Source organism: Anomaloglossus baeobatrachus, chromosome 9 (assembly GCF_048569485.1).
Source record: "Anomaloglossus baeobatrachus isolate aAnoBae1 chromosome 9, aAnoBae1.hap1, whole genome shotgun sequence".
Lineage (NCBI taxonomy): Eukaryota > Metazoa > Chordata > Amphibia > Anura > Aromobatidae > Anomaloglossus > Anomaloglossus baeobatrachus.
This window is the reverse complement of record NC_134361.1, coordinates 112,953,724-113,234,627: the sequence shown is the minus strand read 5'-3', so window position 1 is coordinate 113,234,627 and position 280,904 is coordinate 112,953,724. Positions and strand designations below refer to the sequence as shown.

Below are 280,904 nucleotides of genomic sequence, written 5' to 3'. Positions count from 1 at the left end.
TGCAATGTCGTAGTGTGCAAAGCCCGCCTTAGTGTCCCTGAACCACTTTTGCATGAGACATTGACTTATACTCGTGATCGGTTCACATTGTGACTCGCCCACCCCAGGGCTATGGGACACCCGGTGCCGAGCCGGACTAGTCCAGGGGGTCGTCAGTGGTGACGGGGCCCGACTCCGTGGCCCTGGTGGGTGTGAGTTTTATATGTGGCTTGATTAATCAAGTTTGTGTTCGTGACGCCACCTGTGGTATGCGGCTATTAAGCCGCCGCTGCTGTGTAAGGCCTCCGGGGTGATGATATGGCAGCAATGGTGGTACTACTCCCCACAGGTGGAGCGGTGCCCCGGGGCACAGTTGGTGCTCATGAGAGTCTATGGTGCAGTGGAAGTCTAAGCAGACGGAATAACAGAGGCAATTCAGTATTCAGTACAAACAGGGAGTGGCCCCCTTCTCAGCGAGCTGGACATTTCATTCTGTGAATCCCCCTGACTGTGTGTGTCCTGTTGGGACCCGGTCGCTCTCAGCCCTTAGCCACATTGAGGCCTATTTTAGACCCATGGTAAGGTTTTAATATTAGAGAGTGTAGGTACTAACCCAACTGGGTACACCTTGGCGTTGGTGGGATAGCTTTATGCTTTTTTTGATCAAAAACAGTGTTTACTAAGTACCCTATGTTTATATGCACTATGCTTTTATTTAGTTACAGCGGGGTATTTTTTCACAATTTTTTCCTTGGTTTCTCTTTGTCTCATGGCCAGTATGAACATGGTCTCACAAGTACCATGTATACCATCTCATACTCCGGCTCACTTTTTTGTTTTTATGTAGTTTTTTTGTATTCAGTACAAACAGGGAGTGGCCCCCTTCTCAGCGAGCTGGACATTTCATTCTGTGAATCCCCCTGACTGTGTGTGTCCTGTTGGGACCCGGTCGCTCTCAGCCCTTAGCCACATTGAGGCCTATTTTAGACCCATGGTAAGGTTTTAATATTAGAGAGTGTAGGTCTATCCCAACTGGGTACACCTTGGCGTTGGTGGGGTAGCTTTATGCTTTTTTTGATCAAAAACAGTGTTTACTAAGTATTCTATGTTTATATGCACTATGCTTTTATTTAGTTACAGCGGGGTATTTTTTCACAATTTTTTCCTTGGTTTATCCTGGTATGAGCACACTGGTGCCCTCAGACGACTGGAACCCACTGTCAGGGACCTCCGCCGTTTCTGGATGATTCCTGGAGTGAAAACCGGTACCCTTCTTCTCTCTAAGGTGTCTCTGTCTTCAGCTGTCCTCCTAAGCCTAGCTCTTTTAGGATGAACCTGCTCGGCCTCCACTACAGCCTCCAGGCTGGGGGGTCACCTGTCGGTTGATTGTCCCCTTTCCAAAGGTTCTGTCGTGGGCTGTGGCCCGGGGAGTTTACAACTTTCCCTGGGCCTCGGTTTTTACTGTCTGGAGATAATTTTGCACTCCTCCGGTTTCTAGGGACCGTCCCCTGTTGCAGCTTGATCCCTCCACCGATGTTCCTGTGGAACAGGCCACCACAGCTCAACAGCTATCCGTGGCCCTGGGATCCCTTCTTCTCTCTGCTTGGTGTCACCTGGACCCTCTGAGTCCCAGGATCTTCACCAGGAAGCGTCTCATTCTTTCCTTAGCTCCTGTCTGACTAGAGCTTTTCTTCTTCTTCTCCTTCTTGTCTGCCTCCCGCAGACCTCCTCCTCCTTCCCCTCACTCTCTTCAACTAACTACACTTGACCTTCCTTTCAGTGTCTGCTCTCTGATGGCTCCTCCCACCTCCCCAGTTGCTAAGCTGTACCCTATAGGAGCAGGGATGGGTCTTATGGCCCCTCCCAGCATGCAGCATGGGAGGGTTGCTGCCACTCTCCCTGGTCCCAGTGTGTACCTAACAATGGGTGTAGTGTGGATTTACCAGGGGACCGGCGTTCACTCCTTTCCTCACCCAGAATGGGGCATCACACCGCTGGATGGGGTGCAATGTCCTGTGGCGACGGAAGCCTCAGGGGCGCCACACTCCCCCACAGCGAATCCCAGCACGTCCTCGGGCTGAAAAACAACAGAAAATGTGAAAAGAAACTGCAAAAACATTTTTGTTATGCATAACATAAAACAATATAACTTTTCTTCCCTTTATGGGAGGCACAGGTACTTAAACGTTGCAAACTTTCTTATAAAGAAACTCTACATGTGCACTTCCAGTCCATTGCACGGTTTGGGCACTTCCCCCATAATTCTGGTAGGGGGCACAACGGGTGCAACTAATTACATTTTGATCTTCTGACCACACATAGTCCAGTGGCCCAAAACGTCTTTTCAACATTAAGGTAGGGGAAAAGGCAATGAAAAGAAACCAGCCACTAAGTCAAGTGGCCTGGTTACACAGGACACATTTCATTCACATACACCGGGGACCACATTCCAGTTCCGTGGCCCGGTACATATAAACATGGGGGGTGACTTCTTCAAAAAGCACAAAAGGCAGTAAGGCAGGAAAGGGTGTCATCTTCAAAAAGCACATTAGGGCAAAACAAAAGGACGTCTTCACAAAGGGATGAGGGGCAGACAGGGGCTATATACAGTTCAGCTTCTTTTCTTCACTTTCACTTTACTCTTCAGTGCTGGGGTCCTGCTTTGGCAGGGCCCTAGGCAGCATGTAGGCCATGGAGATCCTGGTCTGCGTCTCCTGTGTGGCTGTAGCAGGCCTGCTGCAAAGTTCTGCGGCCTGAGCCTGCTGCGAGGTAGTGCTGCTGGCAGGAGCGGTACTGCACGCTGGCATAGTGCGGCGCCACTCCGGTTCTTCTGGGGCTGCTTCCTCCTGCAGGATGTGGACATTCAGGGCGTACCAGCCACGGCTCCCCATCAGCCTGGTGTACTCCACCATGTCGCCAGACTTAGCATCACGCCCTGGGTGACCTCTAGGCAGGTGCTCCTCTATATCACGGCGGGCAACAAACACATCCTTGCCCAGCCCAGGCTCTCTGATAAAGCCCCAGCCGTCTTTCTGCCTGAAGTCTATTACCTGGCCCCTTCTCACTGGGCCCTGAGATCCCTTGAGAGCCTTTCGGATCTGCTCTTTGGAGGCCAGGTTGGACGCCTCCTCGGCCCTCCGCTTCTCCTCCCGGGTCTCCCGCTCCCGCTGGTACTCCTCCACCATTTTCTGGCAGGCCAGTACATTAGCCATTGCAGTCTCCTTGGGGCGCAGCGGCTGCTGCAGTCTCCCGCCGCCAATGGGCGCTGCGTCCCAGTTCACTCCCGGTGATGTTGCTCCCAGGAGATTAACAGGGGGACTTGGGAGGGGGACCACTAACTGTTCGGGGTCCACCCCACCCCAGGCACCATCTTCGGGGGTCTCCGGCAGGCCTCCGGTGCCCCACAGGGCGTCAGCGGGGCTGGCGGGAGAAGCTAGCGGAACGGTGGAGGGACTGGGCGGTGGTGCTTGGTAGGGCCGTGGGTCCTGATGGGTCAGGGTTGTAAATAGCTCACCCGGGCGCTGCTCGGCGGCCTCCATCCTGCGGCCCACGTTCTCCGGCCCCATCGGGTTCCCTCTCCGCCGGTCCACCTCCATCTGCATGGTGCTCAGCCTCCGGGCCAGGATCTTCATCTCCTCCCGAAGCAGGTCCAGCTCTGGATCCATGTTCCCGGTCCCTGGTGTGCACTTCTGCAGCCTCTCTGCCATGCTGCCGACCTGGGAAACACTTGCTAGTATGCTGCTCGGGTGCTCGACCACGCCACTCGGCTGCACCCTTTCCCCTCTCGGAGGCGGGGCCGGAGGCTGCACCAGCTTCTGGCGCCAGACTGGCGCCCAGCCCATCACGGCCGGCACCGCTCCGCTTGCAATCAGGTACATTTTCTTTAGCTGCTGGTCTGGCATTTAGACTCGTTCTGCCAGCCAGCCTTTCTAGGCGCCATCTCTTCTTGCTCCGCTCTTCATAGCGGGCATTTCTTTGCGCTTCTCTGCTTAGACAAGGGGGCGGGGCTTCTTCTTCGTGCCCTTTCTGCAGGCACGCCCCCCTTCTTCCCGCGCTCAGTGGCTTCAATGGCGGCTGTTTTTCACTATAACACAGTCTTAGTCTGAACTGGGTGCAAAAAACCTAAAAAAACATCACTATGGGGAGATAAGGTATGCACACCAGTGACTATGTAAGGGGAATACATGGAATAGCAGAAACTGCTGTGTGAATACTGACTTGAAAAATCCAATAGCTATATGAAGAGTGAAAATGTGAAAAATGGAATCTGCATTACTGCCATGAATATATGAATCAAGAGAAATTTAGCTACTGAATTGATCAATGCAATAGAGCCCCAACACTACGCCAAAGTATTTCTCTACGTTGGGGTCCCTAGCTAGTGTGTGTCCTCTCATGCAGTTAAAAAACTTACCGTGTATGGGAAGCTGAGACCCAAGCTATTTATGCGTATTATATGGATTGGCAATAGGTGTGGTGGGGAGGGTTCACAAACGAAAAACTACTGACAATAACGAATAACGTTTGGAACTCCATTCTAAGTCTGAACTGGGTGCAAAAAACCTAAAAAAACATCACTATGGGGAGATAAGGTATGCACACCAGTGACTATGTAAGGGGAATACATGGAATAGCAGAAACTGCTGTGTGAATACTGACTTGAAAAATCCAATAGCTATATGAAGAGTGAAAATGTGAAAAATGGAATCTGCATTACTGCCATGAATATATGAATCAAGAGAAATTTAGCTACTGAATTGATCAATGCAATAGAGCCCCAACACTACGCCAAAGTATTTCTCTACGTTGGGGTCCCTAGCTAGTGTGTGTCCTCTTCGTTATTGTCAGTAGTTTTTCGTTTGTGAACCCTCCCCACCACACCTATTGCCAATCCATATAATACGCATAAATAGCTTGGGTCTCAGCTTCCCATACACGGTAAGTTTTTTAACTGCATGAGAGGACACACACTAGCTAGGGACCCCAACGTAGAGAAATACTTTGGCGTAGTGTTGGGGCTCTATTGCATTGATCAATTCAGTAGCTAAATTTCTCTTGATTCATATATTCATGGCAGTAATGCAGATTCCATTTTTCACATTTTCACTCTTCATATAGCTATTGGATTTTGCAAGTCAGTATTCACACAGCAGTTTCTGCTATTCCATGTATTCCCCTTACATAGTCACTGGTGTGCATACCTTATCTCCCCATATATAACACAGTCTTGTCACACAATTCTTCAGGCGCACAGTACCCGGTGGGACCGGGCACGGAATCCTGTTTGTGACGCCAAAGTTGACTCGCCCATCCCAGGGCTATGGGACACCCGGTGCCGGGCCGGACTAGTCCGGGGGGTCGTCAGTGGTGGCGGGGCCCGACTCCGTGGCCCTGGTGGGTGTCAGTTTTATATGTGGCTTGATTAATCAAGTTTGTGTTCGTGACGCCACCTGTGGTATGCGGCTATTAAGCCGCCGCTGCTGTTTAAGGCCTCCGGGGTGATGATATGGCAGCAATGGTGGTACTGCTCCCCACAGGTGGAGCGGTGCCCCGGGGCACAGTTGGTGCTCGTGAGAGTCTATGGTGCAGTGGAAGTCTAAGCAGACGGAATAACAGAGGCAACGCCAAGTGTGCAGTTTCTAATTGTTTACTCACACATCCTGGTATGCGCACACTGGTGCCCTCAGACGACTGGAACCCACTGTCAGGGACCTCCGCCGTTTCTGGATGATTCCTGGAGTGAAAACCGGTACCCTTCTCTCTAAGGTGTCTCTGTCTTCAGCTGTCCTCCTAAGCCTAGCTCTTTTAGGATGAACCTGCTCGGCCTCCACTACAGCCTCCAGGCTGGGGTATCACCTGTCGGTTGATTGTCCCCTTTCCAAAGGTGTTCTGTCGTGGGCTGTGGCCCGGGGAGTTTACAACTTTCCCTGGGCCTCGGTTTTTACTGTCTGGAGATAATTTTGCACTCCTCCAGTTTCTAGGGACCGTCCCCTGTTGCAGCTTGATCCCTCCACCGATGTTCCTGTGGAACAGGCCACCACAGCTCAACAGCTATCCGTGGCCCTGGGATCCCTTCTTCTCTCTGCTTGGTGTCACCTGGACCGTCTGAGTCCCAGGATCTTCACCAGGAAGCGTCTCTTTCTTTCCTTAGCTCCTGTCTGACTAGAGCTTTTCTTCTTCTTCTCCTTCTTGTCTGCCTCCCGCAGACCTCCTCCTCCTTCTCCTCACTCTCTTCAACTAACTACACTTGACCTTCCTTTCAGTGTCTGCACTCTGATGGCTCCTCCCCCCTCCCCAGTTGCTAAGCTGTACCCTATAGGAGCAGGGATGGGTCTTACGGCCCCTCCCAGCATGCAGCATGGGAGGGCTGCTGCCACTCTCCCTGGTCCCAGTGTGTACCTAACAATGGGTGTAGTGTGGATTTACCAGGGGACCGGCGTTCACTCCTTTCCTCACCCAGAATGGGGCATCACACCGCTGGATGGGGTGCAATGTCCTGTGGCGACGGAAGCCTCAGGGGCGCCACAATTGCAAAGCTGAGAAAGTCTCTGGCAAGTTACAGTGGACAGTTGCACCCTGTCTATCCGCTCTTGACCAACTGCGCTTATTTATTTTTTTTTAGGAACAGTTCCATGTGTGTCTGTCCATAACCATGTCTGGTGTTGCAGATCAGGTCCATGCACTTGAACGAGAATGAGCTACAATACCGGACACAAACCATAAATGGTACCATTGAAATTGTTTTTTTTTCCAATTTATGTAGCAATGGATAAAGCTGCAGACACATTAGTGTATGGCATCCGATGCAAGAGCAACAGATGCGATATGCTAATGACCCCCGACTCAGGCTCTGCTGTGAGCGTGAGGCGAGTGTCATGCAACTGTGACCGGATCTTGCAATCGGGTCACAGCTGTGAAGCTGAGGACAGGCGCTGCGGAGGAGAGGGAGAGGTTAATCCCCTCATCTCCTCCATTGTCAGACTGTGCGTATATCGCACTGCACTGGGATAACATCTGAGTGCAGTCGGATATTTCTCTCGCTCCCATTCACTTGAATGGGTGCGAGTGATACGGCTCTCGCAGAAAATCGCAGCATGTTGCGATTTTTTTCCTCAGTCCGTTTAGGACTGAGAAAAAAAATCGCTGATCTGAGCTGCAGCATTGTCTAATAGGGGGCTGAGTGCCATGCGAGATTTTCTCGCATGGCACTCGTCCGCTTTATACGCTCATATGAGCATACCACAGCTAACAAAAAAAATCACATCTACATACACAAGTTGCACAGATACATTATGCCTTTGCTATGGTAGGCCCATATAAATGGCTTGTGTATTAAACCAAGCTCATTTTATCCTACACTCTGCAATATTTGTATATTTATTTTCATATATACTGTATTACATACATATTATATATACAAATATTTAATCTTTATTATTTCTATAACAAAATCTGTAACATTTGCTCCTAACTAGGGATGAATGAACCCACAAAAGTTTGGGTTCTCCTGATTCAGCCGGACTTTACTTAAAAGTTCGGTTCAAGATCCGGACTTGACTCCTAACCTTCAACCCCATATTCATCAATGAGCAGCCGCACTTTGGTGGTGTAAAATTGTCATAGTAAGGGCTACAGGGCTTCAAAAGGAAACAAAATGGGGTACGATCAAGGCAATTACCCTGCAAAGAAATGTGGATAGGGAATAAATAAATAAAAATTACGTTGCCTCCCCCTATTTTTGATAATCAGCTCAGGTAAAGCAGACAACTTGGGGCTGCAGCCCTCTACTGTCTGTTTTACCTTGGCTGGTTATCATAAATAGGGGGTACCCCACACCATTTTTAAAAATACTTTATTGAAATAATTTACAAAACAGTGTGGGGGTCCCCCTAGTTTTGATAACCCGTGGCCCTGGGATCCCTTCTGTTCTCTGCTTGGTGTCACCTGGACCCTCTGAGTCCCAGGATCTTCACCAGGAAGCGTCTCTTTCTTCTTTTCAGCTCCTGACTGACTAGAGCTTCTCTTCAGCTTCTCCTCCTTGCCTGCCTCCTGCAGGCCTCCTCCTCCTTCCCCACTCTCTCTCTTACTGACCCAGACTAGACCTTCCTTTCTTTGTCTGCTCTCTGGTGGCTCCTCCCACCTCCCCAGTTGCTCTGTTCTACCCTATAGGATCAGGGATGGGTCTTATGGCCCCTCCCAGCATGCAGCATGGGAGGGTTACTGCCACTATCCCTGGTCCCAGTGTGTTCCTAACAATGGGTGTAGTGTGGATTTACCAGGGGACCGGTGTTCACTCCTTTCCTCACCCAGAATGGGGCATCACACCGCTGGATGGGGTGCAATGTCCTGTGGCGACGGAAGCCTCAGGGGCGCCACACTCCCCCACAGCGAATCCCAGCACGTCCTCGGGCTGAAAAACAACAGAAAATGTGGAGAAACTGCAAAAACATTTTTGTTATGCATAACATAAAACAATAAAACATTTCTTCCCTTTATGGGAGGCACATGTACTTAAACGTTGCAAACTTCTTATAAAGAAAATCTCTAAGTGTGCACTTCCAGTCCATTGCACGGTTTGGGCACTTTCCCCATAATTCTGGTAGGGGGCACAACGGGTGCAACTATTTACATTCTCGGCTACAACAAGTCCAGTAGCCTGGCAGTTCGTTTCTCTTCAATCAACAAAAGTGCAAAAAAACTAAACCAGCCACTAAGTCCACTGGCCTGGTTACACAGGACACTTTACACATCACATTCACCAGGGACCACATTCCAGTTCCGTGGCCCGGTACACATACACATGGGGGGGGTGACTTCTTCAAAAAGTACAAGGGACAATAAGGCAGGGTAGGGTGTCGTCTTCAAAAAGAACATGAGGGCAAAACAAAAGGGACGTCTTCACAAAGGATGAGGGGCAGACGGGGGCTATATACAGTTCAGCTTCTTCTTTTCTTCACATCTCTGTGCTAGAGTCCCGACTTGGCAGGGCCCTGGGCAGCATATAGTACATTGAAATCTGTATCTGCAACTCTTGGGTGCTTGTAGCAGGCCTGCTGCAAGGTGCTGCGTCCTTGTCTTGGCGGGCCGCGCCTGGCATGGCGGCGGCCTGGATTGGAGTCGCTGCTGTGACCGGTTCTTGACGGGCCGCACCTGGCGTGGCTGCGGCCTGGACTTGGCAGGCCGAGCCTGGCATGGCTGCGGCCTGGCTCAGGGTCACTCCTGCGGCGTGGATTAACGTCGCTGCTGCGGCGGGATCTTGCTTGGCCGAGCGGGGTATCGCTGCTGGGGCCTGAGCTGGACGGGCCGGGCTGAGCGTCGCTGCTGCGGTGTGGATGGGCGTCGCTCCGGCAGCGAAATCTTGGCGGGCCGCACCTGGCGTGGCTGCGGCCCGGATCGGCGTCGCCGTGCCGGGAATCTTTCCAGGGACAGCGGGCATGGCAGCGGGGGTTGGGGCACTCACACCGGCAGGGGCATTAAATGACTCACCCCTCAGTAGCATCTCCGGTGTTCTGGCGGTCGCTGCTCCGCGCGTCGCTTGTCGGATTTGCTGCATCACCTTCGCCTGCAGCCCTTCACACCACTGGTCCATCTCCCGTCTCCACCAGTCAGTGGAGTCTAGCTCTGGATCGCTGCGTGTGCACGCCATCCTCTCTGCGTCTCCTTCTGCACGATCTCCCAGCAGCAGACTCGTCGCTTCTTCTAGTAGCAGACGTTTGATGTTGCGCAGCAGCAGGCTGGTAACTTCCCGCTCCTTCATCCGGTCAGCCATCCTCCCGACCTCAGCCTTCAGCTCAGCGGCAGTCACAGGCCTGATCCAGGTGAGCTCCTCCTGGCCTCCGCTTGCAGGAGCCATCTTCTCTCTTCCTCTAGGCAACATTCTTAGCGCGCCATTTTGCCTCCTCCGCTCACCATAGCGGGCACCACTTTGCGCTCTTTTTTTGGACAAGGGGCGGGGCTTCTCTTCGTGCCCTTTCTGCTGGCACGCCCCCCTTCTTCCCACGCTCAGTGGCTTCAATGGCGGCCGTTTCTCACAGTAAAACACAGGCTATTTCACGATTCTTTAAGGCACACAGTACCCGGTGGGCGCCGGGCACGTTATCCTGTTCGTGATGACAAATTGACTCGCCCACCCCAGGGCTATGGGACACCCGGTGCCGGGCCGGACTAGTCCGGGGGTCGTCAGTGGTGGCGGGGCCCGACTCCGTGGCCCTGGTGGGTGTCAGTTATAAAATGGCTAGGTGAATAAAGTTTGTGTTCGTGACGCCACCTGTGGTTTGCGGCTATTAAGCTGCCGCTGCTGTGTGAGGCCTCCGGGGTGATGGTATGGCAGCAATGGTGGTACTGCTCCCCACAGGTGGAGCGGTGCCCCGGGGCACAGTTGGTGCTCGTGAGAGTCTATGGTGTGGTGTGGAATAACAGAGGCAACTCCAAGGGTGCAGTTCAAGTTGTTTACTCACAGTTCTTGTCAAGGCCTGCAAAAGCCTTTGGACTACTGGGACCACTGTCAGGGACCTCCGCCGTTTCTGGGTGATTCTTAGAGCAAAAACCGGTACCCTTCTCTCTAAGGTGTCTCTGTCTTCAGCCGTCTTCCTAAGCCTTGCTTTTTGTAGGATAAACCTGGCTCAGCCTCCACAACAGCCTCCAGGCTGGGGGGTCACCTGTCGGCTGATTATCCCTTTTCTAGAGGTTCTGCTGTGGGCTGTGGCCCGGGGAGTTTACAACTTTCCCTGGGCCTCGGTTTTTACTGTTTGGAGATGATTTTGCACTCCTCCAGTTTCTAGGGACCGTCCCCTGTTGCAGCTTGATCCCTCCACCGATGTTCCTGTGGAACAGGCCACCGCAGCTCTACAGCTACCCGTGGCCCTGGGATCCCTTCTGTTCTCTGCTTGGTGTCACCTGGACCCTCTGAGTCCCAGGATCTTCACCAGGAAGCGTCTCTTTCTTCTTTTCAGCTCCTGACTGACTAGAGCTTCTCTTCAGCTTCTCCTCCTTGCCTGCCTCCTGCAGGCCTCCTCCTCCTTCCCCACTCTCTCTCTTACTGACCCAGACTAGACCTTCCTTTCTTTGTCTGCTCTCTGGTGGCTCCTCCCACCTCCCCAGTTGCTCTGCTCTACCCTATAAGAGCAGGGATGGGTCTTATGGCCCCTCCCAGCATGCAGCATGGGAATGTTACTGCCACTATCCCTGGTCCCAGTGTGTTCCTAACAATGGGTGTAGTGTGGATTTACCAGGGGACCGGTGTTCACTCCTTTCCTCACCCAGAATGGGGCATCACACCGCTGGATGGGGTGCAATGTCCTGTGGCGACGGAAGCCTCAGGGGCGCCACACAGACATCAGTCACGAGACACCAGGAGTCGGACGTCAGGCATGGGTCCACAGGCATAGGTCATGGACATAGAGTCAGGCTCCAGACATCGGACAGAAGTCATCAAACACCGGACATCGGGTACAGCAAGAATGGGCCGCAACAGGGCAGTACAGGCACGGGCATGGACTACAGCAGAGTGATGTCAGCACAGCAGGTACATCCAGACTTCAGGTTATATAAAACACGACTTTATTCACAGGACACGGAAGCACTTCGGATACATCACACATGAGAGCTATCAGGGTACATTGCACGGCAGAATATCAGGGTAGATCACACGGCAGGATAACAGGTAACACAGCAGGGCTTTGGGTATGTGGCGCCCTGGACAAGCCAGGATGTCACAAGCACTACACCAACACACCCCACACTCCTGGTCAGGCACACCTAAGTCAGACAAAACCCTTATTGCCTCCCTCCAGGGGCTGATGTTCACACCAGGGGGTGGGCCAGGCGGTTGGTCCCGCCCACCGAGGAGTTCACAGTCCTGGAGGCGGGAAAAGCAGTCAGTTTGCAGATAGAGTTAGGGAAGTGAAGAGTGAAGTGGTAAAGGAGCAGACAGAAAGTGGTCCGGGTGTGTGGCCCGGACGGAACAGCAAGGTTGGCAGACGGTGGTGACCGTCTGCAGGAGAGGCCTATTGGAGCTAGCCGTAAGGACCGTGGACGGGCGGTGGCCCGGCGGTACCGGACCGGTACTCAAAGAGAAGCCAGCACCATCCGGCAGGGGCTTACGGACCCCGGCAAGGCTAGGAGTCGCCGTGAATTTGTCAAATCCGTTAGCGAAGGGAACCTCCTGGGTTTCCCAGCAGTCAAGTCCTGACAGAAGGCAACAGTCCAACCGTTAGAGGGAAACACAGTCACCGCCAAGGCTAAAGTTCCCAGGGCCAGAGCCTGCGGGCAAAAGGGGCTCCTTCAGCAACCTTCAAGCTGGGGAGCGGGTTACCGGTGGGAACCCATTGGAACCGTTTACACTACACAGGTGCAGGGAAAGGCAGTCACCATCAACCTGCCGGGAGGAGAGACACCGCAGCCGTCTGTGGGACCCGTCCATGCAGCCATTTGTTTTACCGGAGACTCTGTGTACATCATTGGCTGAGTGAGTACCACCGTGCCGTGCGGCACAGCGCTGCCCCCGCGACCCTGCACCTCACCAGGCCCCGTAACCAGCCTGCCACCCATCTCTACCCCATCACCGGGCCCCGGGACAACCAACCTCCTACCCATGGAGGGGAGAACTAACATCCAGGCTGCTCCCTGTCATCGCTCCCGGGATCCCCGTCCAGAGCAGCGGTGGTGTCACCAATCTCACCACAACCGTGGGTGGCGTCACGGACAATATCAAATCCCCACAATCAAAACCCCCTTTTCACTCACGGGCGAGGAACGCCGCTCGAGTCCCCGGGATCCGGCCCACCGCTCGAGCCACCACAGAGCAACCGCAGCAGCAGCCGGACCCGAGCAGTGGGAGAGCGCAGCGTCCCCTCCTCCGCCCGCGACAGGTACATTACACGACAGGATATCAGGGTACTTCACACGGGAGGATAACAGGTAACACAACAGGGCTTTGGGTACATTACACAGCAGGATATCAGGGTACATCACATGGCAGGAACACAAATACAGGACACAGGACTAGGCTGGAGTCCAGGGGGAATGCCAGTAACCAGATACGCCGGTACCTGAATATGCAGATACCTGAGCACAATGGGACAATGGTTAGCCAGACTGCAAACAGGATACCAGCTACAGACAGGTGACCGGACTCAGGGAGTTAACTGGACTCAGGAACAGAAGACCACAGCCCTTCAGGAATACAGGAAACAGGACCAGGCTGGAGTCCAGGGGGATTGCCAGCATACTGGACTCAGGAACCGAAGACACCAGCCATTCAGGAGGTACACATACAAAAACCCAAACAAAATGCTCTCCCCCTCCCTATCAGGGGGGAGGATGCTTAAATAGCTGGTGCCTCCCATCAATAGGCTGGGGACACCTTAGCAAGGTGCGCACATCTCCCTATAAAAGATGAGGAAGTGTGCGCGCACAGCCCCTAGGCTGGAGAGCAGGAAACCCCACACAACATGTGCAGAGTCTGAAGCCTAGGTGGGAGCAGAGCTGACCATAACGTCAACATCCACCGGCAAACACAGCCGGGGACTGCACTTATACGCAGTGACAGAGAAGAGGGAAGCAGGTACACTGCACAAGGTACAGAAGGACACCCGGTATCCCTAGTATGCCGGCATGACAGCTTCATTCTGAGTACGAGGCTCCAAAGGTTACTCCCAGTCATGCTTGTAAGAAATTCTGGGTCTGCCACTGACCGGGAGTGACCTATAGTGCCCTGTTCTCAGAATGTTCTCAAAATGAAGCTCCATAGGAATCAATGGGCATCATTGGACATTACACTATCGTGGCATCATGGACTCCTTGAAAATGTTGATATGTTTTATATTGCAGAGTTTTATATTGTATTACAAAAGTTTTTATCATGTTTAAAACGTTCCTTTAATTAACATTTAATTAATAAACTGGTAAATGAGGGAGTGTGGGGGAGTCTTTATTCAAATAAACTATTTTTTTTTCCTGTGTGTTTGTTTTAACGCTATACTTACCATGAAAGAAGGAGCTGTAATTAGAGATATCCAAAAATGTTATTTATTATTATTTTTTTAATTCAATTTGTGGTGAATCAAAAGTACTGCTCAGCCTTTAGCTACCTTGAAAGGATGCACCCCTGTCAAGCTTTGTAATATCAAAGTCACCTCAACATATATGGCTATATATAAGAGAAGGGTACCTTTTCTTCACTGCTGTGCTGCTATACACTATCTGTACAGTTTAATTCAGTGTTTTCTAGCTTTTTTCTCTATTTCTATGACGCTCTTGCACTATCCAGATTCACCATGAAAAGGCTGTTGCATTCGCTGTCTATGCTTTTATGCAGGGTATTGTAGTTGTATTGTAGTCCTTTGTAATTGGTTGTGCTTTACCATGTGATATGACGGTTGCAAGGCTTGGTGGGGAAGCTCATCTTGCTGTGCTCGAAGTCATGGGAGCCATCTCGGATGTGTAAATTGTTCCAATTCGCCAGGATTAGCAAATGCCTAAACAATTGATACAAATTTGATTTGCATCTGTGACGCCCCTGGACTATCAGGTAGTCACAGGGTTTTGAACAAACTGCCCTTCCGTGCAGTATTCCAAGTCCCTCATGGTTCTGGGTCCCTAACTGACAGTGTTGCCTCCAACAGCAAATCAAATCCTAGATACACCCTGCACCACACCCACCAGGCACACCAGTGGACGGTTTGAGTGGAATAGAGTCGCTCGCCCACCTGGGGGGCCGGGGAGGGGAGGTGAGGAGTGTAGTCAGTATAGAGTGAAGAGTAGTGAGAGTGAGTGGAGGTCGGGAGTTGTGGCTCCTAAGAAAGCTGTCTAGGTTGCAGACGGTGCTGTGGACCTAGAGGAGTTGGAACCCCAGTCGCAGGGGATTGTGACAAGGTGCCTGGACCTGTCGAGAAGGATAGCCGACAGCCTAGCACTGTCACCAGTCCGGGACCGAAGGCACGACGGGGTACACGGACAGTAGGTCGGGGAGTAGCTTCAGGCAACCTGACAATTCACCTGAGGAGAATGAAGCCTTTATGATCCGTTCCCACCCGCTCCAGAATCGGGGCATTAGCGCAACGAGGGGGATAGGACTTTCCAATCCAAAACGGTCCAGAAAATCCCAAGCGTGAGCCCTGAGAGCAAGCTCCCACACTTAGCCATAGTGGGGAGCGGATCCCGGCAAGTTCCATACTACTGGGCCACCACGTTGAAGTTAAACTTAGTGCCAGGAGGCAGGACAAGCTCCCCTCAGCGGCAGCGGCACCCAGAGAGTTGGTTTACCCGGTTGTCAGCGTCTGCTTATTGACTGAGTGAGTACGAGAGTGACCCCTGAATCCCACAGCACCCTACACCGAGTCCCGGGGCATCCCCCCTACCTGTGGAGGGCTACAACACCTTGCTTCCCCATCTCATCAGATCATCCTGGGTACTCCCAACGGCAGCGCCGGTACTCCCAAATTACCATTCACCACGGGTGGCATCACAAACTGTATCAATTACCCTGTAAATACCCCCCTTTCATTTGAGTTGCCGCACGACCCCGGGTCCGGAGACCCTCGAGCCACAGCGAACCCGGATCCGAGAAGCTCTGCTGCTTTCACGGGGGCGGCCCACATCCAATCGATTCTCTCATCTTTATTTAACTTGTACACTTCTGGAAGAACCAGGGAACATGCACAACATCTAGCTTCACATGTCAAGCGTTTTCAGTCTCTTTATAATAAATATCCAGCTTATTATGTGGCTTTTCACCTATTTTGGGCTGTCTCTTATTGTTTTTTAAATAGATCTAATAAATATTTCCACAATCCATCTGTATCACTAAAGCTGCCACAAGTACTGAATGGCCATACTGTGATGTGAGCTGTCATAATCAACCGGATATTTTTATATCCTCTTGTCAAAAGCTTCCTGTGAAGTTGTGAAGGTCAGCGGCGTGTTTTAATGACCTTGGCTGCCTTTTCTATGAAGGCACAGCTGAGTCACTCCTATTTAGAGAGTGCAGACCTGAGTGTCTTCAGCTCTGAGAGGCAACCCTGCTGTCATTCCCTGCTGGAGATTACAGTCTCAATCTTTTTGTTTCTCAACTTTTGTGAAAGTCTGACCTTTTTTTTTTAGATCCTATTATATGACCATGCACAATCCTTATAAACACCCGGAAAACTCTTAAATTTCACGTAAAGGGTTCAGTCAGTTTTTCTATTTTTTTGTTTATATAAATGTTATAGAATACTGTCAGGAGCTGAGAATAATATCCTTTTAGCCTTCTAATAGTGTAAGCTTGTAAAGGGGGCTTTACACGCTACGATATTGTTAATGTTTTATCGTCGGGGTCACGCCGTTAATGACGCACATCCGGCATCATTAACGATATCGCAGCGTGTGACACTTATATGCGACCTAAAACGATCGCTAAAGCGGCCAAAATCTTTTGCCACGGAGAGGTCGTTCTTAACAAAAAATTGTTTACCTCTCATTAGCGATGTTGTTCCTCGTTCCTGCGGCAGCACACATCGCTATGTGTGACACCGCAGGAGCGAGGAACATCACCTTACCTGTGTCCACCGGCAATGCGGAAGGAAGAAGGTGGGCGGCATGTTACGTCCCGCTCATCTCCGCCCCTCCACTTCTTTTGGACGCCTGCCGTGTGACGTCGCTGTGACGCCGAATGACCAGCTCCCTTAGAAAGGAGGCGGATCGCCGGCCAGAGCGACGTCGCAGGGCAGGTAAGTCGTGTGACGGGGGGAGCGCAATTTTGTGCGCGACGAGCAGCGATATGCCCGTGTTGCACAAACGATGGTGGCGGGTATGCACGCTAGTGATATCGGTACCGATATCGCTAGCGTGTAAAGCCCCCTTAACACTGGTTATATATGGCCACAAGCATGCCTAGACTTTTTCCAGAGACTGCTCTTAAAAAAAGGTATAACACAAGGTATACTTTTTCATACAGTTGTACTATAATACAAACAGGGCCTGCTCCAGGTTTTTGTGTGACCAGGGCAAAAGAGTCTCAGTGGGCTCCATGCACACGCAGACACGCACATACGCAGAAACATACACATACATGTATAAGTACATATACATATTTGAAGACAAATTAACAAAAATACATATAAACAGACAGATATATACACAGCCATATACACTGACACACATAGATACACATCATACGTACACACAGACACATTACAGGTATTAATATGGGGAAGTCGCCAGCAGCCTCACTCACCTACCCGCTTGTCTCCTGTACAGCTCCACCTACGCATCTAAATAAGAAAGCCGCGGAGACACCATCACGTGTTTCTCAACGCTGCCAGGAAACTGGCCAGGTCTTTCACCGGGAAGGAACAACCACGGGAAGGGCAGTCTCCAGTCAAGGAGACCACCTATACCAAACATGGTATCCATCCACAGACAGCCGTTTCGGGGTATTTGCCCCTCATCAGTGTGGAGTAGGAATCTGGCTAGTGGGGGCAATGCCTAGTAAAAGACTACTTAAGCAAGCATTGTTGACCTTAGGGAGATCAACATATCCACTGCGGAGACACCATCACGTGTTTCTCAACGCAGTGATTCTAGAGCAGGGGTGGGGAACCTCCGGCCCGCGGGCCGCATGCGGCCCGCCATGACCTTTTATGTGGCCCCCGGGCAGATTCCCGGGGGAGGCAGTGCTGGTGCTGTCACCGCGGTTTGCTGCCGCCGGCCCTTTAAATCCACACATTGCTCTTTGTGCTGCAATGTGTTCTCCCGTCGGCCAGTGCAAATTGTGGGCGGGTCCACAGCAGCCTCACAGTTTCTAGCCTTGTGTGTCCGCCCCCTGCCCTCCGGAGATCAGTGCCTGCCTTCTCCTTCAAGTTCTGATGCAGTGTGTCCGGCTCCTGCACTCCGGTGATGTGAGTGCAATGCTGCTGTGAGTCCAGCGCCGACCCTCTGCTGCTATGTGCCCTGCCCAATGCTTTGTGCCTCCCCACACCAGTTCTGTAAACCTTCTCCCCCAGAGTTGCATGAAACTCTCAGCGCAGTGTGGCCCCCAATGTCCTGTGTGCACCCCTCCCCCAGTCCTGTGTGCAGCCCTCCAATGTCCTGTGTGCAGCCCATCACCCAGTAGTCCTGTTTGCACCCCCCCCAATCCTGTGTGCACCCCTCCCCCAGTCCTGTGTGCACCCCCCAGTCCTGTGTGCACCCCCCAGTCCTGTGTGCACCCCCCCAGTCCTGTGTGCACCCCCCCAGTCCTGTGTGCACCCCTCCCCCAGTCCTGTGTGCACCCCTCCCCCAGTCCTGTGTGCACCCCTCCCCCAGTCCTGTGTGCACCCCTCCCCCAGTCCTGTGTGCACCCCCCAGTCCTGTGTGCACCCCCCAGTCCTGTGTGCACCCCCCCCAGTCCTGTGTGCACCCCCCCAGTCCTGTGTGCACCCCCCCAGTCCTATGTGCACCCCCCCAGTCCTGTGTGCACCCCCCCAGTTCTGTGTGCACCCCCCCAGTCCTGTGTGCACCCCCCCAGTCCTGTGTGCACCCCCCCAGTCCTGTGTGCACCCCCCCCAGTCCTGTGTGCACCCCCCCCAGTCGTGTGTGCAGCCCCCCCAGTCCTGTGTGCACCCCCCCCAGTCCTGTGTGCACCCCCCCCAGTCCTGTGTGCACCCCCCCAGTCCTGTGTGCACCCCCCCCAGTCCTGTGTGCACCCCCCCAGTCGTGTGTGCAGCCCCCCCAGTCGTGTGTGCAGCCCCCCCAGTCGTGTGTGCAGCCCCCCCGTGATGTCTGTGCAGCCCCCCCGTGATGTCTGTGCAGCCCCCCCCGTAATGTCTGTGCAGCCCCCCCGTGATGTCTGTGCAGCCCCCCCCGTGATGTCTGTGCAGCCCCCCCGTGATGTCTGTGCAGCCCCCCCGTGATGTCTGTGCAGCCCCCCCCGTGATGTCTGTGCAGCCCCCCCCGTGATGTCTGTGCAGCCCCCCCAGTGATGTCTGTGCAGCCCCCCCCAGTGATGTCTGTGCAGCCCCCCCAGTGATGTCTGTGCAGCCCCCCCAGTGATGTCTGTGCAGCCCCCCCCAGTGATGTCTGTGCAGCCCCCCTCAGTGATGTCTGTGCAGCCCCCCTCAGTGATGTCTGTGCAGCCCCCCTCAGTGATGTCTGTGCAGCCCCCCCCAGTGATGTCTGTGCAGCCCCCCCCAGTGATGTCTGTGCAGCCCCCCCAGTGATGTCTGTGCAGCCCCCCCCAGTGATGTCTGTGCAGCCCCCCCAGTGATGTCTGTGCAGCCCCCCCAGTGATGTCTGTGCAGCCCCCCACAGTGATGTCTGTGCAGCCCCCCACAGTGATGTCTGTGCAGCCCCCCCACAGTGATGTCTGTGCAGCCCCCCACAGTGATGTCTGTGCCTCCCCACAGTGATGTCTGTGCCTCCCCACAGTGATGTCTGTGCCTCCCCACAGTGGTGTCTGTGCCTCCCCACAGTGGTGTCTGTGCCTCCCCACAGTGGTGTCTGTGCCTCCCCACAGTGATGTCTGTGCCTCCCCACAGTGATGTCTGTGCCTCCCCACAGTGGTGTCTGTGCCTCCCCACAGTGGTGTCTGTGCCTCCCCACAGTGATGTCTGTGCCTCCCCACAGTGGTGTCTGTGCCTCCCCACAGTGGTGTCTGTGCCTCCCCACAGTGGTGTCTGTGCCTCCCCACAGTGGTGTCTGTGCCTCCCCACAGTGGTGTCTGTGCCCCCAGCCCCGCGTGTGGTGTCTGTGCCCCCAGCCCCACGTGTGGTGTCTGTGCCCCCAGCCCCGCGTGTGGTGTCTGTGCCCCCAGCCCCGCGTGTGGTGTCTGTGCCCCCAGCCCCGCGTGTGGTGTCTGTGCCCCCAGCCCCGCGTGTGGTGTCTGTGCCCCCAGCCCCATGCCCCCAGTTAATTAATTGCTTCACCCAATATAGCAGGGTCATTTAAACATTGATAATTTTGTGCGGCCCCCGAAGGTTGGTAGAAATTTCCAAATGGCCCCCGACAGAAAAAAGGTTCCCCACCCCTGTTCTAGAGCATTGCCCCCTGGGAAGTATGCATATAAGAAAGCCGCGGAGACACCATCACGTGTTTCTCAACGCTGGCAGGAAACTAGCCAGGTCTTTCACCGGGAAGGAACAACCACGGGAAGGGCAGTCTCCAGTCAAGGAGATCACCTATACCAAACATGGTATCCATCCACAGACAGCCGTTTCGGGGTATTTGCCCCTCATCAGTGTGGAGTAGGAATCTGGCTAGTGGGGGCAATGCCTAGTAAAAGACTACTTAAGCAAGCATTGTTGACCTTAGGGAGATCAACATATCCACTGCGGAGACACCATCACGTGTTTCTCAACGCAGTGATTCTAGAGCATTGCCCCCTGGGAAGTATGCAAATAAGAAAGCCGCTTAGACACCATCACGTGTTTCTCAACGCTGGCAGGAAACTAGCCAGGTCTTTCACCGGGAAGGAACAACCACGGGAAGGGCAGTCTCCAGTCAAGCCAGATTCCTACTCCACACTGATGAGAGGCAAATACCCCGAAACGGCTGTCTGTGGATGGATATCATGTTTGGTATAGGTGGTCTCCTTGACTGGAGACTGCCCTTCCCGTGGTTGTTCCTTCCCGGTGAAAGACCTGGCTAGTTTCCTGCCAGCGTTGAGAAACACGTGATGGTGTCTCCGCGGCTTTCTTATTTGCATACTTCCCAGGGGGCAATGCTCTAGAATCACTGCGTTGAGAAACACGTGATGGTGTCTCCGCAGTGGATATGTTGATCTCCCTAAGGTCAACAATGCTTGCTTAAGTAGTCTTTTACTAGGCATTGCCCCCACTAGCCAGATTCCTACTCCACACTGATGAGGGGCAAATACCCCGAAACGGCTGTCTGTGGATGGATACCATATTTGGTATAGGTGGTCTCCTTGACTGGAGACTGCCCTTCCCGTGGTTGTTCCTTCCCGGTGAAAGACCTGGCTAGTTTCCTGCCAGCGTTGAGAAACACGTGATGGTGTCTCCGCGGCTTTCTTATTTGCATACTTCCCAGGGGGCAATGCTCTAGAATCACTGCGTTGAGAAACACGTGATGGTGTCTCCGCAGTGGATATGTTGATCTCCCTAAGGTCAACAATGCTTGCTTAAGTAGTCTTTTACTAGGCATTGCCCCCACTAGCCAGATTCCTACTCCACACTGATGAGGGGCAAATACCCCGAAACGGCTGTCTGTGGATGGATACCATGTTTGGTATAGGTGGTCTCCTTGACTGGAGACTGCCCTTCCCGTGGTTGTTCCTTCCCGGTGAAAGACCTGGCTAGTTTCTGCCAGCGTTGAGAAACACGTGATGGTGTCTCCGCGGCTTTCTTATTTGCATACTTCCCAGGGGGCAATGCTCTAGAATCACTGCGTTGAGAAACACGTGATGGTGTCTCCGCAGTGGATATGTTGATCTCCCTAAGGGCAACAATGCCCACCTACGCATGTGGCCGTGCTGCGTGATGGCCGTCACTAACAGACATGGCCGTGTACAGTGCACACTGAGACTGCTGTATATACATCAGAGCAGACATGGGGGCTACAGTATATACATCACAGGAGAGGCTGGGGCAAATAAATCACTGGGTGTAAAGACATCACTGGGGAGACTGGGGGACATAGACATCAGTGGGGGCATAGACATTACTGAGGGGGCATACACATTACTAGGGTGCATATGTGGCGCCCTGGCCTAGCAAGGTCGTCACAGATAACATCTAAACACCCCCACCCCCATCATAGAGGGACATCAGCCAAACAAAAACCCTTGTTGCCTCCCTCCAGTGTCTGATGTCCACACCAGGTGGGGCGGAGCTAAGCGGCTGGCTCCACCCACCGAGGAGTTCACAGGCCTGGAGGCGGGAAAAGTTTAGTTTAGTCCAGGAGGTGGAAGTGAGAGGAGTAAACACTTGGGTGTCTGGGTTTGTGGCCCAGGCACTGACAGCAAGGTTGGCAGACGGTAGTGGCCGTCTGCAGGAGTGGTGGAGCAACGCGGAACCGTAGGACCAGGGACGGGCGACAGCCCGCCGGTACCGACCGGGGAGCGAAGTGAAGCCAGCACACACAGGCAGGGCCATCGGACCCTGACCAGGCTTGGAGCCGCCGACAATAGTCAGATCCGAATGTGACTGGAACCCCAGGGGTTTCACAACAGCAAAAGTCCCGATTGAAGGCAACAGCCCACACCGTGAGGGTATACAGCTACCGCCTAAGGCTAGAGACCCAAGGGCCAGCGTCTGCGGGCAAACGGGCTCCTCTGGTACCCATACACCGGGGAGCGGACCACCGTTGGGAATCCATAGTAGTCAGAAAGAGAACATCAAGGTGCAGGGAAAGACAGCCGCCATCACCTGTCGGGGGAGAAGCACTGCAGCCGGCTGCGGGACCCGTCTATCCGGCCGTTTGGTTTACCGAGGACTTTGTACCTTTCTTGCTGAGTGAGTACACCCGTGCCATCCGGCACCGCGCCGCGCTGTCCCTGCAACCCTCCACCTCACCAACCCTGCCTCCCCATCACAACAACATCACCGGGCTCCGGGACCACCGACCTCTACCCAGGGAGGGGGAAAACAACATCCCAGCTGCTCCCTAGCATCGCTCCTGGGATCCCCGTCATCAGCAGCGGTGGTGCCTATCTTCACCACGACCCGTGGGTGGCGTCACGGACTAAATCCCCCAAACCAACTACCCCTTTCACTCACGGGCGAGGAGCGCCGCTCGAGTCCCCGGATCTGGCCCACCGCTCGAGCCACCGAGCAGCCACAGCAGCGCCGGACCCGAGCGTTAGCGAGAGCGCAGCAGCGATGGCGTCCTCCCCGCCCGCGACACATACATGTTACTGGGGGGACCTACACATTACTAGAGGGCATACACATTACTGGAGGGCATAGACATTACTGGGGGGCATCTATGTTGCTGGGTGGCATACACATTACTGGGGTCATACACATCGCTGTGAGGGAGTACACATTGTTGGGGGGCATACATATTTCTGGGGTCATACACATTGTAGGCGACATACACATTTCTGGGGTGCATACACATTGCCGTGGGGGCATACAGCACTGGGGGATGCTGGGGCTGCCACTCCACTCTTCATCTGTGGGACAATAGCTGATTGCACACTAACTCCATCCACAGATGAACTTCACACTACAATGCATGTGCACGCAGTGTTCAGCAGTAAAAGCTTGCGCGCGTATTCGCAGTGCAAGTGCGAGTTTAAAGGGACGGCAGAAAGCACAATGTGGCCATACTTTGCTGGCTGCCGGCCTGAGCACTGCAGTCCCCGTGGCCTGACAATGGTGAGTGGTCCCCCCTGTTATAGGAACTTTGTGATATATGTTATCAGACAAATTTGCTTCTTTCTCTGCCAAAATAGATCAGTAATAGAAAAGATCCCCAGATTCCAAATGCATAAATCAATTTCTTTTATTCCAAAAATTAAAATCCAAAGTACAGGACTTGATATGCTCTGACTTGATGCAAAATATTAAGAGCAATTAGAAATGCAACGCGTTTCAGACAAGGTGTCCTTAGTCAGAGCAAATCAAGTCCTGTACTTTGGATTTTAATTTTTGGAATACAAGAAATTGATTGTATGCATTTGGAAGCTGGGGATCTTTTCTATTACAAGTCCCTGCATCAGCAATGCTGTTATCCTTGCTTCTAAAACAGCGAGGTGTTCCTATACAGGTGAGATGGTAAAAACCCTATCTTCAAAATTGATCAGTCATTATCAAAATTCTCAATTCTGAGGCAGAGGAAGAAGCTAGAAGCAAAGGGAGGCGCTAGAGGCAAAGGGAGGCGCTTGAGGCAAAGGGAGGCGCTTGAGGCAAAGGGAGGCGCTAGAGGCAAAGGTAGGCGCTAGAGGCAAAGGGAGGCGCTAGAGGCAAAGGGAGGTGCTAGAGGCGAAGGGAGGGCGCTAGAGGCAAAGGGAGGTGCTAGAGGCAAAGGGAGGCGCTAGAGGCAAAGGGAGGCGCTAGAGGCAAAGGGAGGCGCTAGAGGCAAAGGGAGGCGCTAGAGGCAGAGGGAGGAGCTGGAGGCAGGGGGAGGAGCTGGAGGCAGAGGGAGGAGCTGGAGGCAGGGGGAGGAGCTGTAGGCAGAGGGTGGAGCTGGAGGCAGAGGGTGGAGCTGGAGGCAGAGCTCCGCCTCCTCTTCTATTTACATAGAATCTCCTCAGTAGCAGCTCTCATATCCTATCTCAGTAATGGGAAAGTGGTCACTGAATACAGATTTTACCTCAGAATAGAGCATTTTGATAATGACTGATCAGTTCTGGCAGAGAAAGAAGCAGATTTCTCTGATAAGATATATTACAAAGTTGCTTATTATCCTGTGTACTATTGATTTCATAAATAACGTTTTAAATGCTTTAATTCTTCTATATTTTTTACATTATTAGAATTCATCATCATCTTTATTATTATTATTATTTTTGCACTACTAATTTATTAATTAATTTCCATTTACATCAGCCACTATTAAAAGGGTGGTTCACCCATATTTTTTATTTTCTAGATCAATATTATATTGAGAAACAAAGTTTCTCTCAAATAATTTATGCTGGCAATAGTGCCAGTTAGAGGCGCTATTACAGACCGCTGTTCCCCGCTTTGTGACCCCCCGGGTTCCATGACCTCGGGGATCCGGTGATGTCACATCAAGTTCTTGACATCACGGCCAGCCGCAGTGTCCGTGAGTGACTGGGTATTGCGCGGCGTTTCACCGCTTGTCACAGCCCATCAGTTCCCTCCTCCCTCACAGCACAGCGCTGCAAGCAGGAGACACTCTGGGCTGTGATGAGCAGTGAAACACCGCCCACAGGTCAGTGAGCCAGGAAGACTGGGGCCGGCCGCAATGATGAGACTGGATCACGAACTTGACGTGACTTAACCGGATCCCCCAAGTCACAGAGCGGGGAACAGCGGTCCGCAATAGCACCTTTCACAGGCACTATTGCCAACATAAGGTATTTGAGAGAAACATTGTTTCTCAATATAATATCGATCTAGAAAATAAAAAATATGGGTGAACCACCCCTTTAAGCTCGCCCTGCTGCACTGTCCATATGAACACTATAGGAAGGGTTTGTCTCTAATATGTCCGCTCCAAGAAAAATTTATAAAGTGAAATTGCAAGAAGATTTAAAAAAAAAAAAAAAAAAAAAGAACAAATGTAATATTCCTATTCTACAGAAATATATATAATTTTTATATCTAAATAAATACATGAAATATTCCCTTTAAGTCCTGTACCTCAGAACGGACTTGTCTAAGGGGAGACAATATTTTCTTTGGTTTCTTTTTAGGTCCTTGGCTTTTAATTTGACCTTATTTCATGCTTCTTCCTTCTGTCTATTTTAGTAAAGGAATAAACTGAAGGTCCCCAGAGTAAAACATGCTAGAGGGAATATATGATTGCATAAGGTCTAGTCACTTACAGTCTGCTCACCAGCCCCCCTCAGTCACATAATGAAGTGTTGTTCACATTTCACACTTGGTGCTAAATAGGAAATGTCTATGTACAGGCTGTGTAAATTGGGATGTAGGACCATGGACACTGCACACAGCTGAGACCTGTATGTTACTGCTCCCTGCTGGGCTGTGCCACAATTAATCAAGCTTTCTCGGTTTTTGTTAATTGTCAGCGCCAATAAATTGTTTTATTTTTTGGCTCTGCTCCAGGTCTGATAATTTCACAGTCTAGAGTTTGAAGTTCACACAGTACCAGACTGGAAAGAGACTGCAGAGGGGACACATAGACCCCTGTTCCTATGTCTCTTAATATCTGGAACCTTGACCTGATCCTGGTCTGCAACACTTTAATTTCAATTAACCCCCCCCCCCCCCTCAATAATTAAAACTAATTATGACATGTTTTTATCCTTCAGTTTCTATTTTTTCTTTCTGTGTAGATATACAATATTATAGATTATAATATTTAAATTATTTAAAGGGTATCTGTCAGCAGGATTTCATATCCCAAATTATTTAATATGTACATATATATCTTTCTAAAGACAAGTCCAGGAATACCTTTACATGGCCAGTCCTTTCCTCCATTACAGAGAAATCACTGTTTGAATTGATATGCCAATGGCTATAGTAGAGCTGAAACCTCTGTCATTCCAGGTCTATTTCCTGCCCTGCGTTGCCTCCTTCTGTTTGGCTAACGGCTCCTTTTCCTGAAGTCACACAGCATAGAGGCTTTCAGTTAAACAAGAGGCAGTGGCGCTGAGTGGGGAATAGAGCTGGAATGACAGAGGCTTCAGATCTACAACCACATTTCCATATCAATTTAAACTCTGATTTCTGGAGGCTGATTCTCAGGGAGATCTATGTCCGACCCATAGATCTGAAAAGCTAATTTTCATATTAAGAAATATGTGGATTAATTCTCACAAGGAGGTTTTTGCAAGCATCGCCGATTGTCATGGCGACTTTAGAATCTGAGGAAAGTCTAGATTCTTGCATTCTGCCTTCTAACTTCTTTGATGTCTGTGATCAGCGCAGGGACTTGTAGTTAATCTCTGTTGATCTGCTTGTTAATCTTCATTAGTCATATGATATGGGAGAGCCAGTCATATTCACTCTTGTGCTATATATGCTAGCTGGACACTTCCATTAGTGCCAGCTATAGCTTTGTCTATACTGATCTGTAGAGGTGGTTTGATATTAGGCTTACTGGTGGTTGTTGTGCATTACTGTTGTGAGCAGTTGTGTTGTTAATCCTTGTTGACCTTTTGTTGCTGCCTTACTTCTCTTGCTTTTCTCCTTATCTTACTAGTTGTTCTTGTGAGTTTGCAGTGTGTCTGAGTCTCTGTTTTTACCTTTCTGTCTAAATCTGTGTTTCCATTACACTCCTGCACATTCCTTCCTGGGGGGATGTTGGCAGATTAGCTTTGGTCAGGAGTAGCCAAGCACAAGACTCAGGCATCTCCACCATTGTCATGATTAAAAGCAAGTCTGTTTTTCTGCTAGAAACGCGTAGACAGATCCTTGGTCTTCATATTCTTTAATCCATTTATAATTCTGTTTTTAATGGACATTATTAAAGCTATGTTTTAATTCTAATACTTTATTTGCGGTTTGCTGGACTTTATCGTTTTTTGTAGCAAGAGTTAATCTCTGCTGGTCTGCTTGTTAATCTCTTTTAGTTATATGCTATGGGAGAGCCAGCCATATTTATGACTCACCCACCCCAGGGCTATGGGACACCCGGAGCCGGGCCGGACTAGTCCGGGGGTAGTCAGTGGTGGCGGGGCCCGACTCCGTGGCCCTGGTGGGTGTCAGTTAAATATGGCTGGTGACTTGGGGTTTGTGTTCATGACGCCACCTGTGGTATGCGGCTATTAAGCCGCCGCTGCTGGGTGAGGCCTCCGGGGTGATGATATGGCAGCAATGGTGGTACTGCTCCCCACAGGTGGAGCGGTGCCTCGGGGACACTGTTGGTGCTCGTGAGAGTCTATGGTGTTGTGTGGAAAACACGGTGCAGGGCCGACAGGCATGAAAGAAACAGGCACAAACAACAGTCTCTTTACCTTCTCCTCTTTTACTCCACAAACGGTTAGTCCTGGGAGACCGTTACAGGTGGTAGAGGGCTCCGGCCGGCCTGGAAGTAACTGAGCTGTCGTTTTGGCCAGATGAGTATGAGGCCTACTCCTGTTCTTTTCCCTTGCTGTGATAGAACCCTGCTCTCTGGATTTAGCAATGGCCCTCTTGCTGCTGTGACCGGTGGTACGTCCCTTTCCCTCTGTGGTAGGCTGCGCAGGCCCTCTCTGGTGCTTCTCTGCTGGAGTCCACACCAGGCCCTGATGATGCAGCTGTACCTTCGGGCTGTTTATGGGCCAGGTGCTTGCAGCTCTCCTGCCCTTCGGATTCGGCTACCAGGGAGTATTTTAGGCCCTGGTGGCCACAGACTCCGATGTCCGAGTCTCTTCTTTGCCTCTCCGCTCCTCCTGTCTCACTGGGCCAAGCTGCTCCAGCTCTAGGCCCCAGTTCCACAGGACAGCACTACTCTGCGTCTGCTTCCTATCACTTCTCTCTACAGACTGATCACTAACTCCTCCCTCAGGCCAGACTTAAGGATTGCTCCCTGGAACTCCAGGTTCAAAGCTCCCCCTGCTGGTCTGAGGGAGAACTGCGTTGGATGTTAAACTTACTGGCCAATAGACCTCCCAATTACCTCCAGGCTCAGCATCAACCCTTTGGAGGGGCAATGCTGTTGTGGCGACCAGGTCCTGGGGCGCCACATTTACTCAGCTCCTATATATGCTAGCTGGACACTTCCATTAGTGCCAGGTATAGCTTGTCTATACTGATTTGGAGAGGATGTTTGATCCAGACTTACTGGTGGTTGTTGTGCATTACTGTTGTGAGCAGTTGTGGGGTTAACCCTTGTTGTCATTTTGTTGCTGCCTTACTTCTCTTGCTTTTATGCTTAGTTTTTTTTACTATTTGTTCCTGTCAGTTTTCAGTGTGTCTGAGTCTCTGTTTTTACTCGTGCTGAGCGGACCCGGATCCGCAAAATCCGGATCCGCACGGTTTGAGAGCCCGATCCGAGTCCGACCACTACCCGGGATTCGGGGTGCACGATTCGGATCAGTTTTTTTTTTTTTCTCTCTCTCTCTCTGTCTCTCTCTCTGTGTCTCTCTCTGTGTCTGTCTCTCTGTGTCTCTCTGTCTCTCTGTCTCTCTATGTCTCTCTGTCTCTCTCTGTCTCTCTGTCTCTCTCTGCCTCTGTGTCTCTCTCTATGACTCTGTCTCTCTGTCTCTCTCTCTGTCTCTCTCTCTGTGTCTCTCTATCTGTGTCTCTCTCTCTGTCTCTGTCTCTCTGTCTCTGTCTCTCTGTGTCTCTCTCTCTGTGTGTCTCTCTCTGTGTCTCTGTCTCTCTCTCTGTCTCTCTCTCTCTGTCTCTCTCTCTGTCTCTCTCTCTGTCTCTCTCTCTCTGTCTCTCTCTCTGTCTCTCTCTCTCTCCTCAGGAGTATAGCCAGGCAGGAGACTCAGGCATCTCCACCATTAGGGGTAACCCTGAGGACTTGGATAGCCTAGGGTCCCCTACCATGAGAGACAGTATAGGAGCCATCTGTTCCTCGCTATCCTACAGTCACACTGTGACATTACTATTGTGAGGTAGCACGGTCGACTGCGCAGCAGAAGACACGGGATCCAGGCATTAAGGTTCACAGCACACGGTTTAATCCAAAACAAAAGTCCACAACAATATACATGTGCCTCTCCAGCAGAAAACTCAGGGAGTTCTGTTCACTCCCTCACACCCGGCACACCTGCTCTCGTTCCTGTTTCCATTTAACCCTTCCTTCAGCCTGTAGGGAAACAGCATTAACCCTGGAGTGGATTTACTTTCTATCATGGAGAGAGCACAGCCGGGGCGAGACATACCGGCCGTCATAGATAACCCCGGTCACAGTCTCACATACCCCCCCCCTCAGTTCAATCGTGCGGGGTTGAACTCTCGCCATCAAACACGGGCCGCGGGACAAGGCATCGGCGTTGCCCTGCAACCCACCGGCCCTATGTTCAACCGTAAACCGGAAGTTCTGCAGAGAAAGGAACCACCGGGTAACCCGGGCATTCCGTTCCTTGGCGGACCTCATCCAGACCAGTGGAGAGTGATCCGTCACCAAGCGAAACTGCCGTCCCAGCAGGTAATAGCGTAGGGACTCCAAGGCCCACTTGATCGCCAGGCACTCCTTCTCCACTACGCTATAATTCCGCTCGGGAGGGGTGAGCTTCCTACTTAAGAAGGTGACGGGGTGTTCCTCCCCCTGAACCACCTGAGACAGCACTGCCCCCAGGCCGACCTCTGAGGCGTCAGTCTGTACTACGAACTCCTTCCGGAAATCAGGGTGTACAAGAACGGGCTGTCCGCACAGGACCCCCTTCAGGGCCCGGAAGGAGTCCTCGGCCTGCGGAGTCCAGCGCACCATGACGGACTTCTTGCCTTTGAGAAGGTCCGTCAAGGGGGCTGATAGTCCCGCAAAATCCTTTACAAACCTCCTGTAGTACCCCACGATACCCAGGAAGGCCCTAACCTGCTTCGTGGTCAGGGGTCTAGGCCACTTCTGGATCGCCTCAACCTTGTTAATTTGGGGCTTAATCACTCCTTGGCCTATCACGTAGCCCAAGTAGCGGGCTTCCGTGAGTCCCAACGCACATTTCTTGGGATTGGCTGTCAATCCGGCTGTTCGAAGCGCGTCCACCACCGCTTGTACCTGTTCCAAGTGGGTCTGCCAATCGGAGCTGTAAATAATGATGTCATCAAGGTACGCTGATGCATACGCCTGGTGGGGTTCCAGCACTAAGTCCATCAACCTCTGGAACGTGGCCGGAGCGCCATGTAACCCAAAAGGCAAGACAACATAGTGGAAGAGACCCTCCGGCGTAACAAAAGCGGTTTTCTCCTTGGCGGACTCCGTCAGTGGCACCTGCCAGTACCCCTTGGTCAGGTCGAGCGTGGTAAAATATCGCGCCTGTCCCAACCTATCAATCAGCTCATCCACCCGGGGCATGGGGTAGAGATCGAACTTGGATATTTCGTTCAATCTCCTAAAGTCATTGCAGAACCTTAAGGAGCCATCGGGTTTTGGTATTAGGACAATCGGACTAGCCCATTCACTCCGGGATTTTTCGATGACCCCCAGGCGTAACATTGTCTTTACTTCCTCCGATATGGCTTGTCGTCGAGCCTCCGGTAAATGCTCCTTCACAATTGGCATGACCGCGCTTATGCGGTTCTGCATACCCAAAAATGTGTTCAATCACACTTTTATGGGGGGTGGGCTCTTGCTCCCATGTTTCCTTTGCCAGGTCCAACAATCCCCGGGGATGTCGCCCGTATAACAACTCAAAAGGCGAAAACCCCGTGGATGCCTGTGGCACCTCTCGGATGGCAAACATCAAATAGGGAAGCATCATATCCCAGTCTTTCCCGTCTTTGGAGATCACCCTTTTGAGCATGGTTTTCAGGGTTTTATTGAATCGCTCCACTAAACCGTCCGTTTGAGGATGATACACAGACGTACGCAACTGCTTGATCTGGAGTAGCCGGCATAGCTCTTTGGTCACTTTAGACATGAATGGGGTCCCCTGATCCGTAAGGATCTCCTTGGGCAACCCCACCCGGCAGAACACAGCAAACAACTCCCGAGCTATAAGCTTTGCTGCAGTATGTCTGAGAGGTATCGCCTCGGGGTACCGGGTGGCATAGTCAACGATCACTAGGATGTGTTGGTGCCCTTGAGCGGACTTTACGAGGAGCCCCACCAGATCCATCCCTATCCGTTCAAAAGGGACTTCTATAATGGGTAACGGTACCAACGGACTGCGAAAATGGGTCAGGGGTGCGGTAAGCTGACACTCCGGGCAGGTTTCGCAGAACCGTTTTACCTCCCCAAAGACCCCGGGCCAATAGAACCTTTGCAATATTCGCTCCTGCGTTTTCTTGACCCCTAGGTGGCCACTCATCAGGTGTTTATGAGCCAAGTCGAGGACCCGCCGGCGATGCGACTGGGGCACCACCAACTGCTCTACCCCCACGCCCCGTATTTCATCTACCCGGTAGAGTAAATCCTGCTTAAGAGCGAAATGGGGGTACCTTACCTGGGCACCGGGCAGCTGTGCCACCCCGTCAATTACTGTCACCCGACTCCGGGCATGTATTAATGTAGGGTCCTGGAGTTGGGCTGTCCCAAACGTATCCGGGGACGCCTCCAACTCCGGGATGGGTTCGACCGTCTCAGCCTCTCCTGCCAATACCTCTAGGGGCGACCTATCGGGTTCACATTCTGTCCCTATCATGGGGACCCCTACGGCAGGTGTCCCGGATTCAGGATTGTAGGGCTCAGGTCCCGGACTGACCAATATCTGAGGAGACTTAGGGGGTCCCTTCCACAAAGTCCAAAAATAGGGCAGATCCCTTCCTAGGATCACGTCATAGGGAAGAGTGTTAAGAAGTCCCACCTCATGTTGCACCTGACCGCAAGGTGCTGTGATGGTGACAATCCCCGTGGGATAGTCTCGGCGGTCCCCATGTATGCAAACCACCCCCACGGTACGTCCTGTGGCCTTTACTTTAGCCCTCAAGGTGGATCGCACCAGGGTCACTAAGCTTCCGGAATCCAACAATCCTGTAACCGGACATCCATTCACCTGTATTTGGCACAAGTGGGGCTCAGTCTCTGGGGAGACCAGGTCAGCGGTACACACCACCTGAGCATACATTGAACCCCGCCGGGTAACCCCACAATCCATGGGCTCCGTGGTGAGTGGACACTGGGCTTCCATATGTCCCACCCGCTGGCACCGCCAACATCTAATGGGGACGGAAACCCCCTTGACGGGTTGTCGTTTAGGGTACAGAACCTTCCGGACCTCAGGAATGGTGGGCGCGGCCTCAGATGGGACGGTAGGGGACTCCTGCACCGTTGTCAGCGGTGGGTCCTTGGCCCTAGGCTTGGAGGGGCCGGACCGACGAGCGGTACGCAAAGTCTCAGTGTCCCGTATCAAGTCCTGCGTCGCCACATGCCGCTCTACCAGGGACACTAATTGGTCCAGGGTACTCGGGTCACCCTGTCCTACCCACCGTTGAACGGTGACGGGTAAAGTGCGCACAAAATGATCCACTACTACCCTTTCCACCATTTGCGCCGGGCTCAGAGTGTCAGGCTGCAACCACTTTTTTACAAGATGCAACAAGTCATAGGCCTGGGAGCGTACGGGTTTGGCTTCCTCATAGAACCACTGATTTACCCGCTGAGCCCGTACATAAGTATTCACCCCCAACCGAGCCAGTATTTCGGCTTTCAGGGTCACATAGTCAATGGCGTCCTCGGTACAGAGGTCCAGGTACGCTTTTTGGGGTTCCCCCGTCAGATAGGGCGACAATACCTCAGCCCACTGGGGGGTCGGCAGCTTTTCCCGCTCGGCCACCAGCTCAAACACCGCCAGGAACGCTTCCACATCATCCCCCGGGGTCATCTTTTGCAACGCTTGTCTCACCGCTTTCCGGACGCTGCCGTCGTCACCCGGTCCCGGGGTTGTTGCTGCCGGTCCGGCACGGATCGACTTGGCCAGGAGAACCATCTGTTCTTGGTGCCTTTTTTCCTGTGCTTGTAAGGATTGCTGCTGACGTTCCAACGCCCGGAGCAGGTGTGCATTGGTCTGTTGCTGCTGTGCATTAGCCTCTTGCTGCTGTGCATTAGCCTCTTGTTGCCGTGCATTAGCCTCTTGCAGCTGTGCATTAGTCTGTTGCTGCTGCCTTAGTATGTCCTCCATGGCGTCGCCGGGTTTGGGCTGTAGTATAGCCGCTCGAATCCAGGACATGTGCTGCTGGGTCACCAAGGATGGATGCTACACCTCACCGGCTGTCATGCCCGCCGATTCTCCACCATATGTGAGGTAGCACGATCGGCTGCGCAGCAGAAGACACGGGATCCAGGCATTAAGGTTCACAGCACACGGTTTAATCCAAAACAAAAGTCCACAACAATATAAATGTGCCTCTCCAGCAGAAAACTCAGGGAGTTCTGTTCACTCCCTCACACCCGGCACACCTGCTCTCATTCCTGTTTCCATTTAACCCTTCCTTCAGCCTGTAGGGAAACAGCATTAACCCTGGAGTGGATTTACTTTCTATCATGGAGGGAGCACAGCCGGGGCGAGACATACCGGCCGTCATAGATAACCCCGGTCACAGTCTCACACTATGGAATACGACATTGGATTGTAGATATTAAGATATCATTTTATCTAACTTTCTATAACCTACATGTCCATATATTGACAGCTTAGAAGGCTGTTCCTTTTAACAGACTCCCTTAGATAATGATGCTTCAACTTTAGTCAGCTAACTTGGTTTTCTGTAGCTGAGTATTAGTTATCTAATCACCAAGCACACAAGCATACACAACTTTCTTTCTTCTATCAATTTTACTTCTAATTTCACTTTAATTTGGGAAAACCATTCTTGATCCCTACTCCACCTATTGGAAACTAAACATAAAATGACAAATCAAAAGTTTAAGTCCTTCAAACTGAATTATGTTATAAGGTTTTATAAAGAAATCATTAATATTAATGTCAATATATTTAGTATATAATCTAAATATACATTATATTAAATATTTTATTTTTCAGATTAAAATGTAATTAAATCGAAGTTGCCAATGCTATACACCACATTTAAAAGATGTATAGTAGTTACGGAAACTATGTAATGAATGACTCTGTTTTTTTTTTTACACTGGGGTAGATATAAAATCTAAATGGCCTAAATATCATTTCCCTCGTGCCCTCTTTTAAATATAAGTATAGAATGTATGTATTATTATATTTTATGGATTTTCCACCTATATAAGTGTAACATTCCTACCCCTGGAACATGGAATCCAGACGGTGGGTGACTGTCGCAATGACCACAGCTTTCATACCCAGCTTAGAAAAGGTTGTTAAAATATCTTCACGTATGACAGACATTAAGTCTCCCATGATGTGTCACTTGGCTAAAAGTTTCTACTTTATTGCATCTCGTCTATACCTTTTAAAGGGGCTCAGTTATCGAGAGTGGATGGTAATCTAAGATTCCTTTTTTTTATTACAAGAGCGGTGGAACAGAAATGATCACCTTTCAAAGGCTGTTCTCTGTAATCTCCCATCAAGGTTACTATGTTACCGTGCTCGAGTTTATGCCTTTCCTATTTTCTCCGGTTACTGATCCGCATATTGTTGACATGGGAAAATACAACAGCAAAATGACCCAAGAATTTCTAGGATACCAGTGGGATGTTTTTACCAGCGCAATGTTGATACCAGTATTCAATCCATCTAACTTATAGTTGGCTTAACCAGTAACCTCAAGTGCTTGACTACACAAGTATTTGTACACACAGTTCTCTATGTCACACGAGCAATTTAAAGTTATATAAAGCTACTGTATGTACGTGTCTAGGAGAAAATGTATGAGCTGAAACAGAACACCAGACCTTAAAACCATGCTTCACATACAGTAAAACCACTCAAAATTGATCCTCTCAAAGAAGATGACCATTATGTGTAATATATGGTGCAACCGAAAATCTGTCACAGGAATTTGATCTGGATAAAACTGTGGTCTTCTCAAGGAGCAAAGTGAAGAGTTTTTTAAATGGTTTCATTGTAGCTGCAATCTTTGCTTGCTGTGGCGCAACAAATGATATCCCTCATTACTAGTGATTATTGCAGTAAATCCCCTGCATCAGCAAGGAGATTAGAGAGGAGAGAGAGCATATTGAGAGGAGACAGAGCTTGTAAAGAGGACAGAGCATATCGAGAGAAAACCTATAGAGAGGAGAGAGAACATATAGAGAGGAGAAAGCATATAGCGAGTAGAGAGCATATAGAGAGAAGAAAGTGTATAGAGAGGAGAGAGTGCATAGAGAGGAGAGAGTGTAGAGAGGAGAAAGCATATAGAGAGAACGTGTATAGAGAGGAGAGAGTGCATAGAGAGAAGAGAGAACATATAGAGAGGAGAGAGCATATAGAGAGAAGAGCGTATAGAGAGGAGAGAGAGAGTATCATTAGCAGAGAGAGCACATATAGAGAGAGCCTATAGAGAGGAGAGAGAATGTATAGAGAGAAGAGAGAGCACATAGAGAGGAGAGAGCACACAGAGAGAAGAGTGTATAGAAAGGAGAGAGAGTGCATATAGAGGGGATAGCGTTGATTGAGAGGAGAGAGCATATAGAGATGAGAGCATATAGAGAGAAGAGCGCGCATATACGGAGGAGACAATATAGAGAAGAGACAGTATATAGAAAGAAGAGAGCCTATAGAGAGGATAGAAAGCGTATAGAGAGGAGAGAGTGTATAGAGATGAGATAGCGTATAGATAGGAGGCAGCGTATAGAAAGGAGAAAGCAAAGAAAGCTTATAGAGAGAAGAGTGAGCGTATAGAAAGCAGAGAACGTAAAGAGAGGAGAGAGACTATATCGAGAAGAAAGAGAGCCTATAGATAGGAGAGAGCTTATGTACTGCCCCGTGCTCGGCGGCAACCAAGCCGCTCGGATCCGGACTCACCGGGTGGTGGCTCGAGCGTCTCCGGACCCGGGGACCCTGTGGTCCACTTCGATCTGAAAGGGGGCTGGCGCTTTAGGGGGGACGTAGGTGTACGGCTGGAGCCGTGTTTGATTTGTGACGCCACCCACGGGTTGTGGTGAAGGTGGACACCACCGCTACGTTCACTGGGCACCCGGGCGAGATGTTGCGCAGCAAGATGTTAACCCCTACGTGGGCAGGGATGATGGCCCCGGGACCCGTTGGGTGTTGTGTGGTTGGGCGGTGCGGGGAGGTGCGTGGCCGGAGGGCACTGTTGTACTCACGATTAGTAACACACACAAGTCTCTGGTAAACCAAGTTGATGGTGGTCAGTGCCCGCAGCTGCGTCGGGTCCCCCACCCGGTTGGTGGTCTCTGCCTTTTTCCTGCACCGTGTTGTGTATCTGTAGACTGCCTGCGCTTCAGCGACGGGAGTCCGCTCCCCGGCTTTGTGAATGTCGGGAGAGCCCTTTTGCCCGCAGACGCTGGCCCGTGAGAGCTCTCTGCCTGTGTGGTGGCCTTCCATCCCCCACGCTGGGCTGCCATCCCCAGTCGGGATCCTGGGTGAGACCTATAGTCCAGACCGCAATCAGTGAACCAACTCGGTCCAGTGGCCTCTGGATCCCGTCTCAGGGTCCGAGAACCCCCTCTTGCGCTCCGGTTTCCAGTCGGCTCCCTGGCGGGTCGGTACCAGCGGGCCACTACCCTGTCCCGGTCCACCATGGTTCCACCGAGCTGTCTTCCCGGCTCCTGCAGGCTGAGGCCACCGTATGCCTCCTAGCCAAAGGTGCCTGGGCTCCAACCCTGGCACCTGTCAGATTTATGCAGACCTGGGCACAGGCCTGCTTCTACTCTCCTTCACCTCCACTAACTTCATCTGGCATTTTTCCCGCCTCAGGCGCTCTGAACTCCCCGGTGGGCGTAGCCAGCCGCCTGGCTCCACCCCCTGCTGTTAACATCAAGCCCTGAGAGGGGTGACTAGGGTGTTACTGGTTGGCTGGTGACACCTTATTAGGGGACAGGTGTTGTGCGGGGCGCTATCTCTGACTACCTGGCTAGTCCTGGGTGTCACACTTATAGAGAGAAGAGAGTGTTTAGAGAGGAGAGAGAGAGCATGTAGAGAGGAAAAAGAGCATATCGAGAAGGGAGAGCCTATAGAGAGGAGAGAACATATAAAGAGAAGAGAGAGTGTATAGAGAGGAGAGTGTATAGAGAGGAGAGAGCATATAGAGAGGAGCGAGCATATAGAGAAGAGGGAGCATATAGAGAAGAGGGGGAGCTTATAGAAAGGAGAGATTGTATAGAGAGGAGAGAAAGTGTATCGAGAGGAGAGAGCATATAGAGAAGAGAGAGCGTATAGAGAGGAGAGAGAGCATATAGACAGAAGAGAGCGTGTATAGAGAGGAGAGACCGTATAGAGAGGAGAGAGCATGTGGAGATTTGAGAGAGCTTATAGAAAGGAGAGAATGTATCGAGAGGAGAGACAGCGTATATAAAAGAGAGCATATAGAAAAGAGAGAGCGTATAGAGAGGTGAGAGTGTATAGAGAGGAGCGAGCGTATAGAAAGGAGAAAGACTATATATATATAGAGAGGAGAAAAGCAGATAGAAAGGAGAGATCGTATAGAGAGGAGAGCTCATACAGAGAGGAGAGTGTATCCAAAAGTATCTAAACACCCTTGAACAATGGACTGAGATGAACAAAATAGTGTTTAATAATGACAAATGTAAAGTCCTACTTCTGGGTAAAAGAAATCTTGAAAACAAATATAGTATACTAGAAGGTGGCCCGATTCTACGCATCGGGTATTCTAGAATTTACGTATTGTGTAGTTGATGTATGATTTTTGTTATATATATATATATATATATATATATATATATATATATATATATATATATATATACTAGAAGGTGGCCCGATTCTACGCATCGGGTATTCTAGAATTTACGTATTGTGTAGTTCATGTATGATTTTTGTTATATATATATATATATATATATACAGTTAGGTCCAGAAATATTTGGACAGTGACACAAGTTTTGTTATTTTAGCTGTTTACAAAAACATGTTCAGAAATACAATTATATATATAATATGGGCTGAAAGTGCACACTCCCAGCTGCAATATGAGAGTTTTCACATCCAAATCGGAGAAAGGGTTTAGGAATCATAGCTCTGTAATGCATAGTCTCCTCTTTTTCAAGGGACCAAAAGTAATTGGACAAGGGACTCTAAGGGCTGCAATTAACTCTCAAGGCGTCTCCCTCGTTAACCTGTAATCAATGAAGTAGTTAAAAGGTCTGGGGTTGATTACAGGTGTGTGGTTTTGCATTTGGAAGCTGTTGCTGTGACCAGACAACATGCGGTCTAAGGAACTCTCAATTGAGGTGAAGCAGAACATCCTGAGGCTGAAAAAAAAGAAAAAATCCATCAGAGAGATAGCAGACATGCTTGGAGTAGCAAAATCAACAGTCGGGTACATTCTGAGAAAAAAGGAATTGACTGGTGAGCTTGGGAACTCAAAAAGGCCTGGGCGTCCACGGATGACAACAGTGGTGGATGATCGCCGCATACTTTCTTTGGTGAAGAAGAACCCGTTCACAACATCAACTGAAGTCCAGAACACTCTCAGTGAAGTAGTGTATCTGTCTCTAAGTCAACAGTAAAGAGAAGACTCCATGAAAGTAAATACAAAGGGTTCACATCTAGATGCAAACCATTCATCAATTCCAAAAATAGACAGGCCAGAGTTAAATTTGCTGAAAAACACCTCATGAAGCCAGCTCAGTTCTGGAAAAGTATTCTATGGACAGATGAGACAAAGATCAACCTGTACCACAATGATGGGAAGAAAAAAGTTTGGAGAAGAAAGGGAACGGCACATGATCCAAGGCACACCACATCCTCTGTAAAACATGGTGGAGGCAACGTGATGGCATGAGCATGCATGGCTTTCAATGGCACTGGGTCACTTGTGTTTATTGATGACATAACAGCAGACAAGAGTAGCCGGATGAATTCTGAAGTGTACCGGGATATACTTTCAGCCCAGATTCAGCCAAATGCCGCAAAGTTGATCGGACGGCGCTTCATAGTACAGATGGACAATGACCCCAAGCATACAGCCAAAGCTACCCAGGAGTTCATGAGTGCAAAAAAGTGGAACATTCTGCAATGGCCAAGTCAATCACCAGATCTTAACCCAATTGAGCATGCATTTCACTTGCTCAAATCCAGACTTAAGACGGAAAGACCCACAAACAAGCAAGACCTGAAGGCTGCAGCTGTAAAGGCCTGGCAAAGCATTAAGAAGGAGGAAACCCAGCGTTTGGTGATGTCCATGGGTTCCAGACTTAAGGCAGTGATTGCCTCCAAAGGATTCGCAACAAAATATTGAAAATAAAAATATTTTGTTTGGGTTTGGTTTATTTGTCCAATTACTTTTGACCTCCTAAAATGTGGAGTGTTTGTAAAGAAATGTGTACAATTCCTACAATTTCTATCAGATATTTTTGTTCAAACCTTCAAATTAAACGTTACAATCTGCACTTGAATTCTGTTGTAGAGATTTCATTTCAAATCCAATGTGGTGGCATGCAGAGCCCAACTCGCGAAAATTGTGTCACTGTCCAAATATTTCTGGACCTAACTGTATATAGATGTTGTTGTGTGTAGTTACCAAGTGTTTGTGTAGGGCGCTGTACATGTTCTGGATGTTGTCTGGGTGTGATGGGGGGTGAGAGGGGTGTTGTTTGTGTGTTGCGTTGTTTGTGGAGCGCTGTGTGTCTGTAGCGTTGTATGTGTGTTGCGCGGTTTGTGTGTGTGTGGTGTGTTTTGGGGGGAGGTATGTTTTGTGCAATGTGTGTGTTGTGCGGTATGTGCGTATATTTGTGTGTGCAGCGTTGTCTGTGTGTGTGGGTGTCTGTGTAGGGCAGTTGTTTGTGGTTCCCAGTGTGTGTGTGTGGTGTGTTGTGCAGTGCGCGTGTGTGTGTGTGTGTTGGGGAGAGGTGTGCACTTCCCATCGTGCTCCATCTCCCATGCTGCGCACTCTCAAACGTGCTCCATCCGCCATGCTGCGCACTCCCAAACGTGCTCCATCCGCCATGCTGCGCACTCCCAAACGTGCTCCATCCGCCATGTTGCGCACTCCCAAACGTGCTCCATCCGCCATGCTGCGCACTCCCAAACGTGCTCCTTCCGCCATGCTGCGCACTCCCCATCGTGCTCCATCCCCCATGCTGCGCACTCCCAAACATGCTCCATCCGCCATGCTGCGCACTCCCCATCATGCTCCATCTCCCATGCTGCGCACTCCCAAACGTGCTCCATCCGCCATGCTGCGCACTCCCAAACGTGCTCCATCCGCCATGCTGCGCACTCCCAAACGTGCTCCATCCGCCATACTCCGCACTCCCCATCGTGCTCCATCCCCCATGCAGCGCACTCCCCATTGTGCTCCATCCCCTATGCTGCGCACCCCCCATCGTGCTCCATCCCCCATGCTGCGCACTCCCAAACATGCTCCATCCGCGATGCTGCGCACTCCCCATCATGCTCCATCTCCCATGCTGCGCACTCCCAAACGTGCTCCATCCGCCATGCTGCGCACTCCCAAACGTGGTCCATCCGCCATGCTGCGCACTCCCAAACGTGCTCCATCCGCCATACTCCGCACTCCCCATCGTGCTGCATCCCCCATGCTGCGCACTACCAAACGTGCTCCATCCGCCATGCTGCGCACTCCCAAACGTGCTCCATCCCCTATGCTGCGCACCCCCCATCGTGCTCCATCTCCCATCCTGCGCACTCCCAAACGTGCTCCATTCGCCATGCTGCGCACTCCCAAACGTGCTCCATTCGCCATGCTGCGCACTCCCAAACGTGCTCCATCCGCCATGCTGCGCACTCCCCATCGTGCTCCATCCCCCATGCTGCGCACTCCCAAACGTGCTCCATCCGCCATGCTGCGCACTCCCCATCGTGCTCCATCTCCCATGCTGCGCACTCCCAAACGTGCTCCATCCGCCATGCTGCGCACTCCCAAACGTGGTCCATCCGCCATGCTGCGCACTCCCAAACGTGCTCCATCCGCCATACTCCGCACTCCCCATCGTGCTGCATACCCCATGCTGCGCACTCCCAAACGTGCTCCATCCGCCATGCTGCGCACTCCCAAACGTGCTCCAGCCGCCATGCTGCGCACTCCCAAACGTGCTCCATCCGCCATGCTGCGCACTCCCAAACGTGCTCCATCCGCCATGCTGCGCACTCCCAAACGTGCTCCATCCGCCATGCTGCGCACTCCCAAACGTGCTCCATCCGCCATGCTGCGCACTCCTAAACGTGCTCCATCCGCCATGGTGCGCACTCCCAAACGTGCTCCATCCGCCATGCTGTGCACTCCCAAACGTGCTCCATCCGCCATGCTGCGGACTCCCAAATGTGCTCCATCCGCCATGCTGCGCCAGCATCAGCCTCTCTGTCCCCAGCATCAGCCTCTCTGTCCCCAGCATCAGCCTCTCTGTCCCCAGCATCAGCGTCTCTGTCCCCAGCATCAGCCTCTCTGTCTCCAGCATCAGCCTCTCTGTCCCCAGCATCAGCCTCTCTGTCCCCAGCATCAGCCTCTCTGTCTCCAGCATCAGCCTCTCTGTCCCCAGCATCAGCCTCTCTGTCCCCAGCATCAGCCTCTCTGTCTCCAGCATCAGCCTCTCTGTCTCCAGCATCAGCCTCTCTGTCTCCAGCATCAGCCTCTCTGTCCCCAGCATCAGCCTCTCTGTCTCCAGCATCAGCCTCTCTGTCCCCAGCATCAGCCTCTCTGTCCCCAGCATCAGCCTCTCTCATCCCAGCATCAGCCTCTCGGTCCCCAGCATCAGCCTCTCTGTCTCCAGCATCAGCCTCTCTGTCCCCAGCATCAGCCTCTCTGTCCCCAGCATCAGCTTCTCTGTCTCCAGCATCAGCCTCTCTGTCTCCAGCATCAGCCTCTCTGTCTCCAGCATCAGCCTCTCTGTCTCCAGCATCAGCCTCTCTGTCCCCAGCATCAGCCTCTCTCATCCCAGCATCAGCCTCTCTGTCTCCAGCATCAGCCTCTCTGTCTCCAGCATCAGCCTCTCTGTCCCCAGCATCAGCCTCTCTGTCTCCAGCATCAGCCTCCCCATCCCAGCCTTCCCCAGGATCAGCCTCTCTCCCCCCAGCCTCCTCCAGCACGCCGTGCTTCTCTGCCGACACTCACAGATCCGATCGCATACACCCACACCCACACACACACACACACCCACACCCACACACACACACACACACACACACGATCGCATACACTCACACACACCCGATCGCATACACTCACGCACACACACACTGACGATATTGCACATACGCGCTCATACTCCCAACATCCGGAGATACCACATGCTTCTGGCCATGTGATCCTCCGGCAGGCCCTGGAAGCTCACAGCACAGTATCGAGGCCGAGAAGCAAGCGATATCTCCGGATGCTGTGAGTATGTGGATGCGATGTGATGTATGTGTGATGTGAGTGTGAGCCGGTGTACACTGGTAACTATGATACACATCGGGTAACTAAGGGACCTTAGTTACCCGATGTGTATAATGGTTACCAGCGTTCACGGGCTCCGTCAAGATCCCAGCATCGCAAGGTTATGTCTGGCGCTGCTGGGATCCTGACGGAGGCGGTGTAGAAGCAAGCGATATCCCAGGATGTTGTGAGTGTATGGATGTGATGTGTGAGGTGTGTGTGAGAGTGAGTGTGATGTGTGTGTGTACTCACCTGGGAGTCGGAGCTACGTGTCAGTTGGGCCAGAGCGAGCGTGCATTGCGTGAGGGGGGCGGGGCCTGCAGAGAGCCGGGGCGAGAGGCCAATCCGTGTGGGGAGGTGGGGCCATGGCGAGCCCAGCGGCCAATCAGCTTTGTGTCACCGTAAGGATACAATGTCACCGGAAGGACACAATTTTGAAGCATGACAGACAGACAGACAGACAGACAGAATAAGGCAATTATATATATAGATGAGGAATAAATGATAGCTACGGGGAAAAGGACTTGGGCAAAATTCTGGGATGTATCAATACAAGCATTGAATCTAGATCAAGAGAGGTCATTATTCCCCTATACTCTGCCCTGGTCAGACCCACCTGGAATACTGTGTACAGTTCTGGGTGCCCCAATTCAAGAAAGACATTGATATATTGGAGCAGTCCAGAGAAGAGCAATCAAGATGGTAGAAGGTCTGCAAACCACGTCATATGAAGACCGAATAAAAGAACTAAAGAGAAGGCTGAGAGGAGACTTAATAGTGGTCTACAAATATCTGAAAGGTTGCCACAGGGCAGAAGGTACTGCCCTATTCTCATCAGTACAAGGAAGTACAAGAAGCAATGGGAGGAAACTTAAAGGAAGGAGATTCAGATTAGACATTAGGAAAAACTTTCTGACAGTGAGGGCAGTCAGGGAGTGGAACAGGCGACCACGGAAAGTAGTGAGTTCTCCATCAATGGAAATCTTTAAGAGAAAGTTGGATAAACATATAGGTGTGATTATTTGGGAAATATAAAGAGAAAATCCAGAAATCTCAGGAGTTAAAAAAATCTTTATTTTATTAAAAAAAATATTAAAAAATCATGGTGGCACACACAGGTGCAAGCAGATCAATATGAAAAACACATGGGAGCAGTAATGCGTTTCGAAGCTGTCCGGTTCTTAATCAATTGGTATGATTAAGAACCAGACTAGTTTGAAACGTGTAAAGCTTCGCAATTCTTTTTCCATTAGCATAGGTTGATATATATGTTCTGCCATTGCTCTTGATTTCCATCCTACTGATATGTTAGTTGGCTTCCTTGTAGGTATTCATTCGACAATTCTACTTATAGAACATAAATTCTAGGGGTCTATTTACATAATACGACTGCCAATCGGAAAACGTCTACCACTTGGCAGTTGGTTGAACAACTGTTACACAGGCATAACAAATAAACGGTGAGCGAGAAGCGATCATGATATCACAGGAAGAGCAAGATCTGTTATACTGCATAAATGATCATTCCTCCCATGAATGAGCAGTTTGACCATTTATCAGGTGATCGCCGACTGTTTACACAAGATAATCAGGAAAGAGCATTTTTAACAACAATCGTTCACGTTTATCTTGCCATGTAAATGCCCCTTAAGACCATAAACACTCAAAGCAAAAGTTGCCGTACGTTACAATAAACAACAATATTTTCAATACATTCAAAGCTTTTTATGTGTTTATTTTCTTATTAATATGTTTGATTTATTGCAGTCACCTGCTTGTATAGAAGAGGGTTTTCAGCATATTTTTGAGCTGTGCAGAGGTTAGTTTTCAAGAAAGGTGAGGAGATGAGCTGTTACTATCACCTATTGTGAATACTGAGTTATCTAACATAGGTACTATTTTTTATTGTAAGTAGAGATGAGCGAGTTTCGAAATATTCGTATTCGCAATACTCATAACGAGTACTGTGTAATACATTACGTATTCATTCCGTATAGTGAGTACAATGCAAGTCAATGGGAAATGCGAGTAATTTTCTGCTGATTGTGAAATGCAAGTAATTTTCTGCTGGAGTCCAGCAGAAAATTAGGGCTCATGCGCACGTAACTGCTGAATATTCTGCAGCGATTTGACAGGACATGTGGCTTCAAATCGCTGCAGAAACACTGCATAATGGATGCAGCTTTTCTGTATAAAAAAAAAGCCAATTTCATGCGCTCTGGCTGCTGCCCCCACCATAGACAGAGGGGAGCTGCATCCAGAACGCACAAATAATTGACATGCTGCTTTTATAAACGCATGGATTTGGGTCAAAATATTAGCACCCAAATCGCTGCCTTCATAAAAGCATCGTGCGCACATGTCATGCACAATCTTCATAGATTGTGCCAGGTACGTAGGACGCATGGATTCATGCTGCAGTGCAATACGCAGCGTAAATGCATACAATTACGCAACGTGCGCACGAGCCCTAAAGGGCGCTTTACACACAACGACATTGCTAATGAGATGTCATTGGGGTCATGGAATTCTTGACGCACATCCGGCCTCATTAGCGACGTCGTTGCGTGTGACACGTACGAGCGACCGCTAACGATTCAAAATATTCACCAAATCGTTGATTGTTGACTCGTCGTCCATTTCTCAAATATCGTTGCTGCTTTTGGACGCAGGTTGTTCGTCATTCCTGAGGCAGCACATATTGCTACGTGTGACACCCCAGGAACGACGAACAACAGCGTACCTGTGTCCTCCGGCAATGAGGTGAGCGTGACTTTCATGCGGCTGCTCTCCGCTCCTCCGCTTCTATTGGACGCCTGCCGTGTGACAATGCTGTGACGCCGCATGAACCGCCCCATTAAAGAGGCTGTTCGCCGGCCGCAGCGACGTCGCTAGGAAGGTAAGTAGTGTGACGGGTACTAGCACTATTGTGCGTCTTGGGCAGCGATTTTCCTGCAAAGCACAAACGACGGGGGCAGGTGCGAATGCTAATGACATCGCTAGCGATGTCACAGCGTGTAAAGCCCCCTTTACTCTCATTTCCCATTGACTTGCATTGTACTCACTAGTCGGAATTAATACGGGAGTATTACACAGTACTCATTATGAGTATAGTGAATACGAATATTTCGAAACTGGCTCATCTCTAATTGTAAGGCTTGCTTCGTTTTTGATGCAATTTTTGTGCAGTTTGTTGCCCAAATCTGAAGGTCTATCCATATCCCAGCAAAGTCAATGAGAATTCTGAAGTGCTGTGCGCACATTGCTTCTTTTTTCCTTCCAGTTTAGGTAGCAGAAAAAAAGAAGCAGCAAGTCAATTGTTGGTGCGTTTTTTTCCTGCAGTTTGTAGCCCTTCCAGCCAGTCACTAAAAAAGGTACAGTACAGACCAAACATTTGGACACACCTTCTCATTCAAAGAGTTTTCTTTATTTTCAGGACTCTGAAAATTGTAGATTCACATTGAAGAGATCAAAACTATGAATTAACACATGTGGAATGAAATACTTAACAAAAAAGTGTGAAACAACTGAAAATATGTCTTATATTCTAGGTTCTGCAAAGTAGACACCTTTTGCTTTGATTACTGCTTTGCACACTCTTGGCATTCTCTTGATGAACTTCAAGAGGTAGTCACCGGAAATGGTCTTCCAACAGTCTTGAAGGCGTTCCCAGAGATGCTTAGCACTTGTTGGCCCTTTTGCCTTCATTCTGGGGTCCAGTTCACCCCAAACCATCTCGATTGGGTTCAGGTCTGGTGACTGTGGAGGCCAGGTCATCTGGCATAGCATCCTATCACTCTCCTTCTTAGTCAAATAGCCTTTACACAGCCTGGAGGTGTGTTTGGTGTGTGTGTGTGTTTCATTGTCCTGTTGAAAAATAAATGATGGTCCAACTAAACGCCAACCGGATGGAATAGCACACCGCTGCAAGATGCTGTGGTAGCCATGCTGGTTCTGTATGCCTTCAATTTTGAATAAATCCCCAACAGTGTCACCAGCAATTTTATCTTCCAAGTGCTTTGGAGGTAGTCCCTAGGGCTGAAGTGCTCTGCAGTAATAGCTGTACAACCCCTCCGCTTTGGTCTTCTGTTGTGGCTGTTACTACCTTCTGTTTGGTTGCTATACTAAAAATCAGAGGGCAAAGGATGTACAGCCCTTAGGCTATGTGCGCACGTTGCTTCGTGTCCATGCTGAAATTTCTGCAGCGATTTGACACCACATGTGCGCTGCAAATCGCTCCAGAAACACTGCTTAATGGATGCAGTGTGTTTGCAGCATAGATGCCGATTTGATGCGCTCGGGATGCTGCCTCTCCCATAGACAGAGCAGGAGCTGCATCCAAAGTGCACGAAAGAATTGACATGCTGCATTTTTAAATGCACGGATTTTGTCAAATTTTTGACACTCAAATCGATGCGTTCAAAAAAGCATCGTGTGCACGGATTATGCACAATCTTCATAGATTGTGCTGGGGACGCAGGACGCATGCATTTACGCTGCAGTGCTAAACGCAGCATAAATGCATGAAATTACGCAATGTGCGCACATAGCCTTACTGCGGAGAGCGGAAAGCACTCCAGTACTGGGGAGCAACTTTGGAGCACATGCAACAACGGTTCATGCCAAATTAAAATTCTTTCACAGTAATGCTGATAATGAAACCATACACGAAGATATTTCTGCCTTCCAGGTGCCCTGCCTAGTAGTGTTAAGGCTACTTTACACACTGCGATATCGGTCCCGATATCGCTAGTGTGGGTATCCGCCCCCATCTGTTGCGCGACACGGGCATATCGCTGCCCGTGCCGCACAACATCGCCCAGAGCCGTCACACATACTTACCTGTTCGGCGACGTCGCTGTGACCGGCGAACCGCCTCCTTTCTAAGGGGGCGGTGTGTGCGGCGTCACAGCGACGTCACTGAAACGTCACTGAACCGCCGCCCAATCGCAGCGGAGGGGAGGAGATGAGCGGGACATAACATCCCGCCCACCTCCTTCCTTCCGCATAGCGGCCGGGAGGCAGGTAGGGAGAGCTTCCTCGCTCCTGCGGCGTCACACGCAGCGATGTGTGCTGCCGCAGGAACGACGAACAACCTCGTTACTGCTGAAGTAACGATAATTGGGAATGGACCCCCGTGTCGCCGATTAGCGATTTTGCACTGTTTTGCAACGATGCAAAATCGCTTATCGATGTCACACGCAATGGCATCGCTAATGCGGCCGGATGTGCGTCACAAAATCCGTGACCCCAACGACTCCGCATTAGCGATGTCGCAGCGTGTAAAGCCCGCTTTAGCAATGTTGTTGTTGCAGGATCCCTTTAAAAAATATGTGTATAGTTGAAGCATTTCTCATTTTAGCCTGACCTAAATTACTACAAGATTTTGGAAAAAAAATATATACTGGTATATTTTTTAGCTTTGAAAGGAGACACCTTATTCACTTTTGACCAGTCCTCTATCCATTTTTTTTAATAAAACTGCTGAAAATAATTGATGACAAAACTGATGTAAGCGTTCCATGTAAGGTGAGTTTTGCGTCTCGTGGCATTATCATCACTTGTCTCCATCAGCCAGAAAGAAATACATTGCAATAAGTGTTTTTCTCTCCAAATATAAACTCCGCACAAGCACACAAAGTGCCAATTTTTTCAATCAGTTCTCTCTGGCCATGTCAAAAGGGAACTAGACTGACACAACGGATATAGAGTGGATATAAAAAGTTTACATACCCCTGTTGAAATGACAGATTTTTGTCATGTAAAAAATTAATACCAAAAATAATCAATTCAGAACTTTTTCCATCTTATCTGTCATTCAGAATTTATACAATTCCATTAAAATATAAACTGAAATATTTTTGAGAGGAAAAGGAAAATAACTAAAATAATGTAGTTCTAAAAATATGCACACCCTTAAACTAATAATTGCTCCCTTTGAGTTTATGACGGATGTTCTTTTGGGTAGCAGTCTATCTGCATGACACATCTTGAATTGGCAATATCTGCCCATACTTCCTTGCAGTAATGTTCCAAATTTGTCAGTTTGTGAGGCCATCGCCTGCGTATAGCGCCCCCTTCAGGTAGATCAACAGATTTTCAATTAGATTTAAATCTGGGCTCTGGTTGGGCCATCAAAAACGTTTAATCTTTTTCTGACAAAGCCAATCTTTTGTTGCTTTGGATGTATGCTTTGGATCATTATTGTGCTGAAAGGTGAAATTCTTTATTTTCAGCTTTTTAGCAAAAGCCTTAAGGTTTTGATACAAAATGAACTTATAATTGGGTTGGTTCATAATTCTATCTACCTTGACTAAGGTCCCAGTTCCAGCTGCGAAAAAAAACCAGCCCAAAACCATACAGCCACCTTCACCATGCTTCACTTTGTGTATGGTATTCTTTTGGTGATGGGCACTGTTGGCATTGTGCCACACATACGATTTAGAATTATGACCAAAAAGTTCAGCCTTTGTCTCATCAGCCCATAGCACATTTTCCCACATGCTTTTGGCAGACCTCATGTAGTTTTTGGTAAAACATAGCCAAGTTTAGATGTTTTTCTTTGTAAGAAAAGGCTACTGTCTTGCCATCCACCTGCCAGGCAAGACATACAGTTTAGAGATTGTTATCACATGCAGTACACAACCAATACTTTCCAGAAGTTCCTTTAATATAGTACACCTCTTGGCTGCCTCCCAGACCAATTTTCTTTTGTCTTTTTTATAGTTTTTTGTGGGACCTCCAGTTCTAGGTAATGTTACTGTTGTGCCAAATTTAAGCTACTTCTTGATGACCATCTTCACAGTATTCCATGGTGTATCTAATGTGTTGGAAAAAAAAAATGTACCCTTCTCCTGACTGATAGCTTTCAACAATGAGATCCCTTTGCTGTTTTGTAAGCTGTTTAATAACCATGGCTTTGCTGTAAAATGCAACTAAGAAAATGGCAGGAAAATAAAAATAGACCAGCTACATTTTATATGGGGTTAATCAGAATAACTGTAAATGATGACATATGTGTACAGACTACTATTTACCATGAGATTAAATGTGATTGGCTAATTCTGAACTCAGCCACATCCACAATTATAAGAGGGTGTTCACACTTATGCAACAACATTATTTTGATTTATTTCATCCCTCAAAATGATTTCAGTTTGTTTCTCAATGGATTTGTATAGATTTTAGGCGACATGATTCTTGTGTTTGTTATGTAAACTTTACACAGCCACTGTATGTGATTTACCCTTAGATTATTTTAGTGTATGTTCATGTATCTGTAGCTAATAAAATTACATATCTTATCAACTATTTCTTTCAAAGACTCTAACTGTGGAATGATGTTTTCATTAATCTAAAAATGTTTTCCATATAGTAAGAGTTGTTTGGAGGTTGAATTCTAATCTAAAAGGTGATGAAGTTAATGTCAATGACATCATGTAAACAATTGGTAGACATTTAGTTCAGATGTAATGGTTTTGAGAGTTATAGACCCTAAAAATTAGGTCAGCTACATATTGAACTTGATCATGCAAATTCTAGAACTTCAACATAGCTATCAGTGGACAAAAATAATGGCAATGTGAATTGAAAGGGTCACAGTGTCTTTCTTGGTTTGCATTTCAATGCAATCTTATTTAAATAGCTGTTTCTTTTAAACGGAACCTGTTAGGCTATGTGCACACGTTGCGTACTGGCCCTGCAGAAATTTCTGTAGCGATTTGAACAGCACACGTGCGCTTCAAATCGCTGCAGAAACAAAAGCCAATTTCATGCGCTCTGCATGTAGCCCCTCCCAGCCCCTCCCATAGACAGAGCGGGGACTGCATGCAGAGCGCAGGAAAGAAGTGACATGTCACTTCTTAGAACGCGTGCTTCGAGCAGCAGCCGAATCGCTGCGCTCTAATACACCACGTGTGCACGTCTCCTGCATAATCTTCATAGATTGTGCTGGGGACACAGGACGCATGCAGTTACACTGCGGTGCAGATCGCAGCGTAACTGCATGCAATTACGCAACGTGCGCACATAGCCTTAAAACTTTATTTCAAGCATGTGATGCTCATTCAAACTCATCTGTGGCAAGTAACAGATGTGGGCAATATGAAAATCACACCTGAAACCAGATAAAAAGGGGAGACGTTGATTCAATCTTTGCATTGTCTGTCTGTGTGTGCCACACTAAGCATGGAAATCAGAAAGAGAAGAAGAGAAGTGTCTGAGAATCACAGAAAGAGAAGAAGAGAGGTGTCTGAGAACCAAAATTGTTGAGAAATAGCAACAATCTCACGCTTATAAGTCCATCTCCAGAGATCTTGATGGCCTTTTATCCATGGTGCAAAACATAATTAAGAAGTTTACAACCCATAGCACTTTAGTTAATCTCCCTGGACGTGGACAGCGGAGAAAAATTGATGAAAGGTTGCAACGCAGAATAGTCCAGATGGTGGCTAAACAGCCCCAATCAAGTTACAAATCACATCATTCTACTGCTTACTGGAATGAGGCCTACATAGAAAAGAACACAGTACCTATAGTTAAATATGGTGGAGGTTCAAAGATGTTTTAGGGTTGTTCTTCTGCCTCTGGCACTGGGTGCTTTGGCTGTGGGCAAGGCATCATAAAATCTGATGATTATGAATGGATTTTGGGTCGCAATGTAGTGCCCAGTGTCAGAAAGTTGGGTTGGTGTACTAGGTCATTGGTCTTCCAAAGGGACAATGACCCCAAACATACTTCAAGAAGCCCTAGAAATGGATGCAAGGTAAACTATGCAAGGTCATTAACACAGAGGAGGATAATTTAATATTGCAGAGGGATTTGTGTAGGCTGGAGGTTTGGACTGAGCAACTTGAAGTTTAATGTGGATGAAAGTCATTCACTTGGGCAGAGGAAATAAAATGTATAACTATGTACTCAATTATAAAACACTGGGTAAAACTGTCACTGAAATAGACTTGGACAAATGGGTGGGTATCAAACTCAACTGCACTGACTAGTGCCAGGCAAAGCTAATAAAATAATGGGATGCATTAAAAGAGGCATAAATGCTCATGAGAAGAACATAGTCTTACCCCTATACAAGTTATTAGTGCGACTACACTTAGAATACCGTGTACTATTTTAGTCTCCGATGAATAAGAAGGACAAATCTGAACTAGTGCGGGGGGCAGAAAAGAGCAACCAGGGTTATTAAAGGAATGAGTGGGCTGCAATACCAATATAGGTTATTAAGCTTGGGGTTATTCAGCTTGGAAAAACGAAGGTCTAAGGGTGATCTTATTACAATGTACAAATATATGAGGGGATAGTACAGAGCTTACGCTAATGATCTTTTTACCCCTACATCTGTAACAGGGCCAATGGGGCATCCATTATGGTTAGAAGGAGGTTTAATCATAATCATAATCACAGACACAGATTCTTTACTGTAACAGCAGTGAGATTATGGAACTCTCTGCCTCATAATGTTGTTAAGGTTGATTAACTACTAAAATTTAACAGAGGCCTGTAAAAATATATTATTGGTTATGTGCACTAGATTCTATGATGTGGCATGTCTAACTGCAGCCAATCAGAGGCGCTATGTCTGCATCCATATTGATGTAAAAATAAATGAAAAAAAAATTGGCATTAGGTCCTTCCCTATTATGGGATCAGGGTGTTTTGAGGGTTAATAAAGGAGTGAAAGAGGGTGGGTTTTTTTTTCGTGTTTTACTTCAAATTACAGATTTTTTCAGTGTTTGTGTTTATTTCTTTTCAATTACAGATTAGTAATGGGGGGTCTCATAGGGTCCCTAATCTAGTGCTTAGTGGCAGCTGTGAGCTGTTATTAACCCCTTATAACCCCAATAGCCACCCAACCAGGGCATTTGGGATGAGCTGGGTAGAGTTCCAGAATGGTTATATCTAATGGATGCAACAAGCCTGTGCGACTTGCAGGCTGCTATTTTTAGGCTGGGGGCCCAATAAGTATAGGCCTCCCTAGTCTTAGAATACCAGCTGTAGGCTTTATCATGGCTGGGTATCAAAATTGGGGGAAACCGCATGCCGTTTTAAAAAATTAGTTAAAAGAAAAAAAAAGCCGCATGCGGTTCTTCTTATTTTATTACACAGCCAAGATACGCGCACGGTTGGGGACTGCAGCCTGTAGCCATATACTCGGTAGGTATAATGGTCTTACTACAATCCCCCTATCCATTCTACAACCATTTTAAAGCACTGAATTCTGGTCCCCAAAGAGTAATATGGGAATTGGCATCTGACAAGATATACTGGATCAATTCTGGGCCCAAACCGGATGTTTTGTTTTGTTTTTTTCCTGGTTGGACCTGCCTATCCCAGGTATTTGCTAGTCCACCCATCGCTAAATGTGATATGTTTTCATGCAATAACCTTGAGAATTCAGCAACTTATTGGGTGCATTGCAAAGTGTGTGAGTGCAAGTGTGTGTGTGTGTGTGTGTGTCTGTGTGTGTATGTGCCTGTGTGTGTGTCTGTGTGTGTATGTGCCTGTGTGTGTATGTGTCTGTGTGTGTGTGTCTGTGTGTCTCTCTGTACATGTCTGTGTATGTGTGTCTCTCTGTACGTGTCTGTGTGTAGTTCTGTGTGTGTCTGAGTGTACGTGTGTGTGTCTGTGTCTCTCTGTGCGAGTGTCTGTCTATGTATATACCACGGGGGAACACTATTCTCCTTAAGGAGACTTTGCAAGCCAGTCTGGCTGCCAGGTAAGGGGACTTATAGCTGCAATGCCCCTCTGGGAAATATTCAAATTGTCTCTCCAGTAAAGGAGACAAACTCTAGCACAGCGCCACCTATTGGAAGTAGCGATCCTAAAAGTCACAAGTGGATTTTCAACAATCCATTGCAATATGACTCAGGATATATAAGCCAGATCAGAATCCCAATTTGCAGACACGGTGTTTCGGGGTGCTTATATATCCTGAGTCATATTGCAATGGATTGTTGAAAATCCACTTGTGACTTTTAGGATCGCTACTTCCAATAGGTGGCGCTGTGCTAGAGTTTGTCTCCTTTACTGGAGAGACAATTTTTATGTATATACCCACACATGTACACAGACAAGTAATTTCTATGTAGCCCAAAACAGTGCTAAAAAGAACACAATTTACACCCCCACTCCATCCATAAAACAGTGCCTCATGCAATGACATCAGTGAACAAAATTAGGTGCTGCAGAGGGGGGGAAAGGGAAATTAAATAAAAAATGGACAATCATTAAGGATCATTTAGGCCTGGTCACTGAAGGGTTAATGCATACAAAACTGTTGTGTTGCATCCCCAAAACAAACAAAAAAAACCCACACCAAAATATTTGTGTGATATTTTTGCCTCCCCATTTCCTCTGGATGGTTGGATATCTACACTTACATCAAGTAGCAGGTGTCCAGTAACTACAGAGAGAAAAAGTAAGAGAAAAACAGAGGTGGGGAAAGAGAAAGGAGGAGTAAGGGGAGGCAGGTACCCCTGCACTGGCAATCAATCAGCCAGATACAAGCTCTGCCCTCCTTCTCCACACTCTGCCTTCCCCAGGGAGAACCAAGGAGCTGAACACAGGACTGCAACAGGGACACTAAGAGGACACTGGATTATCTCTCACAAATCGTGCTAGGAAGGAACCTGCATACACTGACTTCAGAGGAAGGTGAGTGATCTGCCATGTCTGCTGCTGGGGACTGGACTCTGTATTAGTATCGATAATCATGTACAAGTTTTACAAGTAGTTCTGTAACTAAAAGTATAAAACAATAGCCATTAAATATGATGTAATAATCAATGTAAGAACCATTTATGTGATACTAAGTCTCACAGTTCATTCCAATAATCTTGCTGTGGAGACTGCATCCAGTTTGGAACACATGGTTATTATATGAAGCTAAAAGAATGCATTATTGTACTTTCCTGCAAAGACTTGGTGGAATACAGTGTATCAGATTCCCTCAAATAAAGTTTTAGATATTCCATCTGAAACATCCGAAGAAAATACTTCTTTATATTCGGAAATGTCTATTAATGATCCATTGAACTATTTTATACTATGTACTTTACAACAAGCTATGAGACTACACATGTGTATGTGTGTGCGTCTGTGTCTTTATGTGTGTGTATTTACAGTATATATATATATATAGACATACTGTATATAGACATATATATGTATATCTATATATCTATACCTATATATATCTATATCTATATATAGATAGACATATATATATATATATATATATATATATAAAATTTAAAAATACATCCACATACATTCTGCAGGGTCAGTATAACTGTGGAGAGTATTCTCAATTTTATCCTAAAATTCTATGAGTTAGTGATCCATATGGGGGGTTGTTTTTGGAGTCGTCAGGTCCTTGTTGCTGTTTTAACCATCTTTTTACAATGTAAAGGAGGCCGTCAATATAATTTAGAAGAGGCAATACAAATCACCAGTAATGAACTTCATCAGCCACACTTGTAGTGCAGCTTATATAGGGTTATATTTGGAATGTTTGTTTATAAACACTCATATTGTAGCATTTGCTTGATCACACCTACTTTATCTGTCTGATACACTGACACACAATGATTACCCCATGTTTAAGCTTTTGGCTAGAGGAGTGAAAAGGAAAATTGTGAGGGATAATTAGATTATATTTTGCAAATTATGCTTTATTTGGAATAGCAAATGTGCTTGTTGGGTGTGTGCTGCCTATAAATCTTGGCTCCTAAAAAGTGATTTAATGTTTTAATATAACCTGACAGTAAAAAATGTGTCAGTCAGTGTAAAACCTTTACAACAAAGCACTGTTATGCTACTTAGAATTTACTGACTTGATGTTATTATGGATTTGTTTGACACTTTGTTGCTTTACTCACATACTGTGCTGTAAGTTCTGTAAATGCTGTGCACAGCCAGGGCTGTGGAGTTACATGTAGCACAGTGTGTCCTGGGAAGTAACAACAAGTCTTCTTAACGTGAAATGGACATTGTAAATGACTGGAGGAAAGAATTGTATAGACCTACAGAAGCTCCATCTGAAGCCGGCATTACTAGCATTTTATTTTCAAGACCATTTTCTATGCAGGAGGTAGTGATCCCATAATCACATTGTAGGGAAATTTCAGGGTTAAAATTTGACCATTGAATAAAGTGGATATTGTATACAAATTCTCCCAACTTTTTAATATTGGTGACCTATACTTATAGGTGATCAGTATCAGGGAGTTTGACTCATTACACCACTATCAACTGACTGAATGAAGGGGAACAAGTTCACACATTGTTTAGTAGCTGTGAATGGTACTGCACGCTCTCACCCATTCACTTGTATGTATAGGTCATCAATATTAAAGTCCTGAAAAATGTCTTTTACAGGTGTCCTTCAAGAATTATTGGCCTGAAATGTTGCAGGGTTCTAACTAAACTATATTTATAGCAGAGATTTTAGGCAAAGTGGCTTGTTGTTATCCCCTAAGGCAAGCACACATATGTCTTATCGCTACACCCCTCAGACTGGTGAACAGGTGAATTCCCTGAGGAGTCTTGTGCAGTAATGGGGCCCCACTACCCTGTATGCACACAATGCAATATTTACTGACAAAGGCAGCGTCTCATTATTTAAAGGAGTTGTCAGGGACTTTGATATTGCTGAACTATCCTTTGGATTGGTCATCAATATGTGATTGGTGAGGGTGTGACACACAGCTCCACCAATCAGCTGTTGCTGGTGCTGGCGAGGGCCATATGTCCTGGGTGGGGATGTGACATGCAGAACCTTCTCCAATCAGCTATTCTCAGTGCTTGTGGGGCCATATGTGCTAGGTAGGTTTGTTGCATGCAGCACCTCCACCAGTCTGCTGTTGCCGGTGTTGGGTGGGGCCATATGTGCTAGGTAGGTTTGTTGCATGCAGCACCTCCACCAGTCTACTGTTGCCGGTGTTGGGTGGGGCCATATGTGCTAGGTAGGTTTGTTGCATGCAGCACCTCCACCAGTCTACTGTTGCCGGTGTTGGGTGGGGCCATATGTGCTAGGTAGGTTTGTTGCATGCAGCACCTCCACCAGTCTGCTGTTGCCAGTGCTGGCTGGGGCCATATGTGCTAGGTAGGTTTGTTGCATGCAGTACTTCCACCAATCAGTTGTTTTTGGTGCTGGCAGGGGTCATATGTGCTGGATGGATTTGTGACACAAAGTACATCTGCCAATCAGCTGTTGCTACTGTTGTTGGGTGCCATATGTGCGAGGTGGGGTTCTGACAAACAGCACCTCTGCCAATTAGCTGTAGTCAAATTTGTAAACAATGGTCAGGTAACATTTCATGTATTTCAGTAGGCCCCCAACATCATGTTTCTGCTGATCCCTTGGTAAAGCAATCCAACACTGCCACTGTAATAAGTGCACTCGAGAGACTAGGACTAATTAATGTGTCTTTTTTCCGTGTTTATAGCTAGAGATTTGGGCTAATCTGTGGCTTTTCATTGTTGCGACCCGTTCCTGTGCATTGTAGAAGGAATATTAGCAAATATATAATGATTCCAAATCCACTCTGAATGGGCCAAAAATTATACTTTAAACTTTTAAGATTGAATTTGCACTCAAATATTTTAATAACCTACTCACCGCACACGTATGTAACAGTCTTCTCCCTTTACTAAGAGTAATATCAGTCCAGACAATGAAAATAGATCTTATCAGCTACTTCAACCACATTCTACTGTCTGGGAATTTTACTTACAGATTAATTTCTATAATAGTAATGAGGATATCCAGGACTATTTATTTTTTACTATAGACCGAAGAACTAACAGATAGGTAGTTGCTAACTACCTGTTCTGCCCGGTGCTGGTTCATGATCACGGACGGTCCTGCTGTTGATTCTGCTGTTTCACGTTAAAAAGCAGCTCTTCCTCTTCTGCTCTGCTCTGTCCACAGGGCAAGAATGACGATGCCATGATTGATGGCTGGGTCCGTCAGTTAGGCAGAGGGGTACCAGCTGTCAATCTGCATTATAAACTCAGTAACGCCCCGTGAACAGAGCAGAACAGAAGAAAAGAAGCTGCTCTGTCAAGTTGACATCAGTGGAAACTGCAGAAGCTCTGATATGAGTGGTCTGAGAGCGATCTGAGACGGCAGAGATCAGTGACAGGCATCTGTTAGTTTTTGGGCTCATAATAAAACAAGTAAAATAGTAATGGATAACTATGATTGCTCAAAACTAGAGATAAGCAAGCACGACCATGCTTGGGTGCTCGGTACTCGTTACGCACAGTTGGATGCTCAGATAGGGGAAACTCAAGTATTCGAGTATAATGGAAGTGTCATGCGATGTTCAGCTGGCACTGTGGTGTCAGACTCTGTTCACACTACAGAGTGTGACAAACCACCTGAGACTTCTAGTTTGTTCAGCCAGAACTGGATGTTGGCTAGTTCTGGTTCACTGGTCTTCAGCTCTGCAGGTCTTATTTCCTGTAGACTGGTGAGCAGGACCTAAATGCTCTGGTTTCTGATTGCCAATTGCAGCTATTTCCTCCCTATTTAGTGCATGGCTTCCTTCCTGTTTGTGCCGATGATAGCTTCTGCGATCCCGGTCTTGGTGTTTCTCCTATTCATGGTGATCCGTCCTGCGCTTCTGAGTGGTGTGAGTGTTTCCCAGTTGTGTGTTTTTTCCTCCCTTTTTCCTTACTCCCTAGTATACATATTGTCTCTCCTATGTGTGTTGAGTGCTGTTTGTAAAAATTTTCCGTTTTCCTTGCCCGTGTTTTTTTGCGGGGTTTTGTGTTTTCTGGCCCGCCCAGAGGTTTTGGGGGAGGAGGAGTAAGATCAAGGCCCGGACAGGAGTCAGGGTCACACTTAGGGCTCGGACCTGGTTTCCATCAAGCCTACCTCCGAGATAAGGAACAGTGCAAGGTTGCAAGTCTGAGGGCCAGTTTAGGGGCTCCTGTCCTATCTCCATATAACCAATGAGATGAAGTCAATGGGCGACTAGAACATTTCTGATAAGATTTCCCATTATATTTGGGTCGTCTTATCCCACCCATCTGAGCTTCCAGCTTCTCTTAATGGGTATTGAGCACCCCAGTATAGTAACACTTGCTCATCACTACTCAAAGCCTAAGAATGCTACATGTGATGTTATATTATTATGAATGTTCTGCAGTTATTTACTTATTATTTACAAATATCGTACTGTAAAATCATTGAATCAATGTAACTTAGGCATTTCTTGTTGAGTAAAAAACTTTTTTCCTGAATCTTTAAAAAGATAGTTTTATTTTTTTAACAACATAAAATGAGTTTCATAGGCATATTACACAATTATCTACAATCTAATGCCAATTGTAAGAGTGAAAGTGATGTACGGCTAACCAGTCATGGTTCGGGAGACACCCTGCTAGGGGGCACTGTTGTATTAAAATAACCAAATACCTGCAGGCCAACGATCTGATATTAGAGAAGGGACTGTGATATGTATTGTGTGGTGTTGTAGTAATTCATAACTACACTTCAAATGATGAAATCAGTCAACACATAAGTAGAACATAATGCCGGCAATGCTTCGTCAGCCTCCTCTGGGTCATTATTTGTGCATGCAATCTCGGCATAGAAGGAATATGTGTCCCTCCTGTGTAACTGCACAAACTTGTCGGCCAATTCTACAGGGAAGTATTGATATTCTACCAGACATTATTATTATTAATTACTCGGGTGCTGCGAGTCAATTTATTTTACTACACTGAACATTTTATTAGATGAATTACCTGGATTCAGTGCTCGGTGGTTTGGCTCTAGTTAGTTGTAAGATTTAATACCAGAGTTTTGGCCGGGTGCCTTCCGTTTCTCAGAGTTGAGGATTGGCACTAAGCTTGTTATGACACATGTAGAGGTATGAGATGTGTTACTGCTGTAAGTGGAGCAATGTTTATGTCAGCAAAATATGTTGATGTGTGAATAGAAAAATAGTTAATCTCTTCTTTTCTATATACCAGGGATTTAACCCCTCCATAATTTCGGAATAGGATTAAATGTAAAGGAATTGACCATTCCCTTTTTATTTGTAAACCAGACCTAGCGCGGTCTAAAAATAAAAAATATCTATACTTACCTCCTCCATAGCTCTGCCCGGGACCTTAACCTTAACTGATTCTTTGTTTGGTAAAGACATCATGTAACTTCTCCAGCCAATCAATGGCTGAATTTTTAAATATATATATAATTGTCACACTATGTACAGGGAAGTACCAAGCGTCTGGCAAAAGGGAAGGGAAACCCTGTGTGTAGGTGACCCCTGACCATACCTACTGCTCATCCCTCACCACCCTAATTAGGTTCTTCAAAACAGAAGGAATGGCGGCAACTCACTGGTCGATATGAACTGGCAAATTTATTGCACAAACCGCAGCATAATTACAGCAAACACGGGGAGGGGGGGAGAGTGCAGGAGCGCCGGACGACGGCCGTTTCGCACCACACGGATGCTTCCACAGGTCCGAACTCAAGTCAACTCAACTAATACTCAACTAAAACTCAACTCAACTAATTAGGTTCTGCACTACGCGCTGAGCCAGATACCTGACCCTAGCTATCCCTAGTGCTGGACCCTAAATAGGGAAGAGGTGGGATGAGCTCTTCGTCAATCCCACAAAACACTATAGAAGACACAAGGAGGACACACAGGGGGGAAAAAGCATGAACAACTTATCTACAGATTAAATAGTGTACATCTGGAACTCCAATGGTGTGAACAAGGTGCAAAACTCAAAAACATATAACTATACAATAAGGTAAAGAGTGCACACTAGTCACAATGTATATGGGAATGATGAAAAGCAGAACTGCTATGGGAATACTACAATGAAAAATACAATGAACTATCTGAAAAAAATGGAAAATATGAAAATGGAATATGCATAACTGCTTTGAATAATAGGAATACAAGAGATGTTTAGCCATTATATTGATCAATGCAAAAGAGCCCCAAACCACGCCAAGGTAATCTCGATTTAGGGACCCCAAAATAGATTACCTTGGCATGGTTTTGGGCTCTTTTGCATTGATAGCTAAACATAGCAGTTATGCATATTCAATTTACATATGTTCCATTTTTTCAGATAGTTCATTGTATTTTTCATTCTAGTATTCCCATAGCAGTTTTGTTTTTCATTATTTCCCCATACATTGTGAATAGTGTGCAACTCTTTATCCTATTGTATACTTATCTACAGACTCAGGTAGAAGTTCAGCAAAGTTTTCAGCAACGATACTACAGATGAGTACAAGCCACCTGCTTGCAACCTAGGCTTGAAGGAACTGAAAATATCACCAGCACCAGTTACAGGAAGGAAGGGGTATATAAGCACCAAGGGAATACTGATGATCAGCAGCTGGGTGGAAGGCGAGCTCCTGCTGGGTGATAAAGGGGAGAGATGAACCCATCAGGAAAGCTATCTATACCAATGAATGCTGATAGCAGGAACAATGGAAAGTCAGGGAACATTGTGCACAGTCAGATGCTGTGACCTTCTATGGCCAAAAACCACATGACTGTCTGTCACACATGACACACCTGTGACCATAACAATTATAATTCATCCTATAGTTCTCCTGTGCATTGTGATGTCAAATGAGTATATTTTGTAACATATTAAATTACTATACAGTGAAGAAAAATACAAGTTTAAAAGGGAATCTATCAATAGGTTTTTGAATCCCCAACTGCGAACACCATGATTTAGGTGCAGAAACCCTGATTCCAGTAATGTGTCACTTACTGGGTTTCTTATTGCTGTTTTGATAACCTTTCTGTTTTTATATGTTGCAGCTATATCAGTTCTCTTAATGCTGAGCTCTGTATAACCCCGCCCACAACACTGATTGGCAGATTTCTATGTATACTGTGCATAGGCAGAAAGCATCCATTTAGAGGTGTTATAAACAAACAGTATAATACAATAAAAAGAATGGGTATAACCATTGGCATTGCTAGTGATTCTACAATTACTTATTATAGAGCAGTAAAACAAGATAATAGTGTTTGTTCATGGATACAAAGCTTGATACGTTACTGCTGGATGCAAAAAAGGGTTTTGCTAATTAACCAAATACTAGGATGATATAGAGGATGTTTGTCAATGTTTACCGCTAAACAAATGGATAGGGCTACAAACCAATGGGAAAGCACCAGACTGTAAAAAGGGTTTAACCTCTTAAAGGGAATCTGTCACCAGGTATTTGCTACCTCATCTGAGAGCAGCATAATGTAGGGGCAGAGATCCTGATTCCAGTGATGTGTCACTTACTGAGCTGTTTGCTGTCATTTTGATAAAATCAATGTTTTCTCTGCAGCAGACCTAGCAGTTATACAGGGCTCATGAATATGCTGGACTACCTGCAGCATGCTGCCAAGTAGTCCTGTAATGATAATCTATTGCTGATTAAACAGTGATTTTATCAAAACTACACTAAGCAACCCAGTAAGTGACACATCGCTGGAAACAGGGTCTATGTGTCTACATTATGCTGCCCTCAGATTAGGAGGCAAAAACCTGGTGACAGATTCTCTTTAAGGACTGTGTCACTTAGTGCGTTAATGACTGATTCTCATTTTTCAAATCTGACCAATGTAACGTTATAAAGGCCCCATCACACGCAACAACGTATTAACGATATATATCGCCGTGGTCACGAATTCTGTGACGCACATTCGGCATCGTTAGCAATGTCGTTGCGTGTGACATTAACGAGCGACCGTTAACGATGGTAAATACTCACCAAATCGTCCATCGTTGACACGTCGTTCATTTTCAAAAAATCGTTGATTGTTGAGGACGCAGGTTGTTCGTCGTTCCCGAGTCATCACAAGTCGCTATGTGTGACACCTCGGGAACGACGAACTACAGCTTACCTGCGGCCACCGGCAATGAGGAAGAAAGGAGGTGGGCGGGATGTTACGTCCCGCTCATCTCCGCCCCTCCGCTTCTATTGGGTGGCCGCTTAGTGATGCTGCTGTGACGCCGCACGAACCGTCCCCTTAGAAAGGAGGCGGTTCCCCGGCAACAGCGACGTTGCTAGGCAGATAAGTAGTGTGACGGCTCCTAACGATATTGTGCACCACAGGCAAGCGATTTGCCCGTGACACACAAACGACGGGGGCGGGTACGCTCGCTAGCGATATCGTTATCGATATTGCTGCGTGTGGCGGGGCCTTTAGTTAATAACTTTTGGACGCTTCAACATATCCCATTGATTCTGAGACTGTTTTTTCATGACATGTTATACTTCACGTTACTGGTACATTTTGGTGAACATTTTTTGTGTTTATTTATGAAAATATCTCAAATCAAAAAAATGTCACAATTTTAATTTTTTTAATTTTTATGCCATTGAACCAGATAGTTATGCTACACACAGTAGTTGATAAATAACATTTGCCTCATATCTACTTTACATCAGTACCATTTTTGACAAAAAGAATTGTTGGGAAGTTGAAAAGTTATCAGCAATTTGTCATTTTTCGAACAAAATCATTTTTTTTAGGGAATCCGTATGAGGTGACTTTGAGAGGTCTGTGTGACACATAGCACCCAAAAATAACACTATTTTAAAAACTGCACCCCTCAAAGTGCTCAAAACCGCATTTTAGAAGTTTATTAACCCTTTAGGTGTTTCAGAGGTATTAAAGCAGCTTGGAAGGAAACAATGATCAATTTACTTTTTCACACAAAAATGTTGCTTTATCCCCAAATTTTGCATTTGGACAAGGGTAACAGTAGAAAATGCACCAGTTAATTATTTGTGCAATTTCTCCTGAGTACGCTGATACCCGATATGTGGTAGAACGCTACTGTTTGGGTGCGCAGCAGAGCTTGGAAGGATAGGAGAACCATTTGACATTTGGAACACAAAATTGCGTATCTGATGCCATGTTGTCTTTACGGAGCCCCTGATGTGCCTTAAGTGGGGAAAACCCTTACAAAGTGACCCCATTTTGGAAACTAAACCTCTAAAGGCTACTTTACACGCTGCGATATCGGTACCGATATCGCTAGCGTGGGTACCCGCCCCCATCTGTTGTGCGACACGGGCAAATCGCTGCCCGTGCCGCACAACATCGCCCAGACATGTCACACATACTTACCTGCCCAGCGACTTCGCTGTGACCGGCGAACCGCCTCCTTTCTAAGGGGGCGGTTCATTTAGCGTCACAGCGACGTCACAGCTGCGTCACTGAACCGCCGCCCAATAGAATCGGAGGGGCGGAGATGAGCGGGACGTAACATCCCGCCCACAGGAAAGGTTCCTCGTTCCTGCGGTGTCACACGGAGCGATGTGTGCTGCCACAGGAACGAGGAACAACTTCGTTACTGCTGCAGTAACGATTTTTGAGAATGGACCCCCATGTCACCGATGAGCGATTTTGCACGTTTTTGCAACGATGCAAAATCACTCATAGGTGTCACACGCAACGGCATCGCTAATGCGGCCGGATGTGCGTCACCAATTCCGTGACCCCAACGAGTTCGCATTAGCGATGTCGTAGTGTGTAAAGCCCCCTTTACAGAAGTTATCTAGGTGTGTGGTGAGCAACTTGAACCTGCAAGTTCTTCACAGAACTTTATAACGTTGAGCCATGAAAATAAAACATCTAATTTTTCCCACAAAAACATTGCTTTAGCCCTAAATTTGGATCTGCAATAGATAGCAAACTCCATGTCACTTTTGTAGAACCCCTGATGTGCTTAAACATTGCACACTTCTCACAAGCATTTTAGAAACTACACAACTTAAGGAATTTATCTAGAGGTGTGGTGAGCATTTTGAACCCACAGGTGCTTCACAAAATTGTATAACGTTGAGCTGTGAAAATGGAGAATTACATTTTAATCACAATAATGTTACTTTAGCCCCAAATTTTGCATGTTCTCAAGGGTAACAAGAAAAAATGGACCATATAATTTGATGTGCAATTTCTCCTGAGGACATTGATACCCCATATGTGGTGGAAAACTACTGTTTGGGTGCACATCAGGGCTTGGAAGGTAGGAGCACCATTTCACTTTGGGAGTGTAAAATTAGCTGGAAAAGATCGCAGATGCTATGTCGCGTTTGGAGAGCTGCCGAGGTTCCAACGCTGCAGAAACTCCCTAGAGGAAAATGGAATAAACTCAAAAGATTTACGTAATACATGGAAACCCCCAAAATCACAAACAAACCACAGGGAAAAGCAAAAGAGTTTATTCAGCAAGGAAATCCTTAACTGAAGAGCTGGGATTCCAAACATCTACCCATCCACCAATATAGCCAGCAATAAAGGCATGTGCATGGTGAGTAGAAATAGCCCCTCATAAGGTGGTGTGATAGGGCAAACAAACTAAGAGAGTGAAAACACCTGAATGGAAGTTAAACATAAGAGTTAAGGTACCGTCACACTTAGCGACGCTCCAGCGATCCCTCCAGCGATCTGACTTGGCAGGGATCGCTGGAGCGTCGTTACATGGTCGCTGGTGAGCTATCAATCAGGCAGATCTCCACAGCGATCAGAGATCGGCCACCAGCGACCCATGTAACGACGCTGTGCTTGATAACCATAGTACACATCGGGTTACTAAGCAAAGCGCTTTGCTTATTGTTACCTGATGTGTACCTTGGCTACATGTGCAGGCAGCAGGGAGCCAGCTTCTAGAAGCTGCGGACGCTGGTAACCAAGGTAAATATCGGGTAACCAAGCAAAGCGCTTTGCTTGGTTATCCGATGTGTATCTTGCTTACTAGCGTCCGCAGAAGCCGGCTCCCTGCACATTCAGATCGTTGCTTTCTCGCTGTCAAACACAGCGATGTGTGCTTCACAGCGGGAGAGCAACGACCAAAAAATGGTCCAGGACATTCAGCAACAACCAGCGACCTCACAGCAGGGGCCAGGTCTTTGCTGGATGTCACACACAACGACATCGCTAGCAAGATCGCTGTTGCGTCACAAAAACCGTGACTCAGCAGTGATGTTGCTAGCGATGTCGCTTAGTGAGACGTGGCCTTAAGACACAGGAAAGAAAAGACAAAAGAACTATCAGTATTTGGCCAGAGACAAAACAGGCTGTGGTCACTGGATTGAGCCATGACAATTAATTTTTTTTCAACAAAAATGATGCTGAAGCCACAAATTTTTAATTTTCACAAGGTAACAGGGTAAAAAAGATCACATAATTTCTCTTGAGTGCGACAATATCCCATATGTGGTCAGAAATTACTTTTCAGGCACAATGCAAAGCTCAGAAAGGAAGGATCAAAGTGCAGAACTGGTTGGAATAGTTTGCGGGTGCCATGTCACATTGGCAAACCCTCTGAGATGTCAGAACAACAGAACCCCTTATAATTGACCCCATTTTGCAATCTACACATCTTAGTGAAATCATCTAGCGGTATAGTGAGCATGTTCACACCACATCCTTTAAAAAATGTTATACCATTGGGCGGTGAAGGAAAAATAATTAAATTTTACCACTAAAATGTTGTTTTATCCCCAGATTTTTCATTTTAACAAGGAGAAATAGGTAAAGATTACTGCATAATTGGTACACAGTTTCTCTTTAATGTCACAATACACATGTGACTGTACAGTACCCTTTGACCACACAGGGAGACTCGGGAGCAAAGGAGCGCTATTTGAATTTTGAAGCACAGAGTTTCATGGAATAGTTTGTGAACTCCATATGCAGTGCTCCTAATTGCAAGAAGAGCATAAATCTCCCTCAAGTGACCCCAATTTGGAAATTACACCCCTCTAGGAATTCATGGATTCAAGGATTTTGACTCCATAGGTATTTTCCAGAAACAATCAGCAATGACTGTTGCAGAGTAAAACTGGAAATCTTCCATTGTAGTGCCAAGTACATTGTTGTGCCCATACATTGTGCCCAGCTTAAGCTTCTGGATACCTTCACCCCATAAATTAGGCGGGCTCTCCTCGCTACAGAAATGTCAACTATTTGGAACTAACCACAGTTTAGGCACATTGTGGAACTCAAGAAGGGAAGGGGACATTTGGATTTGGGAGCACATATTTTCCTGGATTTCATTTGGGGGGAGCCTTAGCACTATTCCAGAAACTTTGTGCTATTAGTAATGTGGAAACCCCCTAAATTTCTGATAATGACACATGAACCTGACAAACCTGAGTTAGGCCTTATTTTTTTGTGGGTTGAGTAGAAGCTATTATTGGTGGCATTTTGGCTCATAAAATATTTTGGATTAGTTCACATTTATCCTGTACTCTACGCTAAGCACTTACAGCGCAGTTTACATCTAAATCTACAAAATACTTGATTCAGATAAAATAAGCAATGGAGCCATTCACTAATAAGGCAGAGATACTGTGGACTCTGTATGACTTCTGTTTTGGCGGTCTCTGGCTTTTACGATGTGCACAAAAAAGGTGGTCGACCACACTTTTATGCGCGCCTAAAACAGTCGGATCATAGGCAAATGAGATGCAAGAGTGTTTCCATCTGTCTCATTATAGGGAATCTGAATCACGAATTTCAGAAATTTACATGGAAACCCTGGTGTAAGCACTCAGCGTAGAGCACAGGATAAATGTGAGCCGAGCCTTACTGTGATCTTTGGGAGGCAGAAAAAAACAATAATTTTTTTACGCCATTCACCTTGCGATATAAGTGATTAGACGGCTTTATTCTTGGGTCATTGCGATAGATTTATAATTTATATAGTTTTTTTATGTTTGGCTACTCTCACATGCTAAAAACCTCTTTTTTTTCATCACCATATTTTGAAAACTATAATTTTCTATATTTCTGTCAACAGAGTAATATGAGGGCTTGTTTTTTGTTGGATGAGTTTACTTTTTTATTGGTACAATTTTCAGGCACATGTTTTTTAATCACTTTCCATTCCGATTTTTGAGATGGAGAATTCTTTTTGGTGGGGGTCAGGGGGTTTATGCTGTTCATTATGTGGTAAAAGTGTTAGGATAACTTTATTCTTTGGGTCAGTACGATTACAGCAAAGCCACATTTCTATTTTTTTATGTTTTGTAACATTTACACAATAAGAACAATTTTATAGAAAAGTATTGTTTTTACATCGTTGTATTCTGAGAGCGATAGTTTTTTTTATTTTTCAACCGATATTGTTGTATGGTTGCTTCTGTTTTGCAGAACAAGATGATATTTTCAGCTATTCCATTTTTATTTACTTTCATATTTTTTATCCCGTTTTATTCCATTTTTATTTTTTTATGTTTTATTTTTTACGGTATTCACTGGTAAATAGGATTTGGGGTTAAATAGTGTGACAGTTTAATAGAATGTGTTTTGGATGTAGCAATACCAAATATATATACTTGATTAGTTTACTTTTGATTTTACATATTTATTGGTGTAATTTTTTTAGTTTTTTTGTTTGTTTATTTAATTTCTCTGTGGGACTTTAACTTTTATTCTTCTGATCCCTGGTCTCATGCATTGCAGTAGACATGTATTGCAATACATGAGACCTGTCAGATTACACTGACAGAATGCCTATTAGATCCTGCCTATGACTGTGGCTGTGTCTAACAGGCCGTCATACCTGGCACACAAGGAGGTTATTATTTTTCATAATATTGACTGTTGTTTTCTAAACGTCTATATGAAAGAGAATCTAGTTTTCAAATGCCTTAACCCCTTCACGGCCGAAGATGTACTTCTACGACCTCAATCATGAGGTGGTAATCACCGCCAATTCAGGACCTGTCCTGCTGCCACCTTACACCCCTTAGAAGGGATCTTATTTTAATCTTATAAATGACTAATGGTATTTTAAGAAAATAATAAAAAATAGAGAAATGCAAATCTTTTGTAATTCGAATTCGCTGACAAAAAATTGATTTGCAAATTTCCATACTGTAATTGCCCTACTCGTGGGGGACAGGTGAGAGAGACTATAAAAGCTTACACATTACAGATGAGAGAGGCTTACCCAGGGACTCTGGAGATGGAAAACAGCACTGCAGTACAAACGTTGCTCTACTGGGAACCACTCATCTATGATGCCCCAGTGTAACATCTGTCTGAGGCCACAGGCTCAAAATGACTACCTTCTGCAGACTTGGTACAAGCCACTTTGCTAGAATCTAGCGAAACCCTGACCCCTTTAAACACTATACAGGGATTCTGGATTTACAGTGGGGTCCAGTGGATTGATACCTACAGATCGGCTGACATCTGGTGGTGTGAACCAGAGGCAGGAATCTAAGAAGAGAGGTCACATAAAGGACAAAATAAGGATCTGTAACAGTAGTCAGGGAGCTGGATAAAAACTGAGAGGGCATCAAGGTACAAAATCGTCAGGAAGGAGAAGATTCAAATAACAAGCCGAGGTCAAACAGGAAACACCCATACTAAGTAGAAGAACAAAACCAAGGAAGCACAAGATATATCTGGCAGCTTCCAGCAGTAAGCTGGAAGTTTTAATAGGGTGTGGTAAGCTGGAGGCTTTAATAGGGTGTGGTGCCTTCTAATAGGCTGAAGCCAGGGACTGATGACTTCAGCTGGACAACACACACCCATTCTGTCAGCCTGGAAAGTACTGCAGGTCCCAGTCACTCTAACCTTAGTGGATGGACAGCGCCTGCGCTGTCCAGAGCTTCTGGCTCTGACATCTCAATCAGCAGCACCACCCACAGATTGAATACGGCAACATCTGACAACAGAAGCAGATTCTTCAGTAACATGGGAAATGGTACCGGGCAAGTGTTTTGTTTGCGAACCATTAACCCCTTCACCCTGGGCGATTTTCCATTTTTTTTTTTCCTCTCTTCTGAGAGCCGTAACTTTTTTATTTTTCTGTCAGTCTTGCCATATAAGGCTTATTTTTTGCAAGATGAGTTGTACTTTTAAATAAAGCCATAATTTTTACCATATATTCTACTGAAAAATGGCAAAAAAATTCCAAGTGCAGAAAAATTGCACAAAAAGTGCGATTGCCTGATGGTTTTTTGGATATTTTATTCACCGTGTTCACTATATGGTAACACTGATGTATCGGTGTGATGCCTCAGGTTGGTATGAATTTGTAGACATTAAACATGTATAGGTTTACTTTCATCTAAGGGGTTAAAAAAGATTCAGAAGTTTGTCCAGAAAAAGTGATGCACTTTTTGCGCCATTTTCTAAAACCCATAGCGTTCTCATTTTTTGTGATATGGGGCTCAGCAATGGCTTATTTTTTGTGTCTCAGGCTGACGTTTTTAACGGTATGATTTTTGTGCAGATGCTACAATTTGATCGCCTGTTTTTGTATTTTGCATAAAATTTGCAGTGACCAAAAAACATAATGTTCGCGTTTGGAATTTTTTTCACCTCTACGTCTTTTACCAATCAGGTTAATTGATTTTATATTTTGATAGATCGGGAATTTCTGAACGTAGCGATACCAAATGTGTGGGTTTTTTTAATTTTTTTAACCCTTTAATTTTCAATGGGGCAAATGGGGGGGGGGGTTGAACTTTTAGGTTTTTTTATTTATTTTTTTTAATTTTTAAAACTTTTTTTCCCTTTCTTTAGTTTACTAGTCCCACTAGGGGGCTATAAGGTTCAGTAGTCTGATCACTTGTTCATTTCTCCTGATCATAGCTGCACCACTCAGACCAGGAGAAATGATACTCTTCTTTTACAGCCAGAGCTCTGCTGGCAGTAAGAGAAAGTGAGACATGTGAGCTACAGGAGTCATCACATGACCCAGTGCTACCATGGCAACCATCGGCTCCCCATGATCACATCACAGGGCCTCTGATGGCGATCAAACAAGTTAACAGGCGCAATTGGATTGTGGATCCACCCGCGCCTGATAGCCGTACATGTCTGCTTTTCAAATCAGCAGACATGTGCAGGACTCACCGTCGGCTTGCCGCAGCAGCTGGCGGGGTTTATACTGACATGAGGCAGGATGTACCCAGTACGTCCAATGTCAGTAAGATGTTAATCAAATCTCAAAAATTTTGAATTTACTTGTAACGGCAGATTTCAGGAAATTCGACTCAAACTCAATCCTCAATGAATTTATCCACTAATTTTTAGTTGTCCACCTTGTCTTCAACATTCAGTTGTGTTAAGAGGATTTTAATTTATAACTGTAATGCCTCCCTGGATCCACAAACTCAGATGGGCTGTAATGGACAGGCTAGAGGGAAGCCACTCACCAAGCAGGACCCCTAGAACTCTGAAACGCTTTAACCCCTATACAGAGATTTGGAATTACACAGGGCCCTGGAGATCACTACCTGTGGAAGGCTGCAGTCTAAGAGAGTAGTCGTCAGGCGGGGTCAAACCAGAAATTGCAGAACAGAGACAGAATCGGCAGGCAAGGACGTAAACAGAACACAAAGCAGAGGTCAAATCCGGATCGGGCAGCAAGATACAAAAACAGCAGGCAGGAGGGTAGTCAGAAAACATGCAGAAGTCAGCACTTAGGAATCACTAAACAGAACAGGGCGGAACAGGATCCAGGAAATCAGAACTATCTCTGGCAGTGGTCAGCAGACAGGAGGGGAACTAAGAAGGGTGTGATGTCTTCCCATTGGTTGTGGCTGAATGATGGTAACTTCAGCTGGAAGACACACGCCACCTATTGTCAGCCAGTGGTACTGCTGATCCCAAGGAAACCTATCCCAGTGGATGAGCGGAGCCTGCGCCCACCGGCGTCGCTGGCATTGCCTCCTCTCCCATCACCAGCACTTTCCACGGCAGGAACACGGCGTCACCTGGCGATCGGACGAGAAGTCGCTGGAGCGGACTCCGATGGTGACGTAACAATAACTTGGCGCTATAGTTATCATTTATCCGATTTATTCTAAGAGAAGAAGTCATCTGTGAACTACAGACTTTAGGAAGCCTTTAAACCAAAACATATGCAACTTTTCCCCCTATGTGATGACAATCAGTGGAGTCTCTATGGATCCAACAAGTATAAGGGAAGTTAATTTAATGGCAATCTGAAGCAATATATTATTTAGGGTAAATGCATTTTTTGGGATGGTGGTTGGAATGTTTTTAGGATTCTGTTACCAGCTAATAGACTGTAGTTAAAAAGTTGTTTGATCAGATACAATCCTCTTTTCAGAATATGACCTGAGAGATCAGCTGACTGCCCTTGGTCCTCCTCCGGACATCTCTGGCATAAAGCTGATTTTTCCAGGGGAAGCCATGGCTAGTCAGGTATCACCCTTGCAGGTGCTACAGAAGATATATACCATTCAGATGAATTGCCACTTATTTAAGGTCAGCTTGAGTCTACCAGAATGGGAGCTCACCTTACAGAGTGGCTTTTTTGTTTTGGCATATAGAGAAAATTAACAGCTAATTGTTAAAGATTGTACTTGTAATTTACATATCAATCAGATAATAATATATGGTTTATATTGAGGTTTCTAGTCTTCTGCAATTTAAACCATTTAAATTTCATCAAATTTCAGTTTAGATAACTGTAAGCAATTTATGTCTATGAAAAATGTTAGGGGTCAGAGGGAAAATATAAGTCCTTTGAAGTGTCTAATTCTGTTACTTAATCTGTAAAGATAAATGTATAATACATCATTTGGATCTGAATCATAGGATTTTGTTTCATGGAGAAAGATTTGATTATGTCCTATAAAATCCTTTAATAATTTTATCTTTAACTTAGCAGCTTGGCAGTCAAACTGGAAAAGATGTTAAGATATTAAATACCAAATATCAGCAACTATGTAGTATATACAGTATAGACCAAAAGTTTGGACACTCCTTGTCATTCAAAGAGTTTTCTTTATTTTCATGACTCTGAAGGCATCAAAACTGTGAATTGACACATGTGGAATGAATTACTTAACAAAAAAGTGTGAAACAACTGAAAATATGTCTTATGTTCTAGGTTCTTCAAAGTAGCCACCTTTTGCTTTGATTACTGCTTTGTACACTCTTGGCATTCTCTTGATGAGCTTCAAGAGGTAGTCACCGGAAATGATTTTCACTTCACAGGTGTGCCCTGTCAGGTTTAATAAGTGGGATTTCTTGCCTTATAAATGGGGTTGGGACCATCAGTTGTGTTGTGCAGAAGTCTGGTGGATACACAGCTCATAGTCCTACTGAATAGACTGTTAGAATTTGTATTATGGCAAGAAAAAAGCAACTAAGTAAAGAAAAAGGAGTGGCCATCATTATTTTAAGAAATAAAAGTAAGTCAGTCCAAAAAATGACGAAAACTTTGAAAGTGTCCCCAAGTGCAGTGTCAAAATTCATCAAACGCTACAAAGAAACTGGCTCACATGAGGACCGCCCCATGAAAGGAAGACCAAGAGTCACCTCTGCTGCGGAGGATAAGTTTATCCGAGTCACCAGCCTCAGAAATCGCAGGTTAACAGCAGCTCAGATTAGGGACCAGGTCAATGCCAGACAGAGTTCTAGTAGCAGACATCTCCAGAACTGTTAAGACTCTACATGCTGGGTTCCCACCGTGAAGCATGGAGGAGGAGGTGTGATGTTGTGGGGGTGCTTTGCTGTTGACACTGTTGGGGATTTATTCAATATTGAATCCATACTGAACCAGCATGGCTACCACAGCATCTTGCAGCGGTATGCTATTCCATCCGGTTTGTGTTTAGTTGGATCATCATTTATTTTTCAACAGGACAATGACCCCAAACATACCTCCAAGCTGTGTAAGGGCTATTTGACTAAGAAGGATAGTGATGGGGTGCTACGCCAGATGACCTGGTCTCCACAGTCACCAGACCTGAACCCAATCGAGATGGTTTGGGGTGATCTGGACCGCAGAGTGAAGGCAAACGGACCAACAAGTGCTAAGCATCTCTGGGAACTCCTTCAAGACTGTTGGAAAACCATTTCCGGTGACTACCTTTTGAAGCTCATCAAGAGAATGCCAAAAGTGTGCAAAGCAGTAACCAAAGCAAAAGGTGGCTATTTTGAAGAACCTAGAATATAAGACATATTTTCAGTTGTTTCACAGTATTTCATTCCATATGTGTTAAATCACAGTTTTGATGCCTTCAATGTGAATCTACAATTTTCAGAGTCATGAAAATAAAGAAAACTCTTTGAATGAGAAGGTGTGTCCAAACATTTGGTCTGTACTGTGCATGACTATGAAGGCACACAGAGTCCTGGAATGGTGTCTATGAGGGCACCTTTTTCCATACATACTGTCCTCTAACACACTTCTTGCTTATCTTGCTTATACTGTCCCCTCAGACCTTTCCCACCCCATAGAGTCTCTTCACAAGATTGCCCTGTTCCCCCAAATAAAACTCTTCCATTGGAGCACTTACGGTACCTTAGTGCTGACTTCCTCTGCTGGAGAGGAGTGAAGTCAGCAGAATGATTAGGTGATTGCTGATATTGCCTTGACCTTAACCCGGATGGCAGTAAGAGTTTCAATTGTACTTGTGCCTGAAAGATGTATGTACAATTGAACGCAGGAATCTGGATTCTGACATGTTCTCTGAGCTTGCTGTCAGTTTAACAACCGGCTCAGTGAACAGCTGAATTCTACTCCTGGCATACGGCAAAGTGATGCCTCCAGGGAGACATTTTGAACCACAGCATTATTCAGCTTGACGGCACCCTCTTCTGGTTGGGACTCCAGCAAATTAACGCCTGTCCCTTTCCCCCATTACTCCCTGCCACTGACTTTCTAATAGAGGAATAACCATCTGTTTAAGGCTGGTTTCACAACCCCCTCATAAACTGCAAGCCACAGGATCCACTAAATAACACTTGCGTTTGCATGCGTTCAAGTCAAATTCAGCAGGATCCGGTAACATGCGTTTTGCGTTTTTTTTGCCGACCGGCAGAAAAACACTGATGTGAAACCAGCCTAACTACATAGTTTAACCATTATATTGTTACTACTGACAGTGGCATTTAAAGGATTAAACTGTGTGCTCACATTCCCCATAGTTTTAGGCAGAAGCCTGGCTATGTATGACAACCATTTCTCCAATTTTGAGCTCTAGAACTCAGCATTGGAGAAGTGGTGGTGAAGGACCTGTGCTGATGTCATGATCATATGACTGTAATGGGCAGAGCTCAGCAGAAAATTGTTAGTGAAGGACAAGTGGTAATCAGCAGAAGTAGTGGTGCAGGACTTGGTCTGATGTCACAATCATGTGACCATTATGGGCTGAGCTCAGCAGAGAAGTGTTGTTGAATCAATTACAATGCAGGGGGTGTGACTAAGTTAAATAAGAATCCTCCCTGAACTTGAGTGACAGTGACTGATCCCAGGAAAAGCTCCGCCCCTACACTAAAGTTCAAAACTTTGAGGTCACCCAGACAATTGTCTGTCCCATGAAAAAGCATACTTTTATTTATCAATTGAGTTGCATAATGAATAGAGAATATAGTCCAGACATTGACGAGGTTAGAAATAATGAGTTTTTACTTTAAATAATAATTTTCTCCTTCACACTTTGCTTTCGTCAAAGAATGTTCCTTTGCAGCAATTCCAGCCTTGCAGACCTTTGGCATTCTAGCGGTTAATTTGCTGAGTAATCTGGAGATATTTCACCCCATGCTTCCCCCCCACAAGTTGGATTGGCTGGATGGGCACTTTTTGCGCACCATACGGTCAAGCTGCTCCCACAACAGCTCAATAGGGTTGAGATCTGGTGACTGGGCTGGCCACTCCATTACAGATAGAATACCAGCTGCCGGCTTCTTCCCTAAATAGTTCATGCATAATTTGGAGGTGTGCTTTGTGTCATTGTCCTGTTGTAGGATGAAATTGGCTTCAATCAAGTTCTGACCACAGTGCAGTCCCATGGCGTTGCAAAATGGAGTGATAACCTTCCTTATTCAAAATCCCTCTTACCTTGTACAAATTTCCCACTTTACCAGCACCAAAGTAACCCCAGACCATCACATTACCTCCACCATGCTTGACAGATGGTGTCAGACACTCTTCCAGCATCTTTTCAGTTGTTCTGCATCTCACAAATGTTCTTCTGTGTGATCCAAACACCTCAAACTTTGATTCATCTGTCTATAACACTTTTTTCCAATCTTCCTCTGTCCAATGTCTGTGTTCTTTTGCCCATATTAATCTTTTTCTTTTATAAGCTAGTCTCAGACATGGCTTTTTCTTTGCCAGCCTGCCCTGAAGGTCAGCATCCCGGAGTCGCCTCTTCACTGTAGACGTTGACACTGGTGTTTTGCGGGTACTATTTAATGAAGCTGCCAGTTGAGGACCTGTGAGGTGTCAATTTCTCAAACTAGAGACTCTAATGTACTTGTCTTGTTACTCAGTTGTGCAGCGCGGCCTCCCACTTCTCTTTCTACTCTGGTTAGAACCTGTTTGTGCTCTCCTCTGAAGGGAGTAGTACACACCGTTGTAGGAAATCTCCAGTTTCTTGGCAATTTCTTGCATGGAATATCCTTTATTTCTAAGAACAAGAATAGACTGTTGAGTTTCACATGAAAGTTCTCTTTTTCTGGACATTTTGAGAGTTTAATGGAACCAACAAATGTAATGCTCCAGATTCTCAACTAGCTCAAAGGAAGGTCAGTTTTATAGCTTCTCTAATCAGCAAAACTGTTTTCAGCTGTACTAACAGGGATTTCTAAACATCCATTAGCCTTCTAACACAGCAAACACAATGTTTCATTAGAACACTGGAGTGGTGGTTGTTGGAAATGGGCCTCTATACACCTATGTAGATATTGCATTAAAAACCAGATGTTTGCAGCTAGAATAGTCATTTACCCCACTAACAATATATAGGGTGTATTCCTGTTTAATTTAATGTTAGCTTCACTGAAAAAAAATGTTCTTTCCTTTCAAAAATAAGGAAATATCTAAGTGACCTTAACCTTTGAACTGTAGCGTATGTTTGAAACCTAAGATATTTACTGCATACACCTAAGGGGGCGAGGGTATTCACTTTATAGAAGGGGAATGTAGTGCAGATAGTGACCAGGGCACAAGTAATGAAATTGGGGGTGGTACAGGGGGAAGGGTTAGGACAGTTAATACAGTAAGCAGGAATACAGGTACAGAGTCATACGTAACGTGCATGTACACTAATGCCCGAAGCCTCACAAATAAGGTGGAGGAATTAGAATTAATATTGTTGGAAGAAAATTATGATATAGTGGGGATATCAGAGACATGGCTGGATGAGAGCTATGACTGGGCTGTTAATTTACAGGGTTATAGCCTATTCAGGAATGACCATACAAATAAGCGAGGGGGAGGTGTGTGTCTATATGTAAAATCATCCTTAAAACCCATCCTGCGTGACAACATATGTGAGGGTACTGAGAATGTAGAGTCCCTATGGGTGGAGATAAGGGGGGGGAGAATGAATAATAAAATACTGATAGGGGTGTGTTATAAGACGCCGAATATTATGGAAGAGGTAGAGAATCTCCTCATAAAGCAAATTGATAAAGCAGCGAGTCTCGGAGAGGTAATTATTATGGGGGACTTTAACTATCCTGATATATATTGGGGAACAGAAACTTGCAGTTCCAGCAAAGGAAATAGATTTTTGATAACAATGAAAGATAATTACCTTTCACAAATGGTACAGGACCCCACAAGAGGGGGAGCACTACTTGACCTTGTACTAACCAATAGGCCAGACCGCATATCAAATATACAAGTTGGGGGTTACTTGGGGAATAGTGATCACAAAATAATAAGTTTTCATGTATTCTTTAGTAAGATGTATAGTAGAGGGGCTACAAGGACACTAAACTTCAGGAAAGCAAATTTTAAACGGTTGAGAGATGATCTTAGTGCAATAAACTGGGATGATGTACTAAGTAATAAAAGTACACAAAGCAAATGGGAGACTTTTATGAGCATCCTGAATAGGACTTGTGCAGAAAATATACCCTATGGGAACAAACATGCTAGAAATAGGAGGAAACCCCTATGGCTAAATAGAGCTGTAAGGGAAGCAATAAAAGAAAAACAGAAAGCCTTAAAAGAATTAAAGAGGGTAGGTAGTGATGAGGCATTATATAATTATAGAAAATTAAATAAAATATGTAAAAAGCAAATTAAGTTAGCTAAGTTTGAGACAGAGAGACTCATTGCGAGAGAAAGTAAAAATAATCCTAAAATATTCTTTAACTACATAAACAGTAAAAAACTGAAAAGCGATAGTGTTGGCCCCCTTAAAAATAGTCTTGGTGAAATGGTGGAAGGGGATGAGGGTAAAGCCAACCTGCTGAATGAATTTTTTTCTACGGTTTTTATACAAGAAAATGCCATGGCAGATGACATGACCAGTGGTACCATAAATTCACCCTTGAATATTACCTGCTTAACCCAGCAGGAAGTACGCCGCTGCCTCGAAATCACTAAGGTTGACAAATCTCCGGGCCCGGATGGCATACACCCCAGAGTACTACAGGAATTGAGTTCTGTGATAGATAGACCATTATTTTTAATCTTCACAGATTCCTTAATAACAGGGTCAGTACCGCAGGACTGGCGCATAGAAAATGTGGTGCCAATATTCAAAAAGGGGACAAAAACTGAGCCGGGAAATTATAGGCCGGTAAGTTTAACCTCTACGGTTGGTAAAATCCTTGAGGGTTTCTTGAGAGATGCTATACTGGAGTATCTCAAGAAAAATAACCTTATGACAGAGTATCAACATGGGTTTATGAGGGATCGATCCTGTCAAACTAATTTGATCAGCTTCTATGAAGAGGTAAGTTCAAGCCTGGACCAGGGAAATGCAGTGGATGTTGTGTGTATTGGCTTTTCAAAAGCTTTTGATACGGTGCCACACAAAAGGTTGGTACATAAAATGAGAATAATGGGGATAGGGGAAAATATGTGTAACTGGGTTAAAAACTGGCTCAGTGATAGGAAACAAAGGGTGGTTATTAATGGTACGTACTCGGACTGGGTCTCAGCTCATAGTGGGGTACCACAGGGGTCAGTATTGGGCCCGCTTCTTTTCAACATATTTATAAATGACCTTGTTGGGGGCATGTGGAGTATAATTTCAATATTTGCAGATGATACTAAACTCTGCAGGGTAATCAATACAGAGGAGGATAATTTTATATTACAGGGAGATTTATGTAAATTGGAGGATTGGGCTGAGAAGTGGCAATTGAAGTTTAATGTAGATAAATGTAAGGTCATGCACTTGGGTAGAGGAAATAACATTTATGATTATGTACTTAATTGTAGAACACTGGGTAAAACAGGCACAGAAAAAGACTTGGGTGTATGGGTGGATGGTAAACTTCACTTTAGTGGACAGTGTCAGGCAGCTGCTGCCAGGGCTAATAAAATAATGGGATGTATTAAAAGAGGTATAAGTGTTCATGAAAAAAATATAGTTCTACCTCTGTACAAGTCACTAGTGCGACCGCACTTAGAATACTGTGTACAATTCTGGTCACCGATATATAAGAAGGACATAGCTGAACTGGAGAGGGTGCAGAGAAGAGCCACCAAGATTATTAGAGGAATGGGTGGGCTGCAATACCAAGACAGGTTATTAAACTGGGGGTTATTTAGTCTGGAAAAACGAAGGCTTAGGGGGGATCTAATCACAATGTATAAATATATGAGGGGACAGTACAGAGACCTTTCCAAAGATCTTTTTACACCTAGGCCTGCGACTGGAACACGGGGGCATCCGCTACGTCTTGAGGAAAGAAGGTTTAATCATAATCACAGACGAGGATTCTTTACTGTACGAGCAGTGAGACTATGGAACTCTCTGCCGCATGATGTTGTAATGAGTGATTCACTACTAACATTTAAGCAGAGCCTGGATGCCTTTCTTGAAAAATTTAATATTACCAGTTATGTATATTAGATTTTATGACAGGGTGTTGATCCAGGGAACTAGTCTGATTGCCGGATGTGGAGTCAGGAAGGAAATTTTTTCCCCATTGGAACTTGTTTGCCACATTGGGGTTTTTTTTGCCTTCCTCTGGATCAACATGTTAGGCTACGGGTTGAACTAGATGGACTTAGAGTCTCCCTTCAACCTTAAAAACTATGATACTATAATATAAAGTCTTTTTTTAAGATAAATGCATGGATTTTTTTTTTTTTTTTCAAAACAACATGTTAGTGATTCACATTGCATTATATACCGTATAACACATTGGAGTCGGTTTAATATTAAAAAATGACATGACAGGTTCCCTTTAATAAAATCATATATTAAAAAATATGTATCAATATTCTTATGGAGTCTTCAACTTTTGTCACCTAGATTTTTTTTTTAGTCACCTTGTAGGAGAGATATAATAATTTTGCATGACTTATTCGCAGCATAGTCATCAATCACTTTCCATATCTGTGATGCTACTAGTGATAGTCACTCCTCACACTTGTTGAAATATTTTATTGCAATTCTGGCAGTAGCAAGGTTTTTATCTGTCATCAGTGAGATGGTGTTTTATTCGCTTTATTCTTTCAATATGACATTATTGTGTTATTTACCTATTTACCTTACCCCCCTCCCTCCTCAAATGTCAATGTGGGCGACTCTTCAACAGCAATTATCACCAGTCCACAGGATATATGTTACACTGTACAAATTGCTGGTAAGACGTAGTATAGCGCATTCCCCACTAGGTGGCAGCAGAGTAGTGAAGGAGAGACAAAGTAACACTGTAACAGAAAAGCAGCTGAAGTACAGCAGAGTAACTTCAGCGGGCAGTTAACAGGCAAACCACCAGGGGGCAATAGAGTAGTAAAGCACTCAGGGTCTACCCAGAAAAGTCAAGTCATTGCAAAGGGAGGATCAAAATCAGGTAAGAAAACAGAACCGAGTCAGAAGCCGGGAGATCGGGTATGCAGAGGGAAACACAAACAACTGACAGGAGCGGGAAGTCAGGGACCAGGACAGGCAGATGAATGGGGGAGGGTACAAGTCAGGACACAGTAGCAGGGAGGCAGGACAGATTGGGAACATTCACCAGAGCCAGTATACATGTTGCAAGGCAGAAATATCACTGGCACTGAACCATAGGTTGAGAGGCAAGATATAGCATCCTTGGTTCCGGAACGAGGCAAGGGAAGTTAACCCCTGACATGACCAGGCCAGAGCTGGGTGTAATCACAGCAGGGAAAGGCGGCTTGGATCATGACAATATATCATAAATTTATGATCAGTGCAGGTCCAGACACTGGGATCCTAACTATTTGTGAGATCAATGTTCCTTGCTACCTACGTGAATGGAACTATAGCAGATGTACATGACCTCAGGTCCATGCGCTTTCTGTGGAGCAGTTTCACACCCATTTTCACAGCCTCTAAATAAGTGATAAATGCTGCTCCTGGAATCATGAGATAACTGTATTACCTAAATTTCTGTTTTATCCAAAACCATACTATAAATCTGCTCAATACACTAGACTGATCACTCATTATTTCCTATCTTGAAAAGTCTCCAAGCATGTGAGCCAGATATACTTAAGAAGTACTAACGCCAACTCTGAGGCCGAGTCTATTTATGGACATCTGTTTGTTCCCACTAGATTATGGTGAGAAGTAGAAATCGTATCAGTATTGCCGTCATGTCTTATTTTGTTATATTAAAATAAAAGGAGTTAACACCAAAACGGATTATTGTATTTGTACGTAGATTGCTTGATGATCAGACATGCAATCTGAACATGCATCTTGATTTTGTGGTTCAATCACAGCTTGACATACAATGATTTATGGCTGACCATGAGCACAGTCATTGTTCCCACATCTATGTGGAAACAATGACTGTGCTCATGGTCAGCCATAAATCATTGTATGTCAAGTTGTGATTGAACCACAAAATCAAGGTTGATTAAGCCTGCTTTACACATTACAATTTCGCAGACGATATCCGCCCCCATCGTATGTGCGGCACGTTCAATTTGTTGAATGTGCCGCACAAACGAGTAACCCCCCGTCACACGTACTTACCCTTCCATACGACCTCGATGTTTGCGGCGAACATCCACTTCCTGGAGAGGGAGGGACGTTCGGCGTCACATTGACGTCACGCGGCAGCCGGCCAATAGAAGCGGAGGGGCGGAGCTGAGCGGGACATAAACATCCCGCCCACCTCCTTCCTTCCGCATTGCCGGCCGGGAGCCGCAGGACGCAGGTAAGATCTGTTCATCGTTCCCGGGGTGTCACACACTGCGATATGTGCTACCCCGGGTACGATGAACAATCTGACGTTCAATTCATGAGAAATGAACAACATGCATGCGATGAACGTTTTACTGTTCAATCGCAATCGCACGTACCTGTCACACACTACAATGTACCTTATGATGCCAGATGTGCGTCACTTACGACGTGGCCCCGCCGACACATTGTAAGATATATTGTAGTGTGTAAAGTGGCCTTAAAGCTTGCTTTACACCTTACGATATCACATACGATATTGTATGCGATCGTACCCGCCCCCATCGTATGTGCGGCACGTTCAATTTGTTGACTGTGTCGCACAAACGATTATTTGCCGTCACACGTAAATAACCTTCCATACGACCTCGATGTGGGCGGTGAACATCCACTTCCTAGAGTGGGAGGGACGTTCGGCGTCACAGCGACGTCACGCGGCAGCCGGCCAATAGAAGCGGAGAGGCGGAGATGAGCGGGACGTAAACATTCCGCCCACCTCCTTCCTTCCACATTGCCAGCGGGAGCCGCTGGACGCAGGTAAGATCTGTTCATCATTCCCGGGGAGTCACACACTGCGATGTGTGGTACGTCGGGAACATTGAACAACCCGACATGCAATTTTAAGGAAATGAACGATGTGAATGCGATGAACGGTTTTACGTTCAATCGCAATTGCACGTAGCTGTCACACGCTACAACAACACTAACGATGCCGGATGTGCGTCACTTACGACATGACCCCGCCGACACATCGTTAGATTTGTTGTAGTGTGTAAAGCCCGCTTAAGAGACAATGATGTCATGAAACCCCAATTGGAGGTCTGGTTGCCATAACTATAAATTAGCCTATTGACACATTACAACACAGTTTCTAATGTCCCATACAATAATAGTTAATGATTCTAAAAAACAACTATACAAGTACAGATTGTCTTATGTTAATTAGCCAGGATAAGTCTAGCAGGGTGTCGCTCTGGTCCCCTTCTGGATGTCACAAGGAGGTTTTTGCAGGCATCACCGACTGTCATGGTGCCATCAGGATCTGTGGAAACTCTAAATTCTTGCACTCTGCCTTCTAACTTCCCTGGTGTCTGTGATTAACTCAGGGTGACTTGGGAGTTGACTCACAGATTTGTAGTTCATAGGCAGGCTAGCAAGAGTTAAGGCCGCTTTACACGCTGCGACATCGCTAGCAATCGCACTCGCTCCCATCTGCGTGCGTCACGGGCAAATGGCTGCCCGTGGCGAACAATATCGCTAGAACGAGTCACACACACATACCTTACTAACGACGTCGCTGTGGCCGGCGAACAAACTCTTTTTTAAGGTGGAGGTTCATGCGGCGTCACAATGACGTCACACAGCGGGCCACCAATAGAAGCGGAGAGGCGGAGAGCAGCCGCATTAATGTCACTCCCACCTCGTTGCCGGAGGACGCAAGAACGCTGTTGTTCGTCATTCCCGGGGTGTCACACGTAGCGATGTGTGCTGCCTCAGGAATGACTAACAACCTGCGTCCAAAAAGATTATCGATATTTGGGAAAGGAACATGTCAACAATCAACGATTTTTCACATTTTTCGGATCGTTAGCGGTCGCTCGTAGGTATCACACGGAAAAATGACGCTAACGATGCCGGATGTGCATCACGAATTCCGTGACCCCAGCGATATCTCGTTAGCGATGTTGTTGCGTGTAACGGGGCCTTTAGTCTTTACTGGGCTAATTGTTAATATCCTTGGTCACATGCTATGGGAGAGCCAGTCACATTCACGCTCCTCCTATATATGCTGGCTGTACGGTTCTTATAGTGCCAGCTAAAGCTTACCTATACCGGTCTGGAGAAGTGAATTTATCCAGGCTTACTGGTGGTTGTGATATTATTGTTGTGTGCAGTTGTGGTGTTAACCCTTGTTGTTCTTTTGTTTCTGCATTACTACTCTTGCTCTTCTCTTTAGCTTTGTAGTGTTTATTCCTGAGAGTGTGCAGTGTGATTGAGTTTATGTTATCCCTGTCTGTCTTATCTGTGTTTCCATCACACTCCTGCCCCTTCCTTCCTGATGGTAGGGGGTAACAGAACTTTTACTCAGGGGTGGGACTCTGGCATCTCCACCATCAGGGGTGATCTGGTGGATAGAGATAGTCTAGGGTCCCCTAGCATGAGGGACAGCATATGAGCTCCTTGTCCCTCAGTATCCCACAGTCACATCATGACAATGGGTCACGTGACTTCTATTCCAATTCACTGGTTTACTCTGGGAACAAGAGTTTGTTCAGCTCACCTGTTCAGGAGACACCAACCTTGGAACCATGCAGGGAAGAAAAAGTCGGCAAGACTAGATCAGAAGGTTCATAGAAAAATTATCCAGCAGCTTGATCCAAGAATTTTTCTTAAAATATTATTTTATTGAAGTAAAAAGAATACTTCAATAAATTAATATTTTAAGAAAATTTCTTGGATCAAGCTGCTGGATAATTTTTCTATGGTTTACACTGGGGTCTATCTATGTGTGAGTTTGGAGTTACTTTTACAAGGTAAATATATGGAGCGTCATTCCCATACTCCATAGGTTTACATCGTAAGGCCTCTTTCACATCTCCATGTTTCCAGTACATGTGGCATCCATTTTTTTTTCTTGGATATATGTACCTATAACCATTATAACCTATGATGATCTTCATATACTGTACCTGTGTATACAGAGTCATGCCTATTTTTTTTCTGGCAGCACAGATGGCAAGGGCCAATACAAGTCTATGGGTCTGTGAAAAACACGTACCTTACATCATAGTCCATAGTATCATAGTATAGCAAGCCGATGCTGCGATGTCGCACGCGATAGTCCATGCCCGCGTCGCAGGTACGATATCTTGTGATAGCTGGCGTAGCGAAAATTATCGCTATGCCAGCTTCACATGCACTCACCTGCCCTGCGACCGACACTCTGGCCGGCGACCCGCCTCCTTCCTAAGGGGGCGGGTCGTGCGGCGTCTTAGCGAAGTCACACGGCAGGAGGCCAATAGCGGCGGAGGGGCGGAGATGAGCAGGATGTAAACATCCCGCCCACCTCCTTCCTTCCGTAGAGCCGCCGGCGGCAGGTAAGGTGATGTTCCTCGCTCCTGCGACGTAACACACAGCGATGTATGCTGCCGCAGGAACGAGGAACAGCATCGTACCTGTCGTGGCAGCGTAATTATGGAAAAGTCGAAGCCTCCACCGATGATATGATAACGACGCTTTTGCGCTCGTTAATCGTATCATCTAGAATTTACACACAACGATGTCGAAAGTGACGCCGGATGTGCGTCACTTTCGATTTGAACCCACCGACATCGCACGTGCGATGTTGCAACGTGCAAAGCCGCCCTAAGTCCATCTAGTTCAACCCATAGCCTAACATGTTGATCCAGAGGAAGGCTAAAAATTAAAAAAAAAAAAAACAATGTGGCAAACAAGCTCCAATAGGGAAAAAAATCCTTCCTGACTCCACATACGGCAATCAGACTAGTTCCCTGGATCAACACCCTGTCATAAAATCCACGGATTTTACATGGATGGCTGTACGTGCTTAACATTTAAAGAATAGGAGATTAGTCATATCTTTATTTCTTTATCCATACTGTAAAAACATTGAGGGCATATGGAATACACATTAATGATACACTGATGGCATGTATGGAAAATACTGATCACACCTGTACTGGTTTTTGGCTGGAGCCATTATGTGGACATCTATACCAGGATGTGGACATATATACCAGGATGGATCATGATGGGGACATATGTACCAGGATAAAGCTATGATGGGGTCATACACCATTTTGTGGCCATGATGTGGACATATACCAGGTTGGGTCCATGATGGAGACATATATACCAGGATGGGGCAATGTTGGGGACATATATACCAGAATGGGGCAAAGATGAGGACATATATACCAGGATGGGGCCATATATACCAGGACATAGACATGATGAGGTCATACACCATTATGGGGGACATATTTACCAGGAAGTGGTCCAGGATGAAGAACATTAGTAAAAAATGGAGTCAGTACTACACAATTTAGGTGGAGGAGGGAGCTCGTATGTCTTTATAGGATTTAGAACACTACAACGCCCCATACATCTGACCAACATAGGGGGGGAGGCGCCCAGGCTCAAACTTTGCATCGGGGCCCATCGGTGTCCTGCCACTTTTGTTTGTGCCTATAGCAGGAATGTAGTATATATGGAACACTGCACTCTCATAGAATTGAAAAAAATATCAACAGATTCGTTTTTGTGCCAAAAATTTATTAATTAATATTTTTTCATATATTTAATTAATTAATAGACAGACTGAGTGAAAGGGGACGTTTCGGCCCAATTACAGGCCTTCTTCACGCCAATATACACTAGGGAGATGTAAAAACAAACAATAATCAATATTTACATTATAATACAATATCAACATAAATACACAATATACATATAGAATACGTATACAAACATATAGAGATTTTCATGTCAGTGTTGAATATATTCGAGGGACAGTAATATAAGATACATGCTAGCAGTTTGGCATGTAGAGATTTAGAAAAGGCAACATGATGGTATGTGTGAGAGATAGCATACCTCAGATGCTGAGAGATGGGTTATTCAGGTTCTGTACGTGCAGAAAAAGAGAGGGGTTTTTTGTTCTAGATGAACACCACTTAAATCATTAACTCTTTCATTAGGAGTCTTAATGAACAAGTCCTATGGAAAAGGAATATACATAAGGGGTCATATATATGTATATGTTTCTGGTGTAACACTGTGTAAGCATTTTTACCTTGTTGGTATTTGTGTGAGGTTTCACAAAATCAATAGTTCGAATCCTTATAACCCAGGCTATCACAAAATTATTATTCTTTTCTTGTGGTCCCTTAATAGAATTGAGAATTTCAAGATTAGAGGTAGAATTTCTTTTATCACTGAGTTTTCGCATGGATTGTATGTCATAGATACCTTGAATACTAGTATAATAAATATGGTAGTAGCTGGGGCAATATAGAAGTCCACGCAGGTTGAACCATCAAGAACAATCATAAAATATGTGTTCTACGAAAGAAGAGGGACAAGGATGACTCCGGATGCCTTATTTTTATATAATAAAATTCTGGGTGGCATATAATGTGAAGAATACCTTATTGGTGCTATCATGGAGGCCTATTCTGCCCTTGCTTATAAACACCTGGGATAGTTTTATGGCTTGCAAACCCTAAAGAATTGGGGGTAAATGATCAGGTGATCTGGGGATTACATTTAATTATATGACTACCCACTGTATTACTTTTTGTTATTACCTTGGAACTATGATGTACATCAGGAGTCATGTATTGTAAAGAATTATAGACATCACTGTGGAGCTTGTTATTAGCTGAAATGATGACAATCACAGTTACAACAGGTAAAATTCGTGTATAGTTGAAAGTAAGATCTCATGGAATACTACATATTACCTGGACATTCCCGGTTCAGTATTAGTACAATGTAGTGGGTAATGAGTTCCTCTAGAATAGAGAAGGATAGTGTCCAGTTACCATAGGTGTAGGCAGAGAGATGGTGTGCACGGAGAATCTGATAAGTAACATACCTCGTTGCCGTCTTCCCAGACTGTGGCCAGTTGCGCTGTGTCACCCGGTTTGCAGGCTATTTAGCACTGCAAACCGGAAGTAGCGTCGGACGCCAGCGCATGCGCAGTAGCGATCCGCGCTTCCATTAGGGTATGTATGGTATCGTGCAGTGTGTAATAGAGACGCCCGCACATGCGCAGTGGGTGTTTTTCCGGACTTAGACGAAAAACAGTACTGGGAAGACGTACGTTGTGATAGAAAGTAGTTGCCTGAACCGTTGTAATATGGTAAATAGCAGAATAGTTAGATAGAGTCCGGATGAGACTAGGGAGCGTAAAAAAGAAGGGGTTCTAGGAGATATATAGAATTTAGGCATGTTTTTGCAGGAGAACGTAGTAGTACTGAAACGCTTATACAGACATATATATAATTATACATGAGTGATAGAATCGGAGGGGGGAGGAAACGGTGGGAAAAGTATATACTAGGTTTTTAGGAAATCTATAAATTAAAAGACATTTCTAAGGAGAATGATACATAAACTTCAATCATAGGTGATAGAGCATATGTCCTCATGGTAAATATATAGCAACATATAGTCCATCTTATTCATAATATTCATAGAAAAAACCTGGAAAAAAATTTTTTTGGTTAAAGGCAACACAGTAAGGGTCCCAATATGTTAAATAGAAATAAGACTATAGTAATAAGACTATATAGGGTGTTGATTTATACGTTACCAACTACCAGTGGGTGCATGATGGAAGAGGAAAAGGTGATATTTCCTAGGTTTTCTGGAAAAAATATATCAAGACATAGTTAGTGTAGTCCTAAGAATAAAACCTATAGACTTGGTTCAAAATATATTTATGTTAATGGCCAGTCAATTTCCCTGTTTAGACCTTTCGGTGTTAGAGTTTGTAATTTGTGTATCCAAAAACTTTCCCGTTTCTTCAGGAGTTCTATATGGTTGCCTCCCCGTCTGGTTTAAACTGATATAGCAGGAATATCAATATAGCAGGAATGTGGCATGTTGCTAAGGTCATGAGTATTGAGAGGCCGAACTCCAGCTATTTCTGAGACTGAATGAGCTGCAGCTTTATTTGACATCATGTATCCTGCATTTCTTTACAGTATAACTGTTATTTTGCACCATTTTCACCTATGGTTGTGTTCACATGTATCTTATATGCTATTTTTTTTTCTGATTTTACATGTTCTTTTTGCAGGTGTCCACACCAAAATATACCATAACAATCTTCTTGAATTACTGCTTTTTTTTCCCTTTATTTGATGCATTTTCTGGGTAGATTTGAAGCAGCAATATTTTATGTTATTTTTCAGTACAGAAAAGCTTTGATTTCTCAACTGTGTTTTTTCAGGCTCTCCATATAAGCCTAAAGGGAAAAACGCATATAAACCGCACAGTTCAGCAGCATCTTTAAACACCTCTACTTTGCTTGGACATTTGAATGCTGAAGCAGATTTTCTGCACAAAAACACAACAGAAAAATGCAGCATTTATGCTTTGTGGGAACATGGCCTCAAATTACAACCTAGAGCTGCTTATATACATTACAGTGAAAATGATCATCATTATCTAGCCTCTAAAACACTATCAATATGACAAGTAAATGTATTGGGTTGACAAAATGAGTGGCAAAATGCAGATATTTTCTGAGATAAATCCAATTAAATTTTCTGGTTGATAAACTTGAATGCATAGACTCAACTGCCTCAATTAACCACCGAGTTTTATATTATCAGAGAATATAAAATTGTCCTTACCCATAAAGATACCTATCCTCTCTTTGCCCTCATTTTTATAAACCATTTATAGGCCAATGTTCTCTAAAGGTACCGTCACACTAAGCAACATCGCTAGCAACATCGCTGCTGAGGCACGACTTGCTAGTGATGTTGCTTAGCGTGATATCCAGCAACAACCTGGCCCCTGCTGTGAGGTCGTTGGTTGTTGCTGAATGTCCTGGACCATTTTTTAGTTGTTGCTCTCCCGCTGTGAAGCACAGATCGCTGTGTGTGACAGCGAGACAGCAACAACTGAATGTGCAGGCAGCAGGGAGCCGGCATCTGCGGACACTGGTAACCACAGTAAACAGCGGGTAACCAAGAAGCCCTTTCCTTGGTTACCCGATATTTACCTTCGTTACCAGCATCCACCGCTCTCAGCTGTCAGTGCCGGCTCCCTGCTGCCTGCACACGTAGAAAAAAAGGGAACCAGCACGATCTGAAATTGGCATGCATCATATAAAAAGTGAAAATTCACAAATTTATTCCAACTGTACTATAATAAAAAAATGAGATTTTTAGCAAATAATTGATCAATTTTTTGAGCCACCCCTGCCAACGTCACGGCAAATCTCAATAGGGGGGTCCTACTCTACATTCTGTATTTCATGTGCCATGCGGCCTCCTAGATAAAGTTAAAAGCAGAACCATAATGGAGCACACATACCTGCAACCTGTATATAGCCGCTTCCATGTTGCAAAAAAGGCACTTGTGGATAGAGACCAGCCCAGGTCCCAGCATGTGGAGCAAGCCCTACACATCCCAGGACTATATCAGAACTGATCCTCCCAGTGTCAAACAGCAACCATTGATAAAGGCGGACCAGATCCAAGAATGGTGCTTAATTAGCATTGCCTGTGGAAAGGGGTGAGGTAACTGAGTCTGAACAGCTACCAACAGGAGGAATATATTGCAAACCAAAATCAGGCGTGCATGGTATGGTGTTGGTCAGACACCAGATTTGTAGCATAACTACGGTCAAAACAGAGAAAAAAAGGGAACCAGCACGATCTGAAATTGGCATGCATCATATAAAAAGTGAAAATTCACAAATTTATTCCAACTGTACTATAATAAAAAAATGAGATTTTTAGCAAATAATTGATCAATTTTTTGAGCCACCCCTGCCAACGTCACGGCAAATCTCAATAGGGGGGTCCTACTCTACATTCTGTATTTCATGTGCCATGCGGCCTCCTAGATAAAGTTAAAAGCAGAACCATAATGGAGCACACATACCTTATAAAAAAAAAAAAAATAAAAAAAAAAATGATCAATTATTTGCTAAAAATCTCTTTTTTTTTTTTTTTTTTTTTATTGTAGTACAGTTGGAATAAATCTGTGAATTTTCACTTTTTATATGATGCATGCCAATTTCAGATCGTGCTGGCTCCCCTCTCTGCCTGCACACGTAGCAGAGTACACATCAGGTAATTAACCCGATATGTACTGTGGCTATGTGTGCAGGGAACAGGGAGCCGGCACTGGCAGTGTGAGAGCGGCGGACGCTGGTAACGAAGATAAATATCGGGTAACCAAGGTAAGGGCTTCTTGGTTACCCGATGTTTACCGTGGTTACCAGCGTCCGCAGAAGCCGGCTCCCTGCTGCCTGCAGACGTAGCAGAGTACACATCGGATAATTAACCCGATGTGTACTGTGGCTAGGTGTGCAGGGAGCCAGCGCTAAGCAGTGTGCACTGGTAGCCAAGGTATATATCGAGTTGGTTACCAGATATTTACCTTAGTTACCAAGCGCAGCATCGCTTCCACGTGTAGCGACACTCCAGCGATCCCTGCCAGGTCAGGTTGCTGGTGGGATCGCTGGAGCGTCGCTTAGTGTGCCATCTCACCAGCGACCTCCTAGCAACTTACCAGCGATCCCTATCAGGTTGTATCGTTGTTGGGATCGCTGGTAAGTTGTTTAGTGTGACTGGGCCTTAAATCTTTACTCTTTTGTGTTTAAATTTTATTTAATATTTTTTTTGTACATTGTTTTCAGCTTGGAGTGTTTAAACCCACAAAGATGGAGGAGAAATACAGTTTTTGTTGTCTTTTATTCCTGCTCATCATGGATGGCTGCAGATTAGAGCACGTTAAGAGTAAGTAACTCCATACTTGTCTTTATAGAATTTGCAGCATGTGGAAGATAATATCCAGAATTACCTATTGCCAAGAATTTTTTTTTCAAAGAGCTGATACAAAGTACATACATTTTAAGTAAAATCAAGTATACATGATGATGTGGAACACATCAGTTATCAGACAGGTTTCACAACCAAAAACATTTTATGCAACTTGTCTGTGACTTGCCTTTGTACAACAATTTTAGAGCTGTGATTTGGCTGTAAATAAAATTAGCACATGTGACTTACATTGAAGTCTATGGAGAGTGAGTTACATGCAAGTTACGACCAGCAACAGAAAATCCAACACAATTGAACTCTGTATTGCAGCTGCTATAGATCCCAACACAACCCCAAATCAAACTATTAGATGCAATGTCTCAATGCTAGAATGTGATTTCAATATTGTGTGACACATGTCGCCATGTAACCTTAGCCTAATTAGTAATCACTTATATCATAATTAAATTTACCAGTATTTTATAAGAATGGTAAACTCATTGGTTATTATCAAGTTGTCTTCTGATCAGCTCACAACTCTGCAGTCTCCTCACCTCCTGTTTTCTGGCAGGGCAGGCACTCAGGCTATGTTCACATGCTACATCTTTTACTGTGGTTTTTAGTGCATTTTTGATATCACAAAGATGCACCTAAATGCATGTGTTTCCTTCTCCCAGCAAAGTCTATGAGATTTCTATTTTGCTGTCTGCACAGTGCATCTTTTTTGGCTGCATCTTGGCTGCATTTTGAAGACTCAGCCAAGATGCAGCATGTCAATTCTTTTTGCGTCTTGTCCCTGCGTTTTGGAGGATTGGCAGATCAATCCCCTGCTGATTCTGAGTCCATTGGGGATTGATCCCTGGTGTCTGGCTAGATTGCGGTTCCCATAAAGTCAATGGCGACCAGAATCTAGCACAAAGGGATAGAAGCAAGCACTTCATACTTACCACATCACCAGCGCAGCTGTCCCACTGCTCCTGCGGCCCATCATTCACCTCCCGGGCCACTCATTACCTTCATTGAATATGCACTGCTTCCCACGCCCAACAGTGGCTGTGATTGGTTGCAGTTAGACGCACCACCATACTGAATGACAGCTGTCTGACTGCAACCAGTCACAGCCGACGGTGGGTAGGTCTATATCATACAGTACAATAAATAAATAATTAAAAAAAACAGCGTGCGGGCTGGTATTCTCAGGCTGGGGAAACCCACGTTATTGAGAGCCCCCCAGCCTAAAAATATCAGCCAGCAGCTGCCCGGAATTGCCGCATCCATTAGATGCCACAGTCCTGGGACTTTACCCAGCTCATCCCAATTGCCCTGATGAAGTGGCAATCGGGGTAATAAGGAGTTAATGGAGTTAATGGCAGCCACTAAGTCCTAGATTAGTAATGGCAGGCATCTACCCGAGACACCCTCCATCACTAATCTGTAAGTGAAATGAAATAAACACAAACACCGAAATAATATTTATTTGAAATAAAAGACAATAAAGCACCCTCTTTCACAACTTTATTAACCAAAACACAACCCTCCAGGTCCGACGTAATCCGCATGAGGTCCCACGACGCTTCTAGCACTGCTGCATATCTGAAGCTCACAGCGAGCACCATAGAACAAGATTGCCCGCTGTGAAGTTCAGGCTGCAACTGAAGTGAGCCACGCAATAAGCGGTGACAACACTCAGGTTAGCCGCGGCCACGGCATGGCCACAGCCTCCACATGTGATAGCAAATCACCTGAGTTACATAGTTACTTAGGTTGAAAAAAAACCTAGGTCCATCTAGTTCAACCTTCCTCCACCAGTTCTACATTTGGTCACTAAAGGCTACTTTACACGCTGCGATATCGGTCCCGATATCGCTAGCGTAGGTACCCGCCCCCATCTGTTGCGCGACACGGGCAAATCGCTGCCCGTGCCGCACAACATCGCCCAGACCCGTCACACACACTTACCTGCCCAGCGACGTCGCTGTGACCGGCGAACCGCCTCCTTTCTAAGGGGGCGGTCCGTACGGCGTCACAGCGACGTCACGGAGCGGCCGCCCAATAGCAGCGGAGGGGCGGAGATGAGCGGGACGTTACATCCCGCCCACCTCCTTCCTTCCGCATAGCCGGGAGGCAGGTAAGGAGAGCTTCCTCGTTCCTGCGGCGTCACACATAGCAATGTGTGCTGCCGCAGGAGCGACGAACTACATCATTACTGCTGCAGTAACGATAATCGAGAATGGACCCCCATGTCACCGATGAGCGATTTTGCACGTTTTTGCAACGATGCAAAATCGCTCATCGGTGTCACACGCAGCAACATCGCTAATGCGGCCGGTTGTGCGTCACAAATTCCGTGACCCCAACGACTCCGCATTAGCGATGTCGCAGCGTGTAAAGCCCCCTTTAGTCATTTATAACCAACAATGTTGTGTGTACTGAGGAAATCATTCAACCCTTTTTTAAAAGCTGTTATAGTATCTGCCATTACTACCTCTTGTGGTAGAGCATTCCACAGTCTGACTGCTCTAACTGTAAAGAACCCTTTCCTATTTAGCTGCCGGAATCGCTTTTCTTCCACTCGCAGTGAGTGCCCCCTGGTCCTTAGTATTGTCTTTGGAAGGAATAAGTCATGTGCCAGTCCTTTATATTGACCACACATGTATTTATACATATAAATGAGATCTCCTCTGAGACGTCTTTTTTCTAAGCTAAACATATCTAACTTTTACAACCTGTCATCATATGGGAGGTCTTCCATTCCTTGTAGTAGTCTAGTTGCCCGCCTTTGAACTGACTCTAACTTCTGAATGTCCTTTTTAAAATGTGGAGCCCAAAACTGGATCCCATATTCCAGATGTGGCCTTACAAGTGATTTATAGAGGGGTAACAATACGTTGGGATCACGGGATCTAATCTCTCTTTTTATACACCCTAAAATCTTGTTTGCTTTAGCAGCTGCTGCTTGACATTGAGTACTGTTGCTCAGCTTATTTGTAATGAGAATACCCAAGTCCTTCTCCTGTTCTGTAGTCCCGAGTTTACTTCCATTTAATGTATACGCAGCTATAGGATTACTCCGTCCTAGGTGCATTACTTTACATTTATCAAAATTAAATCTCATTTGCCAAGTATCTACCCATTCTGACATGTTATCCAGATCTTTTTGTAATATTGTACTATCAAGGTCAGTTTTTAATATCCTACATAGTTTGGTGTCATCAGCAAAGACTGACACTTTACTATCAATTCCATCCACAAGGTCATTAATAAAGAGATTAAAAAGAATCGGTCCTAGCACAGATCCCTGTGGCACCCCACTGCTGACTATAGCCCATTTAGAGAATGTACCATTTATGACTACTCTTTCTTTCCTATCTTTTAGCCAATTCCTTACCCAGTTGCATATAGTTTCCCCTAGTCCTTGCTTCTGGAGCTTTAGTATAAGGCTATTATGTGGTACAGTATCAATGTATGCCTTTGCAAAGTCCAAATAAATCACATCAGCTGCATTACCAATATCCAGATTTGCACTTCCCCCCTCATAGAACCCCAACAGGTTGGTTAGACACGACTTATCTTTCATGAATCCATGCTGTCTGTCAGTTATTATATTATTTTCTGCAACATATTTTTGCATGTCATCTATTAAAATGCCCTCAAAAACTTTGCATACTACTGATGTCAGGCTTACTGGATGGTAGTTTCCTGGATCTACCCTCTTACTTTTCTTAAATATCGGTAACACATAAGAAATCCTCCAATCCTGAGGCACCAACCTTGTTACAAGTGAGTCTAAAAAGATGAGATACAGCGGTCTGTCAATTACGGAACTCAATTCCCTCAATATTCGTGGATGAATGCCATCTGGCCCTGGGGATTTGTCAATGTTTAATTTACTCAGACGCAGGCATACTTCTTCTTGTGTTAAACTAATTATATCGGGTGGTGAACTTTGATTTTTCACTTGTTGAATGATCCCTGGTACAGTCAGTTCCTTGGTGAACACAGATGAGAAATGCCTATTTGATATCTCAGTCTTATGTTTGTCCTCTATAACTAACATGTTATTATATTTTAAGGGGCTGATACTATCCTTTGTTTTCCTTTTGGCATTAATGTATTTATAAAAGATTTTGGGATTTAGTTTAATGTCATTGGCGATTTTTGTTTCAGTAGCTAGTTTTGCTTGTTTGATTTCTTTTTTGCATTTCCTATTGATATCTTTATACTTCTGAAATGCTATTTCTGTATTCTCAGCCTTTAAGATTTTAACACCCTTTGTTTTATTATACTTTGTACAGTCATATTTATCCAACCAGTCATATTCCTGGACATTTTAGTACCAGAGGGTATACGTTTTTTACAGGACTCTAGCAATATATCCTTAAACTTTCCCCATTTATGTTCAGTATCCCCAGTTACCATGACTTTGTCCCAATCTACACATTTAAGCTCTTCCCTTAATTTGTTGAAATCAGCTTTCCTAAAATTCCAGGTTTTAGCATTTCCCCTTTGAAGTGTTCTATTCAATGTTACGTTGAAGCTTACAATATTATGATCGCTGGTGCCCAAGTGCTCCCGGACCTGTAGATCTGAAATTGTATCCGGTCTATTTGACAGGACCAGATCTAGCAAATTATCTCCCCTCGTCGGTTCATCTACCATCTGAGAGAGGAAATTGTCTTGAATGGTAGATAAGAATTTACAGCTTTTAGCACAACCAGAAGATTCTATGTCCCACTGTATGTCTGGATAGTTGAAATCCCCCATAATAAGAACCCGATTATTATTATTATCTGCCTTTTCAATTTGTTCCAGCATTTCACCCTCTATTTGTTCAGGTATGTTAGGAGGCTTATAGCAAACTCCAATTAGCATTTTTCCATTATTCCCCTCCTCGTGTACATTTACCCATACTGACTCTACATCGTTGCAGTTCCCCCTTCCCCCCATTGTGATCATTCAACACAGGTTTTAGGTTAGATTTGATAAATATACACAACCCACCACCTTTTTTGTCTTTCCTGTCCCTCCTAAATGTACTATAACCCGGTATGTTTGTCACACAGTCATGGCTTTCATCCAGCCAGGCTTCCGTAATTCCCACCAGATCATAATCCATGGTTGACATAAGAGTCTCCAATTCATTCATTTTGTTTGCAAGACTTCTTGCATTTGCCAGTAGACATTTAATACTATTAACACCTTTATTACTCCTAGCCTCCCTACGTTCCTTGCATGTACCATCCCCCCTAATCCTTCATTTACCCCTACCGTCTCACTGTCTGTATCTGCTCTATCTATCCCCTTTTTTGCTCCACTACCCTCCCTCCCCACAGATCCTAGTTTCAAAGCTCCTCCATCCGTCTGACCATTTTCTCCCCCAGCACAGGTGCACCTTCCCCATTGAGGTGCAGCCCGTCCCTACCGTAGAGCCTGTAGCTGACTGGGAAGTCGGCCCAGTTCTCCATGAACCCGAACCCTTCCTTCCTGCACCAATTTCTAAGCCACGTATTTATCTCCCTAAGCTCCCGCTCTCTTTCTAGTGACACTCGTGGCACCGGTAGTATTTCTGAAAACATCACCTTGGAGGTCCTGGACTTCAGCTTCTCTCCTAGTTCCCTGTAATCATTTTTAAGGACCTTCCACCTGCCTCTAACTTTGTCATTAGTGCCAATGTGCACCATGACCGCTGGGTTTTCCCCAGCCCCACCCAGCAATCTGTCTATCCGATCCACAATATGCCGAACCCGAGCACCCGGCAGACAACACACTGTTCGGCATTCACGGTCTCGGCGACAGATGACCCTGTCTGTCCGCCTAATTATAGAGTCCCCTACCACCAACATCTGTCTGGGCTTTGCTGCACTCCTATTTCCCTCCTTCCTACAGCAGTCATTTTCCTGGTTGCTAGGAGCAACGTCCTGCTGTAGTGACCCTAGTCCTGGCCCTTCATTCCTAATATCAGCCAAACAGGCATATTTACTAGGTTGTACCTGGTCAGGAGTAGGCTCCATGACACTTTTTTCCCCTACCACTTCTTCTAACTGTTACCCAGCTACCTACCTCTGGGTCCTGATATTAGCGGTGGGATCGAGATAATAGTGTGTGTGAGTGTGAGACCCATACTCCCAGACACTAAAGACTGCCTGCAGCAGCTGTGGCTGCTGGGGTCTTCAGACTAGCTCAACACTAGAGTGTCAGAGTGCAGATACTGTAAGGTGTGTGGAGGCATCAGGTGTCAGTTCTGTGTCAGTGACCAAAAGTCTGCAAGAATGGCTGATGGCACCAGGAGCAGAGCTATGCAACTGGCCAATGCTAAAGCAGGAGCCGAAGAGAGGGAGGACGGTGCTGTGGGCAGTAATGAGGAGGTTGCCCACGAGTCCTCCAGGAGCTCGACGCCAGAAAACAGCTCCGCAGAGGACATTGCACAACCGGGCACTGCTGGACAAGAGGAGGAGCAGCTCACCCAAGGGTCCTCAATGAGCCAGATGCCAGCCCTCCGCTCTGCAATGGACAGTGAATCACCAGGCTCCGCAGCGGGCCGCAGATCACCACGTGCCATTCCACCGAGCCTGGGAGGCTCGGATAGCCTTCTTCAAATGGCTATGGCCCTTCTCCAGGCTGGAGACCAGGAGGGCTACAAGGGACTCCTGGCAGAGCACAGGGCAGAGCGGCAGGCAGCGCGTGATGCTGAGGCTGCGGAGCGGCAAGCAGTGCGTGAGGCTGCGGAGCGGCAAGCAGCGCGTGAAGAGCGAGAGCGAGAGCGACAGGCAGAGCGTGACTACCAGCTGCAGCTAGCTCAGCTCCGGCCCTCATCAGCCACACGTGACCTTCAAGACACCAAACTTCCAAAGGTCCGTGTTGAGGACTTCCCAGTGCTGGAGAAGGATGGAGACTTGGACTCTTTCTTGACTGCTTTTGAACGGACTTGCTTGCAGCACCATCTGGACAAGGACCAGTGGGCCAAATACCTGACCCCCCGTTTAAGGGGTAAGGCCCTGGATGTCCTTGGGGACTTGCCTGCTGAGGCAGATCAGGGCTACGACACCATCAAGCGGGCCCTGATCCAACAGTACAACCTCACTCCAGAGTCCTACCGCAAGAAGTTCCGGAGCCTACAGAAGGGACCAAAGGACTCCTGGGCTGACCACCGGCGGGCACTTGCCCGAGCTGCCGACCACTGGACCCAAGGCCTGCAGCTTTCCACCGGACCGGAGATCCTAGACTTGGTCATCACAGAGCAACTCTTGTGGAACTGCCCTGAGGATCTCCGCCAGTTCATCCGAGACCAGAAGCCAAAGGGATCCACGGCTACAGCTGCCCTGGCAGATGACTACACCAACAATCGGGCTCCTGAGGCCAGGAGAGCAGCCACCAGCAGCACCTGGAGAGGGGGTAAGATGAACTCTGCGACTGCCCCACCTGCCCCTAGACTGCAGGGGGTGTCCCCCTCAACTCCCCTCTCCAGGCCCGTGGCGGAACCAAGACGGTGCCACCAGTGCAACCTACCTGGACACTTCAAGGCCATGTGCCCTCAGCGTCCCAAGGCCCCGGCTCCGTCCCCGTCCCAAGGGCCGCCCAAGGTGTATTGTGTGGGTGGGGGTGGTGGTAGGTCCCTGGACAGCTTCCAACCTGTCACCGTCGGCCAGTCTGTGACCATAGGACTGCGAGACAGCGCCTCGGAGGTGACTCTGGTGCGGCCTGAGATGGTGTCCCCCCAAGACTTGATCCCTGGAAAAACCCTCGCTGTCTCCGGGATTGGAGGCATTGACCCGGCGCTGCCTGTTGCTGACATTTATGTGGACTGGGGCGCAGGGCGAGGGGTGAGGGAGGTGGGGGTAACTGATCGGATCCCTGCAAACGTGCTACTTGGGACAGATTTGGGGCAAATAACCTCCCAGTTTGGCCCCGCCCCAAAGGCTGAACCTTCAGCCAGTGCTGACGTGCCTCCGGACAATGTTAATGTGTTATCTATGAATGATGTAAGGGAGGAGGGAGTGAACTCTGATATTTCTGCTTGCATAGACACCATAGACACACACTCAGCTGCAGCTGTGACAGGGGAGGGGGTCAGAGAAAGGTGTGACCATGCCTCTACAAGTAACCAGCCTGTGAGCTGGGATCTGTTGCCCTCTGCAGGGATAAGCAGAGAGCAGGGTGCTGCAGGGGGAGGACCAGTGTGTGGGGTGGGGGCTACCACAGCAAATGTGGGGTCCCCAGAGATTTCACAGCAGGGTTCTGTTGCTGCAGAGGGGGAACAGGCAGGTGAGATTGGGGCCGGTCCAGGAGCGGAAGTGCTCCCAGGTAAGATCTCGGTGCAGGGTTCCCCCACAACCGGGGTGTCAGGAAGCCAGGTAGGTCTGCCTGAACCGGCGACTTGGTCAGGAACGGAGGAGGAGCAGGTACGACCCACGGTCGCAGCGGCTGTGGCCGCTGTCACCCGCAGTGGGAGTGCTGGAAGCCAAGGGGCCTCCCGGAGGTCCGATAGCTCTTCCCCTTCTGACCAAGTGGCAGCCGAGTCAGGTGGAGGCCAGGACACAGGTCCCGGGGTACTGACCGAAGATGTGACAGTCTCGTCGATTCTGGCCACATCTGGTCAGGGGTTTCAGGCAGCGTTAGAAGCTGACGACAGCCTGAAAGCTCTAAAGGAGCAGGCGGCACAGCCTCCCTCGGACTCGGACCCGGAGCGAGTGGTCTGGGACCAAGGACGGCTGTACCGGGCCACGGTCCAGCAGGGTTCACCGGAGGCGTGGCCCAGGGACCGACAGTTGGTGGTACCCTATCCGTTCCGGACGGAGTTGTTGCGGATCGCACATGAGATTCCGATGGCCGGACACCTAGGGATCGCTAAGACCAAGGCCAGGTTAAACCAGCATTTCTACTGGCCAAAAATGGGGGCCGATGTGGCTGCCTACTGCCGTTCGTGTGAAACCTGTCAGAGAGTGGGGAAGGCGGGGCCACACCCCAAAGCCCCACTAGTATCTCTGCCAATCATCGATGAGCCTTTCAGGAGGGTGGCTGTGGATCTGGTCGGCCCGCTGGCCATCCCCAGCAGCTCCGGGAAACGCTTCATACTGACGGTAGTTGACTATGCCACCCGGTACCCAGAAGCAGTGGCCTTGTCGTCCATTCGGGCTGACAAGGTGGCCACCGCATTGCTGGAGATTTTCTCCCGAGTGGGTTTTCCCCAGGAAATGCTCACCGACCGGGGGACCCAATTCATGTCCCAGCTGATGGAGACCCTCTGTAAGCAAGTCCAGGTGCGACATCTGGTGGCCAGCCCGTACCATCCACAGACTAATGGCCTGTGCGAGCGGTTCAATGGCACCTTAAAGCAGATGCTTAAGATGTTGGTCGACTCCCATGGGCGTGACTGGGAGCGGTATCTCCCACACCTGTTATTTGCTTACCGGGAGGTTCCACAGGCCTCAACAGGATTCTCACCGTTTGAGCTCCTGTACGGGCGACGTGTGCGGGGCCCCCTGGCTCTGGTGAAAGAGGCTTGGGAAGGGGATTTGGCCACCCCTGGAGTGTCGGTCATCGAGTATGTCATGCGCTTCCGGGACAAAATGCAGGCCTTGACGCAACTGGTACACGACAATATGGCTCAAGCCCAGGCCGATCAGAAGCGTTGGTACGACCAGAACGCTTGTGAGAGGACCTACCAAGTGGGTCAAAAGGTGTGGGTACTGGTCCCCGTACCACAGGACAAGCTTCAGGCAGCCTGGGAAGGCCCATACCTCGTGTACCAGCAGCTCAACCCTGTAACGTACCTGGTCACCCTGGACCCCGCCCGTGGAAGGCGAAAGCCCTTCCATGTGAACATGATGAAGGCACATCATGAGCGGGAGGCATGTGCGCTCCCCGTGTGCAACCTGCCCGAGGAGGGAGAAGCGGAAACCCTCTTGGATATGCTAGCCCAGGTTAGGGCAGGCGGATCCATTGAGGATGTGGAGGTTGGCCACCAGCTCTTGGAAGACCAACGGTCCCAGCTGTGGGCCACCCTCCTCCCCTTCCGGGGGTTGTTTACCAACCAGCCCGGAAGGACTGACTTGGCTGTCCATCACGTGGACACTGGGGATCATCCCCCGATCCGGCGTTCAGCATATCGGGTCTCCCTGGAGGTGCAGCAACACATGCGCCAGGAGATTGACGAGATGCTGAAGCTGGGGGTGATCCAGGCATCCAACAGCGCTTGGGCCTCGCCTGTAGTCCTCGTCCCTAAGAAGGACCGAACCACTCGGTTCTGCGTGGACTACAGGGGGCTCAATGCGGTCACGGTCGCCGATGCGTACCCAATGCCACGCATCGATGACCTGCTCGATCAGTTGGCCGGGGCTCAGTACCTGACCATCATGGACCTGAGCCGGGGATATTGGCAGATCCCCCTGACTCGCAAGGCCAGGGAACGCTCTGCCTTTATTACCCCATTTGGACTGTACGAGTCCACGGTGATGCCATTCGGGATGAGGAATGCCCCTGCCACTTTCCAGCGGATGGTCAACACCCTGCTCAAGGGACTTGAAGGGTACGCGGCCGCGTACCTGGATGACATTGCCGTCTTCAGTCCCACCTGGGAGGACCACCTAGAGCATCTAGCACAGGTGCTCAGGCGGATCCACCGGGCAGGTTTGACCATCAAGCCGGGAAAGTGTCAGCTGGCCATGAGCGAGGTCCAGTACCTCGGTCACCGGGTAGGTGGGGGAACGCTGAAGCCCGAGCCTGAGAAAGTGGAGGCCATCGCATCCTGGCCCACCCCCAGGACCAAGAAGCAGGTGATGTCCTTCTTGGGGACCGCTGGGTACTATAGGAGGTTTGTTCCATGCTATAGTAGCCTGGCAAAGCCCTTGACGGACCTCACCAAGAAGAAGCTGCCCTCTGCAGTCGATTGGACAGTGGACTGCGAGACAGCCTTCCGGGCCCTAAAGGACGCCCTGTCCAGCCCGCCCGTGCTACAGGCAGCCGACTTCACGCGGCCGTTTGTAGTACAGACCGACGCCAGTGACTTCGGCCTCGGTGCGGTGCTCAGCCAGGTGGACTCTGCGAGCCAAGAGCACCCAGTCTTGTACCTGAGCAGGAAGCTGTTACCAAGGGAAGTGGCCTATTCTACAATGGAGAAGGAGTGCCTGGCCATAGTGTGGGCCCTGCAGCGTCTGCAACCCTATCTATACGGGCGCCACTTCATCGTGGAGACGGACCACAATTCCCTCAGCTGGTTGCACACCGTCTCTGGGACGAATGGGCGATTGTTGCGATGGAGCCTTGCGCTCCAGCAATACGACTTCACCATTCGCCACAAAAGGGGCCGTGACCACGGTAACGCAGACGGGCTGTCCCGACAAGGAGAGGTCGCGGACGGGCGCACGGGGGAACACCGGAGTGTGCTGCCCCCTAGCGCCCTCAAAAGGGGGGAGGTGTGAGGTAAATCCTGGGATATGAAGAGGAATTATGACTAGAAGTCATAATTGCTCTCATCACTCCCTGGCAGTGCCCCCCCTCCCTTCTTGTTCTCAAATGTCCAGCATCTGTGGAGGTGTCCCATCCCACTTACACCTCCAACAGCCATCTCCTCTGATATGGAGATGAGATGATGTGAGGACAATGGACACAGGATGACTCCCTGCCGTCACCCTGTAACAAGAGTTGTATCTCATTAGCAAGGCTTGGAAGTAGCCAGACAGAACGACTCCAGTAAAAAATGGTTCATATCTCGCAAGCCATATCTCCGATAAATATGGCAACCATAAAAATGGTGTTTGCGCAGGCGGACGATGCTGGCACACCTTTTTTATGGAAGGGGGAGCTTGGGAAATACCCCAGGCGTGATATCAGCCATATGGGAACTCGTAGACAGGTCATGAGTCCCCTCGTTCTGTAGCTAAATTCATAACTGTCACAATGAGAGCATTGGCGTCCGCCTACGACGCTCCCAGGCAAAGTTATGGCCAATATCCCCTTTGCTGGATAATTCTGATCCATGCAGGGGGAGTGGCAGTGCTTCCCTGTGAGGTCACTAAGGTAGGAGGGGACCTGGATCTGCCCAGGTTGATAACCCTACTTCGGCCATTTTCCAGTGTTCTTCTGCTCGGGGGCCTGGTTGGGAAAGACCTGTGAGGGAGTTCCTGGAAACCTGGTCTACAGCGCCCCCCTGTGGCCAGACGCAACAAGGTAACTGCTGGAACTGTGTATGCCTGTTTGTAACCCATGCTTTGATTGTAACTGTACTCTGACATATGTATATTCTGTAGATTCCCTATTGTATATATTGTAGTTCTAGTGTGCTTTAGGCTGATTAAATTATATAATTAATCTTGGGCTGTTCTGTTATCTCGATCTTGAATCCCACGTCTGTGTGTTCGGCTAATAGTTACCGTAAATCGGTTGGTGGCAGCGAATTGTGCCAAGGATTATTGTGGGGAGGCCAGTGAGATTCGGGGAGATTTTATATATTCCGCCCGCGGAGGTCGGGGGAATATATACCTTACTCTCACCGGGGACCCTTCAATAATCGGCATAAGTAGTATAGCGGCCTCCTTGCTTATGGTCGGGCAATTCCATAATTGGCCTGACTATAAGAGGGGCGCTAGAGAGCGCGTCACGTGCTCTGTCTGTCGGTCGGGAGGTATAAAGGAGGGGTGACCCCCACTTGTTACCCCCCGATTGTGACGTACTGGTAGCCAGCGCGGGGGATTTCTGAGTGACCCCCCCCCCGGTGGTTTGTGACACCCACCTCCACCCTCCTCCATATCACTGGCCCCAGCCAGAGAAAACTCAGTGAGCTCTAAACTCCTCTCCAGGTTTGCAATGCCCCTGAGTGTTGCAAGCTGCTTATTTAGATCAGTTACCTTGGCTTCCAAATACGCAACATGCTTGCATCGAGTGCAGACATATTCACCCTCGAACGGCTGCTCAAGGCATGCATACATCTGACAAGATACACACCTGGTAGCATTGTCCATGGAGCACCTATTAAATGGGGATAAACAGTAAAGTAGAAAAACAAAGAAAAAAAACCCATAAAAACAATGGGAAACGTATAAGGATAAATTCAAGCTATATTCTTGTGTCAAACTATGAAATTGTGTTTAAACTATGCCACACTTATCTGAAATCCCCGCACTTTGCTGTAGTTCCTCGCACGCTCAGGACTGAGTGACATCCCGCTGATCGCGCGGCTCACTTCAGTCACTTGGGTGAATTGCTGTCACAAGTGGAGGATTCCAGCTGTGGCTGCGGGTAACCTGAGTGACATCCCCGCTTATCGCGTGGCTCACTTCACTTGCTGCGTGGAGCTCACAGTGGGCAGTCTTGTTCTATGGCGGTGGGCAGTCTTGTTCTATTTTTTTTTTATAAAGCAAATAATTAAAAAAAAACACATTAACAAAAATGCAGCAAAATTGCGGCAAAACGTCATGCGTTTTTTGGGCCACAAGCTGCATTTTCTGAGACCACAGGAAAAAGATGCAGTCAAGATGCACTCAGAAAAAATATGCCATGTGTGAACATAGCTTTATGTTGATAACAGAGCCTAAGTATTAGTAGAACTATAAAGCTCAGTATAAGTTCTGCTGTCACATATTTTACTATCAATGTTTGATCTGAATTTATATATAGAGATAATAGGGCTTTTAAGCAAGCACACAGCTCAGGAAAGTGAGAGTAAACATTAGGGCAACTACAGTGGAAACTGTATAGAAAGCCATGGAACCCATAGGGTGTAGGGGCGACATGACAGCCCGGAGGGTAGGGAGTTGATGGGGTTAAACAGTGTTGGTTCGTTTAACAATGAGGAAAAGAAGGTGATTGGTTAGGGGGTGGAGTGTGATGGAGTGTGGTGGAAGGAAAGGAGGGAGCTTTATGGTGTATATAGGAGGTGGGAGTCCATTACCTCCTCTTGCATTTCCTGGATGACAGCTTGGACGGGCTGGGGAACCTCCATCATGACATCCAGCATGATGGATCCGGACATCGCAGATCTGCAGCTTGGACGGGCTGAGGAACCTCCATCATGATGTCCTGAGGAATCCTCAGATCTGGTCAGCATGGCGGTGCAGGGCGCCCAGGTAGTGCAGTCCTACACCCAGGCTGCCTGGGTGTCTCCTCGGCACCTTCCCCTCCCCCCCCCCCCTCTTTGCTGTAGTGCTGGCAGTTTCAGGACTCGCTGGGGTCTTTTGGGGAAGGTGGGGGTGAGGAGGACAACGTGAGAGCCCCCACTCCCGTGGGGACCCTCCGCAGCTGGGTGGGCAGCGGTAGCTTGCAGCGCCCGCTCTGGCTGTCAGGAGGAATCTCCTGCAGGGCCGCGACGGCCGAAAAGGGGGCGTGTCCAGCCCGGGGGCCTACTTCCGGTGTGAGGCCTCAGGCTGGATTTTTTGAGCGATGCGGCCGCTCCCGGCAAGGAGCGCGCCCAGCGGTGGTGGATGGACAACACCCCCCCCTCCCTCTGCGGGGGGGCGGAGGACGGCTGCCTACAGGGTCACCTCACCTGTGTGGCTTGGATTATTGGGACCGGAGGACTGGGCGCAGTAGGCGGCGGCGAGGAGGAGACAGGAGGCGCCTGCAGGGTCACCTCACCTGTGTGGCTGGATCATCGGGACCGGAGGACTGGGCGCAGCAGGTGGCGACGAGGAGGAGACAGGAGGCCTGCTGTCTATCCTGGAGTAGGCATTGGGACAAGGGTGCAGCTCTCATCAGTAGCGGCTTCCCCCAGGAGGGGAGCGCCCAGCATTGTGGAGGCGACAATCGGCCCAAACAGGGCATGTGGACACGGTGCTCCTGGCGTCAGGGGGCGAACCCGGCGGGCATTCGGTGCCTGCAGCTTGAGGGACTGTCCCGGGATCAGCGACGGACGACTGGCGAAAAGGACGGTGACGGCTGATCTGAGGGCTTCCTCTGGAGGCAGCCTGGCGCGGTAATCAATTTAAGTTTCAGCCTTTTTGTAGTGGTGGGGGGACAGTCGCTGTAGTGGAGTAGTGTCTGGAGATATGGGTAGCAGCTGGGGGGGTTTGGAGCATGTGGTTAGTTCATAGGTCGGTTGGTTGTTCTGGAGGCCAGGGGCAGAGTTACGGACGGGGTGGTCTCATGGCAGCGGGGCCGTGAGGGTGCAGGTGGCGTCAGGTCCGGTGGTTACAGTTGCAGGTTGGGGATGGCGAGGTTCGGCGTTTACCGCAGTTTAGGTCTTGTGAGACTTGGTTAAGGGGGCTGATGATTGCGGCACATGTGAGCGGGTGAGACGGCGCAGTTATTGAAGGTTTGCTGGGGTGTTTCATTATTAATCTTCTGATGCATGGTGGTTCTTATTGGATGAATTATGGTGGGTAAGGTAAAGGGGCGAGGGGTCCCGCGGTACGGTGTGTTCGAGGAGTTTTCAGGGGGTTTTTGTGAGTGATGTGTAGGTGCGGGGCCCCGGTATAGCGCGAGGGTTGCTGTGGATAAGTGAATAAAGGAGAGCGGAAATGTAGGAGAAGGTGAAGTGTTGGTTGCTGTAATGGGTTTGTAGGTTTGCAATCGCATCAATGGTAACATGGGGTTAATTTGTGGCTAGTCAGCATGTTATCCCATTGTGGAGGTTGGTGCTGGGAGGAATGTTGAGTCCAGTGTGACTGAATTGGTGTTAATGTAGGTGCTGGGCAGCTTTGGGCTGCTGTGGGTGAACTCGGTTAATCAGCAATGGTGGGCTGCGGACGGAATAATGGAGTTCTTCGGACAGCCGTGATTACAGGTGGGGACTATGCGAGTTATGGTTTGGACTAGAGGATTGGGTACTTGTGGTGCATAGAGTGTAAGTCGGATAGCTTAGGGCCATCTGGTATTATTGGGTGTTTTGCATGGGTGGACTCCTGGCATCTGTGGGGCTGGTGGAGTCTATTTAATATTCATATACAATTTAAAAAAAAAAAAAGGAATGCTTGGCCCGGTGGTAGGTATGGGCATCTGGGTAAGGGTTTGCTTAGGGAGTCGTGGTGCTCCGGTCTCACGGCACGAAGGTATTTGGTTTGAAGGTGTAGTTGTGCATTACGGGAAAATAGTGGTACGCCCCTCAGTAATCGGTTTTGAGCGGATACTATGGTGTGGCCAAGGTTTTAATTTATCTTGGGGTGTAATATGAGAGCTCAAAGGGGGTTGCGTGTCACAAGGTTTTCCTTGAGATCGAAAGGCCCGGACATGGTGTTTGGTAAAGTTGTGTCTCCTGATGCCCATAGTTGCATATGGAGTCAATCGGGCCAGTGGTGTGGCTGCAATTTTCCGGTGGGCATTGTAGTACAGGGAGCTTGTCGTGGTCCAGTTTGCAGAGGCAAGCGGACTATGCATTATGGTTGGAGGTGTTGTTGGGGACCTTGGGATCGAAGGTAATGCTTCAATATCTTCGCCTCAGTAAGGGGTACAGGGCGATGATTGCGGTTGTTTTGTTTTTTGAGGCCGTATTAATTTTGGGGTAGAGCATAGTTCCGTTAGGCCGTGTGGGCCTCGTTGAAATTAAGTGGGCCTGATTTCGGATGAAGAAGGTCCGTTAGTGTGGTAGTTGAGTATGTGGGAAGATTTTGGGATTTTCTGGGGAAGACAGCTCGAGCCTCTGTTGTTGTCAGAGGGTGTGATGGCGGAATAAATTGGTCAGGGGAGACCGATAGTGATATTTGGCTCTGGGGAAGCTGCAAAGTCAGCTGTAGGGGAAATTTCAAGACTATGGATTGCAGTCGTTTTACAGCGGGGTTTCACTTTAGCGGTTTCCTGGGAGAACTAGGTTTGGGGTGCGAAGTGACCCAGTAGCATAAGCAGTGTGAGTGTCATCCTGTTGTTGTATCTCAACCCCAGTGGTGGTTGAATTCAGCTGGAGACAGGAGGAGGACTGACTGTACAGGGTGACTGTACAGTGGTTCTTTGGTCGGTACTGGGGAGGACGATGGTACAGTCGGTACTGCATTTAATTGGTTATAATAAGGCCAGCGGGGCATGGTGTGGATTCCGGTATAGTTTTGGAGCTTGTGGCATGGTGGGCCTGAGTGGCCGTCAGAGGGACTCCTGCCACCAAGGATCAGGGGAGTGCGGTGCAGCAAGGTGGACTGGGTACGCTGGATGGTGCATATATGGGATGCTCAGAGTTTAAGTGATAGATGGAAAGGTTTTAATGGTTGGTTTGGCTTGCAAGTTGGCGGAGCAAGCGTTGGGTGTGTGGGGGTCCAGGCCACGCAAGGTGTCACGTGGCCTGTTCTGTGGCGGGGGTAGGTCTGGTCCAGAGGCGGTTTAACGGATAATGTTATTTGATTGGAGAGTCACTTGTAGGATATAGTGGCTCCGGTTACAAGGATCTTGCAGGCATGGGTCCTGCAAGGTGGGGGGTATTGATCCGTAGGTGATTCATACCTCATCTCCGGCCCGGTGTGTGTTGCGGCCAGGGATCATGTTTTGGTGGTGGAAGGTGGTTTCTGGACCGGGCCTACCCAGGGTTACGTATTGTATTACGTACTGTATTATTATTATTATGGTATTACCTATTGTTAAATGTTGGGGACGCCCGTTGGACGGCGCCCCCTTGTGTTAGTGTGTAAACAATAGGCAATAAAGGGCTGCTGTGGCCATTTTTTACCAAGTCGCAAGCAGTGTCCGTGTATTATTGATACTGGGTAAGGGTAATTGGGAATAATATAGGAATCAACGACCGGAAAATCCCTCCTGGAAATGTCAAGAAAGCCATGGAACCCATAGGGTGTAGGGGCGACATGACAGCCCGGAGGGTAGGGAGTTGATGGGGTTAAACAGTGTTGGTTCGTTTAACAATGAGGAAAAGAAGGTGATTGGTTAGGGGGTGGAGTGTGGTGGAAGGAAAGGAGGGAGCTTTATGGTGTATATAGGAGGTGGGAGTCCATTACCTCCTCTTGCATTTCCTGGATGACAGCTTCCCACCCACCCTCCCTTCTATTGTGTATTGTTATTGGTGTGTTTATATGCATGTATAGTTATTCAATTTTTAGAGCCATTACAACAAAAAAAAAAAAAAAAAAGAGAAAAGAAAGGATTGGAGGAAGTGTCGTGTATAAAATAATAATAAAAATAAAAAAAAAAAACGAAGCAAAAGAGATTTCTATGTGGATTGTGATGTATATTGTCATTTGGGATTCTTGTAAGTGGGTGAATAAGATGGGGGTAATGTGGGAATATATGTATATGTATATGATGTGTATGATGTATATGTGTATGGTCAGCATAAGTAATGGGGATTATGTCCTTTGTCACAGCAGCGGGGGTAGGTCTGGTCCAGAGGAGCTCTAATTGTTACTGGTGTTTGGATGGAGAGCCACTGGGGAAGGTACAGTGGCTCCGGTTACTGGTGACCTGCAGGTACAAGGTTGTCTGCAGGGAGGAGGTATTGCTCCGTTGGTGATCAATGCCTTATATATGGGTCAGGGTTGTTGCCAAGGATTATATATTAAGGAGTTGATGGTTGCCAGGGAGTCACAGGTGGCTATAGTGCCCCAGGTGATAGGTAATTGAAAGTACGGGTGTTTTTGGTTTGGGTAAGGGTATTACTCCTTTGGTGACTTTTACCTCATTTAAATATGAGACCATTGTTCTGGTCAGTGATCCATTTTGGTGAAATGGTAATCGCAGGAGGAGTCACTGGTTGGGGTCATGGTTCTGGATCCAAGTGCAGTGCAAGCACGTGGTTCTGCAAGGCATAGGGGTTTTGATCCGTAGGTGATTAATACCTCTTATCTCTGGGCTAGTTGCAGCCGGGGATGTTGTTGGATTAAAGTCGCTAACGGGCTTTAAGGTTTTTGAGGTCGCAGTTACTGTTATGCACATGGGGGATTGATCCGTAGGTGATTGATGCCTCATATCTCTGGGCTGGAGGTTGCAGCCGGGGATAATATTGAGTTGGAGGTAAAGAGGAATGTAAGGTTTTGAGACACGGTTGATACTTGATGCTACTTGGGGGGGTTTTAATCCGTAGGTGATTAATGCCCCCATCTCTGGGTCGGTGTGTTGCGGCCAGGGATCGTGTTTCTGACGGTTGTGTGATTTGAAGGGTCACTTGTAGGATATAGTGGCTTTGGTTACAGGGATCTTGCAGGCATGGGGTCCTGCAAGGTTGGGGTATTGATCCGTAGGTGATTAATGCCTCGTATCTCTGGGTCGGTGTGTTGCGGCCAGGGATTGTGTTCTGGTTGTGGAGTATGGCTTCTGGACCGGACTTATGGCGGGGGTAGGTCTGGTCCAGAGGCGGTTTAACGGATAATGTTATTTGATTGGAGAGTCACTTGTAGGATATAGTGGCTCCGGTTACAAGGATCTTGCAGGCATGGGTCCTGCAAGGTGGGGGGTATTGATCCGTAGGTGATTCATACCTCATCTCCGGCCTGGTGTGTGTTGCGGCCAGGGATCATGTTTTGGTGGTGGAAGGTGGTTTCTGGACCGGGCCTACCCAGGGTTACGTATTGTATTACGTACTGTATTATTATTATTATGGTATTACCTATTGTTAAATGTTGGGGACGCCCGTTGGACGGCGCCCCCTTGTGTTAGTGTGTAAACAATAGGAAATAAAGGGCTGCTGTGGCCATTTTTTACCAAGTCGCAAGCAGTGTCCGTGTATTATTGATACCGGGTAAGGGTAATTGGGAATAATATAGGAATCAACGACCGGAAAATCCCTCCTGGAAATGTCATGCAGATTTGTGATTCAACAGGACTGGTAAGAGCACCTGGGTCAGGAGGGGAAAGGAGGAGAGGAAGTAAGAAGCAAACTACTATATTGAAATAAGTGGGCTGGAAAAGTTGGTTGTATGTTGGTAATTCACTACCTTCTTGGTATGTAACAACTGTGCACTTGGCCATGGTTTGGGCAGGCACTGGTAGATACGTTCCATGGAAAATAGCTGTACACTATGTAAGAAGCTCTCATTGCAATCAACTTGTTTTTCTATGTGCTATCATTCTCCTGCAAACTTGCTTGTTTTGATGCTGTGTCTAACTAATTAAAGCAATTTAATAACATGTTCATGTATTGTGCATAAAGTATTTTATTTTTATTTTTTGTAGTCCAGTGTCGAAATCTGTCATACTACTTGTTCTAGTTGTTCTGCATCCTTTTCTTTACATTTTTTTATGGTGGTGTATTTTTTTAACAGAGCCAGAAGAAAGTAAAGTGCATGTTTCCAGAGTTTGTGATCTCTATCATAAAGCCTATTGGTTGGTAGCATTATGTAAAATCTGCTTGCTGCAAACGTTTGTGTATCCTTGCTCCTTTTTTAAAAACAAAAAAACAATTCTTAAAAGGGGTTCTCCACTATTGAATGACTCCCACATGAGGCATAAAATAAAAAATATATGTATTTAGCTCCTGGTTCCTCTGCTGCAAGTGCTGTGTTCCCTGCCAGTCTTGTAACACAAACAATATCACATGACTGCTGCAGCTGATCAGCAGCCACTGATTGGCTGCAGTGGTCACATGATAATGCTTATATTATGAGACTATTGAGGTAAACAGGGCTCAGAGCAAGAAATGACACTGTCAGGGAGCTAAGTATACATTTATTATTTTATACAGAAACTTGCCCCAATCATGTGGGTTTTCTTTCATATGCCATTTTTTTAAAAGAGCATCACATCACCTCTGACCTCAACCAGCTCCTAAGCTCTGCTTACCCAGAATTCCTATTCGTTTGCTCCCTGTGACTTTAATTAGTCATTCTGTTACTCATATTATCTAATTCTACTTAAAGGGTTATTCCCATCTCCAAGATCCTATCCCAATATGTAGTAGGTATAATAATAATAATATTAGCAAATATCTCCAATTAGAAATGTAGTATAGTTCTCCTGATAAGCTATTTGTCTATCTTATGTGCAGGGCATTGCAGCTTAGGTATTGTTTGTGAAGGCTTATTTTTTTTGTGTCTTGAGTTGGCGTTTTTAGGCCGCGCTTATATCAGCATTATTTTGCCGCAAAATCGGATCTGTCATAGATGCGTTTCAGTTCCATTCATTTACAATGGAATCGCGGCAAGATGCGGTGACATGCGGTTGTGTGCGGCATACACAACCGCATGTCATCGCATCTTGCCGCAATTTCATTGTAAATGAATGGAAAGGAAACGCATTTATGACGGATCCGGTTTTGCGGCAAAATACCGCTGATATGAGCGCGGCGGCCTTAATTATACAATTTTTGGATAGATGTGATGTTCTGATCGCCTGTTATTGTAAGACGCCCCTGACTCTATCAGGGTGTCACAGGGAACTGCACCCCTGTCTCTCATGGTGCAGAACCCACCCCCCATGGTTCTGGGTTCCTACACACTGGTATTACTTCCATCAGCACTCAAATCCTAACCACACCACACCCTGCCAGGCACACCAGTGGGTGGTCTAGCTGGAAAAGGGCCACCCACCTAGGGGTCAGGCAGACTGGTGGGAGGGATGAAGTCAGATCAGTAGTAGCCCTCAGAGAGTGAGGAGCTGGGGGAGTTGTAGCTCCCTGTGTGACCTTGGTTGGGTCACAGATGGTGGTCTGGGACCAGAGGAGTCGGAGACCCGGTCGCAGGGTATTAGAGGAGGTGTAGCAGACTTAGTTTTGGAGAACGGTCAGCACCGGAGGTCCAGTAACTGGGCCGGTACCGAGCACGACGGGGTACAGGACCCTAGATCAGGGAGTAGCTTCACGCCACCTGATAATTCACCTGTGGAGGATAGTTTCTTTATGAACTTTCCCCAAGAGCTCAGAGATCGAAGGCATCAACACAACGAGGGGGATAGGGCTTTCCAGCTTATGCAGCCCACTGAAATCCCAAGTGTCAGCCATCGAGAGCACAGCTCCACTATTTCAATATAGGGAGCGGGACCCCGACAGCTTCAGGCCGAAGGGTCACTCAGGAACATCTACACAATTGTGCATGGAGGCAGGCTCCGGACCACTAAGCAATACCAGTGGGAACGGATACCTGGACAAGCTCCCCAGAGTGGCCGTGACACCCAGAGACTTGGTTTACTTCTGTGTCAGAGTCGGCTTATTGGCCACACTAACAACTGCACCCGCCTGAGTGAGTACACTTGCCTCCCCGGGTCCTGACCTGCCCAAATCACCTCTACCATCCCATTCACCATCCCTACGGGGCCCCGGGGCCTTCCCTACCCGTGGAGGGACCACCATCTTGCTGCCCCGCTCCATCCACCCCAGGTACTCCCATCGTCAGCGGCGTACTCCCTTACCGCACACCGTGGCGTCACAAACTGTCCTCTTGTAAATATTTCCCCCTTTTATTAGCGTGTCCGCTGAGCCCCAGGTCCGGGGACCCTCGAGCCACAGCAAAACCCCCGGATCCGAGTAGTCCGACTGCTGCAGGGGCGGCACAATTGCATTTTAATGCAATGTTCCAGTGCCCAAAAAACTGTAATTCTGGCGTTTTGATTTTTTTTTCTCATTACAGATCAGATTAATTATTTTATATTTTGATAGATCGGGCATTTATGAACGCAGCGATACCAAATATGCCTATATATTGTGAGGCTGCGCTCACTCAGGCCTCTTTCACACGTCCGTGAAAATCACGCACGTTTTTTACGGACGTGTCAAAGGTGCGTATTGCCCTCCGTGAGCCGCCCTCCGTGAGCCGTGTTTATGGCACACGTGTGTTCTCCGTGTGTTATCCGTGAAAACACACGGAGAACGGGAACTTTCTGCTCACCTGTCCCTGGTGTTGCTGTCCGTGGTGCTGATCATCGGTCTCTGGTCCTGCCGACTCCCCGCTGCTGCTGCTTCCGGCCGCAGTGAAATGACTATGCAATGAGCATAATGAGCGGTGGTCGGAAGCAAGTGACAGCAGTGGCAGAGACAGGAGGGCTGGAGAAGGTGAATAAAGTTTTTTTATTTTTTTCTCAGACATGTGTGTTTTCTCCGGTGCGTGTCACACGGAACACATCCGTGCGGTCCGTTTGCATTCCGTGTTACACCCGTGATGCCGGAGAAGAACAGACATGTCTACGTGTGGAGCACACGGCACACGTATGCTCCACACGGACACACGGTCCATGGCAGAACACGCACGTGAGCGCAGACCCATTGATTTTAATGGGCCTACGTGTGCCCGTGTCTCCGGTATGTGAGATAATGGACCAAACACGTACCAGAGACACGGACATGTGAAAGAGGCCTCAAAGGGAGACACTTGCTTGGCTGCTAGATTGAGGCACACAGGAACAGTTTTCTATTTAAAAAGTCCAGGCACCTTATTAAGGCACACTTAGGCTGCTTTCACAGATCCGTTTTTTGCTGAGCGGCACAATACAGCGCTTTGCAGAAAAAACGCAACCGTTTTTTTTTTGCTGCCGGTTGCGTTTTTTCCGCATAGACTTGCATTAGCGCTGTATTGTACCGCATGGCCTTGTGTTGCGTCCGGTTTTTGCCGGATGCGGCATATTTAGCCCATGTGGCGGCCGGATGGAACGTTGCCTGGCACGTTTTTTTGAGCGGCGAAAAAACCGCCTTGCGCTGGATCCGGCACGATGCGGCGCGATATACAATGCAAACCTATGGACGCCGGATGCGGCGTCCTGCAGCAAAAACCGCATCCGGTTTTTTGCACTGCGCATGCTCAGTATCAAGCTGCAACCATCAACAAACGGACGGGCCGCATGGAAAAACGTATGCAACGGATCCGTTTTTTTTCGCCGCATCCATTGCATAGGTTTTTGAGCCGGATTGAGCCGCACTGCAAAAACCGGATGTGTGAAAGCAGCCTTAAACTGCCTTCCAGCAATGAAACATGACCCTTCCTTTGGCTATACAGAAACATATATGTTATACAGTCTGTTTCATTCGCAGGTGCGGCCACACGGCATTGGATACAATCCAGCATTGGTATTCAAGTAGAAGTATCGCACTGTGCACTCACTGACCTTAGTCAGTAGAGAACCCCCTTTTGTGAGGTTAATTTTTCTGGAGCCTGAGCAAGGTTCCACATACTGACACTTAGGAAGACTGCCTCACTGGGGTCACCAACCAGGAACTGTGACTCGCTCTAGACCAGATCCTCAGAAGGACTCCCGCTTCTTAAAGGGAACCTGTCACCAGAATTTTCGCTATTAAAAGAATCCCCTTCTGCAGCTCATGGGCTGCATTCTATAAAGGTTCATCTTGCTACTGGCCCCCCTTTCAGACATAAATAACAACTTTATAAAATATTACCTTTTGCTATGGTAATGAGGTTTGCTGGCCCGGTGGGCAGGCTGTATTTCATCCATTATCCCCCCTCCTGCCGCTGTTCGCCGTCCCCCAGTGCTCATTTACACAGATGAGGCCGCCGCCCTCATGTTACGCAGTGCTCAGGGAGTCTCGTGCATGCGCAGTGGCACTGAGCACTGTTTTCAAATTGTGAGCGCTGGTGATATTATTGCGCAGGCGCGAGATTATGGGCGGCTACTTGGATGACGCTGGTGATGGTGATGTTGTTTAGGTCTGAAAGGGGGCCAGTAGCAAGAGGAACCTTTATAGAATGCAGCCCAGGAGCTGCAGAAGGGGATTCTTTTAGTTTAATAGCGAAAATTCTGGTGATTCTGGTTAAGCACAGAGCCAGCACAGGCTCCATACACACCTGGCTTCCTAGCCAGTGTGTCTTCAGGGAAGTCTACAACTGGCTCTAAACACATATGGTCTCCTCGCAGGGTGCCTCCAGGAAGTAAATTGCTTCCAAGCACACATAGACCATGTGACTAAACAACCAGTCTCATATATCACACCAGACACACCCATGGGTGGAGGTATATGAATAGGCAGAGCCGCCCAGCAGTCTGACAATTCGTACATCTCGCCCTTAATATGGTAACAAGATATCTAATATATAAAGCTGAATGTGTGTGTGTGTGTGTGTGTGTGTGTGTGCGTATGTATGTCCGGGATTGGCATCTGCACCGTCGCAGCTACAGCCACAAACTTTTGCACACTCACACTTCTGGACCCCGAGAGCGTCATAGGCTATGTTTTGAGGGGAAATTTTAACCCTGCGCTTTACAGTTCACCATTTGTACATTCACCAAAAAATCTGCCTCCATTAACGCGAATGGAGCTGGGAGCCACAGTGCAGCCAGAACTTCAGAAGAATGCGCAGCCATGCCCTTAAATGGAATGTTGGCGTGTCACAATGCAGCCATGGAAAGAGACAGACACAGACAGGGAAAGAGGCAGACACAGACAGGGTAAGAAACAGACATAGACAGGGTAAGAGACAGACACAAAGAGACAGACACAGACAAAGCTACAGACTGACAGGGAAAGAGAGGGAAAGAGCGAGACAGGTTAAGAGACAGACACAGACAGGTAAAGAGACAGACACAGACAAAGAGACAGACACAGGGAAACAGACAGACAGGGAAAGAGACAGACAGGGTAAGAGACTGACAAAGACAGGTAAAGAGACAGACAAAGAGACAGACACAGGGAAAGAGACAGAGGGAAAAAGGGAAAGAGACAGACAGGGAAAGAGAGGGAAAGAGACAGACAGGGAAAGTGACATAAATAGACAGACAGGGAAAGAGATTGAGACAGACGGAGAAAGAGACAGAGACTGTCAGGGACAGACAGGGAAAGAGACAAACAGACAAAGAGATAGAGAGACAGAGAGATATATACAGAGGAGGAGACAGACAGAGAATGGGAGAAAAACAGAGAGACAGTTACTATCCCGGGCGTTAATACATTCTATTTATACATTCTATCCCGGGAATGTTAATACATTCTATTTTGTTAACAACAGTTATTAACCCGGGCGAAGCCGGGTAGTACAGCTAGTGTGTATATATATATATATATATATATATATATATATATATATATATATATATATAAAATTTCATTATTTTATTTCCAAAGGGGCAAAAGTTTTGTGTTTTTTGATTTTTTCATATTTTTAAAAATGTTTTTTTACACTTTTTTTTATTGCCTTTAGTAGCCCCTTTAGGGGACTTGAAGCTGATATAGTCTGATGGCTTCTGCTGTACAGAGCAGTACATCAGCATCGCGTTGAACAGCAGAAATGCTGTTCTCCTGTTAATGTCGGTGCTCAACCAGCCTTCACAGGAAGTGAGTCGTGACAGAGGTCATCAGCTGACCCCAGGCTGTCATGACAACCTATCGCCACCCTGTGATCACATCATGGTGCCACCGATGGAGGAAAAGAATGATGTGCTGTTCACCGATGCGTGTTAATTCCTCTGTCAAAGATTGATATCTGGATTTAACTGGTTAGCCGCACGTGTCGGCTGATCAGATCAGATAGAGGGACAGACAAAACCTTGGATGCACTGGTTTGTTCAAGGTCATGAAGAGGTTAATGGAGGGATTGTGCAGTAGAGATTTTGGACAATTCCTTTAAAGGGGTTGTCTGGGCTGATATTTTTTTTACAATGGGATTAAGAATTAACAGAGAGGTAGTTGATAACTATCTGCCGGTTCTACCCAGTGCCGGTCCTACTCTGTGCTGGCTCTGAGAGTCAGGTAGTCACACAATAGGCCCCCGCATAACACCTTCCCTCACCTAGGTCACATACAGCCGACCTGAAACCCTAGTCACCCCCCTCAGGGCAAGACAGGCACACCAGTGGATGGGACCAGGCGGTTAGGGAACGCCCACCTAGGGGTCTAGACAGCCCGGGACGGAAAAGCAAACAGATTACGTTGTAGTTCAAGTCGAGAGGAGTGAAGGCTGGAGCTAGGTGTAGCTCCAGCGGAGGAGGAGTTCAAGTTGAACGGTGCCAGGGTCGGAGTCCTGGTACCTTGGTTAGGTGGCAGACGGTGGTCTCCGTCAGCAGGAGATGGGAAGACGGCTTGGCAGATCCGAGGAGGACCGGCACAGGGTTGGAGCCCGCCGGTACCGACACCGGAGACCCGACCGGAAACCGTGCACAGAGGGGGTACTCGGACCCTGAAGCCAGGACCGGAACCAACGGCCTAGGTAATCAACCGATTGAAGGCAGGATTACAGGTCTTGTCCCAACCAAAGTCCCAAAAGCAGACAACCACCCACAGATAGGGATAGGGCGACCGCCAGGGCCCATAGATCCCACAGGTCAGTGTCAGCGGGCACGGCTCCTCAGGCACACAGAAAGCCGGGAGCGGACTCCCATGTTCCATACCGGGAAGTCCAAACACACAACCACAACCAGTGCAGAGGAAGAGACGGCGACCACCAGCCCGGGTGGGGGACCAGAGTACAACCGGCCACGGCGGCCGGCCACCAGCAGCTTGGTTTACCAAAAGACTCGTGTGATTCATTTACTTGTGAGTAACCAAACATCCCCTGGTACATCCGGGCACGCAGGCCCCTGCCATAGCCATACCCTGCACAGAGACACTGGGCCCCGGGGCAACCATTCCTACCCACGGAGGGGTTAACATCTGGCTGCCATTATATCTCCCCCGGGTATCCCACAACAGCAGCGGTGGTGTCCCACTTCACCACACACCGTGGGTGGCGTCACGAATCGGATACGGTCAAGGCCGTACAACTCTGTCCCCCCTTTTCATTTGACATGTCCGCGTGACCCCGGGTCCGGAGGATCCCTCGAGCCACACAGCGGGTCCGAATCCAAGCAGCAACGGCTGCTGGCACGGGGGCGGCACATATATATAAATATAAATAAATATATATATATATATATATATATATATATACACATAAAAATATTCCTAGACATCCCCCTTTATTTCAGTTATCATGATGCATCATCAGATAAATGAGCCTGCGGATCTTAAGGCCATTTTACACACAGCGACATCGCTAGCGATGTCGCTGCCGATCGCACCCGCCCCTGTCGTTTGTGCGTCACGGGCAAATCATTGCCCGTGGCGCACAATATCGCTAGTCCCCGTCACACGTACTTAGCTTCCCTGTGACGTCGCTGTAGCCGGCAAACAGCCTCTTTTCTAAGGGGGCGGTTCGTGCGGCGTCACAGCGACGTCACGCAGCAGGCGTCCAATAGAAGCGGAGAGCAGCCACATGAAAGACACGCCCACCTCTTTTCCGGGGACGCAGGTACGGTGCTGTTCGTTGTTCCTGGGGTGTCACACATAGCGATGTGTGCTGCTTCAGGAACGACGAACAATCTGCGTCCAAAAGCAGCAACAATATTTCGCGATTAGAACGACGTGTCAACGATCAACGATTAGGTGAGTATGTTTGATCGTTAGCGGTCGCACCTACTTGTCACACGCAACGACGTCGCTAACGAGGCCGGATGTGCGTCACGAATCTCATTAGCGATGTCGTTGAGTGTAAAGCGGCCTTTATATACTGTAATGGAAATAAATAGCATTGGGGTTTAATTGTAATTGTCAATAGCATTCACTTTTTAGATAGTAACAATAGCACACATCAGAAGTACATTAGTTCCCCAGTGTAGATTTAACCCCATCAAAGTTCTTGTTCTGTTTCGCATGAAAATACCGGTGAGTACATTGCTAATTTTAGGTACAGGAATATAAAGCCTATTTGGATTGTGCAAAGGGTAAAAGTGGCTCCTGAAGAGCCGGCCTAATTTATTGTAGGAAGAAGGTTTCATTTACAGCTCCAAGAACCAAAACATGGCACTTGTAAAGGTCAACATCATTAACAGTAGGATTACAAGGGGCTCTGGAAGGTTTATGCTTCCTGTTCATCCGAGGAAGGTTATCCATGAATCATCTCACATGTGATTTTCCTTGGTGAAGTATGAGCCAGTTTACACGTTGAGATATAGGGGTAACGAATGTATATATACTAATAATATACTCTGTGTATTTAGAATGTTGGTAAAACGCCACCATTTCAGAGGAATCTAAGAATAAAGATTTTTAAATTAAAAACAAAATATTTTATACTAATAATCATTTAGATTTGTCGTTTGTGCACCACTGAAGATTTTTTGGACAGACTGAACAGAAAGACATAACTCTGAAACCATCTGATTATATATAGTATATTTATATAACAATGCTAAACTGTGAAAAGAGTATAATGCCATTGAGTGCTCAATCTAGTCTGAGTTAAAGGGAACCTGTCACCACATTTTTGGCCTATAAGCTTCGGCCACCACCACCGGGCTCTTATATACAGCATTCTAACATGCTGTATATAAGAGCCCAGGCCGGGGGTATAACATAAAAAACACTTTATAATACTTACCTAACGGTCGCGCGGTGGGCCTTATGGGCGTCTCAGTTGTCTGGTGCTGGCGCCACCTCTTTTGGCCATCTTTGTTCTCTTTCTCTAGGCACGGTGCATGATGGGTCAGACGTCATACACACTCGCCGGCATTCAGGCCCTGAGCAGGCGCACTTTGATCTGCCCTGAGCAGGGCAGATCAAAGTATTGTAGTGCGCCTGTGTGCCGCCCCTGCAGCGGATTGAACCGCTAGGTAAGTATTATAAAGTGTTTTTTTATGTTATACCCCCGGCCTGGGCTCTTATATACAGCATGTTAGAATGCTGTATATAAGAGCCCAGTGGTGGTGGCCGCAGCTTATAGACCAAAAAAGTGATAGGTTCCCTTTAAGAATAGTGATGGGCAGTCAGGACAGCGAAAAGTTGAAATTGGAACACTGTCTTTAAAGGGAACCTGTCACCAGATTTGTCCCGTATGAGCTGCGGCCACCACCAGTAATACCTCATATATAGTGTAACGCCCCTGCAACCGGGTTGTTACAGTGTATTAAGGGTGCGACCGCACTTTGCTTTTTACCTGCTTTTTTGCTGCTTTTTCAACTGCAGCGTTTATTGCCAAAATGGTTGTGTTCTGCTTTTCAAGCAAAGTCTATGGGAATTTGGTTTTCTAGACCGCACTATGCAGTTCAAAATGCTGCCTTTTTGTTGCAGAACTTTGGTCAAAAACTCAGCTTTGCAGTGCAAAACCCAAATGGCAAAAACAATTGATCATTTTCATGCATTAATCCAGAAATGTAGTCCCCCATCATGTTTTCATTGTAATTTTCCTGGTCAAAATGTGGGCTATCTTGATGAAACCGTTCTCCTTGTTCCTCTGAATAGGCTCCCAAGTTTTGTTTGAATCTATCAAGAGGGACATCAAGGATATGTACTTTTGGAGACATCTTGCAGCCTATATTGCTATAGCTTTCACCAGAATCTCAACCAATGCAACATAGTTTTTAGCTTTATGATTACCGAGGCAGCCTGTAACCACTTTAACAAAACTGATCTATGCTTCTTTCTCCTTTTTTTGAGGAGGTGGCGAAACTCTTGACGCTGTATAACTTTCTTGATTCGAGGGCCACCAAAAACGGCAGCTTTAAATTCTGTTTCTGAAAGCTTTGGGAAGAGATAGATAGATAGACACATAGATAGAGAGATAGATAGACACATAGATAGAGAGATAGATAGACACATACTTGAATACCAGTGAAAGCTTTGACAAATTGTTTCATGTGGCCTAGGTTTGATGTGCAAAGGTGGCATACTACCTTCTGAGATTCTACAAGTTGCTCCAATTTAATGTTGTTATTCACCACAGAACACTCAGAACGTACAGGCCAATATTGTCTATGGTAGCTTTAGTGTCCCTGCTATCCCGAAGGCAAAGAAAGCATGGAAACCTAGTATATCCTCCTTGAAGACCCATCAATATTAGAAAGCAACCATTTTGAAATCTCCAATTACTGCCCAATGATATTCCTCATATTTGAATGCATTTAGTAATCTCTTCACATTTTCATACTCTTCTTTAGGCTTTGCTGAATGGGCACTATAAAGAGAAGGATACTTGTTACCATTATGGAATAATACTGCTTTAAGACTGTCTGATGAACTGCCAATGAAGAGGTACCACCCACTAGGATCAAAAGGAATTCCAATATTCTGTAACAGACTAGTTATATCACGACAATAGCAGAATTCATCTTCATGGATAAAAAAGCTGGAAAAAATGTGATGTTGCTTCCTCTGTTCCGACACCTGCACAGTTTCATCTGACACATTCCATTGCTTTAGTCTGGATGTTAAGTGTGTGGCCCAGGGAATGGGGTACTCGGTCCCGGGCAGTGTTTAGCTGGGGAATGTCACTTTGGTGGCTGCTGCCCGGTCCCGTGCCCTGGGGGATTTTTAATGAGGAGTATTTACAGGGGAGAATAAAGTCATTTGTGTGATACCACCTGTTGATTGCGGTTAATATGGGGGAACCGCCGCTGCTGGATTGGTTATTCCTAGGGATGGTTGTTATGGCAGCTGAGGTGGTAGGCCTTCCGCAGGTAGGGCTGAGCCCAGGGAGCTGTATGGTGGAAGTGCCGGAATAAGGGAGGCCACACCAGGGTTGTAATTAACAGTCCTCGGGCTGTAAGGAGAATAAAGTGTTTTTATTAACACAATAAGGAAACATTTAAATAACATTCTTGCTCTGGGAGGCACACTTGGTGCAAATTATTTACACTTAAAGTTTTTGGCTGCCAGTCCTGCAGCTGAGGTACATTTTTTTATTAAACCTGTAAGGTTTATGCAATCAGGTGACTTTTTCAGAGATTATGCAAGCATTTTTTAACTGTAAAATTAACATTTTTCAATATTTTCTGGAACAGTCCAAATAAACAAACACAACTACTGGGGTAGCCTGGTTCAGCTACCAAAGCGAAAATGACCTGGGAAATGGTGGGGGAGTAGGAGGAGCAGGCATGGACAGGTCACGGATTTTCTGCACATCTAGAGCATACCAGCCGCACTCTCCATGGTGACTGGTGTACGTGACCACGTCACCCAGGTGCAGGTCACGATCTGGATGTCTCTTCTTTAGGTAGTCCAGCACATCTCTGCGGGACACAAAGATTCCTCCATGCATGCCAGGCTCTTTGATGAAACCCCAGCCTTTCTGCTGATAAAATTTATTCACAGTGCTCTGGTACCGAACCCCGCGGGCTCCCGAGGTATCTTGGCACAGGCTTTGCTTTTACTGGAAATCCCGAGCCGCCACTTGCCTTCTCCTGGTGGCTTGAGCCTGCTGCTCCTGGACCAGCTGCTAGATGGTGACTTGGCAGGCTTCCTCGACCTACTCATCAACAACAGCCCTCTGTACCGCAGTAGCCATGCCGCACTCCCGCTCGAACCTCAGGCTCCCCGAACAGTACGCATCCGGATCACCATCAGAAGATCTCTGCTCGGTCTGGTCACCGGCGACTCCTCTGTTGGTCGTCGGGTCTTCCAGCTTGGCTTGGTCACCGGCGACTCCTCTGTCGATCGTTGGGTCTTCCAAGGCTGCTCCCTGCAGCCTGGCCCGGTCCGGTCATGGACGGAGGCGTTGCGGCCTGGTCTGGTCTGGCCATGGACGGAGGCGTTGCGGCCTGGTCTGGTCTGGCCGTGGTCGGAGGCTCTGGTGATACCGGCGGGTCAACTGTCAGGGGTGATTCAAGTTCTGCAGCCATGGGGACTAGCGGGGCTAAGGAGGTTCCCACTCTTACCGGCTCCTTGTGCCGCTCCTCGTGCAGAGCCCATGCATCCTGGGCTCGCACAGCCACCACCATCCCCATCATCTCCAAGCGCCAGTCCTCAGTTTGCTGGATCATTTGCAGCTGCATCCGAAGGCACAGCCACCCCAGCTCTTCTTCAAGTCAGGGTACGGTTCCACGGGCTGGAGGGGCAGACATTCTCTCTGCTGCAGGTTTGCTGGTCTTGTGCTGCAGAGCTGCGGTTGCTACAACATACCTGGGTGCATTCTGCCGGCGCTTCTTCCAGCTTCCTGCAGTTAGTTTCACTTTTGCATCCTGCACACTCCCAGGGGAAGTCGGCTTTTCACGCGCTTGGGCCACAGTGATGGCGCAGTTAGTTTTTCACAAAAATAATGATGACGGTTGTTTTTGCACAAAACAGTCCATAAGGCGCACGTCACCCGGTTTAATGGGCCTTGTCCATATCCTGTTCGTGACGCCAGGAAAAAGCTGTGTCACCCAGGGAATGGAGTACTCTGTCTCAGGCAGTGTTTAGCTGGGTTTGCCACTTTGGTGGCCGTTGCCTGGTCCTGTGCCCTGTGTGATTTTTAATGGGGAGTATTTACAGGGGAGAATAAAGTAATTTGTGTGACGCCATCTGCGGATTGCAGGTAATATGGGGGAACCGCCGCAGCTGGATCGGTTACTTCTAGGGCTGGTGGTAATATAGAGAACTGTTGAAAGAAAGCGAAATAGGGTCTTACTCCAATTTGGAAATGTGACGCCCTGGCACTGCCAAGTGGTCACATAGATTAGGCCCCCACACAACACCTTCTCTCACAGGGTTACACACAGCTGACCTGAAACCCTAGTCACCCCCCTCAGGGTAGGACAAGCACACCAGTGGGCGGGACCAGGCGGATGGAAAACGCCCACCTAGGGGTCTGGAGAACCCGGGGCGGGAAAAGCAGTAGTTCAAGTTTAGAGCTCAAGTGGAGTAGTAGTGGAGGAGGTGAAGCTCAAGCTCAGAGAGCAGAGGCGCCGGGGTTGGAGCCCTGGTGCATTGGCTAGGTGGCAGACAGTGGTCCGTGTCTCGCAGGAGACAGAAAGACGGCACCTGGAGATCCGAGGTGGACCGGGGCAGGGTTGGAGCCCGCCGGTACTGTCACCGGAAAACCGACCCGGAAACCGTGCACAGAGGGAGTACTTGAACCCTGAAGCCAGAACTGGAACCAACGGCCTAGCTAATTAACCAATTGAGGGCAGGATTATAGGTCCTGTCCCAATTAAAGTCCCAAAAGCATACAACCACCCACAGAGAGGAATAGGGCATCTGCCAGGGCCCGGTAGATCCCACGAGTCAGCGTCAGCGGGCACGGCTCCCAACAGTAGTACCAGGAGCGGACTCCCGCGTTCCACACTGGGAAGTCCACCACATCACAACACAGTGCAGAGGAAAGTGACACAGACCACCAGCCCGGGTGGGGGACCAGAGTACAGCTGGCCGCGGCGGCCGGCCACCAGCACCTTGGTTAACCACTGGACTAGTCTGATTTCTTTAACCGTGAGTAAGCTGAGACTCCCTGGTCTGACCAGGCGCGCCGGTCCCTGCCATCACTGTCCCCTGCACCAAGTCACCGGGTCCCGGGGCAACCATCTCTACACACGGAGGGGTTAACAACCAGCTGCCATCCCATCGCCCCGGGTGTCCCACAACAGCAGCGGTGGTGCCATACTTCACCACACACCGTGGGTGGCGTCACAGACTGACTACGGCAAATCCCATACAAATACGTCCCCCTTTCATTTGCTGTGTCCGTGTGACCCCCGGGTCTGGAGGATCCCTCGAGCCACACTGCGGGTCGGGATCCAAGCAGCCTGGCTGCTACTGACGTGGGGGCAGCACAGAAAGGGTTAAGAAGTAAAATCAAACTGACCTATAGAAGTTGTGCCAGTCACAACCCATATATACGCATATAAACTCCAGGTCAAAAGCAGCAATCCCAGGTTTGGCTGATAACAGAGAGTAGTAGAAAAAGGGTTTTCAACACCGTGCCAATGACCCAATCGGATTCAGGATGAGAATAATGTTTGTTTATTTGAAAATAAAGAAACATTAATCTCATCCTGAATCCGATTGGGTCATTGGCACAGTGTTGAAAACCCTTTTTCTACTACTCTCTGTTATCAGGGCTGGTAGTAATGGCAGCTGAGGGGGTAGGCCCTCCACAGGTAGGGCTGAGCCCAGGGAGCTGTATGGTAGAAGTGCCGGAATAAGGGAGGCCACACCGGGGTTGTAATTAACAGTCTCTACTCTCTCTGGACCCTTGGATGGCTGGTTCAGGTCCCTGTATTTCCAGTGCCAGTTGATGACTCGGTTGCTCTGTCCCTGGCACTCTCAGTGTGGTTGGGTCCCCATAGCATGGAGCGTTTGGGACCTGACTGTCCCTTTGCGGTGGCAGTCTCCTTCTCTGTACGGCGGGCAGTGTGGACCCTGGTGAGCTGGTCTGTGTCCTGAACCCTGATCCTTGCTTTACTGCTGATGCCCCCAGATTTGTGGGTCAGTGAGGTCCGTGAAGGTCCCCTCACTGTGCAGGTATTTGCCAGGCCGTCTGAAACTGTTGCTTGACATAGGGCCCTGTGCCCTGTGTGTGCTCTGGCCCCAGTGTGTCGCCCTGGGCAAGCCAGGGGACACAGGTTGCACACCACCACACCCCACACTCCAGGTAGGCACATCACAGCTAAACTACAAATCCTTGTTGCCTTCCTCCAGGAGTCTGATGATGCACACCAGGGGGTGGGCCAGGCGGTTGGCTCCGCCCACCGAGGAGCTCACAACTCTGGAGGCGGGAAAACCAGGCAGTCCAGTGAGGGACATGAAAGAGTGAACAACAAAGTTGAGTGGAAGAGATTAGCCCAGGCAGGGCTAGAGTGAAGTTGAAGAGCTAAGTAGAGGAGTTAAGAAAGTGAAAGTGAAAGTAGAAAAGAGAAAAAGGAGGAAAGCAAGTGAAGTGACAGAAGAGAAAGAAAGCCTGAAGGGTCCAGCTTTGTGTAGGGCCAGATCAGCAAGGTCAGCGACGGCGGTGACTGTCTGGAGGGGGACCGTTTGGAAGTTCCTGGAAGGACCCCGTTGGCTGTGTGCCCGGTGGTCTGGAGCAGTGTTCCGAAGGACAGTCAGCACCAGGGCAGGGGCCTCTCGGACCCCGGCAAGGCTAGGAGTCGCCAAATTTGCCGAATCCGTCAGTGACGGGGATGCAGATCCCCCAACAACCAAGTCCCGATTGAAGGCAACAGCCCAACCTGAAGCAGAGAGACACCGCCACCGCCACGGCACCAGTTTCTCAGGGCCAGCGCCTGCGGGCAAAGTGTAGAGCTCCTCCGGCCCAGATTGCAGTCGGGGAGCGGGTAACCGGAGGGAATCCACCGCTACCAGAAGTCAAACATAGGTGCAAGGAAGAGGGACATCACCGTCACCTACCGGGAGTGCAGGTGCAGCCGTCTGTGGGACCGTCCTACCAGCCGTTTGGTTTACCGTACAAACTGTGTCCATGTCTCAGGCTGAGTGAGTACCACAGTGCCGCAAGGCACAGCGCTGCCCCCGCGTCCCTGCGCCCATCAGGCCCCGCACCTACTTCTCCATCACCGGGCCCCGGGATCACCAACCCCTACCCACGGAGGGGCAACACAACACCTGGCTGCTCCGCATCACCATCCCCGGGAGCCCCGTACAGAGCAGCGGTGGTGAAATCACCACAACCGTGGGTGGCGTCACGAACTATAACAATCCCCACACCCAACCACAAACCCCTTTTCACTCACGGGCGAGGAGTGTCGCTCGAGAAACCCCGGGATCCGGCCCACAGCTCGAGCCACCACTGAGCAGCTGCCGGACCCGAGCAGAAGGGGTGAGCGTAGTGTGTCGACACCCTCCTCCCCGCCCGCGACAACTTGGCGTCACGAACAGGATCTTACCGCTCTGCCGTTTGGTAGAGGTGCGCCTTGTTACCGCCGGCAGAAAAATTTCAGAAGCCGCCATCTTTGGCGCGAAAAGTTCCCGCTCGAGCGTCTTCTCGAGCAGTAGAGGCGCGAAGGCCAAAACCCCGCCCTGAGAGAGGAGGGGCCGGGAAGAGCTAAGGGGGATGGAAACAAGATGTCTGCGCCCGACGGAGCCGCTGGAGGAGCGGTGGTCGCAGCCGCAGCGGCACCCGCGGATGGGAATGGGCCTGCCCAAGTCCCGGCGGTACCGGCGGGAGGTGCCGCGGCCCCCGCGCTCGCTCAGGTCATGCCGTTCTCCTTGCCCTATGCGCCCGGAGCTGCCTGGCTACCGCAGTATGATGGGAAACCGGATGCCCTACAGGCCTTCCGGAAAAAGATTAACCCGTTGCTAGAGCTGTACCCCCTGACTGATAAGCAACGAGCGGCGATAGTGCTAGGCCAGCTAACCGGTGCGGCGGAGCAGGAAACGGAGACCTGGGCCGAGGGGGACCGGCTCTCTGTAGCCACCATCTTTGAGAAGCTACAGACTGCCTTCGAGACCCGGACTGAAGCTGAGCTGAGGATGCAGTTTTACCAGTGCCGGCAACGAGCCGGGGATAGCATTCGGGACTATGCTCTACGTCTGCAGACCGCCCTCCGCACGCTGAAGCGGGTGAACTCTATTAATGAGGCGGATAGCAACAAGATGTTGGTGGAGCAATTTGCGCAGGGGATGAGGTCCCCTGAGGATCGTAAACAACTCCGGCTGTGGGCCCTGGAACACCCTGATGTGGACTTTGCTGTGTTAAAAGAGCGGGCTATCAAAGCACTCCAGCCCCCAGCTGCTGAAGTTCTGGAACCCGTCCCGTGGCCCGTCGAGACAGCTCCTGTTGTGGCGGCCTCAGCCAAACCAACCTCTGTAATACCTGCAGTCCCGAGCAGCACAGTCGAAGAGTTGGCAGCCCAGGTCCGTCGCATGGACGGAGACCTTGCCAAAATCCTTGCTGCACTGCAACCTTTGACCAGATCTCAGCCTCCAGCGCAGATACAGCTTGCTGACAGTCCCGAGGATGTTCCCTGGATGCAGCAGAGAAGTGCTAACAACCCGCGGAGCAGACCTCCAATCTGCTACAAGTGCCGTAGGCCGGGCCATTACTACCGACAGTGCCCGTTAAACGAGCAACCCCTGGGGCCCCGGGCCAATCCTCAGGAGTAGAACATCGTGGCCCCCCGGACTGGCGAGACCGATATATCGGGGCCCGCCCTATCATCCCCGTGGCTGTGGACGGCATACCAGTGATGGCTCTCTTGGACACTGGATCACAGGTAACTACTATACCGTACAAGTTATACCAGCGGTATTGGGCCGTAGACGAGCTGGCGCCTCCAGACAATAGTATAACGTTGATAGCCGCTAATGGACTTCCATTGACCCAGGTGGGGTATAAGCAAGTGGCTATGACAGTGGGGCAAGCTGAACTACAACACCAGGGTATGATTGTGATCATGAATGAACCCAGTGATCATAACCCGAAGATAGTGCTGGGAACCAATGTGATGGAACACTGCATGGCTGATGTGTTGACCCTATTGCAACAGCTGGCCGCCACAGCGGCGGGGAGCCGGCAGAGGGCTGTGCAGCGTGAAATCCGTGCCCTGATGTACCGCCAGCATGTAAGCTCAACAGGAGGGGAGATTGGTGGAGTGAGAGTGATGGATGTTGCTCCATTGACTGTGCCCCCTAGGAGTGAGATGATGATCTGGTGTAGGGCAGCAGTAGGGCCTCAGGGGCGTGACTACCCCGCAATGATGGAGCCCATGCCCTCCGAGCACTGGCCCACTGTAATGGCCGCCCGAGGGGTGGTGGATGTGAAGAAAGGGAGAGTGCCTGTGGGAGTGTTGAACTGTGGGGAGGAAGAAGTCAGGCTTCCCCGGTATGCCACCATTGCCAAGCTGCTTACCCTGGACCCTCACACTATCCATGAAGCCAGTCCATCCACACTCCAACCTGCCACCAACACTCCCCCACCCCAGGGGGACATAAAAGAGTGGCACCAACAGCTACATGTAGGCACTGATGATACCCCTACACATCACAGGGCAGGGGTACACAGGGTGGTGCAGGAGTACGAACAGGTTTTCAGTATGCACCCCCTAGACTTCGGGCAGATCAAGGGGGTCCAACACCACATTCCCACAGGTGAACATCCCCCTGTCAAAGAGAGGTACAGACCTATTCCCCCTGCACATTACCAGTGTGCCAAGGATATGTTGAGGAATATGAAGGAGGCGTGGGTTATTCGGGACAGCTGTAGTCCCTGGGCCGCTCCGTTGGTACTGGTTAAGAAGAAGGATGGTACCATGCGGATGTGTGTGGACTACCGGAAGATCAACCAGATAACCCATAAAGATGCCTATCCATTACCTCGTATTGAAGAGTCTTTGGCCGCACTGAGGACTGCAAACTACTTCTCGACCCTTGACCTCACCAGCGGGTACTGGCAAGTGGCCGTGGCTCCAGAGGACCGGGAGAAGACCGCCTTCACCACCCCGATGGGGCTCTGCGAATTCAATAGCATGCCGTTTGAGCTGTGCAATGCCCCTGGGACCTTCCAACGGTTGATGGAGTGCTGTCTGGGACATTTAAACTTCGAGACCGTCCTGCTGTATTTGGATGATGTGATTGTTTATTCCCAGACGTATGAAGCCCATCTGGAGCACCTGGCCGAGGTGTTCGCGTCCCTTGCCAAGTACGGGATGAAGTTGAAGCCCTCAAAATGCCACCTGCTGAAACCCAGGGTGCAGTATCTAGGGCATGTGGTGAGTGCGGATGGTGTCGCCCCCGACCCTGAGAAGATCACTGCCATCCAGAGCTGGCCGAGACCAACTACAGTGAGGGAGGTAAGGCAGTTTCTGGGTCTGGTGGGGTACTATCGGCGCTTTATAAAGGGGTACACGAAGATGGCCGCCCCCATGCAAGATCTCCTCGTGGGACAGACCAAAGGTGGTAGACCCATTGGAGCCCCACTGTCGTGGGAGGACAAGCATGAAGAGTCCTTCTGCCAGTTGAAGGCGGCCCTGACCAGAGAAGAGGTCCTGGCGTACCCTGACTATGGGCACCCATTCATCCTCCACACGGACGCCAGTAACGTGGGGCTAGGAGCGGTCCTATCCCAGGTCCAGGATGGAAAGGAGAAGGTGATTGCCTACGCCAGCCGAAAACTCCGGCCGACCGAAAGGAACCCTGAGAACTATAGCTCCTTCAAGCTCGAGCTACTGGCGTTGGTGTGGGCTATCACGGAGCGGTTCCGTCACTACTTGGCGGCAGCAAAATTCACCGCATTCACGGACAACAATCCGCTGACTCACCTGAACACGGCCAAGTTGGGCGCGCTGGAGCAGCGGTGGGTAGCCCGGTTAGCCAACTATGACTTCACCATAAAGTACCGAGCTGGTCGTGTCAACATCAATGCAGATGCACTCTCCCGGATGCCCCATTTGTCAGAAGAGGGGTGCGAGGATGACGACCTCGAGGAGATCGAGTTGCCTGCGTTTCACCAGCCGCCTACTGAGAGGGTACAAGTATGTCAGCAAAGGGTGGATCTGGACCCGCGGCCCAGTCAAGAGTGGCAGGACGCCCAGGACCAAGCGCCGGCTGTCCGCCTTGTCAAGACCCTGGTGGAACAAGGTGCTATGGGAATAGACCCTGCCGCTCCAGCCGAAGCCCAACGCTTGTGGAAAGAACGGAAACGGCTTTACCTACACCAAGGGAGGCTGTACCGTGAGCTGATCAACCCGAAGACCCATGAGAAAATATGCCAGTTAATCGTTCCTCAAGCTGATGTCGCTACTGTCCTACAGGCATACCATGATGGTGCTGGCCACTTCGGGTGGAAGAAGCTGGAGATGCTGTTGAGGGAGCGGTTCTATTGGAGTGGGATGCGTGAATCGGTGGAAGCCTGGTGCCGAGAGTGCGGTCCTTGTACGCTGAGAAGAAAGGACGAGACTAGCCAGAGGGCACCGTTACATCCCATAGTCACCCATCAGCCGCTGGAGCTGGTCGCCCTAGACCATGTCAAGCTCACCCCTAGCCGAAGTGGGTACACCTACGCATTGACCATGGTAGACCACTACTCAAGATTTATGGTGGTAGTCCCCGTTAAGGACCTGACTGGTCGAACCGCTGCTCGAGCGTTCCAGGCCTATTTTTGCCGACCCCATGGGTACCCCGAGAAGGTGCTGACTGACCAAGGCCCGGCTTTTGAAGCAGAAGTGTTCCACGAATTCTGCCAGTTGTACGGCTGCAAGAAGATCCGGACCACTCCGTACCACGCCCAAACCAACGGCATGTGCGAGAAAATGAACCACTTGGTCCTGGGGCTCCTCAAGACGCTACCGCTGGAAGAACGGAACATGTGGCCGGAAAAGTTACCCGACTTGGTCGACATGTACAATAATATCCCGTCCAGCTCGACGAAGTGCACCCCAGCGTATCTGATGAGGGCTCGTCCTGGCCGCCTGCCGGTGGATCTGGAGATGGGGTTGGAGGCCCTGGAAGCACTCCCTTCAACGGCAGAGTGGGAAAGTCGGAGGAGGGCCCAGTACCGGCAGATCCAGGAGTATGTGGAGAAAAACCTCAGTCGAAGCCGAGAACAGCAAGAGCACCGGTTCAATCAGAAGGCACCCGCAGGTCCTTTCCAGCCAGGAGATGTGGTGCTGAAATGGAAGAGAAAATCCCACAAGCTGGACGACCAGTGGGAGCAAGTCCCTTTCGTCGTACAACCCACAGGATGGGACGATGGGAAGACCTACCAGATCAGTCGTGACCAAGGGGGCACCCTGGCCACAGTTTCTCGGGACCATCTAAAAAAATGCCCCCCAGCGTTGAAGGCAGAGGCTGAAGTACCGGTTCCTCCACCAGTGGAAAAGGCAGCAGAAGTAATCCACACTGTGATGGGTGACTTCCCAGCAAACTGGCCTACACAGAACGGCGCGGTTATAGTTCCAGTGATACTGTTCCCACAACCCGTGGATGAAGAAGTAGTGGAAGCGGTTAACCGTGAGCCAGAACCAGTGCCAGTGCCCAGGGACGAATATGTACCCAGTCCCCCTACACCTCCGCCTGCTCCACACTATAGCAGGGAGGAGGAACCGATTGTTCCCTCTACCCCACTGTCTAGCAACACTGACACTGGGCCCCGAAGGTCCACCCGTTCCAACCTAGGTAGACCCCCGCTTAGGTACAGGGAGACCGTTCTATGAGTAAAAGGGATCCGCAAAAGTGAAGGAGTGGTTGTTAGTTGCTGTTTGTTTAAAAGTTTTGGAAAGAATGATAAGGAAAATGAAAATTACCGAAGTTTCATCTGATTTGCTTGTGATTGAACCGGCTGGAGCCGGCACCGTTGTCCCCGTGGGGACTGTTTAAAGTTTTAAAGTTGGCATGGGAACTATCCATGGACAAGCCCGTGAACTTGCAGGGCACCACAAACGTTAAGTGGCTTGTAAATATGTTGGTTACCGTTACCGTTTCCGCTATGCCGCCTCCGGAGAGGCAGGTTGGAGGGAGGGCCCTGAGCAGAGCAGGCTAGGGCCCAGCCACCAAAGGAACCGGTGGCTACCCTCTGGAGGGGAAGGACAGATCCCGCTCGGGTAACTTGTGCTGGACTGTGGGTCAAGGGGTGCTGACTGGGTTTTAGGGGCAGCATCAGGGCCAGGTTGCTTGGGTGGGAGAGAGCGGAAACCGTAGCCGTAAACCGTTGCAACGTTAAAAGTAAATGTGCCTCCCGTTTTGGGAAGAGTTATTAAAAATGTTATTCATGTTTTCTTAACCTTGTTACCCCCCTTTTTCAGAAAAATAAAACCGGTGTAGGACGGCAGCCCGCGGACGGTCTGCATTTTGCTAAGGGGGAATGTGTCGCCCTGGGCAAGCCAGGGGACACAGGTTGCACACCACCACACCCCACACTCCAGGTAGGCACATCACAGCTAAACTACAAATCCTTGTTGCCTTCCTCCAGGAGTCTGATGATGCACACCAGGGGGTGGGCCAGGCGGTTGGCTCCGCCCACCGAGGAGCTCACAACTCTGGAGGCGGGAAAACCAGGCAGTCCAGTGAGGGACATGAAAGAGTGAACAACAAAGTTGAGTGGAAGAGATTAGTCCAGGCAGGGCTAGAGTGAAGTTGAGGAGCTAAGTAGAGGAGTTAAGAAAGTGAAAGTGAAAGTAGAAAAGAGAAAAAGGAGGAAAGCAAGTGAAGTGACAGAAGAGAAAGAAAGCCTGAAGGGTCCAGCTTTGTGTAGGGCCAGATCAGCAAGGTCAGCGACGGCGGTGACTGTCTGGAGGGGGACTGTTTGGAAGTTCCTGGAAGGACCCCGTTGGCTGTGTGCCCGGTGGTCTGGAGCAGTGTTCCGAAGGACAGTCAGCACCAGGGCAGGGGCCTCTCGGACCCCGGCAAGGCTAGGAGTCACCAAATTTGCCGAATCCGTCAGTAACGGGGACGCAGATCCCCCAACAACCAAGTCCCGATTGAAGGCAACAGCCCAACCTGAAGCAGAGAGACACCGCCACCGCCACGGCACCAGTTTCTCAGGGCCAGCGCCTGCGGGCAAAGTGTAGAGCTCCTCCGGCCCAGATTGCAGTCGGGGAGCGGGTAACCGGAGGGAATCCACCGCTACCAGAAGTCAAACATAGGTGCAAGGAAGAGGGACATCACCGTCACCTACCGGGAGTGCAGGTGAAGCCGTCTGTGGGACCGTCCTACCAGCCGTTTGGTTTACCGTACAAACTGTGTCCATGTCTCAGGCTGAGTGAGTACCACAGTGCCGCAAGGCACAGCGCTGCCCCCGCGTCCCTGCGCCCATCAGGCCCCGCACCTACTTCTCCATCACCGGGCCCCGGGATCACCAACCCCTACCCACGGAGGGGCAACACAACACCTGGCTGCTCCGCATCACCATCCCCGGGAGCCCCGTACAGAGCAGCGGTGGTGAAATCACCACAACCGTGGGTGGCGTCACGAACTATAACAATCCCCACACCCAACCACAAACCCCTTTTCACTCACGGGCGAGGAGTGTCGCTCGAGAAACCCCGGGATCCGGCCCACAGCTTGAGCCACCACTGAGCAGCTGCCGGACCCGAGCAGAAGGGGTGAGCGTAGTGTGCTGACACCCTCCTCCCCGCCCGCGACACCAGCAGTACTCGGGTGTACCTGCCCTGGCGAGCACTCTCCTGTGCTCCCGGGCCACCGTTACACGACCCAGCTTTCAGGCATGTCTTTCCACTTTCACTTCTACTGCTTCTCTGTCTGTAGACTGACTGCTGTCCCCTCCCACCAGGCTGTCTAGTTCCCTGGTCTGGCTCCGCCGTCTAGGTGGCCATCCCCTTATGTGACTAGGCAGTGCCCCCTGGTGTGGAGTGGTAACTAAGATTTTGGTGTGTGTGGATGTTTCTGGCACTGGTGTTCCAGGTCCCAGGGGGTAGGTCCTGCATCCCTGTGAGGATGCAGTTCCCTGTAGTGCCCTGAGTGTCTCAGGGGCGCTACATAAGAGCTCAGCATTAGACTTTGTAAGACCAGGGTCCCGGATCAAATCATTAAGGTCATTTTGGTTTTGGATAGTATCAACTTCTTTCATTGGTTTCATCTGTATTACTGTAATTCTGATCTTCAAAATCTTCCGCAATCTTTATGCTACTAATTTTCATCACTTGGTTCATCTTTCTGTGGAGGAGTAGGAAATGGAAGTTGAGGGCCATGTGGCACAGGTGCAATCCATAATGATTTGTTTGAATAAGTGACTGCAGGTGCATTCTTGTCAGCACATCGTTTATATGGGTCCACCATGCAGAAGTAACAGTTCATGCAATGATCAGTAGGTTTTTGCCATATTCTTGGAACACCAAACTTCTCATAGCCCTCTTTTCCCCTCTGTACCATCCTTCTAGGGTTTTCTTACATATCTCACAAGTGAAATGCAAAGCCCAGGATTTGTCCTGGTCTCCATCAGACATCCCAAAGTATGCCATGTACACTTGACACATCTTAACTGATGATGAAAGGGAAAACTTTTTTTCCTCTTGTTTTAATAAATCCCTCACAGATATAATAAAAGGCATCTGCTGGAGGCTTGCAACCTCTTGAGGCCATATCTGAGTTAAATCAACAGTGAGACAGTTGTGGGAAAACTAAACTAAAAATGATGAGTGTGGTTACATAAACCTTCAGCTTTCATCTCATAACAGTCAGTGTGGTCGGAGGAGGATACAGTCAAGTACTGGGAGAATAGAGCTACTAGAAGTGTTTGTAATGAGACAATGCTCCGCTCTGATGCACTGCCTCTGCCCCCACACTGGCTGCTGAGACATGAAAGCTGAAGTGTTAGTAACCCTGTCTACCTGACCCCGGTCCCATTCTGTGTCTCGGTTTCCACCCCCTCCTTGTACTCACTTGCTTTCCCAGCCTCTGACCTCGGTAACGTTTCCTGACTATGGCTCTGCTTCCCTTGTTTGACTTTTGACATAACTTCTCGACTCCTGAGCCATGTTGCATCCACCTGTTGGTGGTTTGCTTGCTCCCCCCTGTATTGCCGTGACATCCCTTTTTAGAATTAGGCCCGTTTCACACATCCGACATTTCGCCGGATTGCCGGATCCGGCACACTCCAGTACAGTGCAATACTGTACAATGGCATTGCGTCAAGCTTCAGTCACATGCTCCGGTCACATGGCAGCATATGACCGGAGCCTGCCGCGATGCCATTGTACAGTATTGCACTGTACTGGAGTGTGATGGATCCGGCAATCCGGTGAAATGCCAGATGTGTGAAACGGGCCTTAGGCTTGCTGACTACTCTTTCTGGTGTTTGTGCCCTCTTGTGGGCTTTTCTCTAACTGCACTTTGGAGTTCCATCTCCATTTAGCTTCTTCGCCCCCTGGTGGAAGCCTGACAGGTCATCTTTGAAATATCCCCTACATAAATTACCGTACTTGCCACTCTTTTTCCATTTGTTCTTTCTGTATATTGATGTTTGCCCAAAAATGAACTTACTAGTACTTTGTAGAGGTGACAGTACTTTGCTTTTGTAAAATAATGGCTCTACACTTGCTATTTCCATTTCTGGTGTTCAATTTCAGGCACTTTAATGCATAGTTTGATATGTTACCATAGTTTGGAGCCCGTTTTTCCAATTTATCCCAAACCATCTTTGCAGAACAACATTAGATCATTTGGCAGCAAATACAAAGAGAATTAAAGATGTACTATTGAGTCTAAATCTGCACGGTAAATGTATGCCCTATAGCAATGCCGCTATAATGATGCTTGTGAGATTTTTCAATTATGTATGACTACACTTTGGTTAAGATTTTATTCATTTTTTATCTTAATAAAAAAAGCCTTTTATGCTGAAAGCAATCAGTGTTTGTAGGTAGGTGAGTTCTTCCATAGCTTTCACGTATAGTTCACTGGAATGGCTGATTTCCAAACAGATCTGCTGTAGTGCATTATAGATTTGTTTGATAGCCAAGGATGAGGTAAATCAAAAAAATGCAGCTAATATTTTTTTAAAATGCTGTCTTGAATAATAAATAAGTCTTTTGGATATTTATCATTTTCTGTGGCTTATTTTTATAGCTTTGAGTATCTCATCTCATACCAAAATATCTTTGATTTAATCATGAATCTGGATGCTGCGGTGACTACTGCGCTATGTAATAAAATACTGTCCACTCCGCTGTCATCTTAGAGGCCCCAAAGGTTTTTCCTCAAATTATAATGTGGTCTCCATTTTCTGTATATGCAGAATAAATCAAGTTTGTCATTATTTTTAATGTTTTTTTAAAGCTAATTTTTATTATCTTTAAATATTTTTAAATCTGCATTGTATTGCAGTTATTACCCTCTATTCATGACCCCCCAGCACACCCTACCCTCTGTTGCCAATTGATCCAATCTCCAGTAGTCCTTGTGCTGTCGAGCATTCTTAGATTAATCTAATGACCCTGTCTAACAAAACATTGGACGGGTTGTAGCACAGCTCAGCTATGTAATGCTAAAAATTCCAGGTGCATTTTCATCTAATGAGTGACCCTGTCTAATAGATGAAAACAGAAGTACTAATGATGTACCTGTCTAATAGAATGGCCCAGCCAATCACTTGATCTGAATCCAATAGAAAAGTTATAGAAGGAAATAAAACTCAGAGTTCATTGAAGTATCCCACGGATCCTTCAGAATGTGTTTGTGTGGAAGAATGGGATAAAATTACACCTGAGCAATTGTCAGGGGGTGCTACACTGGCCCTGTGACTGTGGGCCCTGCGCTCGCCCTAACCCTGGAGGTAGGCTTGATGGTAGGGAGGTCCAGGTCACCACCCTAAGCCCTGTCTCCTGTACGGCCATGTCCTTATAAGACCAACCTCGGGATGGACAGGACCCCAGGTAACAACCTCCCAAAGGCACAGACAGGGGGGTAAAACTGAAAGACATACCGCAAATGACCACAGATGAGAGACAAAACAACACCAGAGGGAATAAACCAAAAGGGGTAGGAGTACTTCACACCAGGGAACTCTCAAACCGAGAAGACAACGATTAGCTGGTCATCAAATAGAGTTATGCCACGGCCGCCAGGACTTCACCACTGCAAGCAGAGACTATCTTCAGCGGTCTCCTACTACACAGCTCAGCCTTAAATAGGAGGAGACCAGCTGTGGAAGGAAATCAGCAACCTGGCTGTCAGCACGCTACAAGGATTAACTCCTGCATGACTGGGAGCAGTGAAACAACTGAGCCGACGCCCAGCCGGGCTGAGCACTTAAGAGAGACCAGGTTGTCTGTCGGACTCTGCAATGTAATTTGATATGGATGGCTCATTACAGCAATGCATGCAACTAGTTATTTCCAAACAGGAGGCATCTTGAAGCTATCATAATTAACAAAGGCTTTTGTACGAAATATTATATTTCAGTTAGTGTGTTCAGTACTTTTTCACTGTGTCATTTAGCATTATTACACATCACTAAACCTATGGACAACTATGGTTTGATACATTTGCCTGTGTGGATTGGATAGGTTGTTACCAACAGCTGGTCAGAAATTCATATCAATAGCACCTTTAGAAATATATTTACTTAGAAAATTACACGTATTCAATGCTTATTTCATCTGCTGTAAATAAAAATTGCCCATGTTGAGATCAGTCTATTTCTTTACACATATTAGAACAGAGGGAGGGACCCATAGCACTGATAAGAAGCAGTGTGCTGCTGGAAAATGTAGTGTTAGCAGATAAAAATAGGACAGCACATTCAGTTCTGTGAAGCTGGAAGCAGTGAAGGGCAGAAAGTGATGAAAAAAGATGAAAAGTATAGGAAAGAAATCTTTATATTAAGCTTGTAGTGTAAATTCTCAATATACATGCATATACAGTGCTTTGTAAAAATATTGCCATTGGGCAAATAACACTACTGTATTTTTTGGACTATAAGATGCACCAGACCATAAGGTGTACCTAGGTTTTAGAGGAAGAAAATAGGGGAAAAAATGTAAGCAAAAAGTGTAGTCATGACGCACTATTATTGGGGGTATCTGCTGCTGACACTGTTATGGTGGTAATGTCCCCCAATTGTGTACTAATGTCCCCCATTCTGGGCCCCTTCCTAGTACATATGTCCCCCCATTCTGGGCCTATCCTAGCATATATGTTCCCCATCCTGGGCCCATCTTGTTATATATGTCCCCCATCCTGGTATATATGTTTTCCATCCTGTGCCCATCCTTGTATATATGTCACCCATCCTGGTATATAGTCTCTCCATCCTAGTGTATATGTCCCACATCCTGATATATATATAATGCCAATCCTGGGCCCATTCAGGTATATATGTCCCCATCCTGGTATATATGTTTCACATCCTGGTATATATGTCCCTCATCTTGGTATATATGTCCCTTATCTTGGTATATATGTTTCCCAACCTAGTATATATGTCCCCCATCCTGATATATATATATATATATATATATATATATATATATATATATATATCCACCACCCTGATATATATTTCCCCCACCATGGGTCCATCCTAGTATATTTGCCTCCCGTTATGCCACTTTTTATTAGCACATAATAAAATAAATGATTATTCTCACCTTCTCTCTATTTACCCAACATGTGGTGTCCTCTTCTGATGCTGGCAACTGAATTCAGCATGTAAGCGATGGGCAGCGCATGACATCATTGCCATGTGCTCACAGCCCACAGTCACACGCTGATATCAGCTGCCAGCTTATTCAGAATGAATTTTCACTGCTCCCAAAGCCCATAATCCAGACCATTTCTCAGCCAGGTCAGTGATAGTAATAAACTTCACAGTCATTTACTATCACTGACCTCGATGCCAAGAGGTGGGTGGGATTATTTGTGTGGGGTGAATATTCATTTTCTTTAATGGTGGGCACACATGATTGCCCCCTCTTGCTGCCACCGGTTTCCTGCAACAGCAACCCTGCTCCTTCCTCTTGTGACCACCACTCCTCTGCCACCACCGCCACCCCCTCACAGTGAGCCAGGTACATTTTGGACAATAAGACACCTCCTACTTCCCAAATTTTTTGGGGAAAAAGTGCATCTTATAGTACAGAAAATACAGTATGTGGAAAAAGGACCTGGCATGATTTTTTTCATCAGTACAATTACAGCAAAACCAAATGTCCAGTTTTTTATATTATTTTAGTGGTGGAAAAAATGAGAAGTTAGTAAAAAAAGAAATTGGGAGGTTGTGTCACCATTTTCCAAGACCTGTAACTTTTTCATTTTTTTCAATTAATGGAGTGTGCTGGCCTATTTTTGGCAGAGCAAGAATACATTTTTATTGATAAGATTTTGGGATAGATATGATGTTTTGATTGTTTGTTACAGCATTTTTTTGGTGTTGCAGCAACCAAAAAAAACATAATTTTGGTCTTGTTTAATTTTTTCCATTTACAGTATTTACCAATCAGGATAATTATTTTTATATCTTGAGAGATCTGACTTTTCTGAACATGGTAATACCACATACGTGTCATTTTTAAATTTTTTCATTATTTATATTTTTAATAGATGGAAAGGGGGTGATTTGAACTTTTAATATTTTTCTTATTTTTTTATATTTTTAATTTTTTTTAATGTATTTGTTGGTTACCTTAGCGGAATATAATCTACGATTATTTGATTATTTCTGCTATATACAGCAATGCTTTAGCTTTGTTGTATATAGCAAAAATGAGGGCCCTCTTTAAAGCGTGATCACAGGCAGGTTTAAAGGGAGCTCCATTAGGACAAGCACAGAGGTCTTCAACAGACCTCCGGCTGTCAATGCAAACCCCATCGGTGACCTGTGATCACGATACAGGTGCACTGATGGGAGCATAAAATGACTCGCCCTCATGCCGATGCGCTGTGATTGCCGCTGTCAGAGTTTGACGGCGGCATTTAACAGGTTAGAGGCCGGTCCTGCCTGTAACACGCAGGTATTACCTGCGGATTATGGAGTGAACTCACTCTACATGTATAGCGCATGTCATGAAAGGGTTAAAAGGGTCTGAGCATACAGGTATATTGGAATAATTGCTGCTTTTTCCTCTCCTAATAAATAGTTGGAAATGCAATCTAAGGGGTACTTTGCACGCTGCAACATCGCAAGGTGATGCTGCGATGCCGAGCGCGATAGTTCCCGCCTCCGTCGCAGATGCGATATCCTTGTGATAGCTGCCATAGCGAACATTATCGCTACGGCAGCTTCACATGGACTCACCTGTCCTGGGACGTTGCTCTGGCCGGCGACCCTCCTCCTTATTAAGGGGGCGGGTCGTACGGCTTCACTGCGACGTCACACGGCAGGCGGCCAATAGGAGCGGAGGGGCGGAGATGAGCGGGAAGCCGCGGTGACGCCAGTAGGAGATGTTCCTCGCTCCTGCGGCTTCACACACAGCGATGTGTGCTGCCGCAGGAACGAGGAACAACATCGGACCGTCGCGTCAGCGTAATTATGGATTACGCCGACGCTATACCGATGATACGATTACGACGCTTTTGCGCTCATTAATTGTATCATCGAGCCTTTACACACTACGATGTTGCCTGCGATGCCGGATGTGCGTCACTTTCAATTTGACCCCACCGACATCGCACCTGCGATGTCGTAGTGTGCAAAGCCCGCCTAAGGTTCTGATTGAGCTTTGGGATATTGTTTAGTAATTTATAATGACATTTAATATCAAGATCAAGAAATATTGTAATATTGTATCCATATCCAGCCCCTACATAAAAATGGCAAATACAGAGAGTACATATAGAGCTGTATTGCAACGTGTTCTGATAATATATTGGAGGTTGAATTTTAATACTCACCTGAAATGAGCCAGACTTTAACCTTTTACATACCAGGGATATTGTAGATTCGGCAGAGGACGTCGGAGGATCACAAGCCTAAGCGGTCATGCATCTTTATTCTTCTTGTACCATTTCTCTTTCATGTTTGCACACTAGCGTATCATTCCTCAGTCTAAGCTGTATCATGTGTAGGTATATGCTTCTCAGCTGCTTTCTCTATTTTCTTGGCATTAGACTGGGAATTAGCTGCCAATTTGTGAAAGGTTTTCTTTCAGCTGAAGTGTTTGGCTGCTTGGTAGACTTCACAGTTGGAGGTGCTGACAGCTTTGGGGTTACCTCCAATATCTGGCTCTAATGGTGCGTTCTTCTGTGGTCTGGTTTATGGAGTATTCCCAGTAGTCACTGATACCCACAGTGTTCCCTTTAGGCTTGTTAAGGCTCCAGAGATCAGGAACATTAAAGTCTTATTTTAAAGCCAAAATAACACAAACCAGAGAAGCCTCACAAATATTTAATGGGCTTTCTATGCATTGCTTTATATAGTGAACAGTCACAATTATGAGAATCCTGACTACAGCAAAACCATCTCTTAACCACTGCTGTGCACTGAAATTCGCACATGTAACTAAATAGCCTCTGTCATCCCTGTAGATCCAGAGACATACTGCATCTTCCAAGACAGAAAGTATCGAACTGGTGAGAGATGGCACCCATACCTGGAACCATACGGACTTGTATATTGTGTTAACTGTCTGTGCCGAGAGGTAATATTTCACATAATATTGTGTCAAACTTTTGATTACTCTAACAAATTTATGAAGTCTGCCAATGTAAAACTTCTGCTACTTACGATGGTCACCATAGTCTGCCCAAAAAGTGGACCTGTCACTTGTTATAAATATATATATTTTTACCTGCTGTAAATGTGCTGCTGTACTGTCTGGTGCGTATTTCTTTTGTACCTATGCCTTTTTATTCCTGATCCATGAACCCTTTTTCCCTCTGTATAAAATTTGTCTTCTTGGCTGTGAGCGAAATATACTCCATCTATGCCTCTGGAACACCAAATTAATAAGATTTGTTTTACAAGCACTTGGGAAATCAATACACCACACACACTTTGTAGTGTACTGAAAGTTTCTGTTTATTACATTATGTTTATGCTTAAGTAGCGTCATAGGCAAAGGAAGAATTGTCTGCAACTTATGAGCCAATGGGAGGAAAAGGGGTGTGAACAGAAATGTAAAACTTCTCCACCCATGAGTGCTAGCTGAACCCCCTGACATCATTAGCTATAAGACAAGGTGGACATTATAAGAACAAACTGGATATTATTCTCCCACATAGCCAAATAGACATGATCCTCAAGAAGGCTCCCATAGAGAAGTGTTGAGAATCATGCCCAGTGTCGAAATTATTCAGTTTATATACAGGGAAGAGGGGGTCAGATCTCATGAATGATGAAAAGACAACACTATATTCAGGAGATAAGTGAAAGATTCTCTTTAGAGGTCTAGATTTTATTATAAAGAGAGTATTGCAAAATCTCCTGTAACAAGAGTAGGTTATACTCCCGCACAGAGCCTATTTAGATTGCCCTTGTTACAAACTCTCCAAGCCAAGTCTATATTATCTGCAGAGAGGAGTGAATGGATTCAAAGAAAATTGAACACACTATATGTGTATAGAACAGTACATTCAATAGGAACTATAATAGTCCATATAAAAGCAAAGGGAGGGAATGCAGCAGCCATTTTTTGCCACAGATTTGAGTACTTCAAAGTTACAGATATCAACATTGAGTACCCATGTTGAATGACTGCAGTTTAATCAGACCTTGTCATGTTGTTTGACCTCCTAAGGCTTTGTGCGCACAGTGCGTTTTTCGCGGCGTTTTTGCGCGTTGTTCGGGTGCGTTTTTGGCCTCAAAACTGCATGACTTTGCTTCCCCAGCAAAGTCTATGAGTTTTCAATTTTGCTGTCCGCACACAACTGTTTTTTTAAGCTGCGTTTTTGAGCTTAAAAAAAAAATGGACATGTCAGTTCTTTCCTGCGTTTTTCTGCGTTTTCCCCCCATGCAATGCATTGGAAAACCGCAGAAAAACGCAGAGATCAAAAACGCAGCAAAACGCAGCCAAAACCGCACCAAATCGCGGAAAAAACGCATGCGTTTTTTGCCGCGTTTTTTGCCGCGGGTGCGTTTTTGTGCGTTTTTAGCGGCCAAAAACGCACAAAAACACAGCGTCAAAAAAAACGCAGTGTGTGAACTTAGCCTAAGGGTACCTTCACACTTAGCGATGCAGCAGCGATCCGACCAGCGATCTGACCTGGTCAGGATCGCTGCTGCGTCGCTACATGGTCACTGGTGCGCTGTCAAACAGTCAGATCTCACCAGCGACCAGTGAACAGCCCCCAGCCAGCAGCGACGTGCAAGCGACGCTGCGCTTGCACGGAGCCGCCGTCTGGAAGCTGCGGAGACTGGTAACTAAGGTAAACATCGGGTATGGTTACCCAATGTTTACATTAGTTACCAGCGCACACCGCTTAGCTGTGTGTGCAGGGAGCAGGGAGCCGCGCACACTGAGCGCTGGCTCCTTGCTCTCCTAGCTACAGTACACATCGGGTTAATTAACCCGATGTGTAATGCAGCTATATGTGCAGAGAGCAGGGAGCCGCGCACACTGCTTAGCGCTGGCTCCTTGCTCTCCTAGCTACAGTACACATCGGGTTAATTAACCCGATGTGTACAGCAGCTACATGTGCAGGGAGCAGGAGCCGGCAGCACAGGCAGCGTGAGAGCTGCAGAGGCTGGTAACTAAGGTAAATATCGGGTAACCACCTTGGTTACCCGATGTTTACCCTGGTTACAGCTTACCTCAGCTGTCAGACGCCGGCTCCTGCTCCCTGCTCGCTTCATTTGTCGCTCTCTCGCTGTCACACACAGCGATCTGTGTGTCACAGTGGGAGAGCGCCTTTGAAGAAAACGAACCAGGGCTGTGTGTAACGAGCAGCGATCTCGCAGCAGGGGCCAGATCGCTGCTCAGTGTCACACACAGCGAGATCGCTAATGAGGTCACTGCTGCGTCACAAAAAGCGTGACTCAGCAGCGATCTCGGCAGTGAGCTCGCTGTGTGTGAAGCACCCCCAATTGTGGATTTATTGCCCAAGTGAAAGAGAGCTCCTAAGAATGGCACATAGATAAAGCTATCATAAAACAGTCTGTTGTCTGCTGACTGCCCATACTGTGGAAACAATAGTTCCATGAACTGATAAAATGGGAATGCCTACCATCTTTTTCTATCTGTGATGGATTTGTGCTTTCTGTATTTTATTTTATTTTTATATATAAGGACGTTTTCACTCCAGTTTTGGGTAGTTCTGTGAAACATAGCTTTTATTTACTTCTTCATTTTTTCATTGCTAAAACATTGAAAGAACTCATGGGAAGTTGCACATTGAGGGCTCATACAAACGTCAGCGATTTTACTCATATGTAGATAATGTACTGATTTTCTTCAGTGTTTTGGATCAGATTTTAATCAATTTTATCAGTGTGTCAGTTTTTATCATTAGTTTCATCATTTTTTTTGTTGCCTATGGGAAGTATTCTCCAACATTTCCTATCAAACATGAAAATTGGACAGCACACAGATGGCTCAGAGATGAGATTCCAGTGCTGTCAGATTTTTCATGGACTCAGATTTGCAAGTGTTTTTTGTGACTTAAATAAAAATTGGATGTTTCTGTGTTTCCCTACCGACTACTTGGTGTCACGCACGGAGCAGGAGATATCCATATGTACCGAATGACAAATGCTTTCAGAACGACGGGCATCTGACGCACTACAAAAAACACTACAAACAAGGAAGGGACACCGGGGACACACGGGTCTTGATACAATGGAGCTCCCTGCCACTAGGGAGAGGGGTGAGGGGGCACCTCCTGAACTCACCTCAAACTGCGTTCTTATACAAGTTCTTTCAACCTGTCGGCAAGCAAAATACCTTGGACCCTTAGCTGGCCCCAAACTTGCCCTAGTGAGTAGGCCGGCGAATTCACTAGACTCGCCACTACACTAATAAACATGGAGGGAAAGGAAAGACAGACAGGGGGATAAATGGAAGGGTACCAACACCAAACTTCACAGCAGCAGACAGACTCCAAAGTAGCAGATGGATGAGCATACTACAATTCCTCAGCAGCTCCTTCCACCAGGATGGCCAGAGTAGAAAGAATTCTAATAACAGCAAGGACTGCTGGGAAAGCTCCACTATGTAAGCTTTACAGCTGACCTGCACTGCTATAAGCTGCAACATGACTGACATTAACTCATGAGATGCCAAAGAAAAGTAAACTACGTTAAATGAGGAGTCTAGATGGAGATGGGAAGCTCCAGTCCTAAGGCTGTCACTAATCCCAAACCAGCAAGGAAACGACATTGATACTTGGTCCACAATGATATGTGAACTTGTGGACAACCCTATAGACAATAATAGGTATAAGATCATGAAAATTATAAATACAATTTGTATTTGGAAAACCGACTTCTGAATGAAGTCTAAACTTTAAGCCCAAGCCTGGTATAAATTCTGCATAATAAACAACTGAAATATGTTTGTGGAAAAGTTATAGTAATCAGTTAATATTGATCAGGAGTTTTCTCTTCCAGGGTGGAAATGTTTTGTGCAGCAGAGTGAGATGTCCAAGCCTTCACTGTAGTAATCCAGTCTATATTCCACAACTGTGCTGCCCGCGATGTCCAGGTAAGACGTCGTAAAAATCAGATATGTCTTTGTTTATGGGAACCTGTCATGTCAAAAAATGCTATAAACCTAGCTGATATTGGGTTACTTTGCAGGTTAATAGCGTTCTGAACCTGCCCGACCACCGCATCAAAAGATGAAATTAACTTAATTACTCTCGGTAGCCTCCGGCTTTCAGTCATAGAGGCAGGGCCTACAAGGCTTTAGTGAATATTCAGTACATATTGATTGGTGGTTGTTACCACACCCCGACACTGACATCAAACTCTGTAGTGATACACTGTAGAGACATCTCTCAATCAGTGCTGCGGTAGCGGTTACAGCTGCTACTCACGATGTACTGAGTGGTTAGGGAAACTGTGCTGGCTGCGCTTCTATGACTGTAAGCCAGAAGCTGCCGAGAGGAATAAAATTAACTTCCCCCCAGCAGCCGGGCTTTCAGTGCAATGGCTGAACAGCTTAGAATGCTTCTAACCTGCAAGATTACTCTATATCTGCAGGTTAAATAGAATCTGTCAGCAGGTTTTTGCTACCTCATCTGAGAGCAGCACAATGTAGGAAAAGGGATTCTGAATCACTTAGATTACTGGTTGCAGCTGTTCTGACACAATCACAATTTCTAAATTTAGCCATGTAGCAGAGCTGAGAGAGCTGTCCCCACCCACACCAGGCTCTCTATACAGACTGTGTATTGACAGTGAGGTGTCAATCACGGAAGGGGGTTGCTCCTGACTGCTGTGCGCATGACATTGTCGTACGAGAAATGAAAAATCCTGCTACTTAAATAAATAATAGATTGGACCTTGTCAAGACAGGCATCCCTGAATTCTAGGTTTTAACCTGTGCATCATGCTGTCTTCAGCTTACATAGCAAAAACCTGCTCACAGATTCCCTAATAACATTTGGGGTGACATGTTCCCTGAAAGTTTACATATTCATTTTTGTCATTCCTTCTGTTTGAAGTATTTTTTTTTTTAGGCTGGGCTTACACATAGAGAAACCTTGCACTAGAAGGGCACCTCTATGATATTACTCAGCCAATACCCACTATTTGAGATGGGGTTGTCATAGAATTTAGTATTTATGACGGATTCTGAGACGTTTTTGCAGAAATTTTTCCCATAGAAAGAACTACTGAAAATACTGTAAAATCTCACCCTCCCTATCGTAAGCTATATATTTGCCCCGAAGCTCTTAATAAGGTGCTGCTGGTAGCTCTCCATAGCTGTATGCTTCTAGAAATATCTCGGCAGTATAATTTATTGTAGACAAAAATGTTTTTTTCACATAGTGCTGAATAATTAGTGTTCCCCTGTGTATTGCTGGGTAACCGCTGGAAGGGGTTTCCTTACACCCCCCAAAAAACATAACATTGCAAGAGAAAAGCAACTGGGCTCCATGTACCTGAATTCTATACTAATAACATGAATGCTATCTGTGGCGCCCTGGACTAGCCAGGTCGTCACAGATAACACACAAACACCCCCACCCCCATTAGACAGTAACATTAGCCAAACACAAAACCCTTGTTGCCTCCCTCCCTCCCCGGGACCACCGACCCCCTACCCACGGAGGGGGAAAACAACATCCCAGCTGCTCCCTACCATCGCTCCCGGGATCCCCGTCACCAGCAGCGGTGGTGCCCATCTTCACCACAACCCGTGGGTGGCGTCACGGACTAAATCCCCCAGACCAACTACCCCTTTCACTCACGGGCGAGGAGCGCCGCTCGAGTCCCCGGATCCGGCCCACCGCTCGAGCCACCGAGCAGCCGCAGCAGCGCCGGACCCGAGCGTTAGCGAGCGACCAGCAGCGGCGGCGTCCTCCCCACCCGCGACATATCTAAGTCACAATTATAAACAATCACTGGCTAAACTAATAACACACAGATATAGAGTTAATATATTTTATTAACCCCTTCTCCCCCGGGCGATTTTCCGCTTTTTGTTTTTTCTTCCCCTTCTTCCGAGAGCCATAACTTTTTTATTTTTCAGTCAATCTTGCCATATTAGTGCTTGTTTTTTTGCAGGACGAGTTGTACTTTTAAATGAAATCATGAGTTTCACCATATGGTGTACTGGAAAACAGCAAAAAAAAATCCAAATGCGGAAAAATTGCAAAAAAAGTGCGATTGCACGTTTGTTTTGGGGATATTTTATTCACCGTGTTTACTAAATGGTAAAACTAATGTGTTGGGGTGATGCCGCAGCTCAGTACGAGTTCAAAGATATCAAACATGTATAGGTTTACTTTTATCTAAGAGGGTTAAAAAAAATTCAAACGTCCAAAAAAAGTGGCACACTTTTTGCTCCATTTTCCGTGATCTGTGGCTCAGTGATGGCTTATTTGCCGTTCTTAATGGTACCATTTTTTTTGCAGATGCTACATTTTGATCGCCTGTTATGGTTGCATTTTGCGCAATATTTGCAGTGACCAAAAAACGTAATTTTAGCATTTGGAATTTCTTTTGCTGCTACGCCTTTCACTGATCAGGTTAATTGAGTTTATATTTTGATAGATTGGGCATTTCTGGTAACAAATGTGTGTATATTTATTATTTTTTTTAACTGTTTAATTTGATGGGGCGAATTGGAGGTGATTTGTACTTTTGTGGGTTTTTTTTAATTAATTTTTTAAAACTTTCTTTAACTTTATTTTCTGTTACTCTACTAGTCCCCCTAGGGGGCTATAAGGATCAGCAGTCTGATCGCTGATTAAATTCTGTTGATCAGAGCACCACAGTTCTGATGAGCAAAAACGCAGTGATCCTGTTAGAGCTGTTGCTCTGCCGGCTGTAACAAGAACTACGTCATGATAGTGACAGGAGTCATCACATGACCCTATGCTACCATGGCAACTATCGGCTCCCCATGATTCTGTCATGGGGCCTCTGATGGCAGGGGGGGGAATTTAAATTTAAATAAAGTCAACTCTTTGTTGATTTTCTTGGTCTTGAGGAAGGGGACTTGATCCCAGAAATGCACGGCATAAGACACCCTATCTTCTCTCCAGCACTTAATGTTGTTATACCATAAGAGTAGCAGCAATCTCAAAGACTGAATATTATACCTTTCATTCTTTCAGAAAATTTTGTGTACCACAGGTCTAAATCGATTGTTGATTTTTGAGTATGTGAAAAGACCAGTATGTCTTAAACAAGCACTTCCATCAAAGTTTTCATCCTCTTAATATATTGCAATCATCATTTTATATAGCAGTGTGTACTTATAATTGCTCATCTTGCCTTTCTACTCAGTTAATTCTTCTCTTTTTGCTGCTGTATCTACCTGTAATCCAGTGTGACGCAGAAGCTGCTCTTTCTGCTTCCCCTCTCCTATGGGACTTTACATCACACGTCAGGGGACCTGCTTCCTGCTGTTAGTAACAGCATGATAATAGCTATTTCTCTGAAGTCAATGGCCATGGAAGCAGATATTATCAGGGGACTGGCTATTATTAACAATAGCAGGGAGGAGGCCACGACCCCTAATGTGGGATGTAATGTCCCAGAGGGGAGGGGGATCATTGAGAGCAGCTCCTATGTGACACTGAATTACAGGTATTGTAAGGATAATACTGTAGAACTGCATTGTGAATCTCATATTTATAGTTTATCAAGGCAGGGCCAGTAGAATAATTTTTTATCTCCCCAGAGTACACTTTAATACATTCACAGGTAAAATTATCAGGAAAGGACATGACTCAACTGTCTACATATAATAACTTAAAGAGGTTGTCCCATGCCCCATGAACACAGTACATTTTAATCCATAGATCTTGGAATAATAAGTTTCACAATTGGATGTGTTAAAAAATGTCCCTGTGCTGAGATAATCTTATAAATGTGTACCTTGTACTGTGTAATGGTCATGTCTGACCATTCAGGGAGATGGTCTGAACATACCATAGCTTCAGGCCAGAGAGGATAAGCAGAAGAGAATATACATACAGAACAGCATGGGATCGCAGATGATTTTTTTCTGTGAGATAAAATATGTTTTTAAAAAGGCAGTAAAATGTTTTACCTCACGGAAAGCCACAGCTCAGATCCTCTGCTGTCCTGTTTGTACACTCTTTTTTTTGCTTCCTCCCCTGCCTAGGAGATGTAGTATGATCAGACCATGTCCCTGTACGCAGGGCTGTAGAGTCGGTAAGCCAAACCTGCGACTCCGACTCCTCAATTTTCCTTGCACCGACTCCAACTCCCCCATATATTGCTTATATTTTAAGTGAAAAATGTATTGTAGTACAATGTGAACATCAGACATTTAATCATTTTTATGAAACAATAATCAAGATATTTGCATAGAACATAAAATATATTTATTGGAATACAACTTTAGAACACAAAAAACTGTAATAAATTGTAAATATGTAATACACTATGGAATATAGATTCTATATATACAGTATATATATATATATATATATATATATATATATACTGTATATATACACTAATATATATAAAAAAATGTTTTACATTTATTGTATATGTATAAAACACTATGTAATAAACTATGTAAGTGGCACATAACAGTTTTCAACAAAAATATAGTAAATAACATTTGTGCAATCTATGAATTTTATCTAAGAAATAGAATTGCCTCCATCAGATCCTCCTTCATAGATGATCTCGAATCTGACCTAATAATTTTAAGGCTATGTGTCCACGGTAGAATGTACCTGCGGATTTTTCTGCATGAAAATCCGCGACTTTCGCGGCAAATCCGCGCCTTATTTTTGCCGCGGATTTTCCGCGGATTTACCGCGGATTACCGTGAATTTGCCGTGGATTTTGATGCGGATTTTTTTTTTTTTTCCCCCCATTCTATACCCAAAATCCGCACCAAAATCCGCAACAATAATTGACATGCTGCAGATTTTTCCGGATCAAAATCCGCGGCAAATCCGCCGCGGAAAAATCCGCAGCATGGACACAGCATTTCCAAAATGCCATTGAAATGGCTTGGAAGTGCCGCTGCTGCAGATTTTCGGAAAATCCGCGGTAAATCCGCGGCAAAATCCGCGGTAAATCCGCAGCGTGGGCACATAGCCTAAGGCTAGAGAACAACCTCTCTACATTAACTTGGGTTGGAGGCAAAGCCGTAACCACATGGGTAACATCTCTAACAATTTCCGGGTATAAAGGAATTGCCTCATGCACAGTCCGTTTTGATGAACGGTTGAATTTTTCTATTTCTTTGAGAGCATTTTTGGCATCACAGCATTTGTTTTCATCTGGGTCACTTGTCATACATTGACACACAATATTTTTCATCTTGAATCACTGTGAAATGCTCAAATACAGCTGACTTCATAGGGAGCTTCTTAGACATTTTGTAATCATATAAATTCACTTTCAAAATAAATTTGTCCTATAAAAAAAAATAATGGATATTATAATTCCAGCAAGAACAGGGAACCATGTACAGTGGGGAAAATAAGTATTTGATACATTGACAATTTTGCAAGTTTTCCCACCAAGAAATGGAGAGGTCTGTAATTGTACACTTCACCTGTGAGAGACAGAATCTAAAAAAAATCCAGAAAATCACATTGTATGATTTAAATAATTTGCATTTTATTGCATGAAAAAATATGTAATTTGATACAATAGAAAAACAGAGCTTAATATTTGGTAAAGAAACCTTTGTTTGCAATTACAGAGGTCAGACGTTTCCTGTAGATTCTGTTTCTCTCAGTTGAAGTGTACCTATGATAAAAATCTCAGACCTCTCCATTCTTTGTAGTTGGAAATCGACAGTGTATCAAATACTTATTTTCCCCACTGTATAATTTTAGCTAGAAATAAAACAAACTTTGCATAAATCAATAGTACAGATGACAAATATAAAGTTTGTAAAATCTGTCATTAGATAGCTTTAAACTGAAAAATAAGGAGCGCTGATAGTGTAATACCAACAGATCAGTGAGGTAGATCAGGAAAAATACACTCACCTGAAAAGGTTGTGATAGTCACAACCACTGATAGAGCATAGGATGAAGGCGTCTGCTGCAGCCCCACAAGGATGTGCATACAAATCAGAGTGAAGAGGGGGTTAATGCCGCGCATCAGCCAAAATGAAGATGTAGCACGTTGATGTTATAAACGTATTCTTTTATTCCATCGGTCTACGCGTTGTGTATTAAAGGGATAGGGTCTATGTGTATTAAAAAACATGTCACTTCAGGTTTTTTAATACACATAGACCCTATCCCTTTAATACACATAGATCTCATACCATACACTCGTCTTTTGTTTTCACATTTGATTCTTTTATTTCCTACACATCTTTCACAGAATATGGAATAGCCAGTTTCACTAATAACACTGACTGAGGTTTTAAGGAATCCACCCTATGTGGGTTCTAGTGTAATGTTCACACCTAGAAAAGGTTTTTTTTTTTTTCTTTATATAATGATTTCTGTTGTTTTTTTTTTTTTCATAATAATTTGTCACTCCTATAACTTTTATATTTGTTATTCATTATTATCTATTAGTCTATATGTGAATTTGAGTTCTACTAAATATCTGTTATGTCACTGAATCAGTGGTTCCTCCCACTAGTTTTTTTTTTGTTTTTTTTTTCTTTCATCTAATGGGCGGTGCTCTCTGTTATCAGCTGTATATATATGTCTGACATCTTCATTTATGCTATACTATGTTGATGCACTGGTCCTGAAGAAGAGGTGTATCCTCGAAACGCGTAGACCGATGGAATAAAAGAATACGTTTATAACATCAACGTGCTACATCTTCATTTTGGCTGATGCGCGGCATTAACCCCCTCTTCACTCTGATTTGTATTAGATAGCTTTACTCTGAACTTCCAATCTCAGGCTTTTCTTAGGTACAGCTCACTAAATGTTTCACATCAGATTGCTTCAGTCTATGAAGAGGAGAGGAGGGAGGGAGCAAGTTTGTTGTGTATCATACTCCAGGAACAAAGAAACTGATAACAGAGATAATAACGTGATGTTTTGGCTTCTATACAAGTCCTCATATAAGTCCTCATCAATCCTGTTGCTGTATTTTCCCTGTATATTGTATGTATATTGTATAGAAGCTATTCTCCCAAAAGTACATGAGCTCAAAGAAAAAACAAACAAGCATCAAGCATACAGAGAGAACATGCAATATACTGGACTATTGATTTATGTACAGTTTATTGAAAGTTTAAATATGCTTTAAGAAGTAATGACCTTAATCTTGTTATTCTGCTCACTCTAGCAATTCTGAGATGAGTGCGGCCTTCCTTCTTTCTGAGATGAGTGCGGCCTTCCTTCTTTCTCAGATGAGTGCGGCCTTCCTTCTTTCTGAGATGAGTGCGGCCTTCCTTCTTTCTCAGATGAGTGCGGCCTTCCTTCTTTCTGAGATGAGTGCGGCCTTCCTTCTTTCTGATTGTGGTTACTTTTTACCCTTGCCTGTAGAGGAGGAGCTTCACTGGTGCTCATGTGCAGCACAGACTTATCTCAGCTAAGACAAAGCCTAGATCCTCAGGCTACATACATTCACACACAGCGTTTTTGTGGATCCGTTTTTTGCAGTGAAATGCAGTGACTCTGGGCATCCCAGTAAAGTCAGTGGGTTTCAACATATGACATTCAGACACATCGTTTTGTGAGGATCCTCACAAAGAATGAGCAGTCAGTTTGTGGCGTTTTTCTAATCTGCTTTTGCTATTCAAAACATTATCTATGAGCTCAAAAACCTTTAAGGTGATGCGGTTTTTTAAAAAGCTGATCTGCTTTTGCAGCTGAAAAACGTATCCTCAAAAAACGCAGCAAAAGCTGTGTGTGAATGTAGCCTTAGATCAGGAATAGAACAGACATTTATAGGACATTTCATAACTTTCCCGAATGCCTATGAAAAAATATTCAGCACATTCTGCATTGCACTACTGTACCTAATTTATTATATATTTTAGGAGTCGGAGACGGTCCAATTTATACCGACTCCACCAAAATGAACACCGACTCTGACTCCACAGCCCTGCCTGTACGGTCAGACATGGCCATTACACAGTACATAGCAGGGGCATATACAGCTCTGGCAAAAATTAAGAGACCACTACAAAATTTTCAGTTTTTCTGATTTTTCTCTTTATAGGTATTTTTTTGAGTTAAATGTAATTCGTTATTTTATTCTTTAAACTACTGACAACATGTCTCCGAATTTCCAAGCTATAAATTTTGTATTTATTTTCTGAAAATGAGAAATATTCAAAGTAACAAAAAAGTGCATTGCTTTCAGACACCTTAAATAATGCAAAGAAAACAAGTTCATAATCATTTAGAAACAACAATACTAATATTTTAACTAAGGAAGAGTTCAGAAATCAATATTTTGTGGAATAACCATGATTTTTAATAACAGCTTTCATGGGTCTTGGTATGATTTCCACGAGTCTTTCACACCTTATGCCTCTCCTGGTACAAAAATGTAAGCATTTCTTATTGTTTGATGGCTTGTGACTATCCATCTTCCTCTTGATTACATTCCAAAGGTTTTCAGTGAGGTTCAGGTCTGGAGATTGGGCTGCCAATGACAGGGTTTTGATGTGGTGGTCCTTGATCCACACATTGATTCACCTAGCTGTGTGGCATGGCGCGTTGTCCTGCTGGAAAAAACAGTCCTCAGAGTTGGGGAACATTGTCTGAGCAGAAGAAGGAAGCAACTGTTTTTCCAGGATAACCTTGTATGCATACGTCCTTCACAAAGTTTAATCTGCCAAATTCCAGCCTTGCTGAAGCATCCCCAGTTCATCACTGATTCTCCACCAAATTTCACAGTTGGTGCAAGACACTGTGGCTTGTATGCCTCTCCAGGTCTCCGTCTAATCATTAGACAACCAGGTGTTGGGCAAAGCTGAAAATTAGACTCATCAGAGAAGATTACCTTACTCCAGTCCTCTATTGTCCAATACTTATGGTCTTTGGCAAACTTCAGCCTTTCTCTCCTTTACTTCTCATTGATGAAAGGCTTTTTTCTAGCTTTACATGACTTGATATCTACTTTTAGGAGCCTGTTACGAACTGTACTTGCTGTGCACTTCACCACAGATGCTATTTGCCATTCCTTTTGTAGGCCACTGTCATGGCAAGCCCAATCTCTAGACCTGAACCCCATTGAAAACCTCTGGAATGTAATCAAGAGGAAGATGGATAGTCACAAGCCATTGACCAAAGAGAACTACTTAAATTTTTGCACCAGGAGTCGCTGAAGGTCACCCAAAAGCAGTGTGAAAGACAGGTAGAAAGCATGCCAAGACGCATGAAAGCTGTGATTAAAAATTATGGCTATTCCACAAAATATTGATTTCTGAACTCTTCCTGAGTTAGAACATTAGTATTGTTTTTTTTCTAAATGATTATGAACTTGTTTTCTTTGCATTATTTGAGGTCTTCTCATTTTCAGAAAATAAATACAAAATTTATTGCTTGGAAATTCTGAGCCATGTTGTCAGTACTTTTATAGAATAAAAGAACAATTTACATTTTACTCAAAAATTTACCTAAAAAGAGAAAAATCCGAATAACTGAAAATTTTGCAGTGGTCTCTTAATTTATAATCAGAGCTGTATATAAGATTATCTCAGCATAGGAATATTTTTGTTAATACATCCAATTGTGGAACTTATTATTATTCCAAAGTCTACTGATTAAAATGTTCTTTTTTTATGGTAATACCACTTTAACCCCTTAACGACTGCGAGCAGTAATATTACGTCCTAGCGGTCATAGTATTACTGCCCACGGTCTGCTGCCGGCTGCTTGCCGTGATCGGCACACATCTCAGCTGATTTTCACAGCTGAGATGTGTGCCTGCCAGGCACGAGCAGAATCGTTATCTGCTCGTGCCGTTTAACCCCTTAAATGGTGCTGTCAATATGTGACAGCACCATTATAACGGCATCGGCGTTAAACATTAACTCACCGCCCGATACTGGAAGTCACGTTACTTCCGGTGGTTGTCATGGTAGCACAGGGTCATGTGATGACTCCTATAGCTCACATAAATTACTTTCGGTTTCACTTGGTCCGGAGCTGGGTGAGCCAAAAGATGAGCATATCTTCTGTTTACAGCTGTATAGCTGTGATCAGCAGATATGGTAGAGCGATCGGATTCTTGATCCATATAGCCCCTAGGGAGACTAGTAAAATTAAAAAAAAGTTAAAAAAAGTTTTAGAAAATTAAAAAAAATTAAAAACACCTAAAAGTTCAAATCACCCCCCTTTCGAGTTAAAAAAAAAATAAAATATACACATATTTGGTATTGGCGCATTCAGAAACGCCCAATCTATCAAATATAAAATCAATTAATCTGATCAGTAAACGGGGTGGCAGCAAAACAATTCCAAACGTCAAAATTAAGTTTTTTGGTCGCCACAAATTTTGTGCAAAATGCAATAACAGGCGATCAAAACATAGCATCTGCGCAAAAATGGTACCGTTAAAAACAGCAGCCTGAGACACAAAAAATAAGTCATCACTGAGCCATAGATCCCAAAAATGAGAACGTTATGGGTCACGGAATATGGCGTAAAACATGTGCCACTTTTTTTGGACAAACTTCTGATTTTTTTTTTAACCCCTTTTTTTAAAAGGAAACCTATACATGTTTGGTGTCTACGAACTCACACTGACCTGAGGCATCACACTCACACATCAGTTTTACCTCACAGTGAATAAAATATCTCAAAAACAATAGTGCTGTCGCACTTTTTTTGCAATTTCTCCGCATTTGGAATTTTTTTGCTGTATTCCAATACACTATATTGGTAAAACTTATGGCTTCATTTAAAAGTACAACTCGTTGTGCCCTCACATGACTATATTGACTGAAAAATAAAAAAGTTACATCTCTCAGAAGAAGAATGGCGAAAAAAAAAACGGAAAGCGAAAAATCGGCCGGTCGTGAAGGGGTTAAACTTAGCGTATTGTAAGTTTCATCCTACTAACAAAACACATTCTTTACATGCACAGACTTGACACTTTCCAAATTTTCATAGTTTATCCAAATTTATATCATTCTAGTTTTTCCATCTACATATTTTTCTTTGCCAACACTTAAAAATAGAGACAGACTCTTTTAATACAACAGCCTCACGCTACGACCTACTTGATTTCTTTCACAGAATTGTGATGTATGATTGTGTTTATGGGCTTTCTTCTTTTTTTGTATTGCCAGACTCCATATGAGCAGAAAGTCTTGCTTTTTGTAACCCAAGAACGTGTACAATTAACATCAGAAAGAGATGTTATGCTCCTTGGTTATTTTTTTTTTTTTAAATCTAAGTTCTCCACTTTGTAAAAATAACATCTCTGGAGTGTTTATAAGTTTTCTCAGCATGTGGGGGAAATAACACACCGGAATGACATACTTCTTATTATGAACAGGGCAGTATTTACCACCGGGTATAGTATGTATGTGCCAACATGTACCAAAAATCCAGAATATTCAATAGTTTCAAAAGTTCATGCAGTGTGAGGGTATTCTAGGGAAATTTACGTTTTATGGAAAAGCAAAATTCTAAATATATTAATGTCAACATATTTTGGATGAAATATGGTTAGAAAATAATGTGATCTGTGCCAAAATATACCGTATTATTCATTTTATAAGATGCACCAGATTATAAGACGCACCTGAAATTTAGAAATAAACCAGGTAAAAAAAAAAAGGTGTCCGTCTTAGGCTATGTGTCCACGTTGCTTTTTATCTGCTTTTTACCTGCTTTTTTGCTGCTTTTTCACCTGCAGCGTTTAATGCCAAAATGGATGTGTTCTGCTTTTCAAGCATAGTCTATGGGAATTTGGGTTTCTTGTCCGCACTATGCTGTTCAAAAAGGTGCCTTTTTGTGGCAGAAATTTGGGCAAAAACTCTGCTTTGCAGTTCAAAACACAAATGGCAAAAACAATTGACATGTTGTTTTTTTGAAAAGCAGAGTTTTTGCCCAAATTTCTGCCACAAAAAGGCACCTTTTTGAACAGCATAGTGTGCACAAGAAACCCAAATTCCCATAAACTATGCTTGAAAAGCAGAACACATCCATTTTGGCATTAAACGCTGCAGTTGAAAACGCAGCAAAAAAGCAGGTAAAAAGCAACATGGACACATAGCCTTATACTCCAGTGGTGTCTTAATGGAGGGGGGGCGGCAGCGGTGGTGGAGCGGGGTCACAGGAGGCAGAGGCGGTGCTGGAGTAGGGTGTTGCTGTAGGCGCAGCGGTGGTGGCTGTGCTGGCTGCGGTGGGGACTGTGTTGACTGCGGTGGGGGCTGCGCTGGCTGTGGGCACTGTGCTGGCTGTGTGGAGTGGCAGGTGTCACAGATACTCTGTTGGCGGTACAGGCTTCAAAGAAATGGCGTCCAGAGTCAGCACGTGTGCAGTTTGCGCTCTTGGCTCAATGACAAGTCGAGAGCTCATCTGCACATGCGCCACTTCTGGGCGCCATTTTACTTAAGTTTGCTGCTTGGAGATCAATGTGCAGCGCATGCGCAGTTGAGATCTTAAGACGAGAGCTCAAACTGCACATGCGCTGACTCCGGGAGCTATTGTTTAAAGCCAGCACCACCGACAGAGCATCTCACCCACCGTACCGCTCTTCTCTTCACAGCCCACACTACAGCCAGCACAGCCCCCACCACAGCCAGCACAACACCCAGTCTCAACCTCCTGATAAGCTACATTTGCATTATAAGACGAACCCCTCATTTTCCTCCCAAATTTTTGGGAGGAAAAGTTTGTCTTATAATCTGAAAAATATGGTAACTGCTGTAGATATGGATACAATGTATTTTAGTCATTGTTCTGAACCATAACCAGATTATTTTGTAGTGTTTTTAAACATATTTCATATTTAATGGAGAAGCAAAAAAAACAATAACGTTTTGTAATGTTTTTATAATACTATTGAAGGTCAAGATAGTAGTTGCCTCGGAGGTATGGCTTGGTGTGCCGCTGGAGCAGACATGTCTTATTTTGGACTATGCATATTGTTCCTGCTTCTTTAACTGTTTAACCATTCTAAAATTAGTCAAAATGTAAAAATTGGAGGCTTTCAGGAGGTTCACTCACATGAACACCTAACAGCTTAGACATTTTCCTGGAGTGATGTGCTGATCACAGAACGTAGGCTTACTTCCCATCTGGCTCTCTCTGCCGTCATTGGCTCATGTGTTTGACACAGACTCAACCTCCTCTTCCATCTTGGCAGCTTTGCCATCTCAGAACCACTGCCTAAAAAAATCACACATTCATGGTATAAAACTGCTCATATTCATGGAATGGAGGGTCTCATCACAACTCTGGCATCGCAAAGATGGCACCCTGGTTTCTAAAACACCTACATGCTTAAACCACTGAGAAGACATGGCAAATTGCCTACCGACTGCCTCAAATAGTTGGTTGAATAGTTTTGGTAATCTGATTCTGGACCATGAGCTGACTATGCCTCTGTTTATCCCCATAATCTTGATGTGCTCTCCTTGTCCCTGACACCAGAATGTTTGACTATCCCACCTCAGAACATGTCTGTGTAGTGACTAGAGTCAAATTAGGACTGGATATAACGTTTTTATTCTCATTTTTGCCAGCATGGATATTGTTCGCATACTTGGTGAACAGATGGCGAATCTGATGCAAATAATGCAAGAACTGACAAAAGGATATTGTAATCTTGAATCATTGCAATCACAGTTGGATGGACAGGTTTCTAGCTTTATGAAGACTCCCTATAGCGCTCTGCTTTCAGCGGTGACTGTGATATCTACACCCCCAGATGTGTAGCTGGACTCTCCCAAACCATTAATGACCATTCCTGACAAATGTTTTGGGGAGAAAGACCAGTTTAGGGTGTTCAATAAGAGCTGAAGGTTATTTTTTTACCCTGCAACCCAAGTGATCAAAGAATGAGTCCCAGCGAGTGTGAATAATCATGTCTCAAGTCTGAGGACACCCTCAGATTTGGGCATTTCTTTGTCTCCACTAGAGCTATCTTCTGTTGATGCCTTTTTTTAATGCATTAGGGATGATTTATGACGAACCTGACAGAATCCAGATGGCAGGGGCTAAGATCATGAACCGGAAGCAGCTGAGCCGCATCACTGAGGACTACAATTCTGAGTTCCAGCAATGGTCCTCTGAAGTTTCTCGGTGATCAAAAGTTCCATGATGTACGTTTACATCATAGGTTGTAAACGCCTTTCTGACCATGATGTAAACTGTTGTCAAGGGGTTAAGATGGCGCATGAGAAGGTAAAGGCCATAATTGATTGGGTTAAAGACCTTAAAGAGGACCAACCACCAGGATTTTGCAATATGAATTAAAGGAACTGCCATACTGGCACTAAGATGCTGAATTCAGTCATACCTGTTGTAGAAAGATCGGATGCTTGGTTGCTAACATATCTTTAATTAAAGTTGCAGAAATGCACTACACTTTGATTGACGGATGCAACGGGGGTAGGTCTTTGTGGGTCGAGTACTTGCTGTGAAGTCCTCTGACGTTTTCCTGGCTTGCCCCCTTTTCTTTATTTGAATATTGTGCCGTGCGTGTTGACACAGTAATTCTCTCTTCAGTAAAATGGTGTCGGAGTCTGCTCATGCGTGACCTGCAATTTTATTGAAGATACTGTGATAAAAACTATAAGCGGCAGGTGCACGTGCGCAGATGTAAAAAAAAAAACTGCGCACGTGCCAATGCCTCTCATAGTTTTCACCGCAGTGCCTTCAATAAAATGGAGCTGGAGATCGTGGTTCACACATGCATAGACTCCTTTGCTCTTTTAAAGAAGACAGAATTACTGTGTCAATGTGCACACGCCATCAACAACAGCAATGGCGGCATGGCATAATATTCAAACAAAGAAAAGGGGGCATGTCATAGGGGACGCTGGAGGAGGACTTTACAGTGAGGACCTGACACACCAAGGCCTGCCCTGCTGAACCCGTCAAAGTGCAGTGCATTTCTGCAACTTTGATTAAAGATATTTCATCAATCAAGCATTGGATATTTCTACAACAGGTATGTCTGGATTCAGCATCCTAGTTGCACTGCCATTAGTTCATATTGCAAAATTCTGGTGGTTGGTCCTCCTTAAGGCACTGCAACGGTTCGTCAGATTCGTCAATTACTATAGAAAATTTATTATGGATTTCTCTCCGATCATCAAACCTCTTAATGATCTCACACATAAGAGGGTGAATCTTAGAGTTTGGTCACCGGATGCAGATGAGGCCTTTAATAAATTGTAAAACTGTTTTATGTCTGCTAGAGTTGTTATCCAACCCAGTCTCCAGAGGTTGCTCATTGTGGAGATGGATTCTTCTGAAATCAGGGTAGGGGCTGTATTGTCTCAAGCTTCCAAAACATTGACCAAGTTGACCAAGTTGCAGCCATGTGCCTTTTTCTCTAGGAATTTCTTGCCTGCTGAGATTCTGATGTTGGGAATCATAAATTGCTCGCTGTAACATTATCTCTTGAAGCATGGAGATATTTTTGGGTGGCAGCTATTCATCAAATCATGGTTGTGACACATCCTACAAATTTAGCTTATATTGAATCTGCCAAGTGGTTGACCCCGAGTAAGGTCAGATGGTCCTCGTTTTTCTCTAGCTTCAATTTGTCTAATATGTTTTGGCCGAGGTATGATAACGTGAGGGCTGACGCTTTGTCACAGCCTTGATTCTATTTCTACTCCAGAACCTCCATCCTCCATTCTTTTTCAGAGTATTGTGGTTTCTATGGCATCCTTGGAGTTGGAAGCAGAGATCCGTTAAGCCCAGTTGTTAGCTCCTTCCGCTACTCCAGGGTCCAAATAGTTTGTTCCTGTGTACCGAATATTACGGCTGTTGCAGAAATTCTATGACTCTGTTTTGAGTAGTCACCCAGTTGTCACAGCTACCCAGAAAGATATCACTAGACTCTTTTGATAGTCATCCATGCATAACGATATTAAAGATTTTGTATCCTCTTGTAAAACTTGCACACGAGCTATAGTCTGTCATAGACATGGGGAATTTGGTTCCATTGACAATTCCAAAAAGACTTTGATCTCATTTGTCTATGGATTTTATTACTGAGTTGCCTGGTGGGAATACTGTGATTTCGGTTGTAGTTGACCAATTCACTAAACAAGTCCACTTTGTTTCGTTATCTGAGTTACCAAATACCAAAACGCTTTCCAGGTAGTTTATCAATTATGTGGTAAGATTGCATGGAATCCCCCTGAACATTGTATCTGTATCTATTTGTCTTTAAATTTTAGAGAGCATTTAAATTTTAGAAACCATAAATATTAGAATATTTATAAAATAGTAACAGTTTTATCATAAAAATGGACTCCAAAATGTGTATTGATTCACATAAATTACAGAGATCTAATTCAACGAATATGTATGATGTCTGCATATGAGTACAAGACTTAAGTCTGCTTTACATGTTACAATTCTGCATACGATATCATATGCGATCGTAACCGCCCCCATTGTTCAATTTTGTTGAATGTGCCGCATAAACAATTAACCCCCGTCACACGTACTTACCCGTCCATACGACCTCGATGTGGGTGGCGAACATCCACTTCCTGGAGTGGGAGGGACGTTCGGCGTCACATCGACGTCATGCGGCAGCAGGCCAATAGAAGCGGAGGGGCGGAGATGAGCGGGACGTAAACATCCCGCCCACCTCCTTCCTTCTGCATTGCTGGCCGGGAGCAGCAGGATGCAGGTAAGATCTTTTCATTGTTCCCGTGGTGTCACACACTGCGATGTGTGCTACCCCGGGTACGATGAACAACCTGACGTTCAATTCATGAGGAATGAACTATGTGTGTGCGATGAACGTTTTACTGTTCATTCGCAATCGCATGTAACTGTCACACACTACAATGTACCTTACGATGCCGGATGTGCGTCACTTACGACGTGACCCCACCAACACATCGTAAGATATATTGTAGTGTGTAAAGCGGGCTTAAGTAGTAAAGAACCAGGGATTCCCAGCCAGTCTCCCATGCCAGTACTTCCCTGGCCTCCAACTCAACAAGGGCAGGCACATTCAGCTTAGGACCAGAGGGATCTATACCCATTCCACTTATAAAGCATTGCACCTACACATAGGACATATTAATGTGCTATTGGTTATATCAGAAAACAACTCACCATGATAAAACTATTAATATTTTATACATATTCTAATATTTATGGCTTTTCCCATTTTCTGGCCCTGGATGGGGTGATGTGTTGACCTATATACTTGTTATAAGATTATTTTTATTGTTCTGCCAGGATGTGTTCTGATATTTGCTGAGGATGTTTGTTGGCCTTATTTGAGCTCTCCAATATGGTTATGTTCCTGGATAATTATTTTCTAGTTTTAACAACAACCATGGAGATGTCTTTGGATATACAGAACTTTTGGACTTTGTACCTGCAAGGACCTTGGATTTCTCCTTTGACCAATGAGGATGAGATGCTTGAGCATGCGTAGTAGCACCCTTGTGTCTAATGAATTGCTGGATTACATCTATCTACAAGGACCTGGATTTTGCCCCTGGCTGTTCAATGGAACTAAGGTGCCGCGGCATGTGGAGTAGCGCTTATACCCAATAGGACTACATGATCACATGTGTGTTTTGTGGACATATTATTGGTCAGTGGTTGACATAGTTACATGGACGCTGCTGCGTGGGACTTTCCCTATGGAACGCTTTTTTGTGCTTGATATTTATATTGATAGTTTATTTGAACGTATAGGGGATTATATATGTGGTCATTCCTATTGTACTGGAGTTCAATTGTTGTAATTCTTAATGCTATCCTGTTTGATGGGTTGTTTATGTATATTTTTCTGTGGGATACTACTTGTAAGGGGTAGGGAATCCCCGAATTGGTGGTTTGTCATGAACATGGTGTATTTAAACCTGGGTTAGGGAGTTTTTAGACATGCTTGATAAAGCCCAATTGTAGGGTGAAATGTTGCTGTTTGTCTTGATGGAATAAAGACATTTCTTGAAAATTATCCCTGGGACGCTGTCTACTTCTCTACTATGAGAGGACAAATCAGTCACTAGAGCAAATTTTAAGATGTTTCGTTATGGCTCAGCAGGAGAACTGGTCCTCATATTTACTTCTTGGTGAAATCACCTTTAACAGTCATGTCAATCAGTCCACTGGTACTTCGCCTTTCTTTTGTAACTTTGGCTTCCATCATCATTACGGGAAATTTCCTAGTATGAGTTCTTGGTGTCCTTAAGTAGAGATTGCCATACAGAAACTCGAGAATGTATGGAGGGAGGTTCAAAAGAATAATAGGGTGGCTCATGAAAACTGGAAGGCCGATAGGAAGCGTTCGGTAGGTTCCTTATTCAAAGTTGGAGATAGGGTTTGGTTATTTTCCAAAAATATTAAACCAAAGGTGTCATTGACAAGGTTTGGTCCTAAATTTATTGTTCCGAATTAAATTCTGGAGGTAGTCAATCCTGTTGCTTTTAGCTGGAAACTTCTTCAGTCTTTTTAGATCCCTAATGTTTTACACAGATCCCCGTTAAAGGATTTTCTCCCTTCAGTGTTGTCGCCCGTGTGTCCGCCTCCTCTTGTTTCCATTGATGGATTTTTAAAATATGAAGTTCAGAGGATCGTGGATTCTTGTAAGTTCTGGAAATCTATCCACTATCTGGTTCGGATACAGATCCAAGGAGAGATCTTGGGTTCCGGTTTGATCTATTAAGGCCAGTTGTTTGATCAGGGCCTTCCATAGGAGGTTTCCTGAGAAACTTGAGGTTTGGTGGGTCCCTTTAGAAGAGCGAATACTGTCATGACCCCTCCACTTTGTTTTCAGGGTGTGCTGGGCTGTCAGTTCGTTGAGTGACAGCTCAATCTTCTAATCTGGATTTAGGGCCTGCTGAGCTGTCAGTGTTTTGAGTAACAGCTTCATCGTCCACTCTCATTCTAGGAGGTCCTGGGTTTTTGTAGATGTCCCCAAGTTCCTGTAATTAACCAGCTTTTTAGCTGAGCAGTTTTTCCCAGTGCAACCCCAGTTTTGGTCTTCTGCTCAATTGTGCTAGTTTGCCACTTGTCTATGACTTTGTTTGACCATCCTTTTGCCTTGTCCTTCTGTTCTGATTCGAATAACTCCGACACCATTTACTATAACATATACTGTACCGAAAAAGGGAAATAAATTCCACGTTTGGTGAACTGGTAAAAAATAAATAAATAAATAACCCCACAATTCTTCCATTGTATTGGGATTTTCTAACATTTACAACTTTCATTGTGAGCCCCTGAACTAGTCAAGGTGTCACAGGGTACTGCACCCATTTCCTTCTGGTGCAGGACTCAACCCCCCATGGTTCTGAGATCCTAACTTTTGGTATTGCTCCATTAGCATGTGTGACGCCCTGTCCTATCAGGTCATCACAGGGTATTGTGCAATCTGCCCTTCTGTGCAATATCCATCTCCTCCTTGGTTACGGGTCCCTCACCTTTGGTGTTGCCAAGAACAGGCTAATCAAAATCCTAGGAACACTCTGCACCACACCCACCAGACACATCAGTGGATGGCCTGAGTGGACTAGGGCCGCCCATTTGGGGAGTTGTTAAGGGGGGTCAGGAGTGTCAGGAGTCAGGCAGTTGAGCGGTGACTCTTGATAGGAGAGGTCAGGAGCTGGGCTCCGTGAACTACTAGGTGACAGACGTTGGTCTGGGCCTGGTAGGAGCTGGACCCCGGTCACAGGGGATCGTGACAAGGGGCACGGACTGTCAAGAAGGACAGCCGGCGGCCTTGTGCCATCACCGGGCAGGGTCCAGGGCACGACGGGGTACGTGGACCCTAGGTCAGGAAGTAGCTTCAGGCGTCCTGACCATTTGCCTGACGAGGACGGAGCCTTCGAGATCTGTTCTGCACCCACTCCAAAATCGGGGTACTAGCGCGACGAGGGGGATAGGACTTTCCCACTATATGGTCCAGAAAATCCCAAACGTGAACCCTGAGAGCAAGCTCACCCAGTTAGCCATACTGGTGAGCGGGACCCGATTAGTTTCAGGCTAAAGGGACCAACTAGAAGACAACGTGCCATGAGAAAATCTCACAGACTAACAGGCAACAGCAACGGACACGGGACCCAGGCATACTCCCTCTCAGCGGCAGCGGTGTCCAGAACTTTGGTTTACTACAGTTGTCGGTGTCAGTGTCATTGGACTGAGTGAGTACGCAAGTGACCCTTCCCGTTCCAATGGCACACCCCCGTCACCATCACAGAGACCCCGGGGCATTCCCCCCTACCCGTGGAGTGGTTAAACACCTAGCTGTCAACACCATCGCCACCGGGTACTCCTCATCGCAGCGGTGTTACTCCACCTTACCACACACCAGGGGTGGCGTCACAAACTTTCCACACCATCCCCTGTACATAACCCCCTTGGTTTGGTGAGCCGTGTGACCCCCGGTTCCAGTGCCATCTTGAGCCACCGCGGATCAGGATCCGAGCAGCCTGGCTGCTCGCGCGGGGGCAACACACATGCAAATCCTAGTCACACTTCACACCACACCCTGTCAGGCACACCAGTGGGTGGTCTAGCTGGAACAGGGCCACCCGCCTAGGGGTCAGGCAGACTGGTGGGAGGGACAGAGTCAGTAGAGTGGTAGCCCTCAGAGAGTGAGGAGCTAGGGGGGAGTTGGAGCTCCCTGGGAGACGTTGGCTAGGTCACAGACGGTGGTCTGGGACCAAAAGAGTCGGAGACCCAGTCGCAGAGTATTGGAGAAAGGTGGCAGGCTTAGTTTTGGGGTTCGGTCGGCTCCGGAGTACCTAGTAACCGAACCGGTACCGAGTACGGCGGGGTACTGGACCCTAGATCAGCGAGTAGCTTCACGCAACCTGATAATTAACCTGTGGAGGATAGTCTCTTTATGAACTTTCCCCAAGAGCTCAGAGATCGAACACATCAACACAACAAGGGGGATAGGGCTTTCCAGCTTATGCGGCCCACTGAAATCCCAAGTGTCAGCCATCAAGAGCACAGCTTCTCTACTTAACAGTGGGGAGTGGGATCCCGACAGCTTCAAGTATAGGGGTCACTTAGAACATCTAAAATACATTGCATGGAGGCAAGGCACAGACCATCAGCAATACCAAAGGGAGCTGACTCCCGGACAAGCTCCCCTGAAGTGGCAGCAGCCCCCAGAGACTTGGTTTACCTTTGTGTCAGAGTCTGCTTTGCGGTCGCATCACTACCAACACTGTCTGAGTGAGTACGCTGTCCTCCCCTGCTTCCAAACTGCACCACGCTCCCCTACACCTCCATCATCCAGTCCCGGGGGCCTCCCCTACCCGTGGAGGGAACGTCATCTGGCTGCCCCACTCCATCTCCCCTGGGTACTCCCATCGGCAGCGGTGGTACTCCTCTTACCGTGAACCATGGGTGGTGTCACAAACTCTTATCCCCTGTAAATACCCCCTTTTTATTTGAAGTGGCTGTGAGCCCTCAGGTCCGGAGACCCTCGAGCCTCAGCAAACCCCGGATCCGAGTGGTTCAACCGCTGCAGGGGCGGCACACCTCCATGCAGTAAAAATGCTTGATTTTATAGGTAATCATGATCATGTCCATACAAATATTGTAATGGGGTTAATCAGAAATTTGTAAAAAAATAAATACATTGATTTGTGTCACCATTTTCTGAGACCTACTGGCTTTTCATTTTTTTCTTAAATTAATGTAGCTGTGTGATGGCTTTATTATTTGTATATAACACAGCCAATGTCTGCTATGGGTGAAGCGGTCTCAGCACCTGACGTAGGACGTACAAGTACAGCCGATATTGGGAATCGATTAACGTAGTAATTATTTAGGAGCTTACAGGAATTTTTCCAATTTGCTCCCATTATTCCCATTATGGCACTGCTGGTATACTCACTAATTACGTTAGTATTTACATGAGCTAATCTTTTATATTATCTTTCTAAATTTACATTTCTCCCTGGATCTTTTCAAAGTGAAAACAAACACTATTACTTTATATGGAGAGTATGAACCGCTGCAATTTTGAGAAATCAAACTCGCAATTATAACCTGACCAAACTGTAAGATGCCTGGGACACAGGCCAAGTGCACACTTGGTGTTAAGAATAAGACTTTCACAGCTCAACACAGCTCAATGGGAAAATAGAACTATGGTAAAGAAAAGAGCAGATAAAAAAATATATCATACAGTCAAGTCATAAAAAAAACTATGTAGGTTTATTAAAATTGATAACAGTGTTCTACAAGGTCAAATGGGAGAAATAGTTGTTTTTTTTTATTATTATTATTATTATTATTATTATTATTATTATTATTATTATTCTCTATACCACCTAAAATGGGTCCTTAAAAGAACCTGTCTTCAGGATTTTATATCCCAATCTAATGACATGTATGTAAAAGTGCTTTCATGCTGATTAACTTTTTACCTTTTTTGTAACATTCCGTTTCACACTTTTAGAAAAATCCATAGTTAAAATTGTATGCTAATGAGCATACAAAAACCACCCAAAACTACCTGCCGACAACCGGGGGGCCCCACATGCTTTCTGCAGGTGAGGTGAACTTTACTGCGGCCCCTGCACTACAGATTCTCGGTGACCGCAGTGCTCGGGTCGGCAGTTACATTCCGCTGGCTGCTGGCCCTTTAAACCCGCAATTGCAGTGCAAACACGTGCACGCAACATTAAAGAACTGAGTTAATTTATGCACTCCTGTTACACAGGTGAAAAAAGGAGCGGCAGCTCCAGTGTCCACCAGTGCTGTATGTGCCCCAAATGTGTATACCCCTCAGTAATGTGTATGCCCCCCCAGTAATGTGTATGTCCCCCAGTAATGTGTATTCCCCACCCAGTAATGTCTACGCCCCTTGTAATGAGTATGACCCCAGGAATGTCTATACCCCGCAGTAATGTCTATGCCCCCAGTAATATGTATTTCTCACCCAATAATGTGTATGCCCCCCATAATGTGCAACAGATTTCAGCACCAAGTTTGCATCCCCTGGCAGAAAACCGCACCGAAGTGGCATCAAAAACGTTTTTGTGCATTTTTGTTTTTGCCAAAAGAAGCAGATTTGGTGCTGAAATTTTTACACAATATTCCTGCACCCAATCTACACCTCGTGGCAAAAATTCACATCAAAGCTACATTGTGTTTTGATGCATTTTTTTATTGCCAGGAGTACATTGGGTGCAGGAATATGGTATAGAAATTACAGCAGCAAATTTGCATCTCTTTGCAAAAAAACACGGTTTTCTACCAGGAGATGCAAGTCTGTGAAATCGGTGACCTCACCTGAGGTAAGGTTACTCAGTTTAATGAGGCCACCTGAGGTCAGGTTTTTTGCGGTCACAGATGGAGGACCATAGGAAGCTCCAGCTGTGATCACAAATAACCTGAGTGACGTCAATGCTTATCACACGGCTCAGTCATTCTCTGTCTGAAGCTCACAGCAGGCGGTAAGGTTCTGTGCTCGCGTGTTGTCACTTCAAATGTAGCAGAGCTGGAATCGTTGTGTGACCTCGTGTGGATTACATCAGACCTGTTTTGGGGGTTAATTAAGGGGTGAAAGAGGGTCTGTGTATTTTATTTCAAAATATAGGATTTTTTTGTTATTTGTGTTTATTTTCTTTTCACTTAGAGATTAGTAATGGGGGTCCTATAGATGCCTCCCATTACTCATCTAGGGCTTAATGGCATCTGTGAGCTGTTATTAACTCCTTATTACCTTGATTGCCTCCGTACCAGGGCAATCGGGATGAGCCAGGTAAAGGTCTGGGATTGTCACATCTAATGGATGTTATGGTCTCTCCAGGCTAAAAAATACCAGCCACCAGCTGTTGGCTTTATCATGCCTGGGTATGAAAATTAAGGGGGGACCAAACGCCGGTTTTTAAAATTATTTATTTCTATAATTAAAAAAGCTGCATGCGGTCCCTCTTATTTTGATAAAAAGCCAAGATAATCGCATGGCTGGGGGCTGCATCCTGTAGCCGTATGCTTTCTGTGCTGAGTATCATAATATGGGGGGCCCTTATGCCAATATTTTTATTTATTTATTTTTACACCAATCTAGACACACAGACTGCATCTCTGATTGAAAGTAGTCAGACACACTGTCACACTGGGTGGGAGCGCATCTGACTGCAACTAATCAGAACGAAAATCCGTTCATCACATGCACGTCGTTCATGTCTCATAAATTGAACGTGCGGTTGTGCAATGTTCCCGAGGCAGCACACATCGTAGTGTGTGACACCCCGGGAACATTGAACGACAGCTTACCTCCGTCCGCGGCTCCCGCTGACAATGCGGAAGGAAGGAGGTGGGCGCGATGTTTACGTCCCGCTCATCTCCACCCCTCCACTTCTATTTGCCGGCTGCTGCGTGACGTCGATGTGACGCCGAACGTCCCTCCCACTCCAGGAAGTAGACGTTCGCCGCCCACATCGAGATCGTATGGACGGGTAAGTACGTGTAACGGGGGTTAATCGTTTGTGCGGCACATTCAACAAATTGAACGTGCCGCACATACGATGGGGCGGATACGATCGCATACGATATCGTATGCGAAATCGTATGGTGTAAAGAAGGCTTAATATGAAGTACAATGTGTCACGAAAAAATATTCTCAGAAGAATTACTGGGACATGTTGAAGCGTTCCAGAGTTATTACCTCATAAAGTGACACTGGTCAGATTTGGAAAATGAGGCTCCGTCAATATACAAAGTGGCTCAGTCTTAAAGGAGTTAAGGCAAGGAGAGAAGAAATGGAAAACTGGACAAAAATTAATGTTTACAACAATGTAATATTTGGTAGTTGGGTTGCAGGAGATGATGTAATTTAAATCTTGTATATTTATTTTAAAAAGTAAATTATTTGCAGATAAGTCAGTTCCAGGTATTTTGGTGAATGTGTCGCGGGCGGGGAGGAGGGTGTCAGCACACTACGCTCGCCCCTTCTGCTCGGGTCCGGCGGCTGCTGCTCAGTGGTGGCTCGAGCTGTGGGCCGGATCCCGGGGGTTCTCGAGCGGCACTCCTCGCCCGTGAGTGAAAGGGGGTTGTTGGGTGTGGGAATAGTTTACTGTCCGTGACGCCACCCACGGTTGTGGTGATTTCACCACCGCTGCTCAATATGGGGATCCCGGGGATGGTGATGCGGAGCAGCCAGGTGTTGTGTTGCCCCTCCGTGGGTAGGGGTTGGTGATCCCGGGGCCCGGTGATGGTGAGGGAGGTGCAGGGCCTGGTGGGCGCAGGGACGCGGGGGCAGCGCTGTGCCTTGCGGCACTGTGGTACTCACTCAGCCTGAGACGTTGACACAGTTTTACGGTAAACCACACGGCTGGAAAGACGGTTCCCACGGACGGCTGCACTTGCTCTCCCAGTAGGTGACGGTGATGTCCCTTTTCCTTGCACCTTTGTTTCTCTGTTGGTAGCGATGGATTCCCACCGGTAACCCGCTCCCCGGCTTCAAGCTGGACCGGAGGAGCTCTACTCTTTGCCCGCAGGCGCTGGCCCTGAGAGACTGGTGCCTTGGCGGTGGCGGTGTCTCTCCTACTCTGGTTGGGCGGTTGCCTTCAATCGGGACTTGGTTGTTGGGGGATCTACGTCCCCTTCACTGACGGATTTGGCAAATTATGGCGACTCCTAGCCTTGCCAGGGTCCGAGAGGCCCCTGCCCTGGTGCTGACTGTCCTTCGGTACACTGCTCGAGACCGCCGGGCCACTACCCGTCCGCGGTCCTTCCAAACGGTCCCCCTCCAGACAGTCACCGCCGTTGTTGACCTTGCTGACCTGTCCTGCACACAGCTGGACTACTTCAGGCTTCCTTTCTGTCACCTTTCACCTTCCTTCAGTTTCTCCTACTCCTCCTTTACCACTTCCACTTCTACTTCCTTAGCTCATCTTAGCTGTTTACTCCTTCACTCCCCTAACTGTTCTGCCTGGTTTCTCCCGCCTCCAGAGCTGTGAACTCCTCGGTGGGCGCAGCCAACCACCTGGCCCACCCCCTGGTGTGAATCATCAGCCTCTGGAGGAAGGCAACAAGGATTTTTGGTTAGCTGTGGTGTTCCTAACTGGGATGTAGGGTGTGGTGGTGTGATGACCTGTGTCCCCTGGCTTGCCCAGGGCGACACATTCCCCCTTAGCAAAATGCAGACCGTCCGCGGGCTGCCGTCCAACACCGGTTTTATTTTTCTGTAAAAGATAACAGGGTAAAATAACATATTTACATTTTTAATGAATCTTCCCATAATGGGAGGCACATTTCTTAAACGTTGCAAACGGTTTACGGTTACGGTTTCCGCTCTCTCCCACCCAAGCAACCTGGCCCTGATGCTGCCCCTAAAGCCCAGGCAGCACCCCTTGACCCACAGTCCAGCACACGGTACCCGAGCGGGATCTGTCCTTTCCCTCCAGAGGGTAGCCACCTGTTCCTGTGGTGGCTGGGCCCCAGCCTGCTCTGCTGAGGGCCCTCCCTCCAACCTGCCTCTCCGGAGGCGGCATTGCGGAAACGGTAACGGCAAACAACTTATTTACAAGCCACTTAACGTTTGTGGTTGCCCTGCAAGTTCACGGGCTTGTCCATGGATAGTTCCCATGCAAAACAACTTTTTAAACGGTCCCCACGGGGACAACGGTGCCGGCTCCAGCCGGTTGCAAATCACGCAGATAATCAGGTGAGGTACTCGGTATCATTTTCATCATTAGCAGAACTTTTTCAAACTTTTCAACTTCAAACAAAATGGTGGTCCCAACGGGGACTGGACAACGGTGCTCCGCTGCCCTACTCCAGGCCTCCAACTTCATCCGAGGGAGGGGGTGCCGGACCCACTCGGCTTTCCTGGCTGCCCCGTAACTTCACATCCAGGGCAAACCACCCCCTCTCTCCGCAGTGTCGGGTATACTGAACGAGGTCTCCCGGCATGAGGTTGCGGCCGGGATGCTCCTCAGGCAGGTGGGCATTCACATCCCGCCGGGCTACAAACACTTCGGCCTCCAGGCCCGGCTCGTAGATGAACCCGTAGCCCCGGCGGACATCAAACCGCCTCACCTGCCCCTCATACAGCGGTCCCCGGACACGGAACGTGGCCTGGCGGAGATTCTCCTTCTCCCTTATCGCTCTGGCCACCAGCTCGGCCTTCTTCCGTTCCCTTTCAGCGATCTCCAGGCCCAGCGGTACCGGCTCCCTATCCCAATACGGCGCTGCTGCCAGCGCCGGCGCACGGGTCGGGCCCCGCGGGACATCCTGGACGTTGCCCACTGTCAGGAATCTGGGCGGCATGTCCCGCCGTGTCTTGGCCTTGGGCGCTGCCTTACAGCAACAACCCGGCGCTACCTCAGCCGAGGTGTGGGGGGATGGGCATAGGGGCTTTCCGCTGCTGGGCCTTCAGCTCGGAGCGGGTCATCGGCTCCGGCTCGGGGGATTTTTCAGGGGATGCCTCCGGTTCAATCTTCGGAATCTTCCACGGTAACACCTCCGGTTCACTGCGGGCTCCGGCTACAGGTCGGTCCGCCTGGGCGGGGACGCTGGGTATTGCTACCAGTTGCGGTGGTAGCAGGCCTAGTGGCGGGGTCACGGCCTCCGAGACGGGTGGCGAGGGAGGCAACGGAGGGAGAGGGCTTGGACCGGGCCCCGCAGCCGCGATGACCGGCCCCTCCAGGGCATCGGGACGTGGGTCACTCACCCTCCCTTTCTCCGCTTCCTCCTCGCGTCTCCGCACGGTGGCTATAACGTCCGCCATGTCGGTCTCCCACGCCTCCATGAGGAGCTGCATCCTGACCTGCAGCCGTTGGTAGAGCTGCGCGGTCCGGATTTCCACCCACGCCGCGGTTCCAGGCGCGGGGGCTACGGTGTCGCGGGACGGCATCCACATGATGGCTTCTTCCAGGAACGGTATGTCTGCAGAGTCCTGGCATCCCTGCTTTTATAGCTGCAGCTACATGCGTCCAGCCGCCATCGCGTCCCCCTTAGCTCTTTCCGGCCCCTCCTCTCTCGGGGCGGGGTCTTGGCCTTCGCGCCTCTGCTACTCGAGAAGACGCTCGAGCGGGAACTTTTCGCGCCAAAGATGGTGGCTTCTGAAATTTTTCAGCCGGATACCTCCGGCGGTAACAAGGCGCACCTCTACCAAACGGCAGAGCGGTAAGATCCTGTTCGTGACGCCAAGTTGTCGCGGGCGGGGAGGAGGGTGTCAGCACCCTACGCTCGCCCCTTCTGCTCGGGTCCGGCGGCTGCTGCTCAGTGGTGGCTCGAGCTGTGGGCCGGATCCCGGGGGTTCTCGAGCGGCACTCCTCGCCCGTGAGTGAAAGGGGGTTGTTGGGTGTGGGAATAGTTTATTGTCCGTGACGCCACCCACGGTTGTGGTGATTTCACCACCGCTGCTCAATATGGGGATCCCGGGGATGGTGATGCGGAGCAGCCAGGTGTTGTGTTGCCCCTCCGTGGGTAGGGGTTGGTGATCCCGGGGCCCGGTGATGGTGAGGGAGGTGCAGGGCCTGGTGGGCGCAGGGACGCGGGGGCAGCGCTGTGCCTTGCGGCACTGTGGTACTCACTCAGTCTGAGACGTTGACACAGTTTTATGGTAAACCACACGGCTGGAAAGACGGTTCCCACTGACGGCTGCACTTGCTCTCCCAATAGGTGACTGTTACGAGGGGGACCCGGGGAAGCGTGCCAAGATGGGGAATGGACAGCTTCCGCCGGTCAAGGTCCACTGTGCGGTGTAAGGGACCGCTGCTATGGTGGGTGAAGAGTGAGCGGGTTGCTGCTAGCGATCGTCTGGAATGTCACAGACGATCGATGTACACCGGTCTGCCCTAACCCGTGTGGGTTGTATGGCAGGGATCACACGGCTTGGTGTACCTGTTGCACAGGGAAGCACAGAGGTGCCCACACACGTGTGCCAGTGGAAGTCACGAGAATATGGCACGAGGGTAGCACAGAGGTGCCCACGCACGTGTGCTTTCAATAACCAGGTGAGTCCGGTGGAGACTCGAGGAGCTCACCTGGGACAGGAACACGGCCTGTTGAAGGAACTACTGCCGGAGCAGCAAGGCAGGGACACCGCCTGCAAACCAGGTGCTGCCTAAGCAGCAAGGGCCAAGCCCACAGAGGACGATAATGCCTGAGCAGTGGCGTGGCAGCACGCTGCCAGACATCCAAACATAGAAGGACGGTCGCGCGCCGCCATGATGGCAGGAGGAGCTTTTAAGGAGGTGTAGCTCCAGCCAAGGGCGGGCGCAAGGCGGAGATGACGGACTTGACCCAATCAGGATCCACGACATCCCAGCCTGGCCAGTCAGGATTCACCACGTCACCAGCCTTGTCATCAAGCCGTGTGACGTCAGTGGGCGAATCAGGATCCACCAAGCATGGCACATGCTCACCCTCCTGCCTCTGGGAAATAGAGGCGGGATCCTCGGTCTCACAATGTGTAGAGATAACGGGAGTCTCACTGCTTCCCTGAGCAGCAAACCTCTGCACATTGCGTAACCTCACAGACCTTCGAGGCTGCTGAGCAGGAGGAGCTGCGGCAGGCAAGGAATGGGAGACCGCCTCATTTCTTGCAACAGGAGTACCACTAGGTGTCACCCTTGTGCTGCCTCTCTGAGGAGGTTTCTCCTGCACTCTGCGCAGTCTGGCAGACCTTCGGCGCTGCTGAGCAGGAGCGCTCGTGGCAGGCAAGGAGACTGTCTCATTCCTTGCCACAGGAAAGCCATGAGGTGTAACATTACCCCCCCGTCTAGGCCCCCCCCCTGCCTGTGCTCGAAGGCCGCTATCAAACCCGGGGCGTGGATATGATCCTCCAATTCCCAGGATCTATGTTCCGGACCACGGCCGACCCACTCCACGAGGTAGTACCTCCGGCCCCGTATGACTTTTGTCTCCACAAGCTTCGCCACCTCAGAGTCGTCGGGCGGGGAGTCGGTTTGAGGCGTCAGGGACCCCGAGAACTTAAGTCGTATGGGTTTCAGAAGGGACACGTGAAAGGTGTTGGCTATAGCCCAGCGTGGAGGGAGCTGGAGTCGGTATGCCACCGGGTTCACCTGCTCTAGTACTTTAAACGGACCCAGGTACCTAGGGGCGAACTTGGCTGCCTGTACCCGTAGGTTAACATTCTTAGAGGACAGCCACACTAGGTCACCAGGGGCGAAGGATGGTGCAGGGCGGCGGCGCTCATCAGCCGTTGTCACCATCTGGTCTTTAGCCCACTTAAGGGCCTCTTGGGTGTTATCCCAGATCTCCCGGGCCTCGGTCGCCCAATCCTCCACTCTAGGATCGGGTGACGTAATGGGCATCGGAACCGGGATTCTGGGATGTTGTCCGTTATTGAGCAGGAACGGAGTCTGACCAGAGGATTCATGGACCGAATTATTAATGGCAAATTCGGCCCAAGGAAGGAGGTTAGCCCAGTTGTCGTGGTGCGCGGAGATAAAATGGCGGAGGTAAGTTACCAAGGTCTGATTGGTCCTCTCTACCAATCCATTGGTTTCGGGATGGTATGCGGAGGAGATGTTCAGCTCTATCTGCAGGAGCTTACAGAGCTCTCTCCAGAAGCGAGACGCGAACTGGGGACCCCGGTCGCTCACCACCTTGTCAGGCATGCCATGCAGCCTAAATACATGCCTAATGAATAAGGTGGCGAGAGCACGTGACGTCGGGAGTCGTGGGAGAGGCACCAAGTGGACCATTTTAGAGAAGTGATCCGTGATGACCCATACGACCTTGTGACCTGCTGACTTGGGCAGATCTCCCAGGAAGTCCATTCCCACCACTTCCCAGGGACGATCCGGCACTGGCAGTGGGTGAAGAAGACCTGCCGGTCTCTGCCTGGACGGCTTATTCCGTGCACACGACATACAGGCTCCCACATACTCCTGTATGTCCTGGGGTAGTCTCGGCCACCAATAGTGCCTAGTCACAAGGTCTCTGGTCCTTTTGACCCCAAAGTGACCCCCGACCTTGGAGGCATGGGCCCACGATAGCACCTCATTCCGTAGTTCAGGGGGAACGAGGGTCTTGCCAGGTGGCACCTGGTCCAAAGAAGTGGGAGTGACCATCCTCAAGCTGTCCGGGGGTAGTATAAGACGAGGCTCCTCCTCGTCCTCCTCCAACACAACCATACAACGTGACAAGGGATCGGCCCGTACGTTCTTCTCACCGGCCAGGTGGCGGATAATAAAGCGGAACCGGGAGAAGAACAAGGACCAACGGGCCTGCCTTGGGTTCAGGCGTTGTGCTGTCTGGAGGTATGTGAGATTTTTATGGTCGGAAAATACTTCAAATGGATGCTTCGCACCCTCCAGGAGATGCCGCCATTCCTGGAATGCTAGTTTCATCGCCAGTAACTCCCTATCCCCTATGGAGTAGTTCCTCTCGGCCGGAGAAAAGGTTTTGGAGAAAAAGAAACATGGATGCTTCCTTCCTCGTTCGTCCTTCTGGTACAGGACTGCACCAGCACCGACCGAAGAGGCGTCTACCTCTAGTAGGAAGGGTTTGGAGATGTCTGGACGATGAAGGATGGGAGCTCTGGAGAAGTAAGTTTTGAGAGTGTGAAATGCCTCTACCGTTTCCCGTGTCCATGCTTTGGGATTAGCGCCCTTGCGGGTAAGGGCAATGATGGGTGCTGCCACCGTCGAGAAGTTGGGAATGAACTGGCGATAATAATTGATAAACCCCAAGAATCGCTGGATCGCTTTCAGCGAGCAGGGCTCAGGCCATTTCATCACTGTCTCCAACTTCCCCGGATCCATTGCTAACCCCTGACTGGACACGATATACCCGAGGAACGGCAAGGATTCACGTTCAAAAACGCACTTTTCTAGCTTAGCATATAACGAATGAGTGCGTAGCCTCTTAAGTACTCGGATGACATCCCTCCGATGGGTGGCAAGATTGGGGGAGAAGATAAGGATATCATCCAGGTATGCAACCACGGAAAGATACAAATCCCGGAAAACATCATTCACAAAAGTCTTGAAATACGGCGGGGGCATTGCAGAGTCCGAAGGGCATTACGAGATACTCGTAGTGACCGTCCCTGGTGTTGAAGGCGGTCTTCCACTCATCGCCCTCTCGGACTCACACTAGATTATACGCCCCGCGTAGATCCAGCTTCGTGAAGATCTTTGCCCGCGGAATCGATCAAATAACTCCGTAATGAGGGGCAAAGGGTATTTGTTTTTGATCGTGATTGCATTTAATCCCCTGTAATCGATACAGGGGCGTAGATCCCCTTCCTTCTTTTGCACGAAGAAGAACCCCGCACCGGCCGGTGAAATAGACTTGCGAATGAACCCTTTTGCCAGGCTGTCCTGAATATATTTGGACATAGCCTCCGTCTCTGGAGCAGAGAGGGGATACACTCTGCCCCTAGGGGGCTCGGAGCCTGGCTTCAGGTCTATTCGGCAATCGTATGGCCGGTGGGGAGGAAGGGTATCTGCGGCCCTCTTGGAGAAGACGTCCCTGTAGGCCTCATAAGGTGTCGGTAAACCTGGCTCCCCTGTATTCCCTGAGGACCCAACCGACCTAATGGTAGCGGGTGGTTCGGTAGTCACGAGGTGCTCCCTACAGGATCCTGCCCATGATGAGATCTCCCCTGTTGCCCAGTTGAGTATAGGAGCATGCTGTCTCAACCAGGGGAGACCCAGTAGGATCTCATCCGTCCCCCCTGGAAGCACCAGGAAGGACACCTGCTCATGGTGTCCTGGTGGTACTTCCATCCTGAGAGGGATGGTGATCTGGGTGATGGGATCGACTAGTAGGGACCCGTTGACTACCCGAACCTTGAGTGGCTTGGGCAAGAGAACCAGGGGAACTGAGTATCGGGTTGCCAGGGAGGTCGAAATGAAATTGCCATCAGCGCCTGAGTCCAGGCAGGCCAGAGCAGAGAAGAGAGTAGTGCCAAACTGCAACTGGGCGCTGATAGTCAACCTAGAGGGAGAAGCAGCGTCTAGGAACCCCCCTCTGATGGAAACTAGACGCTGTCTTTTCCCGACGGTTTGGGACATCGGGTAGCTATGTGTCCCCTCTGCCCACAGGAAAAGCAGATGACACCAGACCGAGAACCTGGGGTAGAGGAGACCGCTTTGGACACCTCCATTGACTCCACGGAGTCGCCTACAGAGCTGGCTGGGAGACCTGTCTGGTGGAAGATGGGAGCCAGACGCTTTTTAGGCCGTGAGGACGTGGGTGCTGAAGAGACCTCGAGCCTCCGCTCCGCCTGGCGGATGTCAATGCGAGAGGCAACCTGAATCAAGGACTCTAAAGTGGCAGGCACCTCACGCGTGGCCAGTGCGTCTTTGACAAACCGTGCCAGGCCCTCCCAGAACACAGGGACAAGGACCTTATCGGGCCAGTCCAGCTCTGCGGCAAGTGTCCTAAAGTGTACGGCAAAGTCCCCGACTGAAGCGGACCCTTGCCGAAGTCGTAGGAGGCGCAGCGCGGAGTCGTGGGTGACTTGAGGCCCGAGGAACACTATTCTCATGGCCCCAAGATAAGATGCTAAGTTATTCACCACCCGATCTCCGCGCTCCCACAACGGCGTGGACCACTTCAGCGCTCTCCCTGTGAGCAGGGACTGGACGAAGGCTACCTTCGCCTTCTCGGTAGCGTAAAGAGTCGCGGACAGCTCTAAGTAAGTGGTGACCTGGTTTATAAACCCACGGCACTCGGAGCTGTCCCCGCTAAAGCGCTCTGGAAGCGCAAGGCGAGGAGACCTTCCGCCCAATAGCACAGCCTGGGTAGCCGCCTGGGTGGCGACTGTCGTCAGAGTAGTCTTGTCGGAGGAAGACTGCTCCACTGCTGCCAAACGTGATTCCAACTGCTGCACATAACGCAGCAACTGCTGCTGCTCTTCAGCCATAGCCAGACCTTTGGCGCGACCGTAATGTTACGAGGGGGACCCGGGGAAGCGTGCCAAGATGGGGAATGGACAGCTTCCGCCGGTCAAGGTCCACTGTGCGGTGTAAGGGACCGCTGCTATGGTGGGTGAAGAGTGAGCGGGTTGTTGCTAGCGATCGTCTGGAATGTCACAGACGATCTATGTACACCGGTCTGCCCTAACCCGTGTGGGTTGTATAGCAGGGATCACACGGCTCGGTGTACCTGTTGCACGGGGAAGCACAGAGGTGCCCACGCAGGTGTGCCAGTGGAAGTCACGAGAATATGGCACGAGGGTAGCACAGAGGTGCCCACGCACGTGTGCTTTCAATAACCAGGTGAGTCCGGTGGAGACTCGAGGAGCTCACCTGGGACAGGAACACGGCCTGTTGAAGGAACTACTGCCGGAGCAGCAAGGCAGGGACACCGCCTGCAAACCAGGTGCTGCCTAAGCAGCAAGGGCCAAGCCCACAGAGGACGATAATGCCTGAGCAGTGGCGTGGCAGCACGCTGCCAGACATCCAAACATAGAAGGACGGTCGCGCGCCGCCATGATGGCAGGAGGAGCTTTTAAGGAGGTGTAGCTCCAGCCAAGGGCGGGCGCGAGGCGGAGATGACGGACTTGACCCAATCAGGATCCACGACATCCCAGCCTGGCCAGTCAGGATTCACCACGTCACCAGCCTTGTCATCAAGCCGTGTGACGTCAGTGGGCGAATCAGGATCCACCAAGCATGGCACATGCTCACCCTCCTGCCTCTGGGAAATAGAGGCGGGATCCTCGGTCTCACAATGTGTAGAGATAACGGGAGTCTCACTGCTTCCCTGAGCAGCAAACCTCTGCACATTGCGCAACCTCACAGACCTTTGAGGCTGCTGAGCAGGAGGAGCTGCGGCAGGCAAGGAATGGGAGACCGCCTCATTTCTTGCAACAGGAGTACCACTAGGTGTCACCCTTGTGCTGCCTCTCTGAGGAGGTTTCTCCTGCACTCTGCGCAGTCTGGCAGACCTTCGGCGCTGCTGAGCAGGAGCGCTCGTGGCAGGCAAGGAGACTGTCTCATTCCTTGCCACAGGAGAGCCACGAGGTGTAACAGGTGACGGTGATGTCCCTTTTCCTTGCACCTTTGTTTCTGTGTTGGTAGCGATGGATTCCCACCGGTAACCCGCTCCCCGGCTTCAAGCTGGACCGGAGGAGCTCTACTCTTTGCCCGCAGGCGCTGGCCCTGAGAGACTGGTGCCTTGGCGGTGGCGGTGTCTCTCCTACTCTGGTTGGGCGGTTGCCTTCAATCGGGACTTGGTTGTTGGGGGATCTACGTCCCCTTCACTGACGGATTTGGCAAATTATGGCGACTCCTAGCCTTGCCAGGGTCCGAGAGGCCCCTGCCCTGATGCTGACTGTCCTTCGGTACACTGCTCCAGACCGCCAGGCCACTACCCGTCCGCGGTCCTTCCAGGAACTTCCAAACGGTCCCCCTCCAGACAGTCACCGCCGTTGCTGACCTTGCTGACCTGTCCTGCACACAGCTGGACTACTTCAGGCTTCCTTTCTGTCACCTTTCACCTTCCTTCAGTTTCTCCTACTCCTCCTTTACCACTTCCACTTCTACTTCCACTTTCACTTCCTTAGCTCATCTTAGCTGTTTACTCCTTCACTCCCCTAACTGTTCTGCCTGGTTTCTCCCGCCTCCAGAGCTGTGAACTCCTCGGTGGGCGGAGCCAACCGCCTGGCCCACCCCCTGGTGTGAATCATCAGCCTCTGGAGGAAGGCAACAAGGATTTTTGGTTAGCTGTGGTGTTCCTAACTGGGATGTAGGGTGTGGTGGTGTGATGACCCGTGTCCCCTGGCTTGCCCAGGGCGACACAAATGCTAATAAATTGTTATGTAATCATTTGAAGCAGCCAGGCTGGCGCTCAGTTAGTTCAAAGAGAGTAGGCTAAAGCACCACTCCAGATTTTTTGTTTTAATTTCTCCGCTGGAGTAATGCTTTAAGTTTTAGTCCTCTGTCCCTAGTCTTATTCTCACCTGCTGCTATCTTCTTCTGTTTTCGCTGCTCATCCGGTCGTTCAGCAATTTGTGACTCGTCAGCAGCTCTAGTTTTTCATGGAGCGTGCTGGATGTCACTCTTTTCAATACAAGTCTAAAAGAGCCTCATTCTGGCCTCATTCTTGCTCTCATAGACTTGTATTGAGTTGTGATTTAACTTCTGACTTCCAGCCCGTCAAAAGTTAGGGGCACAAGGTAGCACCGGGTGACCGGAGCAATGCTGAAAAAAGATGAAGCCACTATAGGGTGAGAATAAGACAGGGGTCAGGGGATCTAAATTTAAAGCACTCAAGCATGAAAAAAAAAAATCCTGCTGGGGTGGTACTTTAAAAAAATCTGACTATATACAGAGGGTGAAATAAATACAGAACATATCACCAATTTTCTAAGTAAATATATTTTTAAAGGTACCACTGACATGAAGTTATCACCAGATGTCGGTAACAACCGATCCAATCCACACAGGCAAAGAAATCAAACCATAGATGTCCATACATTAAGTTATGAGTAATAACGAGAAATGACACAGGGAAAAAGTATTGAACACATGAAGAAAAGACGTGTAAAAAGCCATGGGACGTCCTGACACCAACTGAAATTTATCAGTATTTAGAAGGCAATCCTGTCAGTGAGTGAAAAATAATATCAGCTGATTCAACTGATGGCATATAAAAAGTGTTTCACTACCAAGGTGCCACACAAGAAACATCTCATGATGGGTAAAACCAATGAATTGTCTCAAGACCTTTGCAACCTTATAATTGAAAAACATACTGACGGCATTAGTTACAGAAGAAATTCTAAAATACTGAAGGTCCCAGTAAGTACTGTTGGGGCCACAATCTGGAAGTAGAAAGAACATAATTTCAGCAAAAACTGGCCATGGCTAAAGATGAGCGAATCTTTGGAGATTCGGTTTGCTGGCAGCAAACAAACCGAACCTCCACTGGTCCGAACTGAACCCAAGGAGGTTCAGAATCAATGATTGGCAGTTTGAATCCACACCCATATACAGCCAGCCATAAACAGATCACGTCCGGGGGAGGGTAGGCGGCCTTTTTAATTATTTTTTTTGTTACATGCTACATCTGATCACGCTGTTGGTACCCTCAATGTGAGCCCTTCAAACACTGCATGCGCTCACACAGAGCTGAGCACTGGACATACCTGAGCACAGCGCTGTTCGCACGTAAAGCATCCGAACTCCGAACCCAGCTCTTGTTTTTCTAAGTTGGTGTTTGGTTCAAAAACCGAATCTCAGGTTCATGCGTTTCTAGCTACGACCAGGTGCTCCCCACAAGATTTCAGACAAAGGAGTAAAAGAATACTTAGAAGAGTTATCCAAGAGCCAAGAACCACCTGTGGAGAACTACCGAAAGACCTGGAATCACCAGGTACAAATGTTTCAAAATAATGGTAATAAGTCTTACAGGCTTAATATAAATGTGATCCATTTTTACTGTGATCTAATTGCAAAATGTGACTGTTTTTAATTATGTTTTAATTATGTACACATGAGTTTGTAGTTTTTCTACTTAAATGTATGTTAAGCGGGCTTTACACGCTACGACATCGCTAATGCGGAGTCGTTGGGGTCACGGAATTCGTGACGCACATCCGGCCGCATTAGCGATGCCGTTGCGTGTGACATCGATTAGCGATTTTGCATCGTTGCAAAACAGTGCAAAATCGCTAATCGGCGACACGGGGGTCCATTCCCAATTATCGTTACTTCAGCAGTAACGAGGTTGTTCGTCGTTCCTGCGGCAGCACACATCGCTGCGTGTGACGCCGCAGGAGCGAGGAAGCTCTCCCTACCTGCCTCCCGGCCGCTATGCGGAAGGAAGGAGGTGGGCGGGATGTTACGTCCCGCTCATCTCCGCCCCTCCACTGCGATTGGGCGGCGGTTCAGTGACGTTTCAGTGACGTCGCTGTGACGCCGCACGGACCGCCCCCTTAGAAAGGAGGCGGTTCGCCGGTCACAGCGACGTCGCCGGACAGGTAAGTATGTGTGACGGCTCTGGGCGATGTTGTGCGGCACGGGCAGCGATATGCCCGTGTCGCGCAACAGATGGGGGCGGGTACCCACACTAGCGATATCGGGACCGATATCGCAGTGTGTAAAGTAGCCTTTACTCATGTTTCACTTTGTATGGTCCCGTGAAAGCACCCCTAGTGGTGCGAAACGGTACCGTCGTCCTCGTGCTCCCCTCCCTGCATTCCCTCATGTCCGTCTCACCTGTCAGCATTGAAAAATAAAATAGTCCAAGGATATCGGTGAGTGCTGCCCTGTCTCCTTGTGTTCTATGACCTGCATGCACATTCACCATGCAAGACTCAATTGCTGAACAAATAGCATGTTCAAGTGTGTTTAAAGTTTGCTCAACAACATTTAGATAAGTCTGTGAAATACTCGGAGAATATAGTCTGGTCTGAAGAGACTGAAATTGAACTCCTTGAACGCCATAATATACACCATGTTTGAAGGCCAAAAGCCACTGCATATCACCCCAAAAACACCCTACCTACAGTGAAATTTGGAGATGGGAACATCATCATATGGGGCTATTTTTCAGCTTATGACACTGGCAAATTTTATGGAAGGAAGGCTGAATGACTAAATGTATCAAGACATTCTTGATAAATATCTGCTGCCATCTACCAGGATGATGAAGATGAAATGAGAGTGCACATTTGACAATGATCCCAAACAGCTAAAGAAACTCTCAATAAAAAAAGCTGCTAGAATGGCCCAACCAATCACTTGATCTGAATCCAATAGAAAATTTATGCAAGGAACTAAAGCACAAAGTTCATAGAAGGAGTCCACAAAATCTTCAGGATTTGAAGAGTCTTTGTGTGGAAGAATGGTCCAAAATCACACCTGAGCAATGCATACCACTAGTTTCTCCATAAAGGAAGCATCTTGAAGCTGTCCTCACCAACAAACTTTTTTTTGTACAAAGTATTAAATACATTTCAGTTATTATATACAATACTTTTTCCCTGTGTCATTTCTCATTATTACACATCACTAAATTTATTGATATCTATGGTTTGATTTCTTTGCCTGTGTGGATTGGATGGGTTGCTACCTACAGTTAGGTCCAGAAATATTTGGACAGTGACACAAGTTTTGTTATTTTAGCTGTTTACAAAAACATGTTCAGAAATACAATTATATATATAATATGGGCTGAAAGTGCACACTCCCAGCTGCAATATGAGAGTTTTCACATCCAAATCGGAGAAAGGGTTTAGGAATCATAGCTCTGTAATGCATAGCCTCCTCTTTTTCAAGGGACCAAAAGTAATTGGACAAGGGACTCTAAGGGCTGCAATTAACTCTGAAGGCGTCTCCCTCGTTAACCTGTAATCAATGAAGTAGTTAAAAGGTCTGGGGTTGATTACTGGTGTGTGGTTTTGCATTTGGAAGCTGTTGCTCTGGACAGACAACATGCGGTCTAAGGAACTCTCAATTGAGGTGAAGCAGAACATCCTGAGGCTGAAAAAAAAGAAAAAATCCATCAGAGAGATAGCAGACATGCTTGGAGTAGCAAAATCAACAGTCGGGTACATTCTGAGAAAAAAGGAATTGACTGGTGAGCTTGGGAACTCAAAAAGGCCTGGGCGTCCACGGATGACAACAGTGGTGGATGATCGCCGCATACTTTCTTTGGTGAAGAAGAACCCGTTCACAACATCAACTGAAGTCCAGAACACTCTCAGTGAAGTAGGTGTATCTGTCTCTAAGTCAACAGTAGAGTTGAGCGCGGTTCGCGGTTCGAGGTTCTCCAGTTCTAGGCTCGAGTGATTTTGGGGCCTGTTCTAGATCGAACTAGAACTCGAGCTTTTTGCAAAAGCTCGATAGTTCTAGAAACGTTCGAGAACGGTTCTAGCAGCAAAAAAACAGCTAATTCCTAGCTGGCTTTCCGCTGTAATAGTGTAAGTCTGTGACTCACACTATTATGACATTTCAGTGTATAGTGTGCGGGAACAGCGCCTTCAGATCACTGCTGTTTGTATAATGGCGATCGCCATTTTTTTTTTTTTTTCCTTGTCTTCCTTCCCTAACCGCGCGCGTCTTGTGGGGCGGGCCAGCATGTCAGCCAATCCCAGACACACACACAGCTAAGTGGACTTTTAGCCAGAGAAGCAACGGCATGTGTGATAGGATGTCCATGTCACATGTCCCTGCATTATAAAAACGAGTATCTGCCCGTCCGGACGCCATTATCTCTTCTGCGTCCTTGGTATCAGACATCACTGACGCAGCTCCGTCCTTTGTCCTATCGCCGATACAGCTGTATGCGTTCCATACACAGCGCTAGACAGCTTAGGGAGAGCACTTTCTATCAGTCCTTTTAAGGGCTCAAACCGGCAGGGTCAGAGCCATAGGTGACAGGTCCTGAAAACAGAGACAGCGTCTGTGTAGCCAAGGTCAGGGATTTCGTCGCTGCATTTCCCCATTAGGAGGGAATAGAAAGGCAGGCTTCCTTTCCTCTACCCAGAGCCCCACAATCCTGCCACTGTACCCTCCTGTCCTCTGCACACTCCAACTCTTTTTAACTAAGCCATTATACTAGCAAACAGTCAGTGTACCTAGTGGCATCCTAAACGTGGCTATTGTACTTTTGTGTAGTCACACTAGTGGAAAGATATTTGCAGCACGTCTGCCTGCATTGCACACTCAAACTTTTTTTAACTAAGCCATTATACTAGAAAACAGTCAGTGTACCTAGTGGCATCCTAAACGTGACTATTGTACTTTTGTGTAGTCACACTAGTGGAAAGATATTTTCAGCACGTCTGCCTGCATTGCACACTCAAACTCTTTTTAACTAAGCCATTATACTAGCAAACAGTCAGTGTACCTAGTGGCATCCTAAACGTGGCTATTGGACTTTTGTGTAGTCACACTAGTGGAAAGATATTTGCAGCACGTCTGCCTGCATTGCACACTCAAACTTTTTTTAACTAAGCCATTATACTAGCAAACAGTCAGTGTACCTAGTGGCATCCTAAACGTGGCTATTGTACTTTTGTGTAGTCAAACTAGTGGAAAGATATTTGCAGCATGTCTGCCTGCATTGCACACTCCAACTCTTTTTAACTAAGCCATTATACTAGCAAACAGTCAGTGTACCTAGTGGCATCCTAAACGTGGCTATTGGACTTTTGTGTAGTCACACTAGTGCAAAGATATTTGCAGCACGTCTGCCTGCATTGCACACTCAAACTTTTTTTAACTAAGCCATTATACTAGCAAACAGTCAGTGTACCTAGTGGCATCCTAAACGTGGCTATTGTACTTTTGTGTAGTCACACTAGTGGAAAGATATTTGCAGCACGTCTGCCTGCATTGCACACTCAAACTTTTTTTAACTAAGCCATTATACTAGCAAACAGTCAGTGTACCTAGTGGCATCCTAAACGTGGCTATTGTACTTTTGTGTAGTCACACTAGTGGAAAGATATTTGCAGCACGTCTGCCTGCATTGCACACTCAAACTTTTTTTAACTAAGCCATTATACTAGCAAACAGTCAGTGTACCTAGTGGCATCCTAAACATGGCTATTGTACTTTTGTGTAGTCACACTAGTGGAAAGATATTTGCAGCACGTCTGCCTGCATTGCACACTCAAACTCTTTTTAACTAAGCCATTATACTAGAAAACAGTCAGTGTACCTAGTGGCATCCTAAACGTGGCTATTGTACTTTTGTGTAGTCACACTAGTGGAAAGATATTTGCAGCATGTCTGCCTCCATTGCACACTCCAACTCTTTTTAACTAAGCCATTATACTAGCAAACAGTCAGTGTACCTAGTGGCATCCTAAACGTGGCTATTGGACTTTTGTGTAGTCACACTAGTGGAAAGATATTTGCAGCACGTCTGCCTGCATTGCACACTCAAACTCTTTTTAACTAAGCCATTATACTAGCAAACAGTCAGTGTACCTAGTGGCATCCTAAACGTGGCTATTGTACTTTTGTGTAGTCACACTAGTGGAAAGATATTTGCAGCATGTCTGCCTGCATTGCACATTCAAACTTTTTTTAACTAAGCCATTATACTAGCAAACAGTCAGTGTACCTAGTGGCATCCTAAACATGGCTATTATACTTTTGTGTAGTCACACTAGTGGAAAGATATTTGCAGCACGTCTGCCTGCATTGCACACTCCAACTCTTTTTAACGAAGCCATTATACTAGCAAACAGTCAGTGTACCTAGTGGCATCCTAAACGTGGCTATTGGACTTTTGTGTAGTCACACTAGTGGAAAGATATTTGCAGCACGTCTGCCTGCATTGCACACTCAAACTTTTTTTTAACTAAGCCATTATACTAGCAAACAGTCAGTGTACCTAGTGGCATCCTAAACGTGGCTATTGGACTTTTGTGTAGTCAAACTAGTGGAAAGATATTTGCAGCATGTCTGCCTGCATTGCACACTCCAACTCTTTTTAACTAAGCCATTATACTAGCAAACAGTCAGTGTACCTAGTGGCATCCTAAACGTGGCTATTGGACTTCTGTATAGTCCCACTAGTGCAAAGATATTTGCAGCACCTCTGCCTGCATTGCACACTCAAACTCTTTTTAACTAAGCCATTATACTAGAAAACAGTCAGTATACCTAGTGGCATCCTAAACGTGGCTATTGTACTTTTGTGTAGTCACACTAGTGGAAAGATATTTGCAGCACGTCTGCCTGCATTGCACATTCAAACTTTTTTTAACTAAGCCATTATACTAGCAAACAGTCAGTGTACCTAGTGGCATCCTAAACGTGGCTATTGGACTTCTGTATAGTCCCACTAGTGCAAAGATATTTGCAGCACCTCTGCCTGCATTGCACACTCAAACTCTTTTTAACTAAGCCATTATACTAGAAAACAGTCAGTGTACCTAGTGGCATCCTAAACGTGGCTATTGTACTTTTGTGTAGTCACACTAGTGGAAAGATATTTGCAGCACGTCTGCCTGCATTGCACATTCAAACTTTTTTTAACTAAGCCATTATACTAGCAAACAGTCAGTGTACCTAGTGGCATCCTAAACGTGGCTATTGTACTTTTATGTAGTCACACTAGTGGAAAGATATTTGCAGCACGTCTGCCTGCATTGCACACTCAAACTTTTTTTAACTAAGCCATTATACTAGCAAACAGTCAGTGTACCTAGTGGCATCCTAAACGTGGCTATTGTACTTTTGTGTAGTCACACTAGTGGAAAGATATTTGCAGCACGTCTGCCTGCATTGCACACTCAAACTTTTTTTAACTAAGCCATTATACTAGCAAACAGTCAGTGTACCTAGTGGCATCCTAAACATGGCTATTGTACTTTTGTGTAGTCACACTAGTGGAAAGATATTTGCAGCACGTCTGCCTGCATTGCACACTCAAACTCTTTTTAACTAAGCCATTATGCTAGAAAACAGTCAGTGTACCTAGTGGCATCCTAAACGTGGCTATTGTACTTTTGTGTAGTCACACTAGTGGAAAGATATTTGCAGCATGTCTGCCTCCATTGCACACTCCAACTCTTTTTAACGAAGCCATTATACTAGCAAACAGTCAGTGTACCTAGTGGCATCCTAAACGTGGCTATTGGACTTTTGTGTAGTCACACTAGTGGAAAGATATTTGCAGCACGTCTGCCTGCATTGCACACTCAAACTCTTTTTAACTAAGCCATTATACTAGCAAACAGTCAGTGTACCTAGTGGCATCCTAAACGTGGCTATTGTACTTTTGTGTAGTCACACTAGTGGAAAGATATTTGCAGCATGTCTGCCTGCATTGCACATTCAAACTTTTTTTAACTAAGCCATTATACTAGCAAACAGTCAGTGTACCTAGTGGCATCCTAAACGTGGCTATTATACTTTTGTGTAGTCACACTAGTGGAAAGATAATTGCAGCACGTCTGCCTGCATTGCACACTCCAACTCTTTTTAACTAAGCCATTATACTAGCAAACAGTCAGTGTACCTAGTGGCATCCTAAACGTGGCTATTGGACTTTTGTGTAGTCAAACTAGTGGAAAGATATTTGCAGCATGTCTGCCTGCATTGCACACTCCAACTCTTTTTAACTAAGCCATTATACTAGCAAACAGTCAGTGTACCTAGTGGCATCCTAAACGTGGCTATTGGACTTCTGTATAGTCCCACTAGTGCAAAGATATTTGCAGCACCTCTGCCTGCATTGCACACTCAAACTCTTTTTAACTAAGCCATTATACTAGAAAACAGTCAGTGTACCTAGTGGCATCCTAAACGTGGCTATTGTACTTTTGTGTAGTCACACTAGTGGAAAGATATTTGCAGCACGTCTGCCTGCATTGCACACTCAAACTTTTTTTAACTAAGCCATTATACTAGCAAACAGTCAGTGTACCTAGTGGCATCCTAAACGTGGCTATTGTACTTTTGTGTAGTCACACTAGTGGAAAGATATTTGCAGCACGTCTGCCTGCATTGCACACTCAAACTTTTTTTAACTAAGCCATTATACTAGCAAACAGTCAGTGTACCTAGTGGCATCCTAAACGTGGCTATTGTACTTTTGTGTAGTCACACTAGTGGAAAGATATTTGCAGCACGTCTGCCTGCATTGCACACTCAAACTCTTTTTAACTAAGCCATTATACTAGAAAACAGTCAGTGTACCTAGTGGCATCCTAAACGTGGCTATTGTACTTTTGTGTAGTCACACTAGTGGAAAGATATTTGCAGCATGTCTGCCTCCATTGCACACTCCAACTCTTTTTAACTAAGCCATTATACTAGCAAACAGTCAGTGTACCTAGTGGCATCCTAAACGTGGCTATTGGACTTTTGTGTAGTCACACTAGTGGAAAGATATTTGCAGCACCTCTGCCTGCATTGCACACTCAAACTCATTGTTACTAAGCCATTATACTAGCAAACACTGAGTGAACTTAGTGGCATCCTAAACGTGACTATTGGACTTCTGTATAGTCCCACTAGTGCAAAGATATTTGCAGCACCTCTGCCTGCATTGCACACTCAAACTCATTGTTACTAAGCCATTATACTAGCAAACAGTCAGTGAACCTAGTGGCATCCTAAACGTGGCTATTGGACTTTTGTCTAGTCACACTAGTGCAAATCTATGTGCAGCACCTGTGCATGACACCCTCCTGCTCTGTTTTTAATAAGCTATAATGATAGCAAAAAATACTGCCATTTAGTGGCATCATAGAACTGGCTGTTGTATTCCATTAGTGCCCCACTGGTGCCAAGCTATTTCTAGCACCTGTGCATGACACCCTCCTGCTCTGTTTTTAATAAGCTATAATGATAGCAAAAAATACTGCCATTTAGTGGCATCATAGAACTGGCTGTTGTATTCCATTAGTGCCCCACTGGTGCCAAGCTATTTCTAGCACCTCTACATGACACCCTCATGCACATTTTGCTACGCTAATGTTATAGCAAACTCAGGGAATTCATTGCTGCATTTGATAATTCGGAGGGATAGAAAGTGAGGCTTCCTTTAGCTTTTCCTTCTGTTCATAGACAGCATCTCCAAGTTCACACCCGAAGAGCAATTTCTCCTCCACGTCTAAGTGTGGAGAGGCAGCTAGTGCGCATGCGTGTGCCGATTTACCCCAGCTGCAGCCTAACTACAGTGTTTCGCCTAGTGAGTATGCTCAGTCTGACTGTGCCATTCCTGACGCTAAGTCTTCATTTCGGGATACAGCGCATGCTCCCACACTAAGTGTCAAAAGCCTCTTTGCACAGGTACTTGCATTCCGTGCCGGGTCTAAGTCCTGTTTTGTGCCTAGACACCATGCTAAAGCTGATAGTCTTTTTTCAGAGACTGTATTTCATGCTACTGAGCATGCTCAGGCACTTACTGCATCAGAGACTAGGTCCGGTAATGAACTCTTTGGCCCTGCCCCTGATGTGGGGGTCCCATATAGACCACAGGGCATCAGGTGTCCTCCCAAATGGCTTGCAGAGGCCCACCCCTATGACTTGTCACCGCATTATTGATGGTCAGACGATGACTGGTGAGGTGTTTGGGTCATGGCAGCCATGAGGTCATCATTGAAGTTGCGGTTCCAAATAGGACGCTAGTTATGCCACTCATGACGTGTCACTCTACTTTTGTCTCCAGGAGGGTCATTGTGGTTCACCCTGGTTTGGGGCGGACCCAGGTTGTAAAAGGGGCTGGAGCCAACAAGGAGGTGCGCATTCTTCTATTATGCTCCGAAAGAGCACACCTCCATGTGTTGAACCCATTGCGGCTTTAGGCCAGAGGTAGGCAGGGATAGGGTGTCGATGCAGGCCACCACCACAGTTGGTAACGCAGAACGGTTAAGACCAGCTCCTGTCCTACCAGTCCTGCTTGTGCAGCCCAGTGGCATTAACAGGCCTGCTGCTGCTGATGCGCCTGCTGTCCACAGGTGTGGCCCCTACGCACACGGTCAGCGTACTCAATGGCTCCTGTGTTGTTAACAGGGAGTTCCTGGGCTGGGTGGGCATGTGGACCCTGTGACGCTAACAGGGCTCCCAGTCTCCAGATCCGAATGGCGTCTAACTCGGTTCAGGCTACTATTAGTTTCATAGCCACACAGCTCTGTATCCTCCACCAAACCTTCCAGTTGCCAACCTCTCCTTTTCCAACTGGGAGCACGGTGGACACTGACTGCTGATGGGGATATATACCTTTCTCTTTCTTTTCTTATTAATTTTCGTTATATAGCGGTAACATAGTATATACCACCTTATCCAAATCTGCCAGTCCCACTGTAACAGATGGTGTTTCTTCATCAAATGTTACTTTTGCTTAACCACCAAATCCACGGACCAAAACTTTTTTCCCCTTTCCAACACACCTGTTCCCCTTTCCACCAGCATCTGTCCTTTTTCAACTCATTTTGGTATATGACCAAAAGTGCAACTCTGCAGGGACACCGTACTCAACTCCATCTCAGCACAGCAGCCATCCCTCGGTCCCTCCGATGTGGACAAGGAAAAGACCATTTACTCCTATCCATGACAAAGCGTTGAGATTCACTCTGTGCAGCACTGGTGTTTAGTGGAAAAGCAGATCTAAGATTGCGTACCACATTCTGCAGATACTCCTGTATACGTGCGTCCATTTCTACGGCAGGAATTATTTCGCCAAATTTTGTCTTGTACCGGGGATCTAACAGTGTGGCAACCCAGTATTCAGGATTACTTCGAATTCGTACAATCCGAGGGTCATGTAGGTAGTGCAGCAAGAAGGCGCTCATGTGTCTTGTGCATCCAGGAGGACCAAGTCCTTGGTGTGTTGGTGGCAGAGAGGTGAGAATCGTGCCTCCTTCCTCTGCCCTCTCCCCACAACCTCGCACAACCGAAATGTGAGCAAGCTCTCACTCATCTGCTGAGTCTTCCATGCCCATCGCCAGTTCGTCCTCCATTTCTTCATGGGCTCCTGCACTTTCCTTAACACTTTTTGCTGATACTATGCGCCCTTGTTAATCCCTCTCCCTCACCATGACTGCCGCATAGGTGCCGCTGACCATCTGGACCTCGTAGATCTTGTTATCCCTTCTGCATATGACTCCTCCTGTACTTCCTCCCCTTCCTCTTGTCCCAACACCTGACTCCGAATAATAATTACAGTGTGCTCCATCATGTAGATGACCAGAATTGTCACGCTGAGAATGACATTGCCAGTGCTAAACATCTTCGTCGACATTTGTAAACTGTGTAGCAGGGTGCATAGGTCCTTGATCTGACACCACTCCAGCAGCGTGATCTGCACCCCCTCTGGATCAAGTTATCCCAGGCTCTATGTCTTACCGTATTTCAGCAGGGCTCTGCGGTGCTGCCACACACGCTGCAACATGTGCAGATTCAAATTCCTGCGTGTCGGAACATCGCATTTCCGGCGTTTAACTGCCAGACCATAAGACTTCCGGAGTGATGAAAGTTGTTGAGCTGCTGTGTGCGAACGATGGAAGTGAGCACATAGCGAGCGTGCCCGCTGCACAAGGCCATGTAGGCCGGGATGGTGTTTTAAAAATTGCTGGACAATTAGGTTCAACACGTGAGCCATACAAGGCACGTGTGTCACATTGCCCTGACGATGGCCCGCAGCCAGGTTTGCATCATTGCCGCACACGGCTGTTAAGTCACCAACGGAGTCCGCTCCGTCAATTTGTACTCCGGTCGCCAGGTGACAACGTGTTCCTTTCATGCATAGTGCTGATGATGGGAGAGGAGTCGATGCCAGCGGCGCAGGTGGACGCAGGTTATGCTCACCCACTGGGCTGCATTACCTTGACAGATGCAGAATCTCTGGCTGAATGTAGCTGGTGGGTATCTCACAGATGAAATACCATCATTCAGCTACAACCAATGGGAAGACACCACACCCTTTTTTATGCCCATCCTGTCTGCAGACCACTGCCAGACATAGCTATGAACCTCTGGTTAATTTTACCCCCAGTTCAGTTTTATGATTTTGTGTGCTTGTTACCTGACTACTTTTCCTGCGTGCTGTTTATGTACCTTGTTGGCCGATCCGCATTTCACCTCTGCTTGTTTTCTGATTAAGTCCTGGCCGTCCCATTCTGTTCCTGTTCCTCAATTAATGTTTTGACCCTGCCTGACTACTATTCTCTGGAACTGCAGCCTTCCACAGGTATTAATCACCTTGGGCCCTGTGTAATTCCTAATCCCTGTATAGGGGTTAAAGGGTTTCAGGGTTCTAGGGGTCCTGCTTGGTGAGTGGCTTCCCTCTAGCCTATCATTTACAGCCCATCTGAGTGTGTGGATCAAGGAAGGCGTTACACCGTGCTCTCTGCAGAAGACCATGTGGGCCAGGATAGTGCTTTAAAAATTGCTGGACAACCAGGTTCAACACATGAACCACACAAGGCACGTGTGTCACATTGTCACAGCGAAGGGCCGCACCCATGTTTGCATCATTGTCGCACCCGGCCTTCCCTGGCTGCTGGTTGAGTGGAGACAACCATTGATGAAACTCGGTCTCCAGAGCTAACCGTCCACAACTTCTCAGCGGTGTGACTCACATTTCCCATACATTTCAAAGTAAACCTTTGACCGCCTGATGGCATTGAGCTCTGCTGCCAGGATAGTAAGGAGGTGTGTTGTAGTCCTTGTGCGCAGTTACAAGGAAGGGTGGCCTGACCACACAGGGTTTGCGCCAAGGTGGAGGACCCACACGAGGTTGAAGAGGCAGAAGCAGTGTATTAACTTCTACATACAGAAGAAGGATTGACACAACTCGTGGGGACGGCAAGACTTGTACAGCAGACCCTTCTCCATCTCTCCCCACAGTAACCCATTGCCCAGTCAGCGACATGTAACGCCCCTGTCCATGCTTACTGGGCCAATTATCCGTGGTGAAATGCACCCTGTCACACAGAGTTTCTCAAGGAATCAGTGATGTTTAGTGCGACATGCTGGTGTAGCGCGTGCACGCCTTTGTTGGAGAAGGAGTGGCGCCTGGGCATCGGCTCTTGGGGCACTGCGATGGGCATAAGGTCTCGAAAATCCTCAGTTAAAAAGGTTGGAAAGGCAGCATTTTGGTAGCCAACAGTTTCCAGATGCTGAAAGTCAACCTCTAAGCCATGTCATGCCCTTCTAAAAGCATGTAAAACACAGTAAGGGGACTCCAACCACAGTCTCCCTCGTTGCCACTAATTGGGCCACACACACCCCACTTGACTGGCATCAGTTGACCTTCCCTTTTGAAAAAGAAAAAGATGCTTGGCATGAAGCACTCTCAAAAATACGCGTGCCTTTCCCGTCCCCTGGCTGACCCAGGGGAAGAAAAGTCCTCTGAGAGCCATGACTTGTTCATCTTGGTTCTTTTAGAAACACAGCGAGGGGACTCCAACCACAGTCTCCCTCGTTTCCACTAACTGGGCCACACACACCCCACTTGACTGGCATCAGTTGACCTTCCCTTTTGAAAAAGAAAAAGATGCTTGGCATGAAGCACTCTCAAAAATACGCGTGCCTTTCCCGTCCCCTGGATGACCCAGGGGAAGAAAAGTCCTCTGAGAGCCATGACTTGTTCATCTTGGTTCTTTTAGAAACACAGCGAGGGGACTCCAACCACAGTCTCCCTCATTTCCACTAACTGGGCCACACACACCCCACTTGACTGGCATCAGTTGACCTTCCCTTTTGAAAAAGAAAAAGATGCTTGGCATGAAGCACTCTCAAAAATACGCGTGCCTTTCCCGTCCCCTGGCTGACCCAGGGGAAGAAAAGTCCTCTGAGAGCCATGACTTGTTCATCTTGGTTCTTTTAGAAACACAGCTAGGGGACTCCAACCACAGTCTCCCTCGTTGCCACTAATTGGGCCACACACACCCCACTTGACTGGCATCAGTTGACCCCCCCTTTTGAAAAAGAAAAAGATGCTTGGCATGAAGCACTCTCAAAAATACGCGTGCCTTTCCCGTCCCCTGGATGACCCAGGGGAAGAAAAGTCCTCTGAGAGCCATGACTTGTTCATCTTGGTTCTTTTAGAAACACAGCGAGGGGACTCCAACCACAGTCTCCCTCGTTGCCCCTAATTGGGCCACACGCACCGCACTTGACTGACATCACTTGACCCCCCTTTTCAAAATGAAAAAGATGCTTTGCATGAAGCACTCTCAAAAATACATGTGCATTTCGCCTCCCCTGGCTGACCCAGGGGAAGAAAAGTCCTCTGAGAGCCATGTCCACATTGTCAGTGGACAGACACATGTGCTTATCTGCCAGATAAGACCCCCAGCAGCACTGAAGACAGGTTCCGAGAGAACGCTGGCTGTAGGACACGACAAGATCCCCAAGGCGTAGGTGGCGAGCTCAGGCAATTTATCAAGATTGGAAGCCTAAAATGAGCAGGGCTCAAGTTGCACAATAATGGAATCGATGTTTCCTTGCATATACTCATATATCTGTGTGTCCTCCTCTTTTTCCTTGTCCAGCTGTTTTGTTTTCACATGAGTATATGTCCTTGTCACTTTCCCATGTGTTTGTGTTGTGTTGTGAGTTGTTTGTCACCTTTTGGACACCTTTGAGGGTGTTTTCTAGGTGTTTTTCTGTGTTTGTGATTGCCTGCCATTGTTTCCTATGCAGTTCGAGTTCGGTTCGTCGAACGTTCGACGAGCCGAACTCGAACGGGAGCTCCGCTCGGCGAACCGACCTCGAGCCGAACCGGGACCGGTTCGCTCATCTCTAGTCAACAGTAAAGAGAAGACTCCATGAAAGTAAATACAAAGGGTTCACATCTAGATGCAAACCATTCATCAATTCCAAAAATAGACAGGCCAGAGTTAAATTTGCTGAAAAACACCTCATGAAGCCAGCTCAGTTCTGGAAAAGTATTCTATGGACAGATGAGACAAAGATCAACCTGTACCAGAATGATGGGAAGAAAAAAGTTTGGAGAAGAAAGGAAACGGCACATGATCCAAGGCACACCACATCCTCTGTAAAACATGGTGGAGGCAACGTGATGGCATGGGCATGCATGGCTTTCAATGGCACTGGGTCACTTGGGTTTATTGATGACATAACAGCAGACAAGAGTAGCCGGATGAATTCTGAAGTGTAACGGGATATACTTTCAGCCCAGATTCAGCCAAATGCCACAAACTTGATCGGACGGCGCTTCATAGTACAGATGGACAATGACCCCAAGCATACAGCCAAAGCTACCCAGGAGTTCATGAGTGCAACAAAGTGGAACATTCTGCAATGGCCAAGTCAATCACCAGATCTTAACCCAATTGAGCATGCATTTCACTTGCTCAAATCCAGACTTAAGACGGAAAGACCCACAAACAAGCAAGACCTGAAGGCTGTGGCTGTAAAGGCCTGGCAAAGCATTAAGAAGGAGGAAACCCAGCGTTTGGTGATGTCCATGGGTTCCAGACTTAAGGCAGTGATTGCCTCCAAAGGATTCGCAACAAAATATTGAAAATAAAAATATTTTGTTTGGGTTTGGTTTATTTGTCCAATTACTTTTCACCTCCTAAAATGTGGAGTGTTTGTAAAGAAATGTGTACAATTCCTACAATTTTTATCAGATATTTTTGTTCAAACCTTCAAATTAAACGTTACAATCTGCACTTGAATTCTGTTGTAGAGGTTTCATTTCAAATCCAATGTGGTGGCATGCAGAGCCCAACTCGCGAAAATTGTGTCACTGTCCAAATATTTCTGGACCTAACTGTACATCTGCTGAGAAATTAATTTCAATAGCATCTTTAGAAATACATTTACTTAGAAGATTAGTGACGAGTTCTATACTTATTTCACCCGCTGTGTCTGATTTATCTTCAGAGAGGGAAAGAATGTAAGCTGTAAATATGTTAATGCATTGCAACATTGGAAACTACTGTTTTGACAAGCAATGTTTAAATAGGTAACATTTTTGTAGGGATTTAAGGGAAAAACTGACATTCAAGTGACCTGCAGTTTGCCCTCCCTTATTAACCTATAGACCCTGGTGCAGGCAGTTTCTTTTTTTCTGGACACACTATCAGGAGCTTGTGCACTCACTCATCAAGACAATCAGCGCAAAGTACTCACTTACCTACATGTCATGGGATACCTAGGCCAGAAGCTAACACAGTCACTTGACCCAACACAAAGTTCCAGAAGATCACTAGCTTATATATCCAGATGAGCACGCTCTACAAGGCTAGTAAGACTCAGTACAGCGTAATCCCCACTAGGTGGCAGCAGAGTAGTGAAGGAGAGACAAAGAAACACTGCAATGAAAAGGCAGCTGAAGTACAGCAGAGTAACTTCAGCAATGTTAACAGGCGAATCACCAGGGGGCAAAAGAGTAGTCAAACAGTCAGAGTCTAGCCAGGAAAGTTGAGTCACAGCAAGGGGAGGATCAATATCAAAGTTAAAAAGCAGAACCGAGTCAGAAGTCGGGATTTCAGGTATGCAGAGGGAAACAAGCAACAGACAGGAGAGGTAAGTCAAGGACCGGGACAGGCAGATGAACGGGGGAGGGTCAAAGTCAGGACACAGTAGCAGGGAGGCAGAACAGATCAGGAACACTCACCAGAGCCAGTAAGCACACTGCAAGGCAGAAATATCACTGGCACTGAGCCATAGGTAGAGAGGCAATATATAGCGTCCTGGGATCCAGAACGAGGCAAGCCCTGACATAACCAGGCCAGCGCTGGGTGTAACCAGCAGCAGGGAAAAGCTGGCCTGGATCATGACACAGATATTGTACTTAAATATTGGGTGACTCCAATCATAAATATTCATATACTGTTGAAATAAAGGGTATTCTTCCTTCTTGTTCCTCATGTTCCTCAGGAGATGGGATGTCTTGGGAGCACCACGAAACAGAGACATTTCGGCAACCAGCTAATAGAGAAGCAGTAAGTATACAACGATGCATCATTTTATGTTGATGTGTAGAAGAGGTTTTAAAACTATATAACATTTGGAACATGATTTAAGAGGATTCCGCACTTCAATACGATGTATGGAATTGTAAAAGAATAGTTCATACATATAGTATATGAATATGACAAAAAATGTATCATACGTACCATGGAAGCCAATCAATAATGAAAAAAGTTTCTTTTTTAATCTATGTGCTCTTAAGGGTTATATTCAGCACATTTGTAGAAGTTGAATGGTTTTTGAGGTAGGAGGAAAGTGTTTAATTTGCATAAATGGGTAGAGCATAATAGGGGTCCCCCGACCTGTAACTGTGTGGCAGTTTAGCGCAGTAGCAGCAAGACTTGGAAATTGTGGGTCTACAAATAGTGACTTTTCTGTGTAGCACTGCACAGAAGAGAAGATCTGGATGGCATTACTGGAAATGGAAAGGTGGAGATAGGGTGATATAGCCAGCTAGAAGGGTGTTTGAGGCTTGATATAATAGTGTAGAGGGAGCACTTCATGCAAGAATATTGTATAGGGGTAAAAGGGGAAAGTATGCTACCTATAAGGGAGGGTGGCACAAATTCTCAGTAAGATTTCTCATTACCAAGGTCTACAGATAGTAGTTGAATATGTGCAGTACTTACAAGATCTTACCAACAGAGCTTGTAAGCACTGTGCTGAAGCTAACCAGGATTGTTGGATCGCACAGTTAGCACTTGATCCCAGTGAGCTTCAATGCTAGACAGGGGAAAGATGAGTCTGGTTTGGTCCACATTGACTTTTACAAAGCACTTTTGCAATTTTACACATGAGGACAGCCTTTTAATGCAAATGTGTTTGAGCTGCACGATGAAAAGTTTTTCTAAAACATGTTTTAAATATTGTCTTTTTGTGTTTTTATTCATATAGCGCCATTCTTATCAACGTTCTTATGACCATTCATCTGGCTCAAGCGCTTTGAGACAGGCAATAAATGCCCACAAACACCCAAATACAAGAAGTAACCGTGGAGTCGTCGCTGACCCTCAGCAAGCTTCAGGAACTATTGTACAGATAGTAATAAACAACAGCCACAAGCATGGGAAAGGTATAGTACAACCAAACGTAGGATAATGGGAATTTTCAATATTTACATGTTAAATTATTCCTTGTGACAAAATATGAACTATTTACTTTAATGTAAATACAGATTTATTTTATGCATATTAATTGTGAGAGAGAATTTTAAAATTGTTTGTATTAGTTGTTGCCTAAAGGCCGCTTTACACGCTGCGACATCACTCAAGCGATCTCGTTGGGGTCACGGAATTTGTGACGCACATCTGGATGCTTTAGCGATGTCTTTGCATGTGACACCTATGAGCGATTTTGAATCGTCGCAAAAACGGTCAAAATCGCTCATCGGGGACATGCCCCCTATTCTCGAATATCGCTGCTGCTTGGTGTACGAAGTAGTTTGTCGCTCCTGCGGCAGCACACATTGCTATGTGTGACACCGCAGTAACGAGGAACCTCACCTTACCTGCGGCCACCCGCAATGAGGAAGGAAGGAGGTGGGCGGGTTGTTACGTCCCGCTCATCTCCACCCCTCCGCTTCTATTGGGCGGCGGTTCAGTGACGCTGCTGTGACGTCGCTGTGACTCTGAACGAACCGCCCCCTTAGAAAGGAGGCGGTTCGCCGGTCACAGTGACGTCGCTAGGCAGGTAAGTAGTGTGACGGGTCAGCGCGATGTTGTGCGCCACGGGCAGCGATTTGCCCGTGTCGCACAACCGATGGGGGCGGGTACGCACGCTAGTGATATCGGTCACGATATTGCAGCGTGTAAAGCGGCCTTAAGACAACTTTTTTTTACCATGGGCCTAAAAGCTAACAAGCAGATAGTTGCTAACTACCTGACTGTTCTACCCCATGGCGCCTCTTTCAACGGGGAGTGACTAACAGCTGAAACCCGCAGTAAGGCTATGTGCGCACGTGTGCGTAATTCATGCAGTTACGCTGCGCTTTGTAGCGCAGCGTAACTGCATGCGTCCTGCGTCCCCTGCATAGTCTATGGAGATTGTGGAGGGGCCATGCGCACGTGTTCGTCTTAGAGCGCAGCGCTTCGGCTGCTGCCCGAAGCGCTGCGTTCAAGAAGTGACATGTCACTTCTTCCGTGCGCTTTGCCGGCAGCTCCTGCTCTGTCTATGGCAGGAGCTGCAGGCAGAGCTCATGGAATCGGCTTCTTTTTTTTTCTATGGACATTTTCTGCAGCGATTTGAAGCGCACGTGTGCTCTTCAGATCGCTGCAGAAATTTCTGCAGGGCTAGTATGCAATGTGCGCACATAGCCTTAGGCAGCAGGGAGCAGGCTGTAAATAGGCATGTCGTCGGCAGTCACCCCCTGTCAACAGAGCAGACTGGAAGACAAGCTACCACTATGTTGATGGGATGTCAGCTGCTGAATCACCGGCAGGTGCGGTCTGTGACTGCTCTGTGCCTGAAAAGATCAGCGACAGCCATAACAGGCAGGTAATTAGCAAGAAATCCCACTTATTAAACCTGACAGGGCACACCTGTGAAGTGAAAACCATTTCCGGTGACTACCTCTTGAAGCTCATCAAGAGAATGCCAAGAGTGTGCAAAGCAGTAATCAAAGCAAAAGGTGGCTACTTTGAAGAACCTAGAATATAAGACATATTTTCAGTTGTTTCACACTTTTTTGTTAAATATTTCATTCCACATGTGTTAATTCATAGTTTTGATGCCTTCAATGTGAATCTACAATTCAGAGTCATGAAAATAAAGAAAACTCTTTGAATGAGAAGTTGTGTCCAAACTTTTGGTCTGTACTGTACATAATAAGAGAAGACACTATGTAATAAGGGACGCTGTTGTCGCGGGCGGGGAGGAGGGTGTCAGCACACTACGCTCACCCCTTCTGCTCGGGCCCGGCGGCTGCTGCTCAGTGGTGGCTCGAGCTGTGGGCCGGATCCCGGGGGTTCTCGAGCGGCGCTCCTCGCCCGTGAGTGAAAGGGGGTTGTTGGGTGTGGGAATTGTTTATTGTCCGTGACGCCACCCACGGTTGTGGTGATTTCACCACCGCTGCTCTATAGGCCCGGGGACGATGGTGTGTAGCAGCGAGATGTTGCGTTGCCCCTCCGTGGGTAGGGGTTGGTGATCCCGGGGCCCGGTGATGGTGAGGGAGGTGCAGGGCCTGGTGGGCGCAGGGACGCGGGGGCAGCTTTGTGCCTTGCGGCACTGTGGTACTCACTCAGCCTGAGACGTTGACACAGTTTTACGGTAAACCATACGGCTGGAAAGACGGTTCCCACGGACGGCTGCACTTGCTCTCCCAGTAGGTAACGGTGATGACCCTCTGACCTGCACCTGATGTTTCTAAGTTGGTAGCGATGGGTTCCCACCGGTAACCCGCTCCCCGGCTTCAAGCTGGACCGGAGGAGCTCTACTTTGCCCGCAGACGCTGGCCCTGAGGAACTGGTGCCTTGGCGGTGGCGATGTTCCTCCCTAATGGTCGGACTGTTGCCTTCAATCGGGACTTGGTTGTTGGGGGATCGATGTCCCCTTCACTGACGGATTCGGCAAATTGTGGCGACTCCTAGCCTTGCCGGGGTCCGAGAGGCCCCTGCCCTGGTGCTGACTGTCCTTTGCACGCTGCTCCAGACCGCTGGGTCACTACCCGTCCGCGGTCCTTCCAGGAACTCCCGAACAGTCACCCCTCTGGACAGTCACCGTCGTTGCTGACCTTGCTGACCCGGTCCTACACACACAGCTGGACCACTTCAGGCTTTTCACTCTCTTCCTTTCCTGTCACCACTCTTGCTTTCCTCCTTTACCACTTTACTTCCTTTACTTCACTCCTCACTCAAGCTCCCCCTGAGCTAATCTGCACTCGAGCCCTGCCTGGGCTAATTTGCCTGGTACTTCCTGCCTCCAGAGCTGTGAACTCCTCGGTGGGCGGAGCCAACCGCCTGGCCCACCCCCTGGTGTGAATCATCAGCCTCTGGAGGAAGGCAACAAGGATTTTTGGTTAGCTTTGGTGTTCCTAACTGGGATGTAGGGTGTGGTGGTGTGATGACCCGTGTTCCCTGGCTTGCCCAGGGCGACACACTAATATATATAATGAGAAGACATTATGTAATATATACACACACACAGTATATATAGTCCACAGGGGGGCTCCAAGCAGTCAGTGTCCACACCTGGAATAACGTTAGGATATAAAGTCATTAAAAAAAATCTTGACTCCCCTCAAAGCATAGAAGAGAACATAAAAAGAGAGGTAGCAAACAGGAAACCGCAAATGGAAAGCTGAAAAATATTCTAGTATATCAAGGATGAGAACAGAGACAAAAGATTTTTCTTATTTTTACAATTAATATGCTTGTTGTGAAAGGAATTTACACAGAAAGCTGTTTCCCACCAGGTGAGTGATGTAACGTGAGGACTGATAGAGCACATGGCTGGTTGATGTCAAAGCTCTGTGTACAGACCTTGTACAGAACTTGTTATTCGGTGGGAGCCTTGATTGTTCTCTTCCAGTGGATGTAGTTTGTCCAGTGGATGTGATATGCACATAGGTGCACAGTTCATTACAAAAAAAGAAGCGAACAACATCATCAGGATGAATTGACTTACATTGGAACAAAACCATGACGGAAAGTAGAGAACTTAAAGGGAACCTGTCAGATGCAATATGCACCCAGAACCACGAGCAGTGCATATTGCTAATCTCTGCCTAACAGTCCCTGTATACATTAGCAAAGATAAAGATATCTTTAGAAAAAGTATTTCTAAAGATCCTTTGTGATATGCTAATGAGCGAGGGGACTAGTCGCAAGGGCGTTAGTTCCTGCCCTCATTCCGCCCTCCTAGTGTCGCGGACGGAGGGGACGCTCTCGCTACGCTCGGGTCCGCGGCTGCTGCTTCTGCTCGGTGGCTTGAGCGGTGGGCCGGACCCGAGGACTCGAGCAGCGCTCCTTGCCTACGAGTGAAAAGGGGGTGGTTTGTTTGGGGAGATAGTCCGGGACGCCACCCACGGGTCGTGGTGATAATGGGCACCACCGCTGCTGGTGACTGGGATTCCGGGAGCGATGGCAGGGAGCAGCTAGAATGTTGGTTCCCCCTCCGTGGGTAGGTGTTGGTGATCCCGGGGCCCAGTGCTGATACGGGGATGCAGGGTAGCTGGGGTGCAGGGTTGCGGAGGCAGCGCGGCTTGGTGCCGGATGGCACTGTTGTACTCACTCAGGCACAGATTCACAGAGTCTCTGGTAAACCAAACGGCTGGATGGACAGGTCCCGCAGCCGGCTGCAGTGTCTTTGCTCTCCCCGGACAGGTTGATGGTGGCTGTCTTTCCTTGCACCTTTGTAGAATGTCTTGACTCCGATGGTTTTCCAACGGTAGTCCGCTCCCCGGCGTGTATGTACCGAAGGAGTCAGTTTTACCCGCAGGCGCTGGCCCGTGGATCTCTAGCCTATGGCGGTGGCTTTTTATCCTCACTGTGTGGACTGTTGCCTTCTGTCGGGACTTGGGTGTTAGGGAACCCCTGGGGTTCCGGTCACTCTCGGATTTGACCGTTGTCGGCGGCTCCTAGCCTGGTCGGGGTCCGATGGCCTTGCTTTTGTGCTTGTTACAAATCTGCTCCCCGCCTCGGTACCGGCGGGCCACTGCCCATCCCCGATCCTACGGTTCTGCTGACTTGCACCACCTCCTGCAGACGGCCACCACCGTCTGCCGACCTTGCTGACAGTGCCTGGACTCCTACCCAGACACTAGCAGTTTCTCCACTCCAAACTCAACTCCTCACTCCACTTCCACTGAACTCCAAAACTGAACTGAACTAACTGCTTTTCCCGCCTCCAGGCCTGTGAACTCCTCGGTGGGTGGGGCCAACTGCCAGGCTCCGCCCCACCTGGTGTGGACATCAAACCCTGGAGGGAGGCAACAAGGATTTTGTTTGACTGATGTAGACTATCCAGGGGAGGGGGTGTGTGTGATGTTATGTTTGTGACTACCTGGCTAGTCCAGGGCGTCACACTAGCATGTTAGCTCACCCACAGGGGCATGCTAACATGCTAAACAATGCCCATTGCCTAGCATCATCAGCGGAGATGCGCTTACCTGTGTGCTTTGACACCGCATCAGATGCTGGCCAGTGCGCATGATCAGAATTCCCCGAACTTCCGGTCATACGCACTATGAAGCTGGGTGTACATATCCCGGCTTCAGAGAGGTCTAGTGTGCATGACTGGAAGTGCGGTGACTTCTGATCATGTGCACTGCCCGCCATCTGATGTGGTGCGAACGGACACAGGTACGCACTTCATCACTAATGACGCAGAAAATGAAGAAAACGTGGTGCAGCAGCCCATAGCAAATGAATTCCATCTTTTATTGCAAAGGGCTTCTGTAAAATAAAATCAGCAATCTGTTTGGTTGCCAAGGGCAATTACTCCACTTTTCTATTGCACTAATATCGGTACATTTCCGTTTGTATATTGAAATAATTGTAGTTGTTTTTTTACAATCTTTTGTTCATCTGAGGGTGGTCTTAGCTTTTTTGCTTACTGCAAAAATTGGCTTAATATTGCTGTTGATACTTTATGTTGATGAATACCATGTCATATTAGATAAGGTATTTGGCAAGAGTTTCTATTTGAGTCTGTTTTTGCCAAGCAAGAAATCTTAAGTAAGACAGAACGACATAACTTGTACTATAATTATCAACCTGTTTGTATTTATCACATTTGGAGAAGATTTCTTCTGGACCGCTTTGTATTTGCTGCGATAAAGGGTGGTTGGCAGATCTACCAACGCCTTTCAAAAAAGAATTGTTCCCTTAATCACTGACCCCTTTCTGCATCTTAATTTGCTATCATAATAAATTTCACCAGGATATTGTCAGACCTCAGACAACATCTGCTTATATTTGCCTTGTTCCTTGCAGTATGTGTCTCAAATGGGAAAACATACTCCCACGGAGAGTCTTGGCACCCTAGCTTGCGAGCCTTCGGAGTGGTGGAATGTGTGCTGTGTACATGCAACTTCACAAAACAAGAGTGCAAGAAAATTAGCTGTCCTGAGAAATTCCCTTGTAAATATCCTCAGAAAATAAATGGAAAGTGCTGTAAAGTGTGTCCAGGTAAGTCAAAAAGTGCTAAACCAAAAAGAGTGGTAGTGGTCAATGAGTTCTGCAATAAATAGTGGTTTGTTTACTGTTACTTACTGTTATAAGTTATCATGTAGTGGCCTAGAGTCTTGAGCTATATACCCTTACATGTCCTGGTATGCAATCAGTGAAGTTATCAATGGTTGACTGAGGAATGTTCTACCACACTGAATGCACTTGGGTAAATCATCATGATCCACTGCTGGCAGCTCCAATTGCAAATCTGGAGACACTGTAACACAGGCCACTCTGGTTGCTCACAGTAGCACCAGCAACATGGCGGCTGGCATTGTTGTGTTGAAAAATTGCTCTTGAGACACTTTGAAGAAATTGCCAAAGCTACTTAAGGAGTTGGCTGCCAACTAAAGACTATTGGACCAATGAACATAATAAAGTGGAACCCACAGCTCTAAGGGATTCAGAATTTTTCCAGCACGGAGTGTTGGTAAAGTCAATCTTATTGTTGTGTTTTATAAGAGATTGCTTGCTCTTCAGTTTGTGGTACAGTATGTCATCCTAGTTGGCCTCCATGGACTCTAATGTAATCAGGTAGTATTCATTGTCATGCATTTGGTGGGGGGTTGTGAGTCTTTTGTTCCTCTCTGCAGGGGGCTTTTCCAATACACAATCCTGCAAACAGGGCCAGGGACTAGGCTTCTACAACCTTCATACTTTGAACTTTGTATAGAAACTGTCTAAGGGGCCGGGTGTGATGAGTACTTCTTTCCATCCAGGGAGCTGGTCCCAGGAGAGGTACAACAAGAAGCCACACTTTTTTTTAGTGAGGGAGTTGGTGCTGTAACGTGGAGGGCCAAGGATCTGTTGCTGCAGCCAGGTCCTGGTGCCCATGAATGGACTATAGAGATTGGAGCTGGATACACGTGCTACAGCCGTGATGTGTGTCATCTGGATTTCAGGAACTAGCATAAGGATTATTGTTGCCAGCTAGAGCTGGATACACGCACTATGGGCATGATATCCGTTGTCTGGAGGCACATATGTTCTGACTGCAGACTATAACAGCTGGAGATACAAAAACTGTGGGTCAACCAAAAGTTGGGAGACAGTGGGTATTGCATGGTTTGGGGACAGTTGAACTACCGGTCCCGGATTGGATTGGGTTGAAACTCATGGATTGGGGACATCTCATTTTGACCATTTACTCGGGGTTTCTGTAAGACCATGCATGGAAGAAATAAAAATAATTGCATTGTTAACCTGCCTAGGTGATTAATACAACGCAGAACCTCAGATCCTCACAGATTCATTCTGTACTGCAAGTGAAATTAGACATCACATACCAAGACTAGGGCATCCAACAGTGTCAATGTAATTGATCATAGGCGTTTGCAATCATACAACAAACAATGTGTGATTTATTGACCCCATGCCATTGTGGCGCCCCTTGGGTTTCAGTCGACACTGAGTATATCACCCAACATTGGGTGTAATGCTAAACCCGGTTCCTGAAGAGGTCAGTCCCAGTTTCACCACAACACACACTCAAATATACACCAGGTTGCCCTGTTCCCACTGGGGACTGGGCTAGGGTCGGGTAATAAAGGGGTCGCCAACAGAGAGACATTTATAGGATGCCCTCAACAGAGGCCCCAGTCCCACTAGCTTAGGACCTGGTAGGGGGGAGGTGCAGCCAGCAGGGGAAGTTAGGAGCCAATACAACAGTTAGAGAGTTCTCCAACAGGAGAGGAAGGGAGCAGTCGCATCTCAGGGGTGCTCCGGTGGGAAGGAGGAGAAAGTTCACACGGGTGCTATGGGGAGAGTGAATCTGCTCCCCTCGAAACCGACGCCACGCAGGGCGGCAGGACCCTAGGGAAGATCATACTTTACGTTGGTTTTCCAGAATGTGCCTGGATGGAAAAGTTTCAAGCTTCCCTGATCACACAGCGCCCGACATCACAGTGCCATATAGGATCCGGGGCCTCGCATCAAGCCGGACCCCACAGCAGAACCACGGCACCTGCAGATAGGAACAAGAGTACATCTCGTGAAACCCAGTTTCCCCTCGAAGCTTCAAGCCAGGGGATCCACAGACTGGCGTTACAAGTAGAAACCCACCGAACACAACCGGACTGAACTCTAAAGGGATTCGGTTCGATGGAGCCAATTATCGCAAGTGACCGGTATTACCAGGGTGAGGGGCATCGTACAAAAGTGAGTAAACAACCTAGAACTGCACCTATAGACTCTGCCTCTTTATTATCGGTACTGCCGCTCTGAGCCACCATTACCACTCCACTCATCATCCTCCCCAGGGCCCGCTCCACCTGTGGGGAGTGATAACACCCATAGCTGCTACTACAATTTCTCCTTGAAAACAGCGACAGCAGCGGCGGCCCATTCCCGGCCGCATACCACAGGTGGTATCACGACAATCACCTCACTACTACCCCCATCATCCTTCCCCAGCCATCTTCTGTATGTTTCGGGGCAACGGAGCCGGGCTAAAGCCGCCCATGACGACGACAGTCGACGGCCCAGCGACGAGTAGGTTAAATGCACCTGCCTCGTGGGTCTGTCTTCTTCAGCAATGAGGCCTCCTATTATCTTAGCTGCAACAATAGCTGGAGATTGGTCTGGATATCATGCGGACAATGCCATAAAGAGTCTTTCATGAGAGAATATCACCTAGGTCCTACTCCTGTGATTATGGTGTTGGGTGAAATAATGAATAGTAGCAGGGCTGCTCTACTCCTTATTCCCTGTACACTAACATATCGACTTTACATTGACTTGGTTGTGGAACCAGTGGTATGTCCATTTCTCTGAAGCGTTTCAGAAGCTGTTTTTTCAATAGGACAATGCCAAGCCACATCTTGCTTATGCTACAGTGAGCAGACTTTGTGATCTAAGTATGCTACCATAAATTGGGAGCACCTCCAGATTGGTCTCCTATCAAGTACATCTCGGACATCATTGGTTGCCAAACGCAAAGGGAACTGCCAGCAGTGGATCTTGATGATTTGCCCAAGTACATTCAGTGTGGCAGGACATTCTTCAGACATCATTAATAACGTCTTTGATGGCAGCCAAGGGACGTAAATGCCTGTACTGTATTTCTGCGAGTGGCGCGCATACTCGATAATGAATAAATTGAGACAGTTTGAACATATTTTGTTTCCATTTTTTCATCATTTGCATATCATTAACATGTCTATCAAACCTATGACTTCCACATCTCCTCAACCTTTCCTTCTGGGTGTTGTAATTTTAATGTTGAGGAGTGTTTTACTACTCTATTCTCACTGTCATCTACAGTAATGTAAGGGTATAGTCACTTAGTTACTATCCTAAGCCTCATGTAGTTATAGCATTATCTCTGCTGCCAGCTACTTCTTCCTAATGGGATATTTTAGCATGGAAAATCATTTACACAAAGTCAGTCTAATACTCCTTCCTATTTTTATATCTTATAAGTATAATAGTTGAACAGTCGATATATAACCGTGATTATAACAGGATTTGTCAGGATTTTAGTGGTGTAGAAATTCGGCACAATAGTTAGGTACCGGTATCGTATTGCTGTACATTTGGATAAATAGCAGCTTACCGTACTTGGCTACAGAGAATGTCAAATTCTTGATGACTTTCCACAGGTCAGCTAAGGATATTCCATGCCTAGATTCTGTGCTCAGATAAAGGAACCATCTCTGTTCTTTTATCATCCACTGGCACGGCAGACGGCTTTCATGTGGGCCCAAGACTGACACTAGTTAGTGAGGTCACAGCACATGGCAAAGAAACGCGTTCATAAAATACAGCTCACTAATGGCTTCCAATTATCTCTAGCGATATAAGGCTAGATAAAATAATTGGAAATGTTTATTTGTAGTTTTCTTGTCTTTGCAATAACACAAAGTAATTGCAAATGTGGTGGTGTTATGAAATATTAAATTTCCTGCAGTTTCTGAAATGATATTATGCTATGTTACCCAAGCATCCTGTAACTATAATTGACCATTAATAATCGTGTTTTCCCGATAATAAGACCTACCCCGAAAATAAGCTGTAGCATGATTTTCCCGGATTTTTCAAGTATAGTTGAAATATAAGCCCTTCTCCAAAAATAAGCCCTAGTTACAGTCAGGGCCGGCATTAGGAGAAGTCAAACTTCACAATTTCTCAGGGACCCACTCTCTTAGGGACCTTAGCAGTTGTATTCCGAGGTTCAAATTGGTTAAGGACCTTTGATGACTTTCTAGTCATGTGACCAAAGGTCTCTTAATTAGCCTAAAAGAACTGAACAGGAGACAGGGTAGTATTCAGTACTGGCACAAGAGAGAAGGTAGAGCAAACTGGGAAATTTCACAGGGCTCCCCACTCTCCTAGTGTCCCCAGCGTTTATAGCCTGATAACACTGCGTCAGGACCTTTGTGACATTACATCATGTGACAAAAAGTCATTGTAGGAATCTAAAGCTGAAGAGGAGACAGGCTGGTATATGTGTGTGTGATTGATGGATAAGAGATAGATAGATAGATAGATAGATAGATAGATAGATAGATAGATAGACACACGTTACAGGCAGGATTTGGAGAATTATGATAATGTTCCAGAATGTGATATGACTACCGTATATTTGAATAAATGTTTTTTTTTTATCAAGAATAAATGTGGATTAGTTGTTAGTGGAAAAAAAATAAGACATCCCCTGAAAATAAGCCCTAGCCCATTTTTCGGAGCAAAAAATAATATAAAACCCAGTCTTATTTTCTGTTAAACATGGTATATATTTTTGGACTATGCAATTGGACTTAAAGGGAACATGCCGGGTTCAATAATGCTATTAACTTGCAGATATGGGTTAAACTTGCAGAATAATAGTGTTGGAAAGCTGCCCAGACCTTACTGAAAGCGCGACTCCCAAGAGAAAATGAACTTTATTCCTCCCAGGATCCGCGGGCTGTCAGTCATATAGTAGTTACATATGAAGAAAATCACTGAGTTCTCTTTTATTTCAAACTTGCAATGTTCTTTATTGATAGATGAGAAATAGACTGACTTCTAGTGTGACTATTTCATGTCTACCTTTAAAGAACTGTATTGCTCACGAGTGTGAGCGGGGAGTGGACCCATTGGGCCGCAGCACACGGTACACATGAGGGGTGTGACTATGACGCATACCAGGTATTCACCAGAGCCTCTGATGATGGGGTGGATTTGGCTGCCAGTAGATGCCACTCAGGGGACAGTGCTGCGACAGCTGACCCAAGGGCTACGGACACTGACAATATCAGATATAACAGTTGCAGGCAGGACTGCAGGTACAGCTGGTATGGATGGGTGCAGCAGTGGTTACGTCAGGTACTGGAACACAGATGAGTGTTAGCAATACGGCAGACAGCAATAAAACAGCAGCACAAGGGACCTGATAACTAGCAATGTATAGACCACGTTGCCCAGGCACCTCCCAATGGGGGACGGTGTCTTAAATACCTAGTGCCTCTCAGCCATAGGAATAGGTGCAGGGGCACGCCCTTAGTGTACTCCTAGGAGGCCGGTACGGCACGTGCAGGCTCTGGGAGTCAGTGAAAGGAATTGAGGATATAGCAACCACTGCTCTGCAGCCGGGAGGGGGAGTGTGCTGGCGTCCCATTCAAAGGAGGGAGTAGGACAGATTGGGGACGCTGCTACCTGCGATACAAGATTGTTGCAAGTTTGTAATAATAGAGTGCGATGATGTTCTTCATATTCATACTGAGGTCCCACATCTCATCTACCAACACCTTGACATCCTGACTGTGTGCACGCTAATACTCTATATATAGTGATTATAGTCACTGTTCACAACACTGTAAGCAAACCCTGGAACTTTCACTGACAGCTGACTGATGCACTGCTGGCGGCTTCCAGGAGGAAAAAACTTTATTTTCTCCCTGTAATACAGTGGCGGAGCACCTTCTAGTGGGCTATGTGGTAGCTAATGCTGTATGCAAGGGGACTGTTTATGGGCTCATACTGTATATAGAGAGGCTATGTGGGGGCTCATACTGTGTATAGGGTCTATGTGGGGGCTCATACTGTATATACAGAGGCTATGTGGGGGCTCATACTGTATGTAAGGGCTATGTGATCGCTCATACTGTATATAGGGGCTATGTGAGGGCTAATACTGTATATAGGGGCTATGTGGGGGCTCATACTGTATGTAAGGGCTATGTGATCGCTCATACTGTATATAGGGGCTATGTGAGGGCTAATACTGTATATAGGGGCTATGTGATGGCTCGTACTGTATGTAGGGGCTATGTGAGGGGTAATACTGTATATAGGGCTATGTGATTGCTTATACTGTATATAGGGGCTATGTGGAAGCTCATACTGTATATAGAAAGGCTTTGTGGAGGCTCATACTGTATAAAGAGAGGCTATGTGGGAGCTCATACTGTATATAGGAGCTATGTGAGGGCTCATACTGTATTTAGGCAGCTATGTGAGGGGTAGTACTGTATATAGAGCTATGTGAGGGCTCATACTGTACATAGGGGCTATGTGATGGCTGATACTGTATATAGAGAGGAAAAAGGAGGGGAGCCAGCACTGCTTGTGAATGGCTTGCAACAATGAAGAAATAAAAAGTGTAATATTCACAAATTCGTTCCTACTGTAAAAATTCAATGAGATTTTTTGCAAATAATTGATCAATGATTTGAGCCCCCCTGCCCCGTCACGGCAAATCTCTATAGGGGGGTCCCTAACGCTATATTATAAATTACTATGTACCATGAGGTCTCATATAATGAGCAGGACCATATGAAGACACCACTTACCTGAGACATGTCTGAACCGCTCCCATGCTGCTAGGACTGACAACCGCGAATAAAGGCAGCCCAGGTGCCAGTGTGTGTGGCAGAACCACACACACCAGCACAATGTCAGGACTGGCCCGCACAGTGCCAGACCAGCAAGCATGGATGAGGGTGGAACAAGGTTCAGGCAGGTGGTGTTTAAATAATGATGCCTTGGAGCAGGAGGCGGTGGCTGTGTGTGAACAAGCACCAAACTGAATTTTGATGGCTACAGAAGGAATTTGCAAACCACACTAGGCGTGCACGGCATGGTGGCGGTCGACCACCTGACCAGTAAACGAAAAAGGAGGGGAGCCAGCACTGCTTGTGAATGGCTTGCAACAATGAAGAAATAAAAAGTGTAATATTCACAAATTTGTTCCTACTGTAAAAATTCAATGAGATTTTTTGCAAATAATTGATCAATGATTTGAGCCCCCCTGCCCCGTCACGGCAAATCTCTATAGGGGGGTCCCTAACGCTATATTATAAATTACTATGTACCATGAGGTCTCATATAATGAGCAGGACCATATGAAGACACCACTTACCTGAGACATGTCTGAACCGCTCCCATGCTGCTAGGATATAGAGAGGCTATGTGGAAGCTCATACTGTATATAGAAAGTCTTTGTGGAGGCTCATACTTTATAAAGAGAGGCTATGTGGAGGCTCATACTGTATATAGGGGCTATGTGAGGGCTCATACTGTATATAAGGGATATGTGAGGGCTGATACTGTATATAGAGAGGCTATGTGGAGGCTCATACTGTATATAGGGGCTATGTGGGGGCTCATACTATATATAGAGGGGCCATGTGGAGGCTCATACTGTATATAGGGAGGATGAAAAAAGTTATTTCAGCTCACCGTTATTCAGTGGAGGGAAGCTATTCCAAGGCAGTGCACAGACAAGGTACGAGGCAGACTTGAAACAGAGAAAGATAATCCAGCAACATGGAAATTTTTAATTAAACTGTGTTTATTTCATTCTTGTTAAAATCATGGATGAAGACAGAACCCAGGGAGGATCACAGCCTCCTCCATATTATGCGTTTCGAACAATGGAACTCATCAAAAATATATAGCTTACTTACATGTGGAAATGTGTTTTAACTATTAGTTTCTTGTCTGTTTATTATATCAGAGGAAATCCCAGACCCCCAGTCAGGAGACAAAGATTACCTATGTGAGGACACCATCCCAGTCTTTGAGTCTGTATCTCTGGAGGAAGGAGAAACAGTCAGGAAAATAGCAGTGGTGACCGAAGAGCCTCCTGTAGCAGAAATTCATGTGTGGACAATCCAGAAAGGTAATGAGTGACTAAGACATTTACAGACTGGCCCTTTAGGATATAACATTCATAGCCAGACATGACGAGACACACTTGCTCTTTTCCATCTAAACACAATGAACCCTTGTGTTTGGTAGGTGTTCTGCGCCAGTTTTATACAGAAAAAATGTCCAAGGAAGAATTTGAAGACCAGCAGGAATTTAAGCAGATAACACGGACAACAGCAAGTAAGTCCCAAATAATTATATATTGTATAGAGCTGGAAGCATAAAAGGTAAAAATATATGCATGTGCATTTACGTGTATGTATCAGTTTTCTAATATTTACATTTAGTGTAAGTTTAGACGTCGTAGACAAATATTAATTTGGGTGAGGATTTGTTACATTTATCCACTGTAAGTTTCTGAAACCGCAATTTCTTACATCCGCTGTGAACAATTTCAGTATAAAATCACTTTTTTTGTAAGTTGAAGGTCCATAAATCCCGTATTTTTCGCTTTATAAGACGCAATTTTGTTCCCCCAAATTTTGGGGGAAAGTAGGGGGTGCGTCTTATAATCCGAATATACGGGGTGGTATATATATATATACACTACAGAGTCCAGGGGAGGTGGGGGAAGCTCTGGAGCGGTGCTGGGGGCAGGTGAAAGCTGCGGGCCGCAGCGTTAAATCTCCTGCTTCCGCTCATATAATATGCACTGCCGCTGTCCATCAGCGTGGTGCTGAAACTGCACCGCAGTGAAGGGCTGGGGGAGCGGTGCTTATTATATGAGCTCCCGCCCCCCTTTGATTGCACATGCCCCCTGTGTTAGATATGGCCCCCATGCTGCTGCCCATAGTAAAATAAAACACTCTTTACTTACCTCCTCCAGCATGTCTCCTGGTGTCTCCCCGGTCTCCTGCTGCTGCTGTGATCATGCACGCAGAGATGATGTCAGTCTGCTGTGCCGATCACATGACCGGCACCGAGAACCAGAAAGTGGAGGAGCTCTGCAGCACGGAGGGAGGCACGGGAGGACAGCGCTGCAGAAGGTAAGGAAAGAGTGTTTTATTTTACTATGGGCAGCAGCTTGGGGGTGATATCTAACACAGGGTGATGTGTGCCATCTATAGGGGGCCATATCTAACACAGGTGAGGTGTGCCATCTATAGGGGGCCATGGGCAATACAGGGGGATGTGTGCCATCCATACGGGGCCATGGGCAGCACAGGGGGGGGGACGTGTGCCATCCATAGGGGGCCATGGGCAGCACAGGGGGACGTGTGCCATCCATAGGGGGCCATGGGCAGCACAGGGGGACGTGTGCCATCCATAGGGGTCCATGGGCAGCACAGGGGGATGTGTGCCATCCATAGGGGGCCATGGGCAGCACAGGGGGACGTGTGCCATCCATAGGGGGCTATGGGCAGCACAGTGGGGACGTGTGCCATCCATAGGGGGCCATGGGCAGCACAGGGGGGACGTGTGCCATCCATAGGGGGCCATGGGCAGCACAGGGGGGACATGTGCCATCCATAGGGGGCCATGGGCAGCACAGGGGGACATGTGCCATCCATAGGGGGTCATGGGCAGCACAGGGGGACGTGTGCCATCCATACGGGGCCATGGGCAGCACAGTGGGGATGTGTGCCATCCATAGGGGGCCATGGGCAGCACAGGGGGATGTGTGCCATTCATAGGGGGCCATGGGCAGCACAGGGGGATGTGTGCCACAAATAAGGGACGTGTTCCATCAATAGGAGATATGTGCCAGCAATAGGGAACGGGTGTCATCAATGGGGGACATGTGGCATCACTGGGGGACGTGTGCCAGCACAAGGGGGCTATATTTAATATAAGGGGGCCATATCCAGATTAAGGGGGCTAATTTTAGGATTAGGGGGTTATGAGGGATATATACCTTATATGATTTGTTAGACTGACACTGGCATTAAAAGACGGACTCCATTTAACATTAAAAAAAAAAAAATTCTAAACCATTGACCTATCATCCCCAGTGAGATTATATCTGATCTCACAAGACCCAATAATGTAATGATATGGTGTCCAGCTTTGGTGACCAAGTGAGTGAAAGGTCTTCAGTTCACTGAGCAGTATCTGCTGATTTTGATTCCTTGTGGTTCTAGCCTCAGATTCACATTGTAGTTATGAGATTTTACAAGTACTTCACCAGTATTTTTTACTTCAAGGTAGTATTTTTTTCTCCTTGTGTGGGTCATGTTCGTAACCAGCACAGCTGACATTTTTCATAGGACTGTTTTGTTGATTTGGAAGCCAAAGTGTTTCAGCAGTTTGGTGAAAGGTACAGAGGCCACACTGTAGTACCATACCTGACAGTGTCACAATCTGCAACTTGTCACATGTCAGTCTCTTTAACAGTTTTGACAGTTCAGGTCTATCTCTTTGAAGAAGATGCTGCTTTTCAGAGATGTCGCCCTTTAATTTCCACCTAAAGGGGCTCAGTCTACAAGTGTTTCATTTTTGTCATGGTTTCAAAAATCTCAAGGGTTCAGTCTCTACATCACTGTCCCTGTCCCTTAGTCAGTGCTCCCTGCATTTCAAGGGTAAGCTTCCAATGATTACATAATTACTAGGTTCAGACCACTCCTCAAGGTCTTTCCTTTAAAGCTGTTGTCAACCACTACGACAACTACAAGGGATTTCCCACTACTAGGACAAGCCACTATTATCCAGGTTTCCCCTAGGTAAAATAAAAAGTCTATACTCACCTCTGTGGCCCAGAGCAGTTCCAGCGGTGCCATAGTCATGATGTGATGTCACGCGAGTCCCACGACTATTCAGCTCTGGCTTCTGTCTCCCCACCTTCGGACAAACGAGTTAAGGAAAGGAATTGAGCCTTGCGGCCGCTGCTCGTTTCCTGTTGATTACTCCAAATATAACCTCCCTCATATTTGAATACCCCATTCCCACCCTCACGGGGATCTTCTGAGCTGATTGTTCTCACTGCACCAGGCAGACTTACATCGTACAAATAAGACTACCTGGACTAACAATACACATTTACCGTTTAGGTGGTAGCCCACACAAAATTCTCACGGATCTATCTCCTTCATAGCATAACTCTCTCAGCCCAGACCACTATTAGATTACTTGTACTTAACCTTCACTCCATGGCTCACTCATTAGAACTTGTTCTAACCCATGATATTTTGTTGAGGTTCCTCAGACTTTTCTGTCACATCTCCTGACCACTCATCCACCACTCCAATCCACAAACCTTCTAGTTGTTGTCATCACAGCGGGACCATTTGCTTCTCCCAATCTCAATCTATCAGTTGCTCATATCAACTGCACCCTGGTCTATAACATAAAATGGTAAATTGCACAGCAACCAAAATGGCACCAACATTCTTTTTACATGTGCTCCCCTCTAACTTTAATAACAGTGTGGTGACATAGTGTATTGGCATCATGAGACTTTATCCCCTAACTAAAACAAGACTTCTCCTTGGAATAGCCACCACTTCTTACCTCTTATGTGACTGTGACCAAAAGCTTCTAATTCCATCATCCCAACACCACAATACTCACACATAACATTGCCACAGAGCATAGACACCGGATATTTGTGGGACCTGCAATAGAAATTGTACCGTGCAATGACCTGACCTGACCAGCACTGAGCAAGACACAGAAGGTGAAACGTCAAGACTGGGCAAAGAAATATCTGAAGACATATTTTTTAAAGGTCTTATGGACTGATGAGATGAGACTGACTCTCGAGGGACCAGATGGTTGAGCCCATGGCTGGATCAGGTACAGATCGGCACTCCCACTCAGATGCTAGCAGGGTAGAGGCGTGGTACTGCTATGGGCTAGTATTATTAAAAATGAGCTAGTTGGACCTGATAAGGTTCAAGATGGACTCAAATCAGCTACCAATCCTACTACCAGTTTTATAAGTCACTTTCTTCAAGCAGTGGTACAGGAATAAGTCTGCATCTTTCAAGAAAACCATGATTTTTATGCAGGACAATTCTCCATCGCAGTATCAAAGTCTCCATGGTTAGGCTGCCAGTAAAGACCCGAACAATGAAATAATAATAACCCGGCCCCTTCCTCACCTGATCTAAACCCTACTGAGAACGTTTTTGCCCTTCTTAAACGGGAGGTTTACATTGAAGGAAAACAGTCACCTCTCTGTAGAGTATCTGGGAGGCTGTCTACCCAAAAAGTTGATTGTCAACAGAGTAAGAAACTGACAGACTCCATGGATGACTGACATTGAAAAAAAGGATAGCTATATGGATCAGATTTTTTTGAAGATGTCAATGTATTTTTGTGCATTTTGTCTTTGTTTTTAAGAGATGAAAATAATCATTTGAGATAAGAAAATTTACATTTTTCATTTACGTAGTTGCCAAATAACTCTGCACATGGATGTTCTCCTAAGGAAGACAATGCCTCACTTTTACTTTCTTAAATATTCAGGTTTCAGGCTTAATAAAGTTTTGGATTTACCGACAGCACTGTAGCTGTTAATGAATCATGAAAATAGAAATTGCTTAATAATCATGTACACAGAGTAGAATACATTAAAGGGAACCTGTCACCAGGTTTTTCCCTTATGGGCTGTGGCCACCACCACTGAGCTGTTATATACAGCATTCTCTAGCTGCTCTCAGTCTCTCACCCCCTCCATCTTGTGCGATCGCCGTCCTGCTTCTCAGGGTCGTGTGGATGATGCATCATACATCATTCACACAGAGGCCTCCATTGCACTGCTGCGCATGCGCACTTTGATCTGCCCGGTGGAGGGCAGATCAGTGTATTGTAATGTGCATGTGCGTATGGTCTTTGACCTTTCCTTGCACCTTCGTATTACTGTACTTTGCTCTTCCCTCAGCAGGGCAGATCAAAGTTCACATGTGCAGGAGCGCAATGGAGTCCTATGTGTGCATGACATAGGATGCGTCATCCACACGACCCTGAGAAGCAGGACGGCGATTGTGCCAGCCCGCGACAGCCGACGGGCTGCTCGGACCCGGATCCGCAGTGGCTCGAGGGGTCTCTGGATCCGAGGCGGGGTCACGCGACTACCTCAGAAATAAAAGGGGGGGTGGATTGGTGAAGGGGATAATGTACGTGACTCCACCCACGGGGTGTGGTAATGGGAGAGACCACTGCTGCTGTTGGGGAGCCCGGTGACGATGTTGAACCAGCAGGATGTTTAACCCCTCCGTGGGTAGGGGCCTGGTGTCCCGGGGCCCGATGATGGATGGAGTGGGGAACCCTTCGGGGTGAAGGGATATCGGGTACTCACACAGTCCAAAGTCACTGATGCTGACACCAGGTAGACCAAACTCTTGAATGCTCTGCTTCTCTTGGTTGAGCACGCTGGGTCCGTGCCCCTTTGGTGTTGCTGGTTAGTCTGAAGCCTTGTCCCTTGACACTGTGTGTAACTTGGTGGATCCCTTTCACCTAAGACTACTCGGGTCCCGCTCACCTGCGTGGCTAGCAAGGTGAGCCTGCTCTCAGGGTTCACGCTTGGGATTTTCTGGACGATTTTGGGAAGTCCTATCCCTCTCGTTGTGCTAGTACCCCAATTCTGGAGCAGGTGGGGAAAGGTTCCTGAAGACACCATTCCTGTTGGGTGAATTACTGGGCTGTGTGAAGCTACTTGCCAGCCTAGGGTCCGCGTACCCCGTCGTGCCCTTTCCCCTACCTGGTTGTAGCACAAGGCAGCTGGCCTGCTCTCTATAGCAGAACCGTACCCCCTGTCACTACCCCCTGTGACCGGGGTTCCAGCTCCTTCTGGCCAGGCCAACGTCTGGCACCTGGGACGGGTACAGGAGCCCAGCTCCACAGCGTGACCTGCACTCTCACCGCTGTCTCACTGCTCAACTCTACTCAACTCAACTACTGACATCTCTGCCCTCCCTCTTCCATCCCCCCATCTGGGTGGCCCTATTCCCCTCAGGCTACCCAATGGGTGGTTGGTGGATGTGGTGCAGAGTGTTCCTCAGGATTTATGTACACCTGTTGGTAGCAACACCAAATTGACAGGACCCGTAACCAAGGAGGAGTGGGTACCATGCAGAAGGGCAGATTGCACGGCACCCTTGTGACGACCTGTTAGGCCAGGGCGTCACATTTCCCCTTGGTTAAACGTAGCTCATCCGCGAGCTACAGAACACCAAGCATTTATTTTTTTTTTAAAGGAAGGAAAAAAGGTTAACATTTATTTAACAGATTCATCCCACATTAGGGAGGCACTTTCTTGAACCGTTACCAACATTATGAGTTTGCCTGCCAACAGGGGACGCCACCGGTTTTAGTGGCAGCGAGGACCCAACCTTCCATGTTGCGGTCCCTCCCTGCGACAGTCCAGTCCCAACGTCCCGGATCCCAATAACCCCCCTCCCAAACAATCTTGTTCCCCTGGAAACTTGGATGGGTCCTTGGGCCGGGTTAAGGTCCCGGGGTGTGCCAGACGACTGTGATAGGCACAACAGGCGCAGTTTTTTTTACAAGACACAAGTTTGTGTTGGTAACGCCAGTCCTGTGACCGTGGTCCATTTTTAACTATAAAAACGTGGAAGTCTTTGCAAAGACACAATAAGAGTCCCTGTACTGTAGTACAACTGCAGTCAATCTAGGAGAAAATCAGGTTACTTTCCCATGCAATTAGCTTTCATTAATTCTCTCATTTTCTAACATTTTCTATATGGAAAATAACAAACTGTGGAAAATAACAAACGGAAAACACAGATACCTAACAATGTTACGGTACCACACTTTTGTATTAGCATTTTTCTTAGTAGTAGATGGTCGTGTCCCGTAGCCACGCCTCTTTCCGACGGCGTGCTACCTCTGCGGACACGTACCCTTCTTCATACATGACATGTTTGGTCACTTCCAGGGCATACCAGCCCCTCTCCCCGCAGTGCCAGGTGTAGCTGACCATTTCTTCAGGCTCCAGGTTGCGGCAAGGATGCTTCCAAGGAAGGTGTGGGGACACGTCCCGCCGGGACACAAATATCCCCGCTGCGAGGTCTGCTTCACAGATGAAACCCCATCCCTGCTCGGGGTCAAAGTGATCCACCAGACCGCGGCACCGTGGCCCTTTTACACGTGAAGCAGCGCTCCTCACTTGCTCCTTCTCCACCCTGTTGCGAGCGGCCAGCTCCTGCCGTCGCCTTTCTCTGGTAGCGATTTCCTGTTGCAATTCCTGACTGTGTCGCTCCCAGTAGGGGGTGTCGGCGTCTGGCCTCAGCTCCCTAGCTGGTTCTGGCTTGAATTGGACCTGTGAGGCCCCAACAGCCATCGGGATGCCGCACGGTAATGGAACCAGAAACTTGGAAGGTTCCACTCCCGCTGCTGGAAGTAGTGGGCCCGACTGCTCCTCAGCTTGGGTTGCAGGGTCCGGGTGCTCCACCTCTTAGGACGGGCCCGGTGATGCGGCCGGGTCTGATCTGGCCGGGTTCCGGTGAACCGTTGACATGACTGGGACGACAGGAGACTTTGGGGCTGCCGCTGGACCTTCATATGAAAGTGCTGCAGATTCCGCTGCCGGGATGGGCGATGGCAGCTCGGCGTCCACCGAAGACGGGGTAGGTGATGGTGGAGTGGTTGCCGCAAGCGGGGACGGACCGGATCCCTCAGCCGCCATGGCCGGATTAAGGTAATCATCAGGGACTGGGTAACCGCTTACCTTTTCTTCACATGGGATTTCGATCTCACGGGCTCGCACTGCTACCGCCAGACTCCTCATCTCTTCCCTCCAGTGATTCAGTATGAACAGGAACTGCGTCTGCATTTTTCTGCACAGCTGCTCGGTCTCCTCTTCAATCCAAGTCACGGTCCCGGAAACAGCACGTCCCGGTGACCAGCTCCGCTCCGCCATCTTGCCTCTGCGTTGTCCAGGAACAGTATGGCAGAGTCCAGAGACCACCTCCTAGGTGAGTATAATAAAAGTGTTTTTATGTTCTACAGATTGGCCTGGGTTCTTATATACAGAATGCTGTATATAAGGGCTCATTGGTGGTGGCCACAAGTTATAATGGAAAAACCTGGTGATAGATTCCCTTTAACCTGTAAATGTTGATTAATTAAGTATATCTAAACATATACTATTTTCAGCAGTGATATGTAAGACAGGAATCATTTTGGTATCCTTTCGAATACGTTTAACAATTTATGTTGCAAATCTTTCTAATTAAGTTTTAAACCTCTAAGTTATTACTTGCTTATTTAATTTTAGGCCAGTGGAAAATCTTCAGTGAGGGTGAAGCTCAGATTAGCCACATGTGTGAAACTCGAATTTGCCGGACAGAGCTGGAAGACTTGGTGAAGGTTCTGTACCTGGACAAGACTGAAAAGGGTCATTGTTGAGAGCAAAAACATTGAACGGGAAGAGAAAACCAGAGGCCGCCTAAAGACATTGGATTTGTAGCCGGACTGCAAGCTGATTCTGCTTAAGTCAACATTGTCGCCAAACCCAGAATGTAGGGACTATTAAGCATGGTGTGTTGAAGAGAAGTAACTGGCAGATCCATGTGTGTAGGAGTCTGTGAGCAGTTAAATGCTTCCTCTTATGCCTTAGAGGGTTGGCATCAGCTGTGAAAAAAAACACAGGTTACTTCTTTATGAGAAAAAAATGTTTATTTGGAAAGTTAAAATTAATGGAATAAGCATAACTTAATAAAAGAACGGAAGACCCTTAATGTAGAAAATACAGAATTCGTGAGTATGTGCATGTGCCTGCCTGAGTATACCCATGTGCACAGCTGGACAGTTGGCCAAGTGAGACATTTAATAAGAAGGTGACACATTGTATTGGCACTGGCACAGCAATATTTAATTTTACCACTAAATTTGGAGTTTGCTTTTCACATGACCTTAATTATGAAAAGGTTTCCATTCTTGTCTGCAACACTTTACTGAGTTTCCATTGTACAGGTTTTGTGTCGCAGGACAATCTGACAGTTTTATAAATGTAAAAGCTTTTCCTATCAAATAAATTACAATTCTAGGCCAAAGCTATTTGGATTAGCTTCACTAGGATCAGGCAGGTGTAATTGTTTTTCCAAATGACTCTTGATGCCACTATGAATGCGGTGATTAGAAGTATACAGTGTACTGGAACAAATAAACCAACGATTTCCAAAAATGTTTCAGACTGTAAATATTTATATACGTTTTTAAAGCTTTTTCCATTTCTGAAGCGATATCTAGAGTTAGCAAAATATGCTCCTATAAAACTACTTATTGGGGGATACTGTAGTTTTACCCCAGGTAACAAAGAATAACAATTTTAGCACATATTTACAACGTCCCATGACCCCTGAGTTGTCCAATTTTTCAGAATTGTGTTTGACCACTTATGTTAAAGTTTCAAGGGTGGCCCAACTCCAGATTAAATCTACATCTGTTTTATAATGCCAGTTAATCCTAATATTTCACATTCCCAATGTCATACCCACAGGATCTTAAAACCTAAAATATATAATTATTTGTACAAAGTAAAATTCCCAGAACTATGAGAGTGGGAGAGAATGACAATTAGTGGATATTCCACTCTGCCAGTCAATATTGATGTTGTGGGTTATTCAAAAACCGTGGTTTATTGATTTAACACGTTTCAAAGCTCCTCTTCATCGGGTTTTTCTTTTTCCTGATGAATCGAGGCAGCTTCAAAATGCGTTGAATCAATAATCCCCGTTTTTGACTAATGCACAGCATCATTGACCTGCAGCGTGGAATAACCTCTAATCATCCTTCTGTCCTACTTATTGGCGCTTTGAGCCTGTGGATCTGTGGCAGCAATCACTAATATGCCTGATTTCTTCCACTGAGGTGAGCACATATTATCATTTATATTTCTTTTTTTCTCAGATAAAACCTATTGGGCTGTTTCTCCCTCCTACTGTGTGTCCCTGAAAATAAGACACTGTCTTATATTATTTTTTTGCCCCGCAAAATGCACTAGGGCTTCTTCTGGGGGTAGGGCTTATTTTTGGGAAAACACAGGTTGGGGGTAAGTTTGCCACCAAAAAAAGGGCAGACACCCCCCCCCAAGAGAATCATACTTACCAGACCCCGGACATCTACGTTGCCCTTAGGTCCTTCTGTGTTCCTCTTGCAATACCCCTGCGATCCCATCAGGTCCTTATGTGCTCTACAGTGGTCCTCCCCTTACATAATTACATAGTTACTTAGGTTGAAAAAAGACCTAGGTCCATCTAGTTCAACCTTCCTCCACCAGTTCTACATTTGGTCACTAAGTCATTTATAACCAACAATGTTGTGTGTAGTGAGGAAATCATCCAGCCCTTTTTTAAAAGCTGTTATAGTATCAGCCATTACTACCTCTTGTGGTAGTGTATTCCACAGTGTGACTGCTCTAACTGTAAAGAACCCTTTCCTATTTAAGCTGTCGGAATCGCTTTTCTTCCATTGTGTATGCCCCCTGGTCCTTAGTATGGTCTTTGCAAGAAATAAGTCATGTGCCAGTCCTTTATATTGACCACACATGTATTTATACATATAAATGAGATCTCTGAGACGTCTTTTTTCTAAGCTAAACATATCTAACTTTTACAACCTGTCATCATATGGAAGGCCTTCCATTCCTTGTAGTAGTCTAGTTGCCCGCCTTTGAACTGCCTCTAACTTCTGAATGTCCTTTTTAAAATGTGGAGCCCAAAACTGGTTCCCATATTCCAGATGTGGCCTTACAAGTGATTTATATAGGGGTAACAATACGTTGGGATCACGGGATCTAATCTCTCTTTTTATACACCCTAAAATCTTGTTTGCTTTAGCAGCTGCCGCTTCACATTGACTGCTGCTGCTCAGCTTATTTGTAATAAGAATACTCAAGTCCTTCTCCTGTTCTGTAGTCCCGAGTTTACTTCCATTTAATGTATATGCAGCTATAGGATTACTCCGTCCTAGGTGCATTACTTTACATTTATCAACATTAAATCTCATTTGCCAAGTATCTTCCCATTCTGACATCTTATCCAGATCTTTTTGTAATATTATACTATCAAGGTCAGTTTTTAATATCCTACATAGTTTGGTGTCATCAGCAAAGACTGACACTTTACTATCAATCTCATCCACAAGGTCATTAATAAAGAGATTAAAAAGAATCGGTCCTAGCACAGATCCCTGCGGCACCCCACTGCTGACTGCAGCCCATTTAGAGAATGTACCATTTATGACTACTCTTTGTTTCCTATCTTTTAGCCAATTCCTTACCCAGTTGCATATAGTTTCCCCTAGTCCTTGCTTATGGAGCTTTAATATAAGGCTATTGTGTGGTACAGTATCAAATGCCTTTGCAAAGTCCAAATAAATCACATCAGCTGCATTACCAATATCCAGGTTTGCACTTACCCCCTCATAGAACCCCAACAGGTTGGTTAGACACGACTTATCTTTCATGAATCCATGCCGTTTGTCAGTTATATTATTTTCTGCAATATATTTTTGCATGTCATCCCTTAAAATGCCCTCAAAAACTTTGCATACTACTGATGTCAGACTTACTGGAAGGTAGTTGCCTGGATCTACCCTCTTACCTTTCTTAAATATCGGTACCACATCAGCAATCCTCCAATCCTGAGGCACCAACCCTGTTACAAGCGAGTCTAAAAAGATGAGATACAGCGGTCTGTCGATAATGGAGCTCAATTCCCTCAATATTCGTGGATGAATGCCATCTGGCCCTGGGGATTTGTCATTTAGTTTACTTAGACGTAGGCGTACTTCTTCTTGTGTTAAATTCATTATATCGGGTGGTGACCTTTGATTTTTCTCTTGTTGAATGATCCCTGGTACAGTCAGTTCCTTGGTGAACACAGATGAGAAATGCCTATTTAATATCTCAGTCTTTTGTTTGTCCTCTATAACTAACTTGTTATTATATTTTAAGGGGCCAATACTATCCTTGTTTTCCTTTTGGCATTAATGTATTTATAAAAGATTTTGGGATTTATTTTAATGTCATTGGCGATTTTTGTTTCAGTAGCTAGTTTTGCTTGTTTGATTTCTTTTTTGCATTTCCTATTGATATCTTTATACTCCTGAAATGCTATTTCTGTATTCTCAGCCTTTAAGATTTTAAACACCCTTTGTTTTTGTTTTATTATACTTTGTACAGTCTTATTTATCCATAGTGGTTTCTTTTTATTCTGGGACATTTTATTACCAGAGGGTATAAGCTTTTTACAGGACTCTAGCTGTATATCCTTAAACTTACCCCATTTATGTTCGGTATCCCCAGTTACCATGACTTTGTCCCAATCTACACATTTAAGCTCTTCCCTTAATTTGTTGAAATCAGCTTTCCTAAAATTCCAGGTTTTTGCATTTCCCCTTTGAAATGTTCTATTGAATATTACATTGAAGCTTACCATATTATGATCGCTGGTGCCCAAGTGCTCCTGGATCTGTAGGTCTGAAATTGTATCCGGTCTATTTGACAGGACCAGATCTAGCAAATTATCTCCCCTGGTCGGTTCATCTACCATCTGAGAGAGGAAATTGTCTTGAATGGTAGATAAGAATTTACAGCTTTTAGCAGAACCAGAAGATTCTATGTCCCACTGAATGTCTGGATAGTTGAAATCCCCCATAATAAGAACCCGATTATTATTATTAGCTGCCTTTTCAATTTGTTCCAGCATTTCACCCTCTATTTGTTCAGGTATGTTAGGAGGCTTATAGCAAACTCCAATTAGCATTTTTCCATTATTCCCATCCCCATGTACATTTACCCATACTGACTCCACATTGTTGCAGTTCCCCCCAATGTCATCATTCAACACAGGTTTTAGGTTAGATTTGATAAATATACACACCCCACCCCCTTTTTTGTCTTTCCTGTCCTTCCTAAATGTAGTATAACCCTGTATGTTTGTCACCCAGTCATGGCTTTCATCCAGCCAGGTTTCCGTAATGCCCACCACATCATAATCCATGGTTGACATAAGAGTCTCTAATTTATTCATTTTGTTTGCAAGACTTCTTGCATTTGCCAGTAGACATTTAATACTATTAACACCTTTATTACTACTAGCCTCCCTACGTTCCTTGCATGTCCCACCCCCCCCTAATCCTTCATTGACCCTTACCATCTCACTGTCTCTATCTGCTCTATCTAGCCCCTTATTTGCTCCACTACCCTCCCTCCCCCCAGATCCTAGTTTAAAAGCTCTTCCATCCGTCTGACCATTTTCTCCCCCAGCACAGCTGCACCTTCCCTATTGAGGTGCAGCCCGTCCCTACCATAGAGCCTGTAGCCAACTGAGAAGTCGGCCCAGTTCTCCATGAACCCGAACCCTTCCTTCCTGTACCAATTTCTAAGCCACGTATTTATCTCCCTAAGCTCCCGCTCTCTTTCTAGTGACGCTCGTGGCACCGGTAGTATTTCTGAAAACACCACCTTGGAGGTCTTGGACTTCAGCTTCTCTCCTAGTTCCCTGTAATCATTTTTAAGGACCTTCCACCTGCCTCTAACTTTGTCATTAGTACCAATGTGCACCATGACCGCTGGGTTTTCCCCAGCCCCACCCAGCAATCTGTCTATCCGATCCACAATATGCCGAACCCGAGCACCCGGCAGACAACACACTGTTCGGCATTCACGGTCTCGGCGACAGATGACCCTGTCTGTCCGCCTAATTATAGAGTCCCCTACCACCAACATCTGTCTGGGCTTTGCTGCACTCCTATTTCCCTCCTTCCTACAGCAGTCGTTCTCCTGGTTGCTAGGAGCAACGTCCTGCTGTGGTGACCCTAGTCCTGGCCCTTCATTCCTAATATCAGCCAAACAGGCATATTTACTAGGTTGTGCCAGATCAGGGCTAGGCTCCCTGACACTTTTCCCCCTACCTCTTCTTCTAACTGTTACCCAGCTACCTACCTCTGGGTCCTGATCTTCCCCACCTCCACCCTCCTCCATATCACTGGCCCCAGCCAAAGAAAGCTTCTTACGACTGGCACTCACAAACACACATACATCAGACTGCAGGAACACCAGACACAAAAACATCCGGTGATACCGTACTGCCTCCAGCCAACAGCACTGTGGAACACAAGGACCTGCGGTGGAATACATTCATGTATTCCATTGCAGGTCCTTGATGTGTTCCACTGCAGGTTCTCGCGTACCACTCATCTTGTTCAGAGTTTGGTGAGTATGATTGCAGGGTCTGTCTTCTCTCTTTTGGGGATTTCTACTTTCTTTAATGAAGTGTCCTGCAGTTTTCTTTAACTTTTTTAGCTGCATGGACACTTCATTATTGAGCCGCAGCTAGGGCTTATTTTCAGGGTAGAGCTTACATTTAAGTCTAAGGGGCCCTTTGCACACTACGACATCGCAAGCCGATGCTGCGATGCCGAGCGCGATAGTCCCCGCCCCCGTCGCAGCTGCGATATCTTGTGATAGCTGCCGTAGCGAATATTATCGCTACGGCAGCTTCACATGGACTTACCTGCCCTGCGACGTCGCTCTGGCCGGCGACCCGCCTCCTTCCTAAGGGGGCGGGTCGTGTGGCGTCACAGCGACGTCACATGGCAGGCGGCCAATAGAAGCGGAGGGGCGGATATGAGCGAGACGTAAACATCCCGCCCACCTCTTTCCTTCCAAATTGCAGACGGGACGCAGGTAAGGAGATGTTCCTCGCTCCTGCGACTTCATACACAGCGATGTGTGCTGCTGCAGGAACAAGGAACAACATCGTACTGTTGCTGCAGCCAAAATAATGAAAATGCCCGACACTACACCGATCATACGATACCGACGCTTTTGCATAGTTAAAACGATTTACACACTACGATGTCGAGAGCGATGCCGGAAGTGCTTCACTTTTGATTTGACCCCACCGACATCGCACCTGCGATGTCATAGTGTGCAAAGGGCCCCTTAGTTTGGAAAGGCCGCAAATTTCTGCTAGGGCTTATTTTCGGGGAAACACGGTAGTAGACTATGAGAGTAACATATGGGATATAAGGAATTAGTGCGGTGATACCGGAATGGTTTAAACAGAATTGGATTAACTACAAATGGCAGTACTAAAAATTGAGAAAGTGACATATAATAGTCTGGGTCATAAATTGGACTAGATTAGCATATGCTGTGATTTATTTTTTTTTCGTGTCGATCTGAAGAATTCCCCATGTGCACTGGCACATAGGCTAAAGCTGGTCCATGTGCTGTCTATGCAGACCATGACACTATATCATCTGAATACTACACAGCAAGTGCAAATAAAGTTTAGATCAGTATTGTGAAGCCTAAAGAAGAGCAGTATCGATTATGTCTGCAATATTGGAATTATTGAAGAATTATTCATTCTTTGAACTACAAACGTTTTGTATATTTTGATGACAAGATGCTATCAACCCTATTTGCAGATTGGGTTTAAAGGGAGCCCATCACAAAGAATAAAATCTAAATTTTAATATTTTTTTTTTACTTTCATAAATTCTAGCATTTCAGTGGACCTCTTATATGGACTATAAAACAACTGAATTTATTTTTTCTAAAGTAACTAAGAAGAAAGATGTCAATGTTGTATTTTACTGTGGAACTGACGGCTCGTCATGAACTTATCAGCATGTTCCATCAATGTCAGAGTGACAGGTTTACCATCACTTGCTGAGAAGCTTATTCCAAAATGACAACAAATATGTAGATGCACTTCCAGATGTTGCATTTCCAAAAATACATTGAAAAAGTTGAAAAAGAGAACATTGCTATTTTAGTGTTGAGCATGGTAATTAGTAAAAGCATTGCTGACTACAGGTGCATTTCAATAAATTACAATATCATCAAAAAGTTAATTTATTTCTAGAATTCAATACAAAAAGTGAAACACATATATTATATAGAGTCATTACACACAGAGTGATCTAATTCATGTGTCTATTTCTTTTAATGTTGATGATTATGGCTTACAGCCAATGAAAACCCAAAACTCATTATCTCAGAAAATTAGAATATTATATAAGACCAACTGAAAAATGATTTTAAACTCAGAAATGTTGGCGCCTCCTGAAAAGTGTGTACAGTAAATGCACTCAGTACTTGGTCGGGGCTCCTTTTACATGAATTACTGCATCAATGCGGCGTGGCATGGAGGTGATCAGCCTGTGGCACTGCTGAGGTGTTATGGAAGCCCAGGTTGCTTTGATAGCTGCCTTCAGCTCATCTGCATTGTTGGGTCTGGTGTCTCCCATCTTCCTCTTGACAATACCCCATAGATTCTCCATAGGGTTTAGCTCAGGAGAGTTTGCTGGCCAATCAAGCACAGTGATATTGTGGTTATTAAACCAGGTATTAATACTTTTGTCAGTGTGGACAGGTGCCAAGTCCTGCTGGAAAATTACATTTTCATCTCCAAAAAGCTTGTTGGCAGAGGGAAGCATGAAGTGCTCTAAAATTTCCTGGTAGTAGAGAGCTGCACTAACTTTGGTCTTGATGAAACACAGTGGAGCTACACCAGCAGATGACATGCCTCCCCAAACCATCACTGATTGTGGAAACTTGGGCAGCTTGGATTGTGGCCTTTCCACTCTTACTTCACACTCTGGGACCTTGATTTCCAAACGAAATGCAAAATTTACTTTCATCTGAAAACAACACCTTGGACCACTGAGCAAGAGTCCAGTTCTTTTTTCTTTGGCCCAGGTAAGACGCTTCTGGCGTTGTCTATTGGTCATGAGTGGCTTGACACAAGGAATGTGACACTTGTAGCCCATGTCCTGGATACGTCTGTGTGTGGTGGCTTTTGAAGCACTGAGTCCAGCAGCAGTCCACTCCTTGTGAATCTAACCCAAATTTTTGAATGGTCTTTTCTTAACAATCCTATCAAGGCAGCGGTTATCTCCGTTGCTTGTGCACCTTCCTCTACCACACTTTTTACTTACACTCATATTTCTATTAATATGCTTAGATATAGCATTCTGTGAACAGCTAGCTTCTTTAGCAATTACCTTTTGGAGCTTACCATCCTTGTGGAGTGTGTCAATGATTGCCTTCTGGACATCTGTCAAGTCAGCAGTCTTCCCCATGATTGTATAGCCTACTGAACCAGACTAAAGCATTTTAAATGCTTAGGAAGCATTTGCAGGTGTTTGTGGTAATTATTCTACTTTTATGGGATAATGATTTTGGGTTTTCATTGGCTATAAGCCATAATCATCAACATTAACAGAAATAAACACGTGAAATAGATCCCTCTGTGTGTAATGACTCTATATAATATATACGGTATGTTTCCCTTTTTGTATTAAATTACTGAAATAAATTAACTTTTTGATGATATTCTAATTTATTGAGATGCACCTGTATGTCAGGCTTGAGTACAGCAGCCCCAATAAACTTCACAAAAAAACATATGGCAGTGGATCAGGCAAAATTCAAAATTGTCTGTTTACTTCTTTTCCCAGTCCCTTATTATGCTCTGAAGTTTCTTTGGGGGCTGGGATATGTAAAAAAAAAGTAAAAATCTTTATAATCACCTCACCGATCATCTCTCCAGCCCCTTGGTTCTCACCATCACCCGTCCGGTCCTGAAATTCCCGGTCCTCTCACAGGACGTCCGGCTTTGATGTGGCCTGGAAGAGTTTTGTGCAAGCGTGTGAAAGGTAGCAATGTGTCCTGACCTTCCGCACACATGTGCAGTATCAACACCGTGCCTCATCACTGTGAGAGGCCTGGGAATTTCAGTGCAAACCACAGGGATCAGGAGATACAATGAGGATCGGATATGGTACTGTGAGGAAAGGATTTTTAAAATTTTGATTGTGGCTGCCATTTTTTTTAATCTCATTTTGGCAACTGGGAATTTTCATAAAATTTGAATATATTTCAATTCCTTGAATTTATTTGTTCAGATCTAGTTATCACCTATGCAATGGATTGGTAATAACTTGTTTTCACTGTATAACCCTTTAAAGGTGTTACCCCTTTAATATAATAACACTGAGGCTATGTGTGCACTTTCCGTTTCCACCTGCGTTTCAGGTGCTTTTTAGGTCCGTTTTGAACTGCAGCGTTTTCATGCCAAAAGGCATGCGTTTTGATTTTTCTGCAAAGTCTATGGAAAATGTGGATTTCTTGTCCGCACTTTGCGTTTCCAAACGCAGCGTTTAATTTGCATAATTTTGGGCAAAAACTCTGCGTTCAAAGAAGCAGCATGTCAATTGTTTTTGCCATTTGGGCTGCGTTTTGGTAACATTGAAGTCAATGAGAAGTTGAAAAAAGCTAGAAACATCAAAATTCCAGCGTTTTACCTGCTTTTTAGGTGGAAAAAGAATGCGTTTTGGACTACATAAACGCATGCTTTTTTGCTATATTAGCCATATATAGTATAAAACCGCTATAATTATATGAATTATAACTATTTTCGTTATGATTTCAATAATTATGTGTTCCTTTTTTCCCCTTTTCTTCCCTTTTTTTCATTGTGTTTGACTGTTTAAACTTTATTTAGCGATGTCTTTATGTTCAAAACGCATCTGTCTAAACGCAATGGAAAAGCAGGTAAAAAGTGCTAAAAACGCGTCTAAAACGCGGTAAAAACGCATGTGTATTTACCGCGATTTAGTGGTGAAAAGCAACTTTGGCAAAAGCAATTTCTGCCAGAGAATCCGTTTAGAACTGCAACTAGGGCGACTAAAGTGCGGACATAGCTTTATACTCACCTCCAGTGCCAGAGCCGTGCCAGCAGTGTCGTCACTGTGTCTGCCGGGATTGGCATAACAGTGAGAGCAGTAGCAGCGCTAACTTCCTCTGGATGTAAGCAATTTGTCCGAAGGTGGGGAGAGTGAAGCAGACATTGATTAGCTGCAGGGATCACGTAGCCCCATTTGAGCCGACATCGCTGAAATAGCTGGAATGGCACCAGCATCGGAGTTCAGTATAAGTGTAAAGGTTGCTTTACACGCTGCAACATCGGTAACGATATATCGTCAGGGTCACGCCATTATTGACGCACATCCGGCGCCGTTACCGACATCGCAGCGTGTAACACAAATGAGCGACGATCAACGAGCGCAAAAACGTGAAAAATCATTGCTCGTTGTCACGTCGCTCATTTCCTTGATATCACTGCCGCGACAGGTACGATGTTGTTTGTCGTTCCTGTGGCAGCACACATTGCTGTGTGTGACGCCGCTGGAACGACAAACATCTCCTTACCTGCGTCCACCGGAAAAGGAGGAAGGAAGGAGGTGGGCGGCATGTTCCGGCCGCTCATCTCCTCCCCTTCTTTTCTATTGGGCGGCGATTCAGTGACGCTGAACGAATGGTTACAGCGACGTCGCAGAGCAGGTATGTGCGTGTGACGCTGCCGTAGCAATAAGGTTCGCTACGGCAGTGATCACCACATATCGGCCGTACGATGGGGGCGGGTGCTATCGGCTAGCGATGTCGCAGTGTGTAAAGCACCCTTTAGTTTTTTAAAAGGGAGAAACATACAGATTGAGATAGTTTTCCGAGTAGTGGAAAACTCCTTTAAAGCACCAGTCCATTGTTTTCTTTTACCCAGTCGGAATTGTACTTTTATTCTAAATCGCCTGTCCCCTATCTTATACTCATCCTCTGGCATCTTCATCTGTTACCGGCACTGCACCCTTCGGTCTTCTTCTGTTTGTGACCTGCCATCTACTGCAGTGTTTCATGGAGCACGCTGAAGCACACTCTTCAATGCAAATTTGTGAGAGCCTCGTTCTGGCTCTCATAGACTAAATGGGGCTTTACACGGTAGCGATATCGCTAGCAATTTGTAGCGATAGCGAGCGTGTAAGTACCCGCCCCCGTCGCGCATGCGATTGTTTGTGATCGCTGCCGTAGTGAACATTATCGCTACGGCAACGTCACACATACTTACCTGGTCGGCGGCGTCGCTGTGACTGCCGAACAATCCCTGCTTCAAGGGGGAGGGACGTTCGGCATCACAGCGACGTCACCGCAACGTCGCTAAGCGGCCGGCCAATCGAAGCGGAGGGGTGGAGATGAGCAGGACGTAACATCCCGCCCACCTCCTTCCTTCCGCATTGTGGCCGGCGGCAGGTAAGGAGACGTTCCTCGCTCCTGCGGTGTCACACATGTGTGCTGCCGCATGAGCGATGAACCACCTGGATAAACAACCCTTACCGATTTTTTAGTTTGGGACGACCTCTCCACGGTGAACGATTTTCCTCATTTTTGAGGTCGCTTAAGGTCGCTGGTCAGTGTCACACGCTGCGATATCGTTAATGACGCCGGATGTGTGTCACTAACAACTTGACCCTGACAACAAACCATTAACGATATCGTAGCGTGTAAAGCCCCCTTTACATTGAGAGTTTGTGACATAATTATCTGACTTCCAGTCAGTCCGAAGCTGAGGCCACAAGATGGCGCTGTGGAATTGAAGAGGTAAAAGGTGATGACGCCAGAGGGTAAGTATAAGACCAGAGGCAGGGATCTTAGATTAAAGGCACCACTCCTGCGGTGAAAACACAACAACGCTGGAGTGGTGCCATAAGAAATCACTGGGGAGTAGTTTAGACAACCCAGTTTTACATTAGAAAAATATCTGTCCCTGTAATTATTATCCAGAATGGGACTTTCTGCTTTTCTGTTGTGGTACTACTGTAAATTCACTAATTTTTTTCTGATAAAATATAAAGTGAATACAAATAAACCACATAATTCTATATACGGTTGTAAAGTTTTTAAAAGATACTTTTATTAAATTGGAATTTTATCAGCATCTTTCCATAAAACGCTCTAATATTTTAATTATTTACACAGCAAACAAAGCACCTTCAGCTTAATTGTCCATCTGGTAATTCAGACAAAGACCTCTCTGTTCAATTACGTACAAAGCTCAGAGCTGGCTCCGTTCTACAAAATGTAGCTAGGTCCAGTCATTAGGGGTTTACGGCCCATGTGAGTTAGTTGAATCCAATGCCTTCATCCCACAGCTGGTCCTTTGAGTGGGCTCCGATTCTTCGAGCTGAAATCATCAGCAGGACATCACAAAAGAGAGTTGCTCATTTGAAGTGAGCCGTGGATGTCAAGTGTGCAGATTTCACTAAGTGCAAACATGATTCCTAATGAGCTCTTGGCGAGAAATGGTGCTGCCCAAGCTCACTTGTGTCCACTTCACAGCACCGCTAATACAGGCTGCTATATATGTGTCAGATCTGTAAATGAGACTGGGAAACTGGGATGTTGCATCACTTTTTCTGGCTTTGAAGTGAGCGCAGGCATAACAACGGCTTTCAATTATGGGGCATCTTCTCAATTAAACTTTTGAGCAATATGAATGCTTGTATTTCATAGAAAACAAGCAGTCAGCAGAAAACAAATATTAGAGGTGTAACACTGGCATTTCTGTCCCTATATTCGCCAGTGTCCCGGTGCTTGCCAGTGCCTATGCCCCTGAATTCTCCTCTCCTCCCAACCATCAGGGAAACTGATGCTATTACCTCCCCAGCCATGTGCTTGTGGTTCAGGACATGTATGTGTTGTGTGGCCATCTACTCTCTGGCACGGCCATTCATGTGTGTCTTGTTCCCCTGCCCTTCTGCATGGCCATCCACGTGTGTCTCAGTCCCCTCCTCTCTTGCATGGCCGCCCATGTGCTGCGTCGTCCTGTGACGCCCCTGGACTAATCAGGTTGTCACAGGATACTGCACGCTCTTTATCTCCCAGTGCAGAACTCAAACCCCCATGGTTCTGGGTTCCCATCTTGCAGTACTGCCTCCACCAGCTTCTACAAATCCTAGTCACACCTCGCACCACACCCTGTCAGGTACACCTGTGGCCTGCTAAGCTGGCATAAGGTCGCCCATCTAGGGGTCAGGCAGGGAGGTGGGAGGTGACAAGTCAGTCGGCTCCAGGGGAGCAAAGAGTTCAGTCGTATTTGGATTGTGCGAATTGGGATTGGGTGCCTGGCTAGTCTTGGAGGATAGCCAGCAGCCACAGTTCAATAGCCGGGCTGGGACCGAAGGCAAGTCGGGGTACATGGACCCTAGGTCGGGGAGAAGCTTCAAGCAACCCGGCAATTAACCTGTGGAGGACAGGGCCTATATGGACTGTTCCCACGAAGCTCAGAGATCGGGGCACTAGCGCAATGAGGGGGATAGGGCTTTCCAAGCAAAGCAGCCCACTGAAATCCCAAGCGTGAGCTCCTGACAGCAAGCTCCTCTGCTACTCATAGTAGGGAGCGGGGCCCAGAAAGCTCCAAGCTTACGGGCCACCTGGACACTCTAAAAGACTGTGCACGAGGGCAGGCCACAGACCACCAGGCAATGCTGCAGGGGACGGGACCCGGACAAACTCCCCAAGAGGGCAGTGACACCCAGAGACTTGGTTTACCACGTTGTCAGCGTCTGCTTTCCTTCTGAGTGAGTACCTGATTAACCCCTGCAACCAGTGACCCTGTGCTCCCCCTGCACCACGTACCACCATCCAGAGTCCCGGGGCCTTCCCCTACCCGTGGAAGGTAACGTCATCTAGCTGCCCCACTCCATCACCCCGGGTTCTCCCAACGGCAGCGATGGTACTCCCTATTACTGCACACCACGGGTGGCGTCACAAACTATCTAACTGTAAATCACCCCCATCACGTTTCGGCATGACCCTGAGCCCCCGGGTCCAGAGGCCCTCGAGCCACAAGTAGTGACACCCGCATCCGAGCGGTTTGACCGCTTCTGGGGCAGGACTCGTCCGAGACAGTCCACTGCTCCCCCACATGTCTGCCAATGTGCTGCATTGTCCTCTGCCCTCCTACGTTACTGCCCATATGGGGTGTGGTCTCCATTCTCCTCCGCAGCTGCTCATGTGTGTTTTGGTCCCTGGCTCATGCCAAGGTTCCTGTACCCCAGGGTCTGCGCTTGCCGCTTGGGTTTCCTGGTTATAAGCCTAGGGTTTATGCACTCTCCCCAGCCTTTTAAGGGGCAGCGCGTGCACCTTGTAAACGTGTCCCCAGCCTATCGTTGGGAGGCACGAGGTATTTAACACCCCTTTCCCTGTTGGGCGGGGCCTGAGCAACTCATTAGGTTTCTAACCTAGTCCTGATGTGTTGGTCCAGCCTGTTGCCCGTATACAGCTTTGGTCCTGCCTGTTCTCTGCCTGCTGAGTTCCTGAACCGGTCCAGCCGATGTTCCTGTCTGTTCTTGGACTCATCCATCCTGTATTCCTGCACCTGACCTGTTCTATGTTCCTGGACCCATCCAGCATCTGTTCCTGTCTGTGTTTCTGGACCATCCAGCTTTTGTTCCTGTACCTGACCTGTTCCGTGTTCCTGGAAACATCCAGCCTGTGTTCCTGTCCATGTTACTGGACCCATCGAGTCTGTGTTCCTGTACCTGATCTGTTTTGTGTTCCTGGGTCAATTCAGCCTGTGGTGTCCTGCCCGAGTCCGGTGTCCTGCCTGTGTTCGTGAGTCTGCCCTGTCTGATTCCTGAACCTGTCCGTGCCTATGTAGCAAGAGGTCAAGCAATGCAATGCATATGGAGACACAACACAGTGGTGACATACTTTTATTTATTATTATAGATAATGGAATATGGCTAATACAGGGAATCACTATGGGGTAAAACGTATCACGGTATATTCATGTTACACATACAATGATCATAATACTTGTCTACACACGACTAATATGGCTGGCCCCGAGATAAACACTGTACTACTAGGCATTCAGTAAGCAAGCTAACTGCCATCAGGTTATTACGTATGTCAGTGCCACTAACTAACCCAATTGACTCTGGATGGTCCTAGCAAGATGGTACCGTAAGTCTATAAACAAGCAGACAATATTCTGTAGAGTGGATTAAGTCAGGAGTATTAGAATTAACCCCTTGAGCCCCAGGTAGTTTTCTGTTTTTGCGGGGGGGGAGGGTTTCTCCCCTTCTTCCGAGAGCCGTAACTTTTTTCTGTCAATCTTGCCATAGAGGGCTTGTTTTTTGCGGGACGAGTTGTACTTTTAAATGAAACAATAAGTTTTACCATATAGTGTACTGGAAAACAGGAAAAAAATTCCAAGTGTGGAAAAACTGCAAAAAAAGTGTGATCGTACAATAGTTTTTGGGATATTTTATTCACCGTGTTCACTATATGGTAAAACTGATGTGTCGTGATGCCTGCGGTCGGTGCGAGTTTGTAGACAGCAAACATGTATAGGTTTACTTGTATCTAAGGGGTTAAAAAAAAAATCAAAAGTCTGTCCAATAAAAGTGGGGCACATTTTGCGCCATTTCCGAAACGCGTAGCGTTCTCATTTTTTGGGATCTATTGCTCAGGGATAGCTTATTTTTTGTGTCTCGAGCTGACGTTTCTAATGGTACCATTTTTGTGCAAATGCTACGTTTTGATCGCCTGTTATTGCATTTTGCACAAAACTTGCGGTGACCAAAAGACCTAATTTTGACATTTGGATTTTGTTTTGCCGCTACGCCGTTTACTGATCAGATTAATTGATTTTACAGTTTGATAGATCAGGCGCTTCTGATCTCGGCGATACCAAATAGGTGTATATTTTTTTTATTTTTTTAACCCTTTAATTTTCAATGGGGCGAAAGGTGGGTGATTTGAACTTTTAGGGGTTTTTTTAATTTTATTTTTTAAATTTTTTTTTTTACTTTTTTTTTTATTTTACTAGTCCCCCTAGGGGGCTACATGGCTCAGCAATCTGATCGCTCTGCCCTATCTGTAGATCTCAGCTACAGAGCCGAGATCTGCAGATATGGTGCTTTACTCTCCGTGCTGGCACTATGCCGGCACTGAGACAAAGTGACTCATGTTAGCTACAGGCGTCATCACATGACCCTGTGCTACCATCGCAACCACCGAAAGGGATGTGATCACGCACGTGACTTCCGGTGGGGGCGGCGGTAAGTAAAAGTAATGGCCGCACGCATACAGTATACTGTACATCTCGCTGCCAGACTTTCGCAGCGAGATGTAAGGGGTTAAATGTTGCGGGTGGAATGCGATTCCACTCGTAACACGCTGGCACACATGTCAGCTGTTGAAAACAGCTGATATGTGCGCGGATCGCCGCATTAGGTACTGAACGGTTAAGCAGGAAGAACAACTCGGCTCACTCAGGTCACCCAGGGGCAGCAGTCTTGACAGGCGACGTCTGCGGCTTGACCACGTAGTCTGGCATTGGGGTCTTGACAGGTGGCTTCTGCAGCTTGACCATGTAGTCTTGGCTTGGGTTCTTGACTGGCGGCATCTGCTGCTCGATCATGTAGTCTGTGCTCGAGGTCTTGACTGGCAGCGTCTGCGATGTCTATGGCTGAAGTGCGGTAGGACTCTGGGCACTCTTCCTTAAAACCACCTGGCACAGGCTGTCTGGAAGCCTCAATCGTACCACTAAACTCTTCTGCAGGGGAGAAAATGTTCTGCACACCTGTTTGCTTCGGCTGTTTGGCACCAATCCTTCCCTTTCAATCACATCCGGGGCTTTCATGAACAGGCAGTTGTGTCCACTTTCCTACACCTACGTTCCTGTCCTGTTGTCATCCTGATCCGCTCAGCTACCACAGTCCCAGACACTGCCATGGCAGTGGCATCCGGGGTCTAATGGCAGAAAAGTCCAACCTCACCATGGCCTCTGGTGAATATCCGGTAGACATAACCATGCATACCTAGGGTCCTGCAATGCCCTGCACATGAGGTAAGCAACATAGTGAATCAGGAGAACTATACTACATTTCTAATTGGAGGTATTTGCTAATATTCTTATTACACCTATCTACTACATATTAGGATAAGATCTTTGAGATGGAAATAACCGTTTAATTTAAACAAATCTCTCCAACTATATCCATATGGACTAATAAACCAAATATTTAGATCTACTGACTGCTGGATGGAGGGAGATAGATGAAACTTTTCTTCTCTAAATAATATTTGAATGTTTATAATCCTGATCTATGCAAAATAAAATAGATATATACACACGTCATTTTCAGATGCTATTAGCTGCCTTCATTTTCTTAAACCAGGGTTGCCAACTTGTCTTTTTATTTATTTTTTCTTGACAGATTATGAAAAAATCACAGACAGACAATATTTTTAATGGACACATTGGTCAATTATAATAGATAATAATGATTATAAGGGATTTATGTCTGCAACCCATAGTTCTGATATAAAGACATCAGCCGCATTCACTGTAAACTGTTGACAATTACAGTCAGAATTATCTGGATAAGTTTCTTCAACTTCAAAAAAAATCACAGACGCCTTCAAATTTTTTTGATGGATAAAGCAAAAAAGTGTCCAATTTTTACAGACTGTCCCGGAATTTCTGGCCGTTCGGCAGCCCTGTTCTAAACTGTTATAAGCCTCCCATATACATTATATAGCTGACGGCTGAACGCTCGGCCAAACTCTCCTGTGTTCTCTATGAGAGAGACTCTGCCAGACTCTTCTGGCAGCAGGTTATCTCACAGAGAACAAAAGGATCGGTTGTTGGAAATCCAATGTGACAGATCCTTCTCTATTCCCGACATCATCTGTTATACACATATTCGATTCATCTGACCCTGCTGATATTGGCCGATTCACCTAACCTTAAAATATTGTTTGGGAGCCTTTTGTGAGAAAGACTGATAAAGGTATGCTGTTGCAGATAGGTAATTAAAAACAGAATATTTTTTAATAGAACTTTATTTCAATGCCATGTCACTTTTTTTTTGGCTGTGGCAGTGAAGGAAGTAATCCAGGAGGGCAAAGAGAGTTATTATTTTAAAGGGAACCTGTCACCAGATTTGGTGACTATAAGCTGCAGCCACCACCAGTGGGCTCTTTTATACAGCATTCTAACATGCTGTATATAAGAGCCCAGGCCGCTGTGTAGAACGTAAAAAACACCTTTATAATACTCACCTAAGGTGCGTTGCAGTGCAGACTGGTCGGATGGGTGTCTCCATTCTCCGGCAGCGGCACCTGCTCTTTTGGCCATCTTTGTCCTTCTTCTTCTCAAGCCTGGGTGCATGATGCGTCCTACGTCATCCACAGAAGCCGACATTAAGGTCCTGCGCAGGAACACTTTGATCTACTCTGATCAGGGCAGATCAAAGTATTGTAGTGCGTCTGCGCAGGACCTCAATGCCGGTGTGCATGACGTAGGATGCATCATGCACCCAGGCTTCAAAAGAAAGAGGACAAAGCGTGTGACCCTCAACAACCCTGCCGATCAGCTGGTCCTGGTGCCGACGCTGATTGGAACTACTCAGTTGAAGAGCTGCACAACACAACTCTGACAATGGAATAGTGGTGTGGCGCCCCTGAGGGTTAGTCGCCACAGGGTATTGTATCAGACTTAAGGTGCAGTGCTCATCCCGAGTAAGGAGAGGTTATCCACTAGTTTTCACTTTCACAACACACAGCTTAGCAACCAGCCACTGAAACTGGGCTAAAGGTGGTCACCGTAGCAATGGGACTTCCCCAGCACTAGTGAGTCATTAGGAAGGTGGGCGCAGCACAGGGGAAGTGAGAGAACACAAACACACATTCATCTCAGAATAGTCACCGTAGAGAGTGCTTAAGAGCTTCTACAGTTAGGACCGTTCAGACTGGAAGGAGCAGGAGATGACAGTGGAGGAGCTGGCTGACCGGTAGCTCCTGTGGGACGAAGGAGAAACACTGTTGCCAAGGGGAGAGTTTCATTGCTCCCTTGGAAGCAGCGCTGTTCAGGGAGCAGAGCCCTAGGGTAGAACGTACTCTACATTGAACCACCAGAATCTGCAGGACAGGGGGATGCCACGTCCTTCTAGCCACCACAAGATCCCGGAGCACAGTGGCACATAAGGTCCGGAGTCGTGATTGCAGTCAGGCCCCACAGCGGATCCGCGCCACCTGCACACGGGACAGGAACTTTAACACTACACCGGGGTCCCCAAGCACTTCAGGTCATGGGGATCCACACTAAAAAGCGCAAGGAGGAAGGGCCTATAGACTATCGCATCGGTTCTGACCTTTGACTTACCCGGGATCGGCTGGAGCTCAATCGCAGCAGAGATTGGTGCCTCTGGGCAGCCCACGAACTGTGAGTAAAAGACCTGGAACCGCAATTGCCATGTCACTCCTTCATTGTCGGCAACGTGGCCCCGCGCTTCGGCGCCAACGGCCACTACCAACTCCATCATCCTCCCTGGGGCCTAGCTTCACCTGCGGGAAACTGAACTATTCTAGCTGCGACAGCATCTGCCCCAGAGGACAGCGACTGCAGCGGTGGCTAATCCTGGCCGCATACCGTAGGTGGCATCACGAGACAACTTCCACCATCATCCCCATCCTCCATCCTCCTCCCTTTTACTGTACGCCTCGGGGTCACAAAGCCAGGTAGGGCCACCCGTGACATCCCCAGACCCAACATCACCGGCCCGACAACGAGTAAAGTTAACCCCTTGCCCCATGGGTGCTACAACTTGGCATCACGAACAGCATTGCGTGCCCGTGCTAATGAGTACTGTGCGCCTTTCAGAACTGTGTTAAACCGTATTTCTTGAAAAGGACAGTCGCCATTAAATCATCCTGGCGTGGGAAAAGAAGGAGCGTGCTATTGTTGGCGGAACCCAAATAGAGTGCAAAAGTGTGGGTGGAGCTCAGAAAGAGCACGAAAGAGAGCCCCACTGCCAGAGACTTACCAGAAACCCAGTACCTTTAAGTAAGGGCGGAAAACAAGGACATGTCGTCAAGCTGACGCTGCAGCACCATCACCAGCTCCGGTGGTACCGTTTTCTATGCCGTACCTTCCGGGAGCAACATAGTTGCTGCGGTACATCAGGGAAGCATATACTCAGATTGACTTTATCACTGGACTGGACTGTGGTTGCTGTGGAAAAAGCCGGACACCATACCAGAGAATGTCTCATGGGTGTACCGAACAAGGGGAGTCGGGACCGGTCCTCTGGTACCACCATCAGCGGCTAAGAAAGAAGTGAGGAAGTGAATGTTTTGTAGATAGTAATATATACATATGTATATAGGATAAGGGTTTTGCTATTGAAGAGCCTTTGCTCTGAGTTTTTTTTCTTTCTATATATTTAATGGAAAAATTTCAATAGGCTGTTTTATTAGATCTATTTTCTATATGGCGGTACATCATCTAATTGATCTCTACATTTGTTTCTATTGTCTTATGATACTGGACTTATATGAAAAGTGTACAAAGTTTTTATAGAACTGCTAAGAGTTATTAAGGTTGCAAAGTTAAGTGATCCTACCTCCCATAAAGGGAAGAATGTTTTTTACTGTATGCATAACAAAATTTTGCGATGTACCATTTATGTTTTGTTGCAGCCAGGGAGTGCTGCGATTTGCTGTGGGGGAATGTGGCACCCCTGAGGCTTAGTCGCCACAGGATATTGCATCTGACTTAAAGTGCAATGCTCATCCCGGGTAAGGAATATGTTAACCACTGGTTTTCACTTACACAACACACAGCTTAGCAGCCAGCCACTGAAACTGGGCTAAAGATGGTCACCATAGCAATGGGACTTCCCCAGCACTACTGAGTCATCAGGAAGGTGGGGGCAGCACAGGGGAAGTCAGAGAACACACACACATTCACCTCAGAATAGTCTGAGACTCAGAACAACATGGTCGCAGTAGAGAGTGCTTAAGAGCTTCTACAGTTAGGACCGGGCAGACTGCAAGGAGCAGGAAACGACAGTGGAGGAGCTGGCTGACCGGTAGCTCCTGTGGGATGAAGGAGAAACACAGTTGCTGAGGGGAGAGCTTCATTGCTTTCTTGGAACTGGCGCTGTTCAGGGTGCAGAGCCCTAGGGTGGAACATACTCTACATTTCACCACCAGAATCTGCAGGACAGGGGGATGCCACATCCCTCTAGCCACCACAAGATCCCGGAGCACAGTGGCACATAAGGTCCGGAGTCGTGATTGCAGTCAGGCCCCACAGCGGACCCGCGCCATCTGCACACGGGACAGGAACTTTAACACTAAACCGGGGTCCCAAAGCACTTCAGATCATGGGGATCCACACTAAAAACGCAAGGAGGAAGGGCCCACAGGCTACCGCATCGGTTCTGACCTTTGACTTACCCGAGATCGGCTGGAGGTCAACCGCAGCAGAGACCGGTGCCTCTGGGCAGCCCACGAACTGTGAGTAAAGGACCTGGAACCGCAATTGCTGTGTCACTCCTTCATTGTCAGCGCCGTCGCCCCGCGCTTCGGCACCAACGGCCACTACCACCTCCGTCATCCTCCCTGGGGCCTAGCTTCACTTGCGGGAAGCTGAACTATCCTAGCTGCGAAACCATCTACCCCAGTGGACAGCGACTGCAGCGGCGGCTAATCCCTGGCCGCATACCATAGGTAGACAACTCCCACCATCATCCCAATCCTCAAACCTCCTCCATTTTATTGTACGCCTCAAGGCCATGAAGCCGGGCAGGGCCACCCGTGACATCCCCAGATCTGACATCACCGGCCCGGGGATGAGTAAAGTTAACCCCTTGCCCAGTGGGTGTTACAGTGGCAGCTGCCAGGTACTGCAAATCCTCTCCCTATTGATTCAAATAGGGGGTAGATATGCATTATCTAGCTGTGGCCACTATACAATTGATGGAGCTTTGCTGTGTAGTTCTGCAACCGAGTAGTTCCAACCAGCAGCGGCATCGTTGACAGCTGATTTGTGGAAATGCTGGGTGTCACAGTACCACCAATCAGACATTAATGACCTATCCTGAGGAAAGGCCATCATTGTTATAGTCCAGGACAACCCGTTTAAAGCCAAAGACCAAAAATGCACAAAGCAGAAAGAGTAAATCAATTGTTGAAAAATAGAAAGACCAGTTAATGGCTGCACGGTCAACAAATTCTGTACCGTAAAGCTTTATAGATATAATTATAACTATCCAATGGATCATCACTAGAGTGATCAGCAGTCACAAGGGTGAACTCTTGGTGCCAACATTTCTACAGAGGCAAGAGGCACCAAGAACACAAGGCCATCACCATGATACACCCTTATATACAGAATCATGCTGCTGTACTATACAGGATGAAATACGTCTTTTTGCTCGAGAAAGTACAGTGAAGAACGGATTGAAAAAACCGAAGGACTCACCTTCTATTTCTTTACATATACAGATGGAAATCTTCTGTTATAATGTCTGATAGTTCATAATGAAAAATATATTTTCCACAAAAAAAATGAAAATCTTGCTTTAGAAAAATGCTAACAATGCTACATTATATTTCATACAAAATGTTGGCAGAAAGGTTATAGCAACAAGACACAAATCTTGCACCTTACTGTTTAACACATTCCTGTGAAATCTGGCAAAGCAAAAGGGCAGTGAAACATAGAAATATAAACCTGTCATACCGGGGTATTAGCTGGATGACTTCAACAAATATATTTCTATAAACTATTGTTAAAAATGCTTTAAAAAAGAAAAGTAATGATTGTTGGGTGTGACTGAGTCTCATGATGACTTTACCAGCAGTCAGTGTTACAATATTAATGATAGATAAACCTTGTAATTGCTAAGTGTAGGAATAGGCAATAGCTGTAGTTACAGGACCTAACAGTCATATAAGGGAAATAAGCATGGTATATCCTCAGCTAGTTTACATTGCATCTGCACTGATTAAAAGAATGCCTACAGTCATGGACAAAAGTTTTGAGAATGACACTAAAATTATATTTTCACATGATCTGTTGCCCTCTGTTTTTTAATTGTGTTTGTCTGATGTTTACATCACATACAGAAATATAATTGCAATCATATTATGAGTACCAAAAGGTTATATTGACAGAATGAGTTAATGCAGCAAGTCAATATTTGCAGTGTTGACCCTTCTTCTTCAGGACCTCTGCAATTCTCCCTGGCATGCTCTCAATCAACTTCTGAACCAAATCCTGACTGATAGCTGTCCATTCTTGCATAAGCAATGGTTGCATTTTGCCAGAATTTGTTGGTTTTTGTTTGTCCACCCGTCTCTTGATGATTGCCCACAAGTTCTCAATGGGATTAAGATCTGGGGAGTTTCCAGGCCATGGACCCAAAATCTCTATGTTTTGTTCAATGAGCTATTTAGTGATCACCTTTGCTTTATGGCAAGGTGCTCCATCATGCTGGAAAAGGCATTGTTGGGTGCCAAACTGCTCTTGGACAGTTGGGAGAAGTTGCTCTTAGAGGACATTCTGGTACCATTCTTTATTCATGGCTGTGTTTTTAGGCAAGACTGTGAGTGAGCCGATTCCCTTGGCTGAGAAGCAACCCCACACATGAATCGTTTCAGGATGCTTAATTAACAGTTGGCATGAGACAAGACTGGTGGTAGCGCTCACCTCTTCTTCTCCTAATAAGCTGTTTTCCAGATGTCCCAAACAATCGAAAAGGGGATTCATCTGAGAAAATGACTTTACCCCAGTCCTCAGCAGTCCACTCCCTGTACCTTTTGCAGAATATCAGTCGGTCCCTGATGTTTTTTCTGGAGAGAAGTGGCTTCTTTGCTGCCCTCCTTGAAACCAGGCCTTGCTCAAGCAGTCTCCGCCTCACAGTGCGTGCAGAAGCACTCACACCAGCCTGCTGCCATTGCTGAGCTAGCTTGGCACTGCTGGTAGTCCAATCCCGCAGCTGAAACAGTTTTAAGATATGGTCCTGGCGTTTGCTGGTCCTTCTTGGGCGCCCAGGAGCCTTTTTGGCAACAATGGAAGCTCTCTCCTTGAAGTTCTTGATGATGCGATAGATTGTTGACTGAGGTGCAATCTTTGTAGCTGCGATACTCTTCCCTGTTAGGCCATTTTTGTGCAAAGCAATGATGGCTGCACGTGTTTCTTTAGAGATAACCATGGTTAACTGAAGAGAAACAATGATACCAAGCACCAGCCTCCTTTTAAAGTGTCCAGTGGTGTCATTCTTACTTAATCATGACTGATTGATCGCCAGCCCTGTCCTCATCAACACCCACACCTGTGTTAATGGAACAATCACTAAAACGATGTTAGCTGCTCCTTTTAAGGCAGGAATGCAATGATGTTGAAATGTGTTTTGGGGGTTAAAGTTCATTTTCTCAGCCAATATTGACTTTGCAAGTAATTGCTATTAAGCTGATCATTCTTTATGACATTCTGGAGTATATGCAAATTGCCATTAGAAAAACAAGCAGTAGACTTTGTAAAAATTAATTGGCTGTTGCATGTCTGCACTCTAGTGACAGACTTTCCTACACCCTTCCCCTCTATGCTAATCTGTATTGGGTTTCCGTGATAGCAGCCATATACCTCTGTTGTCCTCCTCCAAAGGTTTTAGGGCCAGTTCATTTGGCTGAACACCGCCTGAGTATATAGGTAGTAGTACACTCTGCTACCATGTAATTTCTAGCAGTCAAGGCTATCTTTCCACTTGGCATTGCTCTAACTAGGTGTATAATTATCTTCACAGCTGCTCCTGGCAGATATCTAGAAACCACCTTCTACTATCAAGCTGAAACCTATTATTAATGGCGCTGTCTACACCTCTAACTGAACTATCAAGGTACCTGATGACCTGTTTGTGTTTATTTCTTTTCACTTACAGATTAGCAATGTGGGGGGGTCTCATAGACGCTACTCATCAATAATCCAGGCAACAATAGCAGCTTTTGGCTGCCATTAACCCCCTGATTACCACCACACCAGGGTAATTGGTAAGACTCGGGTAAAGTGCCGGGATCGTCACATCTAATCGACGCGGCAATCTTGGGAGGCTGCATGCTGCTATTTTTAGGCTGGAGGGCTCCCAATAAGCATGGGTCTCCCCACCCTGAGAATACCAGCCCCAGCTGTCGGGCATTATCATGGCTAGGTATCAAAATTGGGAGGTATTTCACGTCTTTTTTTTTAATTATTTATTTATTTATTTTTTAAACGTCGTTTGCTGTTCCTCTTATTTTGATACACAGCGAAGATAAGAGAACAGCTGGGTGCTGCAGCATGTAGCCCTGGGCTTTATCTGTGCTGGCATCAATACAGGGGGACCACATGCCAATTGTTTTATTTATTTATCACCAGTATAAGGACACAGACAGCGTGTGTGATTCCAACCAATCAAAGACTCTGTCTCAGATGGTGGGGGTGTGGTCTAACGGCAGTCAATCCGAGACGCCGGTGAAAGGGGAAAGCAGTGAATTTGCATTAGTGATAATTGTCAGACCCAGAAGTAGGGAATGTGGTAAGTATGTACTTCTTAAACCCTTTCGCTTCCTTGTTTTTTACAGTGGCCAATCACAGCCATGTCAATACATGACATGGCTGTGGTGGGCAGGGAGAGAATGATTTTTGCCATCCGATCATTTACCTATCCTTGGCAAGATCATCGACTTTTGTGGTAAAGGCTCGGATGTCCAATCTAAATCTGATCTAGCCAAAGATCGTATGATTTTAACAATTTTCGATCGTTGCCAATCAGGATCACTCATCTCTAGTCATTTGGAAAATGTAACTCTTCTGCATCAGAACCTCTAATCTGTGCTGCTCACCCTAACCTATGAGCCCATAGCATGAGCTGGCTCTGATATTGCAGCTTAAAACTCATTCAAATGAATATCGGTTGAGCTGCAGGTGGAAGTTTAGAGTGGCGGTAATCATGGGTGAGGGATTGACTCTGGACCTCTCTGCATGCTACATGAAATAATTGGTCCTGGCTGGGTGTATGGACTCGTGCCGTGTGGTCTTGGAAACCACATAGGATGCATACTGTTGATGGTGTTAGCTGGCCAGCACCGGATGATGACTCACATGTACAAGGAGACCAATTGTTCACTTTAGCCAAAATTTTTTTTACTATATGGTTCATTCTCTTTCACAATTTCACATTTCAGATAGAGGGCACATATCTTCCAGCACGTTACCCTTTTTGCACAGCATTATCAAACAATTCAACTTAGCGTGTCAGCCGACCAGTGTGTGTTTACTGCACTCTCACACACTAATCAGTTGACTGCATGAGATGACGCCGCACTGTGGGGAACCAGAGGGAGGGTGAGTATAATATGTTTTTTAAGTATGTTGAGTTATGGGGGACATGTACCAGGATGGAGGGCCATGTATCAGGATGGAGGATCATATGTACCAGGATGGGGGATTATATACCAGGATGGGGCCCTGAAACAGGATGGGGGATCATATGTACCAGGATGGGGGGCAAAGTACAGGGATGGGGATCATATGTATCAGGATAGGGAATCATATGTGTGACGACATGAACTCTCATGGGTTAAAGTTTCTTAAAATCCAGCCAGACAGCATGATAGATTGTCTATAGACGGGGGAGAAGTCCCTCATTGTTTTTACAAGACTCTTGTTGACTCAATGTAATTGTGTTGGCTATTGAAAGCCAGAGGTATTGTTCTCCAGACATTTCCAGTAACCATTGTATTGTAGTTGTGTATTGATAATGTAATTACCTTAGTAGCCATTGTCTAGTTGGTGACTCCCAGTTTACATGTACACCCTCAGTCTTTCTATGCACATCATTTAAATGAACATTGTCCATGCAGCTTGAAATTCCTCCAATGGGAGAAGCAATCTTGTCCAACCAATCGATGAGGACGCAGTGTATCCAAGTGGAAGGTTGTGGCTATAAAAAGGACTTCTTTAAGCCACCAGGGGTTGTTGATGGATGCTGATGGATCCAGTCTAAGCTCTTTGGAGCTGACTAGAGGATCAGGATATCTTATGGCTTCAATCTAGGGACTCCGGACCCGGTTGGAGACCATATCCACAGCCTAGGGATTTCGACTCCGGCTGCCAGGATTTAGTCATCAAACCTGGACTACCTAAGGAGGATACGCAGGTTGGGACAGTTCAGTCACCTGCTACAGACTTTGCAGACCTCAGACAGCTTGGAACCTGTGAGGCATGGACATTCTAAATCCCTGGTGAGCCAGCGGAAGGGTGAGACTCTGTTGCCTGTTACATTTGTGTGTTTTACTGGTTATGTGTTATGTGCTGTTAATTGTTTGGGGATCCAATAAAGTCTAATTATTGTGGTTCCCTCACCCTGTGTTGTCTGAGTAGTGTTACGCCCACGGTTAAGGAGGCCGGCGTTCAGTTGGGATGAGCCCTGAGCCACGCTGTCTTTCTAAAGGCGGCGGGTTTTAGTGGACGAGAGCACCCACTGAGCCCCGTGTCTCCACAATATGTACCAGGATGCAGGGCCATGTACAAGAATGGGGATCATATATACCAGGATGGGGGCCATGTACCAGGGTGGAGAATTATATATACCAGACCAGGATGGGGGCCATGTACCAGGATGGGGTTCATATATACCAGGATAGGGTCCATATACCAGGTATGGGGGGTCATATTTACAGTACCAGGATGGGGGCCATATAACAGGATGCGGGGCTATTAGTAGGGGCTGGAACAGATTAATATATATTTAGTTAAAAGCAAGAAAAATAAGGCAGCAACAAAAGGACAAAAAGGGTTACCACCAGAACCACTCACAGCAATAATGCGCAACAACCATCAGTAAGTCTGGATGAAACCAGCTCTCCAGACCAGTGTAGACAAGCTATAGCTGGCACCAATGAAAGTGTCCAGCCAGAATATATAGGAGGATAGTGAATTTGACTGGCTTTCCCATAACATGTGACTAAAGGAGATTAACAAGCAGACCAGCAGAGATTAACTCTTGCTAGCCTGAACTACAAGTCTGTGGGTCAATGCCCGCGTCTGCCTCTCCTGATCACACACATCAGAGAAGTTAGAAGGCAGAGTTCAAGAATCTGGATTTTCCTTGCCATAACAGTCGGTGATGCTTGCAAAAGCCTCCATGTGACACTTCCAGGTCATGCAAACCACAATATGATCCATAGAGTCTGAAGTGCGGGGAAATAACTGAGAAGAGGAGCAGAACGGTGCTGGAGCTTGGAGAAAGCAGCAGTAGGTGAGTATATTAACATATACACACTACAATACAGGCCCATATACACAGATTTTATTTTAAAAAAAACTTCATGGGATGGCTGCTTTAATTGCTAAAAGTAAAATGTTGCCACTTCTATTTTTATAGCATTCTTACTTTGCAGCATTTTTTAGCTTTCATATTCAGTTTTACATTTACAAGCTAAATCTGATGCTAAAAGTATCTTAGAATATAAAAAATGAAATAAATTTAAAGCAACACCATTGTTGGTAATATTTTTCTTGATATTTATTGGCACTCTTATTTATTGATATTAACATGAAAAATCCTTTCACCTCCAACAAGAAACACACAAAAATTTCTAGACATAAAATAAACACCACATAGGTTGACTTCAGCTTTTAACTATGAATTTATGAATTTGTTTACTGCAGTTACAGAGGATGATGTCACTGTGAACTCCAGGAGAAGTCATTTATTGGCTCCAGTTTTATACAAGTTATTTTTAAAAGAAAATATTACACACAAACTTTTCTTATCTAATATTTATCCAAGTCTGCCAAGCGAGAACTGAAGGAGCACCAAGGAACATGATATATTCTACAGCATGACTTGGAATTTGTGAGACATACGATGTGAATATGGTGTTCGTGAATGTTTTATACAGTATCTATCACAATTGTGGAGGGTGCTGTAATCTTTTGGATAAACCAACATAAAAAAAGTTTATGGCAACCCCATGACTGCCTTGTTTTTTTTTGTTGTTGCATTTTTTATAATCTTATTTTGTGTACTCTAAAATTGGGGTGCGATTGGATATAAATGTTTTAACCCTCCTGCTGTCATGCGATGTTCGGCGCACACACTTGGTGGCACAGCGGTGTCAGACTCTGTTCACACTATAGAGTCTGACAAGCACCCTAATGCTTCTGAATTGTTCAGCCAGAGCCAGGCATTGGCTAATTCAGGTTCATTGGTCTTCAGCCCTCCAGGAGTTAATTCCTGAAGATTGGTGAGCAGGAACTAGGAGCTCAGGTTGCTATTTGCCATGTACCTCTGTCTCTTTCCTATTTAATGCACGTCTTTCTTCCAGTATGCGCCAATGATAGCTTCAGCATAGGCTCCAGTGATCGCGGTCTTTTCTGTGAACCTGTTTATGGTGATCTGTGTTGCAATATTGAGTGGTGTGGACATTCCCCTGTTGTGACTTACTTTCTTCCCTTTTCATTGTTCCCTATACACACATTGTCTAACCTGTGTTTTGAGTGCAGTGTGTTTGAGCTTTCATTCTCCCTTGTCCATGTTGTTTTTGTGGGGTTTTGTTACTGTGTTTCCGGCCTGCCCCAAGGGTGGGGGAGAGGGAGAGTAAGATCAGGGCTCGGACAGGAGTCAGGATCACACTGGGGGCTCAGACCTGGCTACCATCAAGCCTACCTCTGAGATAAGAGCCAGCGCAGGGTATCAACTCTGAAGTCCAGCCTAGGGGCTCCTGTTCTGTTATTACATAACCTGTGACACCTGCTCTTCAAATCTCAACATTTGCCACTGAAGGAGTTACATAGCGGTATGTAAGAGTGCTCAAATAGTATAAGAAATCAGAAAAGTGAAGAAATGATTTTTTTTTTAATTTTAATAGTAAAAGCAATTAAATCTCTGCGAATTAAAAGCCAACACATCTGTTAGAACTGAATGGAACACAATGCCCATATAATTGTAGGGCCAACCTGGTTGGGTTTTCATTCCAACTTTTAGGCTTTTATTCTATAAATAAATCTAAGCTTTATATTCATGCAGATGATTACTAAAGTTGAGCGCGGTTTGTGGTTCGTGCTTCTCCAGTTCGCGGTTCGAGTGATTTTGGGGGGTGTTCTAGATCGAACTAGAACTGGAGCTTTTTGTTAAAAGTTCGTTAGCTCGAGTTACGTTCGAGAACGGTTCTATCAGCAAAACGCCAAGCTAATTACTAGCTGGCTTTTCGCTGTAATAGTGTAAGTCACTCTGTGATTCACACTATTATGAAATTTCAGCGCATAGTGCACGGGGACTGTGCGTTCAGCTCACTGCTGCTGGGATAATGGCGATCGCCATTTTTTTTTTCTTTTCCTCCTTCACTAAGCGCGCGTGTAGTGGGGCGGGCCAGCATGTCAGCCAATCCCTGACACACACACAACTAAGTGGACTTTTTGCCAGACAAGCAAGGGTATGTGTCATAGGCTGTCCATGTCACATGTCCTTGCATTATAAATACGGCAATATTCCCGTCTGGACGCCATTATCTGCCTTCTGCGTCTGGGTGACAGTCACCGCTGACGCAGCTCCTGCCGCCGATCCTGCTGTGTACGCTCTACACACAGCGCTCTACAGATTAGGGATAGAAGTTTAATTCAGCCCTTTTCAGGGCTAATTTCATCCGGCTCAGAGCCATAGGTGACAGTCAGGTCCGTGGAAACAGTTTTTAACAGCTACAGATAACAGCGTCTGTGTAGCTAAGCTCAGGGACTTCCTTGCTGCATTTCACCATTAGGAGGGATAGAAAGTGAGGCTTCCTTTCCTCTACACTGACCCACAACCCTGCCACTGTACCCTCCTGCCCTTTTTAGCAAAGCCATTTTAATTGCAGAGTGCTGCCAGTTAGTGCTATCCAAAGAGTGGCTGCTGTCCTCCATTATTGTGGCACTTGTGCCAAGTGTCGCGGGCGGAGGGGCTACTGCTGCTCGGTGGCTCAAGCGGTGGGCCGGACCCGGGGACTCGAGCAGCGTTCCTCGCCCACGAGTGAAAAGGGGGTGGTTTGTTTTGGGAGAGAGTTCGTGACGCCACCCACGGGTAGTGGTGATGATGGGCACCACCGCTGCTGGTGACGGGGATCCTGGGAGCGATGGCAGGGAGCAGCTAGGATGTTGTCCATTCAGTGGGTAGGGGTTGGTGATCCTGGGGCCCGGTTGTGTGAAACCAAACGGCTGGATGGACGGGTCCCGCAGTCGGCTGCAGTGTCTTTGCTCTCCCCGAACAGGTTGATGGTGGCTGTCTTTCCCTGCACCTATGTAGAATGTGTTGACTCCGATGGTTTCCCAACGGTAGTCCGCTCCCCGGCGTATAGGAACCGAAGGAGCCCATGTTGCCCGCAGGCGCTGGCCCTTGGATCTCTAGCCTATGGCGGTGACTGTGTATCCTCACGGTGTGGACTGTTGCCTTCTGTTGGGTCTTGGGTGTTAGGAAACCCCTGGGGTTCCGGTCACTCTCGGATTTGACCGTTGTCTGCGGCTCCAAGTCTAGTCGGGGTCCGATGGCCCTGCCTTTTTGCTTAGCTTCACTCCGCTCCCCGGTTCGGTACCGGTGGGCCACCGCTCGACCCTGGTCCTACGGTTCCGCAGAGATCCACTAACTCCTGCAGACGGCCACCACAGTCTGCCGACCTTGCTGTTTGTGTCTGGGTCCCCACCCAGACACCAACAGTTTATGTCCTCCCACTTTCAACTCTCAAACGAATCCGTCACTTTTCCCGCCTCCAGGCCTGTGAACTCCTCGGTGGGTGGGGCCAACCACCTGGCTCAGCCCCACATGGTGTGGACATCAGACCCTGGAGGGAGGCAACAAAGGTTTTGTTTGACTGGTGTTAACTATCCAGGGGAGGCGGTGTGTGTGGTGTCATGTCTGTGACTACCTGGATAGACCAGGGCGTCACATTCCCCCTTGGTGAAATGCAGACTGTCCGTGGGCTGCCCGTCCATCACCGGTTTTATTTTTCTGCAAAATATAAATTAACATGGGAAACACTTAAACATAAGCATTTTTTTTTTCATTCTTCCCTTATGGGAGGCTCGGTACTTTAACGTTGCAAACATATGAAAAACATTTTTAATAATAACGGACGGGTTCATGTTCCTCCGCTGCCCCACCCAAGCAACCTACACATTGATGCTGCCCCTAAGAAATGGGCAGCACCCCTCTTCCCCAGTCCGGAAGCAGGAACTCGGTTCCAGGTCACCCAAGAGGGAACGGGCACGGTGTCTCGCATCCGGCTGTCATTTCAGGGGACCCCACGTCCAGGGGAACCCCTGACCCCCGGAGGATGGCCACCGGTCCTGGTGGTGGCCGGACCCCAGCCTACTCTGCTGCAGGTCCTTCCACCAATCTGCCTCTCCGGAGGCAGTAACGGAACACAGCCCAGCAAATTATTTACAAGACCACAAGTTCGTGGTTAGCCTGCAAGTTATCGGCCTTGTCTCTGGAAGGGCTTGTGGAAACACATAAAGTCCCTACGGGGACAACTTGTCTGCAACGGACGGTAAAATCAACTTGTTGGCAATCAGGTTACAAACTCGGATGATTAAGATTCATTCCTTCAATTGAAACAGGGTGCTGAGGGTCCCAACGGGGACAACTGGGTTGCAACGGTGGACCGCTGCCTTTATTGTTCATTTCCGTACTCCTCGCCCTGCTCTAGGCGAAGAACTACAGGTTCCAGCCCCTCCAGCACACGACAGGCGCGCCGGGGAAGGGCCGCCCGGCATCCATTGTTCCCACTCCGAGGGATGTATGTAGCCTCCATATTATACAAGACGAAGACTCCTTCTTCCTCTGAGACAGGCTGTGTGTCAGCCCCTGAGCCGCTGTCATCTGACTCTAGAGGACCGAGGGCGGGAACCGGCAGAACAGATACAGTTTCTAACTGAGCCCAGACCTGTGGCTCCTCAGTGGCAGGCGATTCGACATCGGTCGTTGCACGGAGGACCGCCATCGGTTCTTCTAAGTCAACCACTCCAGCATTTGGTTAGCCGGCGTCCTCTCGGGCCTCCGGGCCCTGGCGGGGTGTCAGCGCGGACTCCGCCATCCCCACCAGGAGCGGCGGGCTGGGCGGGGCAGTAAGGGCGGCCAGCACGGACGATGGAGTGGGCCCTGCAGGGGCCAGGGGTAGACCGGGTCCTTCAGCCGCAGCGGCATAAGGGCATGGGTCACTCACCAGCTCCTCTAGCATGGCCTCTATTTCATGCGCCCGCACGACCGCAGCCAGCTCCTCCAGTTCAGCGGTCCAGCGATCCAGCAGGTCACGCACCTGGGCCCGGTTGCGACAGCACAGCAACATCACTTGGGCATTCAGCCACGCCGCTGTCCCGGGCGTGGGCTCTGGGGACTCGGGGCTTTCAGATGGAGTGGACATACTGACGCTTGTGCTTCCAGGAACCGGATGTGTGCAGGGTCCTGGCATCCCTGCTCTTATGCCTTCGGCTACATCAGGTACACCTGCACCCGCCCCCCCTTGGTTCTTTCTAGAACTTCCCTCTTCAGGGTGCGGGGCTTCACTTTCGCGCCTTCCCTGCTCAGGGAAGACGCTCGAGCGGGAAATCTTCACGCCAAAGATGGCGGAACTTCAAATTTTTCGGCCGGACGCCGCCGGCAGGGACTGCAAGGCGCACTTCTACCGGTAGGTAGATTGATTCTATCCTGTTCGTGACGCAAAGTTGTCGTGGGCGGAGGGGCCGCACTTGCTGCGCTCGGGTCCGCGGCTGCTGCTCGGTGGCTCGAGCAGTGGGCCGGACCCGGGGACTCGAGCAGCGCTCCTCGCCCATGAGTGAAAAGGGGGTGGTTTGTTTTGGGAGAGAGTTCGTGACGCCACCCACGGGTAGTGGTGATGATGGGCACCACCGCTGCTGGTGATGGGGATCCCGGGAGCGATGGCAGGGAGCAGCTAGGATGTTGTCCCCTCCGTGGGTAGGGGTTGGTGATCCTGGGGCCCGGTTGTGGAACGGGGAGGCTGGATGGCTGGGGTGCAGGGTTGCATGGGGCAGCACGGCGCGGTGCCGGATGGCACTGTGGTACTCACTCAGGCACAAATTCACAGAGTCTCTGGTAAACCAAACAGCTGGATGGACGGGTCCCGCAGCCGGCTGCAGTGTCTTTGCTCTCCCCGGACAGGTTGATGGTGGCTGTCTTTCCCTGCACCTGTGTAGAATGTGTTGACTCTGATGGTTTCCCAACAGTGGTCCGCTCCCCGGCGTATAGGTATCGAAGGAGCCCGTGTTGCCCGCAGGCGCTGGCCCTTGGATCTCTAGCCTATGGCGGTGGCTGTGTATCCTCACGGTGTGGACTGTTGCCTTCTGTCGGGTCTTGGGTGTTAGGAAACCCCTGGGGTTCCGGTCACTCTCGGATTTGACCACTGTTGGCGGCTCCAAGCCTAGTCGGGGTCCAATGGCCCTGCCTTTGTGCTTAGCTTCACTCCGCTCCCCGGTTCGGTACCGGCGGGCCACCGCCCGACCCCGGTCCTACAGTTCCGCAGAGATCCACTAACTCCTGCAGACGGCCACCACCATCTGCCGACCTTGCTGTTTGTGTCTGGGTCCCCACCCAGACACTGACAGTTTCTGTCCTCCCACTTTCAGCTCTCAAACGAATCCGTCACTTTTCCCGCCTCCAGGCCTGTGAACTCCTCGGTGGGTGGGGCCAACCACCTGGCTCCGGCCCACCTGGTGTGGACGTCAGACCCTGGAGGGAGACAACAAGGGTTTTGTTTGACTGGTGTTAACTATCCAGGGGAGGGGGTGTGTGTGGTGTCATGTCTGTGACTACCTGGCTAGTCCAGGGCGTCACACAAGCAAGTCCCACCACCTCTGCATTGTCCCCTCCTGCACATTTTTGCAAAGCCATTTTAATTGAAAAGAGTGCTGCCAGTTATTGGCATCCTAAAAGTGGCTGTTGGACTTCAGTAGTGTCCCACTGGTGCCAAGCTATTTCCAGCACCTCTACATTGCACCCTCAAGCTCATTTTTACTAAGCCATTATAATAGCAAACACTGAGGAAACTTAGTCGCATCCTAAAAGTGGCTGTTGGACTTCAGTAGTGTCCCACTGGTGCCAAGCTATTTGCAGCACCTCTGCATTGCACCCTCAAGCTCATTTTTACTAAGTCATTATAATAGCAAACACTGAGGAAACTTAGTGGAATCCTAAAAGTGGCTGTTGGACTTCATTAGTGTCCCACTGGTGCCAAGCTATTTCCATAACCTCTGCATTACACCCTCAAGCTCATTTTAACTAAGCCATTATAATAGCAAACACTGAGGAAACTTAGTGGCATCCTAAAAGTGGCTGTTGGACTTCAGTAGTGTCCCACTGGTGCCAAGCTATTTCCAGCACCTCTGCATTGCACCCTCAAGCTCATTTTTACTAAGCCATTATAATAACAAACACTGAGGAAACGTAGTGGCATCCTAAAAGTGGCTGTTGGACTTTAGTAGTGTCTCACTGGTGCCAAGCTATTTCCAGCACCTCTGCATTGCACCCTCAAGCTCATTTTTAGTAAGCTATTATAATTGCAAACTGTGCTGCCAGTTTAAGGGCCATAGTTGCATTGTCAGGGATAGTCTGCGTTGTTTCTTCTGCTGTCAATAAAGCTAGACCACCTCTGCAATCTACACCACCTCTCAATTTTTACTACCACATTTTAAGTGGACAATCTTGTCGCAATCAAAATGAGTAGCAAAATGACAGGTGCTGTTGGAAAGGGGATCAGGCGTGTTGGAAAAGGAAAAAAAGTTTGTGTCCGTGGGGAAAGTGGCAAAGCTCCATTAACATCTGCTGAAGATAGGCCATCTTCCAGCAAAAGTAAGTCCTCTTTCCGTGGACAATCCGATGTGCTCCCTTTTTTACGGACACGAACAACTGGAACAAATGTAGATGATGCCCAAAAAAAGAACATGCTTGAATGGATCTCAAGTGCTCCAACAAGTGCCCTCTCCTCCACCTCAACTACCGCATCCAAAAAAAACAGTCCTCTGAGTTGTCATCCCAATCACACTTGCTTTCTCCCAGCTCTCAAGTCTCCATCCGCCCTGCACAGTATGGTGGAACAGAGATGGCTGAGTCTGCAGAGCTGTTCAGTCACACTATAGCCTGGGAATCAGAGGTCTGCTCCCAAGCTACAGTGAGTACAGACCAGAAAATGGTCTGCAGTGATGCCCAGAACCTTTGAGTCTCTGATTCAGGCCGTGATGACCAAGTTTCTGAGCATAATGTTGACCCTTATTCACAAACTGTAACACCTGTAGTTATAGACAATGAGGAACATACTGATGACGATGAGACGCAGATACCAGATTGGGATGACAACTTAAATATTCGGTCAGGGCAGGAAGAGGCTCGGTCTGAGGGTGAGGGGAGTGCAAACACAACGCTTGATGAGGAACTTCTAGATCCCACCTACTGTCAACCCACAGTCAGGCACTTGAGGAGGTCAACAGAGGCGGTGGAGGAGGATGCAACTGATGACGAAGTTACCTTGCGCCTTCCTGGACAGAGGAGGAGTACTGGTAGCACGTCTACAACTGCATCCTCAGCCACCACTGTGCCTCTGAGCACTAGTCGGGGTGGCTCAGCAGGTCACATGTCCTCTAAGCCTTGCCTAGCCTGGTCCTTTTTTGACCTTGCAAAGGATCGCCCAAATCATGCAATCTGTAAAATTTGTCGGGAATCTGTTAGTAGAGGCAAAAACCTCAGCAATTTGACAACTTTTTCCATGAATCGTCACATGAATAAATATATGTCCCAGTGGGAAGCTCACCGTGCGGCAATGCGGCCTAGCGGAGCGGACCACCCACCGCCTGCCCCTTCCAGTGCATCCGCACGCTCTTCATCTTCTAGGACTGTGGGGACAGCTGTCACACCTGGTTTTCCACGCACAACTTCCACCACTGTAACCGCAACAGGCAGTTTGCTTGGTAGGTCGTGAGTCGCTTTGGAAGGGGAAACAATTGCATGTGTATAGCTCTCTCAGACTTCGATAGCATCAACGTTGGAGGAAGGCAACATCATGTCTACGCCTGCACTTTCCTCACAAACCTGCATTTTTTCAGGGACACTCTACTCACCACCGTCTACACACAGCAGCCAGATCTCTGTCCCTCAGATGTGGACAAATAAAAGGCCATTTCCTGCGACCCATGACAAAGCTAAGAGGTTGACTTTATCCCTCTTTAAGCTCTTGGCTACCGAAATGCTGCCTTTCTGCCTGGTGGACACACAGGATTTTAGAGACCTTATGTCTGTTGCTGTGCCCCAGTACCAGATGCCCAGTCGCCACTACTTCTCTAAGAAAGGTGTGCCTGCGCTACACCAGCATATCGCACACAACATCACCGCTTCCTTGAAAAACTCTGTGTGTGAACGGGTGCATTTCACCACAGATACTTGGACCAGTAAGCATGGACAGGGACGTTACATGTCGCTGACTGGGCACTGGGTAACTATGGTGATAGACGGTGAAGGGTCTGCTGCACAAGTCTTGCCGTCCCCACGACTTGTGTGTCAATCCTCTGTCTGTCCAAGTTCCTCCACTGCTTCTGCCTCCTCAACCTCGTCTGGGTCCTCCACCTCCGCCCCAAGCCTGCCTGGTCAGGCCACCAGCGTTGTAACTGCGCAGAAGGAATCACACACCCCTCATTACTATGCTGGCAGCAGAGCGTAACGGCATCAGGCGGTCTTTATCTTGAAATGTCTTGGAAATAAGAGTCACACAGCGGCTGAGTTGTGGGCAGCTCTGGAGACTGAGTTTGGTAAATGGTTGTCTCCACTCAACCTGCAGCCTGGTAAGGCCGTGTGCGACAATGCTGCAAACCTGGGTGCGGCCCTTCGCCTGGGCAAGGTGACACACATGCCTTGTATGGCTCACATGTTGAACCTTGTTGTCCAGCAATTTTTAACACACTATCCCGGCCTAGATGGCCTTCTGAACAGGGCACGAAAACTGTCTGCTCACTTCCGCCGTTCAACCGCCGCAGCTGAGCGACTTGCATCACTCCAGAAGTCTTTCGGCCTGCCGGTTCATCGCCTGAAATGCGACGTGCCAACACGCTGGAATTCGACTCTCCACAATTGACAGCGACTGTGGCAGCACCGCCGAGCCCTGGTGCAATACGTCATGACGTATAGCCTGGACCAACAAGATGCTGAGGTGGGGCAGATTACCCTGATGGAGTGGTCTCAGATCAAGGACCTATGCACCCTTCTGTACAGTTTCGACATGGCGACGAATATGTTTAGCGCTGACAATGCCATTATCAGCAGGACAATTGCAGTCATTTACATGCTGGAGCACACGCTAAACACTATTCGGAGTCAGGGGGTGGGACAACAGGAAGGGGAGGAACTACAGGAGGATTCATATGCGCAAGGGACAACAACATCACCAAGGTCCAGACGTTCATCATCACCAAGGTGGCAGGCATGGGACCATGGGCGACAGGGATCAACAAGGGCACATGGTAGCAGGCGAAATGTTGAGGAAGGTGCAGGAGAACATGAAGAAATGGAGGACGAACTGTCCATGGACATGAAAGACTCAGCGGATGAGGGAGACCTTGGTCAAATTTCAGTTGAAAGAGGTTGGGGGGAGATGTCAGAGGAAGAAAGAACGGTTAGCACCTCTATGCCACAAACACAGCGTGGACTTGGTCCGCATGGCTGCGCCAGACACATGAGCGCCTTCTTGCTGCACTACCTCCAACATGACCCTCGTATTGTCAAAATTAGAAGTGATGATAAGTACTGGCTTGCCACACTATTAGATCCCCGGTACAAGTCCAAATTTTGTGACATAATTCCAGCCATAGAAAGGGACGCACGTATGCAGGAGTATGAGCAAAAGCTGTTACTCGATCTTAGCTCGGCTTTTCCACCAAACAACCGTGGTGCACGGAGTGAATCTCCCAGTTGTAACTTCACAAACATGGGACGGTCTCGTCATCTTCAACAGTCTACCCGTACCAGCAGCACCGTATCTGGTACTGGTAACAGCAATTTTATTGAATCTTTTCATAATTTTTTTAGACCATCCTTTGCAAGGCCACCAGAGACAACAAGTCTGACACATAGTCAATGGCTGGAGAGGATGATACAGGAGTATCTCCAAATGAACATCGATGCCATGACTTTACAAATGGAGCCTTGCTCATTTTGGGCTTCAAATGTTGAAAAATGGCCAGAGCTCTCCACTTACGCCTTGGAGATCTTGTCGTGTCCAGCTGCCAGCATTGTCTCTGAACGTGTCTTCAGTGCTGCAGGGTGTTTGCTGACAGATAAGCGCACGCGTCTGTCCAGTGACAATGTGGACAGACTAACGTTCATCAAAATGAACAAGTCATGGATCCACAAGGAATTTACTACCCCTGTGTCATCCTGGGGAGAGTAAATGCTTGTGGATTTGGAATGTGCTTGATGCAAATCTACCTGTGAAGTGTACAACTGGGGCACAAGTGCTGCCACTGAAGGGGTGGGTGTCTGTGTGGCCCAATTTTTTGAAAAAAGGGAGACTCCGCTTGGAGTAACCCTTGCTGTGTTTTTAAAAAGGAGCCAAGATGAACAAGTCATGGTTCAGCAAAGACTTTGCTACCTACCCCGGTGCCATCCTGGGGATGGTAAAGGATGGCGTATTTTTGAATGTGCTTGATGCAAATATTCCTGTGACGTGTACAACTGGGGCACAAGTGTTGCCACTGAAGGGGTGTCTGTGTGGCCCAATTTTTAGAAAAAAGGGAGAGTCCGCTTGGAGTAACCCTTGCTTACAGTGTTTATAAAAATGATCAAAGATGAACAGATCTGGGATCAGCAAAGACTTTGCTACCTACCCTGGTGCCATCCTGGGGACGGTTAAGGATGGCGTATTTTTGAATGTGCTTGATGCAAATCTACCTGTGAAGTGTACAACTGGGGCACAAGTGCTGCCACTGAAGGGGTTGTCTGTGTGGCCCAATTTTTGGAAAAAAGGGAGACTCTGCTTGGAGTAACCCTTGCTTGCAGTGTTTATAAAAATGATCCAAGATGAACAGATCTGGGATCAGCATAGACTTTGCTACCTACCCCGGTGCCATCCTGGGGATGGTTAAGGATGGCATATTTTTGAATGTGCTTGATGCAAATCTACCTGTGAAGTGTACAACTGGGGCACAAGTGCTGCCACTGAAGGGGTGTCTGTGTGGCCCAATTTTTGGAAACAAGGGAGACTCCGCTTTGAGTCACTTTGCGGTGTTTTACATGATTTTAGAAGGGCATGCCATGCCTATATCTGTGTCTCGTCCTCTTTTTCCTCGTAACGCTTTTTTGTTTTCGCATGAGAATTTGTTCTTGTCACTTTCCCATGTGTTTGCGTTGTGTTGTGAGTTGTTTGTCACCTTTTGGACACCGTTGTGGGTGTTTTCTAGGTGTTTTTATGTGTTTGTGATTGCCTCCCATTGTTTCCTATGGGTTCGAGTGGTTCGCCAAACCGGTTCGCGGAACCGAACTCGAACTAGACCTCCGTTCGATGAACCAAGCTCGAGCCGAACCGCGACCGGTTCGCTCATCTCTAATGATTACATATAAATACGTTGTATGGTAAAATTGATATCTTAGGGTAATTTTGTCTGAAATTAATAAAACAGTAGTAGAAAAACAGAGACCAAGTAGAGCGGACCTCATATTTGTTGTAATATACATGGACCCCATAGAATATGTCGCGGGCGGAGGAGGGGACGCCGCGCTCTCCCACTGCTCGGGTCCGGCTGCCGCTGCGGCCTGCTGCTGCTCGGTGGCTCGAGCGATGGGCCGGATCCCGGGGACTCGAGCGGCGCTCCTCGCCCGTGAGTGAAAAGGGATTGGTTTTTGGGATTGTTTATTGTCCGTGACGCCACCCACGGTTGTGGTGATTGTGTTGACACCACCGCTGCTCTGTATGGGGATCCCGGGAGCGGTGACAGGGAGCAGCAAAGTTGTTGGTTCTCCCCTCCGTGGGTAGGGGGTAGTTGTCCCGGGGCCCAGTGATGAGGTGGGTGATGAGGGATGGCGGGGCCGGTGCAGGGCTTGGTGGGGTGCAGGGACGCGGGGGCAGCACTGTGCCTCACGGCACTGTGGTACTCACTCAGCCTGAGACGGGGACACAGTTCTCGGTAAAACACACGGCTGGAAAGACGGTTGCCACGGACGGCTGAAGTTGCTTTTCCCCAGTAGGTGACGGTGACGGCCCCTTTTCCTGCACCTAAGTCTATGTTGGTAGCGATGGGTTCCCACCGGCAACCCGCTCCCCGGCTTGGATATGGGCCGGAGGAGCCCTACCTTGCCCGCAGGCGCTGGCCCTGAGAAACTGGTGCCCTGGCGGTGGCGGTGTCTCTCTCTAACGGTTGGACTGTTGCCTTCAATCGGGACTTGGTTGTTGGGAGACCCAGAGGTCCCCTTCACTGACGGATTTGTCAAATTCACGGCAACTCCTAGCCTTGCCGGGATCCGAAAGGCCCCTGCCAATGGTGCTGACTGCTCTTCGTATACCGCTCCGGTACCGCCGGGCCACCACCCGTCCACGGTCCTTTCGGCAACCTCCAAGCAGCCTCTCCTGCAGACAGTCACCGCCGTCTGCTGACCTTGCTGTTCTCAGTCCGGGGCACACACCCGGACCAACTTCAGGCTGTCTTAACTGTCACTTTCTCTTCCTTTTCTCCTCTACCACTTTACTCCTACTTCACACTCAAGCTCTGCCTGAGCTAAACTCCTAAACTCAACTTGCTTCCACTTCCTCCTCCAAACTCCATCTCAGACCCTAGTCTGGCTTCAACTGCCTGGTTCTCCCGCCTCCAGGGCTGTGAACTCCTCGGTGGGCGGAGCCAACCGCCTGGCCCACCCCCTGGTGTGGACATCAGCCCCTGGAGGAAGGCAACAAGGATTTTTGGTTTAGCTTTGGTGTACCTATCTGGGGTGTAGGGTGTGGTGGTGTTATGACCTGTGACCCCTGGCTTGCCCAGGGCGTCACAAATACATACAAAAACTTGTGAACAAGAAGGGGTATTTATCATGGTTTTTTTAAAGTAAAACTACTGTACCACAGTTGTGAAAAAGTATACAGTTTTTATTTACAAAAAGTGCAAATATCAAAAATCACATGTGATGACAGTTAGTAGTTAGACATACATAGTTAAAATCCAATTAGATGAGACAGAGAGAAAAAGGTCCCAGGGAGGGAGACAGACTACCCCTTAGCTAACACTGGTAAGAAAGTAGTATTACTATATCCAGGGGGGGCATATAAGTAACCAAAAGATATCAATAGTATACCCCCTGGGCTAGTGGAGTGATGGAATGTCCCTACATTAAACAGTAACCAACAGGATAAGGTCCAGATCAGGGCCTGAATACAGCAGTATGTAACACCACCAGAATAATCTCAGAGGAAAAAGAAAAAGAAAAAAAAAAAGTCATATAGTGGTGGGTAAAATGGCACCTGAAGGACCTACCTGTGGTATGTATAGCACCCAAAAAGGGAGTCTGTCAGCCTCACATGTGGACCCGGTCCCAACACATGTTTCGCATGTGCTTCAACGGGAGACCCACCACTATATGACTTTTTTTTCCTCTGAGATTATTCTGGTGGTGTTACATACTGGTGTATTCAGGCCCTGATCTGGACCTTATCCTGTTGGTTACTGTTTAATGTATGGACATTCCATCACTCCACTAGCCCAGGGGGTATACTATTGATATCTTTTGGTTACTTATATGCCCCCCCCTGGATATAGTAATACTACTTTCTTACCAGTTTTAGCTAAGGGGTAGTCTGTCTCCCTCCCTGGGACCTTTTTCTCTTTGTCTCATCTAATTGGATTTTAACTATGTATGTCTAAAGGCTACTTTACACACTGCGATATCGGTCCCGATATCGCTAGTGTGGGTACCCGCCCCCATCTGTTGCGCGACATGGGCAAATCGCTGCCCGTGCCGCACAACAGCCGTCACACATACTTACCTGTCCGGCGACGTCGCTGTGACGGGCGAACCGCCTCCTTTCTAAGGGGGCGGTCCGTGCGGCGTCACAGCGACGTCACATCGATGTGTGCTGCCGCAGGAACGAGGAACAACTTCGTTACTGCTGCAGTAACGATTTTTAAGAATGGACCCCCATGTCGCCGATTAGCGATTTTGCACATTTTTGCAACGATGCAAAATCGCTTATCGGTGTCACACGCAACGGCATCGCTAATGCGGCCGGATGTGCGTCACAAATTCCGTGACCCCAACGACTCCGCATTAGCGATGTCGCAGCGTGTAAAGCCCGCTTAAGTACTGTCATCACATGTGATTTTTGATATTTGCACTTTTTGTAATAATAAAAACTGTATACTTTTTCACAACTGTGGTACAGTAGTTTTACTTTAAAAAAACCATGATAAATACCCCTTCTTGTTCACAAGTTTTTGTAATAAAACAGTAGATACAAAATTTAATACAACACTAAACACCTACAGAGGTCACCTTTAGGCCTCTTTCACATGTACGTGCCTCCAGTACGTGTTTGGCAGTTTTCTCACAGACCGGAGACACATACACACGTAGACCTATGTATTCCTATGGTTTTTGACACACGTAAGTATTTTCGCACGGAACGTGTGTCCGTTCCGTACTTATGTGTGTCCGTGTCTTTCTCATGCTGAAATGTCCGTTTTCTCTCCGGCATCACGAGTGTCACACGGAACGCAAACATGTCACACGTAATGCAAACGGACCACACGGATGTGTTCCGTGTGACACGCACCGGAGAAAAGACGTGTCTGTGAGAAAAAAAACCTTTTACTCACCTTCTCCTGCCCTGCTGTCTCTGCTGCTGCTGTCACTTGCTGCCGACCGCCGCTCATTATGCTAATTGTATATTCACTTCACTGCAGCCAGAAGCAGCAGCAGCGGGGAGTCGGCAGGACCGGAGACCGGAGATCAGCACCACGGACAGCGACACCAGGGACAGGTGAGTAGAAAGTTCCCGTCCTCCGTGGGTTATCACGGATAATACACGGAGAACACACGTCTGCCATACACACGGCACACCGAGGCCAATACGCACCTTTGACACGTCAATGAAAAACGTGCATGATTTTCACGGACGTGTGAAAGAGGCCTTAAGTAAATTGTTAGAATCATTTCTTTCAAAGAGTTGTCTAAGGATCATAAATGGCTAGAATTGTAAACTGATTGTAAAAACAAGCAACTTTACAATTTACCTCTTATTAACCCTAGAACGCGCAACCATAGAAATCTACACTTTCACATACCTGGGGCCTTTTAGGCCTGTATCAAAATAACATGGAGTAACCCAAATAAAAATAGTTTTCAAAGTTTATTTGAGATGTGAATATTTCAAAACATTATAATTATGTGCATAAAACAAAAAAAATAATTACACCGGCTTAAAACGCCCAATATATGCATTCTATATAATTCTTTATATATATATATATACTGTATATATATGTATATATATATACATATATATATATATATATATATATATATATATATATATGAAGAACGAGTTTTTTTGTCTAAATGTTCTTTATATAAAAGTTGTAGTAAACATGGAATATTTCTTTTCAAAAACTTTCTTTTTCAACATTACTGATTACCCCAACAATTTTCACATATTTTTTTGGAAGAATGTTCCTTGCAGACATTTTGTCCACAAGTAGTATAGAAACACTCAGATTTCCTTTTCTTTTTGCTGGACAACTATAACAGCGCTTTCTTTTTTTCTCTCTTGGCTCTGGATGTTCCTGAAAATGTATACCACATCGGATCATAGCTTCCATAATTTGCCTTGGCAAGCATTTCGTGTTACTTTGCTCCATCATGGTAGGCATCAAAGTTCAAAGACAAAGTAAGACCAGGTAAAGACTAGAGATGAGCGAAAGCGAACCGGTCGTGGTTCGGCTCGAGTTAGGTTCGCAGAAGGGAGGTCTCGTTCGAGTTCGGAGTTCGGTTCGGCGAACCGGTTTGGCGAACCGAACTCGAACCGCATAGGAAACAATGGGAGGCAATCACAAACACATAAAAACACCTAGAAAACACCCTCAAAGGTGTCCAAAAGGTGACAAACAACTCACAACCCAACACAAACACATGGGAAAGTGACAAGAACAAATTCTCATGCGAAAACAAAACAGCGTTACAAGGAAAAGAGGACGAGACACAGCAGAGTCTCCCTTTTTTCCAAAAAATGGGCCACACAGACACCCACCCCTTCAGTGGCAGCACTTGTGCCCCAGTAGTACACTTCACAGGTAGATTTGCATCAAGCACATTCAAAAATACGCCATCCTTAACCGTCCCCAGGATTGCACCAGGGTAGGTAGCAAAGTCTTTGCTGAACCATGACTTGTTCATCTTGGCTCCTTTTTAAAAACACTGCAAGCAAGGATTACTCCAAGTGAAGTATCCCTTTTTTCCAAAAAATGGGCCACACAGACACCCACCCCTTCAGTGGCAGCACTTGTGCCCCAGTTGTACACTTCACAGGTAGATTTGCATCAAGCACATTCAAAAATACGCCATCCTTAACCGTCCCCAGGATTGCACCGGCGTAAGTAGCAAAGTCTTTGCTGAACCATGACTTGTTCATCTTGGCTCCTTTTAAAAACACTGCAAGCAAGGGTTACTCCAAGCGGAGTCTCATTTTTTCCAAAAATTGGGCCACACAGACACCCACCCCTTCAGTGGCAGCACTTGTGCCCCAGTTGTACACTTCACAGGTAGATTTGCATCAAGCACATTCAAAAATACGCCATCCTTAACCGTCCCCAGGATGACACCGAGGTAGGTAGCTAAGTTTATCTTGATCCCAGATCTGTTCATCTTGGATCATTTTTAGAAACTCTGTAAGCAAGGGTTACTCCAAGCGGAGTCTCCCTTTTTTCCAAAAATTGGGCCACACACACACCCACCCCTTCAGTGGCAGCACTTGTGCCCCAGTTGTACACTTCACAGGTAGATTTGCATCAAGCACATTCCAAATCCACAAGCATTTACTCTTCCCAGGATGACACTGGGGTTGTAAATTCCTTGCGGATCCATGACTTGTTCATTTTGATGAACGTTAGTCTGTCCACATTGTCACTGGACAGACGCGTGCGCTTATCTGTCAGCACACACCCAGCAGCACTGAAGACACGTTCAGAGACAACAGTGGCAGCTGGACACGACAAGATCTCCAAGGCGTAAGTGGAGAGCTCTGGCCATTTTTCAAGATTTGAAGCCCAAAATGAGCAAGGCTCCATTTGCAAAGTCATGGCATCGATGTTCATTTGGAGATACTCCTGTATCATCCTCTCCAGCCGTTGACTATGTGTCAGACTTGTTGTCTCCGGTGGCCTTGCAAAGGATGGTCTAAAAAAATTATGAAAAGATTCAATAAAATTGCTGTTACCAGCACCAGATACGGTGCTGCTGGTACGGGTAGACTGTTGGAGATGATGAGACCGTCCCATGTTTGTCAAGTTACAACTGGGAGATTCACTCCGTGCACCACGGGTGTTTTGTGGAAAAGCCGAGTTAAGATCGAGTAACAGCTTTTGCTGATACTCCTGCATACGTGCGTCCCTTTCTATGGCTGGAATTATGTCACAAAATTTGGACTTGTACTGGGGATCTAATAGTGTGGCAAGCCAGTACTCATCATCACTTCTAATTTTGACAATACGAGGGTCATGTTGGAGGTAGTGCAGCAAGAAGGCACTCATGTGTCTTGCGCAGCCATGCGGACCAAGTCCACGCTGTGTTTGTGGCATAGAGCTGCTAACCGTTCTTTCTTCCTCTGACATCTCCCCCCAACCCCTTTCAACTGAAATTTGACCAAGGTCTCCCTCATCCGCTGAGTCTTCCATGTCCATAGACAGTTCGTCCTCCATTTCTTCATGTTCTCCTGCACCTTCCTCAACATTTCGCCTGCTACCATGCACCCTTGTTGATCCCTGTCGCCCATGGTCCCATGCCTGCCGCCTTGGTGATGATGAACATCTGGACCTTGGTGATGTTGTTGTCTCTTGCGCATATGAATCCTCCTGTAGTTTCTCCCCTTCCTGTTGTCCCACCCCCTGAGTCCGAATAGTGTTTAGCGTGTGCTCCAGCATGTAAATGACTGGAATTGTCATGCTGACAATGGCATTGTCAGCGCTAAACATATTCGTCGCCATGTCGAAACTGTGCAGAAGGGTGCATAGGTCCTTGATCTGAGACCACTCCATCAGGGTGATCTGCCTCTGCATCTCGTTGGCCCAGGCTATACATCATGACGTATTGCACCAGGGTTCGGCGGTGCTTCCACAGTCGCTGTAACATGTGGAGAGTCGAATTCCAGCGTGTCGGCACATCGCATTTCAGGCGATGAACCGGCAGGCTGAAAGACTTCTGGAGCGATGCAATTCGCTCAGCTGCGGCAGTTGAACAGCGAAAGTGAGCAGACAGTTATCGTGCCCTGTTCAGAAGGTCATCTAGGCCGGGATAGTGTGTTAAAAATTGCTGGACAACAAGGTTCAACACGTGAGCCATACAAGGCACGTGTGTCACCTTGCCCATGCGAAGGGCCGCACCCAGGTTTGCAGCATTGTCGCACACGACCCTACCAGGCTGCAGGTTGAGTGGAGACAACCATTTACCAAACTCAGTCTCCATAGCTGCCCACAACTCAGCCGCTGTGTGACTCTTAGTTCCAAGACATTTCAAGACAAAGACCGCCTGATGCCATTGCGCTCTGCTGCCAGCATAGTAATGAGGGGTGCGTGATTCCTTCTGCGCAGTTAGGCTACTTTCACACATCCGGTTTGAGCACTGCGGCTCAATCCGGCTGTGAAAACTATGCAACGGATGCGGCGAAAACACCGCATCCTTTGCATAAGTTTTTACATGCGGCCCGTCCGTTTTTTTCCTGTTGCGGCATGCTACTGAGCATGCGCAGTGGAAAAAACCGCATGCGGTGAGCGGATGCGTTTTTTTCCGCATCGCGCCGCATCCGGCCTCCATAGGTATGCATTGGAAAATGCGCCGCAGCGGCCGGATGCGGCGCGATGCGGTGTTTTTTGCCGGAGCAAAAAACGTTGCAGGGAACGTTCGATCCGGCCGCGGCATCGGCTAAATCTGCCGCATGCGGCAAAAAACGGACCGAACGCAAGCCCCTGCGGCACAATACGGCACTAATGTAAGTCTATGCAAAAAAACCCGCAACCGGCGTTACAAAAGCCGGTTGCGGTTTTTCTGCAGAACGCCGTATTGTGCCGCAGAGCAAAAATCCGGATGTGTGAAAGTGGCCTTACAACGCTGGTGGCCTGACCAGGCAGGCTTGGGGCGGAGGTGGAGGACCCAGACGAGGTTGAGGAGGCAGAAGCAGTGGAGGAACTTGGACAGACAGAGGATTGACACACAAGTCGTAGGGACGGCAAGACTTGTGCAGCAGACTCTTCACCATCTATCACCATAGTTACCCAGTGCCCAGTCAGCGACATGTAACGTTCCTGTCCATGCTTACTGGTCCAAGTATCTGTGGTGAAATGCACCCGTTCACACACAGAGTTTCTCAAGGAAGCGGTGATGTTGTGTGCGATATGCTGGTGTAGCGCAGGCACACCTTTCTTAGAGAAGTAGTGGCGACTGGGCATCTGGTACTGGGGCACAGCAACAGACATAAGGTCTCTAAAATCCTGTGTGTCCACCAGGTAGAAAGGCAGCATTTCGGTAGCCAAGAGCTTAAAGAGGGATAAAGTCAACCTCTTAGCTTTGTCATGGGTTGCAGGAAATGGCCTTTTATTTGTCCACATCTGAGGGACAGAGATCTGGCTGCTGTGTGTAGACGGTGGTGAGTAGGGTGTCCCTGGAAAAATGCAGGTTTGTGAGGAAAGTGCAGGCTTTGATGTTGCCTTCATCCAACATTGGTGCTATCGATGTCTGAGAGAGCTGTACACACGCACTTGTTTCCCCTTCCAAACCAACTGACGACCTACCAAGCAAACTGCCTGTTGCGGTTACAGTGGTGGAAGTTGTGCGTGGAAAACCAGGTGTGACAGCTGTCCCCACAGTCCTAGAAGATGAAGAGCGCGCGGATGCACTGGAAGGGGCAGGCGGTGGATGGTTCGCTCTGCTAGGCGGCATTGCAGCACGGTGAGCGTCCCACTCGGACATATGATATCTATTCATGTGACGATTCATGGAAGAAGTTGTCAAACTGCTGAGGTTTTGCCCTCTACTAACAGAATCACGACAAATTTTACATATCACCTGATTTGGGCGATCTTTTGCTATGTCAAAAAAGGACCAGGCTAGGCAAGGCTTAGAGGGCATGCGACCTGCTGAGCCACCCCGACTAGTGCTCAGAGGCACAGTGGTGGCTGAGGATGCAGTTGTAGACGGGCTACCAGTACTCTTCCTCTGTCCAGGAAGGCGCAAGGTAACTTCGTCGTCAGTAGCATCCTCCTCCACCGCCTCTGTTGACCTCCTCGTGTGCCTGACTGTGGGTTGACAGTAGGTGGGATCTAGAAGTTCCTCATCAAGCGTTGTGTTTGCACTCCCCTCCCCTTCCGACCAAGCCTCTTCCTGCCCTGAACGAATATTTAAGTTGTCATCCCAATCTGGAATCTGCGTCTCATCGTCATCAGTATGTTCCTCATTGTCTATTACAACAGGTGTTTCAGTTTGTGAATAAGGGTCAATATTATGCTCAGAAACTTGGTCATCACAGCCTGAATCAGAGTCACAAAGGTTCTGGGCATCACTGCAGACCATTTTCTGGTCTGTACTCACTGTAGCTTGGGAGCAGACCTCTGATTCCCAGGCTATAGTGTGACTGAACAGCTCTGCAGACTCAGCCATCTCTGTTCCACCATACTGTGCAGGGCGGATGGAGACTTGAGAGCTGGGAGAAAGCAAGTGTGATTGGGATAATAACTCAGAGGACTGGTGTTTTTTGGATGCGGTAGTTGAGGTGGAGGAGAGGGCACTTGTTGGACCACTTGAGATCCATTCAAGCATGTTCTTTTTTTGGGCATCATCTACATTTGTTCCAGTTGTTCGTGTTCGTAAAAAAGGGAGCACATCCGATAGTCCATGGAAAGTAGTAGGCATCTTACTTTTGCTGGATGATGGCCTATCTTCAGCAGATGTTAATGGAGCTTTGCCACCTTCCCCACGGACACAAACTTTTTTTCCTTTTCCAACACGCCTGTTCCCCTTTCCACCAGCATCTGTCATTTTGCCACTCATTTTGCTAGCGACAAGAATGTCCACTTAAAATGTGGTAGTAAAAATTGAGAGGTGGTGTAGATTGCAGCGGTGGTCTACCTTTATTGACAGCAGAATAAGCAACAATAACTATCCCGGACAATGAAACTATGGCCCTTAAAATGGCAGCACAGTTTGCTAGTATAATAGCTTAGTAAAAATGAGTTTGAGTGTGCAATGCAGAAGTGCTGCAAATATCTTTGCACTAGTGGGACACTAATGAAGTCCAACAGCCACTTTTGGGATGCCACTAAGTTTCCTCAGTGTTTGGTATTATAATGGCTTTGTAACAATGAGCTTGAGTGTGCAATGCAGAGGTGCTGCAAATAGATTTGCACCAGTGGGACACTAATGAAGTCCAACAGCCACTTTTAGGATGCCACTAAGTTTCCTCAGTATTTGCTAGTATAATGGCTTTGTAACAATGAGCTTGAGTGTGCAATGCAGAGGTGCTGCAAATAGATTTGCACCAGTGGGACACTAATGAAGTCCAACAGACACTTTTAGGATGCCACTAAGTTTCCTCAGTATTTGCTAGTATAATGGCTTTGTAACAATGAGCTTGAGTGTGCAATGCAGAGGTGCTGCAAATAGATTTGCACCAGTGGGACACTAATGAAGTCCAACAGCCACTTTTAGGATGCCACTAAGTTTCCTCAGTGTTTGCTAGTATAATGGCTTAGTAACAATGAGCTTGAGTGTGGAAAGGGCAGGAGGGTACAGTGGCCGGGTTGTGGGTCAGTGTAGAGGAAAGTAAGCCTCACTTTCTATCCCTCCTAATGGTGAAATGCAGCAAGGAACTCCCTGACCTTAGTTACACAGACGCTCTTATCTGTAGCTGTTAAAACCTCTTTCCACAGACCTGACTGTCACCTGAGCCTGCTGTAATTAGCCCTTAGAAGGGCTGAAAGAAACTTCTATCCCTATTCTGTATAGCCCTGTGTGTAGAGCGTAGACAGCAGTATCGGAGACAGGAGCTGCACCTGCGGTGACTGACACCCAGACGCAGAAGGCAGATAATGGCCTCCAGACGGGCACATGCCCGTATTTATAATGCAGGGACATCTGACATGGACATCCTATCACACATGCCGTTGCTTCTCTGGCTAAAAGTCCACTTAGCTGTGTGTGTGTCTGGGATTGGCTGACATGCTGGCCCGCCCCACTACACGCGCGTTTAGGGAGGGAAGGAAGAACAGAAAAAAAAATAAATGGTGATCGCCATTATCCCAGCAGCAGTGATCTGAACGCGCTGTTCCCGCAGACTATACGCTGAAATTTCATAATAGTGTGAGTCACAGAGTGACTTACAGTATTACAGCGGAAAGCCAGCTAGTAATTGGCTTGGCTTTTTGCTGCTAGAACCGTTCTCGAACATAACTAGAACTATCGAGCTTTAGTAAAAAGCTCGAGTTCTAGTTCGATCTAGAACAGCCCCCAAAATCACTCGAACCGCGAACTGGAGAACCACGAACCGCGCTCAATTCTAATAAAGACACTGTAATGACATTCCACACCAGCATCCACTTGGCAGATTGTCACTGTCTTCTTTAAAGTTAGCTAAGCACAAGTACAAAGCTATTGAGCATCTACAAAGGAGACCAGAACCTGATGAAACATCAAATACTGTGAGCTATTAACCCCTTCACGACCGCGGGCAGTAAAGTTACGTCCTATTTTAACGTGACTTAACGACCAGGGACGTAATTTTACGGCCTAAACTTCATTTGATTGCCGTGGCCATAACGGCTTTCAAATGATGTCCCCTGCTGTTTCTTACAGCAGGGGACCTTTGCTTGACCCCAGGGGGGTGGCATCGCCAACCCCCATCGACGATCGATGTGATTGGCTGTTCAAATCTGAACCGCCAACCACATCGTTCGCACTGATTTCGGCCAAAATAATGCCCGAATTAGTGCGATACTGTGAGATCCGGCTATGAGATGCCGTAGCAGCTACAGCAGATCATAGGTGAATCTCAAATTTGCCGCCCCCAGCCCCTGCAGCACTGATTGGAGCGATCGTGCTATGATGCACAATCGCTCCAGTCAGTGTGCAGTGGGGCGGTCTGATCTGCAGGTGGCCGCCCTCCCCAGGCCTGTGCTGGTCTGGGGAGCCTCCCCCAACATGTCTGCAGCGTGGACTGGCTTGTACTTGTGGTACCACGCCACCGCTGCCACCGCTGATGTCACCGCTTCTGCTCCTGCTCCATGTGAGTATTCCGCTCCCCTTACAGCCCGTGCGCGCTCCCGTTATGGCCCCTGTGCGCTCCTGTTATGGCCCCTGCGCGCTCCCGTGATGGCCCCTGCCCGTGCCCCCCGCGATCTGCCTTCCCACGCCCCGATCTGCCCCCCGACATCCCGATCTGCTCCCCCTGCGATCTGCCTGCCTCCTCTGTCATCTCTATTCTGCTTCCTTCCATCTTTGCTTCTCCGGTATCCCCCTCTGCTCTCCCGCGCCCCCCTCTGCTCTCCCCCTCCCCTCTCCCCTCGACGTCCTCTTACCTGCCTTCACCGAGTCGTCCGAGGTCTTCACTGGCCCGATCACATCTGCCTCCATTACTGGGTCCTTCTTCCTGGGTCTTCTGCTGATCTGTCCAACATCCTGCCTGCTGCTCCTGTACAGCTGTCTATCTCGCTTGCCTTCTGTTCCTCCTGCAGTTCTTCTGGTAAGTGATCCTCCTGCTAATCCTCTGGGTACTGTGAGTATAACTTTTTTTTTTTCCCTGTATCCTGTCCATTTTTAAACCTCATCTGTCCGTGCGTCCCGCCGAGCACTGATCACGGATGCAACTAACGGATCTGCATCCGTGGTCAATTTTTGGCGTGACTTTTTTTTTTTCCGTATCTCCAACACGTTTTGTATTGCATCTGTCCGTGCGTCCCGTCGAGCAATGATCAGGGATGCACATAACGGATCGGCATCCCTGCTCAATTTTTGGTGTGACTTTTTTCCATATCCCCGACGCTTTTTGTATCGCATCTGTCCTTGCGTCCCGCTGAGCGCTGATCAGGGATGCAGATAACGGATCTGCATCCCTGCTCAATTTTTGGCGTGACTTTTTTTCCGTATCCGCGACGCTTTTTGTATCGCATCTATCCGTGTGTCCCACCAAGCGCTGATCAGGGATGCATATAACGGATCTGCATCCCTGTTCAATTTTTGGCGTGACTTTTTCTTTTTTTCCGTATCCCCGACGCTTTTTATATCTCATCCGAACGTGCATCCTGCAGCGGCCGATCAGTGCACCGCGTCTGTGCGTTTGAAAAGTCAAATGGCGTTCCTTCTCTTCTGAGCCCCACCATGCGCCCAAACAATTTATTTCCACCACATATGAGGTATTTGCATACTCAGGAAAAATTGCACAATACGTTTTATGGTGTAGTTTTTCCTGATGCCGTTGTAAAAAAAAAAAAGCTACCTGGTTGATGCAAAAATTTTGTGGTAAAAAAAAAAAAAAAAATTCACGGTTCAACGTTAGCAACTTCTGTGGAGCCCCTGAGGGTGCAAGGGGCTCACCAAACATCTAGATAAATTCCTTGAGGGGTCTAGTTTCCAAAATGGGGTCACTTGTGGGGGAGCTCCACTGTTTAGGCACCATAGGAGGTCTCCAAACATGACATGGCGTCTGCTAATGATTCCAACCAATTTTGCTGTCAAATGGTGCGCCTTCTCTTCTGAGCCCCGCCATGCGCCCAAACAATTACTTTCCACCACATATGAGGTATCGTCATACTCAGGAGAAATTGCACAATACGTTTTATGGTACATTATTTCCTTACACCCTTGTGAAAAAAAAGCTACGTGGTTCAAGTAACAGTTTTGTGGTGAAAAAAAAAAATTGTATTCATGGCTCAACATTATCAACTTCTGTGGAGCCCCTTGTGGCTCGCTAAACATCTAGATAAATTCCTTGAGGGGTCTAGTTTCCAAAATGGGGTCACTTGTGGGGGAGATCCATTGTTTAGGCACCTCAGGGGGGTCTCCAAATGCAACATTATGTCAGCTAATGATTCCAACCAATTTTGCTGTCAAATGGTGCTCTTTCTCTTCTGAGCCCTGCCATGCGCCCAAACAATTACTTTCCACCACATATGAGGTATCGTCGTACTCAGGAAAAAATGCACTATAAATTTCATGGTGCATTTTTTCCTGATACCCTTGTGAAAAAAAGCTACCTAGTTGAAGCAACAGTTTAGTGATAAAAATTTTATTTTTTTCTTTTCACGGCTCAACGTTATAAACTTCTGTGAAGCCCCCAGGTGTTCAAAGTGCACACCAAACATCTAGAAAAATTATTTGAGGGCTCTAGTTTCCAAAATGAGGTCACTTTTGGGGGAGCTCCATTGTTTAGGTTCCTCATGGGGTCTTCAAACCCGACATGGCGTCCGCTAATGAGTGCAGCTTATTTTGCACTCAAAAATTCAAATGGCGCTCTTTGCCTTCCGAGCCCTCCCATGTGCCCAAACATTTGATTTCCACTACATATGAGGTATCTGCATACTCAGGAGAAAATGCACAATACATTTTATGGTGCATTTTTTACTGATACCCTTGTGAAAAAAAAGCTACCTAGTTAAAGCAACAGTTTTGTGGTAAAAAAAATTTTTTTTCTTTTCACGGCTCAACGTTATAAACTTCTGTGAAGCCCCCAGGGGTTCAAAGTGCTCACCAAATATCTAGAAAAATTATTTGAGGGCTCTAGTTTCCAAAATGGGGTCACTTGTGGGTTAGCTCCATTGTTTAGGTACCTCAGGGGGTCTTCAAACCCAACATGGTGTCCGCTAATGAGTGCAGCTAATTTTGCAGTCAAAAATTCAAATGGCGCTCCTTGCCTTCCGAGCCCTGCTGTGTGCCCAAACATTTGATTTCCACCACATATGAGGTATCTGCGTGCTCAGGAGAAAATGCACAATACATTTTATGGTGCATTTTTTCCTGATACCCTTGTGAAAAAAAAGCTACCTAGTTGAAGCAACAGTTTTGTGGTAAAAAAAAAATTTTCTTTTCACGGCTCAACGTTATAAACTTCTGTGAAGCCCCCAGGGGTTCAAAGTGCTCACCAAACATCTAGAAAAATTATTTGAGGGCTCTAGTTTCAAAAATGGGGTCACTTGTGGGGTAGCTCTATTGTTTAGGCACCTCAGGGGGTCTTCAAACCCAACATGGCGTCCGCTAATGAGTGCAGCTAATTTTGTGTTCAAAAGATCAAATGGTGCTCCTTCCCTTTCGACCTCTGCTGTGCGCCCAAACAATTGATTTTTACCACATATGGGATATCAGCAAACTCAGGAGAAAAGGCACAATAAATTGTAGCATGCACTTTCTCTTTTCTCCTTTGTGAAAATTAAAATTTTATGGCTAAAGTAACATTTTTGTGTTAAAAAGTAAAATTTTCATTTTTTCCTTCCACATTTCATTGATTGCTGTGAAGCACGTAAAGGGTTAATAAACTTCTTGGATGTGGTTTTGAGCAGAGTGAGGGGTGCAGATTTTAGAATGGGGTCACTTTTGGGTATTTTCTGTCACCTCGGCCTTTCAAAGTCACCTCAAATGTGATGTGGTCCCTAAAAAAAATTCTTTTGTAAATTTTGTTGGAAAAATGAGAAATTGCTGATTAACTTTGACCCCTTCTAACTTTCTAACGAAAAAAAAATTTGTTTCGAAAATTGCGCTGATGTAAAGTAGACATGTGGGAAATTTTATTTAGTAACTATTTTGTGTGACATATCTCTCAGATTTATAGGCATACATTTTCAAAGTTTGAACATTGCGAAATTTTCAAACTTTTTGCAAAATTTCCTAAATTTTCACAAATAAACGCAAAAAATATCGGCCTAAATTTACCACTGACATGAAGTACAATATGTTACGAAAAAACAATCTCAGAATCGCCAGGATCCGTTGAAGCATTCCAGAGTTATAACCTGTCAAAGTGACACTGGTCAGAATTGCAAAAAATGGCCCGGTCATTAGGGTGTTTTAGTGGCCGGGGGCGAAGGGATTACATAAACTTAGTAAGTGACGTCGCCCCTTCATTTTTTACTTTTAGAGTTCTTTTTTTCTTTTCCATTGGTTGCAGTGAAAAGTAAGAGTAATGCTTGGTCATTAGAAAATATGAGATCTGCTACATGTAACAGCGGCACGCTGCTGAGCATATATTTTCAAAAATTATTTTTTAGGCTAATTACTGCAAATGTGATATAATAGGCGGAGAGGATAGTGAGAGGAAGACATGACGAGAAGCCGAATTAAGGAGGATAGAAGGTAGACACTCGTAGCAGAACATAGTCTTGCATTTTTGAGGCTCCTATGTGTTATATAATTAATTTAGGGAACTTGACAGTGACTCTTCACAACTGAGGGACAAGCTTTAATACTCATTAGCTGTGACAATTGGATACATGAACGATGCGTTTCATAGCTATAATTAATTTTCGTAAATTCTAGATTATTATATACTAGCTGTAGTGCCCGGCGTTGCCCAGGATAGTTACTTAGGGGTACTTTGCACACTACAACATCGCAAGCCGATGCTGCGATGCCGAGC

General features: G+C 47.0%; 1 protein-coding gene across 1 annotated transcript; it reads left to right on the top strand.

Annotated features, from left to right (window-relative positions):
• The first annotated feature begins 54,102 nt into the window (after positions 1 to 54,102).
• On the top strand, positions 54,103 to 224,550 carry CHRDL1 (chordin like 1). Its single transcript, XM_075322710.1, has 10 exons — positions 54,103 to 54,263; positions 91,166 to 91,265; positions 142,675 to 142,787; positions 146,693 to 146,786; positions 200,088 to 200,152; positions 201,075 to 201,252; positions 207,110 to 207,304; positions 215,286 to 215,450; positions 215,570 to 215,659; positions 223,659 to 224,550. Exons 2-10 carry the CDS (start codon positions 91,190 to 91,192, stop codon positions 223,787 to 223,789), a joined length of 1,107 nt encoding a protein of 368 aa, XP_075178825.1. The 5' UTR covers positions 54,103 to 54,263; positions 91,166 to 91,189; the 3' UTR covers positions 223,790 to 224,550.
• The last annotated feature ends 56,354 nt before the right edge of the window (positions 224,551 to 280,904 follow it).

Coding starts and splice junctions, on each gene's coding strand:
- CHRDL1 (XM_075322710.1), top strand. CDS start 91,190: ATGGAGGAGAAATACAGTTTTTGTTGTCTTTTATTCCTGCTCATCATG. Junction 142,788..146,692: donor TTAACTGTCTGTGCCGAGAG/GTAATATTTCAC, acceptor TTTCTCTTCCAG/GGTGGAAATGTTTTGTGCAG. Junction 207,305..215,285: donor GTGCTGTAAAGTGTGTCCAG/GTAAGTCAAAAA, acceptor TTATTATATCAG/AGGAAATCCCAGACCCCCAG.